General features: G+C 43.8%; 5 protein-coding genes, 11 non-coding genes and 1 pseudogene across 29 annotated transcripts; 7 read left to right on the forward strand and 10 right to left on the reverse strand.

The window, feature by feature from the left end:
• The first annotated feature begins 4,279 nt into the window (after nt 1-4,279).
• Nucleotides 4,280-37,058, forward strand: LOC133763868 (Y-box-binding protein 1-like; annotated as a pseudogene).
• Nucleotides 37,059-56,111: 19,053 nt separating this feature from the next.
• CEP295 (centrosomal protein 295) lies at nt 56,112-115,487 on the forward strand. 9 transcript variants are annotated; one of them, XM_062196868.1, is made up of 31 exons: nt 56,112-56,225; nt 60,303-60,436; nt 61,162-61,362; nt 63,752-63,876; nt 64,590-64,683; nt 70,277-70,372; nt 74,712-74,852; nt 77,513-77,696; nt 77,915-78,079; nt 83,421-83,612; nt 87,158-87,250; nt 87,399-87,502; nt 88,704-88,841; nt 90,273-90,370; nt 90,606-93,684; nt 95,272-95,446; nt 95,571-95,714; nt 99,528-99,680; nt 102,706-102,806; nt 103,342-103,444; nt 103,881-103,934; nt 105,748-105,906; nt 106,136-106,278; nt 107,666-107,840; nt 111,307-111,965; nt 112,960-113,100; nt 114,601-114,703; nt 114,784-114,951; nt 115,032-115,131; nt 115,209-115,308; nt 115,400-115,487. In XM_062196868.1, exons 2-31 carry the CDS (start codon nt 60,329-60,331, stop codon nt 115,436-115,438), a joined length of 7,335 nt encoding a protein of 2,444 aa, XP_062052852.1. In that variant the 5' UTR covers nt 56,112-56,225; nt 60,303-60,328; the 3' UTR covers nt 115,439-115,487. The 9 variants fall into 9 exon arrangements, with proteins under 9 accessions (XP_062052852.1, XP_062052854.1, XP_062052853.1 ...); XM_062196870.1 differs by having other exon boundaries at nt 111,307-111,920; XM_062196869.1 differs by having other exon boundaries at nt 60,327-60,436.
• On the forward strand, nt 82,031-82,161 carry LOC133764957 (small nucleolar RNA SNORA5). Its single transcript, XR_009866524.1, has one exon. It is a non-coding gene; the product is annotated as a small nucleolar RNA SNORA5 (small nucleolar RNA).
• Nucleotides 102,925-103,005, forward strand: LOC133764978 (small nucleolar RNA U2-19). Its single transcript, XR_009866542.1, has one exon. It is a non-coding gene; the product is annotated as a small nucleolar RNA U2-19 (small nucleolar RNA).
• LOC133764976 (small nucleolar RNA U2-30) lies at nt 103,186-103,255 on the forward strand. Its single transcript, XR_009866541.1, has one exon. It is a non-coding gene; the product is annotated as a small nucleolar RNA U2-30 (small nucleolar RNA).
• A 166-nt stretch (nt 115,488-115,653) lies between the features above and the next one.
• LOC133764960 (small nucleolar RNA SNORA25) lies at nt 115,654-115,782 on the reverse strand. Its single transcript, XR_009866527.1, has one exon. It is a non-coding gene; the product is annotated as a small nucleolar RNA SNORA25 (small nucleolar RNA).
• A 257-nt stretch (nt 115,783-116,039) lies between these two features.
• Nucleotides 116,040-116,160, reverse strand: LOC133764971 (small nucleolar RNA SNORA32). Its single transcript, XR_009866536.1, has one exon. It is a non-coding gene; the product is annotated as a small nucleolar RNA SNORA32 (small nucleolar RNA).
• A 39-nt stretch (nt 116,161-116,199) lies between these two features.
• On the reverse strand, nt 116,200-125,576 carry TAF1D (TATA-box binding protein associated factor, RNA polymerase I subunit D). 2 transcript variants are annotated; one of them, XR_009866398.1, is made up of 11 exons: nt 125,488-125,576; nt 124,021-124,117; nt 123,259-123,640; nt 122,570-122,745; nt 122,297-122,354; nt 121,246-121,416; nt 119,884-119,926; nt 118,350-118,377; nt 117,138-117,174; nt 116,743-116,782; nt 116,200-116,258 (listed from the first exon to the last, which is right to left on the reverse strand). XR_009866398.1 is itself a non-coding variant. In XM_062196883.1 (8 exons), exons 2-7 carry the CDS (start codon nt 124,089-124,091, stop codon nt 119,885-119,887), a joined length of 900 nt encoding a protein of 299 aa, XP_062052867.1. In that variant the 5' UTR covers nt 124,092-124,117; nt 125,488-125,576; the 3' UTR covers nt 118,601-118,650; nt 119,884. The 2 variants fall into 2 exon arrangements, 1 of the variants encoding a protein (XP_062052867.1); XM_062196883.1 differs by lacking the exons at nt 116,200-116,258; nt 116,743-116,782; nt 117,138-117,174; nt 118,350-118,377 and adding an exon at nt 118,601-118,650.
• On the reverse strand, nt 116,547-116,619 carry LOC133764956 (small nucleolar RNA Z40). The gene has a single exon (XR_009866523.1). It is a non-coding gene; the product is annotated as a small nucleolar RNA Z40 (small nucleolar RNA).
• LOC133764966 (small nucleolar RNA SNORA1) lies at nt 116,888-117,022 on the reverse strand. Its single transcript, XR_009866532.1, has one exon. It is a non-coding gene; the product is annotated as a small nucleolar RNA SNORA1 (small nucleolar RNA).
• LOC133764958 (small nucleolar RNA SNORA8) lies at nt 117,380-117,518 on the reverse strand. The gene has a single exon (XR_009866525.1). It is a non-coding gene; the product is annotated as a small nucleolar RNA SNORA8 (small nucleolar RNA).
• On the reverse strand, nt 118,486-118,558 carry LOC133764994 (small nucleolar RNA SNORD5). Its single transcript, XR_009866553.1, has one exon. It is a non-coding gene; the product is annotated as a small nucleolar RNA SNORD5 (small nucleolar RNA).
• LOC133764972 (small nucleolar RNA SNORA18) lies at nt 118,698-118,829 on the reverse strand. Its single transcript, XR_009866537.1, has one exon. It is a non-coding gene; the product is annotated as a small nucleolar RNA SNORA18 (small nucleolar RNA).
• Nucleotides 120,058-120,184, reverse strand: LOC133764980 (small nucleolar RNA SNORA40). Its single transcript, XR_009866544.1, has one exon. It is a non-coding gene; the product is annotated as a small nucleolar RNA SNORA40 (small nucleolar RNA).
• Nucleotides 125,577-125,706: 130 nt separating the features above from the next.
• C7H11orf54 (chromosome 7 C11orf54 homolog) lies at nt 125,707-152,644 on the forward strand. Of its 5 annotated transcripts, none has more exons than XM_062196878.1 (10): nt 125,707-125,759; nt 130,819-130,971; nt 131,739-131,887; nt 135,747-135,845; nt 139,798-139,871; nt 140,045-140,146; nt 141,176-141,352; nt 143,079-143,228; nt 146,571-146,687; nt 150,699-152,644. In XM_062196878.1, exons 3-10 carry the CDS (start codon nt 131,833-131,835, stop codon nt 150,870-150,872), a joined length of 948 nt encoding a protein of 315 aa, XP_062052862.1. In that variant the 5' UTR covers nt 125,707-125,759; nt 130,819-130,971; nt 131,739-131,832; the 3' UTR covers nt 150,873-152,644. The 5 variants fall into 5 exon arrangements, with proteins under 5 accessions (XP_062052862.1, XP_062052865.1, XP_062052864.1 ...); XM_062196881.1 differs by having other exon boundaries at nt 131,744-131,887; XM_062196880.1 differs by having other exon boundaries at nt 125,741-125,759; nt 130,822-130,971.
• Nucleotides 152,645-160,387: 7,743 nt separating this feature from the next.
• MED17 (mediator complex subunit 17) lies at nt 160,388-186,238 on the forward strand. The gene is made up of 12 exons (XM_062196884.1): nt 160,388-160,807; nt 163,568-163,734; nt 166,537-166,747; nt 168,624-168,760; nt 168,853-168,937; nt 169,298-169,450; nt 172,082-172,212; nt 174,070-174,254; nt 177,163-177,300; nt 181,536-181,653; nt 184,072-184,231; nt 185,697-186,238. Exons 1-12 carry the CDS (start codon nt 160,558-160,560, stop codon nt 185,906-185,908), a joined length of 1,947 nt encoding a protein of 648 aa, XP_062052868.1. The 5' UTR covers nt 160,388-160,557; the 3' UTR covers nt 185,909-186,238.
• A 9,334-nt stretch (nt 186,239-195,572) lies between these two features.
• On the reverse strand, nt 195,573-227,590 carry VSTM5 (V-set and transmembrane domain containing 5). Its single transcript, XM_062198308.1, has 4 exons — nt 227,500-227,590; nt 195,999-196,325; nt 195,746-195,886; nt 195,573-195,616 (listed from the first exon to the last, which is right to left on the reverse strand). Exons 1-4 carry the CDS (start codon nt 227,588-227,590, stop codon nt 195,573-195,575), a joined length of 603 nt encoding a protein of 200 aa, XP_062054292.1.
• Nucleotides 227,591-286,435: the final 58,845 nt, after the last annotated feature.

Here is a 286,435-nt window from a genome sequence, read left to right on the forward strand (position 1 = left end):
TCTTACATTTCACATTTTCCACTTACCGTCTAAACTGCACAGGACACAATGGTAATCAGGCTATATTGTTTCAATCCTAAACCTACCAATCGTGAGAGATGGGGCTCCTAATGGAAAGAATTAATCAGTGGATTTTTTATATTCATGGATGGCGAGATAATCTTGCTGCAGAGTGACATCGTCCTTTTGAGAGAGCCCAGCTTCTGGCTGTGAACCCATTCCCATGCGATTTCTTTCTAACAAGCCAGGAAGCTGCTTTAATCTTTAAACATGAAGCATCCTGCTTACAGTATCAAAGGTAGGCAAGTTCTCCTACTGAGGTTCAAAAGCAGAGAATAATAAGAACCCAGTTGCTAATGTCAGGCTGATGTCAGGCCTGAAATCACTTTTCACTTGATTGAGCCATTTTGTCCTCAGAATCGCTTTGTTCCGGTTGCCGAGTTTCCTTCAGCCCCTAATCGTGAGCAGCACACCGGATGCTTCCCAGCGGCTTCTTGTCAGAAGTTGGAGCCCCTGCACAGTAGACACGTTATTAATATCCAAGCTCCACGCAGCCCAGGGATAGCCAGGGAGCACCTCTGGAAGGTGCTGTAGGCTCACTCAACCTGGCTTCCCCCTAGATGCTGCCACTTCCAAGTCTAACTCAGAGGGAGCTGCCTGCTCCAGCCAGGCAGAGCCCTGGGATGCCAGGCTTTCCTTCCTGTCTGAAGGGACCAGCAAGATGCTGGGTTCCATGAAGACTTTCCTAATTCAGTTGTGCAGCCCGAGAAACCATCCTGTGCAAAGTCTCCAGCCGAAGACAGAAGTGAAGCAGAGAATGCGAACCTCAATGTGAAGTGCCGTTAGACAAAGGCAGAGCTGAGATAGACAGAGCCCAATAAAGATTTGGTGCCCCGCACCATTAGCTTGAACTTTTCATACGCATGCAAAACCAGATACGAGAGACTACATAGTATGCACTTTGGGGTGTAGTCCAATTTTTAGAATGTTCCAAAATTCCTGCCATCAGTCTCAAGCCCAATTAATTTCTCTTGTCACTAATATTATTGGACTCAAACAGTTTATCTGCAGCTGTCTTCAAGTGCAGTCCTGGAGCACCATAGAATTTTCTAGACTTCCCAACTTGAAGCATATCCTGGCACAATCATAGATCCTCCTCCCTGGCCCCTTACGTTTCTTACTTCATGGTTTGTATTCGTTTCCAACGCGTCTGCTCCACCAAAGTGCCACAAATCGATTGCTCAAAATGGCAGAAATGCATTTCCTCACCGTTCTGGAGGCCAGCGGCTCAAATCAAGGTGTTGGCAGAGGCAGACTCGCTGCAGATCGCGCTGGGAGAATCTGCTGCTGCCTCAGCAGCGCGGGAGGCTGTAGGCATTCCCTGACACAGTCCTCTGTTCTCTGCCTCTGTGGCCACCTTGTCTTCTCCTCGACCACCTGAGTCAAATCTCTGAAGATTCTTAATTGAATCCTACCTGCACAGTACTTCTGTGCTACCTAGGGCCCACATTCATAGGCTCCAGGGATTAGATCATGGACATCTTTGGGAGGAGGGTGATGGAATTATTCAGCCTACTCAATGTTACTGATTGCTAAAGCATGATTTTTTCTATCTCTTGAAAGTAGAAACTGGCTAAGAAAGGTGAATAGTGAGTGCATTCCATTTTGGCACCCATGAGGCATCCCAGGCTCCTAGGAGCTTCTGTGTTTTTTTTATTCATTTATTTGTTTAAAGTCTGGCAGTGGGGAAACTTTGTTTTTAAGATTTATTTTCATTTATTTGAAAGGTAGAGTTACAGAGAGGGATAGAGACAGAGAGAGATCTTCCACCCACTGGTTCACTCCCCAAATGACCTCAACAACAAGGACTGGGTCATATTAATCTTCTGGGTCTCCCACATAGGTGCAGGGGCCCAGGCTCTTAGGCCATCCTCTGCTGCTTTCCCAGGTGCATTAGCAGGAGCTGCATTGGAAATGGAGCAGCTGGGACTCGAACCAATGCCCATCTGAGATGCTGGTGCTGCAGGCCAGGGCTTTAACCCCCTGCGCCACAGTGCCTATCCCTTCTCTGTTTTAAACAAAGGGGCCGGTGTTGTGGTGGTGTGCGTAGAAGGTTAAGCTGTTGCCTGAGATGCTGGCATCTGGGGAATGAACCAGCAGATGCAAGATTTCTCTGTCTCATGGGGCCGGCACTGTGGTGTAGCAGGTAAGGCCACTGCCTACAGTGCTGGCGTCCCATATGGGCACGTTTGAGTCCCAGCTGCTCCACTTCCGATCTGGCTTTCCGCCATGGTCTGGGAAAGCAGTGGAGGATGTGGAAGACGGCCCAAGTCCTTGGGCCCCTGCACCCACGTGGGAGACCTGGAAGAAGCTCCTGGCTCCTGGCTTTGGATCAGCACAGCTCTGGCCGTTGCGGCCATCTGTGGAGTGAACCAGCAGATGAAAGACCTCTCTCTCTCTTTCTCTCTCTCTCTCTCTCCCTCCCTCTCTCTCTCTCTCTCTCTCTCTCTCTCTCTCTCTCTCTCCTTCTCTTTCTGTATAACTATGACTTTCAAAGAAATGAATTAATAAATCTTAAAAAAAAGATCTCTCTGTCTCTCCTCTCTCTCTCTGTAACTCTGCCTTTCAAATAAATAAAATAAATTAAAAAGAAACTACCAAATAAGACAAAATACTCAGATTCCAATCAGGTTGACAGCCTCTAGATAATTGAATAAATTATGGGAGTTTTTTTTTTTTCCAAACTACCATAAAGTTTCCTTTTGGAGGTTCCACAAAACCCTATTTAAATTTGGCCTGTGTTTGATTCAAATGACATATAATGTAAACTAAAAAAGTCACAGGCAGTGTCTAAAGGGAAACCCTACCACTTCATTTCACCATCTTTTTTGAACACCCATTCCCTTGAGCAAATAATTAATTACGTAGAGTTTCAGCTGCCTTCCAAGGGAATGAATCAGCAGTTGGTGGCATTTGAATGTTTAGATTTGGTCATACGTTCTGAATGGTTTCTAGCATGCCCTTAACCTAAAATCTATTCTGACCTAAACCACCTGGCTTGCTAACTGGTGCCAACCAAATCTACCAGATAATTATGCAGCATTGGACTTTGCTTTGGTTGGGTACACACATTTAGCTTATCTTATCAAGAACAGCAAATACAGCAATGCAACTTGGAAATGTGGAAACACCAGACCTCAGCTCCAGCACTGGATTTAAAGGAAAATGCGTAAGTAATGAGAAAAGCAATTCGGGAAAAATAAAAGCGAGGGAACAAGAAACCTTGCCAGGAAGCTGGTGAAACCTTGAAAGCTTTCCTGCTCAGCTTCAAAGCCTGCTTGCTCTGCTTGCAACCTTGCCACACCTGAGCTACTTAGCGGTAAAGTCTTTCTACTGTATTAACTCTGAAAACATTCATGTCACAAAATGTCCAGTAATAATGACGTCCTTGAGCTGCTTGCTAATTGATTGTGAAATGCTTTAAGAGCTTTATGACAGAAGGAAGGTACAATTAGTTATTATTAGATCACACAATTCAATGACTTTAAAGGGCAACAAAACCTCGGCGGCGAGGGTTTCCACATGTCTCCTGTGAGAAAACAGACTTGTCAGGCCGCCGTGCTCTGCTAGTAGCAATGTCACCTTCTCACCACGGTGGAATTTGCATATTTTGTCACTATACAAAGTTTTCTTATAAATATAGTCGGGAGAATCTCATTTTAAAGGAGATGCTTCACTTAAAATATAATTTGGCCATCATAGCTAATAACAAGGACTTAAATGTAAACGCTTTTTAATTGTTTTTAAATATCACAGAGTTAAAAGCAAAAACGGAAATCACAAGTTTAACACTGTTAGGAGCTCATCAAAGGAACACAACATATCTGTGTAGGAAAAAAAAAAAAGGTTCAGAGCTGTAAGGTTGCTTTAAAGAAATATTTAAATAGCATTTACAAAATAACCTGTCCTGTGTGAATTAGTATCAATACTGTTCTATTTTTTGTTCCCTGAAACATCTTCTCAATGAGAAGTTTGATATATTCCTTTAAGAATCATACTTAATAATAACTACAGCCTAGTTTTTATTCTAAATGGTCTGCTTCCCTAGGTCTGAATTGGCAGGAAGCGTGAGTCAGGAGCCAGAACCAGGAACGAAACCCAGGCACTCTGATGTGGGTTAGGACATCCTAACTGGCACCTTAACTGCTAGGTCCAACACCCACCCTGCAAGCCTCTATTGTAAGAGAACTAATCTCATTCATGAGGGTCTAATCACCCCATGAAGGCCCGTTCCCTTAATACCACCACAGTGGGGATTAGGTTTAGGTATGAAGTCTGGAGGAATGTAAACATTCACACCATAGCAGGGAATACCATAGCTACAGCCACCAAGAAAACTGTTGTGAGGTGAGTGCCGCTCGTCTCTCCTGCAGTTGGTATCCATTGCAATGATGTCCATGGCCATTCCACATGGACATTCCCATTGTGCAATGCAAAGGGCACGTAGGGTTTGAATCATGCCTCTGATTGTAACTGGTTGCATAACCTTAGGCAAATTATCAACTACTCTAACCCCTAGTTTTCACATATAAAAAAATGGGGATTATAATACCTGCTGCAGATTTATGAGGATTAACTTAAATAACATGTAAAACAAAATACTTCGGCACTCTATAATAACTCGCTGATCAAATGAGTGTCAAGGGCACTAGGATTTAAGGACAGGAAAAAAAAAATCAGGCATAGACACTCTTCTCATAGCGGCCTCAAATAACCTCTGAGCCACTTCTGATTCTAGACAGCAAGACTATAGACAGCTGTGGGCCCTCATAACCTTCCTGTAATTCAAACTCCATGTGATCTGCTGTGACATTAGCCACGCCCCCAACTGGATCGCAGACTTGATGGCAGAGACCTGGGGGCCACACTCCTGTTCCCAGTGAAGGCCTCTGACCTCTTACCATTAGTGAAGAGTGACTCTGCGTCTGGTGCCACTGCAATAAACTTTGTGTGCATTATCTTCCTTCCCACAGCTCTATGACATTGTCCCCACTTTCCAGATGAGAACATGGAAGCCCAGAGGCATCACATAATTGGAATAAATAATGTAGACAGCAAGAAGTAGAATCAGAATTCAGACCCAGATCCATGTGACACCAGAGCCCATTGTCACAGTCACTCCCTCCATGCCCCCTCTTCTGAGTCATCCCTGTTCCACCTGTGGGACCTGTGTACTACTCCTCACCATGGCTTTCCCCCAGAACTGCTCTCTGCCCTCTTGATTTATGATGGCTGCCAGCCTCTTCTTACCTAACAAACCTCTGGTCCCAATGCACACAGCGCAACTGTGTTACCCCCTGTGACACCACATGCATTGAAGATGACAGTTTGCCTGCTCCCTGAAGTGACCTAGTAGACGTGATTGAATTTTTTCTGTTTTCAGTGTTGTTTCAGTAGGGAAAGGACTTCTTTAGTGATGGTCATCAACTAGCTACAGCTCTCCGTCCATCTAAGAAATGTGTTTTTCTTCCATTGGGGGTCAGGGGAAGAAGGGAAAGAGCATCTCACATTATGGGCTAGATTGCTCCACCCACCCTGAATTTATACCGAAGTCCTACCAGGTCCGCAGAACGTCTTGTGTTTGGATGTGAGGTCTTTGAAGAAGTAATTAAGTCAAAATGAGGTCATAAATGTAGGTCCCAGCAAACTATTCCATCTTCTCATAGCCCCTCCTGTCAATGAGTGAACCTTCATGCTTCCCAAAGGCAGAGGAATGCATCCCGTAGTGAACAGGAAGGTGTTTTTTCAGGCACAGGAACTGCAAGGTAAGGAAGGAAGGAATAGGAGAGCACGTGTTACCCTCTTTTTCCTCCTCTCTTCCTCCCCCCTCTCCTTCTCCCCTTTCTTTAACACTCTGCTCACCAGCTAACATATTTTTATCTGAAAACAACAAATTGGAGGCATATCTGTACATATCATTACCCTCCACTCTTATGACCAGGATCAAGATCCATAACCCTACTCTACCACTAAGCCCAGACCACTACCTCAGAATCCTTTTCAACACAGTGCTCTAGGTAAACAGTCAGAAATGTCACTGGAGCTGAAATGTAGCTGCCCTGAGAGGCAGGAGCTGCTTATTGCCTTCCCAATATCTATTTTCCTCTTCTTTTCTGAGATAGTCCTATTTTTATTTAGATAAAAGCAACATTTGTCAGTTTCTCCCCTCTCTAATACCGGTCAGTGAGATAAGTAGAAGATATTGATTGGAAGACTCCTGAAAAAAGGACAATTAGCTGGAGTGTGCCATGTTGCATTCCTTCTTTTTTATTATTTGAGAGGCAAGCAGAGAGACACAGAAAAAGCTCTCATCTGCTGGTTCACCCCCAAATGCCTCTAATGGCTGGGGCTGGACCAAATCAAAGCCAGGAGCCAGGAGCTCAATCCAGGTCTCCCATGTAGGTGGCAGAAACCCAACTACTTAAGCCACCATCTGCTGCCTCCCAGGAAGCAGCTTACAGGAAGCTGTCATCAGGAGTCAGAGCCAAGATAAACCCAGGTGCTCCAATACTGGATGTGGACAACCCAATCAGCATTTTAACTGCTAGGTCAGGTGCCCATCCTCTGCCTCTCTTCTTCATCCTCCCTGCTTTCTAGAATAAAACTGATATCTGGAACTTCAGCAGCCATTCTGGATTGCAAGTAAAAGTTGGAATGGAAACTAACACTGAGAATCAAGGAAAAGAAAAGTAGAAGAAACCTGCTTTCTTGATGTGGAGCCTTCAAAACCAGCCCTAGCTGGCCTGCATCCGGACCCTCATGTGTTTACACACTGTTTGGGTTTCTTTATATGTGCTGCCAGGTCTAAAATTTATTGACACAACCTCCCAAAATAACTATTGTAAAGTGGCTTATTCAACATTGTCAACTACTTTTACCCCTTGGAGGCTAGGAAGCTAAAAATACAAGTGCCTAACTACCTTCCTTGAAACTGAGATGGCCATAAGAAATAAGCCAGTTCTAAGAAACTTTCTTAGCTCCTCTAATAATGACTCTGTCCTTTGTTCTAGACCTTGTCTAGCGCACTTGGGCCTCATTCCTTTGTAATTATAACCTCTACCACCAATGGCTCTACTCCCAACCTGTGTGTACTGATGGTCCTCTTCCCCACTTAATGCTGTATAATTGTTCAGACCTGGTTAATGCCACTCCTAGGAACATTGGTTACTATATCCTCACCCTGTCTTTTATGACCTTGTCTAAATATGATCAGAGTCGGCGAACTTGGAAGGCTTCCATAACCTTGGCAACTCATGACAGGAGCCTAGGGTGGTTACTGGCACCATAAACTAGAGTGTCAATTTGTTGGGTCAACAACAGGAGTCACTGTGCACTTGCTCCTCATGTGGGATCTCTGTCCTTAATGTGCTGTACATTTTGATTTAATGCTATAACTAGTACTCAAACAGTATGTTTCACTTTGTGTTTCTATGTGGGTGCAAACTGTTGAAATCTTTACTTAATATATACTAAATTGATCTTCTGTATATAAAGAGAATTGAAAATGAATCTTGATGTGAATGGAAGGGGAAAGGGAGCGGGAGAGGGGAGGGTTGCAGGTGGGAAGGAAGTTATGGGGGGGGAAGCCATTGTAATCCATAAGCTGTACATTGGAAATTTATATTCATTAAATAAAAGTTAAAAAAAAAAGAAAGAAAGAAGCCAGTTCTGGCCATAGAAAGCAAAGCAACAGTCTGATTATTTCAGAAAAAAATTCTCCCTTTTTCCTCCTCCTCCTTGCTACCTGGAAGGCAGATGTGTGGCTGGGTGGCTGGGTAGCCATTTGATCATGCACCAACCATGAGTACAGGTGCCAACAAATGCGACAATAGAGTGGAAATATGGGAAGGACTTGGGCTGTCTATGGCATTAAGTAACTGCACAAGCCCTGAACCGCTGGTGTCTGAACTTACTGTTATAGAAAATAAATGAACATCATTTGATGAGCTTTTTGTTATTTTCGGCTGAACACATTCCCAGCACCGTCCTATACTAGCCCTTCAATTCTCAGCTGAAGCACCATCTCATCTGAGATCACCGCAAGCCTAAGTGTCAGGTTAGCTTCCTAGAGATGCTGTAACAAATAACCACAAATTAGGTGGCTGACCACAGTTCACAAAAGCCCAAAGTCCAAAATCAAGGTGTCAGTAGCACTGATTCCTTTTGGATCTGAAGAAGAAACCATCCCTCACACTCCTTTGCTAGTGGCGTTTTTGGTGTTCCTTGGCTACTGCTGTATCACTTCAATCTCTGCTCCCATCTTTGCATTCTCTCTGTCTCTCTCTCTCTCTCTCTCTTGCTAATAAAGACAATGGTCATTGGATTTTTTTTTTTATTTTTTGACAGGCAGAGTGGACAGTGAGAGAGAGAGACAGAGAGAAAGGTCTTCCTCTGCCGTTGGTTCACCCTCCAATGGCCGCCGCGCTGCGGCCGGCACACCGCGCTGATTGGAAGCCGGGAGCCAGGTGCTTTTCCTGGTCTCCCATGTGGGTGCAGGGCCCAAGCACTTGGGCCATCCTCCACTGCACTCCTGGGCCACAGCAGAGAGCTGGCCTGGAAGAGGGGCAACTGGGACAGAATCTGGCGCCCCAACCAGGACTAGAACCCGGTGTGCCGGTGCCGCAAGGCGGAGGAATAGACTATTCTGCCTGTCAATGTAGGATTCACTCTAATCCAGTGTGATAGCATCATAACTTGAATACACCGGCAAAAACCTGATTTCCAAATAAAATCACTTCACGTGTCCTGGGTAGGACAATTTTAGGGACCACAATTCAACTCACTGCAGTGATGGGCTCTTCTTATGCTGCCCTGGGCACCTGTGCCCACGCTCTTACCCACACACCCTACTCAGTTTATTATGTTGAAGGGGACCTTAAACTGGAACATCAGCCCGAGTTCTGCTTTCTGCCATCCCATTATTTATTTTGATTCCCTAGTCCAGTTTTTCAGCTCCTCAATGACTCTATTTCTTCACTAGTAACACGGGGATAAAACAATTGTTCAATTTACATTTAATGAGAATGCCACTGTATTATGGTAAATGACATAGCCTTGGACATAGCATCAAGGTTTTTCAAAAAGTAAATCCTTTGGGATTTCCTCTCCTTTTATAAAAGTGTCATCTTTGCTTATCTCTGGTTTTCAAACTTGTGAGAATGAAAAGGAAAGCAGGAAGGACCTGGGTAGCCAGGATGGCTATGTAAAGGCAAGCAGGGGTTCTCTCCACTTTCTGCTGGCAGGGGTGTTCCAGAGGCAGCCCGGGAAGTGAATCACGGGAAAACAGGAGAGAGGCAGCAGCGTGGGCTGGGAAGAAGCCGCCTTGGGATGCAAGGCTGAGGGACCCCCCCAGGCACTTCACAAGCTGTGACTGCAAAGGCAATCTTCATCCTGAAAACTGCCTTCATAGGACCTGCTTTGCAGACTTCGGGCTGGCACTGTGGTGTAGTACGTAAAACATCCCCCTGCACCGCTGGCATCCCATAAGGGTACCGGTTAGATTTCCAACACCCACTGCAACTCCACTTCTGATTCAGCTCTTTGCCGATGGCCTGGAAAAGCAGTAAAAGATGATCCAGGTGCTTGAGCCCCTGCACCCACATGGGAGACCCAGAAGAAGCTCCTGGCTCCTGGCTTCGGATTGGCCCAGCCTTGGTCACAGCTGCCATTTGGGGAGTGAGCCAGTGGATGGGAGACAGCTTTCTCTCTGTCTCTCCCTCTGTAATTCTGCCTCTCAAACAAATAAATCTGTTCAAAAAAAAAAAAAAAACCAGAAATGTGTTTGGTGCTTGTTTACCTTAATATGACAAACACCTGCACATATCTCTCTCAAAAAATACCAAACATGGACTTGTAAAACATAAGAAAATGAGCATAGTTAGTGCTTCAATAAAAGCATGTTACCCATACCCAGATCTAACATATGCTAATATGTCTCCATATTTATTGCAAATTCTTCTTAGGAAACAAAGTATTAGGGATGAGATTGAAGATCCCTACAAAAAGTCCCAGTTCCCTTCTTTCTTTCTATTGTGTTGATGGGGGTGTGCCTCCTCCTTTGCTTGTTTGGTTGCTTTCCTACATATGTAGGTAGCTATATTAAAAAATTCCACTGTCATTTCCTACATTTTAAATTTTTCATAAGTGGCAGAGTTCTTCAGCACGTGTTTTGCTCAGTCACCATGATTTTGAGACTTATCCACGTTGCCACATACAAATCATTTGTTCATTTTAATTGCTAAATAACAGTCACGCTATTCATATGAAGAAATCACAATTTATTTTTCCACTCCCCTACTGAGAAACAATCAGGCTGCTTCTGATAATTTTCTAACATAGCCAATGCTCCAGTGAACCTTTTGCATTCCCCCTCATGCCCATGTGTGAGTTTCCCTGGATCTAGTCATCCCTCACAACCATACAACCGCTGGGTTGTAGGGTTGATGCAGCATCAATTTCACAGAGGTGTTAGGTTTTAATATCATTGAGGTCATCACTTTCTTCAATGTGACTTGAGCTTCTTATTTAAGAAATCCTCCTCTATACTGAAGGTCCCAGAAACAGTCTTATATTTTCCTCACATTTAGGCTCTAAGTTACCTGGACTTTATTTTGTATGTGGTGTGAAGTAGAGCTCTATTCATGTGCCTTCCTATAGGGATGGCTGCATGTCCAGGGTCATTCTTGGAGAAGTCCCTTCCTCTCCTATTTACCCATAACCCAGCCGGATGGCATAAGCATCTGTTTATGTGGGTAAGGCTAATCCTCAGCTCTTTGTTCTGTTCCTTTTGTTTCCTTTGAAGCCTAAATCATGTCAAAATTCATTTAGCTTTCTTTTTTTTTTAAGATTTATTTATTTATCTGAAAGTCAGAGTTACAGAGAGGCAGAGAGAGAGAGAGAGAGAGGTCCTCCATCAGCTGGTTCACTCCCCAATTGGTTGCAATGGCCAGAGCTGTGTAGATCTAAAGCCAGGAGCCAAGAGCCTCCTCCAGGTCTACCATGCGGGTACAGGGGCCCAAGGACTTGGGCCATCTTCTACTGCTTTCCCAGGCCATAGCAGAGAGCTGGATTGAAAGTGGAGCAACCGGGACTCGAACCGGTGCCCATATGGAATGCTAGCACTGCAGGTGGTGGCTTTACCCACTATGCCCACAGTGCCGGCCCCATGAGACAGAGAGAGGTCTTGTATCTGCTGGTTCATTCCCCAGATGCCAGCATCTCGGGCAACAGCTTAACCTGCTATGGACACCACCACAACACTGGCCCCTTTGTTTAAAACAGAAAAGGAACAGGTGCTGTGGCGTAGCAGGTTAAACCCCCGGACTGCAGCACCGGCATCTCTTATGGACACCGGTTTGAGTCCCGTCTGCTCCACTTCCAATCCAGCTCCCTGCTAATGTGCCTGGAAAAGCAGTGGAGGATGTATAAGAGCTTGGGCCCCTGCACCTACGTGGGAGACCCAGAAGAAGCTCCTGACTCCTGGTTTGTTGTTGAAGCCATTTGGGGAGTGAACCAGTGGGTGGAAGACCTCTCTCTCTGTCTCTACCCCTCTCTGTAACTCTGCCTAAGTTCTAGAGCTCTACAGTATGGTAAAGTGACTATGGTTAATAGCAAGTTATCATAATTTTATAAAGAACCAGAATAGAGGAGTTTGAAGGTTCCCAACAAAAAGAAATGATAAATAGTTATGGAGATAGAAATGCTAATTATTCTGCTTTCATCATTATGCATTTTATTCATTCATCAAATTATCACTTATCCTATAAATACATATAATTTTTTTCTTTTTTTTTTACATATAATTTTTTAAAGTAAGAAAATTAGGGGCCTATGCCATGGCGTAGTAGGTTAAGGCTCCACCTGTCGCCAGCATCCCATATAGGCTCCAGTTCCTGTCCCAGATGCTCCTCTTCTGATCCAGCTCTCTGCTTATGGTCTGGGAAAGCATTGGAAAATGGCCCAAATGCTTGGGCCCCTGCACTCAGGTGGGAGACCCGAAAGAAGCTCCTGGCTCCTGGCTTTGGATTGGCCCATCCCTGGTCATAGCAGCCATTTGGGGAGTAAACCAGAGGATGGAAGATACCTCTCTCTCTCTCTATCTCTCTCTGTTTCTCTCTCTCTCCCTCTCTGTCTATAACTCTCTCTCAAATAAATAAAATATTTTTTAAAAAAATAAAAGAAAATTAAATACTTGGAATGGGACAAAATTAACCAGGAATATGAAGAAAAAGCATTTTCTTTAACTCAATGGTAATGAGGCAAAAGCAAAAAATGTAACTTGGATGTAACTTTGCAGAAGGGGAAGTAACTACACTCGCAAGTGTTGAATTTATTTGCCAAAACCAAGCAGACTTAAGGTAGGGGATTTTCAAAGTAAATTCTGTGGAATTTCTGGCAATAACAAAATGCATATAATTTTATTTTCTAAAAATAAACTCCAATAATTAGAATTTAAAATCCATACCTAATGAGCAAGTACTCTTCGAAATTCTTCAAAATTCTCTGGACTTTTCTGGGCAAAGTGCTTTCTTAAGAAAAAAGTTTTAATTGGGGGAGTCAAGGCTGACCACTCAGAGTAACATATTTGATTGAGGCCGGTGCCATGGTTCAACAGGCTAATCCTCCACTTTGCAGCGCCGGCACACCGGGTTCTAGTCCCGGTCGGGGCGCTGGATTCTGTCCCGGTTGCTCCTCTTCCAGGCCAGCTCTCTGCTGTGGCCAGGGAGTGCAGTGGAGGATGGCCCAAGTCCTTGGGCCCTGCACCCACATGGGAGACCAGGATAAACACCTGGCTCCTGCCATCGGATCAGTGCGGTGCGCCGGCCGCAGTGGCCATTGGAGGGTGAACCAACGGCAGAGGAAGACCTTTCTCTCTGTCTCTCTCTCTCACTGTCCACTCTGCCTGTCAAAAAAAAAAAAAAAAACCATATTTGATTGAAGAAGTTTAATTCAAAGCCTTTATTTAATATCCATGGTCTCTGAGCAGAAAGCAGGCTTGGGAAGAGTCTGAACACAAGAGACTCTGAGATAGGGAAAGGGAGCCTGGAGGCTGAACGGCATGGCTCAGTGCATTGAAGACCAGAAATAGAGCACCCCAGAGAGGGAAAGACAGAATGAGAAAGAGAACTCTTCCATCTCCTGGTTCACTCCCAAAATAACCACAATGGTGCAGGCAAGGCCAGACCAAATCCAGGAGCCGGAAACTCCACCCGATCTCCCATGTGGGTGGCAGGAATCCAACCACTTGAGCCTGTCAGTCTTGGTTGGGAAGTTGCTTCCCCTGGTCTGTGGATTTGTTCTCGATAGAGAAATAAAAAGTCCAAAAGTGAAAGTGATTTTACTGGAGCCGGGGAGGGGCCCCAGAGCCGGCAATCTGTTGCCCCCACAGGGGCGCTGGTCTCTTTTATGTAATTTTCCCCTCTCCTCCCTTATTTATGATATATACTGGTCCCTTACCCAGTGCGTGTAGTATGGGTCGTGTTTGGATTGGCTCCCATGCTTCTGTCGGTAACTGGATCCCCACCTTTGCAGGTGGATCCTCCCCTCCTGTCTGCATGCAGGGAGGGTCAGTAGCTGGTTAATGTTTCCCATACCCTAACCTCAGGTGCTGTGTCACCCCTCTTCCTCCCTTTAGTCTATTCTAAATTGTGTTTTCTTACATGTTGTTTTGCTCTCCTCTCCCCCAGGGTAGGAATTTTCCTGGAATTTGCATAAAGTCCATTCTTTTTTCTCTAACCCTGCCTCCCAGGTGCATGAGCAGGAAGCTGGGTTGGAACCGTGGAACAGCCACGGTTCAGTCTCAGGCACCCCAAGTGGTGACTTAACCCAATGCTCCACAATGCCAGCCCCTAGGATGTTTTTAAGCTTTGATTCAGGGGGACGGCACTGTGGCTTAGCGGGTAAACGCCACCGCCTAAGTGCCAGCATCCCATAGGAGTGCTGGTTTGAGTCCCAGCTGCTCTACTTCTGATCCAGCTCTCTGCTATGGCCTGGGGAAGCAGTAGAAGATGGCCCAAGTCCTTGGGCCCCTGCACCCACGTGGGAGACCCAGAGGAAGCTCCTGGCTCCTGGCTTCGGATAAGCTCAGCTCCAGCCTTTGCGGCCATCTGAGGAGTGAAGCAGCAGATGGAAGACCACTCTCTCTCTCTCTCTCTCTCTCTGCCTCTGCCTCTACCTCTCTGTAAGTCTGCCTTTCAAATAAATAAATAAATCTTAAAAAAATAAAAAGCTTTGCTTCAGATGCATTTTCCTATTATAGTAGATGTCTCCACAGATGGCTGTCACGATCCCCTTTCCGCCATTGTCATTGTACATGCTGCTCCTGTGAATCTAGGCTGGCCTTGAGACCTGCTTTGATCAACAGACTGTGGTGGAAGTGACACTGATCCTTCTGAGCCTATCCTCTGAGAGTTTAAGAAACCTGGCACTCCAACTTTGCCTCTTGGAACCCAGCAGTCAGCAGTAATGGTATCCTCTGGGGGTAGAGAATCAGGCTATGGGGAAGGGAACAAGGGGCCCAGCACACAATCAGCACCACATCCCAGACATGAGGGGACCTTCAGGGACCCTCCAGCCAGGGTCTTCTGCCAGCTGAACACAGTGGCATACGTGAGCTGGCACGTGAGGCTGAGGGGCTGCCTGGCCTACCCATGGAACTGAGGAAAAGAATGAATTATTGTTGTTTAAGACCTAAGTTTTGGGGTGCTTTGTTACCCAGCAGTAGACAATGCAAACAATCACAGACACAACAGCTGAAATAAGATGGTGCTATTTCCCTAAGAGTAACACAAAAGCCTGTTTAATCCATGAACAGGGTACATTTGCAGTGAGAAATAATTAAAAAAACAAAAACAAACAAACAAAAAACCCTACAGACTGATCCAGAATGCCCAGAAAGTTCTAGAGGGGCCTGGGTCTTGATAGTCAAATGTAGCCCAGTCTCCCCCATCAGGGCCAGGCAAAGGAGCAACGGCTTTACCTGAGTTCCTATGCTTTCCCCTGCAGCAATCTGGTTTTTAAAAGAGAAAAGGAGAGAACAAATCATTTCTTTAAAAAAAACAAAAACAGCTTTTCAGTTCCAATCACTTTTCAAACTTAGGCAGAATGACTTTCACAGCTTCAGTCAAGTTTGTCAAAAAGTAATTTTCTACCTAATTTCCTCTCACAGGACGCAGGCCTTCTCAGAGGCCGGAGGAAAAATTTCTCTGTGACAAGGGTGAGAAGGGAACTCAGATTTCTTCCAAGGTTTCCTTCCTTCTGGCTCCTTCACACGTGTCAGGGACACCAAGGACAGGCTCTGCTGAACCCAGCGTGCAGCCTGGGCAGGGAGCGTGGAGAATCCCCTCTGTGGTAGGGCTGGGAGCTGCTTGCCATCCCTGCTCTGCTAGCCTCAGTCACGGTCAATTGCAAACAGAAACCCCGGTTTCTTGGGGGTTGTTCCACAGCTAACAGGATGAGGAAATCCAGTGGGACTTTTTGTTTACTTGGGGTCAAATGGAGGTGGAGCAAACCAAAAACCGATTTTGACGCCAGCATTATTAAGTAATTTATGACAATGCACACAAAGATAAAAATCTCCCCAGAAAAAGAAAGCAGACAAGTGAATGACTGTGGCTTCCTAAATGACCGGAACTTTTTTGTTTATCTTCTCTTTCTATGTTATTGTATTGTATTTGCTACTCCTTGGCTCCATTTTGTCTGCAACTGAAGGATGACACCACCCCTTCTAGCAACCCCCCCCCCCCAACCTTTTCCTTCGTGCCCCAATCCAATTGCAGGGCTGTCATGAAACTTAGTGATTTCTAATTACAGACTCTAATTACAGTGGTAGAAATTAGCGTGCAGAGAACAACTCGGTGCATGCACCAGCAAACTCAGACTTCTCTGTGCTGCTCTTATTGGCATTCCTGGATGCACCGGTACTGACCAGGTGCTGTGCAGAAAACCCGTGAAGGGGCTGAAACCCCCACCACCTCTGCAGTTAAGATGCACAAAGCTGGGGCAGTGTGAATGTAACAGAAAGAGGAGGATCTTCCCCAGACCCTAGACTCGGGCTGACCTGCCAGGTCCAGAGCCTACCCTTGCCACAAAGAGGAAGTGAGGGTGTTAGGTAGGAAGTCAGAAATTGAGCCTATGTGAATATGAGAAAGGCCTGAAGACCAGCACCTACTGCGGAAGCTCCAGGAGCCCAGCATCTTGCACTTCAAAGTCCTGCCCGGATCCTGATGACCTTCCAGGGGTCCTGCTCCTTCTACCTGGCCTGATAAACATCCATCCTCTAAGGTGGGGGGATGCCAGCCGGGCTTCCCCTGTCTGACAACTTCAGGGGGGAAAACTCAGAAAGGGATTTTTGGTATTTACACCCAACAAGTCCTTTGTTCAGACAAGGAGAGGGGGAGAGAAAACGGAGGAAGGCAAAACCCATCCATCCTCTTAAAAACCCCAGCCTAAATGTGAACTCGGTACTCTCTCTGAGGTTCTGTCTGGAGAGGTGCCCATCTGTTCTTATGGATGTCCCTACCCTAATAAACCTTGCCATGTTGCTTTCCACTACTCTCTGTCTCACGCCTTTACTCTTTCTTGCACGAAGACAAGGATCCTTTGCTTCTCCGGTAACAAGGGGAGAGCATGGTTGAAAAGAGGCCAAGGATGGGCCTCCTGAACTGCATCCGGACCTGTTATGGGCTGCACTGGACACTTTAATTTGAACTTTTTCTCTGTTTTTAAGACTTTTATTTATTTATTTATTTATTTATTTGAAAAGCAGAGTTACAGAGAGAGAGAAGAGGAGAGACAGTGCAGGAGATCTTCCATCTGCGGGTTCACTACCCAAATGACTGCAATAGCTGGGGCCAGGCCAGGCTGAAGCCAGGAGCTAGGAGCTTCTTCCAGGTCTCCCACATGAGTGCAGGGGCTCAAGGACTTGGGCCAACCTCTACTACTTTCCCAGGTGCATTAGCAGAGAGCTGGATTGGAAGTAGAGCAGCGGGGTCTCACCCATTGGAATGACGTCATCCCAGGTGGAGGTGAAACCAGTCTGGTTATCAAGATTTCTTAATGTAATAAGCTGTGTGGGTTCTTGCCACAAATTCAGAGAAGAATTCTGCATACTGGCTCAAATAGACCAGGCAGCATGGTAAGCTCTTTTAAGCTTTTTATTTAGTGAGGGAAATGTTTAGGAGAGTGAGGGCTCTATCTGAGGGAGAAAGGAGGTCCAGAGATTAAGTTGGGCTGTAGCAAGCAGAGAGCAGGCCAGGAGCCACACGCAGCAAGCATTTGGTTATGAGCAACTACAAGCAGCTTAGTACAGGTAGGGAAGCCAAGGCTGAGAGAGTGGGTGACTGAAGGCCACGTGCCCTGAAGGCATGGATCAACAAGGGGATCAGTGGCATCCAGGGAAAAACAAGGGAGGGGCCTACGTGCTCCAGGCCTTTTATCCACTTCCAAAGGGGCATGGTTAGTTAGTCTGATTGGCAGGTGGGCATACAGGTGGGGTCAGGTAGGGACATGAGATCACACAGGGGGCATGGTGAAGGCATGGTCTTCCAGCTCACACATCTAATCCATTTTATCCTATCTGCCTGACTAACATCAGACGCTTAACCTGTACAGAAAGCGGGCCCCAGAATTTTTTCTCTGTTAATTCTCACGACAACCCTATGTGTCCAGTATTTCTATACTCACACTATACGTAATGACTTCTCTGCCTCAGACATTCTCCTGCGCAGCCAGCCCTAGCTCCGTTCGTTGCCTCACTCCCACGCACTCTGTAGGACTCATCCCGTCGTTACCCACCTGCTCTGAGAGGGGTTCCCTCACCGCCTTCCTCTCCAGTGCTCCCGGCCTGCAGCAGACTGCTTCAGCACTGCTCCGGGCAGAGCCTGTGTTACAGGGTGTGTAGGAATTTGTCATTTACCTTTCTGTAAGACTAGACCGACCAGGAGACCCCTGCAAGGAGGAATTTCGTCTTATTCATCTGGGCCTCTCTCAAATTTAGCCCCATAGCTAAGCATGTGGTCTGTCATGTGGTCTGTGCTAGTTAACGTTTGCAGGATGGACTGGGCACGTTACCCATAGATACTTCGTTCATAAAGGGTGGAACTTCCATGCTAGTTCAGGCCTATTGGAGTCTAAAGTCTTATGATGATATCTTTTTTATTTTTAAGATTTATTTATTTATTTGAAAGTCAGAATTACACAGAGAGAGTAGAAGAGGCAGAGAGAGAGAGAAAGAGAGAGGTCTTCCATCTGCTGTTTCACTCCCCAGATGGCCGCAACGGCTGGAGCTGCGCCGATCTGAAGCCAGGAGCCAGGAGCTTCTTCCAGGTCTCCGAAACCAGTGCAGGGGCCCAAGAACTTGGGCCATCCTCCACTGCTTTCCCAGGCCAGCTCTCTGGATCAGAAGTGGAGCAGCCAGGACTTGAACTGGCACCCATATGGGATGTCAGCACTGCAGGCAGCAGCTTTACACACTACGCCACAGCACCAGCCCCATGATGATATCTTCTTTTCAAGACTTTCTATTAAGTAGACATAAGATCTGGAGCATTGCTTCAGCAAAGCAGAACAAAACAAAGCGACAGGAAAACTCATTATCCAGGTTTAAATTGATGTTAGGAATCCTCTGGCATCCCTGGAGAACAGGTGTGCAGTGCTATGTTGGTGGTGAACACAGGGTTGGTGCTGCAGCACTGCGTAGAATGAAGTTCTTTGAAGATACCAGAGTAATTCTGTCCCTTTCTCCATCCTTCCATGGCCCAGACGGTCACTTGGACCAGAGGACACCATGCCTCCTGCTGCCTCCCTTCAGAGTACAAAGACTACAGAATCCTTGGAAGAATGTTCAGCCCAAGAATGCCATCTTATCCCACATAGTAAAAAATGAACAAATAACTTAATTTCCAAGCTCTGCAAGGTATTCTGAAATGGCTAATGGTGACCTTGAAGTGGTAGATGCCCCTAATGTGTTTATTTGGTTCCCACTCCCCTGCCAACAAAAGGAACTTACAGAGATTGACAAAACTGTATAATAATATAAACATTCTGCCTGCATCTGAAGGCAAGAGCTTCAGTGACCTGTCCTGAAATTAGGAATGTTTCATTGGCTCATTACGGATTTAGGCTGGTGTGTGTTGTATGTAGTGTGTGGATGTGCCCAAGTCACCTGACAGTTATACATAGGATCACCCGGAAAGATGAGGAGGCTTCCAGCTAAGACAACTTGAAGGGTGCGGCTCAAAAGTATCCTGTTAAACTTTCTGGAGTGCCTAAGTCTGACTTGGTGAGATGGGCTCCTGGCAACTTTTGTGCTCCCTGATTGCCCCAGAGGTGGGGGAGATCAAAGGATGCAGATTCTAAAGCCAGAGAAACCCCTAAGGGTAGGGCAGATTTCCCTAAAGGGTGGTGGTTTGTGCACTTGTAGCTTTGAAGAATGGGATCTTTAAGAGGAGTGTGCTCCAGCCTGAGGATGGAGATCAAAGCTAAGAACTGGGGTGGCTTCTGGGGGTGGCCCTAAGGAGTTCATGCTTTTCTGTTGGCTTCTGGGGCAGTCATTTGGATGTCTTTTTTTAAAAAAGATTTATTTATTTATTTGAATGGCAGAGTTACATAAAGAGGAAGAGAGAGAGAGAGAGAGAGAGAGAGAGAGAGAGAGAGAGAGAAAGAAAGAAGAAAAAAATAGAGGTCTTCCATGCACTGGTTCACACACCAGATGGCCACAGCAGCTGGAGCTGTGCCGATCTGAAGTCAGGAGCCAGGAGCTTCCTCTGGGTTTCCAATGTGGGTGCAGGGCCCCATGGACTTGGGCCATCTTCTACTGCTTTCCCAGGCCATAGCAGAGAGCTGGATTGGAAGTGGAGCAGCCAGGACTCGAACCAGCACTCATATGGGATGCTGGCACTGCAGGCGGCAGCCTCACCCCCTATGCCACAGCGCCGGCCCCTGGAAGTCTGTCTTTAATTCCCTTTAGTTATACTAGCTCTTGGCAAAGTCTTACACACCTGCTCATTGGCTCTTATTGTAGGTAGAAAGGGTTAGGGCAGTAACCTTGTGTGTAACCATCTCCTGATGCCCGTCCAAAGGAGCAGCATCCTCTGGGAAGGACGGTGCCCTGGTGGGCTGGCCAGTGATGTGAGACAGAGGTGACCCACACCGCAGCAGGAAGTGGGAAGGAAGGGTGAGTGAAAGGATGATCCCTCTCCCTCCCCCTCCTCCTCTTCTCCCTCCCTCTCAAATGATTTTTTAAAAAACTCCACAGAGACAATGGATGTGAAGTACCCAGGAGACAGCTTGTTGATGATTTATTTGTCACCATTGTATTCTATTAGTTAATGTCTGTAATGTCTGCAGAATTGTGAACTCCATGATGGAAGAGACTCTATCGTATTCATCCCTAGCAATTATTACAGTATACATAGTAAGCACTCAGTAAATATTTTTAGAGGAGTTAAATTAGGATGGCAAGTGGAAAGAGGCAATGCTAACAGATGAGTGATTGGTGCCCTCTGCCTTCTTCATCATCCAAAATGCACTTTTCTTGAATTGTACTTGTGTGTAATACCATCTGTCTATGCTGGGAGACATTATAAGAAATGTAGTATAAAATGTAGTTCAGTGTTATTGTGAGGGTGCAGTTGAGGATGGTTCTCATGTTAAACAGAATAACTTCATGAGGATATTCAGAACAATCTTTTTCTTAATGGAGAGTAGACTATAACTACTGAGTGTCATGTTTTATCGCAGGACACACTCAGATAAACAAAGATGAAGTTTTCATGCTTACAGTGGCCACCCCAGGTGTCAGAAAAGTCTGGAAACAGAACGAACTTACTTTTTTTTTTTTTTTTTGACAGGCAGAGTTAGAGAGAGAAAGAGACAGAGAGAAAGGTTTTTCTTTTTCCATTGGTTCACCCCCACAAATAGCCACTATGGCTGGCGCGCTGCGGCCGGCACGCTGCGCCAATCCGAAGCTAGGAGCCAGGTGCTTCTCCTGGTCTCCCATGCGGGTGCAGGGCCCAAGGACCTGGGCCATCCTCCACTGCACTCCCGGGCCACAGCAGAGAGCTGGACTGGAAGAGGAGCAAACAGGACAGAATCCGGCACCCCAACCAGGACTGGAACCCGGGATGCTGGCGCCACAGGCGGAGGATTAGCCAAGTGAGTCGCAGTGCCTGCCCGAACTTACTTTTGAACAGGATGTAGTCATCTTTTCAGACAATATGCTAACTTTTGTGGATCAAGGCCCCAAATAAGTGCACTATGGAATATCAGATTGTTAACAAAGGGCAATAAAGCTCACTGAAGAGACAAAGCTCGCGGAAGGGCAGTAACGTTCACAAGATGTTACCCCCCCACCATTCCTCCCTAGTGTCAAGACCTTTGGTGCAGGAACCAAGCTCAACCTCCCCCAGACTTCTTGCAAAGCAATTGGCAAAACAGAGAAGCCCCCAGGGCAGCTGGTGAAACAGACAGAGGAAAATCCCCAGTGGCTTCAAAAAAGCCCCCTTCCCAGCAGCTGCCAGCCCCGTACCTCCCACTGGCAGCGGCAGATTCCCTCTTCAGGCAGGTAAAACCCCAGCCCTACACGTGCCCTGTGCACAGGCTCTGCTAGAACAGACTGTCACCCCTCTGTGCTTCAATAAAGCAAACTGTCTCTGTTGAGATCGGTCTCTGTCTCTTTTTCCATCTCTCTTTTCTGAGAATACGAAAGGCCAGAACCCCAAAACATTCCAAACCTAACAGTTAATCTGAAAAAAAAAAAAAAGCATAGGAATTATACTAGCTTGTGTTATGAAAAAAATCTTTTAACACTGTGTGTATTTATTATATATATTTTTTTCAGATTAAGAATCAGATCCTCTGCCTAAAATTTAGAGGTATTTTACTTACAAAGATGTCTGGAAGTTGAGCATATTATTTAAAAATATAACTAACATACTGGCCGGCGCCGTGGCTCAATAGGCTAATCCTCCGCCTTGCGGCGCCGGCACACCGGGTTCTAGTCCCGGTCGGGGCACCGGATTCTGTCCCGGTTGCCCCTCTTCCAGGCCAGCTCTCTGCTGTGGCCAGGGAGTGCAGTGGAGGATGGCCAAAGTACTTGGGTCCTGCACCCCATGGGAGACCAGGAGAAACACCTGGCTCCTGCCATCGGATCAGCGCGGTGCGCTGGCCGCAGCGCGCCAGCCGCGGCGGCCATTGGAGGGTGAACCAACGGCAAAGGAAGACCTTTCTCTCTGTCTCTCTCTCTCACTGTCCACTCTGCCTGTCAAAAATACCAAAAAAAAAAAAAAAAACAAACCTAACATACTGTATAATAATAAGCTTACTTTATGTTTCCAGACTTAGAATGTCTTATCTAAAGCTTAGAGTCAAATTGGTGGCTCATCTCTAGTCAAGGATTGTTTTGCTGCAAGAAACAGGACCCACTCAAGCTAACTAGACCAAGAAGGGAGGTTCCTGGAGGAAATAGTATCACAGCACACTGAGAACCATCTCTCTCAGGAGACAGAATCTGATTAGTTCCATGCAGCCAATGTTTTACCAGCCAATGCCCCCAGTTCCTGGTTCAATCTGCAGTAACAGCAGACCAGGCTCACTACAATATAAACTTGGCCACACAGCAAGGGCAAAGGGAAGTTGTGGTTAAGACTGGCTTACATAAGTAATGTCTCTTACAGTCCCTATGTTTTAGGAGTCCTTGTAAGCTATCTTAAATATTCTACCATCTTTTAATTTTTATTTTCCCCCCTTTTTTTCTTTATATCTGACTGGGTTTTTTAAAAAGACTTATCTTTAAGCTCAAAAATTAATTTTTATGCCTTCTCAATTCTGCTATTGAAGATCTCAACTCTATTTTTTATTTCATTTATTAATCTCCTTAGCACCAATATTTCTGATTTATTTTTGTTATGACCTCTGTTTGCCAAATTTCTCAATAAAATCAAGAACTATCTCCCTAATGTCATTGGGCTGTCTCTTTGTATTCTCTTATATCTCATTAAGTTTCTTTAAAATCATTATTTTGAATTCTCTGCTGGGCAGCTTGTCAATTCCCATTTCTTTGTGGTCTGTAGTCAGATAGTTATATGTTCCTTTTTTTTTAGGATTTATTTTTTGGCCAGCGCCGTGGCTCAACAGGCTAATCCTCCGCCTTGCGGCGCCGGCACACCGGGTTCTAGTCCCGGTTGCCCCTCTTCCAGGCCAGCTCTCTGCTGTGGCCAGGGAGTGCAGTGGAGGATGGCCCAAGTGTTTGGGCCCTGCACCCCATGGGAGACCAGGAGAAGCACCTGGCTCCTGCCTTTGGATCAGCACAGCTCGCTGGCGCAGCAGCCATTGTAGGGTGAACCAACGGCAAAAGGAAGACCTTTGTCTCTCTCTCTCTCTCACTGTCCACTCTGCCTGTAAAAAAAAAAAAAAAAAAAAAAAAGATTTGAAGGACCCTTATGGGGGGAGGGACAAGAAACTAGGCCTGGGCAAATATCAGGGGCTTCTTAAGAGGTTAGATGTTCCCCAGAGTCTAGCGGGCAGGACGTTCTCTGAGAAGGAAAAGTCAATCCCCTTCAGAGAATCTCTAGGCACGCCCAGAGCAGAACTGCCCCTCCCCTCCGGGAAACCTCTGGGCGCACCCAGAGCAGAGCTGCCCCTCCCCTTTGGAGAGTCTCTAGGCGCGCACTTATGATGTCACTGTGACCGGCCAATCCTGTAACACCTCAGCACTCTCCCTCAGCATTCTCCGGTATGCTAATTGTCCCTCCGAACCAGCCAATCCCGTGCCACCTCTGCATTTTCCACCAGCACTCTCCACCAGCATTCTTCGCCAGCATTCTCCCATATGCTAATGGTCCCTCTGAACTGACCAATCCTATGCATGCGCATTAGGAATATGCTAATTCGTTGCCTATATAACCTGTGTGAAACTGCCGCTCAGGGCTCCTCACTGCCTGAGGTGGGGGCTCGTTTGCGGAAACGTTCAATAAAAACCTCGTGCTTTTTGCATCAACTGGTCTGGAGTCTGGATCTTTGGGCATCCTCCCGAGCAAGTGGGCATCTCTGCAACTGAGAGGTCCAACAGATTTATTTATTTATTTTTGAAGGACAGAGTTACAGAGAGAGAGAGAGGTCTTCCATTCACTGGTTCACTCCCCAAATGACCGCGACGGCCAGAGCTGAGCTGATCTGAAGCCAGGAGCCAGGAGCTTCCTCCAGGTCTCCCACCCGAGTGCAGGGGCTTGAGGACTTAGGCCTTCTTCTACTGCTTTCCCAGGCCATAGCACAGAGGTAGATAGGAAGTGGAGCAGCTAGGACTCGAACTGGCGCCCATATGGGATGCTGGTGCTGCAGGCTGGGGCTCTAACCCGCTATGCCACAGCACTAGCATATGTGTTCCTTTGGAAGCATCATGTTACCTTGATTTTTCGTATTTCTTCTGCCCCTTTGTTGTTTTTGGTGCATCTAGTGAGTCAGCTTTTTCTACCAATTTTATAGGATTATTTTTGTTGTAAAAGACTTTCTGCTGGTGATGTGCCCTAGGGTGTAGATGTTGCATTGGTTCCAGGATGCTTCAGGGTAGTATCTGTAGCTCCTTCAGCTTTAATCAAGTTGGTGATGTCTGTGTGTCTCAGTGGCCTAAGCTGCAAGAGTTCTGTGACTTCACTGCCAGTTATGATGCAACTCCCTTAGGTAAGGCAGGTTCACTGGCAGTTCTGGGTGTGGTGTGCCTGGCTGTAAGTGTGAGGTGCCCATCAGTTTCTAAGGGACACGTGAGGTAGAAACCACCACCCACTCTAGGCCCAGGTGGGTGTGATTCAGTGTGCCTGGTAATGGGATGGTTTACCCATCAGTGTCTGAAGCCGCATGGGAGCCAGGCACACTGGTGTACATAGATGGGCACCTGCCAGTGTCCAAGGGCTGCACAGGTGACTTCGTGGGGCTTCTGGGGGCCACCTGCTCAGGGAGGTCCTCCAGCTGCTTCCCGGGGCTGAAGGGGGGTGGTGAGGCTGTGGGTCTGCTTTACAGAGCTGCAGTGGGCGGTGCTTCTGAGAACAGCTGTTCAACAGCTGCTGGGGGTCACAGGAGGGAGGGTTACTTCCCAGGGACCTCGGGAGGCCAAGTCACTGAAGAAAGGCTGTTTGGCCTCTTCTCGGGGTTGTGGGTGAGTGGGCAGGACTGCTCATCAACTTCCTTGGGCTGCTGTGGGCCTAGTCACTCAGGGTTGGCCATCTGGTTGCTTCCTGGACTGGGGACTCCTGAGTGAGGCCACCAGGCTGCTTCTGGGGCAGAACGAAAGAAGGTGGTGTGGATGCCCAACTGTTTTCTGGGGGGCTTTTGCAGGCTGTAGGATGTGCTCCCTGGATTCTTCCCTGGGCCACGGGAGGGCATTCTGGAACTTGGTCAATGGAGCTGGTGGTGTGTTGGGGACAGGAGGTCTCAATATGGTTCCATAAACCAGAACCTGGGTGGAGGAAGGCACAATATGGGCTGAGCTCTTTCTCGGAGGCAATGCAGAGCTATGGTAACCCGATAGTCTCCCAGACTGCGGCCTGCGAGAGCCACAGGGTTCTCTCATGATAAATGCCTCAAGTGTCTATAGCATGAGTGGGGGTGGGGGTCTGGGCAGGGGAGTTTCTGTTCACCCTTTCCCTGCCGAGCAAGGCCCTCTAGGTTCAGGCTTGTTATCAAGACAACAAGAGATGCTCTGCGCTTAGTTCCCTTCTTAGTAATGCCACCATGTTTCTCCTATGCTTTGCAACATCTAGTCTTTGCTCACTTTCCTGTTCAATTCTCACACACCCAGTCTTCTGCCACATGGTGCTGCCCAAGGTTGTGGGGTGGTGGCAGGGGGTGATGGTGGAAGCAGTCACTTGGCTGCCTGGGTACTGACTTGGAGACAGAGGCTGTGGAGCCTCTGCCTGTCACTAGGTTTCACCATAGTGGACCTGGTACTAAGTTCTGGACTTAATAATACCCTCCCTCACCCAAGTGGGAGGTGTCTCTCTCCAAAGTATGCAGCTTGGAGCTGGGGAAGTGAAGTCATGGGCAACTCTTTTCTTTCTGCCTTCTTCAACACATCTTTTCTTACTGTTATACTAAAACCAGGCACTGTGGTATCTCACCTGCTTCCCCAGCTCTTGTGAAGGTACATTGGTGAGTGAATAGGTATTCAAATTTCTGTCTTTTGGGGGAGAAGATTGGTGGAGCATCTTATTCAGCTACCATCCTGACTCCCAAAAAGATTTTAATTCTCCAACTTAAATTTACAACAACCTCCACCTCAAATTATGCATAAAGGTGATGATCACTTAAAAAATCCTTAAAGAATGTAACTCTTGAGTTCAGTTGTGGAACTCAGCCAAGAGGCTTTTAAATTCAAGCGCACACATGGTAGGGTTGCATAATCACATTGAGTAAAGATCAAATCTGACAACAGGGAAGTCATTTATTAAAGAAAATCATTCAATGATCACAGCAGAATTGTTCGTTAAAGGTGATCGTAAACCATGGTGCAAATATTGATGTTTATCAACATTTTTATTATTGTCATTTTAAATGGATGGCTTAGCAGATTATTTTTCCGTTCTGGGGCCCCTCAACTCAGCTCTAATGAGCTGGCCTTATAAAATTACTGAAATCAGGCCATGCTGTAAAAGCTGGGGCTGAGCAGCCCCAGGAGAACATCTCAGCAAAATCAACAATCAACACATACCGTATTATTGGAAGAGGATAATATGCGGAACAGCAAAAGTAATGAAGCCACCTTTGGCAAGAATACACAAGTAGGTTCTTCTGGAGAATCAGGAGCAGGAAAAGCATTTACATTCTCAGTTTCCCAGCCACCAATGTGGGTGACGCTCTGTGCCCTGCATTCCCATTCACTTTCCAGTTGAGCTTTACCTCCTCCCAGCACTAGCAGACATCTCTCCTGACCCTTGGAACAGAAGAAGACAGCCCTTCCAGGCCTCTGACCAGCATGCGTGGGTGGCTTCCTCTCTCCCACCTGCTAATCACATGGATCTCGCCTAATGCAGCATTATCTTGCATCTCTGTGGTCAAGGCAATGAAAGCAGAAAGCAAGACTGGGTGGGTAGGGCTGCATCAGCATGTGAGCAGGGCACCCTCAGCTGCTACCCCAGCCCCGCCTGTATTTTCTGTGTGCTATCTACTCCATGTTCTTGCGTTGGATGCTCCCCAGAGTGTAGTGCGCCATGCTTGTGAGCAGCTGGTGGGGTCATCATCAGACTAGCAATGATAGCCATGGAAGTTATATTATCAAACTGAATAAAAGGGAACATATACAGCTATTTTTTTAAAAGGTTTAAAGGAGCATGGAATGTTCTGGAAGGAGGTTTCACATTCTGCATTTAGAACACACTGTAGAAGAACCTAGTTATGTACTGTGGCTTTCCTCTGGGGAGATGGGACAGGGTGAAAGGATGACTTACTTTTCACTGCACTGTGCTTAAATCCTTTCACACATTTTGGATTTTCTATCTTGTGTATTTTTCAAACTTAGGTTTTAATGGACCTTGGGCATCATCTAGCTGAAGCTGAGATCTAAGGTGTGATTTTTTTAAAAAATGGAATACTTAACAACTGTTTATCCTTTCTCCTAGAACTCCCTGAAGTCCTCTCAGATGGAGGCAACCTGTTCATTGCTTATGTTTGCCCAAAGAATTGGTGCAAGAGTAGGGAGCAGGTGGGACTAATGTGTTGCCTGCTGCTTCAAGTCCCTGCTTATGCACTTTCATACAGCAGCCCCTACAGTGCTCTGGCCCCTAGGGATTCTGTGCTCAACAACACCTACCTCTATTGAACTTTTACTAAATAGATAGCATTGTGAAGTGCTCTTCGTCTTCTGTTGCTATAACAGAATACCCTTGATGGTATAATTTATAAAGAAAAGAAATTCATTTCTCATAGTTCTGGAGGCTGGGAAGTTTGAGGTCAAGGAGCTGTGTCCTCCCATTGTGGAAAAACAAAGGGCAAGAGTGGCTGGGGGTCGGGGGTGGGACCGAACTAATGTTTTTATCAAGAACCACTTCTATGATTATCAGTGTTAATTCAGGGACCAGCGCTGTAGAACAGTGGGTTAAGCAGGCATCCCATATGGGCATCCCACTCTCAGCTAATGTGCCTGGGAAAGCAGTAGAAGATGGCCCAAGTACTTAGGCCCCTGCACCCACATGGGAGGCCTGGATGAACCTTCTGGTTCCTAGCTTCGGCCTGTTGTGGCCATCTGGGGAGTGAGCCAGCAGATAGAAGATCTCTCTCTTGTTTCTTCCTCTCTCTCTCTCTCTCTGTAACTCTGCCTTTCAAGTAAAATAAATAAATCTTAAAAAAAAAAAAAAAACCAGCATTAATTCATTCATGTGGGCAAAGATCTCATAACTCAATCACATTTTTAAAAAATAGCAGTTGTATTGAGATTTAGTTCATTTAGCATAAAATGCATCCATTTAAAGTATAGAATTGTTTTCGGCCGGCGCCGTGGCTCAACAGGCTAATCCTCTGCCTAGCGGCGCTGGCACACCAGGTTCTAGTCCCAGTCGGGACACCGGATTCTGTCCCGGTTGCCTCTCTTCCAGGCCAGCTCTCTACTATGGCCCGGGAGTGCAGTGGAGGATGGCCCAAGTGCTTGGGCCCTGCACCCCATGGTAGACCAGGAGAAGCACCTGGCTCCTGGCTTCAGATCAGCGCGGTACGCGGGCCACAGTGCACTGGCCGCGGCTGCCGTTGGAGGGTGAACCGATGGCAAAGGAAGACCTTTCTCTCTGTCTGTCTCTCTCACTATCCACTCTGCCTGTCAAAAATAAAAATTAAAAAAAAAAGAACTGTTTTCAAGTATATACACAGATTGTAAAAACCATCACCAATATATTTTTGAACATTTTCTTTATCCTTGCTTTTCTTTTTTTGCAGTCTTATTTTTGCTAAGATCTATTTTCAATTAACTTTATACACATAAGATTAACCCTATGCTAAGTAGAGAGTTAAAAGCCCTCACCCTCAATACTCTTGCCAAGGGATTAAATTTCCAATACATGAATTTGGGGGACAATTCAAACCATAGCATATTCTAAATACACAACCTAATTAATTCCTGTCTACAGATGTGAAAGCTGAAACTAAGTTAAGTGATTATATGGCTGTTCTGCACTAACGCTGGAATTCAAAAGCAGTAGTGTCTTAATTCTAACACAATACCCCCTTTCTCCTCTCTGTGTTACTTCTCTTACCTCTTTTCACTCATGCATTCTTTGGAGAGTTTTCCATGGGACAAGGTATTTCTGTCCACACCTTATGTCACCTTCATTCTTGATTGAAGGAAGGAACTATGGAAAGGAAGTCAGGGAAGATGGAGGAAGCAGAATTAGAATCAAACAACTAGGCCGGCGCCGTGGCTTAACAGGCTAATCCTCCGCCTAGCGGCTCTGGCACACCAGGTTCTAGTCCCGGTCGGGGCGCCAGATTCTATCCCGGTTGCCCTTCTTCCAGGCCAGCTCTCTGCTATGGCCCGGGAAGGCAGTGGAGGATGGCCCAAGTGCTTGGGCCCTGCACCGGCATGGGAGACCAGGAGAAGCACCTGGCTCCTGCCTTCGGATCAGCAAGATGCGCCGGCCGCAGTGGCCATTGGAGGGTGAACCAGCGGCAAAAAGGAAGACCTTTCTCTCTGTCTCTCTCTCTCTCTCATTATCTACTCTGCCTGTCAAAAAAACAAAACAAAACAAAAAGAATCAAACAACCATCAGGAACACCCAAGCACTCCTCCTCCCCCAACACATACACACAAACACATCAAAGTCATGACAAATGTAGATTCCGCCATTGAGAATTTTGCTTCTCTTATTCCTAGAACCTTACGTTTTTTTTTATTTGTTTTGTTTTGTTTTGTTGTTTTTTTTATTAAGAGAAAGATCTACCTGGAAGGTCTCTGCTTAGTAGACAGAAAAGACTCTTCCCTCCCATGGGAGGCCATTCAGGGCCAGAATGGGCATCATCCTGAGTGGGACAGAGACACAAAGGTTGAACGAGGTCAGGAACGCTCAGGAGGACAGGAGATGGAAGGGACATCTCTTATTCTGCTTGGGCTGCTATAATAATTGACCACTGACTATGTGACTAAATCAGCAAACATTGGGACCAAGGTGGTGGCTGAAAAAAATGCTTTTCACACTTTAAGCCATCTTCACAAAAGCCAAGGAAACCAGGTGAGAGATTAGAGTGTCTTTTTTGGTATAAAAATAAGAAAAAAATCAGTGAAGAAGGGAAGGGCTGCCATGTCACTCCTCTGCCATCTGGCCTAGCAGTTAAGTCGCCACATATGGGTTATCCACATCCCGTATCAGAGTGACTGGGTTCCACTTCTGCCTCTTTCCAGCCCAGCTTCCTGCTATTGTGCACCCTGGAAGGCAACGCATGATGGGTCAGGTACTTGGGTCCTCGCCACCCACTTTTTTTCTTTTTTTTTTTTTTTTTTTTTTTGGACAGGCAGAGTGGACAGTGAGAGAGAGAGACAGAGAGAAAGGTCTTCCTTTGCCGTTGGTTCACCCCCTGTTCACCCTCCAATGGCCGCTGCGGCCGGCACATCTTGCTGATCCGAAGGCAGGAGCCAGGTGCTTCTCCTGGTCTCCCATGCGGGTGCAGGGCCCAAGCACTTGGGCCATCCTCCACTGCCTTCCCGGGCCATAGCAGAGAGCTGGCCTGGAAGAGGGGCAACCGGGATAGAATCCGGCGCCCCAACCGGGTCTAGAACCCGGTGTGCCAGCGCCGCAAGGCAGAGGATTAGCCTGTTGAGCCGCGGCGCCGGCCCTGCATGGAGTTCTAGGCTCCTGGCTTTAGCCTTGCCCAGACTTAGCTCTTGCAGGCATTTAGGGAGTGAACCAGTAAATCAAAGATCTCTCTCCTCTCTCTACCTTTAGATAAATTTTTTAAATAAACAGTATATTAAAAAAAAAGAAACCTAAAAATAGATCTACCACATGACCCAGATTTCTCATTCCTAGGTGCATAACCAAAGGAAATAAAATCAGCATATGAAAGAGTCTTGTATTCCCATGTTTATTGCAACATGAATGAATAGAATATTATTCATCCATCAGAAAGAATGAAACTTAACATTTATAGCAAAGTGAATGGAAATGGAGATCATTATGTTGAGTAAAATAAGCCAGGCATAAAAAGACAAATACTGAATGTTTTCTGTTACATGTGGAACTAAAAAAAAAAAAAAAAAAAAAAGTTGATCTGAACATAGACTAGTGATTGCTATAGGTTGAGAAGGGTGGGAAGAGGGGGATGGAGGGAGGTTGGAAATTGGTACCAAAACAAAGAAGTAGGGGCTGGCATTGTGACATAGTAGGCAAAGCCACTGCCTGTAGCACTGGTTTGAGTCCCACCTGCTCCACTTCTGATCTAACTTGCTGCTAATACACCTGGAAAAGCAGCAAATGATGGCCCAAGTGCTTGGGCCACTGCACCCATGTGGGAGACCCAGAAGAAACTCCAGGCTTCTGGCTCCTGACTTCAACCTGGCCCAACCCTAGCTGTTGCAGACATCTGCGGAGTGAACCAGCAGATGGAAGCTCTCTCTGTCATTCCCTATTTCTCTGTTGCTCTCTCTCTCTGTGTGTGTAACTCTGCCTTTCAAATAAATCTTTTCAAAAAAGGAAAAAGAAAGAAAAGATAAGGAAATAGAATGCCTCACTGCCTTGATTGGTTTATGCTTTATATATGTGTTGAAATATTTTACTGTGTGCCATAAAAAAGTATACATACTACATGTTCATCCTTAAATTTAATTAAAAGTTTAAAAAATTTAATGGAATAGGCAGAGTGGACAGTGAGAGAGAGAGACAGAGAGAAAGGTCTTCCTTTGCCGTTGGTTCACCCTCCAATGGCCGCCGTGGCTGGCGCGCTGCAGCCGGCGCACCACGCCGATCCGATGGCAGGAGCCAGGTGTTTCTCCTGGTCTCCCATGGGGTGCAGGGCCCAAGGACTTGGGCCATCCTCCACTGCACTCCCTGGCCACAGCAGAGAGCTGGCCTGGAAGAGGGGCAACCGGGACAGGATCGGTGCCCCGACCGGGACTAGAACCCGGTGTGCCGGTGCCGCAAGGCGGAGGATTAGCCTAGTGAGCCGCGGCGCCGGCATTAATGAAATAAAATTTTAAAGGATATTTATTTATCATAGTTTTGGAGACTGTCAAGTGCTGGTTTCAGGCGCCAGCAAATCAGGTGTCAGGTGAGGCCTGGCTTCCTTGTTCGCATACTGCTGCCCTTTCATGGTGTGCTCCTGTGGCAGACAACAGAGCAAGAAGCAAGTTCTCTTGGTATCTCTTCTTAGAAGGAATTCATCCTATTCCTGAGGGCTCCATCCTCATGATCGTAGCTAGCGCTCCTTGCCTCCCCCAAGCCCCACCTCTCAACACTAGCACTTTGGAGGTTGGGATTTTAACCAAGGTGTTTGGGAACAGGGGTAGGAGAGGGACCATCCAGCCCATGGCAGATTTTTTTTTTTCCTTCAAAATTTATGAAGTAGTTATAGAAATAAGAAAGTTCATCATTTCCCAGTCCTTATCCCCTGGCTACTCAATGGCCTGAAATTAAATAACTGAATTACCATCCTCGTCCCAGCCATCCTAATAAGCCATGCCACAGGGGAAACACAAAGTACAAGCAGAGCCTACGGACTGGGAAAAAATAACCAGAGAGCTCCGTCTTTGGTGCTCACACTCAGAAGCTGTTGCCACAGCCCTGCAAAGAGACACACACACAGCTGAAGTCACAAAACTATCTAGATAGGTATCTTTATATCTTTTTAAGTTTCCTACAGCTTGTGTCCCAGGCAGAAAAGATGTTGTTTTAACTTCAGATGGAGGACTAGCTTTAAAGGAAAATGTCAAAGGATTTAAACAGCTTTCTGAATAAGGCAAAACTCAACCTGTCAAGAAGATTCATATTATTGTTCTTATTTTCCCTCACCCTTCTATCTCCTTTTTTTCCCTCTCTGGCTATATCCCCTGATGGTGTCGTCCCCTCCCCCCAATTTTTCCTACTTTCCTTCTTCACAAAAGCCATTGGTCAGGGCAGCCAATAACCCTGCTTCCACGGTATCACAGCATTTGAGGCACTGAAGGAATAAATGCCATACCTCATTAGAAGACTGTCAGCCTTGGGGAAAAATCCAAGCACAAGAGCTGGGAGTGGACTCCCTGCTGCTGCAGCGCAGAGCTGCAAGGGGGGCAGGGGATGGGAGGCTCCCTTAATCAGCTGGGTTGACGGTAACCGGTATTTCAGCACTTATGTGGAGGTTAGCACCATCAACTCAGGCGTGCAGGCCTGCAGCAGTTCTCAGGAAGTATTGTCTCATTAGGATATGTTGGAAGGACATACAAGTAAGGTCTCTAAATCACGCCGCTGGTTTGTAAGCCACTGTGACCCTCGTGTCAGAGACAACAGAAGCAAAAAGAACCTGGATAATTTTCAGAGAGCCCATCTTTGTGCATCTGAGCGTCCACATGGCAACTGCAGGGAGGGACAGGGCTGGGGTGATGGTCAGGAGTCTGGATTAGGAGTCAGGCAAAGTAAACAGCACCTGCTGTTTGCCAACTGCACGCTGAGCAAGCTGGCGGTCTCGGCTCTGGCAGCACTAAGGCTGCTGGGGAGGCGGAATATGAAGAACACACGGCACGTTAAGCTGCATACAGCAGTAAGGGTAAGGTTAAGAATATGGTAGGAAAAACTTAATCTGCTTGGATGGGTAGAAACAGCCTTCTAGCATCCCAGAGCTTCCACAGTCTTCCAACCCTCCCAGCTGTCTTCCCTTCTCACCTCTCAGCTCTTGTCTATGGCCAAGGGCCCACCCATATGCTGACATTACTCCTGCCAACACCGCTGCCCAGCCAAGATTCTTCATCCTGGGGACTCCCAGTCTCTCCCTGACCCTGGCAGTTAGTAGCCCCTTGGTCATTTGTGGTTTTCTGGGCTCCTTGTTTGTAGCCTCTTTCTGACTACAATTATCCACCTACTTCTTATCCTCTCTCTAGATTTTGAGACACCTGACTTCTGTCTGCTGCTCTCCACTGATATCCCAGTCTCACAGGCCTTTGACTCACTTCCACCTGGTGTTGTGTCTAATGTTCAGGCCCCAGATACTTCCTTACTCTCCGTTTGACTTGATGGAGTCCTACTCTTTGCTTTGTTGGACCTAGCATTCACGCTCCAGGTTAAGTGAGTTAAATTATAACCATGAGAAAATAACAGAATTTCCTCTTGCTTTGATGTGTTAGCCTTATCTAGGTGCAATGACCCAGCCAGTCTTTGTAAGGTTTGGAAGCCAGAAAAAGTTCTCCCTGGTTCTCAGAGCCAACCGTATCAGAGTGAATCTTTTCCCCTTTCTAATTACAAAATTAATTAGTCCCCCAAAGGAAGTCAGCAAGTGGTATCACAACTTTCAAGAACTCCAGAACAAGTAAAACCTTGCATTTTCAGGAGATTTTGAAAGCTTTTTTTTTTTTTCTGATCCTTTGCATGGCTGAGGTCTGCAGTGAGGAGCTAACAAAGGGGAGAGTGCACCTCAGCTGCCCTCTTTCTGTTTCTCCTGATCTGTCTACCGGATGTGAGAAGACTGGGGGTGGAGCACCATTAAGGAAATGCTGTGGCCTCTCCCCTGGATTAGAAGCCTCTAGGATGCAGACAATTGCTGACTTCTCTTCATGCCCAGTGTCTGACACATGGTAACAGCTCAATATGGTTTGGGAGTTGTTTGTCCCCCAAAGGTTCATGTTGTCCTTGGTGTGACAGTGGGAAGGGTGGGGCCTTTAAGTGGTGGAGCCTAGGGAAATGTTCTTAGGGCACGCGCTTGGAAGGAATATGGGACTCCGCTTGTTCTCTAGTCTCTGCTGAGCCATGTGATCCCCTCCTCACCACCTGCTCCCCTCCACGCTGTGATACAGCCAAGGGGGCTCTCACTAGAGCTGAACTGATGCCAGCGCCACGCCTTTGAACCTTCAAAATCAAGCAAAAGAAATTTTCCTTTATAAAGTTAGCCTGACTCAGGTATTTCATTACAGTAACAAAAGCAATCTAATACACAGCTTGATTCAGTTTTTTTTTTTAATTTATTTATCTATTTGGAAGGCAGAGTTACACACAGAGAGAAGGAGAGGCAGAGAGAGAGAGAGAGAGAGAGAGAGAGAGAGAGAAAGAGAGGTCTCCCAACCCCTGGTTCACTCTCCAAATGGTTACAATGGCCAGAGCTGTGCCAATCCGAAGCCAGGAGCCAGGAACCTCTTCTGAGTCTCCAACACTGGTGCAGGGGCCCAACGACTTGGGCCATCTTCTACTGCTTTCCCAGGCCATAGTAGAGAGCTGGATCGGAAGCGGAGTAGCAGGGACTCAAACTGGCGCCCATATGGGATGCCAGTACTGCAGGCGGTGGCTTTACCTGCTAGACCACAGCACTGGCCCCTATCATGTTTGATGAACAAATGCAAAGGACAGCTTTGTTCCAATTGTGGATCTTACAGGTTAAATATTCCTTCAGTTAATACTCAATGGGTTAAACTCAATTGTGAGTTCGATCGGTAGCGGGAGCGGAGAGCGGACCCCAGAGAGCCCTGAGCAGCCCCACCACCACCGCCGGCCTAGTTACCATCACACCCGGGGAGGAGCTGCAGCTGCCGCAGCCAGCCCCAATCACCATCACTGCAACCATGAGCAGTGAGTGAGGCCGAGACCCAGCAGCCGCCTGCCGCCCCCGCCCTCAGCGCCGCAGAAACCAAGCCCGGCACCACCTGCAGCGGCGCAGGGAGCGGTGGCCCGGGCGGCCTCACATCGGCGGCACCCGCAGGCGGGGACAAGAAGGTCATTGCAGTGAAGGTTTTGGGAACAGTGAAATGGTTCAATGTAAGGAACGGATGTGGTTTCATCAACAGGAATGACACCAAGGAAGACGTATTTGTACACCAGACTGCCATAAAGAAGAATAACCCCAGGAAGTCCCTTCTCAGTGTAGGAGATGGAGAGACTGTAGAGTCTGATGTTGTTGAAGGAGAAAAGGGTGTGGAGGCAGCAGATGTTACAGGTCCTGGTGGAGCTCCAGTGCAAGGCAGTAACTATGCAGCAGACCGTAACCATTATAGATGCTACCCACGTCGTAGGGGCCCTCCACGCAATTACCAGCAGAATTACCAGAACAGTGAGAGTGGGGAAAAGAATGAGGGGTTGGAGAGTGCTCCCAAAGGCCAGGCCCAACATCGCCAGCCCTACCGCAGGCGAAGGTTCCCACCTTACTACATGCGGAGACCCTATGGGCGTCGACCACAGTATTCCAACCCTCCAGTGCAGGGAGAAGTGATGGAAGGTGCTGACAACCAGGGTGCAGGTGAACAAGGTAGACCAGTGAGACAGAATATGTATCGGGGTTATAGACCACAATTCCGCAGAGGTCCTCTCGCCAAAGACAGCCTAGAGAGGACGGCAATGAAGAAGATAAGGAAAACCAAGGAGATGAGACCCAGGTCAGCAGCCACCTCAGCGTCGGTACCACCGCAACTTCAATTACCGACGTAGACGCCCAGATAACCCTAAACCACAAGATGGCAAAGAGACAAAAGCAGCCGATCCACCAGCTGAGAATTCGTCCCCTCCCGAGGCTGAGCAGAGCGGGGCTGAGTAAATGCCAGCTTAACATCTCTACCATCATCCGGTTTAGTCATCCAACAAGAAGAAATGAATATGAAATTCCAGCAATAAGAAATGAACAAAAGGTTGAGCTGAAGACCTGAAGTGCTTGCTTTTTGCCCGTTGACCAGATTACTAGAACTATCTGCATTATCTATGCAGCATGGAGTTTTTATTATTTTTACCTAAAGATGTCTCTTTTTGGTAACGACAAACGTGTTTTTTAAAAAAGCCTGGTTTTTCTCAATACACCTTTAAAGGTTTTTAAATTGTTTCATATCTGGTCAAGTTGAGATTTTTAAGAACTTCATTTTTAATTTGTAATAAAAGTTTACAACTTGATTTTTTCAAAAAATTCAACAAACTGCAAGCACCTGCTAATAAAGGTCTTAAATAATTAAAATAAATAAACTCAATTGTCACCGTGGCTCAATAGGCTAATCCTCTGCCTGCGGTGCTGGCACCCCGGGTTCTAGTCCCAGTTGGGGTGCCAGATTCTGTCCTGGTTGCTCCTCTTCCAGTCCAGCTCTCTGCTGTGGCCCGGGAGTGCAGTGGAGGATGGCCCAAGTCCTTGGGCCCTGCACCCACATGGGAGACCAGGAGAAGCACATGGCTCCTGGTTTCGGATGGGCGCAGTGCGCCAGCTGCAGCGGCCATTGGGGAGTGAACCTGCCTGTGCAAAAGGAAGACCTTTCTCTCTCTCTCTCACTGTCCACTATGCCTGTCCAAAAAAACAAAGAACAACAAAAACAACAAAACCTCAATTGTCATTAATAGAGGTTAGGGGGCCCTTTTCTGCAGTGTTGGCTGGAAAGACCTAGAATGCTTAACTAAAGGGACAATTCTCATGCTGTTTAGGCAACACATAATATTTGGCACAAAAAAAAATACTTTGGATCCAACCAATCTGAATGGTTCTAAGAGCTGAGTTTGGCCTCGCTATTCTTTCTCTGCTCCCTGGGTCACCTTGTGATCCTTCTCCTGCATGTGTTTCACCACCACCGACTTCCTCAGGTGCTGGATCATAGACTGTGAACCTCCAAAATTATAAACCTAGATAAACCTGCTTCACAGGTGACTTCCCTCAGGTATTTGTGACAGAGACAAAAAGCTAACAGACACACCAGGATTTAGGCATTTTCTAACCTCTTAATGATCTCCAGGTCACAAGTCTCTACACGGTTTGGTCTTAATGACCAAAGTTGCTTGCCCAGACTTGGCTGCTTCCTGGTGCAGACTGACCTTGGGTAAAACTGTAAAGATACCCAAAGTTGTGACTCAACTCAATATCCTATGGCTTGTCCTAAACCCTCTACACCACTCTCTGTCATTGTGGTAGCAAAAATAAGAGGTTGAAAATTTTTTCCTTTAAATATCCCAGGCCTGTAGGCAATAGTCCTTCTCTTGTCTCTGCCTGCAGGGCAGGCTTGACACATGAATCCAAGTAACTGGATTTCCTATTCCAAAAAGTATTCCTGTGGAATGAAAGTCTTTGTTCCTTCCAATTTGAGGTGGAAGAGTGGGGAGAGATGTATGTAGGGTGGTGTGTGTGCCTGTATGTATGTCCACAAATACATATACACTAAGGCCTCGCCCAGTACCTTTTACATTCAACAAATACGTCATAAGCACTTTTACAAAAACAGAATGGGATGGGTAGTGACTCTCACTTAGACTACACATTAGGATCACCTGACAGGCTTTTGACATGAGCCAGTGTCTGGGCTAGGACCTGGGGATTAGTATTTTTTTAAAAAAAGCTTCTAATGTAAATCCAAGATAAAAAATATACTATTCTAAAACAAGGACGCATATATCATTATGGGGAAAAACAATAAGTGCTCAAAAGATGGATTTGCCTTCCAGCTTTGCCACTTATACTATGACCTTAGACACATCACATAAATTCTCCAAAATTGAAAATAGAGATAATGTTATTTGGCTTAAAGGATAGTCACAAGGATCAAAAAAGATAATGTGAGTGAAAGTGGTCTTTAAATCATAAAGCACTGTGCAGTTTTAGCTCTGAAGATGACATTGTCTCAGGTTAGCTGCATAATTGGTCTACAACCTTTGCAAGACTATATGGGACCTGGGGGTGGACTGGAGGGTCTGGACGTGGGTGGATAAAAGGACGTGACATTGACTGTAAAATGACTTTGCATTCTTTCTCCAAATGGGAAAAGAGAAGACATTTCTCTGGCTCAAGAATCCATCAAACGTCAAGGCAAATTGAAACAGCAAGTTTCTCACCATCCCGAGCAGTAATTTATCTGATATGTAAATAGTTGCTGAGACCTCTTATTTTGCAATACAGTTTCTATTTCCCAGATTGGGCTTCCTCTGGCTTCTACAATACTCCCCCACTGGCCCGTCTTTCAGGTGGATTGAAGTAGTTCATTATTCTAATCATGCAGGTCTTGGGTATCAGATTTAATTTAGCTGCCTGTGCAGTAAGATACTGGGATATTTTCAAACCTTTAGCCTCTGGCACCGTAAATCAGCCTGAATGTCAGCCAAGAAAAGTATTGAGATGTGAGTTAGCCTTCTCTCTACAAATACCATTCATTACTTATGTAATAAGGAGAGGAAAAACCACCATGAATGTTGTATTTAAATCCTACTTTGAGGTAGGTCATAAATACCAACAAAGACGAATCCAGGAGGTTTTCAAAATGCTGCTATGGCTCCCCACTGCCTTCCGTGCTCAGATGCTCTGTCGCATGCTGTCGCCACCCATCATTCCAACACCTCTTCAGTCATTCGTTCTCAACCTTGGCTGGATCATTTATGAGTTGGAGAGAAATGAAAACCTCAGGCCCCAGCCCAGACTTGCTGATTCAAAGTCTGCATTATAACCTGTGACTCCCGCAGGTGACTCTCAGGCACGTTCATGTTTGAGAAGTCCTGTCTGGCAAAGTCATCTCATCAAAGTCTCCCAAAGCCATTCAGCAGTGACTGTGCCCCCTCACATACACAGATGTGGTGACTGAGACCCAGGCAGGCAGCAATGCCGTGACCAGGTCAGGACCACACAGTTGCTGCCTGGCCCCAGATCTACTGATTCTGAGAGCAGAACACTTCCTGCCTCACCACCTGGGCCACGTCGACTGTTATTTTTCAAACCGTCACTGAGGACACAGCCTCTGTCATTTCTTTTGCATCTTCTTCTGCACAAAGCATTTTCCCAGAGATTAGTCTTAACAGATTAACTGCAAACCAAAGGAAAAGAGAGAAACTGTGTCCAGAAACTAACGATGACGAAAAGTAAGACTTCCACTGATCACAGCCCTTTCAAGGAAGCCAGAGAAAGGCTTCAATCTGCGGATTTCTGGTAACCCTGGAAACCTATACCTTTGTAGCACAGGGATGCATTCCTCAAAGGGCTGGGATGAAGATTAGTAACATAATTAGACAGAAGGCAGATGGTACCCTCTGAGAAAGAAATCAATACACACACAGATGCAGAATACCAATATAGGGATGTTTCCCTGCAGCCAGACACCATTGCCCTGTCCTAGGTGGGGCCGGACAGCAGGGACTCTGATGACAGGGCTCTACCATCTGGCATTTTTGCCCGACTTGATCCAGGCTGTGCCAGAGCCTGAAGGAGCAGCACCACATGAAGAGGGAGTATTGCAGTGGGTTTTGTGACCTTAGATAAGTCCCTTCATCTTTCTGGACCTGTTTCTACATCCATAGAATGGGGGCTCATGAACCTGCTCAGACTTTTTGAGTTTGGACTTATCCATGTGAACGTGCTTGGGAAATCACAAAGGCTGGTGGTAAATTCTAACAGGTGCTATATAACTTCTAGCTTTGTCTGGCCACGCAGGCACAACCCCCTGAGACCTAGATGCCCGCTGGCATGCTGAAAGTGGCGTCTGTGCAGAAGCCGTCAGCTGCTGGGCTGCCTGTGCTGGGTCAGGCTAAGGATGTTTAGAAGACGCCAGGAATAAATGGGGGAAGGCCTCCTAACAAAATGGCTTCCCCACTGTCCAGCTGCATTGCCTCATACTCCACGGTTACGGCAGTACTTCCTTAGCCAATGCTTTGTCCCTGGGAAGCTACTTCTAAAACTGCTCAATTGAGCATGTTTATGGAGTACAGTGTGATATTTCAATAACCGTATACCATGTGTACTGATAAAAGCAGGATGATAAACACTGTCATTATTGGTTCAGTAGTAACCCCTTGTCATTACTGTGTTCAGAGCCTTTGAGCTTTCCCTAGGAGAGGTAACAGATTAACTGGTTGGTTACCAGTCATTTATGCTTGAGCCTGGATTAGTCCATCCACAATTCCTCATGTACAACTTTAAAAAAAAAAAAGATTTATTTATTTATTTGAAAGTCAGAGTTACACAGAGGGAGAAGGAGAGGCAGAGAGAGAGAGAGAGAAATCTTCCATGTGCTGGTTCACTCCCCAGTTGGTGGTGACAGCCAGAGCTGACAAATCCAAAGCCAGGAGCCAGGAGCTGCTTTTGGGTCTCCCATATGTGTTCAGGAGCCCAAGGACTTGGGCCACCCTCCACTGCTTTCCCAGGCCATAGCAGAGAGCTGGATCAGAAGTGGAGCAGCCGACTAGAACCGGCATCCATATGGGATGCCAGCACTGCAGGCAGCAGCTTTACCTGCTATGCCACAGTGCTGAGCCACCAAAGTCATTTTATACTTAAAATCTAAAAGGGGAAGAAATGCAAGCTATGTTTGCATGATCCAAGTCCCTGTTTGTGCTGATTTTTTCCTGTTTATAACAGAGTTTAGCTTAATATTACTCAGGTAATGGAAAAATTAACAAAGCTAATGAAACATTGACCATCACTCTTCGTAAATCACTTATCCCAGACAAGTAGCTCTCTGCAAGTCTCTTTTAATTGTACCACTTTTTATCAAAATTCTTTAAAGCAGGCTAAAAGGCTTTTGTCCAATAGAAGATACTTATTTGAAGAAAAAAGCATTCAAGGTCCTAAAAATGGGAAATGTGCCAGAACACTTCAATGGTGCAACATGCTGCCTTGGTTTCTGTGTCTGGAGAGCTGAAGACAGGACAGCAAGCAGACAATACAGATCTAAGCAAATGCAAAATGGATAGTTCAGAGTGCGTCGATGGACTCTAAGGAGTTCTGTGCCCCAAGCCTACACCTTCACGAACCTTGAAGTCAGTGAGCTCATCCATGTTGCAGCCAGTCACTGATCCTTGAACACAAGCAACTCAGAGTGTCCCTGCAACCACCCTGGATCCACCCTTGCTCTAAATTCCTAGGCTCCTCCAGTTCTGGAGTCTTCCCTTTCATTCCTGGCCATACTCTCAGGCATTGTATTCAATTCCTGAATTGAGATCCCACATGTGGTCCTCAGGAATCTTGACTCAATGCAGTAGATCGGATTGGCTCATTTCCAAACGCTCGGATTCTCCTTCCTGTGAGAGGATGATAAAAGCCTGCCTGGTCCAACTCCAGTATAGCCATGGGCTCATGTGGCCAATGTAAAGAAGGCAGTAGTGCCACTAAGAAGCAGGGCATGGGTTGCCATCTCTCTTCTTCCCCTGTCTCAGTGGCAAGAAAGGATCCCGGAGAAGGCTACTTCATTAGCCAGTCCCAGCACGGAGATGTGGAATGGAGTTGCAACTGGTCCATATTGTAAATAAGAGTGAGAAATAAGACTATTTAACTGAGATGTCAGAGAGTCATTTGTTATGTAGCATAACGGATTCATACATCCGTGGACTTATCAGTTGTATAACTTCAGACAGACTACTTGATTTGAATCCAGTCCCAACATGCCATGATCTTCAGAAGGGGTAGAGAACACCATCAACCAGGGCAAAACAATGTACTCTCTGACGATTTCAGTAAGTGGGTAGTGACATGTAATGTTTTCTGTCCCTTGATTTCACCAGTCTTTCTGGGTAAAGGCCCTGACAAAATCTCATTCCAGAATCTAACACCCTGCTTGATACCAGGTCCCCTTTGGGTTCTAGTCATTACCATGTGAGAAGGTCATGGGAGAAGGTGGACATGGGACTCTTTCAGACCTTGTAAAATGAAGTCACTTGGGACCTGCACTGTGGTGTAGTAGGTAAAGCCGTTGCCTGCAGTACTGGCATCCCACATGGGCGCTGGTTCAAGTCCTGGCTGCTCCACTTCCAATCCAGCTTTCTGGCATGGCCTGGGAAAGCAGTAGAAGATGGCCCAGGTTCTTGGGCCTCTGTACCCACTTGGGAGGCCTGGAAGAGGCTCCTGGCTCCTGACTTCGATTGGCACAGCTCCAACCATCGTGGCCAATTGGGGAGCGAACCATCGGAAGGAAGACCTCTCTCTGCCTCTCCTTCTCTCTCTGTGTAACTCTGACTTACAAATAAATAAATAAATCTTTAAAGAAAAAAGGAAGTCACTCATCTGACTGACACAGGCTATCTACCCATCTAGTAACTTACCAAACTCCATTCCATGCTATAAAATTGAATCTCTAAAAACCCAGCAGCTATCATTAAAGGTGTTGCTTTTTATGTCAAATTTTCTTCAAGTCTGAATTTTCATTTCTTCTCTTTATCGCTTTCCTAACCATGGAAATAAGGTGGCGAAGTCAAAAGAATACTGCTTTTCAGTCTGACAAATGTGGATTCTGATTGCATTACTTTCCCCTAGTGTCACCTTGGGGGATGTTTTTACCCTCTGGGGACTTTACCTCCTCAATAGCAGTCTGGGACTGCTATTCAGAGATTGCCATTGAGGGCAGGGTGGGTCTGACACTGAGTAAGGAGCGCTCCAGAAGTGGGGGCTATTCACTGTTACCACATTTACCAAGCCTTGGATTGTCTTCTTATTGATAAGAGAGAAATTCTAAGGAGATAGATGAGTAATTGGGGAAAGCATTTCCTTCCTTATGCCAATGTGTTAAAATAGTACAGTGTTTCCCTCCTACCCTCAGTATCCCTGCTCCAGGAGACAGTGGCCCTTGAGGACAGAGATATGATATAATATTATTTGCCATTTAAGTATCTATCAAATGTCCTGCAATACAGTAAATGTTCAATACACATTGTTAAATAAAATAATGCATGAATGGACTTGAAATCGTGAGTCATACAAAATAATTCACCACTACTTATTCTTTCCACTTATTTCTCTTTTGTTCTTCTGCTCACGTGTCAATCCTGTACTCACTTGTGGCAATCATCAAAGGAAGGAAAAGCGAATGCTTGTGTGCATGAGCTCCTCAGAAGATGAGTGCTCTTTCAAACCAAATGTGTTTAAAAATGTATTCTGTTAGGATAAAAATTCTACAGGAGAGATCTTCCGCCTCTGTGGCTAGTTACTGTTCATTGTTCTTTAACTCTGCTATGCCCTGAGGGGTTCAGCAATGCACAGATTGATTCTGCTGTGCTGGCTGATTTTTATTGTGTTCAGGGTGTACACAATTTATTAGTAGGAGTTACAGCCATTCAGTGACTTAAATTATACATGAAATCACAATAAAAATTTTAAAAGGTAACAAACATCGCTGCCCACATTCCATTTTGTAGAAAATGAAAAATAACAAGATTTGGGGTTTGTACTCAAACAGATCCCCAATCTTCTTACCTGGTCATTATTCAACCAACCCCTTCCTTTGAGGCATCTGTTCAGCCAGAGTGAGCCTGCTCTGTGCTTTCACCCAAAGCTTGGGATTGGATCCAAAGGTTTCTAGGAGGAATCTCAGTCTGCAGCCTGGGTATTAGCCAAGCCTTCATTTTGAATTGCTTGGAAGTACAGGGTCCTTCTCTCCCCAGAAACACATTGGTAACCATTAATTAAAGGTGCAGTGCTTTGCAAATTGTGTTCTGTGGCCATCTGCCTCAAAGGCCGATTTCAGGGCTCTGTCCCAGATGGATTGGATCGGAATATTAGGGGGGAAGTTTTAAAAACCATCAGTTTGCACCCACACAGAAACACAAAGTGTAAAAATACTGTTTTAGTACTAGTTATAGCATCACTTCACATTGGACAACACATTAAGGACAGATCCCACATGAGACATAAGTACACAGTGACTCCTGTTGTTGATTTAACAATTTGACACTCTTGTTTATGGCGTCAGTAATCTCCCTAGGCTCTAGTCATGAGTTGCCAAGGCTATGGAAGCCTTTAGGGTTCGCCGACTTTGATCTTATTCTGATAGGGTCATAGTCAAAGTGGAAATTCTCTCCTCCCTTCAGAGAAAGGTACCTCCTTCTTTGATGGTCCCGTTCTTTCCACTGGGATCTGTACACTGTTATTTAATGCTATAACTAGTACTCCAACAGTATTTTTTCACTTTGTGTTGCTATGTGGGGGCAAACTGTTGAAATCTTTGCTTAATATATACTGAACTGATCTTCTGTATATAAAGAGAATTGAAAATGAATCTTGATGTGAATGGAAGGGGAGAGGGAGCGGGAAAGGGGAGGGTTGTGGGGAGGGTTGTGGGTGGGAGGGAAGTTATGGTGGGGGGAAGCCATTGTAATACTTTGGAAATTTATATTCATTAAATAAAAGTTAAAAAAAAAAAACCCCATCATGTAAATCTTTCACACACTAAATTGTGAGAATCACTAGTATACTTGCTTAGAACATGGGTTCTAGAGTCAGAACCGAGTTTGGATTCTTGCTAGTTATGTAATTTTAGGAAAGTTACTTAACTTCCCTGAACCTCAAAACCCATATATCTGAAAAACTCATAGTTGCTTGGCAAGATAAAATGAAATGAGATTATGCATATGAAGCAGTGCAGACTTCTAGTGAACTTCTAGTGCAGAGCAATCACCTGGGGATCTTGTTAACATGCAAATTCTGACTCAGTGGATGTGAATTGGGGCCTGGGGTTCTGCCTTTGTCTAGCAAGCTCCTCAGAAAAGCCAATGCTCTTCCAGCCACACTTAGAGCAATTTCTAGGCATACAGTAAGTTCTTAATCATTGCTAGCTCTTCATTATTCAGCTGGATGATTGTGGAAAAGAGTGCACAGTGCCTTATCTGTGCATAAGTATAGTAGTATTTTGTAATATCATGTCAGCCCATACTGCTCTGAGAAGGAAAGGGAAATACTGTAGCTATTCAACATATCTATATCTATATCTATATCTATATCTATATCTATCTATCTATCTATCTATCTATCTATATATATATATAGTTCTGCAAACTGACAAAGGTGTCTGTATAAGCCTTTCTACTTCTCCAGAATTGTGTAGTTGTATTCAGCTACATGTCTGTCCTTGGAGCAAAACAATGTGAGTAAGCAGCTTCTAGAAGCTACAGAATGGTCTCCCTCTGGGACCTGCTTTATGCATAGAGGTTTAGCAAACCCTGTTGCTCACCCTTCCATGAACTCCCCAGGTAATTGGTTTCACAGCATTTTTCCTCAGTTTAGCATTCCTACTCCCTAGATTCATGGAACGATACATTTCCTAGGCCAGGTAATGTTATACCATCTCCTTCTACCTGAACTCATGTAAGAAGACTTTAGAGAGACCCTTATCTACAAGAAAAGAATATGCCTAATAAACATTACCAAGAAAGCCTGATCAGGCTCAGCATTCAAATATTCATTACATAAATATATTCTTATCAGAGAAATTTTAAAAGACACAAGGGAAAAATGAATAAATTTGCATAAGAATTTTAAACTTCTTTTTTGCAAACATTAAAAACAAGTTTGAAAGACAAATCATGAACTGAAAAAAAAATGGCAATTTAAACAAACTTTTTTATAAGGCTTATTTATTTACTTGAAAGGCAGAGTTAGAGAGGCAGAGGCAGAGAGAGAACAAGTCAATAAGATAAATAATAATAGAAATAAGAATAAATAGAAATGAGATAAATAATCATAATAGAAAAATGCACAAAAATACAATCTAGGAATTCACACAAACAACTGATATACAAATGGCTGATAAATGTATATATATTATATATGTGTATATAAAAAACTTTTATATATAAAACTTTTAAATATATTTTTATATATTTATACATAAATATATATATATTATATAAATATATATAAAAAACCTGTGGGGCTGGCACTGTGGTGTAGCAGGTAAAGCCACTGCCTGCAGTGCTGACATCCCATATGGGTGCCAGTTCGAGTCCTGGCTGCTCCACTTCCAATTCAGCTCTCTGTTATGGCCTGGGAAAGCAGTGGAGGATGGCCCAAGTCCTTGGGCCCCTGCACGGTTTGGGAGACCAGGAAGAAGCTCCTGGCTCCTGACTTCGGATTGGTGCAGCTCTGGCTGTTGCAGGCAATTGGGGAGTGAACCAGTGGATGGAAGAGCCCTCTTTCTCTCTGCCTCTCCTCTCTCTATGTAACTCTGACTTTCAAATAAATAAATAAATCTTTTAAAAAATGCAAATAATTCCAAAATGTCAACAGAAATTAAATATTCATATTACTGAACATCAAAAGCATTTTAAAAATTCCTTTTGGTAAGCGTTGGGGCATGGCCCTGTCATGCATTCTTCTTTCTTTTTAAAGATTTATTATAGGGGCCGGTGCTGTGGTGTGGTGGGTAAAGCACCGCCTGCAGTTCTGGCATTCCATATAGGTGTCTGTTGGAGTCCTTGGCTGTTCTACTTCCAATCCAGCTCCCTGCTGTGGCCTGGGAAATCAATGAAGGATGGCCCAAGTCCTTGGGTCCCTGCACCCATGTGCGAGACCTGGAGGAGGCTCCTGGCTTCTGGCTTCGAATTGGCACAACTGCGGCTGTTGCGGCCATGTGGGGAGTGAGCCAGTGGATGGAAGACCTCTCTCTCTCTCTCTTTCTGCCTCTCTGTAACTCTGCCTTTCAAAAAAATATTTTATTTATTTGAAAAGCAGAGTTGGGGCCAGCACTGTGGCTCACTTGGTTAATCCCATATGGGTACCGGGTTCTAGTACCGGTTGCTTCTCTTCCTGTCCAGCTCTCTGCTGTGGCCTGGGAAGGCAGTGGAGGATGGCCCAAGTGCTTCGGCCCCTGCACCTACACTAGAGACCAGGAAGAAGCACCTGGTTCCTGGCTTCGGATCAGCACAGCGCGCCGGCCATAGCAGCCATTTGGGGGGTGAACCAATGAAAGGAAGACATTTCTCTCTCTCTTTCTCTCTCTCACTGTCTAACTCTGCCTAATTAAAAAAAAAAAAAAAAAAGCAGAGTTACAGAAAGAGAGGGAGCTGGGGGAAAGAGAAGGAGTTAGAGAGAGAGAGATCTGCCATTCATCGGTATCGGTTCACTCTCCAACGGCCAGGGCTGGGCCATGCTGAAGCCAGGAGCCTGAAACTACACCCAGGTCTCCCACATGGATGGCAGGACCCCAAGTACTTGCACCATCTTCCCTTGCTTTCCCAGGCACATTAGCCAGGAGCTGGATAGGAAGCAGAGCAGCTGGGACTTGAACTAGTGCTTTGATGTGGGATGCCAGTATTGCAGACAGTGGCTTAATGCACCGCACCACAACTCCAGCCCCACTGTCATGTATTCTGTTGATGGGAATATAAATTGTACAAAGATGTCAACTATGTCTTTAATATTCTTACCCTTGGAGTCAGTAATCCCACTCTTAAGAGTCTATCGTAAGGAGATAATTGCACTAGAAGATAAATATTCATTATTCAACAGATATTTACTGAATCCTTATATGTGCAAGGCCTTAAATTAGGATTTAGGGCTAACTAACTTGTAGTCAAAGATAATAAAATAAACAAACAAACAAAAAATCTCTGCCTTCAAGAAGCATACCTTATAGTCAGGGAAGTCAAGTGTTTTTTCATTGTGTATGTCCTGGTGATAATGAATAAAGATAGAGTTAAGGCAATACAAAATTGGATGTGGTGCCTCTGCCAGATGATTAGGAAAGGTGTCTCTCTTGGGGACACATGTGACCAGAGACTTGAAGAAAGCAGGGAAATAGGGCATAGAGACTTATGAAAGATGACTCCAAGCCAAGAGCAGGTGCAGAAGTGGAGCCTGCTGATGTGACTAAGACCCAGTGAGGAGGCCAGCGAACCTGGAGCAGAGTGAGGGAGGGCTAAAGTGGTAGAAGGTGAGCATGGTGTATGTGCATGGAGGGAGAGGAGAAGTGGGGGAGAAGGGAGGTGGTTCTTGGAGACGATGCAGGGAATCACCGGCTTTGGTAATGCCAGCGAGTTTGACTGCCAATGAGACAGGTAGAATTGGAAAGTTTTGAGCAGAGCAGTGATGGGCTATAACTTGAATTTGTAAACATTGCCTAGCTACAGGTGATGAACAGTCTTGAAACAGGCAGAAGGAAGGAAGGCAGACAGGCAGGTGACTTGGGAAGCCATGATAATGATTTAAGTGAGATTCGCTAGAGAGGGGGCCATGGTGGTGTTTGGAAGTGGTTGTTTTTCAGATGATTTGAAGATAGAGCCATCTGGACTTTCAGGCAGAGCGACATGAGTTGTATGAAAAAGAAGAAGTCAAGGGTGACTCTGAGATCTGTGGCTGAGAAGTGTGGTATTTATTGAGATGGGGAAGCCCTAGGAGGAGAAGTGGATAAGGTGAGGTCAGAGAAAGCAAGGGGGCTCAACTTTGAGATTTCTGTTAGCTATCTAAGTAGAGATGTCAAGAAAGCAGTTGGGTTGTGAGTCCAGAGTTTAGGGAGAAGTCAAGGCTGAAGTACGTGGATGGTGTTGATCCCTGAGATTGGATAGGATGACCTAAGGAATTAACATAGATAGAGAAAAGAAGAAGTGCGCTAACTGAACCCTGGGATACTTCAAAATCTGGAGGTTGGGAAGATGGGAAGAAACAAGCTAAAGGGACTGAAGAGCAGTAACCAACAAAACCAGAGAAACCAGAGAGTGGTGTCTGAGAAGGCAAGGGAAGATTTCAAGAAAGCAAAGAACGATCTGTGCCAAATGCTGCTCACAGAACCAGATGGGTGGGAGGACAGGCCAGCAATGGGCTTGACAACACAGAGCCCGCTGGCAACTGTGAGGACTGCCCATGGAGGAATGTGGATGAAACTTGAAGGGAGCAGGTTGGAGAGAAGCAGGAGAGAAAGCGAAATGTGTTGAAGCTCAAAGTAGGATGATATTACAGAAATTATTTTAAAAGATGGGTGCTATAGTACCATAACCTGTTTGCTAAAGACATGGTATAGCAGAGAGAAAATATGACAAAAGGAAAAGTATAGATGACTATTAGATTAAGGGAGATGAAATAGGACTAAATTAACAGAGAGAGGATACCTTAGATAGAAGCAAACATGAACAATTTACTCTGCAATCATTTATAGTGGTAAAAAGAAAAAGACTCTGGAAATTAATGAAAAGTTTGCCAATAGGTACCAAATGACCAAAGATTTAAGATGTCTTCTGGGGCCAGCATTGTGGCATAGACGGTAAAAGCTACCACCTGCATTGCTGGCATCCCATAAGAGTGCCAATTCGTATCTCAGCTGCTCCATTTCCAATCCAGCTCCCTCCTAATGGTCTGGGGAGCAGCAGAAAATGGCCCATGTGCTTGGGTCCCTACTTCCCACGTGGGAGACCTGAAAGAAGCTCCTGGCTCCTGGCTTTAGTATGGCCCAGCCCTGGCTGTTACATCTATCTAGAGAGTGAGCCAGCAGATGGAAGACCTCTCTGTCTCTCCCTCTCTCTAACTGTTTCAAATAAATAAATAAATCTTTAAAAGAAAAGATTTCTTCTAAGTGTGATACAATAAAATACAATGATTAAAATTAATGGTTAAAAAAAATAATGAAAAAATTGATGGTGAAGATGCTGAGTATTTATTCACCTAGTAATTGTGTGAGTATGCTATCTGCTTGCATTCCTGGGGCAAACCTGGTAAGCTAGAGAAGACAAAAGGGGGACCCGCTATGATCAGGAGCAATGGTGCTGCCTGGCTTATTCCTATTTCTGGCGACCCTGGTCCCTCTTGTCTTGTCCAAGGAAGGAGGATTACTGAGAGCAGGAAAAGAAAATTCCGGAGTCTTCTCAATTACTAGCAAACATTCCAAAGTTTGACTAATCTGCCATCTAGTGGCAGATGTTATCATTTCCACCACATTTCCCCCAACTAGAGTTGAAAAAAAAAAGCTCATAAAGGGTGCCCTCTGAGGTATTTGCCTCACTGCCTACTATGTATGAATCCTACACCATCACGTAAAGGGTGGCATGCCTCAGACTGGCCCCTTCCTTCCTTGTGTTAGGGCTCAGAAGGTCCTTCTCAAAATGCCACATGATACCTAGGAAGAATAGTCTATGCATCCTTTAGCTTAAATCCAGTCTGCCTGCTGAATGAGACATGGAGTAGATCACTTTTACAATAAGATAAGGGTCAGGAAGGTCCAAGAGAAGTTAGCTATCAAGGTGAGTCAGAAGGGGGCCATGCTATCCCAGGGCTGGAGAGCAGAAGGCAGATATCTCACATGAGATAGATGTGACAAGACTGCAACATAGGTCTTAAGGGAAAAGGATGAAAACCTTGCTAGCCCCAAATGGACTCCCTTTAACATTTTAGTATGCACTCATGCTGGCCCGAAGACTTTCAGATTTGGGGTCAAAAGACGGGATTGAATGTCCGTCTTGCCATAAGCAAGCTTTATAATACCAGGTGTATTAGTAAGTCTTTCATTACATGAACTGCGAGGAGCTTCTTGGGAAGGAATAGGTTTATTTCAGCTTCCCATTTGGGGTTCAGTTCAAGACTGGGTAGCTTCATTAGTCTGTCATCTTTATAACAGGCGAAGAAACTGACTTTTTTTTTTTTGGACAGGCAGAGTTAGACAATGAGAGACAGAGAGAAAGGTCATCCTTCCATTGGTTCACCCCCGAAATGGCTGTTACGGCTGGCACGCTGCACCGATCCGAAGCCAGGAGCCAGGTGCTTCCTCCTCATCTCCAATGCGGACCCAAGGACTCGGGCCATCCTCCACTGCCTTCCCGGGCCACAGCAGAGAGCTGGACTGGAAGAGGAGCAACCAGGACAGAATCCGGCGCCCCAACCGGGACTAGAACCCAGGGTACCAGCGCCACAGGTGGAGGATTAGCCTAATGAGCTGCGATGCCAGCGGAAGAAACTAACTTTTAAGAAGTGGTAAATAGGGGCTTGCGCTGTGGTGCAGCAGGTTAAAGCCCTGGCCTGAAGTGCTGGCATCCCATATGGGCGCTGGTTCTAGTCCTGGCTGCTCTTCTTCCAGTCCAGCTCTCTGCTATGGCCTGGGATAGCAGTGGAGGATGGCCCAAGTCCTAGGGCCCCTGTACCCATGTGGGAGACCCAGAAGAAGCTCCTGGCTTTGGATGATGCAGTTCTGGCCATTGCGACCATCTGGGGAGTGAACCAGCGGGTAGAAGACCTCTCTCTCTTTCTCTACCTCACTCTGTAACTCTGTCTTTCAAATAAATAAAATAAATCTTAAAAAAAAGAAGTGGTGGGCTGGCACTGTGGCTCACTTGGTTAATCCTCCACCTGCAGCACCAGAATCCCATATGGGCACCGGGTTCTAGTCCCAGTTGCTCCTCTTCCAGTCCAGCTCTCTGCTGTGGCCCGGGAGGTCAGTGGAGGATGGCCCAAGTCCTTGGGCCCTGCACCCGCATGGGAGACCAGGAAGAAGCACCTGGTTCCTGGCTTTGGATCGGCGCAGCGCGCCGGCCGTAGCAGCCATTTGTGGGGTGAACCAATAGAAGGAAGACCCTTCTCTCTGTCTCTTCCTCTCACTGTCTGTAACTCTACCTGTCAAATAAATAAATAAATAAATAATCTTTAAAAAAAAAAAAGTGGTGACTAAGCTTAAAAATCAGAATTGGTAAAGCCAGAAATATAAACCAGGCAGTCCAATGCTGGGTCCAAGATCTTAACCATATTCAACGGAATGCGCAGGCATGTTACTGACGCAGGCACTTGAATGCTGGCCAGATTCCACATGCTGCTGCTGTAGGACGGAATCGATCTTTCGGATCAGCTCCTGAGGAATCACATGTTGGGGAAGTTCCCTGAGGAAGCTCCAGGTTCATATCCCAACATGAACTCTGCTCTGCTGGCCCCAGTAAGAAAAATTCCGGGGGCTGGCACTGTGGTGTAGCAGGTAAAGCCACCGCCTGCAGTGCTGGCATCTCATATGGGTGCCGGTTCGAGTCCCAGCTGCTCCACTTCTGATCCAGCTCTCTGCTATGGCCTTGGAAAACAGTAGAAGATGGCCCACGTCCTTGGGCTCTTGCACCTGTGTGGGAGACCTGGAAGAAGCTTCTGGCTCCTGGCTTTGGACTGGCCCAACTCCAGCCGTCGCAGCCATTTGGGTAAGGAACCAGTGGATGGAAGACCTCTCTCTGCCTCTGCCTCTCTGTAATTCAGCCTTTCAAATAAATAAATGAATCTTTAAAAAAAATTCCTGTGAAAAATTAATTGGCCCAACTTAGGTCATGGACACAATTCTTGGGTTGATCACAATGGCAAGGGAGAGACAGTACTGCAATTTGTACAGTCTGGGTCACCTACCCCTGTGGCCTGGAAGACTGCTTCTGTGCCAGAGTTGTAGAGAAAGGTGTGAGACAGAAAAAAATAAATACTTGTGTTTACCTCTTTAGCATTTAACAAAGTACTCTCATGTGATCCAGGCCTTTTGAATCTCACAACCACCTTGTGATCATGGCAGATCAAGTATTACTATGGAAAGAGTGGTAGGTTAAGATGGCCACAAATTCTTTATCACTCCCTCCATTGATAGATGGAGTTCATTTCCCTTTCACTTGAATCTGAGCTAGCTCTATAACCAATAAAATGTGGCAGAACTTACTGCAACTCCTTCTCAGCCTCATTTTAAAAAGACTTGCAGCTCCCACTTCATTTCTCTGAAAGCGCTCTTACTTAGGCACTCCCTCTCAGAAATGTGCCAACACACAGTAAGGTGTGAAATCCATATAGAAAGGTCACATGTCAAGGGCTGCAGCCAACAGTTCCAGCTGACTTCTCAGCTGAAAGCCAGAATCAACTGCCAGCCAGAACCAGTGAGCCATAGTGAATCTCTCACTATGGTTGGCAGCAACAGAGAACCAAACAGAAACGAAGGCTTACTGGTTTGAAGTATCAGTTAGAAAGAATCAGAGTTGTGCTGTTAAGATACTCTGACTCCAAGCCCCCCTGGGTTTTGATTCCTCACTACATCTTATTAAAAACAGAACAAGCCTCTGTTCAATATCTCTGCCCAGGATGCAGGTTTGTGAAGTGGAGCATATAATTTGTTAATTCATTCAGCTGGTCAAGAAACCTTTCAGAAGCTCTATATGCCAGGCAATGGAACAAAATGCACTCGTCCTCTCAAGGGACTCAGTGTGAGCTACAGGGAGCCTCATAAATAGCTAGTTTTATTAAGAATTCATGAATGCCATGATGGGGAACGTGAAAGGGACTTTTAAAACCCATGACCAGGTCCCACAGCCTAAGGAACGAATAATTAGCACATTTGTTAGATGTAGAAAGGTGGTCTCTGTTGAGGATGTTGACAAACATGTTTAAAATGAATGCAGTTATGCACCAAGATAAATGCGACAGGAAGTGGGGAGAGGGTGGGGACAAAGCTCCCCAGTATTTGGGAAGGGGACATGAATTGTAGCCCTGGTCCCACCTGTCATTTACATGTGCTCCTGGCCAAGTCTCTGAACCTTTGAGTGATTTAGTAATCTGGGTGTAAATCTGAGATGGGGGTTGGGGCTCATATTATTTCTTCTTCATGTACTTGGCAGTTCCTTCTTCCAACTCCTTTCTTTTCTTTTTCTTTAAGATTTATTTATGTATTTGAAAGTCAGAGTTGCAGGGACCCAACAACTTGAGCCATCTTCTACTGCTTTCCCAGGCCACAGCAGAGAGCTGGATCAGAAGTGGAACAGCTGGGTCTCAAACCAGAGCCCAGATGGGATGCTGGGCCTGCAGGTGGTGGTTTTACCTACTATGCCACAGTGGAGGCCCCCCCATTTCTTTCCTTTAAGTTTTGGAGTTCCTCAAAGTTTGGTCTTTAGCTCTTTGGTTTTTTCATCCTGCAAATTCTGAGTGATTTCGTCCACTCCTCCAGCTTTGCTATCACACATAGGGCAATGAAAGTCCTGTAAGGTTAGCCCAGTTCTCTCTGTGGGTTGTCTCTCAATGTCTCCATCTACGGATTGCATACAGATGTTCCACAGGCACATGAAATTAAGCAGAGATGAGCTCATCACCTTTGCCCATTTAATTAACCCCCCACTTCGGATTTCTCTGTTGAGGATTAAGAATCAATATTGCTACCCACACTAGTGGCCTGTGAGATTAACTGTGGTCTTGATTTCCCTCAACCTTACATGCCATTTTTTATCCAGTACTGTTGATTCTGTGTCCTAAATATTTCTGGAACCCACACTTCTGTCCAGATAACTTATAAACAACTCTAATTCAACATATTCAATGCTTACCTCCTAACTGCTCCTCTTCCCCTGTGTTATATTAAAATGTTATCTCGATTCACTGAGTTGCCAAACCTGGAACTTGGGGATCATCCTTAATTTCTCCTCCTCTTTTGACTCCCATAACTAGCTATCCAACAATTCTGTGTTTGGCCTCTTATTAGCCTCTTTATTTACCTCCTCATCTCTATTCCCCCAGCTGTAATCTTCATCCCCTTCAGCACTATCCTATTCAGATCCTATTCCGTTTCCCTGCCTTCTTGTCTTCACTCCATTTTCCACTGTTGCCAGATCTGATCACGTCTGAAATCTCTCCTTTTCCTCTCCCCTCCAACTTTCTAATCCTTTGAGTCCCAGTATGTTTATCCCAGTATTCTGCAAAATCTGATGGAAATCATAATCCACTTACATGAGTCTCCCCTGACCTGGCTCAGCACTCTGTGGCACAAAACAGGTCATATGAACCTGCGCTCACCCCCTCACTGGTCAAAGGTTACAGCAGATAAATCTAGGATATGGTACATCAGACCTCCGAAGGCACAAAATAGCCAACTAAGCCTCAGGACTTATGCGCTGGAAGAAGCGTTAAATGAAACCTCTTGGCCATTAAGCGCAAACAACAGGACCAACGAACTCAGTGCGTAAAAGGACGCATATTCTAAGACATATTCATAATGGGGCCTTACGACTAAAGTCACCCTCGTGGCTTTGGGCAAATACCTTCCCGTTTCTGGCATTCTGCTTCCGGATCTGTAACAAGAGCATATTGTTGGGCGAGAGGAAGTAAACCTTCAGAGCTCCGGTAGGTATGAGAAATAATGGGCCTCTACGTAAGGCGGGTACGTGCTGGTGCGCATGCGCGGGCAGCCGGGCTCAAGCGCCGCTCGGCCTTCCCGGCGGCCTCCAGGGGAGGCGGGGCCAGGCAGCTTCCCGCGGTTTAGTCCCGCCATTGGCGGGCGGTTTGAATGACGGAAGTGACGAGAGCTCTGCGATGGCTTCCCCGCAGGCGCACAAACGGCTGGTGGGAAGCTGATCCGTGGGGACCGCCGGGGCCGGCTTGCCTGCTAGAGCTCCGGACTCTGCGCTGCGTGCCGCCAGGTGAGTGACGGGTGCACGGTCTTCCTGGCCACCCTGGGCGTGCACAACCCCCTGAGGCGGAGTTGCTGGGCTGGTGGTCCTGAGGAAGTGCGTCTCTCGGGGCGCCGCGTCGCGAACGCTGGTCGGCCGCTGTTCTCAGGGCCCCGCAGGCCGCGGACCAGGCTGCGGGGCGCTGGCGGCTGTAAGGGGCTCCCGGGCAGGAGTGTCTGGCCCACACCCACCAGCTCCATGCGAGAGCCTGAGGCTGCCCCGGGACATTTGCATCAGTGGCTTTCCGCGCCCTGCCGCCCTCGAGTCGAGGGGGCTTCCTTGCAGCCTTCTCGGTCCCTGAGCTTCCAAGTTGGGGACGGTCAGGAAGGGCCTCCGATGCTAGTGCCTGCGGCAGCTGCAGGTGCAACCTGGTAGTCATTTAAGAGCATTGCCTGGCATCGTTTCATGCAAAGAGCGCCCTCTATTTTGGTGTCTGTCACTTTTAATTCCTCAGGTATTGAATTCTGTCACAAACTCGGATTTAAAACGTTTCAAGTCTGTAATACTTACCGAATAGGTGGCAGTGTCACTTTTCAGTTGCATGATCAATCAGGACAGATGCTGGGGTCAATGTTATTCCGTCATTTACACGGTGTAAGAGAACCTGAGTGACTTGACTGGTGTCTTACTGCTAATAAATGACATTGTCGGATTTTGAATCCAAATCTTGTGAGTCTAGTGTTAGTTTTGTGATCGTCACGTGCCTTTACCATTTAATTGGCAGGACCAATACTGTCTTACAAGATAAGTACTATCGTCCCTAATTTGGATAGTAAAAATGTACAATTTAGGAATCTGTACTAATAGGAATAAATAAATAGGGCAGGAAGGAGGATTTCCCTAGGTAGGATTGCAGTTGTTAAGTGTAGAAGGAATAATGGAAGTAGAAAATGATACTTGATAAACACCACTGTAATTGGTTCAGACAGCCATCAAAGGATATTACACTTGGTAGGCAAAATATGAGAAACCTAATGTTTATGTAGTCTCTACTGTCTCTCCGTCAGAAATGTATAGCTTATAAGAGACAGTAGTAACTACAATGGAGAAACCTGGTTAGACACCATCTTGACCAGGTGGTCCCAAGCTCCATCCCATGTCACTGAGAAGCATATGTCATCACTTCCGTTGTGTGCTTGCTCTAAATGTGAACCCCAAGTCTAATCACAAGAAAAAAAAATTAGACAAATCCAAACTGAGGGATGTGGAACAAAGCCAGTGGCCTTTTCAAAAATGTCAGGGTCTTGAAAAGAAAGACAAACCGAGGAACCTGCCTGGATTAGAAGAGACACCACAAGCATGGCAGCCAGCAGAGTGTAATTCTAAGATCTTCTCTTGGAGGCTGTGACTGGGTGGTGGGAAGAAGGCGGGCCTGCGCTGGGGAAACCCACCGAAGGACCTGCTGAACCTTCCTTAGATTTTGTGCCTTAAGAGTCATCCACCCACTCTTCCCTCCTGCCTTTTCAGTGTCAGGTTTGCACCGAAACCTGAATATCCACCTTTTACCAACTCCCTTCCCATCGCCCCTCGCAGGCCTTTTCCTTAATAAACTGTGGGTTTAACCCCACCTTGGCATCTACTTCTTGGAGAGCCAAGTTTCAGTGTATTGTCCTTGGATGGGGACCCGGGCCACAAAATAGACATTAGTGGCACAACTGATGTGAAATTTGAATAAGGTCTATAGATTTAGTTGAATTTTGTGCCAATGTTCATTTCCTGGTTTGATCCCTGTACTGTGGTTACATAAGATGTTTACATTTGGGAAAGCTGTGTAGAAATTCTAAGTCTGAAGTTTCTAAATAAGTTAAACATTCAAAAAAATTATATCGCAAGAGGAAATATCTTAGAAACTAAAAGTTGTGTGTGTGTGTATATATATATACATATATATATACACAGAAATATATGCCTCTAGCAAATGAGATGGTGGGTATTCAAAAGAATCGGAAAAATTGTGTTTTTTCTTTTATATTGGCATATAACTTAGAATAAAACATACCAACCTAAATGTACCATTTGAGGAATTTTTACATATGTATACAACTTTGTAATAACCATCATATAGACAAAATATAGAATATTGTCAGGCCTCAGTAAGCTTTGCTGTGCCTCCTTCCTCATCCATAACCTCCAGAAACGTAAACCCTACTTAACCTCTTTCATGATGGATTAATCTCTCTTGCTCTTAAACTTCATTCAGTAATATTATGCCTATCAGATACATCAGGAATTAGTGTAATATGAATATGAATGCATTTTAAAAGATTTTTGGATAAATTGAAAAGACATATTTTGAGGACTAAATTTAATTGTGCTTCCCCCGCCTCTTTGGTTCTTTTCTCTTTTTTCAGTTCTCACAAACAATAGCTTAAATAAAATTTTTCTAGGCCCACGTGTTTTAGCATGTTGGAAATTTGAGAAACATTTTGAATAAGGGAACCTCGTTCTTCTCTTACCCTTTTCTTTGGATATTGCCATTTAGGGCAAGTCCTTTAGCCCAAGAGGCCTTTGTTTCTCCATGTATAAAATGAGAAAAATATTCAGCACTTTACTTACCATTACTAAATGAGCAGGATGCATTGGAAAAGATCTTTAAATGTCAAGATTTTTAACTAAACAATAATAAAAAAGGTTATTCCATTTTGACCTCAGAGTCCTCTTGGAAGATACCTGAATGACTGCTTATACCTATGTAGCACTTGATGCAAATGAACTCAGTGAATAAGTCATTCAATCAACATGCTTATTGATTGGGCTGTGGGCATAGAATGGAGACTACCTGTTCCCATTCTGATGGAGAATTCACAGGAAAAAGTGTTAATCCTTGTTAAGTAATAACTTCATAGCCCTTATTCTGTTTATACCTAGTTGAAAACATATCCATCCACAATATGTGAAATACTGCCTGGTATTTGTTACTACATTAATTTGACTATTAAAATTTAAAAACTATATAGCCCCTATCCTTAGGAATCTAGCTGGAAAGGACAAAATGTAATTCGTGAAAAACTGGAGGAATCAATGCCAAGATAGTGTAAAATCAGTACTCATATGAATGTACAGATAGGCAAATCAGTAGTAGGTGAGTGAGTGGAGCAGAAATGACTTAAAAGACAGCTTCATGGAAGGAGTGAGGCTTCAGCTAGCTTCAGAAAGATATAAGTATCCAGTAACACAGTTTGCCTGGTCATTTTGTGAGGTGGCTGAGAAATGTTGGCTTGTCCCTGATAAAATTATGCTTGTATGTATATGTATATATGTTAAGTGCATACATTTTGGAAGTGGCAGTAATGAGGAAAAACTGACAATGGAATTACTTGGATGGTTTTCAAGTTGTAGAAACTGTAGAGTCTTACATTTTTTTTTCCATTTCTGCTCACCCCTCTACCCTCCCACACCCCCAAAAGGGGGACATGTCATAATTCAGGGAGGAGAGTGAGAAGAACTGAGTGTAAACAGTAGCAGCAGAATAGATTTGGGACTTTAAACCCTTGGTACCTTCAAGCAATTATTTGAAAGGAATGTTCAAGATGGTCGTTTGTTTAAAAATCATGCCATCATAATTACTAAAGGACCATCTACTGTAGAGTGTAGCACACAGGTTTGATTTAGTGATTCCATGAGATACCAGTGATACTTGATCAAGTTAGATACTGCACACTGGTAGTAGAACTAGGGTCTGGGAGCCCCTGACTGTATAGCACACTTGCTGGTTATGAACAAGTTATTGAACTCTAAAGTGTTAAATGGTTTTTGTGAAAGCATTTATGCTATGCTAACACACTTTTTTGAAACCATGTGTTTTTGTATGTATGTGGGTTTTTTTTATTGTTGTTGTTTTTAATTTGTGCTAGGTAAACTCTGGAAATGCTATCAGGAATAAGTCAGGTCTGAGATACTGTAGGAAAACAGTAACCTGCTATAGATAGGGAAGAACTTTTCCAGATAATTCTAATCTATTTTGTATTTCCTTTTTCCCACCCATCTGAAAAGTACTATTCTAAGTACTGGATTTATAGATAATTTTGCTTTTTTTTTTAAATTCAGATTATTTATATTTAAAATACACAGAAATGAAAAGAAAGGTAGCAAATGCTGCCAAGCTGAGATTGAGTCCTAATGAGGAAGCCCTCATCTTGAAGGAAGATTATGAAAGACGACGAAAACTAAGATTGCTACAGGTATGATTTATTTTGGATTAACATTTAAAATTTTTTGCCTCCCCCAAATTATTATTTTTTACATTAAAACATTCTAAATAAAATGTTGGATTTAAAAGCCTTTTCTGAATGTACAAGAGCCCTGCCTCTTTTGTATTGATTACTTTTGGAATATTTAATAAGTGGGCTAAGGTAGCAAGTAGATTAGAGAAGAGTTGGAGAATTAGTATTTGACTCAAATATTGGAAAATAGTTATTTAAATATTCATTTTTAAATGATCTATAATTGATGAGTATTAGAACAGGCATCTTAGCATGATTTGGAAGAAGACTTACTTCAGTAAGTTTGCTGAAACAAATTAGGAAGTTGTAGATTATTGTTAAGTCTTTTGGTGGCACACATTTTAGGTGCAATTACAGAGTTCTCATCTGGTTCTGTTGTCCTCTGGGCTGTGAATTTTGTTGAATCATGTTTACCATTTTAGCCTTTATAATTAGAGTGGTAATAGCAGTCCCACTGGGGCCTTGGGGTGGAAAACAAAAGCATCAGAAGATTTTAGAAGTAGTCTTAAGATGTTGATTTTGTCTACACTAGATGGATTTATTACTTTACATAGTACTTACCTTATACAAGATGAATATTCAAAAGGATTGATAGACCTAAACTCAAAATTAAGGTTTTGTTTCCAAATAGTTTCTCAAACAAGTTTAAGCTTCCTTCATGTAATCTGTTTACTCATTCTTAGGTTCGAGAACAAGAAAGAGATATTGCCTTACAGATACGAGAAGACATAAAACAGAGGCGAAATCAGCAATTTACTCGTTTAGCGGAGGAGCTAAGGGCAGAATGGGAGGACTCACAAACTCAGAAAATACAGAACTTGGAAAAACTGTATTTGGCAAGTTTAAGAACTATGGGAGAGGGCCATCGACAGGCCAAAGAAAATGTGAGTGAGAGCTTATTTGGCTACCTGATTGTGGCAGTAATGTTAGTTAAACATGGTTGTTGAATGGTTCTTTAATTAAAAAGGTTTCATGTATAGAACTTCTTTTGGGCAGCCTGAGCCTTTTCTAATCAGTATAACTTGGGAATAACGGTAGGTTAATTTCTTAGTAAAAATCATGTCAAGTAAATGCTGACTTCCTGTGATATATAAATTAGCACTATTTTCTTAGTACTTATCTATCTTTGTAAATAAACTAATAATCTTTTGACACAGAAATTCATCTCAAGCATTTTGAACAGGTTGAGAGTGAATTCAGATTTCTTATTTCATTATGATTTCTCAAATTCTACATATGTATAGTTGAATGTACATGCATTTGGGTTTCATTCAAAAGTAGTAAAATTCTTTTTTTTTTTTTAAAGATTATTTATTTATTTATTTGAGAGAGAGAGTTACAGTGAGAGGGAAAGGCCTTGACAAAGTTTCTTCCATTGCTGGTTCACTTCCCAAATGGCTGCAACGTCTGGAACTGTGCCAATCTGGAGCTAGGAGCCAGGAGCTTCTTCCAGGTCTCCCACGGGGGTGCAGGAACCCAAGCACTTGGGCCATCTTCCACTGCTTTCCCAGGCCATAGCAGAGCAGAGTCGGAAGAGGAGCAGCTGGGACTAGAACCGGCACCCATATGGGATGCCAGCGCTGCAGGCAGAGGATTAACCTGTGCCACAGTGCCGGCCCCAGTAAAATTCTTGATGAAAAGTCCAAGTAGAAGGCCGGCGCCGTGGCTCACTAGGCTAATCCTCCGCCTGCGGCGCCGGCACACTGGGTTCTAGTCCCGGTCGGGGCACTGATCCTGTCCCGGTTGCCCCTCTTCCAGGCCAGCTCTCTGCTGTGGCCAGGGAGTGCAGTGGAGGATGGCCCAAGTCCTTGGGCCCTGCACCCCATGGGAGACCAGGAGAAGCACCTGGCTCCTGCCATCGGATCAGCGCGGTGCGCCGACTGCGGCGGCCATTGGAGGGTGAACCAACAGCAAAGGAAGACCTTTCTCCCTGTCTCTCTCTCTCACTGTCCACTCTGCCTGTCAAAAAAAAAAAAAAAAATTAAAAAAAAAAAAGAAAGAAAAAAGAAAAGTCCAAGTAGAACTTACTCAGTATTTATGATGTCTCTGAATGTATTTTGATATATTTATTGTGAAATATGGTTTGAAAATACTAGTTTGCAGTCCCAGAGTCAGTCACATAATAAAAGCTGTTTCCAAAGGGGAGTCCTTGATAACTAGTGAAGAAAACAAAGTATGTTTAAGGGGCTGGCACTGTGGCGTAGCAGGTAAAGCTGCCATCTGCAGTGCCAGCATACCATATGGGCACCAGTTTGAGACCCCGGCTACTCCACTTGTGATTCAGCTCTCTGCTATGGCCTGGAAAAGCAGAGAATGGCCCAAGTCCTTGGGCTCCTGCACCTGTGTCGGGGACTGGAAGAAGCTCCTGGCTCCTGGCTTTGGAATGGTGCAGCTCCAGCTGTTGTGGCCAGTTGGGGAGTGAACCTTCTGTGTAACTCTGACTTTCAAATAAATAAGTAAATTAAAAAAAAGAAAAGTATCTTTAAGGTCTGGTAATCTCTTTTTGGTCCCTGGGTTTAGTCTGTTTTCAGTAATAACCTTAGGTTCTGACATCCTATTTTTACAGCTTTATGTGTGCCACCATTAACTTTGTGCTTTCGTGTAGTGTCTCTCAAATCTTAGTTGCTGGAATACCACCTTCCTGATTTTTGCCATTACTAGTATTTTCATTTACATGGGCTCATTTATTTATTTATTTAAATTTATTTGAAAGGAGAAAAGAGAGAAACAGACAAAAGATCTCCTGGTTCATTCCCCAAAAGTCCACAATAGTTTCTGGGGCTGGGCTAGGCCAAAGGCAGGAGCTCAGAACTTAAGTTGCATCTCCCACATGGTGACAGGGATTCAAATACTTGAGCCACCACCTGCTGCCCCCAGGGTGCTCATTAGCAGGAAGCTAGAATCAGGAAACAAGCCAGAACCTGAACCCATGCACATTCATGTAGGATGCAGGTATCCCAAGTAGCATCTTAAACTCTGAGCCAAATGCTTGTCCCTAAAATGGACCCTTTTATTACTTAATTTAACCTTGTCCCACATAGTTTGATATTTTTAAACTTTTATAATAATCTTAAATTTCGACATTACTAAGTTAAAATATCTGTGTTTGTTCCCACCCTTCCATGTGACATTGATACCATTACTGTGCTTTGGGAAATACTGCTGTGGTATGTAGGAAGAGGATGACAAAATGAAAAAGCCACTTCTGATATCAAATAAGATGTAGTTCTGTGTATCTTCTGTAACATGACATTTTAAGTAATGTATTTTTAGGAACCTGACTTGGATGCTTTGGCACGACGGGCAGCAGAAAGGAAAAGAAAAGCACAAATGAGACATAAAGAGGCCCTAAAGCTACAGAAAAATCAAAAAGAAATACTAGCAAAAGAAAAAACCTGGTAAAGTGACCATTTTTACTATATTCTTGTTTAAAACTGACATGGCTGGAAGTAGAGGCCACATAGGATGATTTATAAGCAGATATTAAGTAAAAATCATTCAGTATATGTGTTGCATTTGTTAAACTTGGCTTAAAGTTAATGCAGTGGTATAGTAGTTTGCTGAAGTGGACATGGTAATGAATAAACTTTATCTTATTGTGATTTGAATATTCTGAGTTTGGAAGCAGTTACTTAGTTTCTGGAAAAATGCATGTTTAGTTCAACATGCATGTCAGACAAAATCTGATGTACAAAATAAAAATTGTGATTAACATTGAAAGAAGTTGCAGGTTCAGTAGATGTCATTAGTGAATATTTTTTGCATGTTGGAAAGATTAAAGACCTTTTAATTTGTCAGAAGTCGTTATTTTAATAGCCCATATTTATCAACATTTCTAGTTTTTTTGCTCTAAACTCTTCTTAACTAAAGAGCATTAGATATTTGTGGATTGATCCGCACTGTGGAGCTTTATGTCATTAATATGTCTCTTTAAGTAGGTAAACATTTTTTTTCCATGTCCACTGTATGTAGTCTGTTCGTTAGATGACATATTGAGCCTATGGGATCAGACTGGGAGGTTTGTTGAGATCGTATGACTTATATATTTTTTACCTAAAAGTTATATGATGTTACCTGAGAGATTATTTGATGACGTATGTTATTTCCTAAGGCATATACAAGCTCGAAAGGAAGCCCTCCTTGTGGAAAAAGAGAGATCTGCCAAAATTGCAAGTCTGCCACCTCCTCCTCCAACTCTTTTTGAGGTAAATTACTTTGAGTTTTCGTAGGAACTAGGCTATATCATTCAAATACCAATGAATTCAGTGGTGGTCAAATTAATTATAATTTGTGTAGGCCTTTAATTGTACAAGTAATGTTTGAGTATATTTAAAGTATTTAAAAATGATCCTAGATATCATTTCACCCATAATTACTTAATTATGTATGTGTCCCTGATGCTTAAGAATTTCTTTTTTAAATATGATAGTAATGTTGCTTCGCCAGCGCCGCGGCTCACTAGGCTAATCCTCCGCCTTGCGGCGCCGGCACACCGGGTTCTAGTCCCGGTCGGGGAGCCGATCCTGTCCCGGTTGCCCCTCTTCCAGTCCAGCTCTCTGCTGTGGCCAGTGAGTGCAGTGGAGGATGACCCAAGTCCTTGGGCCCTGCACCCCATGGGAGACCAGGAGAAGCACCTGGCTCCTGCCATCGGATCAGCGCGGTGCACCGGCCGCAGCGCGCCTACTGCGGCGGCCATTGGAGGGTGAACCAACGGCAAAAGGAAGACCTTTCTCTCTGTCTCTCTCTCTCACTGTCCACTCTGCCTGTCAAAACTTTAAAAAAAAAAAAAAAGAAAGAAAAGAAAAAGATAGTAATGTTGCTTCCAATATTATCTAATATCCAGTATTCAGTTTTCCCGAATGCTGTCAGGTTTTTTGTTGTTGTTGTTTAAAAGTTATGGTTTTGGTTTTTTAAAAAAAATTCTGCTTTTTAAAAAAAATGCCCTTTGGGGGCAGGTGTTTGATCTCCTGATTGAGATCCTGCTTAGGATGCCATGCATCCTACATTGGAGCACCTGGGTTCAACTACTGGCTCCAGCTTTTTTTTTTTTTTTTTAAGACATTTATTATTTATATTTATATTTATTTGAAAGGCAGAGTAATAGAGACAGAAAGAAAGATATTCCATCCACTGCTTCACTCCAAATGCCGAGAACAGCTGGGGCTAGTCTAGGCCAATGCCAGAAACCAGGAATTCCATCCTTGTCCCCCATGTGGGTGACAAGGATTCAAGTACTTCAGCCACCATCTGCTCCATTTCCAAATGTGTTAGCAGGAATCTGGATCAGAAGGGGGATACCCATTATTTGAACTAGGCAATCTGATACGGATTGTGAGTGCCCCAGGTGGCAGCTTAACCCTATGTGCCACAATGCCCAGGCCAAGTCTGCAGCTCCTGATTCCAGCTTCCTGTTGATGCAGACTCTTGGGAGGCAGAAATGATGGCTTAAATAAGGCTCCTGCACTTACGTGGAATATATAGGTTGGATTCTTAACCCCTAACTTCAGCTGTTCATGTTGAGGGCGTCTGGGGAGTGAACCAGTGTATGGGAGTGCCTCTCTCTCGCTAAATAGTGTTCTTGGGGCCTACGTTGTGGCATAGAGGGTAAAACTGTTGCCTGCAATGCTGGCATCCCATGTGGGTGCTAGTTCAAGTCCAAGCTGCTCTACTTTTATTCAGCTCCCTGCTAATGGCCTAGGAAAGCAGTGCAAGATGGCCCAAATGCTTGGGCTGCTGTACCCACGTGGGAGATCCACATATGAACTTCCTGGCTCCTACTTTTGCCTGGTCCAGCCCCAGCTGTTGGCGGCCGTTTGGGGAGTGAGCCAGCAGATGTAAGATCTCTCTCTGATTCTCCCTCTGTCTCTATAACTCTGCCTTTCAAATAAAGAAAAATCAGTCTTAAAGTACTAGTTCTTTTGTTCACATTAGCTCATTTTGGTTATTGAAATGGCTATTTGGATGATTATTTAAGTTCTACAGTAATTTTATTTGAAAAGTGAACTAGAAGTAAAAATCACAAAGAGAGGGATATCTCACTTGGTTGCATATACAAGTATATTTTACGTATGTGCAATTGGCAGTAAGTTACAGATATTTTCCTCTCGGGTCTTTCATTTTGTCAGCCTTCTTGCTTTTATGCTGAGCCATCTGCCATATAACATTTGATCCTGCAAGAGTCAGATGGAAGTGTCATATTTCAGTCACTCCCTGTGTATGAAAAGGTTGGCAGTGTTTTATCCATGGTGCCTTTTGTTTACCTTTGTCATTATTCTTAGTGTTCTTAGTCAGCTGTGGCCAAAAAAAGAAAAAAGTCACAATAAGCAAATAAAACTTCAAGTGCTTTGACAGATACAACATATATATAAATATCTGGTTGTACTTTTTCCCCTTGAACTTCTTAGGAAAATTTTCAAAGTACAGAGAAGGTAAGAGTACAATGAATTCCTGTTTGTGTTCTGTATAGATTTCAATAAATATATTCATATATATATTTACTATAAATTATGGAGGTGATGTTTTAACTTACACGCCTCAGCGTGCTTCTTATAAGAATAAGGACATCCGGTTGTCCCTCTTCCAGGCCAGCTCTCTGCCGTGGCCAGGGAGTGCAGTGGAGGATGGCCCAAGTGCTTGGGCCCTGCACCCCATGGGAGACCAGGAGAAGCACCTGGCTCCTGCCTTCAGATCAGCGTGGTGCGCCGGCCGCAGTGGCCACTGGGGGTTGAACCAATGGAAGGAAGACCTTTCTCTCTGTCTCTCTCTCACTGTCCACTCTGCCTGTCAAAAAAAAAAAAATAATAATAATAATAATTCCAATGAAGGCAAATGAGTTTTTCTCTTGAGAATATCACTATGGACTTGTGGGTTTTTATTTATTCAATATTCCATCGTCTGTTATAGTCACTGTTATTTTTCTTCTTTCTGCTGTTCATAATGTCCGACGTTGTGTCTGTAGGAGGCGCTTCAAGATGGCACTATCCGCATTATTCCTTGAACTTGGTTTTGTTATTTAGTCCAGTATATGCCGCAGGCTCAACCCATATTTACCCTCTCATATACCTGGAATCTGCAAAAGCCCTTGGTTCTTTTCAGTGAAGAAGTGGCACTAATTAACTAGTGTCTGGGTGATTTTATTGTTATTTGATTAAAAACCATTTTTTTGTTTGTTTGTTTCTGTAGAAAGAGGTCCATTACTGAAGCCTATAAAAGTGCTTTAAAAAGAGTGATGTCTCTAAAGAGCAGTGTTGGGTGGTTGTGAGTAGGTAGTGTAGAATGGAGAAAAGGATTTTGATTTGAGAAAGACTAGGTTGCTGGGGTTATTTGGGGGCTAGGGAAATGCCATATAAAGAACTTGTATCAGGAGTGGACATTTGGTTCAGAGGTTAATACACCACTTGGGATGCTGGGGTTTGAATCTTGATTCTGCTTCCAGTTCTAGCTAATATACACCCTGGGAGTATTAGGTAATGGCTCAGATATTTGGGTCCATGCCACCCAAACCTGGATTGAGTTCCAGGTTCTAGCATAACCTTGTATCATATACATAGGATTTAGGTATACCTGTATCAGTGTTCCTGCAGGCAGATAAAGCTATGAATGAGAAACCTGGGGAAATTAATCTAGGTACTTAGTATTCTCAAACCAAGGTCTTTTGTTAAATAATTCAAGAAAAAAACATTATTTTCGGTGGACTAAAATCTTACGCAAGAACTGTTCACATGGTGATGAAAATGGACATTAATTGCATTGTTACGTGATTTTAGTTATAATGGACTTTCTAGTCATATCTTAGGTAATCACCAAAATTTCCTTGCAAGGTAGAAATCATCCCCTTTTCACAAGTGAGGAAAATTGAAGGTCACAGTTTAAGTGACCTGACTAAAATCATTTAATAGTTAAGTGAGAAAACTAATGCTTATATTGAAGTCTAATTTTATGAAGCTCATGATCTTCCTACTTGACTCTTAGCTTTCCATAAATATACTTCAGAGTTCACTCTAACTGTTCAAGTAAACAATTCAGACACTAAGGTCTGTATATATAAAAAATGTCATCTTATCACAGAACTATTAAAGAATAAAGTTTGTATTAAAAACAGAGATGCTGGCTGGCGCCGTGGCTTAACAGGCTAATCCTCCGCCTTTTGGCGCCGGCACACCGGGTTCTAGTCCTGGTTGGGGCGCCGGATTCTATCCCGGTTGCCCCTCTTCCAGGCCAGCTCTCTGCTATGGCCCGGGAAGGCAGTGGAGGATAGCCCAAGTCTTTGGGCCCTGCACCCGCATGGGAGACCAGGAGAAGCGCCTGGCTCCTGGCTTCGGATCAGCACAATGCGCCGGCTGCAGCGGCCATTGGAGGGTGAACCTACGGCAAAGGAAGACCTTTCTCTCTGTCTCTCTCTCTCACTATCCACTCTGCCTGTCAAAAAAAAAAAAAAATTAAAATTAAAAAAAAAAAAGAGATATACAAAAGTGTATTATACGTTTTAACAAACCTTATCTTTTTTTTTTTTTTTTAAGATTTATTTATTTATTTATTTAAAAGGCAAGGTGATGGAGAGACAGATGTTTCCATCCGCTGGTTCACTCTCAAATACCCGCAGTAGCCAAGTCTGGGCCAGGTCAAGCCTGGAGCCTAGAATTCCATCTGAGTCTTCCATATGGGTGGCAGAGGCCAAATACTTGGGCTGTCTTCTGCTACTCTCCTAGGCACATTAGCAGAAAGCTGCATTGGAGGTACAGAAGCCAGAATGCAAACCAGCACTTTTAATTGGAATGCCGGCATTTCAAGTGGCAGTTTAATCAACTGCTCCACAATGCCAGACTTTTTGTGTTGAATTTTTACTTATTTATTTTTGAAAGATTCCTTTATTTATTTGAAAGGAAGAGTTACAGAGAGGCAGAGAGACACACACACACACACAATTTAAAATAATTCAACTCTAAGGGCCAGCGTTGTGGTGTAACAGGTTAGGACACTGCCTGCAATGCTTGCACCCCATATGAGTGCCTGTTTGAATCCCAGCTGCTCCACTTTTGATTCAGTTCCCTGCTAATGTGCCTTGGAAAAGTAGCAGATGATGGCTCCAAGTCCTTGGGCCCCTGCAGCCACATGGGAGACCTGGAAAAAGTAACTGGCTCCTCCTGGCTTTGGTCTGGCCCAGCTCCCAATGTTGCAGCCATTTGGGGAGTGAACCAGAGTAGGTCTCTCTCTGGAGCTCTGCCTTTCAAGAAAAAAAAGAAAATTCTACTCTGGAAAAAAAGATTCATTTTGTTCTGAACAGTTTTAGCTTATCATGAATGATAACTAATTGACAGTTTGTTTCCTGTTGCTAATAACACAGTACCTCAGACAGAGCAAGTTATAAAGAAAGAGGTTTGTATTAGCTCATGGTTCTGATCCACAATAGAGGTTGCTGCACCTGCTGGTGGTCTTGATAGCAGGGTCCTGGAGACGGTGAAGGGCCTCATGTGATGAGGACAGGGAGTGCTCCCAAGAGACTAAGCCAAACTGGTGTTTACAGCAGACCCTCTTTCCACATAACTCATTAACCCAGTATTAGTTGCGTGAATGAATTAATCCGTTCGTGACAGTAGAGCTCTAATCAGCTCCTGAAGGTCCCACCTGGCAGCACTTCTCATTATTTCACAGTGAGGATTAAATTTCAACATGAATTTCAGAGCACACAAACCATATTCAAACAGCACTGATTAAAATATCAAACAATGTTTTTGCATTGGATCCAATTTTAAATGAAAATTAATGCCTTTAACCTACTTTTTATATTCCATTTTCCAGAGCATTGATGTAAAAAGAACATCCGCAGTAAAGCCCAGTAGTTCCACCTACCATCATATGTCCACTTTTGTGAGTAGAGAGAAGGACACGAAACAGGTGATTGACTTAGTGTTTGTGCTGTCACTTTATTATTTCTGTGTTCACTGAATTAAGTTATATCTATGTATGGTGTTCCCAGATCTCAAAATTTGAACAATTCTATTAACCATCCTAGTGTTAACAGTGATTAAAAGTCTTAAATGTACTTTGAATTTTCATGTCAGATACATGATGGTTTAGTGTGAATAAATAAGTAGCTGGCAATTTAAATAGATATGTTTGAAATAGCAGATTTTTAAAACTTATAAAATAATGCGTTTTCAACTAAGATTGATGAAGAATTTTTTTTTTTTTTTTTTTTTTTGCCTGCATCCATAGGTTACTGCTAATGGTATTAAGTCATTACATTTTCCTTTTTGATAGTAACCAGAAAACCTTTCTCTTCAGTTTCTGGAAGATTAGATCAGTCATTATAAAGCAGTTAAATAAAAGCAGACCCACAAATAAGTTTTGTGTACTGATTGGAGATTCTTTTTAAATATTTTCAGAGACAGATTTATGATTACACATAATATTTATGATAGTATTTTATTTGCTGCTTCATTCCAGCACATGGGCAAAACCTGCCTTTAAACCTTGGCTTTGAAATGTGACATGTGGGGCCACTGTTGTGGTACAATGGGATAAGCTAATGCCTGTGATGCCAGCATTCCATATGGGCTGCAGTCCAAGTCCTGGATGCTCTGATTCCAGTACACCTCCCTACAGGTGTGCATGGGAAGGCAGTGGAAGATGGTCTGAGTGCTTGGGTCCCTGCCACCCACGTGGGCTTCTGGCTTGTCCTGGCCCCAGTCCTGCCATTGTAGCCATTTGGGAAATGAAACAGCAGATAGAAATCTCTCTCCTCCTCTCCCTCTCTGTAACTCTGCCTTTCAAATAAACAGAATAAATCTTTGGGGGAAAAAATGTGACAAGCAGTATGCTTAGCTTTCAAGATAACAAAATTATCTGAATTTTTATACTCATCTCAGCTTTTATTATATACACAATAATTCATATGTACAATAATTTAGTGTCTTGCCTGGACTAAATTGATAAATTAGAGCAGGTATCATAGAAAAAAATACTTGCACTTTCGGCATATATGTTTGAGTATTTTTCTTCAGCCTGTTTTTGCAGATGAACCACTTTCATTTGCTCAGTTAACCTTTTTAACATGTAAGACGTGATGGTACTTTTGTTTAATTTTTTTAGGAAGCTTTTATTTAATAAATATAAATTTCATAGGTGCAGCTTTTGGGTTATAGTGGTTCTTCCCCCCCATACCTGCCCTCCCACCTCCTACTCCCTCTCCCATCCCATTCTTCAATAAGATTCATTTTTAATTATCTTTATATACAGAAGATCTTATTTAATATTTTGATAAAGTAGTTCTAAATCTCTTATATGTCATAAAATTTGTCTTTGGCTGAAGCAAAATGATGAAAGTGATCTGCGGTAGTGCTTCTTAGAGTCAGTAATTCTCTGTGTTTTCTTTGCTTTATCCCCTCTCCATACATACAGTCAATTAAAGCATGCTTGAAAGTCCTATGTCATGTCTGTTCCCTTATAACAGTTGTATAGCACTTCAGAAAACTTTTTCGGGCTGGCGCCGCGGCTCAACAGGCTAATCCTCCGCCTAGCGGCGCCGGCACACCAGGTTCTAGTCCCGGTCGGGGAGCTGGATTCTGTCCCGGTTGCCCCTCTTCCAGTCCAGCTCTCTGCTATGACCCAGGAAGGCAGTGGAGGATGGCCCAAGTGCTTGGGCCCTGCACCCCATGGGAGACCAGGAGAAGCACCTGGCTCCTGCCTTCGGATCAGTGCGGTGCGCCGGCCGCAGCGCGCCAGCCATGACGGCCATTGGAGGGTGAACCAACGGCAAAAGGAAGACCTTTCTCTCTGCCTCTCTCTCTCTCACTGTCCACTCTGCCTGTCCCCCCCCAAAAAAAAAAAAAAAAGAAAACTTTTTTGATCTATAAATGTTTCTCCAACCTGACCCACTATGATTTGCTGTGAGATGCAGAAATGTGTGCAGAAAAGTGAAGCAGATTCAGTTAAAATCCTAATCAACGTACTGTGCTGTCATACTTTGCTTTCTGTCCAGATATCTGATCTACAAGGTGCAGAAGTCTATGAGGTTACTTCCAAAATTCATGGAAAATAAGATTAAAAGATGTTTATTTTGTTACAAAAAAAATTGAAGTCTGTGTATAATTTTTGGTGAATTGCATTTTCCACGAACTTTTTGAAGACCATTCATGTTCATGGATTTCACATTTTTTGCAACAAAACAAACTTACCTTCTAATTTTTCTTTCCATGAACTTTTCCCATTGCCCTTGTATTTAATAATATCACCATTTTCTGTACTGCAGACTATAAATCATTTCGAAAAGTTTTTCAGTATTTTTTTCTAAAAACTTTTTTGTGACTAGGATTCACAGTTTTTTGCAAATTTCACATATATTTTATCTTCAGCTACTACAAATGGAACCTAATATTTCACCCAGCTTTTGTTTAAAGTTTCAATTCACACAGATCTACAGGGGCTTCTTTCTAAAGCATTTTTAAATGTTGTTTTGAAGTTTAAGTAAGAACATTAGTTTAGGATCCCTTATTTCTAACTCTTTATGTTCTTCATATGTTTCCTGTGCTTATTATGCATTAATTAGCAACGAATTCATCATTAATAAAGATAAATGTTTATCATGCTATTTTATTATGTGCTATTTTGAAGTTTTCCCTACCCTTAAAATTTTAGTTTACCAAAATTGGCATTCTGCATTTAATTCATACTCAAGAGATAGGAAGAATTCCTTGGGGCTGGCGCCGTGGCTCACTGGGCTAATCCTCCAACTGAGGCACTGGCATCCCATATAGGCATCGGGTTCTAGTCCCAGCTACTCCTCTTCCAGTCCAGCTCTCTGCTGTGGCCCGGGAGGGCAGTGGAGGATGGTCCAAGTGCTTGGGTACCTGCACCCGTGTGGGAGACCAGGAGGAAGCACCCGGCTCATGGCTTCAGATTGGCGCAGTTCCAGCCGTAGCGGCCATTTCGGGGGTGAACCAACGGAAGGAAGACCTTTCTCTCTGTTTCTCTCTCTCTGTCTGTAACTCTACCTCTCAAATAAATAAATAAAATCTTAAAAAAAAAAAAAAAAATCCTCCGCCTTGCGGCGCCGGCACACCAGGTTCTAGTCCTGGTCGGGGCGCCGGATTCTGTCCCGGTTGCCCCTCTTCCTGGCCAGCTCTCTGCTGTGGCCAGGGAGTGCAGTGGAGGATGGCCCAAGTTCTTGGGCCCTGCACCCCATGGGAGACCAGGAGAAGCACCTGGCTCCTGCCATCGGAACAGCGCGGTGCGCCGGCCGCAGCGCGCCTACCGCGGCGGCCATTGGAGGGTGAACCAACGGCAAAAGGAAGACCTTTCTCTCTGTCTCTCTCTCACTGTCTACTCTGCCTGTCAAAAAAAAAAAAAAAAAAAAAAGATATGAAGAATTCCTAAACATTTTTTTCTCAAAAACCTTATTTCTTACATGGAAAGAAATATTGCTCTTAAAGGTTATTTTGTCCCATAGATTATAATTTTAATTTAATTTAACCTTTTTTTTTGTTCTGAGTAATACTATTTAGATTTTCATAAATATTTATTAGCTCAAAGGGGATATGTTATTTTAGTAAACTTGTTTATCCATGTAAAATTAATAGCTTTCATGATCTTTATTATTTCAACTAACAGAATTTCAACATATATATATAAAAATTTCTACTCCTGTTTACCTTTAGAGTGTATATATTTGAAAGTGAATGTTCACATAATATAAGTATATACTCGGGTTGTATGGCCCTTCTTTTTTGTGTTATTATGTTATATTAATGAGATATAATGACTGATTATACAATGGCATAATCATTGGCTATGCACAAAATCTAGGAAACCAGAAATTATATTAAAGTTGGTATTTTGGCCATGCTGAGGCTAAATCCAAGCAACAAATGTTGGCTAAAAACCAAAGACAGATTTCAGTGTTCCCTTAATGGGGTATAGGGTTTTTAACTACCATCTTTAAGGATGCTCACCTTTCAACATCATGTTAATGGAATTTCTTTACTTAAAAAAAAAGCAATTGAAGAATGTGTTTTGGTGATAGCCTTATCTAATTTGAAAGGAATAGGTTGTAAAACTTTATACTAACAATTAGATCCATTTTATAGACACATGTTGATAATTGAGGGCATTTAAATATATGACTCTTCTTATCAGTTAATTTTGAAAGTAGAAAACATGATTTTTAAGTTTAAGCTATTTCTTTGTTTCACACTTTTGAAAAAAGTTGTCTAAAATGTTTTTGATTGACTGCTAGCCAGATGCTCATTTGGCTGCTGAGGAAGAAGCTAAAAGATTGGACGAACTACAAAAACAGGCAGCACAAGAGAGAATGGAACAGTATGAAAAGGCACATGCACGAGGTTTCCAAGCAATGCAAAAGATCCACTTGGCTCAAGTAAGACTTAAGTTATACCTGTTGACCACTATTGCCTGACTTACTGATAGCACTTCAGAATCGATTAGTGGATAAGCTCAGAGTAGGGGATTAACATAGTCTCTAATTCATATGATTTCAAATTTCCAACTTCCTTTGCCCTCTTAATTCAGGTTCAGGTTAGGTTTAGTTTTTCTCCCAGTGTATCACTGTTCTAGAACTTTTACTGGCAGGCATTTGGTTCAGCAACTTAAGTTGCTGCTACGGTCACCCATATCCTATATTGGAGTGCCTAATTCATATTCATGCTACTCTACTTCCAGTCCAGCTTCCTGCTAATGCACATCCCCAGGAGGCAAAAGTTGATAGCTCAAGTGATTGGGTTCCTGCCACAGAGCTAGGAGACCTGGATAGAGTTTCAGACTCCTGGCTTTAGCCTGACTGAGCCCTGGCTGTTGCAGGTGTTAGGAATGTGAACCAGCAGATGAAAGATCTCTGTTTATCTGTGTCTTTCTCTCTCTCTCTCTGCCCTTAAAATAAAATGAGTAGGGGCCAGCACTGTGGCTCAGCGAGTTAAAGCCATGGCCTGCAGGGCCAGCATCCTGTGTGGGCACGGGTTCATGTCCCAGCTGCTCTACTTCCTATCTAGTCCCTACTGATATGCCTGGGAGGGCAGTGGAGAATGGTCCAAGTCCTTGAGCCCCTGTACCCATGTAGGAGACCTGGAGGAAGTGCCTGGCTTCTAGTGTTGGCCTGGCCCAATCCTGGCTATTGCAGCCATTTGGGGAGTGAACCGGTGGATGGAATATCTCTGTCTATCCTCTCTTTCTGTGACTCTGCTTTTTAAATAAATAAATAAATCTTTTAGGAAAAATGAGTAAATGAAAACTTTTACTAATGGATTTATTAAACGTTTGAGGTTTTACTGGTCCAAAAATAGTCTGAGAAGAAATTAATCATTTTTCTAATTTAATTATTTGAATTACAGTTGTACTGTATAAACTGAGAATCCAGTTCATTATTTAGCAGAGCACTTTCTGACTTTGCAGAATATCTATTGGAAAGTAAAGTCATATTCTTGCTATCAAGGAGCTTTAAAAAAGTGACTCACTTTTTATGTAGTTTTATCATCAATTCTGTCATGCTTATTGTTCGGTTAGTGTTAATTCTTCAAACGTAACATAAAAAGGATTTTTCTCATTAAAAGTCTGTTTTTTTCTGAATTTGACTACTGCATTTAGATATTTTAAACATCCAGCTTAGGAACAAATCTTTAAGTATTTCTCTGGGAGTTAAATGCTTGTCTTAAGAAAGCTTGAAGTTTGAACTAAATTATACCTTCTTCCCTCAGTTTTTGGTTTTTGAAAACTGGGAGTAAATTATAATTAAAATAACAATATCAGAATTATTATTAGTAATTCTCCTCATCTAAAGCTTATACCTGCAGGATGAAAAAGAAAACACATGAAAAGCAGTTGAACACATTATTCCACAAGTGAGAATGTTTAGAAAGTAGGGTCCACAGTCAGTGTACTTGAACTTTCCTCGCTTCTTCACTGCTTAGTTGTTTGATCTCAGCACATTAACCTCTCCAACTTGTCTCATCATCTGTTTCATGAGGATTAAATGAGTGTATTAAAGCCCTTAGGAATATGCCCTCAGGGCTGGCCTTATGGCATAACAAGTTAAGCTTCCGTTTGTAACCTTGGCATCCCATTGTTGGATTAGTGCTAATTCTTTAAACATAATTTTATATTCTCTGTACGAACGGTCATCAAAAACCATGCTGTCTTATTGTAATAAAGTTTCCTTTTCCCTCACTGAACCTTTTTACTACAGATCCTATTGTGGCCTTGAACCTTACCTCCTGCTAGTGAATGTTCTAACTTGTCTTGGCCCTACCTGCCTCTCCAAGTTTTTCTTTTTTTCCCTTAATCGCTCTTACCCTCCGTGCCCTAGCTGTAAAGAACAGTGTGATAGTCTCTGAATACCCCATGTCTTCAGCTCCACACCTTTGTTCTGCAGTTGTTATTTCTTACTTATACTCCTCCTTCACCCACTTTTATCTGGCTGAAGCCTCATCTCAAAGGATGAGAGATGTTATCTCTCCCCTTTTTCCCCTACCACCAAAATTTAGATATATAACCTCACTAAAAGTTGTGCTTAAACTTTCATATAAGCCTTACTCTTTAAGGTTAAAGAGGTTCCTGCAGATCCTCTAGTAGTAGATTTTCAAAAGAATGAAGTAGTAAGAATCTTCTGCTAAGCCACAGTCACTCCTGGTCTTGGTGTATCCCTGAGACAGCTATATGGAGAATTGGAACAGAGCATTTCTCAAGAGTGCATATGCAACATAAAAAGTAGCTTTTTGACTTTCCTTAGAAGGGAAAACTAACCAGCAGTTACTTTTGAAGCTTTGATCTAACTAGTACCACCTTCACAGAGTAGTTATTAACCTAATACTACTTGTTTGTTAGTCTCACTACGAGGCTGGATTGTCTCTAGCATTTAACATGCTATCTTGGATTCAGCAAGTAGTTGTTGAATGGATAAATAATAGCTTTTTGTGGCAGAACAATCTGTAGAGGTGAGGGGGCCGTGTTCCTCATTGTTTCCCTCACTGTTCATGTTCCTATGCAAAGTTCATGACTCAGCTGTTGTTGATTCTCTTTATCTTGAAGAATCAAGAGAAACTAATGAAAGAGCTCAAACAGCTACAACAAGAGGACCTGGCTCGTAGGAGACAGACTGTAGCACAGATGCCACCACAACTAGTTGAACTTCCATACAGACGCAGTGAAATGAAAGAAGACTGGCAGAGAGAGCTGGAATTTGCCTTTGAAGATATGTATAATGCTGACAGGAGTAAGATGTTTTCAGTTGACTTTTGACAGTGCTTTTAAATACATGGGTGGGGAAATACATTTGTCGTGAAAAAGCAGTTTTTGTTTTGTAATGAGTTCTCCATTTAAAAGAGGACCTCAGATTATAGATTTAGAACAATAATGACCATTAACATTTTATGATCAAATTCTTTTCAACCATGTTGGAATGGAGACATGTCTCTATATTTCTTTATAAAGAGGTGAAAGGAAACCTGATTTTGCACCTTGAACCAGAGCCTTTGCCTACTGTTACTGATCAGATTCAAGATGAAGAACTGGACCTTTCAGTGGAGCAGGAAGGCTTAGGTGAAACTGAGAACCTTCAAATGACAGAAGCTAAAATAATATCTAGTGAACCAGAAGGTAAAAACTTTTGATCTGATTATTACAATACTTTATAGAAAAAAATACTAATCTAGATTGGCAGGCATTCAGCCTAGTGGTTAAGTTGCTCATGTCCCATGTTGGAATACTTGGGTTCAATTCCTAGTTCCATCTCTGACTCCAGATTGTTGTCAGTGCAGACCCTGGCAGGCAGTAAGTGATGGCTCAAGTACTTGGATTGCTGTCTCCAGTGTGGGAGACCTGAATTGAGTTCCTGACTCCCAATTTCTTTTTCTTTTTTAATTTTAAATTTTTTTTTAATTTAGTAAATATAAATTTCCAAAGTACAGTTTATGGATTACAATGGCTCCCCCCCCCCCATAATTTCCCTCCCACTCACACCCCTCCCATCTCCCGCTCCCTCTCCCATCCCATTCACATCAAGATTCATTTTCAATTATCTTTATATACAGAAGATCGATTTAGTATATATTAAGTAAAGATTTCATCAGTTTGCACCCACACAGAAACACAAAGTGTAAAATACTGTTTCAGTACTAGATATAGCATTACTTCACATTGGACAACACATTAAGGACAGATCCCACATGAGAAGTAAGTACACAGTGACTCCTGTTGTTGACTTAACAATTTGACACTCTTGTTTATGGCGTCAGTAATCTCCCTAGGCTCTAGTCATGAGTTGCCAAGGCTATGGAAGCCTTTTGAGTTCGCCGACTTTGATCTTATTTAGACAAGGTCATAGTCAAAGTGGAAATTCTCTCCTCCCTTCAGAGAAAGGTACCTCCTTTGATGGCCCCGTTCTTTCCACTGGGATCTCACTCAAAGAGATCTTTCATTTAGGTCTTCTTCTTTTTTTTTTTTTCCAGAGTGTCTTGGCTTTCCATGCCTACAATACTCTCATGGGCTTCTTAGCCAGATCCGAATGCCTTAAGGGCTGATTCTGAGGCCAGAGTGCTGTTTAGGACATCTGCCATTCTATGAGTCTGCTGTGTCTCCCGCTTCCCATGTTGGATCGTTCTCTCCCTTTTTGATTCTATCAGTTAGTATTAGCAGACACTAGTCTTGTTTGTGTGATCCCTTTGACTCTAAGGGAGTCAGTGTGATCAATTGTGAACTGAAATTGATCACTTGGACTAGTGAGATGGCATTGGTCCATGCCACCTTGATGGGATTGTATTGGAATCCCCTATGTTTCTAACTCCACCATTTGGGGCAAGTCCAATTGAGCATGTCCTGAATTGTACATCTCCTCCCTCTCTTATTCCCACTCTTATATTTAACAGGGATCACTTTTCAGTTAAAATTTAAACACCTAAGAATAATTGTGTGTTAATTACAGAGTTCTGATTCCCAATTTCAACCTGACCCACCCCTTGCCATTGTAGGCATTTTTGGGAGTTGACCAGTGGATGGGGGAGCTTACATGTTTCTCCCTCCTGTAAATGAATGAATGAATAAGAAATAAATATGAAATTTTTTTTTTAAATGCTAACATTAGCAACAGTTAGGAAAATCTGGTCTAGTTTAAGTATAAACTAATGGGAGCAGTAACAGGAAGAAGTAATGTTTTCATCTTTCTGTCATTAAAAATCCTTTTCATATACGCAGGAAGAAGGTTATTTTATTCTTTTGTACATATATTCTGAAGGCTTTTAATTAAATGCTCAGTTCTGATTTAGGGAGGTCAGTACTTTTTTAGACATTGATCAAATCATCGGAGATTTTATTGTGTTCAGTTGCCACTATATACTTCATGGATAGTGATAAGTAGCACAAGCTTCAGTGTCATAAACTTTGTATTTCCAACACTCTGAACTTTTTCTCTTGGCTTTTGCACATATACTTAAAACTCAATGTCTGCCAATAGATTCATCATCGTCTCTTGCTTATGGAAATCTTTATTCTTGTCTTCTGTATCTTAGTGAATGGTACCATCATCAGGGGTTACCCAAGCCAGATACTTCTCTATCTTTTACTTTTACATCTTCTTGAAGACCAAGTCTTGATAATTGAATTCACCTCTTTTCCTACCATATTTCCTAAGGTATTGCCTTAGTTTAAAACCATATAGGGAGGCCAGGGCTGTGGTGTAGCGGGTAAAGCCGCTGCCTGCAGTGCTGGCATCCCATATGAGCACCAGTTCAAGACCTGGCTGCTTCACTTCCCATCCAGCTCTCTGCTATGGCCTGGGAATCCAGTAGAGGATGGCCCAAGCCCCTGCAGCCGTGTGGGAGAACTGGAGGAAGCTCCTGGCTCCTGGCTTTGGATCGGCACAGCTCGGGCCGTTGTAGCCAATTGGGGAGTGAACAAGCGGATGGAAGACGTCTCTGCCTCTCCTTCTCTCTCTGTGTAACTCTTTCAAATAAATAAATAAATCTTAAAAAAAAAAAAAACCTTGTAATCTGAGGGCCGGTGCTGTGGTATAGCTGGTAAAGCCACCACCTGCAGAGCAGCGTCCCATTTGGGCACCAGTTCATGTTCTGGCTGCTCCACTTCCGATCCAGCTCCCTGCTAATGGCATAGGAAATCAGTGGAAGATGACCCAAGGGCTTGAGCCCCTGCACCCATGTGGGAGACCTGGAAGAAGCTCCTGGCTCCTGACTTCGGATCAGCCCAGCTCCAGTCATTATGGCCATCTGGAGAGTGAACCAGCAGTTGGAAGACCTTTCTATCTTTCCCTCTGTTTGTAACTGCCTTTCAAATAAATAATCTTTAGGGCCGGCGCTGTGGCTCAATAGGCTAATCCTCCATCTAGCGGCGCCGGCACACCGGGTTCTAGTCCCGGTCGGGGAGCCGGATTTTGTCCCAGTTGCCCCTCTTCCAGGCCAGCTCTCTGCTATGGCCCGGGAAGGCAGTGGAGGATGGCCCAGGTGCTTGGGCCCTGCACCCCATGGGAGACCAGGAGAAGCACCTGGCTCCTGCCATCGGATCAGCGCGGTGCGCCGGCCGCAGCGGCCATTGGAAGGTGAACCGACGGCAAAAGGAAGACCTTTCTCTCTCTCTCTCTCTCTCACTGTCCACTCTGCCTGTCCAAAAAAAAATAATAATAATAATAAATAAATAATCTTTAGAGAAAAAAAAAGTGTGTAGGCTTTCTTATCATCTTGCCTTGGATGTAGCCCTTTACCATTGCGACTTTGTGTGGGTCTCCCCTTGGGCTCCTCAGGTGGGTAATCTGACCTTTATCCTTTTCACCTAAGCCCTGATTGTTATCCAAACTGAAGTAAAGGTTACTGTATTTTGGCTGTGGTGTAAACTTGAAGGAATATGGTTTCAAGGTTCACTTGCCTTCCTTCCAGGTCCCATTTAAACTTCATATCTGATTTCTGCAGAATCTTGTTTTCTTGCTAGATCAGCAGTGTCCTTAAAATCCAGCCTTTTTTTTTTTTTTTTTTTTTTTTTTGACAGGCAGAGTGGACAGTGAGAGAGAGACAGAGAGAAAGGTCTTCCTTTTGCTGTTGGTTCACCCTCCAATGGCTGCCGCGGCCGGCGCACCGCGCTGATTCGAAGGCAGGAGCCAGGTGCCTCTCCTGGTCTCCCATGGGGTGCAGGGCCCAAGGTCTTGGGCCATCCTCCACTGCACTCCCGGGCCATAGCAGAGAGCTGGCCTGAAAGAGGGGCAACCGGGACAGAATCCAGTGCCGCGACCGGGATTAGAACCCGGTGTGCCGGCACCGCAAGGCGGAGGATTAGCCTATTGAGCCGCGGTGCCGGCAAAATCCAGCCTTTTTATTTACTTTAATTGGGAATATCTTTCAGATCTCTAGTTTGTTGGATTGAAAGTCGCTCTGTCTGAAGCACTTTTCAGTTCTTGATGATCCCATTTAGCATTGCTGGCATGGTGTTTCCAGGTCTTTGAGTTTTTCAAAAATAGCTAGATATCCTGTTAAATCGTTGTTTTTAAATATTCATAATTATTAAAATGACTGGGACATGGACTCATGGTGATTGAAAAAAGCTCGCAGATGCAGCCGTGTCAAATTCGGCACCTGCCTGCCCATGGCAGGGGCTGGCCCAGAAGGCTGCCACAGAAACATTGTGATTCATGGGCCCTGCCCCGCACTCGGGCTCAGGGATAAATTTGGTCACAGACACAGAGAAGGAAAAAAAAAAAAGCTGGCAGAAAAGAATACCTAACTGTGATTCCATGTTTACATGAAATTAAACAAAAATGAAAAAATGAGCAAACATCTGTGGTCCTGACTTTAGCATTAATTATTATCTTTAGGAGTATGTTGACAGGAAAGAGGCGTGAAGAAGCTTTCTAGATGCTCTCAATGTTCCATATACTGATTTGGATGTTACGTATACATTTATGAAATTATTGGGTCTGTTAGAATGTGGCTTGGACAGAACTACAGTCTGCCAGTTTTTTGTTTAATATTTATTTATGTATTTGGAAGGCAAAGTTAGAGAGCGAAACAGAGAAAGAAATCTTCCATCTGCTGGTTTATTCCCCAAGTAGCCACAACAGCCAGGGCTGGTCCATGCAAAAACCAGGAGCCTGGAACTCCATCTAAGTCTTCCATGTGGGTACAGGGGCAAGAGGATTTGGGCCATCTTTGCTGCTTTCCCAGGCACATTAGTAGGGAGCTGGATTAGTAGTGGAGCAACCAGGCCTCAAACTGGTACCCATGTGGATGCTGGCTGGTGTTGTAGATGGCACAGCCTTGCTCTACGATGGCTGACCCTCAGTCTTTCAATTTTCAACCTCTAGATATTTCTAAATAAACAGTATATTTGCATTAATTTTTCCCCTTCAAACATTGTTAGCATTGTCCTGAGTTTTGGCATTGTTCCACTATCATCACTAGAGGGCTCTCTTTATGGAAATAGAAGAAATTGATAGTAGTAGGAATAATTTGGGAGAAAATGATTTGCTTTTAAGGTTATAACAGTGTTTTCCTCTGTTGGCAAAGAAGTCTAGAGCCATTTTGGGATCATTCTCGAGCAAAGAGTATAGAACTTTACAGCACACAGTTCAGATTCTGATTTTATCCAGAAATCAGTTAGGAAATATGAAGTGTCTTCATTTGCAAACATAATAAATATATCTGTGTATTTAAGTTTAATTATAAATATTTACATTTTTAAGCTTCAAGTTGGGTTGAATTCATATTATAAAATAGTTAAATTTTAAATTTTAAAAATTCTTGAAAAAATTATTCCTGGTTATAAAATTATTGGGATCAAATAACATAGAGTGTTAGATTATAAATTGCACAATTGTGAATATTGAGGAAAATGCTTTTGTTTTAACTAGTGGCTATAACAATAACTGGGAATAAAGATAAAACAATTTAGCTGGTTTATAAAAGGTGCTGAATGAGTTTTTTTCCTTTTTTTTTTCTTTTAGTTCCCTTGACAATGAAGACCAAACAGGTCTCTTCAAAAATTCTTTTTAAAAAATTATTAAATAAGATCCGAAGCCAAAAATCTCTCTGGACAATTAAGTCCTTGTCTGAGGATGAAAGTGAAATGATCACAACTGTCAATGAAATGAAGAGTAAAGCATCGACTGCTGAATCAGGAACTGGGCAGGAACAAGGTAGCTGTCTCCAGTAGTCTCAGATTGTAGCACATAAACTCACTGTAAATTATTAAAAAATGTACCCATACCTGAAAAGTCAAAGAATGGAGGGCAAAAGGAAGAAAAAACATCATCTTGCTACTGAAAGGCAACAAACAAATTTTAAAAACCTCAGTGAATTTTCTTCTGGACTGCTTTCACTGTAGAATTATTCCCATACATAAAAATTCCAGTTTAACTGATGAACCAGAATTAAGCAATTCTCTATTGCTAAGTATATTTCCAGAAGTTACAAAGATCATACCGCTTGCATCTCCTTGATTTATACACAAATGAGAATTGTGAAGATTTAACTCCTTTTTGGTGTGTTTTGATATTTTTTTCTTAGAATTTTATCTTTGGAATTCTCTTGAAAATATGGTTGGATTTGTATGGAAATATTTTGATAGAAATTATTGTCTGTGTTTGGATTCTAGATGCTATCCTAAGTATGACAGGAAGCTTTTTTTTTTTTTTTTTTGACAGAGTGGATAGTGAGAGAGAGAGAGACAGAGAAAGGTCTTCCTTTTTGCCGTTGGTTCACCCTCCAATGGCCGCTGCGGCGGGCGCATCGCGCTGATCCGAAGCCAGGAGCCAGGTGCTTCTCCTGGTCTCCATTGTGGGTGCAGGGCCCAAGGACTTGGGCCATCCTCCACTGCCTTCCCGGGCCATAGCAGAGAGCTGGCCTGGAAGAGGGGCAACCAGGATAGAATCCGGCGCCCCAGCCGAGACTAGAACCTGGTGTGCTGGCGCCGCAAGGCGGAGGATTAGCCTTTTGAGCCACGGCGCCAGCCAGGAAGCTTTCTTGAAGTATTTCCTTCACATGGCCTCTTGACAGCACCTTCTCAAATTTGTTTTCCTACCTTATCTGTTCCTCTTCATGATTTCCTTTGCTGTTTATCAGCGTTTGCACAACCACTAACCATTGCCCCCAGAACTCATTCCTTACAGCTTTGTATCAGAATTCTGCCCCTAGTTCATCTAATGCCATAATTTTACATTATTGTCCATTTACTGATATCTCCCAAGGAGGTCTTTATAGGCTTGGTCTTGGAACTCCATTCATTTATTTAGCTGTCTCTTTCACTTCTTGTGTATTTAGTAACATATTGTCCAAAACTGAACTTTTGATCTCTTCTCCCACCCAACACCTACTTTTCTTAACAGCTTCTCCACGTTTTCATAACTGGCAATATTTTAATTCCCTTGTGCCAGCCAGAAAGTTTATGGTCATTCTGGATTATTCCATCAAAACTACCAGCAAATCTAGTTGGTCCTACAAGCAAAATTATCCAAGGCCCAGCCATTTTTTACCACCTACCCCCCTAATTTGTCGCATTTGTTTTCTAGTTTAGTCTCATGGTGGTCTGCTATCTTCAGCTATTGTACTCTGCTAAAGTGTATCCACAGAGCAGTCCTATTTAAAATATATGTCAGCTCATTCATTCCTCTGGGTGGAGCCCTCCCATAACTACCTGTTAATCAATAAAAAAGTGCTCACAGCATTACCTAACTATGTATGATCTGAGCACACATATTTGCCTGTCTAATTTCCTTTTCTACCACATTGCCCTCACTAACCACTACACCGTAGATAATCAGCTTTATTGCTCTTCTTCATTCAGAGCAAACATGTGACTCATGTGCTCTTTGTAATTGCTCATCTTTTTGCTTAGAATTTTCTTTTCTTGGATATTTCAAATATCTTTCTTAGGCCTCTTCTGACTACTCTGAAATGACCATCAGCGCCCCTGTCTGCAGCCTCGCTGCTGCCCCCTTTATTCTCTTTTCTACACTGTTTTTCATCCATAGCTCTTAGCAGAATGTGATGGGCAGTATATTTACTTTCTTTCTTTTCTTTTTTTTTTTTTTTTTTTTTACTTTTTGATAGGCAGAGTGGACAGTGAGAGAGAGAGACAGAGAGAAAGGTCTTCCTTTGCCATTGGTTCACCCTCCAATGGCCGCCGCGGCCAGCGCTCTGTGGCCAGCACACCGTGCTGATCCGAAGGCAGGAGCCAGGTGCTTCTCCTGGTCTCCCATGGGGTGCAGGGCCCAAGCACTTGGGCCATCCTCCACTGTACTCCCAGGCCACAGCAGAGAGCTGGCCTGAAAGGGGGGCAACCTGGACAGAATCCGGTGGCCTGACCGGGACTAGAACCCGGTGTGCCGGCGCCGCAGGTGGAAGATTAGCCTATTGAGCCACGGCGCCGGCCAGTATATTTACTGTCTTACTGTCTTAACACCTATACCTCCCCAACCCCTTCCATGACCTAGGAGACTCTTTTTTATTGCTCTTTCCCCAGAGCCTAGTACTTTGTATATAAAGGATGCATAGTATTTACTGAATTAATTAATTGCATAGTTGAGCAAGGGAGGTAAATTGGGAAGTCAGACTATGTAATGCTTGAAACTGTAGCCATGAAAAATTTTTTATGGGACATGCTTCAGTGAGAAGACAGTTTATAAAACGATCTGAAGGATTCTAGCTCTTAGAAGACAGTTAGAGAAGGGGCAAACAGCAAAGGCATAAGAAAAAAATGGCCAGAGAAGTAGGAGAGAATATGGTATTGGAATCTAAAAGTGGAGGACTCTTTCTTAGTAAATCCATAATGAAGTTGTTTTGCAAACAGCCATGTATAAGTAGGCTATCTCCATCCTCGCCTGCTTCATTCTTCCTCTTGTCTGACTACATGCACGGGATTTATGTCGATCTTTCAGGTCCTTGAATGAGCCAGATTTTATTTTTTACTCAATTTATTTTTTTTTTGGTCCTCAGAGGGCCTTCCATACCTGCTGATCTACTTGGAAAGGTCTCTCACATACTCCCCACATTCTTTCTAGGAAAGACTCTCACCGAGTCTTACTTTTTAGATATGTGCTTAAATGTCATTTCTTCTAAGAAATCTCATCTGACCTGCTAGTCTGATACTATCTTTATTATATTCTTTTGTATATAGCCCTTAATTTTTCTTATATAGAACTTAACACAGTTTATAATTTTATATTATTTTTACTGGGTTAATTATATGATTTTTCTGTCATTCATACTTACCCTGTAAAACCTCCCTGAGGCCTTTTCTCATTCCACACAGTATCCCTAGCATCTAGCTCATCAGTAGGTGCCAAATCAGTAAGTTAATGAATGCAGAATTAAATCTTAGTATTGAAATATATCAAAGATACATTGATTTTTCTTTAAATTCTCTTTTTTTAACTTTGATAGCTTGCTTATTCTACTCATTTTATGCTTTTCCACTGTGTTTGAAACACTGGCAGCATATCTTTTATATCAATTCTTCACTTTTTCCTTTTTCATAGTTTTAGTCTTCTATTTATCTTGTTCTGTCAGGCTTGGTTTTGATGGATAATATATTTGATCAAGAAGGTGACTGGAACGTAAGAAAGATGTGACGTTCAGGGAGACCAAGATTAAATTGTTAGTCTGAATGTAGATTTTTGTTATTTTGCTCAATTTAAGCTTGAAATTGATAATATGCTCATATTAACAATGGTGTCTGTTACAGATGCTGAAGGTGACAGACTAACAATTGAGTCTGGGCCACTTACTAGTGAAGACACACTACCCTCAGACCAGATAGACTCCAGAAAGGAACAAGGTATTTTTCATCACCTACTAAAATTAAACTTACTTGATGCTTCATGTATTTTTCCTTATAATATTATTTGTACAAGTGAATGAAATAGCAATATAGTGCTGTCCAAATTCTAAATAAGACTGATTTTTGTTTTTGGAAATTATTTTAGAAATAAATGAGACTCTGCCTGTCACAACTGTAGCTCAGAGTTCAGTTCTCCTCCATCCTCAAGAGGAAGCAGCCAGAGTTAGAATATCTGCAAGGCAGAAGCAGGTAATCGGATATTTAGTTTTTTGTTACCAATGAAATTTGTCATACTGTCTGATTACTTTCAACATTATGTTTTCTCCTGTGTTATGCAAAGTTTCAGCTGATAAAATGCATTTTTGTCTTTGTAAACTACTCATTTGATCTTTATTCAATCTGCTTTGTATATTTTAATGCTTCTTTTAAAAATTTGATTTATCCTACATAGTTACAGGGCTTTGTACACTATTAAGTGCTCAATAAATATTTGCTGAATTAACAAGTCTTCATCATAATATTAGACACCAATGAACACGAAGGGTCTTCAAAATGTTCATGGAGATGCTTATGAAAAAGCTATGTATCAATTTCAGTGGTTTTTTGGGCACAAAAATAAACATTTTTTAATTTCTGTTTTTCCATGAACATTTTGCTGTCCTCTCACATTGATAGTGCAATTCTGGAGGTGCTACAGAATTATAAACCATCTAAATTCAGTGAAACCTGTGAGTGAAGGAAAGAAAGGAAGATGACAGGAACTCAGTGGTATTTTCCATTTTGAAAACAAGACTGCTCTTTATGAAACTTCACATGCATTCCTTTTTCTACTCAGTAAATATTTATCTGTGTATCTGACTGTACCAGCTGCTGGCTTTGGCATGTGGCTGGACATAGTCCGTGTCTTCATGAAGCTCAGATATGCGTTCATGTTATATAGAATGTGCATTTGTATAATATAGAGTATATTTGTGATTCCTCTGACATTTGACAGGAAAGGTACAAAATGTTGTTCATTGCATTACGTAGCATCTAGATCTCTACACTTTGTAAGGAGTATGTTAAAAATCAGAGTTGCTCTGGGAGGCTTGGCACTTGATACTTTTTTCTTTTATATTCATACTGGGAACATTGTATAATTAAAGATGGGAACATAGAACTTAATATCATTTGCTGCTGCTTGATGAGGATTCCCTGTGCTTCCAGAAAACAGAAACAGTGCTTATATATATTTTTCCTCCTGCCTCTTTGCACCTCTTGCTCTTTTTTCCTTTTCCCGTCTCACTCCTATCCTCCCTTTGGCAGTAATATAGATAAAATGTCACCACCACTTCTGGGATCATTGGTACTCTAGAGATAAGACCTATTTGTTTTTAAAAGTATGATACATGTTGTCAGTTTTCTTTTGTGTAAGTTTGTTAATAGATTGATAATTTGTTTTGTTACCTAGATAATGGAAATAGAAGAGCAGAAGCAAAAGCAGCTGGAATTACTTGAACAAATTGAACAACAGAAGTTAAGATTAGAAATTGACTGCTTCAGGGCTCAGCTGGAAGAAGAAAAAAGAAAGAAAACGCAACAGACTGAGGTAGGATGCAGAGGCTCTCTTCCATAAGTTGTTGGGACATAAGAAAAAATGACAAGTAATAGAATTCAGAAAGGTAAAATGCCTTTCCAGTTGTTACTTGGCCATTTTTTCTTCATCGTTATGTATATTTATAAACTAGTTTATATATATATATATATAAATAAGGTAATGACTTTCAGCTTTTAGTTTTTTTGTTTTTATTTATTTGAAAGAGTTACAGGGAGAGAGGTAGAGACAGAGAGGTCTTCCATCTTCCAGTTTACTCCCCAGATGGAACAATGGCCGGGGCTGCACTGATCTGAAGCCAGGAGCCAGGAGCTTCTTCTGGGTCTCCCACGTGGGTGCAGGGGCCCAAGGACTTGAGCCATCCTCCACTGCTTTCCCAGGCCATAGCATAGAGCTGGATCGGAAGAGGAGCAGCTGGGACTTGAACCGGCTTCCATGTTGGATGCCGGTGCTCCAGGCCAGGGCTTTAACCTGCTGTGCCACAGCACCGGGCCTGTCATCTTTCAGTTTTTATAAGGTACCAGTACATATGACCATGATTTGTACATACTGTGTGTACTGAGCTTTTGGAATTGGCACTAAAGGAGAATGAATGGATGCTTCAATTCTTACTAATGGAAGTGCCAGATTTTTTTTAAAAAAATAAAGATGGGGAAGATAATTGCTACAGCAGTTAAGATATCATTGAGTAAGCTTGCATCCCATACAGGTGTGCCTAGATTTGACTCTCAGCCCTGGTTCTGATTCTAGCCTCTTGCTAATGTACACCTTGGGAGGAAACACGTAATGGGTCAAGTACTGTGTCCATGCTATCCAAGTGGAAGACTCATGTTGGGTTCTGGGCTCCTGGCTTCAGCTGAGCCCAGCCCATCCTTGTGTTGTAGGCATTTGGGGAGTGAAGCAGCAGATGGAAGATCTCTGTCCCTGTCTGTCTCTGTCTCTCTTTCTCACTACCTTTCAAATAAATAAAACTACATGAGGGGCCGGCCCTGTGGTGTAGCAGGTAAAGCTGCTGCCTGTGGTGCTGGCATCTCATATGGGCACGGGTTCGAGTCCCAGCTACTCCACTTCTAATGTTCGAGTCCCAGCTACTCCACTTCTGATCCAGCTCCCTGGTAATGTACCTGGGAAAGCAGTGGAAGATGGCCCAAATCCTTGGGCCCCTTCACCCACGTAAGAGACCCGGAAGAAGCTCTAAGCTCCTGACTTTGGATCAGCCCAGCTCCAGCTATTGCAGCCATTTGGGGAGTGAACCAGCGGATGAAAGACCTCTCTCAGTCTCTGAACTCTGTCTTTCAAATACATAATAAATAAATCTTTAAAAAAAATACTACATGAAAGTTTACAGTTATACAACTTTAGTTTATGTAAATACTTTAATAGTTGTTTCTAAATTTGCCTTTTAATTGCTTTGTCTTTTTTTAGGTTGGTGCTGCTACAGTATCGTGCACTGTGCTTCCTGATGAAGACAGCCACAGGCAGATGATTCGCAATTATCAACATCAGCTTTTACAACAAAATAGGTATTAGCTAGAGTGTAATTTATTTGTGATATTACATGGCTACAGCTTCAGAATTTATTGGAATTCCGCATAAAACTATGCCATATAGATTTCTCCAAACACTGTCTTGCTCCTTTTCCTTCATGATTATGACTAACTGCAGACTGCTGTTTGTTCAATTTAATGTATAGACACTTGAGAATGTGGAGCAAGCGTAAAAACAATACTTATTTATTTTTGTGTTTGCTTTCGATAGGTTACACAAGCAGTCTATTGAAACAGCGAGGAAACGGTTACTCGAATATCAATCTATGTTAAAAGGAAGGTACCCATCCATGTCAGCTACATCATTAGTATCAGATTCTGTTATTTTGGTACCACCTCAGAAACCCGAAAGACTCACTGCTGTATCAGAACATAGGGATCAAAGTCAGAGACCTAAGTTGAGTCCTAACAAATATCAACCCACACAACCCATACAGATCTCCAGATTAGAACATGATCCTTTTCAGGTGCAAAAACAAAATCACTTTCCACAAACACAAGCAGAAAGAACAGAAACATTAAGCACTCCAGATGTTTTAGCCAGGCGATGTTTAGAATCACAGGAACATCTAAGGCAATTCACACAGACTGAAACACAACAACAAAACTATAAATCTTCTAAGCCAGATGAACCTTCTTTATTTCTGCCACTGCTTCCTCAGCGTTCTTTTACTTCTCTGCCTATTAAAGTTGAATCTGGAAAAACCCACAAACCCTGTTCAACCAGGAGCAAAAGTGCAGTTGCAAAAAGCCATTCTGTAATCAGCCAGAATGGGCCTCTGCCATTCTCAGAGAATATCACAGCACAGCAAAATCATTTGAAGGTTCTCCAAGAACAGCTAGACCTACAGAAGGAAGCTCTTCAGGCAAGACAGGAAGCTCAGGAACAACTGCTTTTGTGCAAACAGAAACAGTTGGAAGAGCAAATTGGTTTCTCTCTATTTCTTCCATTGGATTCATCTGCTTCACTGCCTGGTGCCAAACCTGAATCAGGGAAAATTCAGGAACCTCCTCCATTCAAGGTGGATACTGCACTTTCCTCAGGTGATCCTGTGGTCCCACAACTTCAGGATGGGCATTTGAGTTTTCCACAGCCTGTTTGTTTACCACAGCAAACTAATTTTAAATTTCTGCAAGAAAAGTTGAATATTCAAAAGGATAGCCTTCAGGCTAGGCGAGAAGCTCAGGAAGTACTAGATATTCATAAACAGAGTCAATTGGATGGAAGAGTAGATTCTGAACAGGCTGAGCCCTCCCCTCTCCCATTTCAGGTAGGTCAGCATACATTTACCTCGCCACCTTCTACTGATAGAAAATCTAGAAAAATCCAGGAGCAGTGTTTACCTACGAGTGAGAAAGGTCTTCTCTCAAGCCAGTATGAAATCACAAAATCTCAAGATGAGTCCTCAAGTTTCCTACAACAGTTCCTTCCTCTCCATGATAGTTTGAAATTGCTCAAAGAACAGCTGACTGCACAAAGGGATGCTCTTCAGGCTAGGCATGAAGCTCAAATGGAATTACTTTTACATAGACAAAGGGATCTGAGGGACAGTAAGTCTGGGCAGATGAGTTCTTCATTCTCACCAATGGTTGTTGGACATTCTTTTCCTTCACAAGATTCTTCTGATGCTGAGTCTAGGAGAATTCAAAAACCTTATTTATCTGAGAAGGAGCATGTAAGTCCTTCTAGTCATTTGATAGTCCCAACATTCCAGGATAAATCTCTTAGTTTGCCACAACATAGCCTGCCACAGCAAGATTTGACAGCATTCCACGAACAGTCACACATACAGAGGGTAATACTTGGTGCTGGACAGGAAACTCAACGTAAACAAAGTGTGCTGGAGAATATCCGAGGAAATACACTTGAAGAAACTGACTTGTCTTCCTTCTTACCCCAGTTAGCACAAGCTTCATCTCCCTCACTGCCTTCTGCTGAGTCTGGTGCAACCCAGGTGTTTCTTTCAACAGAAAGTGATAATGAAATTCCATCAAGCCAGTTTCAGATCCCAGAACTGCAGGATAGGCTTTTGAGAATATCACAGCTTATCCAGCCCCAGCAAGATAATTTGAATGCACTTCAAGAACAGTTAGCTACTCAGAGGGAAGCCATCTTTCAGCTCAGACAGGAAGCTCAGGAAGAACAACTTTTACATCGAGAGAGTGAGTGGAAGGGAAGACTATCTCCTGAGCAAGTTGGCACCTCTTCCTTACCCCAAGTAGCAGAGCATCCATTTACTTCATTACCTCTTACTGTATCTGAAAGAACCCAAGAATCTTGTTCAGCTAACAGTGATTACACAGTCTCCTCAAGCCATTCTGAAATGCCAAGATTACCTGAAAGGCTGTTGGGTTTATCACATAGTGTTTTACCTCAGCAAGATAATTTGATTTCACTTCAGGAACATTTGCAGGCACAGGCAAATTCCCTTCCTTCTATTGAAAAAATCTCAAAAGAATTTATTTTGCCCAGACAAGGTAAATATGAGGAAAAAGTATCTAATGAGCATTTTATCCAAACTCACCATGATGATTTGAAGGCACTTCAACAGCAGTTAGATATTCAGAGGAAAGCCATTCGGTCTAGGCAGGAAGTCCAAGAAGAACTACTTTTTAAAAGATTAAGTAAATTGGAGAAAAGGGTATCATCTGAACAGATTGGCTCCTCTTCATTCTTACCCCTTGATGCACTGCCTTTTGCCAGCTCTGATAGAACCCAGAAATCTTTACCAGCTGAAAGTAATGGTACTCTTCCCTCAAGTCATCCTGAAATCACAAGATCACAGGATAGGCTTTTGAGTTTATCACAGCCTATTCATCAACAAGGTAATGTGACAGCACAATTGGACTTACCTAGAGAAGTGTGTTCTAGTAAGAGACCTCAAGAAGAACTACTTTTAAACAAAGTAAATAAGCTAAACAAAAGTGAATCTGCTGAGCATGCTATCCCTACGTTTTTCAAGGAAACAGAGCATTCATTTATTCCACTACCTTTTGCTGAAGCTAAATCTAAAAGCATATGTGAATTGCATTCATCTAAAAATGAACATGCAGCTCTTCCAAGCGATTCTGTGTTCCCAAGGTTTGAAGATAGGCTTTTGAGTTTTTCACAGCCTGTCTTAGCTCAACAAGATAACTTGGGTCTTCAGAAGCAGTTGGGTTTTGAAAGAGAAGTTCTGCATTATAGCCAGCAAGCCCAAGAAGAATTGCAGGTACAGAGACAAACAGCCTTGCAGCAGCAGATCCAGAAACATCAAGAGACTTTGAAGGATTTCTTTAAAGACAATCAGGTATGTTGTAAACATGAATATCTAAGAAGTAATGGAAGTTCGGAACCAACTCAGTTTTAATCCTAGGCCTATGAGCTTTTAGTTAATGAGAGTAAGTGGTTTGACTTTTAAATATGCTTTAATTTTTAAGCAGTGTAGAAATTAAATTGATAGACCTCACATGAAGTTTATGAGCTTAATGGTTATTTGAAACCAATTAATTTTTAAAGGGATTTATATTTTTATTTGAAAGGCAGAGTTAACACAGAGAAAGAGAGTGACATCTTCGATTTGCTGGTTCACTCCTTAAGTGTCAGCAGTGGCCAGAGCTAGGAGCCAGGAGCTTTTTCCTGGTCTCCCATATGGATTCAGGGGTCCAAGCACTTGGACCATCTTCCGCTCCTTTCCCAGGTGTATTAGGGAGTAGGATTGGAAGTGGAGCAGCCAGGACTCCAACCGGTGCACATACAGGATGCTGCACGGCACTGCAGCCCATTGTACCAGAGCTGGCCCCAGAAACCAATGAATTCCTAGTGGAAACTTTGTAAAACAATGTAGCCTTTTATTTGGACATTTGGTATGAGATTTAAATATACCGTAAAATTAAAATTGTAAAAGTAATTGGTTAGCAGAATTTCTTTTATGTAGTAGATCTTGTGCTTTTTATCTATAACATTCTGTTTACATGTGTGAGAATAAATCAAGTCCCATTTTTTTCCTCAGGTAACACAATTATTGCCTGTTGTGAAACTGCCATTATTTTAGGATGATGGAGAGCTGGACAGGCTGCTTCTATCTGAATTATTGAAAAGACTCTGCCAAAGTCACTCAGACATTCATTATTTCTCTCCACAGGAGACAAGAGTGTTTTCTACTAAAAAGGAGTGTATCCATTTTTTATTTTAAATAGCTGCTTTTTGTTTATTTATTTCTTTAAAGATTTACTTATTTGTTTGAGAGGCAGAGTTCCAGACAGAGAGGGCTTGCATCCACTGTTCACTCCTCAAATGGCCGCAACAGCTGGGCCATTCAGGAGCCAGGAGCTTCTTCCTGGTCTCCCATGTGGGTGCAGGGGCCCAAGCACTAGGGCCATCTTCCACTGCTTTCCCAGGCCGTTAGCAGGAAGCTTGATCGGAAATGGAGCAGCCAAGACTTGAACCAGTGCCCATATGGGATGCTGGCACTGCAGGTTGAGGCTTAACATACTACTCTACAGTGTCAACCCCTACTTTTTGTTTATTCTAAACAATGTTCTATGAATCCTTTGATGTTCAAGAAAAGTTGAGTTTTTGAGATTGATCATTTGAAGGAAAAGCAATGGCAAATGAAAATGGGAGATCCTTGAGTATGATTGTTTATTGAAAGAAAGATACAGGAGAGGCAAGATTTTAGGTTTAGCATTATGAATTATTGCACTTTTTAATGGGAATATAGCTTTTTCATTATCTTACTCTTTTAGTTGTGGATAGCATGGTGCAGTTGGTGGAACTATTTGAGGTTCTAATTTAGGAAGGAAGATATTAAAAAAAGGGAGATATAAATCTAATGAATTCTTCACATGATCCCTCAATTTGTGTCATCCCCACCCTCATCTGTCCACTTTTTCAGACAAGTAATTCCACAGTTGAAAATGACTTAAAAATGCAGAAGATGGGGCACTTCAGAGAGTGGCTTCCTCATATCCAGGACCTTGCAAGCAACGATCAGGAAAATAGTCGTGTAGATGGGAGCAACTCTGATTATAATCAGCTGCTTTCAGAACGTACTAGTGCCAAGCAAAGTGGTAAGATATTGCAATTTATTATAATTATTCTGATTATTATTTGCTCTCATCCTCTGCAGTACTTTTGTTTGTTTGTGGGTTTTTAAAAATTTTTTTTTGCCTAACTTTGTCATTGACTTGATAGGTGAGCATTTGGACAAAGAGTTCGGTAGAAGATCCTCAAAGCCACCTGTAGCAAAAGTTAAATGTGGATTGGAGGTAAACCAACATGAACTTAGTGCTATACAAGAAGTAGAATCACCAGCAAGTGTTAGAACTTCTATACCAGGTAAACAGAGGGCTTGATAAAATATTTTAATAGTCTGCTATTCTTCTAGATTTTTTTAGGCTGGCTTTATTTTATTTTATTTTATTTTTGCTAATGAAACAGACTTTGAATACTTAAAATAGGAAAATATTGGTTTTACATATATAGTATTTAAAACTTGGGCTTAAGAAAATGTGGCTTTAAGTAACTAGTCTTTATTTCGTGTATGAATGATGCCAATGTACTATATACAGCAATTCTTCCATGTACCATATTTTGACACACTTGTTCCCTATTATTTTTGTTGTTTACTTCTAAACTTGTTACTTTAGGATGTAACCCAGTTTGTTTTTGTTTTCTTTGTTTTTTTTCTCTTAATGACTTTTTGCTTTAATACCTTCAGTGCTGTTTTCCTGTATTTTTTATTTAAAAAAAATTCTAAAAATACTGGCTTTAAGTACAATTAAAATAGGTATATTTCTTCACTATTATTTCTACATCTGAGAACCTAGAAAAATTCTTCCCTACAAAGTTTACTAAGTAGTCCTGTTAGAATTTCTTAGTTATTTTTAGATTTCAAAGTTACCAAATAAATTTCCTGATCAAAATTTAACAAAACAAATCCTTTTGTAAAAGGAAACATAAGCTTTTTGTGTATACAAAGGTATAGAGAAGTGTAATGAAAACATTGTCTATTTTGGTCTTGAGTCATATGGTACTGTACTTTTGTTTCTGACTGAAAGAATAAGAAAGGTAGAGATTCATAGTGATGCCTAAGAATCAATTCCTTTGTGGCCAGCATCAGCGCACGTCAGGTTAAGCCGCTGCCACTGATGCTGATATCTTATGTTGGAGCACTGGTTGGCGTCCTGGCTGCTCTGCTTCCCATCCAGCTCCCTGCTAATGGCCCTGGGAAAGCAGCACAATGATCTTGGTGATCAAATGCTTGAACCCTTGCCACTCACAAGACTCAGATGAGCTCCTGGCTCCTGGCTCCTGGCTTCAGCTTGGTCCAGCCCCAGTCTGTGGCCAGTTAGGGAGTGAACCAGTAAATGGAACATCTCTTTGTCTCCCTTTTTCTCTGTCACTCTGCCTTTCAGATAAATAAAAGAAAAAGAATCAGTCCCTTTTTGCTTCCTCATGATGTCAGTGGAGCATGTAAAGATTTTATTTTACTAGGCTTTGGGAGCTTTTCTGTTTTGCACTTTTTATCAAACCACAACTGTTTAGGAATTGATCATCATTGATTTAGTAAATCATGTCTGAGGTTGCAAAAATGTCATTTTGTCTAAAAGAGAAAGAACTTATTCCCTTTCCTCTACTTTCCTCTTTCAACTGTCTTTTTTAAGTGAATGTTATCCAGATGTCAAGCCTTGACCTTCCCTTGTCCATACTTAACCAAACCCAATGAGCCACCAGATCTGATCTCTACTTTGTGAACTCTGCTATCTGTCCCTTCTTTCCATTGCTCTATCACTCCATTAATCTGGCTCTCATTTTTTTTTTTTTCCTGGATGGCTGCTACAGCTTGCAGTGTTTGCTGTTTCCAGTCCTGCCTTACTCTAGTCCATTTTCCCATGATATATTCAGCTAATCTCCCTCTCCTTTCCCCTGTTTAGTACTCTAAGGCAGTTTATTTTGTTGTTTTTTATTTGTTTGAAAGAAATAGGTAAACAGAGACAAAGAATTCATTACTCAAATGTCCACAGTGATTGGTTTGAGAGTGAGGAGTGGGGAAGCAAAACTGGTAGCCAGGATCTCAACCATGTCTCCCACATAGGAAACACCAGGCACTCCTGATGTGGGATTTGAGCATCCTAATCAGCATCTTAAATACTGGGCTAAATGCCCACCCCAGTGATTCTGATGATTGAAGGACTAACTCTTAAGTCAAGGTCCCTACTTCACCTATCAAACAAACCCTTTAGGATCTTTTTTTTTTTTTTTTTTCTTTTTTAAACCTCAGTGGTTTCTCCACAAACTATTTTTTTTTTTTTAAAGATTTATTTAGTTATATGAAAGGCAGAGTTACAGAGAGGCAGAGGCAGAGAAGGAGGGATGGAGGGAGAGAGAGAATATCTTCTATTCTCTGGTTTACTCCTCAAATGGCTGCTATGGCGAGATCTGGGCCAATCCGAAGCTAGGAACAGGAACCAGGAGCTTCTTCCGGGTCTCCCACTTGGGTACAGGGACCCAAAGAGTTGGGCCATCCTCCAGTCCTTTCCCAGGCCATAGCAGAGAGCTGGATTGAAAGTAGAGCAGCCGAGATTTGAACCGGTGCCCATATGGGATGCTGGCACTGTAGGCAGTTGCTTTACCAGCTGCACCACAGTGCTGGCCCCTCTTTAGGATCTTATTCCTTCCTTCATGACTTGGCTTTGGTCTAGTAAACTCCTGAAGTACCAAGTGTCCTTCTCATGTGCCCTTGGGAGCTCTCAAAAAGATAAATAATGCTAAAAGTTATAACATGAATAGTAGTTCTTCCTGTCCCTGCTCACCCCTTGATCTCATTCTACAGAGGCCATCATTTTTCAATTCATACAAGTGTTTCTTATATTTATGTTCATAAATACAATGAATTAAAGCAGAAATTAAGCTAAATTATCATCATGGTGATGCATAAACATTTTTCATGGCTATGACAATTAGTATATTGTGATTATATTTCCATTTTGTAAGTTTCTTTCCTATAGTGTCTCATATTTTTTCATTGCTTAAAGTTTCTATAGAATGCCTGTTTTCCTAATACTTTTATTAAATATCTCTCAATATAATTTTCCATGGAGTTCACAGTATTTTCTCTGTGGAATAGTTTTTATTTGGAAGTTGGAGGAGCTTAACAAGGTCATTTTTAACAAAAGTTTTACTTCTCACAGGGGGCTAGGTTAAAAAAATTTTTTATGTACAAAGACAAACATATACAGTATATCTATAGTAATTAAAATATCACAAGGGTAGAGGCAATGGGTGGGGATCCAAAAAGGCCCCAAGGGGGTGATGATAACAATGAAGTTGAGAAATCTTCATCTATATTGTTCTTTCAGGTTTTCTTCTCTCCCGTAGTTCATTTCTGTTTGTTCTGGTTTTGCTTTCTAGGCAGATTTCCTATACTTGTTCTTACATATCTTCTGAATTTTTATTTTGATTATCAAATTGTAGTTTCTAAAAATTTGCTCTTTTTATCTGTGTTTCCCCTTTTTATAACATCTGGCTATTCTTTCATGGCAGCAGAATAGTATCTATTTTTTTTAAGATATATTTTATTTATTTGAAAGAGTTATAGAGAGAGGTAGAGACAGAGCAAGCAAGAGAGGTCTTCCATCCACTGGTTCACTCCCCAAATGGCTGCAACTGCTGGAGCTGAGTTGATCTGAAGCCAGGAGCCAGGGGCTTCCTCCAGATCTCCCACATGGGTGCAGGGACCCAAGCATTAGGCCATCCTCTGCTGCTTTCCCAGGCACATTAGCAGGGGAGAGTTACAGACAGAGAGAAAGAGCGAGAGACAGACAAAGGTCCTCCATCTGCTGGTTCACTCCCCAAATGGCCGCTATAGCTGGAGCTACGCCGATCCGAAGCCAGGAGCCAGGTGCTTCTTCCTGGTCTCCCATGCGGGTGCAGGGGCCCTAGCACTTGGACCATCCTCCACTGCCCTCCTTGGCCACAGCATAGAGCTGGACTGGAAGAGGAGCAACCGGGACTAGAACCCGGCGTCCATTACATAAAGTCTTAAAGAGTTTAGATTTATACCCATAATCTAAATTGTCATTTTAGTTTTAGCTAGCTTTAGAAACTTTAGAGGGTATTTATCTAATTAATCCATTTTTTTCATCCCAGGTAAACCTGACTTTTGTCAAGACAGAGACCCCATGAGGGTCTCAATAAGTAGAGAACAAAGTTTCCTTGGGAGCCCACTGGCCTGTGATCCACTTGCTTGTCTTCAGTCAGTTGCCCAAGACAGTGTCTGTGGTGATGAACATGACAAAGCAGGTGAGAAATAAATTAAAAGTGGAACTGTTGTGTACAAGGATATGTAGACCAAAGATACTTATTTTACAATTACTTGCAGTAGTGAGAAGTGGTAAATAATGTCAGTGACTGTTGGTAATCAGGTCATTGTGGTACACCCACACTATGTTGTTCCATGTAGTTGTTAAAAAGAAATGGAGAGAAGACAAGACATCTTTGTTCATGCATAGAAAATGTTGGTTCAGGTTTACTTTTGTTGGGAAATGGTTTTCTTTCTTTCTTTCTTTTTTTTTTTTTTTTTTAAGATTTATTTATATTATTTGAAAGGCAGAGTTACAGAGAGGCAGAGAGAGATCTTCCATCTGCTGGTTCACTCCCCAGATGGCCATAATGGTTGGAACTGCACTGATCTGAAGCCAGAAGCCAGGAGCTTCTTGCAGGTCCCGCATGTGGGTGCAGGTACCCAAAGATTTGGGCCATCTTCTACTACTTTCCCAGGCCATAGCAGAGAGCTGGCTCGGAAGTGGAACAGTTGGGACCCAAACTGGCGCCCGTATGGGATGCCGACACTGCAGGTGGCGTCTTGACTCACTATGCCATAGTGCCAGCCCCTAAGATTTATTTATTTTACTTGAAAGACAATTAGTGAGTGAGAGAGAGAGAGATCAATCTTGCATTGTGGATTGATTCCCCAGTGACTGCAATGGCCAAAACTGGGCCAGGTTGAAGCCAGGAGCCAGGAACTCCATCTCAGTCCTCCACGTGGGTGGCAGGATCCCATGTACTTGAACCATCTTTTGCTGCTCTTGCAGGTGCATTAGCAAGGAGTTAGATTGGAAGCAGAGCAGCTGAGATTTGAACTGGCATTCTGCCAGTTCTCAACTTCTACCCAGTCCTGCCCAGCCCTGACTGCTAGGGCTTTTGGAGAGTGAAACAGTTATTAGGAACTCCTTTGTCTCTCTCACTTTGCTTTTTTTTTTTTTAATATTTATTTTATTTGTTTGAAAGACAGAATTACAGAGAGAGGTAGAGACAGAGAGGTCTTCCATCTGCTGGTTTACTCCCCAGATGGCTGCAACGGCCAGAGCTGCACCAATCTGAAGCCAGGAGCCAGGAGCTTCTTCCGGGTCTCCCATGTGGGTGCAGGGGCCCAAGGACTTGGGCCATCCTCCACTGCTTTCCCAGGCCATAGCAGAGAGCTGGATCGGAAGAGGAGCAGCCGGGACTAGAACCGGCGCCCATATGGGATGCCAGCGCTTCAGGCCAGGGCTTTAACCTGCTGTGCCACAGTGCCCATCCCTCTCACTCTGCTTCTTAAAGAAATACAAAGTGAATTCTGTCCGTGGCACTCTAAATGAGCTGCTTTTATGTTTATTGTGAGTATTTGGAAAACAGTTATAAGGAAAATCTTTATATCAGTTAATCTCTCCACCCAAAGACAACAAATGTTAATTTTCTTCCTATTGAATTAATCATACATTTAACAAGCTATTGCTTGCTGACACTACAAAACATAGTTCTAATACTACTTTAGTAATTGTAAGATACCTTTTCTTTTCTTTCTTTCCTTCTTTGACAGGCAGAGTTAGACAGTGAGAAAGAGACACAGAGAAAGGTCTTCCTTTGTCATTGGTTCACCCTCTAAATGGCCGCTACGGTCAGCGCACTGCGTCAATCTGAAGCCAGGAGCCAGGTGCTTCCTCCTGGTCTCCCATGCGGTGCAGGGCCCAAGCACTTGGGCCATCCTCCACTGCCTTCCCGGGCTACAGCAGAGAGCTGGACTGGAATTGAGCAACCAGGACAGAATCTGGCACCCCAACTGGGACTAGAACCCAGGGTGCCGGTGATTAACCAAGTGAGCTGCGGCACCGGCCTGTAAGATACCTTTTGATTAGCTCCCATTTTTTAACCAGATTTCCTTTTAACTGTCACCTATAGTCAGATAATTGATATCTTAGTTGTATTTATAGTTTGATAGAATGAAGAGATGAGAGATCTATTTTGTTTTTGTGGATTTTGTCATCTGCTTTTCAAATTGTAAATTGAAATAACTGACATAATTTTTGGTACTTAAAATGTTTGACATTTCCAAATAAAAACATTTTTTTTAGATTTTGCCAATGGATACTTGTCTTTCCTTTTTATTCTACCTGTGTCTTCTAGCTAAAGACTTAAAACATTTCAAAGTTCAGGGGTTTGGTCCAGTTATAGTTGGGAAGGATGCACACCTAGGACAACCATAAGGCATTTCCATTAAGAGGGTATCAGACAGGACTTAGTACAGTTGGCCCTCTGTGTCTGCAGAGCCAACCAACTGTGAAGCAAAAATCTTGTTTTTATCATGATTCCCTAAACAATATGATACAAAAACTATTTACCTGGCATGTACACTGTAGTAGGCATTATTTAAGCACTCTAGAGATGATTCAAGGCATACAGGAGGATATGCATAGGTTATATGCAATGCTATGCTGTTTCACGTAAGGGACTTGACATCCTCGGACTTCAGTATCCACAGAGGGTCTTGAAACCAATCCAGATACCAAAAGACAACTGTATGTGGTTTCTGCTTGTATTAGGTGATTGGGAGCGGGTTCAAAGAAACAGGGCTTTGCTATGTAGTACTGGGTATTGTCAGGAAGCAGGGTTAACTCAATTGAGTACCAAAAAATTCTTATCTAGGTGGTGGGAGGACTGGAATAGGTGAAGCAGCAGTAGTCACTCAGATTAACAAGGATAAGGGGATGCTTGGTCGTTTTTGTGGCTTGGGTAATATTCATGGTTTTGTCCATGTTCCGGCATAACTACAAGAGGTCTTATTTTTGTCCTTGTGCGTTGTGATCATGGAGTAGCTTTATCTGCTATTGGCACTCCGCCAGGTATTCAACGGAACGCCAAGGTCTTACTGATAGTGCCAGGTTAGTCCCTGACCCTCACAGCCTGGTTTCTATTATAGAAAGGTCTTGTTTTCTCCATCCCCTTCCTCCACTTTATGCTGGCTCTCAGCACCTCACACTTTGATTTTTAACTCCATAATCTTTTTTAGTTCAGGTCAAGGAGTCCGAGGTAGAGAATCATGCAGTATTAAGTTTCGCTGTGGAAGAAGAATATCCCCATTTGGGTCTAATTGTAAAGCCAGATGATAAGGTTAGTAATGTCTTGTTGTATGCTAAGTTTTCAGAGCTGTTTGGTTTCATATTTTCTTTTGCTTGGTTTGCTGAAATTTTAAAGTCTGTGTTCTCTGAGATCCGCTCATACCAAGGTGGATCAATGATGAAAATAGCCAAATCTGAGCATCAGAAGACCTTCTAGTCTTACCTGATGCATGATCTCCATTGTTCTGAGAAGCAAAACTATCATTATTTAAAACATTATGGGCGATACATCTGATGTGTGTGTGTGTGTGTGTGTATGTGTCTATAAAGATGGCAGTGGATAACTGAGGACTAGATGGATGAAATTTGTGTGTGTGTGTGTGTGTGTTGAGTGTAAGAGAGACGGAGAGAGAGAGAGGCTAATCTTTTCTGAGCAATGATGAAAAGGTTTTACAACTGACCTTTATAACTATGAGGTTTTCTACACTTGACCTGAGCTCAGAATTGGTAACTGCTGAGATTGGTAATTTGAAATTTCTATAGACATTAGTTGCTACATTGTGGTCTAATAACACCTTATTTTTTAGGCTGAAACACAAGAGATTTCTCCTGAGCCAATATCCTCAGAAACTGTTTCTACTGGGAGCTTTTTGAGTTATGAAAACATAGATTTGAGCCTAACAGATCCAGGTAATAACAGCAGAGTATACAAGACAATTGAAAGACTAACACCATTTTAATTGCCACACAGTGGAGGCAGGAAGCATTGTTTTTTTCCTAATTCATTTGGAGTGAGGGCTTAAGGGAGGGGAGTTGTACTGTTTCTTTACATCTCTAAAGTGAAGTAGTATTGTTGCCCCATGAAATATTGGACAGTCTAGTATTCAAAACATGACTGGAAGCCACAGAGATGTTCTCTGTGTCCCCAGCAGCATTCAGAAGTTCATAAATACTTTTTCCTGTTCAGTGGAAATCTACAGTAGCAAATTTCTCAGTTGCACTGTCTCTTAACAAATACTTACTGTCATGCCTTTCTACCAAAATATGTCTCTAAGGAAGTACTATACCATTGAAAAGACTGTAGTGTCAGTGTCAATTAAATATTTTTATTAAACTCAATTTTCAGAGCACATGGACTATAGGGAACAAGAGTCTACCACTGGTAAAGAAGAGAAAACAGGTATTTTAAGTTCTATACCTCCTTCAATGTAAGTCATTTCTCAGCAACAGAACCCTTCTGGCATTCATAAATCTAATGCCTATGATGGAAGAATTTATATCTGATCACACATACTTTCAGTAGATCATACACAAGTACATAAATGAAACAAATTTGATACCTAAAAAAACCTACTTGTGGTGTATAATTATTTTAAAGAAATGATTTTATATAAACTGTTTATCTTTTTTTATTTTCATCCTTTTTAATTTCAATTTTTATTTCGTTTATTTGAGAGAAATAGAGCTCCAATATGCTGGTTCACTTGGAACAGCTGTGGCTGAGCAAGGTTAAAACCAAGACCCAGGAACTCAGTCCAGGTCTCCCATGTGGGTGGCAGGGCCCCAAGTACTTGGACCATTGTCTGCTGCCTTCCCAGGAGCATTAGCAGGAAGCTGGATTGGAAGTGGAGGAGCCAAGACTCCAATCAGCAGTCTGAAATGGGCTGCATTCTATCTGGTATCTTCCACTAGGCCAAACAACTAACCTCATTTTTAGATTTAAGTTGTTACTTGTTTGAGCTTCCTTCTTTTTTTTTTTTTTTTTTTTTTAAGATTTCTTTATTTACTTGAGAGGCAGAGAGAGAAAGAGAAAGGTCTTCCATCTGCTGGTTCACCCCTCAAATGGCTGCAACAGCCAGAGCTGGGTTAACTGAAGCCAAGAGCCAGGAGCTTCCTCTGAGTCTCCCATGTGCATGGAGGGGCCCAAGCACTTGGGCCATCTCCTGCTGCTTTCCCAGGCTATCAGCAGGGAGCTGGATCAGGAGTGTTGCAGCCGGAACTCAGCGGGTGCCCATATAGGATGCTGGCACCACAGGCAGATGCTTAACCTACTACACCATATGTGGGCCCTGAGCTTTATGTTTTTATGGCAGCATAGTTACACCACAGAAAATATTGAGGCCACTTAATGAGAAAGGGGTTCTGGAACCAATTTTATGTAAGAAGGATACCTGCATCGGCTGGCGCCGTGGCTCAACAGGCTAATCCTCCGCCTAGCAGCGCCGGCACACCGGGTTCTAGTCCCGGTTGCCCCTCTTCCAGGCCAGCTCTCTGCTATGGCCCAGGAGTGCAGTGGAGGATGGTGCAAGTGCTTGGGCCCTGCACCCGCATGGGAGACCAGGAGAAGCACCTGGCTCCTGCCTTCGGATCAGCGCGGTGCGCTGGCCACAGCGCGCTGGCCACGGCGGCTATTGGAGGGTGAACCAACGGCACAAGGAAGACCTTTCTCTCTGTCTCTCTCTCACTGTCCACTCTGCCTGTCAAAAAAAAAAAAAAAAAAAAGAAGGATACCTGCAGGAAATTCATTAGCAAATACCATTGCAAAGTTAGCCATCACAGCTGAGACAGTACAGTGGTCAGAAATCAGACCATTCAAGTCAGTTTGACCATTTCCTACCGGTGAAATCATTGTCCAGCTATCTTCCATAAAAGGAATGTTGGAGATTGTAATGCACTTAAAGTATAGCAAACTTCCCTCCTTTCTTTTTTTCTTATTTTAAATATTGATCCTGAAATAAACTAAGTAAAAACAACAAAGCAATGATCACATGGCCTGTTTCTCCTAATTAATCTCTGGTAGAAGTACAAGTTTATGTTTGTCAAAAAGCTTTAGTCACTATCCTGTTTTATACCTTGGAAATAATCTTAATAAAAGTAAATCTGAGGGCTGGCGCCATGGCTCAACAGGCTAATCCTCCGCCTTGCGGCGCCGGCACACCGGGTTCTAGTCCGGGGCGGGGCGCCGGATTCTGTCCTGGTTGCCCCTCTTCCAGGCCAGCTCTCTGCTGTGGCCAGGGAGTGCAGTGGAGGATGGCTCAAGTGCTTGGGCCCTGCACCCCATGGGAGACCAGGAGAAGCACCTGGCTCCTGCCTTCGGATCAGCGCGGTGCGCAGGCCGCAGTGGCCATTGGAGGGTGAACCAACGGCAAAAAGTAAGACCTTTCTCTCTGTCTCTCTCTCTCACTGTCCACTCTGCCTGTAAAAATAAAAAAAAATAAAAATAAAAATTTTTAAAAAGTAAATCTGAAAGCATTTGCTGATTTAAATGTAAGTAATTTTTGTTGCATTGGCATTATCTTAAATAGTTTTATGCATATAAAACATTTTTTCCTTCTATAGGCTTGATTTTAAAATTAATCTTTCTTTTCCTTAAAATTCCAGCAGTTGACCTTGACTTTCCAGAATTGGAACACATTTTTCCACATTTGCATCGTCAACTGTTTAGACCCTTAGAACCACATCCAGATTTTGGTTTGTCACCATCATCCTCTGAGATTTCTCAAGACAACAGAGACTTTTACCAGGTATAGTAAAATAGATGTTCCATTGCAGTGAGTATCCAAAAATAGCTTTGGAATAAAGTTCTTTTTTTTTTTACTTTATTATTATTTTTTTATTTTTTATTTTTGTCAGGTAGAGTTAAGAGAGTTAGAGAGACAGAGAGAAAGGTCTTCCTTCCATTGGTTCACTGTCCTAATGGCCGCCACGGCCGATGCTGCTCTGATCCGAAGCCAGGAGCCGAGTGCTTCCTCCCGGTCTCCCATGTGGGTGCAGGGGCCCAAGGACTTGGGCCATCCTCCACTGCCCTCCCGGGCCACAGCAGAGAACTGGACTGGAAGAGGAGCAACCGGGACTAGTGCCCGGCACCCCAGACGGGACTAGAACCCAGGGTGCCGGCACCACAAGCGAAGGATTAGCCAAGTGAGCCACAGCGCCGGCCAGAATAAAGTTCTTAACCATGGCTGCCTATTAGAGTCACACAGAAAGCTTTTTAAAATCCTAGTGGTCCAGACTATGCCCTGGACCAATTAAATCAGTCTCTGGGAGTATTCAAATACTGTGATTCTAATATGGAACCAAGCTTGAAAACAGATGTAATTGAATTTTTTTCCTAGCATCATTGTCTCTAATGAGTATGACCCCATTAAAGGCTTGAGAACTGTTAATTTTGTTGGGTTTTGTATATTTTTTAAACTAATGGAACAGTTTTAACCATTTAACATATTTAAATACATAAATACGGATTTACAAAATTTAAGAAGTCTTTCTGGGGCCAGCACTATGGTGTAGCAGGTTAAACTACCATGTGTGGTGCTGGCATCCCAAATGGGTCTGGTTTGAATCTTGCTTCCCTTCTAATGTGCCCAGGAAAGCAGTGGAAGATTGCCTAGGTGCTTGGGCTCTTGGACCCACGTGGGAGACCTGGAGGAAGCTCTTGGTTCCTGGCTTTGGCCTGGCCCAGCCCTGGCCATTTTGACCATTTGGAAAGTGAACCAGCAGATGAAAGACTTCTCTCCCTTTCTCTGATTCTTTCAAATAAGTAAATAAATCTTAACAAAACAAAAAAGTCTACCTACATACACAGTAAAGGAGCTGACTTTGAGTCCCGAGTCTTTGCTTCCACAGTCTGCCATCACAACATCCCCAGCTACTCTGCATAGTTCTCACTTGTCGGAAAATTACCTCATCAAGTTCCAAACTACCTGGTTAGTTCACAACTTCCTTTCTAAATTATCTTTTTTATTAGGAAATCTCTTGGGTATTGAATGAGAAGGAAAAACTGGATTTGAGCAAGCAAATTGATCGTAATGCTAACATGGTAATTAAGGATAATATCAAAGGGACGTAGTGATTATTTATTAACTGTTAGTACGTAATCAGTGTTATAGTCATTCTGTTATTTTCTGTCAGGCCTCAGATTCCTCATCTGAAATCCACCGTGCTACTGCATCATCCAAAAGATCACTTTCTTTGACTGCACTGAGGAGGACCAGCTTGCATTCTCCCAATACCAGCCTGAACCAGCAGACTCACCCTGACTTGGCTCTCGCTGCAGGTCAGAGTTTTGCTACAGAAAATACTGAGGGTATGTATGGCTAAGTTTGAAAAAAAAAAAGTCAAATCCAATACATTTTTCCCATAGTTCTTTATATCCATTTTGTTGTATATTGTACCTAGCTCCTCTTGGTTTGTCTTCATTTCTGTCCACACCCTGTACTCATTGTTAGAGGCTGTTTCTTTAATTGTGTATTTAGTTTTTAATAGAAAGCTTTTATTTAATAAATATAAATTTCATAAGTACAGCTTCTGGATTATAGCCGATCTTCCCCCCATACACGCCCTGCCACCCCCAAACCATCCCACCTCCTCCTCCCTCTCCCATCTCATTCTTCATTAAGATACATTTTCAATTATCTTTATATGCAGAAGATCAGCTCTACTAAGTAAAGATTTCTACAGTTTGCAGCCACACAGACACACAAAGTATAAAAGACTGTTTGAAGACTAGTTTTATCATTAATTCGCATAGTACAACACATTAAGGACAGAGGTCTTACATGGGGAGCAAGTGCATAGTGACTCTTGTTGTTGATTTAATAATTGACACTCTTATTTATGATGTCAGTGATCACCCAAGGCTCTTGTCATGAGCTGTCAAGGCTGTGGAAGCCTCTTGAGTCCACAAACTCCGACCTTATTTAGACAAGGCCATAATCGAAGTGGAAGTTCTCTCCTCCTTTCAGAGAAAAGTACTTCCTTCTTTGATGGCCCCTTCTTTCCAGGATCTAACTCACAGAGATCTTTCATGTAGGTCATTTTTTGCAGCAGTGTTATTTATTTATTTATTTATGAATGACAGGCAGAGTTAGGCAGTGAGAGAGAGACAGAGAAAGATCTTCCTTCCATTGGTTCACCCCCCAAATGGCCGCTATGGCCAGCGCGCTGGGCCGATCCGAAGCCTGGAGCCAGGCACTTCCTCCTGGTCTCCCATGTGAGTGCAGGGCCATCCTCCAACTGCCTTCCCGGGCCACAGCAGAGAGCTGGACTGGAAGAGGAGCAACCGAGACAGAATCTGGACTTGAACTGGCATCCATATGGGTTGCCGGCACTGCAGGTTTTGGCTTTACCCATTACACCATAGTGCTGGCCCCTATATTACTGAATTTGATTTAAAAAATATTGTTTACTCCTGCTCAACTTAACCTGTCTCTACTGTTAGCAATTTTAAACATCCTTCCAGAATCTTTTTATGCAATTCACATAGAAACACACACAGAAGGATTCCTCAAAAAATTCATGGAAACTATGTATTATGATAAAACTATGCATGGATTTCCCTTTTTTTTCCTTTTCACATGTGAATAAATTCTTATTAATGTATTACAGCATGTCTGAACAGGATCTAGTTTGAGACATTAAAAAATATAACAGTCTGGAATAATGTTGCTACAATTTAAACAAGAACAAATACCCACCTGACATCAACTTGGAAGGAAAAAATTAATCTTGTTCATGCTTTAAAGGAAGAGGACTATGGTTAATAGCATGAATAAGAGCCAACACCGTAAACATTTCGATTGGTTCAACTTGCACAGTTATGACTGAAAAAGTGAAACAAATTCTCAGTGAGTACTGAAACTGTTTCACCTTTTCAGCTTTTGACAAGAGCAGAACTTTCATTAGAAATTTCCAATAAGTGGCATCAAGATGCTGAAGCATTTCTTCCAAGAACTGGATCAGGAGATGAAATGTGGCTTTTCACTATGATCCTGAAGACAAATACAAAAAGCTTTGGCTACCAGGAGGTACAAGTGGTCCAGTCAAAGCAAAAGTGTACTGGGCAAGAGTAAAATTCCTGGCAACAGGGTTTTGGACTGCTCAAGGCACTTTGCTTTTTGACTTTCTGGAAGACCAAAGAATGATACTATCTGCTTATTAGGAAAAGTTAGCCAAAACTTTAGAAGAAGGACTAGGGCTGGCGCTGCGGCTCAATAGGCTAATCCTCTGCCTTGTGGCGCCGGCACACCGGGTTCTAGTCCCAGTCAGGGCGCCGATCCTGTCCCGGTTGCCCCTCTTCCAGGCCAGCTCTCTGCTGTGGCCAGGGAGTGCAGTGGAGGATGGCTCAAGTGCTTGGGCCCTGCACCCCATGGGAGACCAGGAGAAGCACCTGGCTCCTGCCTTCAGATCAGCGTGGTACGCCGGCTGCAGCGCGCTACCGCGGCGGCCATTGGAGGGTGAACCAACGGCAAAGGAAGACCTTTCTCTCTGTCTCTCTCTCTCACTGTCCACTCTGCCTGTCAAAAAAAAAAGAAGAAGAACAAGAACAAGAAGAAGAAGAAGGACTAGGGAAGCTTCACCAGAGTCTCTCTCCACCATGATAATTTTCTGGTTCATTCCTCTCATCAAAAGGACAATTTTGTGAGTTTCAGTGAGATCATTAGGCTTCCATCTGACAATCCTTGTTTGGCTCTTTCTGGCATTTTTGTTTAATACTTTTAAAAAATCTTGGATTTTTTTTTTTAAGAGTACACATTATTCTTTAGTGAATAATGTAAAAGAAGCCACATTACCCCTCTTCCAGGCCAGCTCTCTGCTATGGCCCAGGAGTGCAGTGGAGGATGGTGCAAGTGCTTGGGCCCTGCACCCGCATGGGAGACCAGGCACCTGGCTCCTGGCTTCGGATCGGCGCGATGTGCTGGCTGCAGCGCGCCGGCCACGGCAGCCATTGGAGGGTGAACCAGCAGCAAAAGGAAGACCTTTCTCTCTGTCTGTCTCTCTCTCTCTCACTGTCCACTCTGCCTGTCAAAAAACAAACAAACAAAAAAAACCACATTAACAATAAATTCCTCAAGACCCTCATTTCTTTAAAGACAGAATAAATGGCTGGTATCATCATTTACAACCATGCCTTGAGTTGGTGAGATTTATGTTGAGAAATACTTTTCATTTTAATATTTTAATTTCACTTTTCCATGGACTTTGAAGTTCCCTGGTCCGTATAAAAATATACACATTTGAGGTACATATCAGGAGCAAAAAAATTAACACTAATAGCTTAATTAAGCATATTACAAAAGGAGAAATATATATGGTATATAAGTTGTAGAGTTGTTTGAAGATGACTGTAACCTCTCATCTTTGTATATACATGTGCACATTCCCTCCTAAAATTATTTATTTGAAAATCAGAGAAATTTTTCATACACTGGTTTAGTTCCCAAATGCCCACAACAGCCAACACTGTGCCAGGCCAAAGCCAGGAACTCAGTTTGGGTCTCCCAGATGGGTTGCAGGGACTCAAGTACTTGAGCCATTACCTGCTGCTTCCTGCATACCATGGAAGCTGGAACAGAAGTAGAGCTGGGGTCAAATCCAGATACTCTGATAGGGGATGTGGATGTCCGAAGTGGTGGCTTGACCTTTGGGTCAGACTTCCACCCCCTTAAATTGTAGGAAGTAAAATTGTAGGAAGTAACACTTTATTATATGCATTTCACTCAGAAATTATCTGAATTCAAGTTTTATAACATAATTTTTTTTTTTTAATGCAGAACCTGAACAATCTTTTCAGCAGCTTCTTCCAGAATTTTCTTCACAAGAGGAGAGCCAGCATGTTGATCTACCAAGTATTTTTAGTGTGGAAGCTAGATATTCTTCTGAGGGCATGGACAATCAGAACTACCTCTCTGAAGAACAGACCAAAATATTACATAATAAGAAGAAAAGTGTTCATTTCCAGCTATCTGTAGAAAATTTAAGTTCAGTCTGCAGTTCATCTGATGAGGCTAATGTGTTTGATCAGGTGCATGTACAACATAGCACACCATGTGGTTCGACCTCTAGTGAGTGCTCAATAAAACACCAATTAGAAAGAAAAGATAAACTGGGTTTTGAAGAACTATCAAAAAGAGGGATTGTTACAATGTTACAAAGTCAAGAACTCACTGAAAATGGACAAGATGAAGCTTATAGAGTTTTAGCTGTAAATCCAGAAAGAGAAGAAATTGATTCCCAATTATGTATAAGAACAGTGGAAAAGGGATCTTCACTTCAGATACCTGCCATAGTACCCATTCAAAATGAAAAATGTTTTGAGGACTCACCTAAAACTGAAACTCCAGAAACCTTAAGAAACCTATCTCAACTGGCAAAATCAGAACGCTTTGTAAGTTCTGGATCATTTTCATTTCAGAGTTGTATTCCAGTCTGGGTAAGTGAAAAAGATGTTATGTAAACAGCATTTTAGTTCCATAAACAGGAAAATATTTTCAATCAAAATGTATGAGAATCTCAACAAAGTTACTTGTTAACAGTCGAGCTCATGATCATTGGAAATCTCTAGTGACATGAGAAAATTCCAAATGTTAAAAGCTCTCAGAATTTTACAAAAGGTCATTCCTCCCTGTTCCACTATCATTTCTCCAGCTTCTGTGAGAAGTAGCATGTCGGGAACCTCAAAGCACTGCACTTAATTACTCCATTGTAAGGGTAAATGCTAGAACACTGTCCATGTTAGTCAAGCTGTATTAAGCTTGATTTCACCTTTGGTCAACTGGACATGGATCTCACCTAATATTACTTGTAGTTTGTCCTTCCACAGCCAAACATGAGAGGAAATCCACATGAACGGCCTTCAGAAAGTTCATGGAAGATGCATGTTATGAAAGAAGTATGCATGGATTTCAAAAGTTTTTGCCTCAAAATGAACTTTTAATTTCATTTTCCACAAACTTTTTGAAGTCTCCCTATATAACACAAGATTGGAAACACAGGACTGTATCTGGACTACAGATGTGCTTTTTTGTTTGGATTTAACTTATAAAATTTTTCAATGTGTAAAGCAAGTGTTTTGAGAAATGTATAACTTGACAGCAGTGGCCCACATCTGACTGCAACTGATAGCACTGCTCCTTTAGACAGGATATGTCCTCCACTCCCCTATAGCCCCCAGTCTTCCTGTTTATATTCTTGCCCTGTAAATGTTTAGGCTTACAGTTCTTACAGAAGCTGTTTCAATTACACCGTCTCATCCCATCCCTAAAATCCAGTATTTCTGCAAGTGCTTGATGGGCTGGGGAGATCCAAGAGGAATCTGATCTGTTGATCTTCCTTAACAGTGTGCATTATTCCCACATTTGTTTACTTGTATAAAATAAATGAACATTATGTACTTTCTCACATTTTGAATATTTTGCCCTATACAGGAGACAGAATCTGGCCATGGGATAATGGAAGAACCAGAACTTACTTTAGTAAGCACCAGTGATATCAGTGTTGCTGAAACAGATTTTGCAAACTTAACCCTAGAAGAAAAGGGAGAAATTGAGGCAAAAAGCTGTTTCCAGGTAAACTTAGTAACCCTTAGTAGTAATACAACCTGTTTATACAGCAATATGTAGCTGAAGATTGGGAGATCCAAAAAGGGCACTTTTCTGTTTTCACTTTAATTTTGACATGGCATTTTTCCTTAAAATTGTTACACACACATATCACAAGAGTTATCATTAACACTTGGGCTGGAAATCTTGCCTTCCTTTTCTATGGAAGTTCTGTGGTTTTTTAAGGATTTATTTATTTGGAAGGTGGACTTAACACAGAAAGGGATAGAAAGATCTTCCATTTGCAGGTTTACTCCCCAAGTGGCAGAAATGGCCATGCTATGGTTGAGCCATGCTGAAGCCAGGAGCCTGGAACTCCAAGTCTCCCAATGTTGGTGGCAGGGGCCCAAGTCCTTGGGCCATCTTTTGCTGCTTTCTCAGTCGCAGTAGTAAGGAAGCTGATCAGGAGTGGAGTAGTCAGGAAAATTGAGAGAGGTTGTCATAGATCAGATTTGAGGCAACTATAAAACAGGTTTCCTGGTAATTTCCTTTCTTAGAAGGCAGTAATTGGAGTCAGTTATGCTATAGATCTTATTCTGATTCAGTGGCTTGTATCTTTCACTTAGTTCTTACCAGCTGTTTCTCAAACAGTTACTGGATCAACTGCATCTTTTAGTCCTCAGAATTTTATAAGTCCCAAGCATCCTTTTTTCAAAATTCATGACTATCTCTGAGATTGGCAGAATTCATTTTCTGTATTGTGCACTTGGAATTATATACCTAAGAGATGACTGCAAAACCACAACTGGTAGTGTCCTCGTGTGTGTAACTAGTAGTGAGGAGACACGACAAAAAAAAAAAAAAAAAACCAGTATAGATGGTATGCAGAAAGTAGTTAATGAAATTCAGACAGGAATAAAAACAGGAATTGGGGAAAAGTGTAAGAAAGCAGACTGAGCTGATGGTACAGCTGGCCAGGTTTAAAAAAAAATTGAGAGGTAGAGAAAGGTCTTCCGTCTGCTGGTTCACTCCCCAAATGGCTGCAACAGCTGGAGTCCAAAGATAGGAGCTTCTTCCAGGTCTCCCACATGATTGCAGGGGCCCAAGCATTTTGGCCACCTCCTTTCAGACCAAGAACCAAGATGCTGGCTTAACCTATTATTACCACAGCACTACCCTACTCTCAAGCTGTTGAGAAGCCTGAAGGAGGGAACGCAGCTTATGCTGAGAAAGTGAACCACTCAGCCACCACATTCCCACTAGCACATTCAGATCTACAAAAGGAAACCAAGGTTCCTGACATGAAAATACAAGTGCATGTATACATCAGCTTTCTGCTAATGCAGTGCCCCTGGATCAGGCCTGCAAAAGCTGTGCCATTTGGAGAGGTCTTTCTCTTTGAAGTAAAATATAAATATTGGAGTGGGCAGATGCGATACTTTCATGGAAAGCTGGCTTTTTTCTGAAAGGGCCAGGCTTTGGGTTACTGTAATATCGAAACAAAATCAATGACTTTCTTACAATTAGGTGAGTGAATCTCTGCCTCTTGCACCAGAAACAGAAACCGCAGATCATCTAGCTTTATCAGAGTGTTCTACGGATAAGGATAAGTCAGCAACAGTTTCTACAGGTATGTTTCAAGTATGTGAACGGGATCCTGTGCCCCAGTGGGAAGAGTAAGTCTTCCCCAAGAATTTGTTTTCCCAACAGAAATGCTACTAGAGTTCACTGCTATACCAGGGAGCTTACAAGAAGCTTTTGTAAAAAGGAAGAAATCATTCATACAACGATCCTGCCAGAGGCAGAAAGAAATAAGAAATAAAACTCATGTCTCTGAAAACTCTCAGATAAAGACAGCTAAGGAGAAGCCACCTACAGGTATTTTGCTTCTAAAAGGAATTGGGAAATTTTTATTCCCCATAGATGCACATTCATCTATCTTCAAACCTCTTTTCTAGGTTCATTTGTAAATCGCCTAAAGGGTGTGAGTAAAGTTAGAGTATCAATTCCTGAGGACAGGAAGACTACACAATCTCTTATGCACCAAAGGGCTTTAAGGTAGTATTTATTTCTTTTAGTGATATACTTTTAATACTATTTCTCATCTTTTTAATCACCCCACAAATTTCTTGCAGATTATACAATCAATTAGCTGAAGTGAAACAACAAAAAGAAGAGAAAGCAAAGCAAGAAGCCTTTGCCCAAAACAGAGCAAGGGCAAAAGAATTTCATAAGGTGAGCACAATCAATTTGGAAAAGGGTTCTATTTTATATATCTAGTGTGGCATCACAGAACTGCTAAATTTAATTTTTATTCCCCCTACAGAAAACACTACAGAAACTTCGAGCCAAAAATACATGGTGATTTTCTACAAACCAGTGTAAAGTTTATTTTTTATACTGTATAACATAAGGCAAAATTATTTAAAGTTTATAATATTAAATAAAAATTTATTAAGAAAGTTCCCATGTTGCAGTTCCTTCCATTGTCCAAAGTCATCTGGTTAGCTCTTTTAAATCTTCAGCCCTGAGAAAGAGAACACTGGTCAGAATGCATTATGATTAATAAGAGTGGCTCAATCTTGTATCTCCTCAGGAAAACACAGCACTATTGAGTGACTATGGCATCCTGTGGAGAACATCAGTCTTTGGTCACAGCGTTAAGAGCTCTTGGTCTCATAGCTCCACAAGCCCTCTTTGAAATGACCTTTATTATTTTTTCTCATGTGTACGTACCTTTGAACAAACTGATGTTTCACGGTGTCGTACACCCTACGTAAGAATGACATGAAAATTGAAAATTTCAGGGATGATCATAAATTTTAACAATCATTTCTGGGGTTAGTCTACCTCAGATCCTGTTACATACAAACCCATAAAAATGTCAGTGATGCAAGCATGCACTGTGGTGAGAATTTGAAACTGGGTATTGCAAAACTTGATTAAACAGGCACACACAAACTCAAAAGTGTTCCCAATAGGCTGATTGCTAGCAAGGTAGCAGAGAGAAAGCCTGGTGGGAAATTTCTTTATGGTCATGTCCACAGCAAATGAGAAACTGCATTCTATAAGCCTTGGTAATGACCTTCAACTTTCAACTTATAGGTAAAGTTAAGGACAGTTATACTTGCCACAATTTCTTGTCTGTTAATCCTCACTTGAATTACATAACTTCAAAATTCCACCTGTGAAAAAATTTATATTTCAAACTAAGAAACAACTAAGTCAAACTCTGAAAATTAGGTCCCAAGTTATCCTAAAACCCATTTCTCCACTATGTATTGGAAATTTTAGGTTTAATGCTGTTGCTTGCATGTGTTCCAATCCAGTTCATTTTAACTAATACAATAAAATTTGTAAGTGAAAGCTAATTTCTACTTTCAGTGACACCTCAAACATGCAGGTTTTAGGTTAGCTTTCACCCTAGAGCTTTTAAAATGTTTCAAAATAATTGCATAGCATACATTCAATGTTGATGTTCAGAAAGGCTATTTTCATTCAGCCCATTCAGAGCAGTTGAACATTTGGCCCATCATCATGACATCACTCTTAATCATGGTACACACATGACATGTTGGAATCTACTCTTTCATAGTAGTATTAAATCAACTACCAGGTTTAACTGAAATAAGATCTACCTGCATTGACTTGAGGTTATGTAAACCTTACCTAAAATCTTTGGAATTTCTTCAAGCAATTTACTCGTGTTCTAGAAAGGAATAATTATAGAAAATACATTGGTACTTTTGCAGATGACCTAGAATATGAAATCTTGTAAGAGTCAACATTAACACACTTCACAACACAATTTCAGAATTGTTACAGGTCTCATTGTCACCACTGCAATTCATTTGCTGTGATGGAAGCATAACCTGTGTCTCAATTTAGCCACATTAACAGTTTTTGGACACCATGTTTAACAGTGCCCATTCTCATCTACAATGAGGCCCAGTGAATGTTCCTCTGAAACTTGCTGTGCAAGTCTCTGCATCTCTATGTGGGTTTAGCAATGTTAGCAATGCTCTAAACCATGGGAAACAAGCAGTTAGAAAAGAAAGCCTTACTTCATAGAATAGATGTACTTGCCTGATTCTTGACACACTAGAAAAAGAAAAGAAAGCATTAAAGATTACATCAAACTGAACTGTATGAAAAGAACAAATACTGGGGCTAGCACAGTGGTGTAGTAGGTTAATCCTCCACCTGCGGGGCTGGCATCCCATATGGGCACCGGTAATAATCCTGGAAAACCTTTCTGTCTCTCCCTGTCTGTAATTCTAACTCTCAAATAAATAAAAAGAACAATTACTGTATCAATAGAAATACCAGGTTTAACATGCACAAAGCCAAGAAAACCAACGATGCCAGATACTGAATTTCTATTGCACTGTCCTTTGAACACCCCAGCAGGAATAAACTGCTGTGTGCAGATACCATGCAGTGCAGTCATAACTGAAGCCCTTCACTTTAAGTTTGCATTATGGCTAGAATTTGTCAAATACTTTTGCCAATCTATAAAACACAAATCCCTCTAACAAATAACTTTTATAAACACTTCCAATCCAATGGGGAAAAAACATTGACTTTTTATCCTTTAAGTCAGTATAAGAAAACACAAATGTCAAAAACACTGAAGGTCAAATTGCCAACTTTTTTAGGTTACATTTCTTTTTTTCTTTTTTCTTTTTTTTTTTTTTTATTTTTGACAGGCAGAGTGGACAGTGAGAGAGAGACAGAGAGAAAGGTCTTCCTTTGCTGTTGGTTCACCCTCCAATGGCCGCCGCGGTAGCGCGCTGCGGCCGGCGCACCGCGCTGTTCCGATGGCAGGAGCCAGGTGCTTCTCCTGGTCTCCCATGGGGTGCAGGGCCCAAACACTTGGGCCATCCTCCACTGCACTCCCTGGCCACAGCAGAGAGCTGGCCTGGAAGAGGGGCAACCGGGACAGGATCGGTGCCCCGACCGGGACTAGAACCCGGTGTGCCGGCGCCGCAAGGCGGAGGATTAGCCTGTTGAGCCACGGCGCCGGCCTAGGTTACATTTCTATCAATTCAATTCCTATTTAATCAAGATATCCAGGAAGGCATGGTTTTAGATGAACCACGTGGAACTGTCACTTGATTGACAATTAATTAATGCAAAACAATGGCATTTAGTAGGTCTACACGGGCATTTTCCATTTTTTTCATACCAAATATTTTTGCTAATCTGTTAACTCATAATTACAGTATTGAGATTTTGCATTCAAGCCCTTGAAAAACAATAAATGCTTAACTTACCACACATGTGAATGGCTGTATTTTTTTCCTGTGGAAAAAGTACAAAATGAATTATTTAGGAACCTTACATATTTAGCTATGAAATTAGATCATACATATAAATCTTGAGATTTCAATGTATTATAGCCACATCCAGCTCTGTCAGAATTAGGTTTTAGTTCATGTCTGTAATCATTCAGCAGTTGAACATTTAAATTCATCATGTGAACTGTAATTGAACTTCAAAAGATTCCACTGTCACCATTTAAAACTTACCTAAGCCATCACTCAAAAATATAACTTATCTGGGGTATTCCAATACCTAAGGTTAAAAAAAAACCTATTAGGTCTTTCACACTTAGATTAATCAACTGTCTTGTAGTTCCTTCCCACAGACCTAAGAATAAGTCCTGTGAGCAAAGCAAAACCACAGAGTTGCTCTATGAGGCGTTTCCAACGATGAATGGCTATAGGAAAAGCCCCATCGGGATAGACCTCAACAGGTGTTTACAGGACCTTAAAATATAAAGGAAATCTAAGATTCAACACAAAAGCAGTTACTAGCCAGAGTTGAAGTTCTCCAGCAAAAGCATGCACAAAGCCATAACCAAGAAAGGCATAAAACACCCCATTTTAATCAGATTATTTCATAATCACATGGTAAAGATTTTCACCAATCAGCTTAGGAGCCACAGTAGTGATAAAAAATCCAGAGCACCTTTAAACACCTATTTCAATATCAGGAAAAGATAAATTATGTGACACTGATTATGCTGGAAACTTAAGACCATATATTATTCTACTGCTTTTTGTATTTAGGAAATCTTGCATGTACATGTAATCATTTACTAGATTACATGATGAATGCTTGTTTATGATATGATGGTCTTCATTTTAGATTTTTACTAATGTTGGGGGCAGGTATTTAAGCAGTGTTTAGGATACCACATGACACTGACATGCCTTATTTCTGTTTAGATTTTTCCTGCTACCCACACGAGTTAAGTGCTTAGGTCCTTGCCACCTGTGTGGTGTGGTAGGAATGGACTGAGTTCCTGCAACCAGATTCCACTTAGCTGATGAGGGATTTAGGGCGTGAAATGGCAAAAGGGAGGGGTGCAATCTCTTGCCTTTAAAATTAGAGGCAGTTTTACCATGGGTTAAGCCACTCTGTGGGATTGTCCACACCACCTTCAGAGGTGCAGATTAATTGGTTCCAAGCCAGTTTCCTGCATATGCACCAGATAGCAGATAATGGCTCGTATACAGACAGAAATCATTTGTCTCCTACTGCCTTTCAAACCTTTCAGTAAAATTGATGATGTCCTTACGATATCCTTAGGACCATTCAATAGCAAAAACACTGAGAAATCCAAGGTGTTCCGATTAGTGCCGGACCAGGAAGAGTCAATAATAAAGCTACCATCACACATCACTTTCTGGAAATCAGTGTTACAACTGCAAATTAGAGGGTGCTGTAAATGAAATCTTAGTTCTTATAGGTTTCTTTAATCTGATAATGTACTACTTACTACAGCAAATATGTTCTACTCACATTAAGATACACTTTCAACTCCAGACTTGTTGAAGATAAGAGCCTTAAAAAAAAAAAAAAAAAGAGTTTGACTTACCACCTCAGCATAAAAATAGGAACATTAAGATCTTTAATCCTAAAACCAACCCTTATAACTACAAATACTCCACCCATCACTTTTAACCATGTTAGGCATCTATTCCTGCTTGTATGTATCAAAACTCACACTGATCAATGAGTTCTGGGTTGCAAAAGAGGATTTATTTTTTGCACCTGTATGTCAGTCTTTGTCCAAATTAGACAAAAACATTTGCCAAGTGCAGCAGATAGCTCAATAATCATGATCATTATTAAAAAAATGGTAGCTGAACATTAAAGAACTGCAGCTTAATTGGTAGGGGATTGTTCTGTATATAAAACATTTGACAGTGAAACATGACTGCTGTCTAAATAAACCTGTTATATAGATAACTGCAGATATACTAATTAAAGTGGCTGGACACCTCATTTAAGATTTTTTTGGGGGGATGAGATGGGGATGGGACTGGCACTGTGGCGTAGCAGGTAAAGCTGCCACCTGTAGTGTTGGCATCCCATGTGGGTGTTGGTTTGAGACCTGGCTGCTCCACTTCTGATCCAGATGTTATGGTCTGGGAAGGTGGTACAAGATGACCCAAGTCCTTGGGCCCCTCCCCCCTGGCATTGGAGACCTGAAAGCAGCTCCTGGCTTTGGATCAGCACAGCTCTGGCCACTGTGGCCAACTGGTTAGTGAACCAGTGGATGGAAGACTTCTTTCTCTCTGCTTTAAAATCAATGTTTTTTTAAAAAAAGGTTTTGGGGGGCTGATATGGCACAGGTTAAGCCTGTGAAGCCAGCATCCCCTATAGATGTAGGCTCAAGTCCTGGTGCTCTACTTCTGATCCAGCTCCCTAATTAAGTGGGAAAACAGCAGATGGCCCAAGTGCTTGTGCCCTGCACCCAGGAGACCCAAATAAGTTCCTGGTTTTGGCCTGACCCCATACTGGCAATTGTAGCCATTCAGGGAGTGACCCAACAGATGACTTGACACCCTCTAACTTTGCCTTTCAGACAAAATCTTTAAAAAAAGATTCAGGATTAATATCTGTACTTCATTGTTTCAGTGCTCAAGTGACACCTGTAAGGTCTATCACTCTGAAATCAGTTAAGTACTGACAATAAGAGCAAGATCATTTATTTAAGTAGTGTCATTTCTTAGTTTTTCCCAAAGATGTCTTTTTTCACAAACTTGTTTTTTCTCAGATGATTCTGGATTTAAGAATTTATTCACCATCAGACTGCCATTTGTCCACATTTATCGTTTCTAGTCTTTCTGTGAAAAGTCACTTTTCCTGTTCGTTTACCTTCGTTGAGTTTCCTGTTGCTGTCTCCTTTTCAGGAGGTTCCGTCTTCTGTGCAGTGTTTTTGACCTTTGAGGCTCTCTTTTTAGATGAAACAGCTTCTTTCACATTCTGTTCTGAATTCACACTCATCAGTTTTGGGAATTCCGAATTTATTATGAAACAACTACTGTCCTGCATTCAAAAAAAATTTGTGATAAACAACCTAAGTCATTTTGTAATTATATATAGCAGAAAACTAGGTTACAACTAAACATCTAGAATTTTAAAATCCAGGTGAGTATCTGCATACTAAATTGCAAAGCGCCTATTAAATTGTTAAAAATACTGATGTGGCAAGTGTTTTGGCACAGTGTGGGCACGCTATTGCCTAGGATCCCCCTCCATCCCAAATCCAATCCAGCTTAAGGCTAATGTGCCAGTAGGCAGCAAATGACGCCTCAGCTGTCCGGGCTTGTGCCACCTCTGTAGGCCTGATGGAGTTCTTGTCTCCTGGACTCTGCGTGGCCCAAATTGGCTGTGCCATTTAAGGAGTGAACCAGTGGATTGAAGATGTGTTTCTCCTCTTTGTCACCCTGCTTTTCAAATAAATGAAACTACAGAAAAATGAAAAGTGTTCTAGTTTCCTCATTGTGAAAAGATAGTATTTTTATCTTTGCACACCTAATACATTTACTTAGGCTCTTGAAAATTACAGAGCACTGGCCAGTTGTTCTGTGGTATAGGGTAAGCCTCTACCTATAGTGCTGGTATCCATACAGGCACTGGCTGCACCAGTTCTCATCCAACTCCTTGCTAATGGCCTAGGAAAGCAGTGGAAGATGGCCCAAGTGCTTGGGCCCCTGCACCCATGTGGCAAATCCTGAAGCAGCTCCTTCTCGCTTGGGATCCACCCAGCTACAGCCATTGCTGCCATTTTGGGAGTGAACCAGCAGATGGAAAATGTTTCTCCTTCTCTGTAACTCTGCCTTTCAAATAAATAAATCTTTAAAAATAAATTAGCAGTATCAATTCCTGCCTTCCTAGCATGAAAAATAAAAACAAAGACACTTACTACCAATTTGATATCACATTCCTCCTGTTCAGGGTGTGCTGCTTCCTCATCCTCTGCTCTGTAACATTAAAATGCATCATTTAAATGACAAGTTTTATGACCTCATCAGTTACATATACTGTGCTCCCAAATATAACCAAACAGCAAAGCTTGTCAACAAAATACAGTATTCTAATGCCTGAAAGTGGATTAACTTGTGTGGCAAAGTCAGCTCTTAGAACTGTTCACTATTAAAACAAAGTATGACCAAAATTATTTCACAATTCAACTTACACTGATTCTTCAATAGGAGATATAGACCCATCATCATCCAAATACTTGTATCTTCGACTGTCAAGATCTTCTTTTTCTAAATCATCACCAACATCCATTTGTTTCAGAGATTCTTTCAGGTGATATTCATACTTCAGTTTTTCAATGTAATTAAAAAATCCTCTTGCAACTGCTTGCTACACATTAAAAATAACATGATTTTTTTCGAGACCCCCAACAAAATTAAAACTTTTTTTCACAACCCACCAGAGGCCTGTCTTCAATAAGGGTAACCATCCCTTTACCTAAAACAGAATAGCTGTGCTGATTTAACTTTCTCCACCTACAGACTACACATGCTAATTGTAAATTACTAAACTTTAAGCTGGCACCAAGGAAAACACTAGTTTTGGGAATTACTAATGTTGATGACAACCTTATCCTTAAAATAGCATTTCTCAAATTCCAGGTTCTTGCAAGCAATCAAATTAACTATGCATTTATTCAACACACAATTAAGTATTTGAAGAGTAAATCTAACTAGGAATGTAGTTCCAAAAGTTCATGGAAGATGGAACTAAAAGGTTTATTTTGGTGCAAAAAAAAACCCCTTACCTGACCCTCCACATCTATCTTACACAATCCTAATATTGGCTAACAAATCATCTCAGCTATATTAACTATGTGTCTCCAAATATTAACATACTTACCTCAAAGGTTAAAATTTTCCTCCAAGGTGATGGTTGAGTTCCATTCTCTGACTCTAAAAATGAGAACCTAGGCCCTTTGTCTTTAAATTGGTTTTTATCTACATGTGATTTAGTGTTTTTCCGTCCTTTAGGCCTGCCTACTGGCCTCCCTGTTGCCTTGTATTTCTGTTTTCTCCTTTTACGTTTCTTTTTCTTAAATTTTGCAATAAGCGCTTTTAGTGTCAATGGCCTTGGTTCTACAGATGAATCACTTGAAGAATCTGTTGTTTCGACAATTTTAGATGAATGAATAGGTTTTCTAATGGGGTTTTTGGGTCTCCATTTAGGTGAGGAAGGAACACATTGAGTTTTAAACACACTGCTACCAGATGAACTGTCATCACTAAAAAAAAAAAAAAAAAAAAAAAATTCCACTTAATCTTCTGGTACTACCAAATGCCCATTGTCAGCAATGCATTATCCCAAATGTACATCTCTCCTAAGACCAACTCAGAACATGCCCAATATAACAGAAGTGTTGTGTCCTTGCCAGTCACTAGGACTGCTACTCTACCACACATACCAAGTTGGCAGAGTACATACTGCTTCCTTTTATATAAAACAATCATACTTTGAATGCAAGTATTTGCATTAAATAAACTAAAGGCCTTCCTTCTCTCCCAAATCCTGAAAATTACCACTAATTACAGTGACTTAGTTTATTGCTTAATTCAAATATATTATTGACTGAATCTACTTGTTTTCCAGTTAAAACCCACTTACCTTTCATTATCAATTTCCATAGTTGCATCAGATGTCATGTGGTCAAGAGGGTCCATTTCTGACTTGTCCATCACTTACTGTCTGCTTTACAAGCTTCCTGAAATTTATTAGACTTAATCAATGTTCTGTAGCTAGTTATTACTTCAGTTCAACATAACCAGACCACACCATTTGCTAAGCTTTTACTTAAGTCCATTTTATGCATTTCTTTTAAAACTCTAGAATTTATACTCACAGGTTCTGTCTTTGATATTTTGCCTGATCTATTGGATTTTAGCAGTACTTTCATTCCCAACAAAAGCACCTTCCTTAGTACAGTTTCATCATTAGCCAAGCCATTTTCTAGGACCTAAGGGAAACTCCCATGTTATACTTTTACACAGAAAGCCAGAAGGAAAAGTTTGCCCTCTTAATATAGGCATTAGGATTGCATCTTGAACTAACAGGCATTTTTAACCCCTGATCTGGGATTTGTCCCCGATCAGCTCATTCTTTCTTAGATTCGTGTAACAAAACTGTTTTATTACATCTTTGCTATTGGTGCAAACCGAGAAGCTTTAAAAAGCTAAAACTACAATGACCTGCTTTTTGTCTTTCTCTCCTTGTAAGAGTATACAATAGTTATGGCAATTAAACTTTTAAAAGGTTAAAGATGACTATTTCAGCCTGCTTGAGAATCAATATTTAATTCAAGTCCCAGAATAAGCTAACACTTCAAATTATAGGAAACAATAGTGTCTTTAAGAACTCAGATTTGTGAAATTCCCAGGGGACCTATATGACAATTTTATCGAACGATTTATGAGTTCCTAAATGCAAAATTCTGAAAAATTAAATTGTAAAATATAAACTGCTCAAAGAGCGAACGCCGCAAAAACTTACACAATGGTAATGCTGTACTTGTGGTCAAAAAAAATCTTTTTCCTAAAAGGCTTATCAACATGTAATTAGCTCAGAAATCTTTTCGGGAACCTGTTTAGAAAGCAATCCTACTCAGATGCCGCTTTCAAGTCTGGGCTTCCGCGATTTTTTGGAGCCCTACTCGTACTGTGTTGTAATCCCGGAGCCAGTCTCTCCGGGAAGCTCCTAACACCAAGCAAAGAAAATGGCGTTACCTCACTCTAATCACGATTCCAGCAGAAGACCCCAGAGGTCGCGCGGAATCCATTTTAGCACCCACAGCCCAGGCACGACGAGCCACGCCTACACCACGAAGGCGGCTCTGTGGGCCTCCGCGGGCCTGCGCCGTCAGCACACAGCTTCGCGGCTCAGCCCAGGGCAGGGCGTGGGTCCTGGAGACCACGGCCCCGGGCCGCTCCTCCCGCTCCTCTCCACCTCGGGCCAGACAGCTGGCACCAACGGGCCCGCCTGCGCCCTAGCTGCCCGTTCCCCACGCTTCGGGCCGGGTCCCCAACTGCCTTGTGACTCGAGTCCCTGATAAGGGTCTACACCCGCCAACCGCCTCACCTGCGTCCGCCAACGAACCGACAACCGCCTACCTCTTCCAACCGCGCGGAAGGAAAGAACGCGCCAATCCCGAGGCCCGGATAATAGTGGGGCCGAAATCTCGCGTTACAACTTGGCTCTCGCGATGACGGCGAGCGGTGGGAGGAGACCAGAAGCGGGACCGCCATCTTCAGTCCCGCTAGGGGCGGGGCGAGCTGGTGGGCGGGCCCTGCACTGTTCCTCCCGGGGAGGCGGGGTAAGGCTAAGGGGTGTGTGTGTCCACGGCCTGTCTGGTAAGTGGGACGTTTCGGCCAGTGTAAAGAAACTGTAAGTGAACTGCGCGGAATGGATACAGAAAAAGCTGATTTGTTTCATTTGCAGGGCTCTGTGTGTGTTGTGGGTGGGGTGTGCGTGTGAGTTTTGAGAAACTGTCAGCTTTTGCCTTCGGCATCCCGTCTGTGATAAAATCCTACGCAATGATCACACTTTGCCCACTGGACTGGAGTCTTGTGTTTCCCCACAGCACACCCACTTCTCCCCGTCTTTGGAGCTGGCTCACGCTTTCACTCTGCGGCAGGGTCTGTCTCCCTGGCCTGGTTACATAGCACGGGAGACACCCGTGGAGGACTTTTCTCCCTGAGAATTCCTCCTCCCAGTGGTTACTGAGTTAAAATTAAACTTTTAAAAATGTGATTTATTTTGAGAGAGAGAGCGAGACTTCCTGGTTCATTCCTACGTGGCTTCAACTGCCAGGGCTGAGCCAGGCTGAAGCCAGGAGCTTCATCTGGGTCTCCCGCATGAGTGGCAGGGCCCAAGCACTTATACCATCTGCTACTGCTTTCCCAGGCCATTAGCAGGGAGCTGGATCAGACCCAAACCAGCGCCCGTATGGATGCTGGCATTGCAGGCAGCAGCTTTACCCACTAGACCACAACACCTGCCCCAAGAGTAAGCTTTTAATTTTTCAGGTAGCAGACCTGAGTGGCATTGAGGTTTTTTATTTGTTAAAATTGGTTGGGGGCTCTCACGTGCGGCCGGTGGCGGTAGAAGGAGAAGCGCAGCTGTGGAAAGTTAACAGTTGCTGCAGCCCCTGGAGCTCCCAAAGCAGGAGGGGAGGGAAGCCAGCGAGAAGTGTTGGCGTCCGCCCCAGCCAGCCACTGTTCGTGTTCCTCTTTCACGTCGGGTTCCTAGAAGGCTTCCCACTCTGCTAAGGATGCACAGTGCGCCCTGGGGAACCAGAAGCCAACAACAGAGAAGCCCGTGCGTTCCTGCCTTCAGCGCCCTTAATCTCTTCACTGAGGATTTTAGTCTTTCCTTCCATCTGCGTTGCCTTTGTCAAGGGCTCACGTTGTTTCCTTCTTGGAGCTGTAGTGTGCGAAACACTAGAGAGCAGGCGGAGCAGATGCTATCGCTCCATTTTACGGATAGAGCAGTTGGGGCCAGAGAGGTAGCTCGGGGTCGTTTGTGACTTAGCGGCCAGGGCTAATTACCCAGGTCGTCTTCTTGAAGATGAGCTGCTCTGAACTGCTGGGTTCCCACGCATCTTCTTTCCAGGAGGGAAACTCAGTGACTCCTTTTCTTCTAGTCTAAGCCCCGATAGACCTTCTGTTGTGACAGCTGGAAAGAGCACTGGACTGAGTGTGAAAAGATGGGAGATTCTTATCCTGTGTTATTTGTGAAACTATGATGATTAGGTCTGCTTTGAGTTGTCTATCAGTATGATTAACGATATCCCCTTTCCTGGCATATTAGATGGGTTGGGAATGCCAACGAAGTTTCCGGTGTGAAATAAGTTACCATGTCTCAACGTTTTTTTTTTTTTTTTTTTTTTTTTTTTTAAGATTTATTTATGGGGCTGGCGCCGTGGCTCACTAGGTTAATCCTCCGCCTTGCGGCGGCGCCAGCACACCGGGTTCTAGTCCTGGTCGGGGCACCGATCCTGTCCCGGTTGCCCCTCTTCCAGGCCAGCTCTCTGCTGTGGCCCGGGAGTGCAGTGGAGGATGGCCCAAGTGCTTGGGCCCTGCACCCCATGGGAGACCAGGAGAAGCACCTGGCTCCTGCCATCGGATCAGCGCGGTGCGCCGGCCGTAGCGCGATACCGCGGCGGCCATTGGAGCTGACTTTGGGGTGCAGCAGGTTAAGCCTCCACCTGTGATGCAGGTATCCCATACGCGTGCGCCAGTTGGAGACTTGGTTGTGCTCCACTTCCCTTCCAGCTTTTTGCTAATGCGCCTGGGAAAGGAAGCAGTGGAGGATGGCCCAAGTTCTTGACCCCTACACTCCTGTGGGATACCTGGAAGAAGCTCTGGGCTCCTTGCTTTGGCCTGGTCCAGACCCTGCTGTTGCAGCCATTTGGGGATGGAAGATCTCTCTCTTGCTCTGTCTCTCCTCTCTCTGTAACTCTACCTTTAAAATAAATATAAAATTAATCTTTTTTACAAGAGATTTATTTATATATTTATTTATAGAGTCAGAGTTACAGAGAGGGGAAGAGACAGAGACTTCCATCTGCTTGTTCACCGGATAGTGGTAACAGCCAAGGCTGGGCCTGGCTGAGGCCAGGAGCTTCTTGCTGGACTCCCACTAGGATGGCTGGGGCCAGAGAATTTGGGCCATCTTCCCCAGCTTTTCCCAGGCCATTAGCAGGGAGCTGGATTGGAACTGGAGCAGCTGGTTTGTGAACCAGCCATACCAGCGCCCATATGGGATTCAGGAGTCTGCAGGTGGTGGCTTTACCTGCTGTGCTACAATGCCAGCCCCTCAACAGTTTTTAATTGTGAAGTCTAACGTGGACGTTAGGAGGTTTTTGAATACCCTGAAATAGTGTGCAAAATTTTGCATGAGTTGTGTGTAATTCTATAACATCAAGTTAAATCTTCAAAATCAGTGAAACCGCTGCCTCTTACAAATAAATGGAAGTGGTGGAAAAAAATTGTTTGAAAGGCATAAAAACAGGTCTTCTAGCCACTGGTTCACTCCCTAGTGGCCCCGAAAGCTGAGGCTAGGCTAGGTCAAAGCCAGGAGCTCCATCCAGGTCTGGCTTCCTTAGTGTTGGGACTTAACCTTGCTGCACCACAATGTCTGCTCATATAAACAGGTCTAAGCTAGTTTAGTTTTTGGTGGGTTTTTACCCAAAAAAGTAGTTTAAAAAAACAGAATTAAATTTTTTTTTCAGTTTTCAGATCTTTATATCATATGATAAACCAATAAAGCCATCTAATATCAGCCGTGAAAGTAATCGAATCTCCTTGCTCCAAATGGGAAACAATTCCAGGGATCAAAAGTCTGAGGCTGGGGCTGGCACTGTGACATAACAGGGTAAGCCACCACCTGCAACGCAGGCATCCCATATGGGTGCGGGTTGCTGTCCTGGTTGCTCCATTTCCAATCCAGCTCCCTGTTAATGCTTCTGGGATAGAAGCAGAAGATGGCCCAAATCCTTGGGCCCCTTCGCCAATGTGGGAGACCCAGATGAAGCTCCTGGCTCCTGGCTTAGACTAGTCTAACCTGGGTCATTGTGGCCATTTGGGAAGTAAACCAGTGGATGGAAGATCTTTCTCTCTCCAGTACTCTGCCTTTTAAATAATTAAAAAATAAACTTAAAAAAAAGTGTGATGCTGTAGGCAGCCTACTGCCTTTGATCCCAAAGGAATATGCAATTGCTGTAAGCTCTGGGACAAGTATCCCATGCCTGACTCTCTACAACATTCAGAGGCAGGCCTGGCTATGTAATTTGTGAGGCTCAGTACACAACGGAAATGTAGGGTCGCTTTTTCAAAAAATAAAGGAAAAAGTGCTGTTAAAGGTACCAAAACATAAACTTTTCTGTGTTACCACTCTTGTCATGATGTTTAAATTTTCCTATTTAACATCATTTTAAGTAAAAATTATTAGCATGAATTTTACCATTTTTCCTAATATTGTGCAATTTCAGTTTTAAATACAAATATAAGAACATTTAACCCATCTGAAGAACCACAGAAATATCATAGATCATATTTCATAGTTCAAACAAGCATATGTATTTTGTTCTTACTAGAACAGTGGAAACACTGCACAAAGCAAACTCACCTGTTCTTATTTTCTCTCTTTCTTTCTATTTGAGAGGCAGAGAGAGAGAAAGGCAGAAGAAGCTGCCATCTTCTGGGTCACTCCTCCCATGCACCTACCATGGCCTGGTCCTCAGTGAAGCCTGAATCTGAGAACTTAGTTTAGGGCTTCTCCCAGGATAGCAGGAACCGAATTACTTGAGCTATCCCCACTGACTCCGGGGCCTGCATTGGCAGACAGCTGCAGTCAGGAGCAGGCCACAGTATCCTAACCACCAGGTCAAATGCCCCAGGATTTCTATTCATTCCTTCTCTAGACCCTGTTTCTGGGGCCTTGCCTCCCCTCCTTAATCAGGAGAGTAAATGTTGTTTGCCTCCATCTGGTCCGAGCCTGTCCTCCTGGAGCCCGTCTGGGTTGTTCTGAAAACCTTTCTGACTCCTTTCTGTGGTCACTGCGGCGTCCAGCCCACAAGTTCCCCGCTCACATGGGCACACCTCCACGTTCTGCTGCCCTGCCCTCTGTGCTGTTTGGCTGCCTGAAGTTCTACATTTCTAAACCAGTTATTCAGGCTGTAGCCTCAAGGATTGGACTTTGTTTCTGTTCCGTAGGAGAATTAAGCAAACAAAAAAGCTGAACTTCTTTTAGTGAAAGTAAGGGGTATAAAACTGAGATTATATTTAAATTTTAAATATAATCGTCACTCCTATTCCAAGTAGGAATTCTAAAGTGCTTTTATTATCCTCCTCATAAATGAGTATACTCATTGTGCAGATTTTGACATATTCAAGTACTTGCTGGTTGCCTGATAAAAAATGTGATAAAATGTTAGCATTTGGGAAATCTGGGTGAAGAGTACAAAAGAATTATCTGTATATAATATATGTCTGAAATTATTTCAGAAAAAAATGTTAAAATGTCTCATTCCTAAACCGTTATAGATTATTCAGTTAAAAATGTGCTTAAGATAATTGCAGTACAATCGTGTAGCATGAGGCCCATTAACAGCTGTTACTTATAATTAAAGGATAATAAAAGTTTTTGATCAAGTACTAAAGTAACCATTAGGCCATAAACGCATGCAGTAACATGGATGCAAAGGATATGTTGTTTGAAAGTATCAACAAAACTAGAAATCCAGTTTCTAAGAAATTGGAATCTTGGGAAAAAATTTAAAAGACTTTTTGGAAAAACATTTCAAGTGATTCCCAGGGACCACTTTTCACTTGCTAAGTAAGCATATTGAAACCAGAGACTGTTCAGATTAGTGAGATGTTCTATTAACAATTTTAATGAAAATTTCAGCAGTGCCCTTAGAAACAGAAGACCTTAAGAGTTTTCGTCGGTATACTTTGTTGTGATTGGCCTGGAGTAGGATTCCCCACCCACCTGATTTATTTTCTGCCTTCGTTTTATTTGCTTCCTCTGCTCACATACCTCCTCGCCTCAACACTTGAGGTAAGACGCTAATCTCTGTATGTGGACCTCTTGTAAAATATACTTAGCATATACCTTAAAAAATTAAATTGTAATTTGTTAGATTATCAGAATAATTGAAATTTAAAATTGCTTACTAAGAAAATACAATCCTTTGTAAATGAAAGTGAAAATTCCAATTTCAGGAGCTGATCATATTGTAGAAGTTTCCACTCCTATTAGTAACATTTTCTTTTGTAAAATGATAATCTAAGAAACTTGTTTAATTTTCAGCTTAAATTTCAAATATAAAGGAAAAGTGACAGAAAAAAGAAAACATTGTTATATAAATGGTGATTCGTGTACTGTTATATATGTTTCATATATGTATCAGATACGTGTTAAATATATAACAGTATAGAATCCTATAAAATCCATTCTACCTATTCTGTGGTTCTATCTACAACCACTTATATACTTATTCATAAGCTTTAATAAGGTTTTATTTCAAAACCTATGTTCCTTAGACCAACCATTAGAAAACTGCTCATTCAATCCAGATAGACGACTAAAGAAAATTACTCATGTGTGCCTTCTAGACTACATTTGATCTTAGCCAAAAGGCTGAGAAGCCATGTGTGTACCTTCCAGGTTTGCTGTTTCCCCTTGTCAGTAACAGACGAGATCACTTGCCCATTTCTTGCTTGGAATATTCAAAGCTACAGGCTGGGTTGCCCTCCGTTGCAGCTAGAAACCTGCACGCCCTTTAGCCCTGTTTATATAATGGAACTCTTCATGTTCATTTCCAGAGCAGCAGCCATTCATGCGTGGTGCACTGTGAACTCCTGTGATAATTAGCCAACAGCAGCTTTGTTTGTACAGCCTTATACCAGAAGACGGAAAATGGCCTGTGCTGAGTGTCCTTTTCATGTGCCAAGTCTAGAGGAGCTTGCTGGAGGTAAAAACAATTTTCAATTTAGACTTTTAGAAATTATTCCAAGAAGAAAAAATATTTAAAAGAATTAAGATAAGTATGTATCTTATTACTTATCTATATGTATAGGTTACTTATGGAAATTATAATTTGCTACAGAATTTTTTGTTTCAGCGTCTGATTCACACTATTTTTATTGAGAAAGTCAAAACTGTCCTTAAAAAAAAAAAATGAGCTCCCCTTTTGTAGACTCTTCTTGGTGATACCAACTGCATAGGATGAAAATGACGAAAGTAATCAAAGATTTAAGTATGTATGATACCCAAAGTGCTGCCCAACTTTGCTTTATTAACTTCACCACTTACAATATTCTTTAAATATAGAACCTACTGGTATATTAATTATGTTCCCAACATGCTACTTTTTCCCATCTTCTGACTTCAAAGACTGCCAGTGAACTTCCTGGGATAAATTAGGAGGAAGATAGATAAGAAAAGGAAAAGAAAAAATATCAAATGAGTCAGAATAGTACCAACTCATTTTCCTAATCCTGTTCTGTTTGATGATAAGTATAAAATCTTCCCTATTTCTCAGTGTGGTGTTCTAGTAATTATATCCTAATAAGACTGAAGTTGAGGTATATTCATTTTTTGCTTTGCTGTGGTTTTCCTCTTGATGACCTTTCTGATTTTGGTTTTGTTTTTCTTTTCCTAATTGGATAGTAGTTACTATCCAAATACTGTCTCGTTGCCAGTATTCTTTGGTCAACATGTCTTTTCTGTTAGTGTTTCTGATGTGATAGGACAGCCAAGCATCTTCCCTTTTGAGTGCCCTTTTTTTTTTTTTTTGTTCTTTTTTCTTTTTAATTTTATTTAAGATGAGTGTCTTTTTTTTTTTTTGGACAGGCAGAGTTAGAGAGAGAGACAGAGAGAAAGGTCTTCCTTCCGTTGGTTCATCCCCCAAATGGCCGCCACGGCCAGTGCACTGCACCGATCCAAAGCCAGGAGCCAGGTGCTTCCTCCTGGTCTCCCATTCGGGTGCAGGGCCCAAGCACTTGGGCCATCCTCCACTGCACTCCTGGGCCACAGCAGAGAGCTAGACTGGAAGAGGAGCAACCGGGAGAGAATCCGGCGCCCCAACCAGGACTAGAACCTGGGGTGCCGCCACCGCAGGTAGAGGATTAGCCTAGTGAGCCACGGCGCTGGCCGATGAGTGTCCTTTTAAAACCTATCTCTATGTGTTTCCATTGATATTTTCCTTTTTATATACAGGATATATTCAGTACAAAACAGAAATTGAGTCTAAGTTTTTTTTAAAATTCATTTTTAATTTTTTTTTTTTTTTGACAGAGTGGATAGTGAGAGAGAGAGACAGAGAGAAAGGTCTTCCTTTTTGCCCTTGCTTCACCCTCCAATGGCCGCTGCGGCCGGCTGATCATGCTGATCCGAAGCCAGGAGCCAGGTGCTTCTCCTGGTCTCCCATGCAGGTGCAGGGCCCAAGGACTTGGGCCATCCTCCACTGCCTTCCCGGGCCATAGCAGAGAGCTGACCTGGAAGAGGGGCAACCGGGATAGAATCCGGCACCCCAACCGGGACTAGAACCCGGTGTGCCGGCGCCGCAAGGTGGAGGATTAGCCTGTTAAGCCACAGCGCTGGCCCATTTTTAATTCTTACATAAAATTTTACAGTAAGAACCTGGTCCCTTTATAGTTGGTAAAAAAAAAAAAATAGGTTTTGCTATGTTTTTGCTTGCTGAATCTTAGTTTGTAAATTCTTAAGTCTACAGTCATTAGTCCAGGTAGGAGAATTTTTTCCGGTCACTTTGATTCCTGTTCTTCCATGGCAAGATTTAGAATGACTTCATGTCTTTACATAGTCTGATTCTAAAAAGTTAAATTAATGGTTGACACTACTATTAGAAATTTTTTGTAAGAACTTTTGACCCTTAAAATTACATTGTTTTAGGTGTCTATCTTTGCAACAGATATAAAATGCATTTTTATTGTGGTATAACATCTACAGTAAAGTACACTAACTTTAAGTATACAGCTTGTTGAATGCTAACATGTGTTAACACCCGTGTAATTACCATCCAGATCATTTTCAATGTACCAGAAGTTTAACCTTCCCCATCAGTGTCTCTACCCCGAGAGCTAACACTATTCTGATTTCTGTCATCTTCAATTAGTTGTCTGTTTCTGAAATACATAAAGTCCTATGTAGTCTATATTCTTTGCATCTGGATTCTTTTGCTCCACATTTTGTAATCGTCATTGAAATTTTTGCATGTGATTGCTTTCTTTTTAACATCTGAAAGATTTATTTGGGGGGCTGGCGTGGTGTCCTAGCAGTTTAGCTGCCGCCTGCGATGCCAGCATCCCTTATTGGTGCTGCTTTGATTCCTGGCTGCTTCACTTCTGATCCAGTATCTGCTATGGCCTGGGAAAGCAGCAGAAGATGTGCTTGAGTCCCTGCCACCCGTGTGGGAATCCTCGATGAAGCTCCTGGCTGTAGCCTGTCCCAGGCCTGGAAGTTCTCTATTCTCTCTGTCTCTTTCTGCCTTTCAAATAAATAAAAAATCTTTAAAATTTTTATTTGGAAGGCAGGGAGACAGAGAAAGTGCAGCAGAGATTTTCCATTCCACTGATTCACTCTCCAAATTCTTGCAACAGTTAGGACTGGACCACATAGAACCCAGGAGACTGGAGCTCAAGCCAGGTCTCCCATGTAGGTGGCATTAGCAGGAAGCTGGAACTGGGGGTGGAGCTCAGACTGGAACCCAGGCAATCTAGTATAGGATGCAGACGACATCCCAAAGGGTCCCAAGTAGTGTCTTAAGTGCTAGGCTAAATGCAGCCCCAGGTGCTGAGTTTAAGTAGTTACTTTCCCGTAGGTTTTGGAATCCTCTCTTTAAAAAGGAAGGTAGTCCTCACCTGAGTAAGGATAATGTGTTGGCCTTCAATAGTTTATAAGCACTGTAGATAAGATACTTATGTGTCTTAGTCTATATTACTATGCTTACTATGTCAATTATCTAATCCTCAATAATAGGCCCATTTCCCCTGTTTATTTATTTATTTATTTTATTTTATTTTTGACAGGCAGAGTGGACAGTGAGAGAGAGACAGAGAGAAAGGTCTTCCTTTGCCCTTGGTTCACCCTCCAATGGCCGCCGCGGCCGGTGCACTGCGGCCGGCACACCGCGCTGATCCGATGGCAGGAGCCAGGTGCTTCTCCTGGTCTCCCATGGGGTGTAGGGCCCAAGCACTTGGGCCATCCTCCACTGCCTTCCCGGGCCATAGCAGAGAGCTGGCCTGGAAGAGGGGCAACCGGGACAGAATCTGGCACCCCGACAGGGACTAGAACCCGGTGTGCCGGCGCCGCAAGGCGGAGGATTAGCCTGTTAAGCCACGGCACTGGCCTGTTTTTTTTTTTTTTAAGATTTATTTATTTATTTGAAAGTCAGAGTTACACAGAGAGAGGAGAGGCAGAGAGTGAGAGAGGTCTTCCATCCACTGGTTCATTCCCTAGATGGCTGCAATGGCCGGAGCTGTGCCGATCCAAAGCCAGGAGCCAGGAGCTTCCTCTGGGTCTCCCACGTGGGTACAGGGGCCCAAGGACCTGGGCCATCTTCCACTGCTTTCCCAGGCCATAGCAGAGAGCTGGATTGGAAGAGGAGCAGCCGGGACTAGAACTGGCACCCATATGGTATGCCAGCACTTCAGGCCAGGGCATTAACCCACTGCGCCATAGCGCCAGCCCCTCCCCTCTGATTTATTATACATCTGGGTTAGGAATATGATCCAGAAAAGTTGAGGAACATTTGATATACAGTGGCAATAATTTTACGTACTGTTACACAATCCTTTTCTTGTCTTTATTAGTTATGCAGAAGGGGCTAAAAGATAACTTCGCTGATGTCCAGGTCTCTATAGTTGATTGCCCTGATATGACTAAGGAACCATTTGCCTTTCCAGTGAAAGGTAAGCAGTTTCTGCAATTTGCTTTTGATTTTGACTCACGATCTTTTTCTGAAATGAGAATTATTTTATCTCTAAATAAAAGATATTGTCCTGATTTTAGGCTAAATTGTGCTCAATGTTTTCTGAAAGTAGTCAAATTTCACTTTATACCCTTGTGGTTAAAGTTTGTGTTGTATGTACTTTTGTAATACTCACTTTAATAAGCTGCAATCCTTGATATCACGTGAAAGTTTTATTTTTAATTGCTCAAGTGACAAGGAAAATTACTTTTGTTTTTCTGTTTTTAATTATTTATTCAAGCCAAGAAGGGATCTTAAAAGATTTACATTTGAATCATATATTAAATATTGATAACTCTTCAACAGATTTAATGAATAATCATCCACTGCTTGAAGTGACAAGGAAGACAAATTAATATTGGTTGAATACCATATTTAGGCAGTGTGCTAGATACCTTTGCAGTTAGACTGCAAGGAAAGAACTCGCTCCAGTCTTTATAGATGAGAAACTGAAGTGGTGAGAGGATGAGTAAGCTCAGTGTGAATCATAGTCAGGATTCAATTGCAGTTCTCTCTGCTTACAAAGTCTAGCCTTTACTCACTATATGCCTTTTATAGCTATGTATCTTCCAAATATGAGAGTTATATGTTCTCCCTGCTAATCAGTTGACTGAAATAAAATAAGTCAGAGAACATGAAGAGTACAAAGAAGAATATAAAATGGTTAATCTTAATTCTGTCCTGCAAAGGGTAATCTTTTAAAGAAATTTCTGGTCAATAATTTGAGTCTTTTAAATTGCAATACTGAAAGCTAGATAGGTATGCATTTGCATTAGATATAAGATATGCATGTACGTATATGTATATGTTTGATCTTTCATAACATAGTTAAACACTTTCTACATGAACTGGTCTCACTAGGTCACTAATGACCTTGGTATGTGTAATCTCTCTATGTAGATCATGCTGTTGGCTCATTGCTGCTGGGCATTCTTAGTGCTCTCTGCCCTCTCCTTGGTTCTTTGCCTCTTCTGGGTTGGTGCCTTTCCTGGCTCCTTTGTCTTTTGGCAGGCTCTTTTTTTTTTTTTTTTTTAAGATTTATTTTATTTATTTGAAAGAGTTACAGAGAGAGGTAGAGCCAGAGAGAGAGAAAAAGAGAGGTTTTCCATCCGCTGGTTCACTCCCCAAATGACCACAACAGCCAGAGCTGAGCTGATCTGAAGCCAGGAGTTTTTTCTGGGTCTCCCACATATGTGCAGGAGCCGAAGGACTTGGGCCATCTTCTGCTGCTTTCCTAGGCCACAGCAGAGAGCTGGATCAGAAGTGGAGCAGCTAGAACTCAAACTTGCGCCCATATGGGATGCCGGCGCTGCAGGCCAGGGCTTTAACCCACTGAGCCACAGCGCCAGCCCCTTGGCAGGCTCTTACACATTGATATTGTCCAGAATTCTTTCCTCAGCTGCTTCTTATTTTGTTAGATAAGATTTATGATTTTATTTACTTGAAAGGCAGACTGATAGAGACAGAATGACAGAGAAAGAAATCTTCCATCCATTGGTTCACTCCCTAACTGGCTGCAATGACCTGGGCTGGGCTAGGCTGAAGCCAGGAACCCAGAGTTCTATCTAGGACTCTCATGTAGGTGACAGGGTCCCAAGTACTTGGGCCATCTTCTGCTACTTTCCTAGGTGCATTATTAAGGAGCTAGATAAAAAGTAGAGCAGGGTCCAGCATTGTGATGAAGTGGGTTAAACCACTGACTGCAACACTGGCATCCCATATGGGAACCAGTTGCAGTCCCAGCTGTTCCACTTCTGATCCAGCTCCCAACTAATGTGCTTGGGAAAGCAGCAGAGGATGGCCAAAGTGCTTGGGCCCCTGCACCCTCGTGGGAGACCTGGAAGAAGCTCCTGGCTCCTGGCTTTGGCCTGGCCTGGCCCAGCCATGGCTGTTGCAGCCATTTGTGGGGTGAACCAGCTGATGGAAGCTGTCTCCTCCTCTCACTCTCTCTGTAACTCTGCCTTTCAAATCAATGAATAAATCTTTAAAAAAATAAAATAAAAAGAAGTGTAGCATGCAAGGCTTGAACCAGCATCATAAGCCATGGCTTAACCCACTGCACCACAACACCAGCCCAGCCATTTCTTATTTTGTATACTTTCTCTGAGTATTTCCATCTGTTCTTTTTTTTTTTTTTTTTTTTTTTTTTTTTTTTTTTTTTTTTTGACAGGCAGAGTGGACAGTGAGAGAGAGACAGAGAGAAAGGTCTTCCTTTGCCGTTGGTTCACCCTCCAATGGCCGCCGCGGTAGCGCGCTGCGGCCGGCGCACCGCGCTGTTCCGATGGCAGGAGCCAGGTGCTTCTCCTGGTCTCCCATGGGGTGCAGAGCCCAAACACTTGGGCCATCCTCCACTGCACTCCCTGGCCACAGCAGAGAGCTGGCCTGGAAGAGGGGCAACCGGGACAGGATCGGTGCCCCGACCGGGACTAGAACCCGGTGTGCCGGCGCCGCAAGGCGGAGGATTAGCCTGTTGAGCCACGGCGCCGTCCATCTGTTCTTGTGGTTTTATTACTCCCAGTATACAACAACTTTGAAGTCTGTACATCTTACCTAGATCTCTTTTTCTTACCTGTAGATATTTCTAGCAGCCTGTAGAACTACTCCATTTATACATCCTAAGGGCAATTTGAGATTAACATGCCTAAAATCTAATTCATTATCACACTATAGTTGCCTATCTTTTCTTGTCCTTTTAAAAATCTCTCCTCTGTGTCTACAGTCATTATTGTCAGCTATTGCTTATCTTTCCCCCTGAGTACTGAAAGAGCCTCCTAATGGCTTCTCTAAACTTTAGCATCACTGTCACCTATAAGAAAGAGTCTTGTCCATGAGTCATTTCACTGATTCCCTGGAAAGCATTTCCAACATCTCCCATTACAAATGGAACCTATAATACTTTTATACTTTGGGGTGGGCTTTTGGCCTAGCAGTTGAGATGCTGCTTGGGATGCCTGCATCCCACCTTGGAGTACCTGATTTTGAGTCACTGCTTACTCCCAAGTCCAGTGTCCTGTAAACGAACTCCCTGGGAGGTATCAGGTGACAGCTCAAGTCCTTAGGTCTTTGCCACCCATATGGGAGTTCCACACTGAGTTTCCAGCTCCCAGCTTTAGCATGGTCGAGCTCCAGCTGTTGCTGGCTTTTGAGGCAGTGAACCTTGATGGGAGATATTTCTTGTTCCCTCCATCTCTCTCTGCTTCTCAAATAAATAATTAAGTAAAAATTTCAAGAGAATTTTAGGCATTTGTACATAATTGAAGAAATAGAGCAACTTTATCTACTTTTCAGTATAATATGTTAGTGCTAAACTGACAAAAACAATTTATTTTAAATACGCCTTCTTCCAAATTGTGTCTGGCTTTACCTGTGATGGTAATTAAAGATGTAAAGTAGAAAGTCCCTAGCATCTAAAGTTATCTCTAATTACTTGTCATTTTTATAAACAACTTTGGGAATAAATAACTTTATTCCCAAATAAACAAAAGGAGGATTTCCCAGAAGAGATCCAAAGAACTTAAATTCTACCAGAGCAAAATATTTGAAATAAAAACAATTTTAGCAAAAAAAAAAATCCTCAGAAAGCACCTATTTTTAGAGAAATAAGACATTATAGACTAATTCTTGAAAACTCATCCAATCTATACTTCGGCCTCAATTCTAGCCCATCAACTTTCAGTTGCCTTTAGGCTACCAATCATGTCAAGTCATGCTTGGCCATCATAATATCGGAAAAACAGGTAGTTAATACAGGACAAGAGAACTAGCTTCTTACATCTTTCAACCCCTTGCAAATGAAGAATTACATACTAGTAATAAATTAAATTAACATCTCCTGGCATTTTATACTTTAGTTGGATGTTTGCTTATTTTTAAGATGGTTTGTGTTTTTTTAGGCATCTGTGGGAAAACTAGAATTGCAGAAGTAGGAGGTGTGCCTTACTTAATGCCTCTTGTAAACAGAAAAAAAGTAAGTGTGCTTTTATTCTTCACATTCACATGAAGATTATAGAAAATAGACTGATTCCTCTATTTGGAATTAGAAGAGCCATTGATCAATGTGGGAAGGAAGTGCTAATGAACTCAGTAATAAAATACGGAATTTGTATAAGTTCTAATTTAAATGCTTTTCCCACTTCTTAGGTTTATGATCTGAATAAGATTGCAAAAGAAATCAAACTGCCTGGAGCATTTATTCTTGGAGCGGGTGCAGGCCCATTTCAGACTCTTGGGTTCAATTCTGAGGTCAGTATATATATAATTGTTGTATTTCATTTTATTGGTTTGAAATTTGGTTTGTCTTTCTCCTTTTAATGGCTTGTCAAGAAGACTACTTTCATTGTGGATTGTGTTTGATGTCATATCTCTCTGTACAGATTTGATACTATGTAATACAGATTTGGGCTGCAGCATTTGCTCCAGTTGGTCCAACTGAAACAGAGCATGCATGGAACTCCAGTCTCAGATTCTCTTGAGGGTCTAGGTAAAGTCTTAGATTCATCAAAGGTTTTAGGGTATTCTGAAGGTCCTGAATTATAAAAGATTTTTATCCTTTTGCATCCTAGGGATTCCTTGCTTCTTTATAAATCTTTGCCTTTGGTTCTAAAGTACCTTTGGATCAGAGGTGAGATGGAATATTAAATGACGTAGTCAACTCCCTATTGCAGCCAAAATAAGAAGAAACTATCAGAAAGTATGATGGTTATTATAAAAATGTATAGTTGTTACTAGTGTATGGCACATATACTACTATTTAGTTGTGGGAGAGGGGCAGACTTAACAGGTTATTCACTCTTCCATTCATGAGATACAAAGAAACAGTGAGATTTTTATATTTTGATACAATAATGTACAGATTGCTATGTGCCATATATACTAAATGGTAGTGCTGCTGTATATGACATGCAGAATGAATGACCTCTTCTCTCACAACCTCTTCAGATGTGACCATTAGTCAGCAGTGATACACGTTTTTTTTTGCAGAAACAGTAATATAATTTGCCAAGAGTTCAAGAGGGGAAAAAAAGTTTAAAATGTAAAATTAGACATTTCAAAGCAAATATTACAATGTTATAGAAACACTTTAAGAATATTGTAAGCATTTTGTAACATGTTTTTCTAGTTGTTTGTATATAACATTACTTCATATTTCATGTCTTCTTACTAGAACTTGAAATAAAATATCTTAAATCTAGGATAAAATATTTTGTTATATTCAAAATATTCTCTGCATAAAAATACTAAGATTGACTAATTATCTTTCTTTATTTTCAGTTTATGCCAGTTATTCAAACAGAAAGTGAACACAAACCTGCTGTGAATGGAAGTTACTTTGCTTGTATTAACCCTGCAGATGGAGGGTGCCTACTACAGAAATACAGTGAGAAGTATCATGATTTTGGATGTGCATTACTGGCTAATCTTTTTGCCAGTGAGGGCAAACCTGGCAAGGTGATTTTAAATAAAAAGACTATTGTTAAAATGTTCTCAGATAGCTAAAAATTTTAACTGTTACTACCATAAATACGTTTTTGCTAAGAAAAAAAATTAGAGCTTTTTAACTCAAGTATAAAAGATTCATAAGAGAATATAAGCAGAGTGAAAACTTTATTTAAAACTGAGATCCAGAATAATATTAAAGAGAGGTGGGCATTTGGCCTACTGGTTAGGCCACTGATTAGGATGCCTGCTTACCACATTGGAGTACCTGAGTTTGGTTCCTGGATCCTGCTGCTAATTGGAGCTTCCTGCTATTTTTGACCTTGTCGGGGCCAGTGGTGATGTCTCAAGTGATTGAGTTCTTGCTTTCCACATGGGAAGAACTGGATTGAGTTTCTGGTTCTTAGCTCCCCCCCCCAACCCCTGTAGTTGTAGCAATTTCAGAAGTGAACTCACAGATGAGAGCCCCCTCTGTCTCTTCTCTATCTATCAAATAGAAAATTTAATAATAATATAATAATAATAATAAAAACACTACAGATATTTCAAGTCATACTTATGAGTACCTCAAGTATTGAATTTTCAAATTCTAAATAAAATCCAAGGCTAACATAATATTTTAATTTTTTAAGATCTATTTATTTGTTTATTTGAAAGACAGAACAACAGGTAGAGGGAGAAACAGAGAGAGAGAGCTTCCATCCATGGTTCACACTCCAAATGGCTACAACAACCAGGGCTTTTTTTTCTGGGCAACTAAATAGTAATAGGAGTGAGTTACTTATGTAAACCATGCAGCTGATCACACATTGTGCTAGATAGAAATGGTGGTTCCAGGCCAGCGCTGCGGCTCAATAGGCTAATCCTCCGCCTTGTGGCGCCGGCACACCAGGTTCTAGTCCCAGTCGGGGCGCCGGATTCTGTCCCGGTTGCCCCTCTTCCAGGCCAGCTCTCTGCTGTGGCCCAGGAGTGCAGTGTAGGATGACCCAAGTGCTTGGGCCCTGTACCCCATGGGAGACCAGGAGAAGCACCTGGCTTCTGCCTTCGGATCAGCGTGGTGCACCAGCTGCAGCGCGCCGGCCACGGCGGCCATTGAAGGGTGAACCGACGGCAAAAGGAAGACCTTTCTCTCTGTCTGTCTCACTGTCCACTCTGCCTGTCAAAAAAAAAAAATTAAAAAAGATAAATAAATAAAAATAAATTTTAAAAAAGACAAAAAGAAAAGAAATGGTGGTTCCAAGCAGTTGACCTGGGCCAATGTACCAAAAATAAGGAGTTAATGCCTCACTTCCTATTTTCTTCCTGTTTTTCCACAAAAAGATGATTTTCGTTTTAGCAACTGTGAGGACTCTCAGGAGCCACTTCAACTGCTTTGGGGAATGTGGTAGAGAAGATAAAGTAACCTCGTCCCCCTCCGTCCCATTTGCCTGAGTTTCATCCTTTTAAGCCAATGAGGATTCTCTAGATTTCAGTGTAGGACTTAGCTAAAACTCTCCCAGTGCAGGAAAACATGAACCACATTTGTTATCAGAGTAGATTATACATTACTGATGTGTATGTGTGTCTGTACCTGATGGATCAAGACATACAAGGGGGGCTGGGACACCTTAGCACAGATCTGGGTGCTTGAAGCAAACAAGAGAATGTTGGCTTGTGGCATGAAATTGTAGTTTCACTTTGGTAGTTTACATAAAATTTTGCAGCTTAACCAACAGTAGGCATTTTATATCCTTTGTAGGTCATTGAGGTAAAAGCCAAAAGAAGAACTGGACCACTTAACTTTGTGACTTGCATGAGACAGACTCTGGAAAAACATTATGGAGACAAGCCTGTAGGAATGGGAGGTACTTTCATTATTCAGAAGGGAAAAGTAAAGGCTCACATTATGGTAAGGACCCATGTATGCACACGTGCATTTATGGGGTTGTGTGTGTGTGTGTGTGTGAATTTTCTTAAGATCTTGGGATTTTTAAATATATGTTGGATATTTTACTATTATTATATTATTACTATTATTATATTACTTTAAAAGTTAAGTGACCAGCCGGTACCTCCGTAGCTCAACAGGCTAATCTTCCGCCTAGCGGCGCCGGCACACCGGGTTCTAGCCCTGGTCAGGGCACCGGATTCTGTCCCAGTTGCTCCTTTTCCGGTCCAGCTCTCTGCTATGGCCCGGGAGTGCAGTGGAGGATGGCCTAAGTCCTTGGGCCCTGCACCCCATGGGAGACCAGGAGAAGCACCTGGCTCCTGGCTTCGGATCAGCGCAGTGTGCCGGCCGCAGCGGCCATTGAGGGGTGAACCAATGGAAAAGGAAGACCTTTCTCTCTCTCTCTCTCTCTCACTGTCCACTCTGCCTGTCAAAAAAAAAAAAAAAAAAAAAAAGCTAAGTGACCAAAAAAAAAATCTGTAAATCATATTGTGAGATTAAGTTTATCTGGAGTTCTTTCATGTTAATATGAAGATACTTCAAAAGTTGATGGAAAATGGAATTAGAACGTATGTTTATTTTGGCACAAAAATTTTTGAAATTGTTTCTTGGGAAACGTACTATGGAAGAAACCACTCTTAAATTTCAAAAAAACTTAGTGTTTTGTGGTTGTACAGCAGATGAGGTGGTATTTACTTATTTATTTGCTGCTATGTACACGGGTGTACAAATATTTCCTTAAGACCATACTTCAAGTTATTTTTGGTATTTACTAGAATAGAACAGCTGGATCATATGATTGAGGAACCACCATGCCATTTTCTACACATAAAATGGCTGCACCATTTTCCATTCTCATCATGTGCTCATGAAGCACAAGAGCTTTAATTTCTCCACATCATTGTCAAAAGTTGTTGTTACTCACTTTTTTGATAATAGCCATTCTGTTGGGTGGGATGTGGTATTTCATTCTGGATTCATTTTGCACTTCTCTAATCATTAGTGATGTTGAACATCTTTTTGCCTTCTCATTGGCCATTTACATATTCCCTTTAGAGAAATACCCATTTAGTTCCTTTGCCTCTTTTATAAATGGGCTGTTTAGTTTTTGTTGTTGTTGTTGGGCTTTAGAAGTTCTTTTTATGATCTGAATATCAATCACTTAACCATAAATATAATTTGTAAATATTTTCTCTCATTTCCTGGATTGCTTTGTCACTCTGTTGACAGTCTCCTTTGATGCTCAAAAATTTTAAATTTTAATATATTAGAGTTTATCATTTTTTGTGTTGCTTGTGTGTTGGGTGTCATATGCAAGAAATCATGGACAAATCAAGTGTCATTGAAACTTTTCCCTTATGTTCTAAAAGTTTTAGCTCTTATGTTTAAGTCTTTGACCCTTTTAGGATTAACTTTTGTATGTGGTATAAAGTGAGGATCCAAATTTATTTGTTTGCATATGTAAATCCAATTTTTCCAGCAGCATTTGTTGAAAAGACTATCTGCTCCCCAGCTAATGGTGTTGGCACTGTTGTTGAAAACCACTTGGCCATATATGCAAGTGTTTATATCTGAGCTTTCTATTCTATTTTTATTGGTCTGGAGGTCTACCTTTATGCTAATATTGCATAGCTTCCGTTACTATACCTTTGTAGAAAGTTCTACAGTTAAGAAGTATGAGACTTCTACTTTTTCAAGATTGTTTTGGCTATTCAGGGCCCCTTATGATTCCAAATGACAGGGGCAGTGTGGTGCAGTGGGTTAAGCGACTGCCTGCAATGCCAGCATGCCATATAAGTGCCAGTTCAAGTCCCCACTGCTTCACTTCAGATGCAATTCCTTGCTACTGCACCTGGGCAAGCAGCGAAAGATGGGCCCCTGTCACCCCTGTGGGAGACCCTTCAGATGGAAGGTCTGTCTCTGTCATCCCCCTCTCTGTAACTCTGCCTTTTAAATAAATAAATCTTTGGGGAAAAAATCCCAAATGAATTTTAGATGGATTTTTCTGTTTCTGAAGAGAAGTCTTTGGGATTTCAATAAGAACAGTATTGATTCTTTAGATTGCTTTGAGTAAGTATTGCCATCTTAACAATATTGTTTGTCTAATTTCTAAAAACATGGTACCATTTCACATATTGGGGTCTCTAAGTTGTTTTGCCATTGTTTTATAGTTTTCAGCATACAAATCTTTTGGCTCCCTGGTTAAGTTTGTTACTAAGTATTGAATCCTGTTTGATGCTTTTATCTATTTTGAGTGCCTTGCTTTAAAAAAAATTTTTTTTTAGGATTCGTTTATTTATTTGAAAGAGTCACACACAGAGAGAAGGAGAGGCAGAGAGAGAGAGAGAGAGAGAGAGAGAGAGAGAAAGAGAGAGAGAGAGAGAGGTCTTCCACCTACTGGTTCACTCCTCAAATGACTGTAATGGTCCAAGTTGGCCCAGTCCAAAGCCAGGAGCCAAGAGCTTCTTCCAGGTCTCTCATGGGGATTCAGGGGCCTAAGGACTTGGACAATCTTCTACTGCTTTCCCAGGCCAGAGCAGAGAGCTGGATTGGAAGAGGAGCAGCCGGGACTAGAACCAGTGCCCATATGGGATGCTGGCGCTTCAGGCTAGGGCATTAACCCACTATGCCACAGCTGGCCCCTGGCCCTGCTTTGTAAAATATTTCATCTTTGGACTGTTGCTGTGGCAAAGCCAGGAAAGCCACAACTTATAGTACTGGCATCCCATATGGGTTCTGATTCGAGTCCCAGCTTCTCCACTTCTGATCCAGCTCCCTCCTAATGTGCTTGGGAAACCAGCAGAAAACGGCCCAAGTCCTTGGGCCCCTGCATTCACATGGGAGACCTAGAAGAAGCTCCTGGCTCCTGGGCTTTGGCCTGGCCCAACTCTGGCTGTTGTGGCCATTTGGAGAGTGAACCAGCAGATGGAAACCCAATCTCTCTCTCTCTAACTCAGCCTTTCAAATAAATAAATCTTAAATTTTTTTTTCATCATTGGTAGTAGTAATGATTTGGGGCTAGGATAGGGACATATACACAGGAAAAATGAGAGGCTATATAGCATAAAAAGTAAAGAGATAGTAATAGATCATTCCTGCATTTACTCATTGGTAAATTATAGTTTCTATACACTGATTGATTATCCTTTCCAAAACCATGGTATACAATTTTCTGGATGCCAGAAATAGCCAAAGATATAAGAAGGTTTAAATTATTCAACTTAGTGAAATTATATACTTTAAGCATTTTTAATTCTCAGTAATATTCAGTATATTTACCTATGTAATAATCTTTCATTGTAGCCAGGAGAATTTTCTTCCTGCCCACTGAATTCTGAAGAAGATGTGAATAACTGGTTGCATTTTTATGAGATGAAGGCTCCTTTGGTCTGTCTACCAGTTTTTGTCTCCAGAGATCCAGTAAGTTTGTGTCTTTTAAATTGCCGCAAAATACATTCATAATGCTTCATTGTTAGGATATTCATTTAGATGTAGGCACTTTTTGTTGTGGTGGTATTTTTCAACAACTAGAGCAGACTCTACAATCATCTTGAAAGATAATGGAGCAGTGGCTTACCACTGAATGAGTTAGGCAATGCAGATTTTACCTTTGAAAAAGTAAAGGCAGGGGTGCAGGCACTGTAGCACAGAGGGTTAAGCTGACACTCTGGATGCCTACATCCCGAGTGATAGCACCTGGTGTGAGTCCCAGCTATTCTGAACTTAAAATCCAGCTTCCTGCTAATGCAAATGGGAGGCAGGGGTAATGGCCCAGGCACCTTGGGTTACTGACACCCATGTGGGAAATCTGGATCAAGTTCCTGACTCTTGGAGCCTGTGATGGAGTGGGTTTAGCTGCCACATGTCACACTGGTATCCTATCGAGCACCTGGTAGAGTCTCAGCTGCTCTACTTCCAACCCAGCTTCCTGCTAAAGTACCTGGGAAAGCAGCCTGAGCCCCTGCCATCCAGGTGGGAGAACTGGATGAAGTTCCAGGCTCCTGTCATTGGCCTGGCCCAGCGCTGGCTACTGTAGCCATTTGGGGTGTGAACCAGCAGATTGAAGGTCTCTCCCTCTCTTCTGTCTCTCCTTCTCTCTCTCTCTCTCCACAATATTGCTTTTCAAATCTTTTTAAAAACGTTTCTGGGGGGTCAGCGCTCTGGTATATTGGGTTAAGCCACTGCCTGCAGTGCTAGCATCTCCTATGAGCACCAGTTCCAAGTCCTGGCTGCACCACTTCCGATTAAGCTCCCTGCTAGTGCACCTGGGAAAGCAGCGGAGGATGGCCCAAGTGTTTGAGCCCCTGCACCCATGTGGGAGACCCTGAAGAAGCGCCTGGCTCCTCGCTTTGGCCTGACCTAGCTCCGGCCGTTGTGGCCATCTGGTGAGTGAACCAGCAGTTGGAAGATCCTTCTCTCTCTGTAACTCTGCCTTTCAAATAAATAAAATAAATCTTTAAAAAAATGAAGAAAAAAAATTTTCTGACTTCTAGTTTCAGCCTGGCTAACCCTAGCTAACTCTTGCTATTGAGGGCATTTGGGGAGTGAACCAGCTGATTGAAGATCTCTTTGTTTTTCCCGTTTTACCATTCTTTCAAAAAATAAATCTTTCTAGGGGGGGAGGGCAGCATTGTGGCATATGGGGTAAGGCTGCCTGTGACGCTTCCAGACCTGGCTGCTCCAGTCAATCCAGCTCCCTGTTTATGTGACTGGGAAAGCAGTGGAAGATGGCCCAAGTGCTTAGGCCCATGCAGTCACGTGGGAAACCAGGAAGAAGCTCCTGGCTCCTTGGCTTCAGACCAGCCTAGCCCTGGCTGTTGTGGATATTTGGGAAGTGAACCAGCAGATGGAAGATCTGTCTCTCCGTCTCTCCCTCTCTCTAACTCTGGCTTTCAAATAAATAAATCAGAAGAGAGAGAGAGGAAAGAAAGGAATAGACATTTCAAAAAACATCCGAAGTCATGTTAATTGAATAGTAGAATCACAGATAGGATTCAGATCTCCTATTATCTTATTTACTATTTATTATAATACTATATATAAGACATTCAAAGAAAATACATCTTGTGATTCAGTTATGTCTCTAGAATTTTATTCTTTATTTTAAAAGATTAATTTACTTTTTTATTTGAAGGCAGAGTGATACACATAGAGAGAGATGGATAGATGGGGAGAGACCAACATCTGCTGGCTCCATCTGCTGGTTCACTCCCCCAAATAGCTGCAGTAGCCATGGCTGGGCCAGGTTGAAGCCAAGAGTCAAGAATACCATCTGAGTCTCCCACGAGGGTGGCAGGGAGATAAGTACTTGGGTCATCTTCTGCTGCCTTCCCAGGCACACTAACAGGAAGCTGGATCAGAAGCAGTGCAGCCAGGACTCAAACTGGCACTCTTATAGGGGAAACCAGTGTCAGCAGCAGTGGCTTAACCTGCTGTACCACATTAGCCCCTAGAATTATATTCTTAACTGTATCATGATTGTGTAAAATGGTTAAAAGGTTATTCATAATTGTTATATTGTTATCCATAACAATATTATTATATTGTTATCCATAACAATATTGTTATAATAGCAGAAGAGCTAGAAGTAATATAAATGTCAGTTGAGAAGAGTTAGTACATATAAGGGATCTTCAAAAAGTTCATGGAAAGTGCATATTTTACAAAAAATTGTGCATGGATTTCAAAACTTTTTGGATCAAAATAAACATTTCTCTTTAAAAAAAAGTTATTTATTTATTTTTGTTTCTTTGAAAAGCAAGGAAATCTTCCATCTGTTGGTTCATTCCCAAAATGTTAGCAAAAGCCAAGAGTGGTCTAGGCTAAAACCAGGAGCCCAGAGCTCAGCCCAAGTCTCCCATATGGGTTTCAGGGGTCCAACTACTTAACCCATCATGTGCTACCTCTCAGGGTGCACATTAACAGGAAGCTAGAATCAAAATGGAGCCAGGACTTGAACTCAGGCAGTCAATACATGGGATTCAGGCATTCCAAATGGCATTTTTAAAAAAGATTTATTTATTTATTTGAAAGTCAGAGTTACACAGAGAGAGAAGGAGAGATAGGGAGAGAGAGGTTTTCCATCTGCTGGTTCACTCCCCAATTGGCTGCAATGGCTAGAGCTGCACCGACTGGAAACCGGGAGCCAGGAGCTTCTTCTGAGTCTCCCATGTGGATGCAGGGGCACAAGGACTTGAGCCATCTTGTATTGCTTTCCCAGGCGATAGCAGAGAACTGGATCAGAAGTGGAGCAGCCGGGACTTGAACCAGCACCCATATGGGATACTGGCACTGCAGGCGTCAGCTTTACCCGCTACACGACAGCACTGGCCCCCAACTGGCATTTTTTAAAATGATTGATTTATTTGAAAGAGAGTGAGGGAGACACAGAGAGAGATCTTCTATCTACTGATTCACTCCTCAAATGGCTTCCATGGCTAGGCCTAAGGCAGACTGAAGCCAGGAACCTGGAGTTTCTTCCAGGTCTCCCATGTGGGTGCACAGGCCCAAGCACTTTAGTCATCTTCTGCTTCTTTCCCAGGCACACTCACAGGGAGCTGGATTGGAAACAGAGCAGCTAGGACTAAAACCATTATCCATATGGGATGCCAGTGTTGGCAGGTGGCAGCTCGAACCCACTGCACCACATGCTGGCCTCCTCAACAGCATCTTAACCATTCAGCAAACACCCACCCTAAACTTACCTTTAAATTCCACTTTCCACGACTTTAAAAAAAAATGTATTTATTTATTTGATGGAGGGGGGGTGTAGAGAGAGATCTTGTATTCAGCAATTTATTCCCCAAATGGCCACAATGGCAGTGGCCATATCAGGCTAAAAGTAGGAGCCGGGAACTCCATCCTTGTCTCCCACATGGCTTGAGGGATCCAAGTACTTGGGTTGTCTTCTCCTGCTTTTCCAGGTGAATTAGTAGGAGGCTGGTTGGAAGTAGAGCAGCTGAGACTTATACAGGCAGCCTGATGCAGGATGCCAGCATTGCAAGTGGCAGCTCAACCCATTGCACCGCATCACTAGCCTTCCATGAACTTTTTGAAGTGCCCTCCTACAGTGGAATGCCAATGTAGGTGGAAAAGAATGAGGAAGCTCTTTTGTAAATCTGATATATAAAGCTCTCAAAGCTATATTGTTAAGTGAAAAAGAGCAATGTACAGAACATTGTGTAGAAGAAATCAAAGTATACATTTCTGGATTGATACATAAGACACTGCTTACCTTGGTTGCCTGCAAAGAAAAGAAGTGAGTTAGGGCAAGAGAGGGGGGAGATTCATTTTACTGAATATGTTCTTTTGCATTGTTTGAATTTGGAATCATGTGACTGTATTACCTATTTTAAGTCCTCCCTCCCCCTTAAACAAATTGTATTAAAACATTGAAGTACTTCCTAACAGATTGCTTGTTTGTTGTCTTAGGGCTTTGATTTACGACTGGAGCACACTCATTTTTTCAGTAATCATGGAGAAGGTGGACACTACCATTATGACACCACCCCTGACACAGTGGAATATCTGGGATACTTCTTACCTGCAGAGTTTCTCTATCGTATCGATCAGCCAGAAGAGACCCATTCTATTGGGCGAGATTAAATCAGCTGATCTCATTTAGAAAGAGCGTAGTTAACTAAGGTTAATTAACTAACTCATTAACTGACACTAACTTAAATTCCAATGGAAATGACATTACTACTTAAACCCTATTTTTCTTAGCCTTTACAATGAAAAGGAATATTGACACTGCATTTTGAATGACTTCATAGATCTGTCAGAAAAAGATTATTGGGAGCAATGATACATAATTGAAATCTTTTTTGCATATATACACTTACTGAACCAACATCATTTTTTTACTGGTATGATAGTAAGAAAATCTGTTTCGTTTATACCTCATATATAACAGTAATAATTTGCATTGATATTACATTATTATAATTTTCAGTCTCAATAACTAAATGGATATTTCTGGATATTAGAAAAAATCATTCTTTAGAAATGTTGATAGTACTGATTTAAAAAATCTGTTCTAGGCTGGCGCCGCGGCTCAATAGGCTAATCCTCCGCCTTGCAGCGCCGGCACACTGGGTTCTAGTCCCGGTCGGGGAGCCGGATTTTGTCCCAGTTGCCCCTCTTCCAGGCCAGCTCTCTGCTGTGGCCCAGGAGTGCAGTGGAGGATGGCCCAAGTGCTTGGGCCCTGCACCCCATGGGAGACCAGGAGAAGCACCTGGCTCCTGCCATCGGATCAGCGCGGTGCGCCGGCCACAGCGCACCAGCTGCAGCGGCCATTGGAGGGTGAACCAATGGCAAAAGGAAGACCTTTCTCTCTGTCTCTCTCTCTCATTGTCCACTCTGCCTGTCAAAAAAAAAAAAATCTGTTCTAGAAATCAGATTATTCCTTCTTCAAGGAGCAAGATGGGCAGGGGAGCCCTTCTTTCTTCTGGGGAAGTTAAGCTCTACTCAGAAGTTGGCAGTTTGCCTTTCACAAACATCAGCAAATAGTTAGCCATGATTCTTCCTGTTATTGGATTGTCCCCTGGAAACACTTTATACCTTGTTGGTCATTTGCAAGAAGAGAAGAGAAAAAACATCAAAATTTAACATTAATGTGACCATTTAAGGGACCTTCAAATAGTTTGTGGAAAATGCATTTAATAAAAACTATGCATAGATTTCAAAATCTTCACACCAAAGTATCTTTTAATTTCATTTTCCACAAACTTTTTGAAGTTCCCTTGTACTTTATAAGCAAAGCTGTTGCTAAACATTATCATTGTCTTTTGTGGAATACAAAATTATACTCTTTTACTGATTATAATGGTTGAAATTTTCCTCATTGTTCTTCTATACAAATTACTAGCTGGAAATAAACTCTAATGTTGCTACTGCCAATAATGTGCAAATTTACAAGCTCCTTAGTAATAAGTATATAATCTTCCAAGATTTTTTTGCTTTGAATGTTAGCTATAACATCTTATGAATATAAATGTCTACATATTATTTTAAGTGAACACTATTTGAAGCAAATAAAAAGAATTAAAAGTTTATGGAGTGAGCATTTAGCAAACCAGATCAGTCACTACTTGGGATACCCACATCCCATATAAGAGAGCCTGGGTCATGTCCTAGCTCTCCCATTTTTGACCCAGCTCCCTGCTAATGGGGGGCAGCAGATGATAACTCAAGTATTTAGGTCACAGTCACCCACATAGGAGACCTGGATTGGGTTTCTGGCCCCTGGCCTCGGCCTGGCCCAGCCTTGGCTATTTTGTGCATTTGGGGAGTGAACCAGTGGATGTAAGATCTTTCTCTTTCTCTTTGCCATTCAAATAAAGTGAAAGTAAATAAATAAAATTTTATATTCATAATATGATGTTATGATTCTTTTTAATAGCTTACCTCCACACAAAAACAACTTAGTATTTGTTCATTTAAAAATATATATCAGGGGCTGGTACTGTGGCATAGCAGGTAAAGCTGCCACCTGCAGTGCCGGCATCCCATATGGGTGCCAGTTCAAGTCCCAGCTGCTACACTTCTGATCCAGCTCTCTCTACTGTGATCTGGGAAAGCAATACAAGATGGCCCAAGACCTTGTACTCTTGGCTTCTGGCTCCTGGCTTCAGATCAGTGCAGCTCTGGCCCTTGTGGCCAATTGGGGAGTGAGCCAGTGGACAGAAGACCTTTCTCTCTCTCTGCCTCTCCTTCTCTCTCTGTGTAACTCTGACTTTCAAATAAATAAACTTCATGAGGGCAAGGGTTCTGTCATCACTATAGCACCTGTGCCCTTGACAGTACCTAGCCAAAGTAGGTACTCAATAAATATTTGTTGGATGAATAAATGGGTAAATGCATATGCTAGACACTTCACTAGATCTTGGAGATCTACCTAGGGGAGGGAGACAAACAATAAACAGATTTCTATGGCAGGTGCTATGAAGAAAAATAAAGCAGAGAATAGATCTCAAAAGAGAATGCTGTTTTATTGTGGCTAGCCTGCACTGAGATAGGATGGACTCCCCACCCAAAATTGGCTCAGGATCAAGATTGAGGAAGTCACACCAACTAGGCCTGAGTTTATTCCTTTAAAATGAAATGGCGAAGAGAGCAGGCAGTGCCTAAGCAGTCCCAAAAATGGCTTGAGAGAGCAGGGAAAATAAATGTGCTTGAGGGTGGTAGGGCCAGTGGTGGTTCCTGCGTGCACTTGGAGTTTTCCACAAGTGTCAAAGAAGGGACTACATAGGCCTTGGCAGTTTGCCAAAATGTGGGCCAGAAGAGGACAAGGAAGTAAGGCTTAAAAGCCCTGAGCAGTCAAACATCAAAAATGGAATCAGACTTTATACTACATTTTATATAGGAGGATCAGGGAAAGCTTCTCTGATAGAGACATTTGAGCAAACACTTAAAGGAAATAAAGGAGTGAGCCATGAAGTTGGGTGGGTGATATACATCCTTCCTAACATACTCAAAGGCCTAGAGGCAATAAAGGACATGGTAGCTTTCAAAAACAATGGTACAGGCCGGCGCCACGGCTCAATAGGCTAATCCTCCACCTTGCGGCACTGGCACACCGGGTTCTAGTCCCGGTTGCCCCTCTTCCAGGCCAGCTCTCTGCTGTGGCTCGAGAGTCCAGTGGAGGATGGCCCAAGTCCTTGGGCCCTGCACCTGCATGGGAGACCAGGAGAAGCACCTGGTTCCTGGCTTTGGATCAGCGTGGTGCGCCGGTCGCAGCGCGCCAGCCGCAGCGGCCATTGAAGGCTGAACCAAAGGCAAAGGAAGACCTTTCTCTCTCTCGCTCTCTCTATCCACTCTGCCTGTCAAAAAAAAAAAAAAAAAAAAAAAAAAAACCAACAAAGGTACATTAGGTCAAGCCCCCACTTTTAACAATAGCATCCCATATGAGAAACCAGTTCAAGTTCTCCTGTCATTGATCCCTGCTAATGCACCTGGGAATGTATCAGATGAATGTCCAGGTACCTGGACCCCCTGCCACCCACATGGGTGACCCAGATGGTGTTCCAGGCTTCTAGCTTCAGACTGACTCAGCCTCTGCTGTTGCAGGCATTTGGGGAGTAAACCAACAGATGAAGAGCCTTCTCTCAGATCACTGTATATGGAAAACTGCTTTTTTTAAACAGAGGTGACATTGCAGATCAGTGAGGAAAGGAAAGTTTTCAAATAGGGCTGGAAAACTAGTTATTTACATGGAAAAATAAAATTGGATTGCACTCAATACTAGATGAAGACCTAAATTTGAGTAGTAAAGACTATAAGGGATAGGAATTGTCACACAGCAGGTTAAGCTGCTGCTTGGGGCACCCACATCCCATATCAGAGTACCTGGTTCGAGTCCTGGCTAGTCTGCTTCCCATCCAACTTCCTGATTATGCAGTTGGGATGGAGCAAATGATGGCTCAACAGCTTGGACCCCTGCACCCATGTGGGAGACCTGGATGGAATTACAAACTCCTGGCTGTAGTGGGCATTTGGGGAATGAGCCAGCAGGTGGAAGATGTCTTTCTCTTTCACTGTTGCTCTACCTTTCAATACATGAAAATAAATTTAAAAATAATTTAAAAACTTTAACATATTTAGAAGTAAATAGAGGACAACATATTTATGAAGTCGAGGGATGGAAGATTATCCTAAAGAACATATTGTACAAACTATAAAAAAGACAGATAAATCTGGCTGGACAACATTAAAATGTAAAACTTGTCAGACTTTGCTCAAAAAAGAGGAAAGGCAGACCATAGCCAGAATATATTTTCAAAACATAGCTGATTAAATTTAGTATTCAGGATGTGTAAAGAATTTCTATAAATCAAGCAAAAGAAAAAACTCAATAGAAAATTTAGGAACTGGCATTTGGTAGAAAAGGAAAAAACAATGGATAATTGGTATGACCCTATCGGAATAAGATCAAAGTCAGCGAACTCTAAAGGCTTCCATAGCCCTGGCAACTCATGACTAGAGCCTAGGGAGATTACTGACGCCATGAACAGGAGGGTCAAATTGTTAAGTCAGCAACAGAAGTCACTGCGTACTTACATCCCATGTGAGATCTGTCCTTAATGTGTTGTCTAATGGGCAGTGATGCTATAACTAGTACTGAAACAGTATTTTTACACTTTGTGTTTCTGCGTGGGTACAAACTGATGAAATCTTTACTAATTATAAACTGAATCGATCTTCTGTATATAAAGATAATTGGAAATGAAAAAAAAAACCTGGTGTTAAATTGGAAATGGCATAGAAAATTAATTAATTTTTTAAAAAAATATTATGTAGGATCTCTGTCTTTAATGTGCTGTACACTCTTATTTAATGCTATAACTAGTACTCCAACAGTATTTTTTTTCACTTTGTGTTGCTATATGGCAACACTAAACTGATCTTCTGTATATAAAGAGAATTGAAAATGAATCATGATGTGATTGGAAGGGGAGAGGGAGTGGGAAAGGGGAGGGTTGTGGGTGGGAGGGAAGTTTTGGGAGGGGGAAGCCATTGTAACCCATAAGCTGTACTTTGGAAATTTATATTCATTAAATAAAAGTTTAATAAAAAAATAAATGTTAAGGTTGTTATTAACAGTAGTTGTGGATTAGATAAATCAGACAACCCATCTCACTACAGACAGTTCAAAAAGCTGGAGAGGAACTAGAGGACATCCTGATAACTGAAATAAATAAGCCAGACACAGAAATATTTCACATTCTCCCTTATAGGTGGGAGCTAAACAAAGCAAAACAAAAAACTCAATATGAACATGGAATGCTAGTTACTAAAGGTTGGGAGGAGCAAAACCTTTTTGGATTAAAAAAAATAGAGGTATCTGAGTGTGCCTCATTAATTATAAAAATACTAATATTAGATGTTAATAGGGGAAATGTGGTGAGGGGTATATGGGAATTATTTGCATTACTACCTCACAATTTTTGTTTTGGAAATTTATTTTTTTAAAGACTTATTTATTTATTTGAAAGTCAGAGTTACACAGAGAAAGAAGGAGAGGCAGAGAGAGGGGTCTTCCATCTGCTGGTTCACACCTTGTTTCGGAAATGTAAAACTATTCTGAAATAAAGTGTTTTTAAAAATAAAATAAAAAGCTAGAGGCATATTTAAGAAGCATGTTACTGAAAATACTGAAAAGTAACCTAGTCTCCCACAGCTTGTCCTACAGCTACTTTAGCAAGTACAAGTGATTACGATTACTGTTTTAATCGTGTGAATTTGGGGATGCTTTACACAGCACTATGTGACATTTTAAAATAAACATATGGGGGACAGCACTGTGGCACAGTGGGTTAAACCACAGCCTGCAGTACCAGCATCCCATATGAGCATGGGTTTGAGTCCTGGTTGCTTTGCTTCTGATCCAGCTCCCTGGGAATGCAGCAGATGATGGCCCAAGTCCTTGGGCCCCTGCACCCACATGGGAGAACCAGAAGAAGCTCCTGGCTCCTAGCTCCTGGTTCCTGGTTTCAGACCGGCCCAGCCTCTATAGGTGCAGTGATTTGGGTACGAAACAGCAGGTGGAAGATCTCTCTGTCTTTCCTTCTCCCTCTCTAACCCTGCCTTTCTAATAAATAATTCTTTTTTAATAAGTAGACATATTCTTTTTTTAAAAAAGATCTATTTATTTTTTTTGAAAGGCAGAATTACAGAGAGGCAGGGGCAGAGAGAGACAGAAAGAGAGAAAGAGAGGTCTTCCATCTGCTGGTTCACTCCCCAAATGGCCAAATTGGCCAGAGCCGAGCCCATCCGAAGCCAGGAGCCAGGAGCTTCCTCTGGCCTCCCATGAGGGTGCAGGGGCCCAAGGACTTGGACCATCTTCCACTGCTTTCCCAGGCCACAGTAGAGAGCTTGATAGGAAGTAAAGCAGCAGAGACCCAAACCAGCACCCATATGCGATGCCAACACTGCAGGCGGTGGCTTTACCAGCTATGCCAAATCACCAGCCCCTAAATAATACAAAAATAAATAAATAAGGGTTGTCTCTGTGGTGCAGTGGGTTAAAGTCCTGGCCTTCAGCACCTATATGGGTGCCAGTTTGAGTCCTGGCTGCTCTACTTTCAATCCAGATCCCTGCTAAGGCACCTGGGAAAGCAGCAGAAGATGGCATAAGTCCTTGGGCTCCTGCACTCATTGGGAAGACCCAGAAGAAGCTCTTGGCTCCTGACTTTGGATTGGTGCAGCTCCGGCCATTATGGCCAATTGGGGAGTGAACCAGCAGATGGAAGACCTCTCTCTCAATCTTTCAAGTAAAATAAAGATAAATATGTAAAATAAATAAATATATGAAAACAGTAAATCATGGTTATTTACAGGAAGAAGGGAGATGTGAACTAGGAAGAGTACAGATGAGCTCCAACTGCTGTTTCAGCCATGCTTTATTTCCTAATTTGGGTGGGAATACACAGATTTTCATGACTTTTTGACTCTGATATAAACTTAAGGACACAGTATCATAAATCTACTTTTTGGAAGCAATGTTCTTTTGTACTTAATTTTTCATAATTACTTGAATTTATTTTTCTTTATAGTGTGGGATAGGGGATATAATTGGATTATTTTCCATATGTAATGAATTGTTGGTACTGCTTTTCACTTTATCCACATCCCTTTGCCATGTAACTACAGTTTCTACAACTAAAAACTTTCAGTCTGTCCCCTCCCCACCCTTGACCTTGGGCATGGCCATGTGATTTGTGGATGGCAGAGACTTAACACATGGAAGGCTTGCCTCTTGTACCTCTGCCATCGCCATCAGTAGAACATACACTGCACCATTTGCTGGTACAAGAAGAATGAAGTAAGGTATCATCTGAATAAACTTTAGACCTGTAACTTTAAGTAGAACCAACTGAGCCCATCCTAGATCAGCTCATCCTCAGCCTAACCAAAGGTGTGTGAGCCAGCCCAGCTGAGATGATAGACACCACAGCTAAAATGCAAAAGTATGAGCACCTTACAAAGGAAAAATTAAATGAAAAATACTTAGCACAGTGCCTGGCAAAAATAAAGCCTATGATGAATAGAAATAAATTTTTTAAATTTTTTTTTGACAGGCAGAGTGGATAGTGAGAGAGAGAGACAGAGAGAAAGGTCTTCCTTTTTGCCATTGGTTCACCCTCCAATGGCTGCTGCGGCCGGTGCATCGTGCTGATCCAAAGCCAGGAGCCAGGTGCTTCTCCTGGTCTCCCATGCAGGGGCAGGGCCCAAGCACTTGGGCCATCCTCCACTGCCTTCCCGGGCCATAGCAGAGAGCTGGCCTGGAAGAAGGGCAACCAGGATAGAATCCGGCACCCCAACCGGGACTAGAACCCGGTGTGCCGGCGCTGCAAGGCGGAGGATTAGCCTGTTAAGCCATGGTGCCGGCCAAAGAAATAAAATTTTTTAAAAAGATTTATTTTATTTATTTGAAAGACAGAGTTACACAGAGAGAAAAAGACAGGAAGAGAGGTCTTCCATCCACTGGTTCACTCCCAAGATGGCTGCAAAGGCTGGAGCTATGCCGCTCCAAAGCCAGGAGCCAGGAGCTTCTTCCCCACCTTCCCACGCAGGTGCAGAGGCCAAAGGACTTGGACCATCCTCCACTGTTATCCTAGGCCACAGCAGAGAGCTGGATTAGAAGAGGAGCAGCTGGGACTAGAACCGGTGCCCATATGGGATGCCGCTGTTTCAGGCCAGGGCATCAACCCGCTGTGCCACAGTGCCAGCCCCTAGAAATAAGATTTTACAATAAAATATTTAGACAAATTTTACAAATTTCTGAAAAGTATAGTGACTCTGAAACATGACTATGTGACAGAATCACTTGTGTGGCCTGTCAAAAATAAGTTCCTCTGTTTGAAAATTCAGCCCCCTCCACACAGCTCCATATACTTTCTCTTAATAGTTACTGACACCAATTAACCTTATTTTCCACACTACCTTAGGAAAGTATTTATTTTTAAAAGATTTATTTATTTATTGGAAAGTCAGAGTTACACAGAGAGGAGAAGCAGAGAGAGAGAGAGAGAGAGAGAGAGAGAGAGGTCTTCCATCTGATGGTTCACTCCCTAGATGGCTGATCCGGAGCCAGGAGCTTCTTCCAGGTCTCCCACGCTGGCACAGGGGCCAAAGACTTGGGCCATCTTCTACTGCTATCCCAGGCCATTGCAGAGAGCTGGATTGGAAGAGGAGCAGCCGGGACTAGAACCGGTGCCCATATGGGATGCCAGCACTTCAGGTCAGGGTGTTAACACGCTGCTAAAAACCTAGCTATATCTTGGTGAGAACAAGACTTCACAAAATCGCCTGATAAATGATATAAGTCATTGGAGGTGGGTGTTTGGCACAGCCCTTAAGCAGATATTTGTGACAACCAAATCCCATACTAGAGTGTTGGTTTGGGTCCCACCTCAGCTTCCTATCCCAATTCCTGCTAATGCACACCCTCCAAGGCAGTAAGTCATAGCTTCAAGTGCTGGCCTGGGGGGCCAAGTCCCGGCTGTTGCAGGCATTTGGGGAGTGAGCCAGCAGATGGAAGATCCATCTGTCTCTCTCTCTGTCTAATAAATAAAAATAGAATGGAATACAGTTATACAAATCCTTACAGAGTTTTGAAATATAAAATAACGTATCATTCCTTATGGAATTATTTCTAAGGAGATACTTGCTTGAGGACTCCGAAGTCTTATTATTGCATCTTAGTCTTCTTTGTTCTCGGCATGAAATAAATATTTATTAAGCCCATATTACTTGTCAGGCTCTATTATGTTTATAGGAGATAGGCACTATTAATACAGTTTACAATTAATGGGAAACTAATTATGTAGTATAATTTTAAGTGGTGATTAGCATTATTGTTTCCCTCAAACTATACCCTTAATCTATAGCTTCTGAAATGTTCCTACTCTAGATGAAAGCCCCAAATCTGACCTTTGGGTTTGCACGCTCTCGGAACCTAGATCCCTCCTTCACGGTAGCTGCCGGAGGAGCCTTCTACACGCCCGGAAGTTTGTCCGACCCTGTACTGGGATTCACCGGAAGCGCTTGCCGGAAGCCCTAATCTGTAGCGCCTGCCCAGTTTCGTTCCGTGAGACGGAGCGGGAACCTTGCAGTGCATTCTGGGAACTTCGCTGGGTTCCGGGCTTTGTTTCCGGCTGCAGAGCTGCGTTTGGTTTCCCTAGCGTCCGCGGTCTGGGTTCCGGCTTCCCCTCAGAGGCGGCTCAGCGTCTAGCTCGGTTTTCGGCTCGCGCGGGGGTCCCCCCCATAGCTCGCCGACGCCACCAGCATGTCGGGGGTGCGCGCGGTTCGGATCAGCATCGAATCGGCCTGCGAGAAGCAGGTCCAAGAGGTGGGCCTGGATGGCACCGAGACTTACCTGCAGCCGCTGTCCATGTCGCAGAATCTGGCGCGGCTGGCCCAGCGCATCGACTTCAGCCAGGGTTCGGGCTCCGAGGAGGAGGAGGCGGCGGGGGCGGAGGGCGACGCGCAGGACTGGGCTGGCGCCGGGTCCAGCGCGGACCAGGACGACGAGGAAGGTAAGGCCCGTGCACCTGCCCGGGTGAAATGCCCCTGCTTCTCTCCTGAGCTGGGCGAGATGCTGGGCGTGGGGTCCTTCGAAAGCATCTCCCGCGCGCAGTAGTCATTGTGTGCGTGAGCGTCGTCTTGCTGCCCGACAGTTAAGACACTGCTTGACCTACACTTCCTCTTGTGCGGGTCTCCTGGAGGGAGGGGGTCCTTTGAGACATTGTCACTGGTGGAGAGTTTGGATCAATCCGTTTTCATCGCGCGCCGGTCGTGGGACACGTTTGGCGGGTAGGGGCCCTGTGGGTTCGCGGTTCTGCCGCTGTTTTGCTGAATGACCTTGGGCGAGTGTTACACTTGGCTTCCTCGTGCAGTGTGCAGATGATAGTAGCATCTGTTGAGGGCTGTGTTGGCCGCAGATGATGTAGAGCCTGGGAGGCCAGGGTGGATAAGCGTTTGGCTTTTATTAGGACAACTAGAGTCAACTTTCAGAGGATTTCTATGTAGAGATGAATGGTTTTCTCAAAGACGACTATGAATGCGTGGTAGTCAATGATGTATAGAGGAAGCCAGATTAGAAGCCAGGAGGCTACTTAGGAAAGAATTGAAATAATATGAGTGGGTTCCAGGTTCTCATTTTTGTCAGGAATCTTTCTTGAAATCACAATTTTTGCTTTATGCAAAAGACTCATCAATTGGAATTCAAAGACGGCATTCCAAACTGCTGATGTTTGGACAGTTAGAGGTGCATTTGGGGGACATGGGTAAATATTACTTCAGAACTCACACAAAAAATATTTCCATGAGAATTAAAGTGCCAAATGACGAGAGGGAAAAACAAGATGTTGAAAGAAATAATAAAAGAATAGTCATTTAACTTTATGACTAAGACAGATCTTAAGATAGGAAACAGATGTTATAAAGGAAAAGATAGATGTATCAATTTCATGATATTTAAAAATAATGGGAAAAGATGTAATACATAAAGTAAGACAATAAGTGACAGACTGGAAAAAGTATTTGCAACACGGGTCACACACAACTGGTTGATAACTCTGATATTCAAAGAGTCTGAAAAGAAAGCTGTTTGGAAAAATATGCCAGAGGAATAAACAATCACTGGTAGACTGCAGATGCTAATAAACATGAGATAACTCAATCTGACTAGTGGGGAGAAGCAAATGAAACATCATTAAGATACTATCTTCATGCATTGTAATGGCAGAAATATAAAATATTACTATTCAGTTTTGGGACTGTCAATTAGTTGTTGAGACTTTTGGAAGTCGTTTTGGCAGTGTAATGTGTATCAGAATTTTTTTTTTAAGATTTATTTATTTATTTATTTGAAAGGCAGAGTTATAGTGAGAGATCTTCTGTCTGCTGGTTCACTCCCCAAATGGCCACAATGTTCCAAAGCCAGCAGCCAGAAGCTTCTTCTGGGTCTCACACACGGGTGCAGTGGTCCAGGGACTTGGGCCATCTTCCACTGCTTTTCCAGGACCATTAGCAGGGAGCTGGATTGGAATTGGAACAGCCAGGAATTGAACCCGTGCCCATATGGGATGCCAACACCACATGCGGCAGCTTTACCTGCCACAGTGCCAGCCTGTGTTCCAGAATTTTAAATGTGCAGCTCTTTTGATCCACTAATATTACCTCTAAGAATTTAGCCTACAGAAAAAGTTGTCCATCTGTGCAGGTAAATGTTGAAGATAACTACCATGGGCATTGTTGGAAACAGTCTGCAGGTCCACTATATTAGAGTGGTTAAATATATCGTGCATCCATGCTTTATAACATCAGTAGTAAAAGAAGGAAGTGGATCTATTACGTACTGTTTGGAAGTATCCATGACATTTAAGTGGAAAAAAAGACAAATCTTGGAAAATGGGAATATATGTATATGAATAGGTAGAAGAACCTTTGAAAGGCTGTACTCTAGATTTTTTTAAAAGATTTTATTTATTTGAGAGGCATAGTTAGAGACAGAGAGAAGGAGAGACAGAGAGAAAGGTGTTCCCTCCGCTGATTAACTCCCCAAATGGCTGCAGTGGCCGGAGCTGGGCTGATCTGAAGCCAGGAGCCTGGAGCTTTTTCCAATTCTCTCATGCAGGTGCAGGGGCCCAAGTGCTTGAGCCATGTTTTACTGCTTTCTCAGACCGTAGCAGAAAGCTGGATCAGAAGAGGAGCAGCTGGAACTCAAACTGGCGTCCATACAGGATACTGGAGCCATAGGCAGAGGCTTAGCCCACTATGCCACCACACTGGTCCCTCTAGATGTTAATAGTGATCCTGAAGAGAGGAGAGAATTAGATGGTGAATGAAGGAAAACTATTCTCTAGTTCTTCATTGTTTGAATTCTATACAGTGAGCATGTATTTTACTTTAAAAAAAAAAAAAAAGGAGAAATGCTAATAATGGCATTAAAGGTTATTTTTGGTTTTGTGCCTTTCTGTACTTTGGAAATTTTCCACAGTTACTTAATTCAAGTTCCAAAAGCTGGAAGAAAAAGTTTTTTTTTTTTTTTAAAAAAAGATTTGTATGAGTTTTAAAAGATAGACTGCCTACCCTATAATGTTGTAATTAAAGATTCATCCTGTAGAAGTTAAATGTGCTATTTGTTTGACATTGTATGAATGTCACTTTAAATGTTAAGAGATTCAAGAAAGGATGTGGGAAATGGGATAAAAGAGCAAATTGAAATAAAATTCATTATTTCTATCTTTTATTCAGTGTGACCAATACTTCTGTAATTCTTTTTCTCTTTTTAGGGTTGGTAAAATTTCAGCCTTCCCTTTGGCCTTGGGACTCAGTGAGGAACAATTTGAGAAGTGCCTTGACAGAGATGTGTGTTCTCTATGATGTTCTCAGTATTGTTAGGGATAAAAAATTTATGACTCTTGATCCCGTCTCTCAGGATGCACTTGCTGCAAAACAGGTATTTGAAGAATAGCTGTTTTTTACTATTAAGTTCTGCGATCATTTTTTGGCTGTGTGCTTATTGTTGCCTTTTCCTTTCTTGCAAAATTAAGTCCAGGTGAAGATTTACAAACTTAACTGATCCAAAACAAAGGCATAACACCGTAACTCCTATATCTATTTTTTATTGAATACCTTTATAAGAGTTAATACTTTAAGGGTTCCCAAATATTAACAAATTCTTACAGCTTGGGTCGTTGATCTATGATACTTTACATAGAAGTGTGATGGGGGCCTGCACCGTGGCTCACTTGGTTAATCCTCTCCCTGTGGCACCAGCATCCCATATGGGTGCTGGGTTCTAGTCCCAGTTGCTCCTCTTCCAGTCTAGCTCTCTGCTGTGGCTTGAGAGGGCAGAGGAGGATGGCCCAAGTGCTTGGACCCCTGCATCCACATGGGAGACCAAGAGGAGGCACCTGGCTCCTGGCTTTGGATTGGTGCAGCTCCGACTGTTGTGGCTATTTGGAGGGTGAACCAATGGAAGGAAGACCTTTCTCTCTGTCTCTCTCTCACTGTCTATAACTCTACCTGTCAAAAAAAAAAAAAAAAAAAAAAACATAGAAATGTGATGATAAAAAGGCTTTGGAGGCATGAAGACTTTGATTCATATCATATTTCATTAGTTTTGAGACCTTAAGTAAATTATTATTATTATTTTTTAAAGATTTATTTATTTTACTTGAAAGAGTTACACAGAAAGAAGGAGAGGCAGAGAGAGAGAGAGAGAGAGAGAGGTCTTCCATCCTCTGGTTCACCCCTCAATTGGCCACAATGGCCAAAGCTGCACCGATCCAAAGCCAGGAGCCAGGAGTTCCTTCCAGGTCTCCCACATGGGTGCAGTGGCCCAAGGGCTTGGACCATCTTCTGCTTTCCCAGGCCATAGCAGAGAGCTGGATCAGAAGTGGAGCAACCGGGACTCAAACTAGCACCCATTTGGGATGCCGGCACTGTAGGTGGTGGCTTTACCTGCTGCGCCACAGCACCGGCCCCAGCAAATTATTTTCTATAAGTCTCAGTTTTCCTTTCTAATCTCCCCTTCTTTTATAAAGGACTGGTTAGGAAAGGTTAGCCAAATTAAGGATAATATTGAAAGCTGTGTAGGATTGTTGATATTTGGTTTAAAAAAATATTCAATTTTTGAATATTTGAAGTTGAAAAAGAGGCAGCAGAAGGAAGAATTGGCACCACTTAGGAGGTCCTGAGGAAAACAAGCATTAGAACCATGTTAGTCATGACCAAGTTATTGGTGGAAAGGCAGCTGCTTATAAATAAAATCAAGTGAATAATAGTTTCAGACTTCAGACACATTGTTCTGGAAGACTTCCTAGCACTCATTAAATCTGCTTCTTTCACTTTACAGGTAGGACTAGAGCCCAGAGAGATTTGTGTTGTGCTCAGGTTGCAGTTAATCTGGTAGTTAGAGAACTGAGGCCTAGAACTCCGGTCTCGTCCGCAGTCTGCTCCCTTTTCCACCATTCTGCACTTTTCCCAGAAAGGAGCCACCAGTAACTTCTTATGATCTCCAGGATCTTTGTGTTAGGTTCCCTTTTACAGTAAAGATGTCTGTGACATTTTATATGATTGTGATTTTCACATAGCCAGAGCTTTCTTTCATTAAACTTAGCTTTTTGGAAATATATCTGGTTAATCACCTTTGGTGGTGATTGTGTTCTCTGTATTATATGACAGCATCTCCAAAAACTTGATGGAAAATGTGTATTATGAAAAAACTGTGCCTGATGTCAAAAATTTTTTTACACCAAAATAAGCTTTTTATTTTTGAAGATTTGTTTATTTACAGAGAGGAAGAGAAAGAGAGAGATTGAGATCAAGATCTTCCATCCACTGGTTTACTCCTTAGATGGCTGCGATGGCTAGGACTGGGCCAGGCCAAAGCCAGGAGCCAGGAGTTTCTTCCGGGTCTCCCACATGGGTGGCAAGGGCCCAAGTGCTTGGGCCATCTTCCTCTGTTTTTCCCAGGCCATTAGCAGGAAGCTGGATTAGAAAAAGAGTAACTAAGACTTAAACAGCTGCCCATATGGGATGCTGATGTTGCTGGAAGCAGCCTGCTATGCCACAACGCCAGCCCCCAAAATAAACTTTTAATTCCATTTTTTTCATGATTTTTTAAAAGTATCCTCATATATGATATATGGATTTTGGTTTGTGACCAGTTTTCCAAAGCATTCTTGGAAATGTATTTGATGTTAATGCATTATTTAAGTTTTAATTCTAAAAATATTATAATGATTTGCAGTAATATAATTTCATAATTATACTCATTAGTCATTCATTTACTCATTAGATCAAATATGTGCTAGGTATTATTTTAGGGCCTGTGGATATAGTGGTTTCTGCCATCACATGGATTACATTCAAGCAGAGATTACGTACTAATCAAAAGTACAATGAGTGCCGCAAAAATATACATGGAGACAGGGTTGAGGGGGAACGTATAAGGAAAAGAATACCAATACATATAAGAGGACTCCATTGTAGGCTGGGCAGAGTTGATGCAGTGGGTAGTTCTGACTTCTAGTCCCTTGTGTTTCTGGTTTAATATAAGTCTTTAAGTGAGTTGACCAAAGAAATAGCTTGTTTTTTTAAAAGCATTGTTCTGTGTATTCCCCCCTCCCCTACTTTATTTTTCTTTAAGTTCTAAATTTTTTCTTGGATAAATATTTTAGTGTATAATTTTAGTCTTTTTAAAATAATACAAACTACAGATTGGAGTGGCTTTTTGTTTTGCTGTAATTCTCAGACACTGCAGTTGATTTCCAAGAAGAAGTCACTTGCAGGAGCAGCGCAGATTCTATTGAAGGGGGCGGAAAGACTGACCAAATCAGTTACTGAAAACCAGGAAAACAAGCTGCAGAGAGACTTCAACTCTGAACTTTTGAGACTAAGGCAACACTGGAAACTCAGAAAGGTTGGAGATAAAATTCTTGGAGATCTGAGCTACAGAAGTGCAGGTACAGATAATCGTTAAAAACATTTTTGTGTAGGTCTGTAGGGTTGATTGTTATGTTACACATCTTTCTCTAATGTTTCTCAGCTACATATTACCTTTTAAGATTTTAATCTCTGTAAGCATAATCCAGAGGCACTCTTATCAGAGCCTAATTTGAAAACCTTTTAGGTACATTTGTCAGAAAGTTCGAAGATGTGATTTGTTTGCTAACACACCCTGAACTATAATTGACATTTAAATCAGAAATAAGGTAGAACCAGACTCTTCAGTGGCCTTACTTAAAACCATTAAAAACCGAATGTGAAAGGCTAAGAGAAACATTTCTATTCTTCCTCATTCTTTTTCCACCTCTTTAGTCTGCTAACCTGTCTTCACATTCCTGGATGAAGAGAAAGGATGGTGAAAGCACTTGGATTTTCTTTTTGTCCTTCAGCCAAAAGTACATACTTAAAGAATGTAGTTTTTTTAAATACATGAAAGTTGAATTCATATCCTTTGGTATAAATTCTTTGTTGCTGAGTTGTAATAGGCAGCTTTATAAGATAATGATGGCAGTGCTTTATAAGTTGCTGTGGGATAATCAGAGCAGCCATATAGTAACAATTGGTAAGGTTCACAGCTCAGTGTGGTAAAGGCTTTGAATGCTGAATGAGACAAGGAGCTCTGGTTGTAATAGTTGCAATAGACTTTAGAGTGAGATCTAAAAAGATTCATTACCAGAGCAAATCTTCATTGTCCTAAAATTAAAGGAGGATAAGGGCTGGTGCTGTGGCAGGGCAGGCATCCCATATTGGTGCCAGTTCAAGTCCCAGCTCCTCCACTTCCAATCCAGCTCCCTGCTAATGTGCCTGGGAAAGCAGTGGAAGATGGCCCAAGTCCTTGGGCCCCTGCATCCAGGTGGTAGACCTGGAAGAAACTGGCTTCAGATTAGCCCAGCTCTGGCCGTTGTGGCTGTTTGGGGAGTGAGCCAGCAGGTAGAAGACCTTTCTGTCTCTGCCTCTGCCTCTCTGTAACTCAGCTTTCCAAAGAAATAAATAACTAAATAAATAACTAAATAAATCTTTGAAAAATAATTAAAAGAGGGTAAGATGAGATGATTCAGACAAATGCTGGAGGACCCAAGTGCCTCTGTGTTGGTGAGTTACGGAATTTTGAATTCTGAAGGTTAATTCCCCATGACAGAAATGAATTCATCAAGATGTTTTAGTTTTAGACATGTTCCTTTCCAGATGTAAAAATGTGCAAGTGCTTCTTGTACAAGTCACTGAGTCAGTTATTACTCCTGATTTGAAAGAATTTGATTAATGTTTTCAGTTACAAGATGCTCTTGAGCATCTTCCTTTTTTATAATAGAGCAGTAAAATTTAACTGTCCACTTCTCACAAAAATTCAGTCTAAAAAAAAAAAAAATGCCCCAACTTCTGAACTACATGAGAAACATGAAAATTTAGGAACAGGTGGGGAAAATGTGTGCACTTTATTTTGTTTTTCTGTTGCTGGAGTCAGAACACATCATTTACAATCATGTAACAGAGACCGAGCTCCAGAAGTATTTCATTCCTAAGGTTTAATTCTGCGGAACTGATTTCTAGAGTTACAACCATTTTTATTAAAACTTGACTTGAATAGGACAACTTGGATGGCCTGTGTACTTTGTATTATAATAGTACCATTAGACTAAGGTTTTTTTTTAAGCTGATTAACTTTCCATGTTTCCTTTCTTCCTTTTGCTGTCCATTCCTGCTTGAGTGCCTCAAATCACACATGTTTAGGGGGAATTTAATTTATGACTTAATGGTGTAGATATAAAGTATCATATACTTAATTATTATGTTAATATGTTAACTTTTTTTTCCTATTTTTAAATACCCCATTAGGGTCTCTCTTTCCCCATCATGGTACATTTGAAGTAATAAAGAACACAGATATTGATCTGGATAAGAAGATACCTGAAGATTATTGTCCCCTCGATGTCCAAATTCCTAGTGATTTAGAAGGATCTGCATATATCAAGGTATTTGTCAAAGTATTTGTTGACTAATTTCATTTTAGTAGCCCTGAAGTTAATCTGCCAACATTTTTTTTCATGTTTTTATTGTCACATAGGTTTCAATTCAAAAGCAGGCTCCAGACATAGGTGACCTTGGTACAGTTAACCTCTTCAAACGACCTTTGCCCAAATCCAAACCAGGTATAGTTATGTTATATCTTCTAACCTCTAATCTTACCTGAGCTTTGATAAACTGAAGGTGAATATATTTAGGGAAAATAGGTGCTTTGTAGTGAGAACAATTGGAAATCTACTTTCTGTAATTTTTAAATAGACTATTGCTGAGTAGCTATGCAGTTTTGTTTTTTTCTTTTTTTTAAGATTGAATTAATTTACTAGTTTTTTTTTCTGTTTAAAAGAAATGAAATTTTTGTATTTTTGCAAAGAATATGCTGTAATAGAGTGTTTCTGAACTATGGTCGTATGTATTGATGTCAATATTTAAACTGGTTAATGCATAATATTGTTGGATAATTGATATACATGTATTTATTCTTTCAGGTTCCCCACATTGGCAGACAAAATTAGAAGCAGCACAAAATGTTCTCTTGTGTAAAGAAATTTTTGCACAGCTTTCTCGGGAAGCTGTTCAAATTAAGTCACAGATCCCCCACATTGTGGTAAAAAACCAGATTATCTCTCAGCCTTTTCCAAGTAAGAGCAACCAACCCTTTTGAGACCTATAAATAGGACTTTGTGATTTGGGGAATAGAACAAAAGGGGGTGGTTTGGGTGTATTGGGAAAACAATAAGAGCAAAGAGGTTGTATACAATCTGTAATGGTAGCCAGTAAAGCATGTAACACAGACTATACCTCTAATTCTATTTACGTTCGAAGTTGCGTAACTCCTGAATTGTAAAACAATATATATATATATATATAAAATTTGCACTAGCATGGTTACTGTTCATCAACAGTTGGGTTTTTTAATTTTAATATTTATTTTTGTGAGAGACAGAATGTTCAGTCCATTGATTTACACCTACTCAGCTAGGACGAGGCCTGGCTATATTCAGGAGTTGAGAACTCACTCCAGGTATCATATGTAGGTGGTAGGAACCCAGTTACTTCAGCCACCACCACTGCCTTCCAGGGCCTGCACTGACAGGAAGCTGACCAGAACTGGGCATCTAACCCAGGTACTGTGATATAGTGTGGGCATTGTAACTGCTAATTAGCCCTTCCAACAGCAGTTGCTTTGCAATAAGGTCTTTTTCAGAGATCCTGCCTTGTTGTCTCAAGAGATGTCAATAAAAAAAAAGAAGTTACATTGGGACAAGTGTTATTCTAAGTCTAAAATGCTCACAACAGCTGGGGTGGGCCAGGTTGAAGTCAGAAGCCAGGCACTCTGATGTGGAATGCAGGAATCTTCCTCCCTCCCTCCCCCCTTCCTCTCTTCCTTCCTTCCCTACCTTTTCTTCCTTCCCTTCCTTCCCTTTCTTTCCTTTTATTTATTTGAGAGGTAGAGACAGAGAGAGGTCTTCCTTCCACTGGTTCACTTCCCAAATGGCTGTGACGACTAGGGCTGGGCCAGGCCGAAGCCAGGAGGAGCCAGGAGCATCTTTCCAGTCTCTCTCTCTCTTTTTTTTTTTTTTTTTGACAGGCAGAGTGGACAGTGAGAGGAGAGAGAGAGACAGAGAGAAAGGTCTTCCTTTTTGCCGTTGGTTCACCCTCCAATGGCTGCCACAGCTGGTGCACTGCGGCCGACGCACCGTGCTGATCCAAAGGCAGGAGCCAGGTGCTTCTCCTGGTCTCTTGGGCCATCCTCCACTGCACTCCCTGGCCATAGCAGAGAGCCGGCCTGGAAGAGGGGCAACCGGGACAGAATCTGGTGCCCCGACCGGGACTAGAACCCGGGGTGCCAGTGCCACAAGGCGGAGGATTAGCCTATTGAGCCACGGCACTGGCCCTCTTTCCAGTCTCATATATGGGTGCAGGGGCCCAAGCACTTGGGCCATCTCTCACTGTCCTCCCAGGCACATTAGCAGGGAGCTGGAAGAGGAACAGTGGGGACCCGAACTGGCACCCATATGGGATACCAGCAGGCCGAGGCTTTAACCAAATGCACCACAGCACCAGCCCCAGATGCAGGAATTAGTTTATTTTATTTGAAAGGCAGAATTACAGAGAGGCTGAGGCAGAAAGAGAGAGAGAGGTCTTCTATCTGCTGGTTCGCTCCCCAGATGGCCACAACAGCCAGAGCAGCTGGGACTCGAACCGGTGTCCATATGGGATGCCAGCATTGCAGGCGGCAGCTTTACCCACTGTGTTATAGTTCCAGCCCCAGATGTAGGAATCCTAACCAGCATCTTTGCTAGACCAAATGCGTGGCCTTGGTTTTGTTTTTTTTAAAGCAGGAAGAAGTAAATGAGTATGTAGCTTCTGTTCACCACTCTTTAACCACAAGTGAAAATCAACAGTCATGTTACAGGGCAACAGAATTTGAATTGTTAAAATAACATAGTAGTGGGGCCGGCGCCGTGGCGCAGTAGGTTGATCCTCTGCCTGCAGCACCGGCATGTCATATACATCTCATATCTGCTCTTCTTCCAGTCCAACTTTGCTGTTGCTTGGGAGAGCAGTGGAGGATGGTTCAGGTCCTTGGGCCCCTGCACCCATGTGGGAGACCAGAAGAAGCTCCTGGCTCCTGGCTTCAGATCGGTACAGCTCCGGCGTTGAGGCCATTTGGGGAGTGAACCAATAGAAGGAAGACCTTTCTCTCTGTCTTTCCCTCTCACTGTCTATAACTCTGCCTCTCAAATAAATAAATAAACTCTTTTAAAAAATACATAGCAGTGTATTATATTCATAAATGATGGGCAGTGTTAATCATGGACTCGATCATTAAGTTTAGTATATGTGGTTTTTTTTTTTTTTTTAAGATTTTATTTATTTATTCAAAAGTCAGAGTTACACAGAGACAGAGAGGTCCTCCATCTGCTGGTTCACTTCCCAGATGGCCGCAACAGCCGGAGCTGCGCCGATCCGAAGCCAGGAGCCTCCTCCAGGTTTCCCACATGGGTGCAGGGGCCCAAGGGCCTGGGCTGTCTGCCGCTTTCCCAGGCCATAGCAGAGAGCCGACTGGAAGTGGAGCAGCTGGGACTCGAAAGGGCATCCATATGGGATGCTGGCGCTTCAGGCGATAGCCTTCCTCACTGTGCCACAGCGCCGGCCCCATGGAGTATGTGTTTTGAGAGTAGGCTGTGATTGTCATTCATGAAGACAGTTTGTGCCTTTCCGCATTGTAGATCGTTTACCCTGTCCTGTTTCTTTTGTATGAATAGGCTTGCAGTTATCCATTTCTTTGTGCCATTCCTCAAATGATAAGAAATCTCAAAAGTCTGCCTCTGAGAAGCAAAGTCCAGAAGATCACCTTTATGTGTTAGAGCATAATTTGCATCTACTAATTAGAGAGGTAATGAAATAAATGTTTTTCTTTGAATGTCTAAGGCAGTGGATATGGGCAAACTTCTTACGCTGAGTCTTGATTATTCACATAGCAGCAACATTCACTATCTGATTTGAAGGAACCTTGCTATGTGCTAGGATAACACAGATAATCAGAGTGCTGTCCCTCTTCCCAAGCATTCCTTATACTGAAAGAATTATACAGCAGGTTTTATAGTGCAGGTATAAGAAGTATATGCTAATGGCTGCAGTGGGAAGGGTCATTCTGATGATAGGAGACAAGGGAGCATATTTTGCCACTGCCTGAGAATGGAAATGTTCGGTGACTTCAAGACCTAGTCCAAAGTCGTGTTTCCGGAGTGCTGGTTTGCAGTTGAGGCTAATTTTTGTAGAACCTCCTGAGAAATCATAGACGTATAGATTCCAGCCTTGTCTGCTGTACCTCAGAATCTGATTGAGTTGATTGTGATGGTGTAAAGGTCAGTGTTTTTTATTTTTTAACATTTTGTTAAAGATTAATTTATTTATTTGAAAGAGGTGTAAGAGAGAGAGGTCTTCCATCTGCTGGTCACTCTCCAGATGGCTACAATGGTCAGGGCTGGACCTGGCCAAATACAGGAGCTTATTCCAGATCTCCCACGTGGATAGTGAGGACCCAAGCGCTTGGGCCATCTTCTGCTGCTTTCCCCAGGACTTAGCACAGAGCTGGATCTGAAGTAGAGCAGCTGGACACGAACTGACACCCATACGGGTTGCCATCATTACAGGCTGCAGCTTTACCTTCTAATCCACAATGCCAGCCCCAGGACCAGTGGGGGTTTTTTTGGAAGATTTATTTATATATTTGACAGACGGAGTTACAGAACGGGGAGAGGAAGAAGCAGAGAGAGAGAGAGAAGTCTTCATCCACTCATTCGCTCCCTAAATGGCCTCAATGGCCAGGGCTGGCCAGACTGAAGACAGGAGCTTATTCTAGGTCTACCTTGAGGATATCAGGAGCCCAAGCACTTGGGCCATCTTCTGCTTTTGCAGGTGCATTAGCGGGGAGCTGGATGGGAAGTGAAGCAGCTGGGACTCAAACTGGCACCCATATGGGATGCTGTTGTTCCAGGCATCTTAACCTATCTTCAGGGGCTTCTCCTAGGCAGCTAGGTTTGGGAACCTCAAAGTTAGATAAGTGTGGTTTTCAAAGTTTCTTTCACCAAAATAAACTTATTTTTAATATTCCAGAAGGTTTTTGATGTGCCCTAGTATAATGTAATAACTACAGATTGTATATGTTCTGCTAATGAGACTCAATGAAGAATACTTGTTAAACTTTTAAAATAGGCCGGCACCGCCGTAGCTCAATAGGCTAATCCTCCGCCTGCGGCGCCGGCTCCACAGGTTCTAGTCCCGGTCGGGGCGCCGGATTCTGTCCCGGTTGCCCTTCTTCCAGTCCAGGTCTCTGCTATGGCCCGGGAGTGCAGTGAAGGATGGCCCAAGTGCTTGGGCCTTGTACCCCATGGGAGACCAGGAGAAGCACCTGGCTCCTACTTTCGGATCAGTGTGGTGCGCCGGCCGCGGTGGCCATTGGAGGGTGAAGCAATGGCAAAAAGGAAGACCTTTCTCTCTGTCTCTCTCTCTCACTGTCCACTCTGCCTGTAAAAAAAAAAAACTTTTAAAATAAAAACTGTAATTTCAGAGGGACTTTTCTCTATTGACTTGCATTATACTAGCATTTATCTCTGTGCCAGGATTGCTTTTTATATATAGTTCAAATTGCATTACTTTCAGTGTTTTCAAAATGTGAGCTGTGCTTTGATGAAATATTGTATTGTTTACTACATGCGTACTGATGACTTGAACTGGCTGTTTCTGTTAGTTTCATAAACAGACCTTGAGTTCCATCATGATGCCTCATCCAGCAAGTGCACCCTTCGGCCACAAGAGAATGAGACTTTCAGGTCCCCAGGCTTTTGATAAAAATGAAATTAATTCTTTACAATCCAGTGAAGGCCTTCTGGAGAAAATAATTAAACAAGCAAAGCATATTTTCCTGAGGAGTAGGTAAGGCTGAACAAAGTTACCGCTTTTCTTTGAAATTGTAGTTGTTTTCCTGTATTATTTCATCTATGTTATTTCTAGAGTACTTTAACCTTTCATTCCAGAGAAAAGAGGCTAGCTCAATTTATAGTCGTAGGCTGGGTCCTGTTGAGTATGAGAACGAGTAAGATCCATGGCCCATCAAACTAAATATATTGTTTCTAGTACTGCTCTAACATTTTGCAAGGATGACTGATGAGGAATGTAAACCTGTCATCTTCAGTTACTTGTCCATGAGATAATTATTTCTGAATTGGTTTAAATCTTTTTGTTTTAAAAATTTATTATTTTATTTATTTGAAAGGCAAAGTTACAGAAAGGGAGAGACAGAGAAAGAGATACTTTCCATTTGTTGGTTCAGTCCCCAAATTGCCACAACAGTCAGGAGCTTCATCTTGGTCTCCCATGTGGGTGCAGGGTCCCAAGCACTGGGGTCATCTTCCCCTGCTCTCCCAGGTGCATTAGCAGGGAGCTGGATAGGAAGTGGAGCAGCCAGGACTCAAACTCAAATCCCGTGTGAGATGCTAGCATTCCAGCAGTAACCAGCTGAGCCACAACACCAAGCCCTACACTTTTTTTTTTGTAAAATCTGTATTTTTTTTTTTTTTTTATACATCCTTGAGTTTGGAAGGCACTTGCCTCTATGTTGACTTATTTAAACCTTGTTCATCAGAGCAGATGGTACTAACTCATTCTCACTGATGAGAAGATTGAGCCTTAGAGGAGTCACACAGCCTGCTCCAGATTACAGCTAAAAAGTAACAAAATCAGGATTTCTGCCCAAGTCTGTGTAGCTTCAAAGCTCATTTTCTTTCCTTTATACATGCTGCTTAAAAAAGTTGCATTGATAGTACGCCAGAATTTCAAGCATGGTACATTGTCATTTAGTAGTTGATGTTATTTTTGGTTTTCAGTTTTTTGTCTTGTTTATTCAGACATGGTTTCATTAGCACATTAGTTTTGGTCATTTGGTAAACAATAAAATATTATGTGGTTATTGTTATTTTCCATTTATCCATTCCAATTACAAAGGTACTGTGTTGAGTGTATTGTTGTCTTGTAAACTTCTGATTGACCATAAAGAAAAATATTCTTAAAATAAACAGACATGGAAATAGCTGTCTTCAGAACCATTATGAACTTCGGAGGAATAAATACACACTTGCGAGACGCAAAGCTTTATAGAAGTTACTTTCCCCTAGTTATAAAAAAAGTTCCAACTTACACAAAGTATAATGAAAAAAACACCATTTAATACCATATATGGTGAGATCTGCTTTTAACCTATTTTTATGTGTATTTTACTAAGGTTTTTTTTTTTTCAATCTGAGGTCATAAAATTTTATTATCCTTCCTTTACTTACATGTTTTCACTTTTTATTGATTGCTTTTAAAGATATTTTAATAGTTATGTAATACAATATTTTTATTTTCCTAACTCTTATTTGCTGAAAATTTTCTATTTCCATTTTATTGGTCGATGTAACACTGAGTGGAACACTGTCTGCTGTAGGAATTTTGCAGAATTGTTAGGGAAACAAATCATGGGAGAACAAAAGAAAGTTACCAGACTAAGAAACCAGTACTAGAGCAGCAGTGTAAAAAGGCAAACCCTGAACCAGTGGTCAACACTGACTCTTCTCAAATATCTCTAGGCTTTTCTTTCTCTTTCTAATAAAATACTCAAATCAGATAGTTACAAACTAAGGTTGTTTGGTTAATTTACATGAGTATTGCTTCAGCGCTAAGCGGCAGCTATTGATGGGTGTGTGTAAGATAGGAAGGAAAAATTACCAGCTTTAGAGTTAGATACCCAGGTTTTTGGCTCTGGATTTACATTCCCAGGTTTTATCACACCATTTATAGCTATGTGATCTTGATCCAGTTGGTTAACATTACTAAACTTTATTCTTTCTGGAAAATAGAGATGCTAATGGTGCTTACCCAGTGCACAGGGCTATTAATAAGATTAGATGCTGTAATTCATGAAAGCACTTAGTACAGCATTTGGTAACCATGAGCACTTAATCATATTTCTCTTTTGTATTTACTATATTTTTCTGTTTTGGTGTATAAGGTTTTAATTGTGTAAAATGTCTGTACCTTCTCTTGTAATTCCATTATAGTAATGAGTCTAGGTATGAGTGTGTTCCAGGGATCAAGTACTGACATTTATGAATGATTATGTTAGGTTAATACCCACTGAATTATCCTTTTCATTTGTGTCCTGGTAAGCTTTCCTGAGTAGAAGAAACCGAATGTGGTTAGAAGGGAGTAAACCCATCATGAATGTGGTAATTGGGTTAGGTGATGTAAGTGTACTGTACTGTGAAGCTAAGAACCAGCACACTAACATGATGTATAAGAGGTTCTCAGAACCACCTCTACCTCTCTCTCTTTTTTTTTTTTTGACTGGCAGAGTGGACAGTGAGAGAGAGAGACAGAGAGAAAGGTCTTCCTTTGCCGTTGGTTCACCCTCCAACGGCCGCCGCGGCCGGCGCACCACACTGATCCGAAAGTAGGAGCCAGGTGCTTCTCCTGGTCTCTCATGGGGTGCAGGGCCCAAGTACTTGGGCCATCCTCCTCTGTACTCCCGGGCCACAGCAGAGAGCTGGCCTGGAAGAGGGGCAACCGGGATAGAATCCGGCGCCCCGACCAGGACTAGAACCTGGTGTGCCGGCGCCGCAAGGCGGAGGATTAGCCTATTGAGCCACGGCGCCGGCCCACCTCTACCTCTCTTAAAAATCTTTCTTTTTCAGATGTTAGAATTTTCTAGAAGTAGTCATCCAATTTTTAAATTTTCATAAAATTAATGAGTGGCTTATATAATTTTATATGGTGATTTAAAATTTAACTTCTTTTCTTTTTAAAGAACTGCTGCAACCATTGACAGCTTAGCAAGTCGCATTGAGGATCCTCAGATCCAGGCTCACTGGTCAAATATCAATGATGTTTATGAATCCAGTGTGAAAGTTTTAATTACATCACAAGGATATGAACAAATATGCAAGTAAGTGTTCAGAATTAAAGTAATGCATTTAATGTATTCAGTTGCTTCATATTTGTATCAGTGTTTGCTTTTCATTTTTATTTGCTGGGGTAGCATAACATTCCAGTAAATTGTATCAACCATAGAATATTTGCAAGAATGTCTGAAAATGTATGAGGTAAATGTCGCATAATTGAGCTACAGTAAAACAAACCCAACAGAAGGTTGCCTTACCTGCTTAGACTCCAGGTTTGCTTTAGGTCTTATTTAGAAGCTGTGGCAAGTCCAGTATATTTAAAATGAGAAGGGCCATTTATATTAGATCCTATACTTCCTGTGCTGTGCTTAGAATATCCGAAGTTTTGTGGTTCTCTCCTGATCTGGTATTTTCCTTAGTCTAATCTATTTCAGACTAATAGCTGTGTATCCATTCAGAAAGATGCAGTCTACTTAATTTACATTCACAAGTTAATACAATTGGCTAGTATCCATCAAAGGGTATTTGGGGGTTCCATTTAAGCTTCTTGAAAACTTAACAGCTGACAAATAAAGCTGACTTTTTCCAAAGTCATTCTGAGCCAGCTACTTATATTTGTCACGGTCTGTTAGTACTTTTTATTTTTCACGTTAGTTGCCTTATTTCAGAGTGACGTGACTGTCCATAATGAGGGAAACACGTCTCAAAACACGAATCATTGCCCTTAGGAGAGGGAGCAAAAAATTAAGTTTTAATGCTATTTTTTGTGTTGAGAGTTTAAAGCACTATTTTTTAAAATGCAAAGTCATAGAGAAGCATAAGATCAAATATACAAGTTAAGAGAATACATATGGAAAGGAAATTTGTTTGGAAACATCCAGGGAAAGATGTTAGAGTGAAAATGGAGTATGAAGTTTTCTTCCTATATACCCAAAGAAATAATAAAATAATTGGGGTGATTTTGGAGAGTGGGGCAAAGGGAGTAAATGTTGAATGTAGATAAAACAAGTTTGGGATGAGGATTTTTTTTTTTTTAATTTATTTTTTATTTGAAAGACAGAGAACACAAAAGAAGAGACAGAGATCCTATATCCATTCCCAAATGCCTGCAACAGCCAGATCTGGAGCAGGCTGAACTCCATCCTGATCTCCCACATGGCTGAGAGAGGTCCAAGTATTTGGGCCATCTTCCACTGCCTTCTTTTTTTTTTTGACAGGCAGAGTGGATAGTGAGAGAGAGAGAGACAGAGAGAAAGGTCTTCCTTTTTGCCGCTGGTTCACCCTCCAATGGCCGCTGCGGCCGGCGCATCTCGCTGATCCGAAGCCAGGAGCCAGGTGCTTCTCCTGGTCTCGCATGCGGGTGCAGGGCCCAAGGACTTGGGCCATCCTTCACTGCCTTCCCGGGTCATAGCAGAGAGCTGGCCTGGAAGAGGGGCAACTGGGATAGAATCCGGCACCCCAACCGGGGCTAGAACCCAGTGTGCCGGTGCCACAAGGCGGAGGATTAGCCTGTTAAGCCACGGCGCCGGCCTTCCACTGCCTTCTTTAAAGCATTAGCAATAAGCTGGATTGGAAACAGAGTGGCCAGGACTTGAACTGGCTCCAGTATGATAAGCCAGTGTTGCAGGTGATAACTTAGCCTGTTGTGCTGCACCACAGCCATTGAGATGAGTTATTAACCATTAAGACTGGGTGATGGGATAATAGGATTTCATTATACTATGATCCATTTCTGTTTGTATTTAAACATTTTCACAATAAGATGGTCCAAGTGCTTGGGCCCCTATACCCACTTGGAAGACCTGGAAGAAACTCCTGGCTCCTAACTCCAGCCGTTGTGGTCATTTAGGAAGTGAACCAGCAGATGGAAGACCTACTCTCTGTCTGTCTCTCTCTCTCTCTTTGAATTGTGTCTAGAACTGAGACCAAAACAACTCATTATGGTTACAGGATCCAATGTAAATCTTCCAGATTTCTTGAAGAAAGGTTCGTGATGGTGGCAAGCATTCGGTACAGAGGTTAAGACTCTACTTGGAACATTGCCTCAAGTATCAGAGTGCATGTGTCCAAGTACTGCCTCTGATTCCAATCCAGCTTCCTGATAATACGCATGCTGGGAGGCAGCAGATGATGGCTCAAGTACTTGGGCCCCTACCACTCAGATGGAGGAGCCAGGGGAGTTCTGGGCTCCTAGCTTTGGCCTGGACCAGGCCCAGCTGTTAAAGACAGTTGAGAAGTGAACCTGTGGCTGAAAGATCTCTTTCTCTCTCTGTCTTTTTCTGTGTATTTTCCCACCTCTCAAAATGAAAAACAAAAAATTTTAATAAAATTTTAAAGATAAAGACTGGCATTTTGGCACAGCAGGTTAAACCACCACTTCTGATGCAGGCACTCTATATGAGCACAGGTTTGAGTGTGGGCTACACCACTTGTGATCCAGCTCCCTGCTAATGCACCTGGGAAGGCAGCAGAGGATGGCTGAGTACTTCAGCCCCTGCTACACACATATAAGACTGAGATGGAGTTCCAGGCTCTTGACTTTGCCTTGGCCCAGCTCTGCAGGTGGCCTTTGCAGCCATTTGATAGAAGATCTCTCTGTCTGAATCTGTCTCTGTAACTCTGCCTTTCAAGTAAATACTGAAAAAAAGTTTATAAAAAATATATGAGAGGTTGGTGATGATGTAGGCTTCTTGAAATCAGGAGGGGTGAAATAGAATGCCCTTTTCCTCATATTTTGTAGCTACTGTTGACTTGAACTATTTAAAGGGACAATAATTCAGGAATAATCATTTAAAACAGTTTATTATACATATTTCTAGAAAAATCTATGTAATTACAAGCATTTATATCCTATCTGCACCCTACTTTTATACGGTTTTGTGGGCTGTTTTTAAAAAATTGGAATACAGTTCACAGAACAATATGTGCCATTTTAAAGACTGCAATTCAGTGGTTTTTATTATATCCCCTATGTTGTGTAACTATCATCATCTTCGATTCTAGGACATTTCCACTGTCCCCACAAGAAACTTTGTATACATTGGCATTCACTGCGATGTGTTGCTTTGTTTTACTCAGTATTATGTTGGTGAAGAAGCATGCCTTTTTGGCACATACAGATAGATGTACCTCATTCTTTTTTACATCCTTACTATGTTTCATTATAATTACTTTTAACCAGTCTTCTGTTGATGAACATTGTCATTGGGTGCTGGCAAAATTTGTAAATGCACAAGCTTGTCTGTTTATAGGATAAAGTCTCATACACTTAAATTTTTCATTGTTTTGCCAGATTGTTCTTCAAAGTATTTGCCACACGTATGTCCCACCAGTAGTGAGTGTAAGAATGTTCCTTCATATAAGATGTCTTTGAAAATGTTTTTTTAAGAATATTCCTTTTCACCCTTGTTTTTGAAAAAAGAATTTAAGGGGTAGGCGTTTGGTTTAGTGGTTAAGATGCTGGTTGGGATTCCTGTAACCCAAATCAGAGTACCTGGGTTTGAGTCCCATCTCTGCTTTCAATTTCAGTTTTGTGCTAATCCACATCCTGGAATATGCACTGATGGCTTAAGTGGTTAGGTCTTTTGCACCCATATGGGAGACACAGCCATTGCAGGCTTTTGGGAAGTGAACCAGCAGATGGTTCACTTCTGTATTAGAATTTGACCTTTGGTTAACTGTAACTCTAATCCTTTGGCAACCTGATAAGGAAAGATACCATCTGTATTACTAGGCAAAATTACATGTAATGAAAGTGATTCCAAATTGGTAAAATGAATCTAGATTGAGAAGAATTTTAAATACCTGATGGGTTGCCCATGGACTTCTCTGGATGGGGTGCTTTTTAAAAACGGGCACAGCAGTTGTGTGGGGAGCTGGGAAACTACGCCTATGGAATTGTTACCGGAGCCATGGCTCCTATGGAGAATGAGGTTTCTGAGTCAGGGCAGGTCCCACGTATATACAATATGGATCTTGATGCAAGGATACAGGATCTGCTGCTGTGGCTACAGCTGCCTCTCCTGCCACAAGGACTGCCATAGAGAGCCTCTGATACTCTCCTGCTGACAGGCTGTGCTTCCTGTGCTGTGTCTGAGTAGGCTGGTGTTCAGTGTGGTCTGGGGTAAGTCTGACTGGTTAAACACAGCAAGACTCCTCCCATGAATGTTGGCATAGGTTATTAAAACTATTGTTTTTCTTTGATGGTAAGGTTTTTGTCTGTGGTATTGTGTAAAATAATTTTGAACGTTTCTGATTTTTAGTATATGTGTCTCTGAAGGTCTATTCAGCTGCAGTTGAATATTGGAGTTGAACAGATCCGAGTTGTGCACAGAGATGGAAGAGTAATTACACTATCTCATCAGGAGCAGGAACTACAGGATTTTCTTCTGTCTCAGGTAATAGCTGCAGTCTCTAAGTCTGTTTTTAATTTTTTTAAAGATTTATTTATTTATTTGAAAGGCAGAGTTGCAGAGAGAGAGAGAGAGAGAGAGAGAGAGGTCTTCCATTTACTGGTTCACTCCCCAAATGGCTGCAATGGCCAATGCTGGGCCAATCCGAAGCCAGGAACCTGGACCTTCTTCCAGGTTTCCTATGTAGGTGCAGGGGCCCAAGCACTTGGGCCATCTTTCACGGCTTTCCCAGGCACATTAGCAAGGAGCTGGATCGGAAGTGGAGCATCTGGGACTTGAACCAGCATCCATATGATTACGGCTTTACCTGCTGTGCCATGTGCCGTCCCCAGTCTCTAAATCTTAAGCTCCTTCCTCATAGCTGCTTATAGTACAAATTGAGTAAGAGATAATTAAAATGTAGCAAATCGTATAAGAAGAAAGCCATATCTTCTGCTATTGTGTTTAATTTTAGGGCACATTTGCAACTTACTGGCTAATTGAAAGTGTTAATAGACTATAGATTTTTTTTCTACTCAGTTTGTGTTTAAGAGGAAAGATCTATTTCTGAGACTAGCAAGTAATTTATTTGCCAAGATTTACAACCTCTTTGGGACCACATGAAAGTGGATTAGTATTAACCCAAGAAAAGAGAGGGAGAGAGACAAAGAGTGAGAGATCTTCCATTCACTGGTTCACTCCCCGAATGGCTGCCACAACCAGGGCCAAACCAGGACGAAGCCAGGACCTAGTTTATCCCCTTCTAGGTCCCCCACATGAGTGCAGGGGCTCAAGCACTGGAACTATCTTCTGCTGCTTTCCCAGGCACATTAGCAGGGAACTGGATCAGATATGAAGAGGCCAGGACTTGAACCAGTACCCATATGGGATGCCGGCATTGCAGGCTGAGGCTTAATCCACTGTGCCATGCTGCTGGCCCTGCTAATTTGCTTCTCTAGTGCCACATAATATAAAATGCATTTGTGAAGTATGATAGCTCTTGGCTGGTTGCATCCAAAATAGTTTTGGTTAGTTTAAATACACAAAGAAATGTAATGGAGTGCTATTAGTCGTACCCCAGAATCAATAACAAATCAAGAGAACAAGGTTTGCAAATGGATTGGACCAAAGGAAGAGAACCACAGCCAGGGAAATTGCTGCCCTGGCACTAATGCCTTCACTGCTGCTGGCAGCAGGCATTCAGAGTCTTAAGGAACAATGCCATGCCCTGGAGGATAATCTCAGGAAATCTGTTGACTAAGGATCTACAAGGGTCTCAAAAGCTTATGGGAAGTATGTATTATGAAAAAAATCTGTGTGTGGATTTTTTAAAAAGTTTTTTTTTTTTTTGGACAGGCAGAGTGGATAGTGAGAGAGAGAGACAGAGAGAAAGGTCTTCCTTTTTGCCGCTGGTTCACCCTCCAATGGCCGCTGCGGCCGGCGCATCTCGCTGATCCGAAGCCAGGAGCCAGGTGCTTCTCCTGGTCTCGCATGCGGGTGCAGGGCCCAAGGACTTGGGCCATCCTCCACTGCCTTCCCGGGCCATAGCAGAGAGCTGGCCTGGAAGAGGGGCAACTGGGATAGAATCCGGTGCCCCAACCAGGACTAGAACCCGGTGTGCCGGCGCCGCAAGGCGGAGGATTAGCCTGTTAAGCCATGGCGCCGGCTTTAAAAAGTTTTTTGCATCAAAATAAACGCCTTAATTCTGTTTTCTCCAAATTTAAAGAAACTTCATATTTAAGTTTTATATGTAGAAGAGCCATCGTGGTTATTGTGGTAACCTGCTACTTGTGGTAGCCAGGCCCCAGGGTTAATAACCAGTTCTAAGCCGGGGTTAATGGGAGGGAGAAAAAGGAATCCTGAAAGGGAGAGTCACATAGAACAGGCCACCTTTTATCAAGACATACAGGTAACGTAGACAGCCTCACAGCGAGGGTACCAGAAGAATAAAGATGGTGGCCTCACTCGACCTTGCCATCCTGAAGAATCCCACTGGATAGCTCCTGTTACTTGCATGGCTCCCATTACCTGAAGCCAGAGGTCATAAGAAGCTGTTAATGTAACCATATAGGTCAGCTTCCCAGGCAGATAATAGGGTGGAGAGTGGATTTGAAGGGGCATCTGGAGGCTGTTCAGCATACCTGCCACTTTTAATGTTACTCTCAATCAAGATCTAGGCGGGAGCCTCCAGCTGGCCATAGTGGGTAGAGAAAGCAAGTATCTGGTGATTTTAGCTTCTGCAATGGAAGATGGGGTCCTGCTTCTTTTACCTCATAGTCATATAGGGAAGGGTTTCTCAAACATAAGATAGAGTTGTTGCCTAGGCAGTGAAAACCCCAGTGAAAGTTTACAGTCATGATGTCGGGTTCCTGCAAAGTGAGTATCTATGTGGTTTGTCATTCAAGTTTTCGTTTTCATTCACAGATGTCACAGCATCAGGTGCATGCAGTTCAACAGCTAGCCAAGGTTATGGGCTGGCAGGTACTCAGCTTCAGTAATCATGTGGGACTTGGGCCCATTGAGAGCATTGGCAATGCCTCGGCCATAACGGTGGCCTCTCCGAGTGGTGACTATGCTATTTCAGGTATTTGGTGCTGCTTTGTATGACAATGAACCATTGGGAGTTTGGCTTTAACATTTAGCTTTTTAATAACTAAATATATTTAAGAATAATTTATTTTGCAGTAAGTAAATGTTGTATTTACCAAAAACATTTGATCAAAGCTGTTATTCAGAACAAGAATATGGCAGCATATTTGCCTAGTAGATCATCTGAAAAGTGTCCATCAGCATTGTTATTCTTGCTGTCGTGAACCTACAATGAATAAAAGAAAATGTATGACTACGAATGTGGGAAGGATAATATTGGGCCCTAAAAATGGTAATGGGACAGGACAGGGGTAAGAAATATTTTATTAAGCATCCACTGTGAGTGAGCATTTTAGTAGGTACTCACACATATATTTTCTAGCTGAAACTTACATTTGGAATACCATGGTTATAGTGTGATAGTGTTTCCTAATATTTGTTCTAAATAAATATTTTTTAAATATAATACGCCTCTCTTTTTTTTTTTTTTAACTTTTTTTAAAGATTTATTTTATTTATCTGAGAGTCAAAGTTACAGAGAGGGATAGACAGAGAAATTTTCCATCTGCTGGAACATCTCTGCCTAAATGGCCACAATGGCCAGGGCTGGGCTAAACTGAAGCCAGGAGCCAGGAGCTTCTTCCTGGTCTCCCACATGGGTGCAGGGGCCCAAGCACTTGAGTCATCCTCTGCTGCCTTCCTGGGCACAACAGCAGGAAAGTGGATGGGAAGTGTAGCAGGTGGGGCGCTTTGCTTCTTTCCTAATAGTTAAAATGTCATTAAAATGGGGAAATGTTTTTTGAAGATGTATTTATTTATTTGAAAGGTAGAGTTAGAGGGAGAGACAGATCTTCCTTCCCCTGGTTCACTCCCCAAATGTCCACAACCACCAGGTCTAGGCCAGATGAAGAATTCCATCCTGGTCTTCCACATGGGTAGCAGAGGCCTAAGGACTTGGGCCAATTTCCCCTGTTTTCTCAGGCCATAACAGAGAGCTGGATCAGTAGTGGAGCAGCCGGGTTTTGAACTGGTGCCCATTTGGGGTGACAGCACTGCAGGTGGTGGCTTTACCTGCTGTGCCACAGCGCCAGCTCCAGTCATAAAGTTCTTAATTCCCTTCATCTCTTCCCAGTCCTGATTCTAATTGAATTATCAGATAAATGAATTAACAGATATAGGTGACTTCCTGAAAATGTGTAGGAAATTTGACTCTTTCAGGCCAAAATTTACCTTTGCTTCATCTTTATAGCACAGAGTAATTCATGAATATTTATCCCAGCCTGGTGTGTGTGTGTGTGTTTATGTGTATGTATACACATGTATATGGATACACATGTATATATAAAAGTTAGTACAGATAAAGGTTTTTGTATTCATAGTAGGATGAAGTTGTGTCATTTATCTTTGTTATTTTTTAGTTTGGAAAATGAATGTATTCATATTTTTGTTTTTCTCCACAGTTCGTAATGGGCCTGAAAGTGGCAGCAAGATCATGGTTCAGTTTCCCCGTAACCAGTGTAAAGATCTTCCAAAAAGTGATGTTTTACAGGATAACAAATGGAATCATCTTCGTGGACCATTCAAAGAAGTCCAGTGGAATAAAATGGAAGGTCGAAACTTTGTCTATAAAATGGAGCTGCTTATGTCTGCACTTAGCCCTTGTCTACTATGATTTTTTCCAGAAAAGTTTCCAGGAACTTCGGCTTGATATTTCAGGTCATCTATAAGCACAAGGAAGAGAAATATTCCAAAGGAGTATTGTTTTTTAAACATAGAAGATTTTTACTTAGCATTTTGAACCCTTTCACTTTATAAGTGACAAGTGCTTTGAAATGCAGAAGTTTCTGTACAGTTGTAGGGTGTATAGCATGGGGAGATGTAAAATAATACATTTTTATGTGGTTAACTTGAAAATATTATTAACTTAAAGATTTGACTTTACTTTTAAAATATTCCTTCTTTGATGTTAACATCCAATAAAGTACGTGGTTAAAAATCTCCAGATACTGTCTGAACTCTTACCAGCCCCAGTGAATTGTCTGTAATCATCTGGTTTCTTGGGGCTGGCACTGTGGTATAGCAGGTTAAGCTGCTGCCTGTGGCACTGGCATCCCATATGGGTGTTGGTTCAAGTCCTAGATTCCCCACTTCCAATCCAGCTCCTGGCTAATGTGCTGGGAAAGCATCAGAGCATGGCCCAAGTGCTTGGACCCCTGCAACCACATGGGAGATCCTGAGGAGACTCCTGGTTCCTGGCTTCAGATCAGCTCAGCTCTTGCCATTGTGGCCTTTTGGGAAGTGAACCAGCAAATGGAAGATCTCTTTCTCAATTTGTCTCTCTCTTTCTCTATAACTGCCTTTCAAATGAATAAGTAAATTTTAGGAAAAAAAAACCCAATTCCACTATTTTTTTAAGATTTATTTATTTATTTGAAAGGCAGAGTTAGAGAAAAGAAAATCTTCCATCTGGTGGTTCATTCCTGAAATGGTCTCAATGGCTAGGGCTGGGCGAGGTAGAAGCCGGGAGCCGGAAGCTTCTTCCAGGTCTTCCACGTGGGTGCAGGCACCCAGCTACTTAGGTCATCTTCTGTTGCATTCCCAGACACGTTAGAAGGGAGCTGGATTGGAAGTGGAGCAGCCAAGATTCAAACTGATGCTCATAGGGGATGCAGACATCTCAGGTGGCAACTTAAGCCATTGCGCCATCATGCCAGCTCCCTCCACTAATTCCTAAAAAGTTTACATGATGGCATTTAAACACTTTTACAACCCAGCTTTTTATTCAGGAATTCAGTTACACTGAGAGCATTGGATTCTTTCTTTATGTGCCCATAGAAGAAGCACGTTCTCCATTCCATTCCCAGGACTACTGAAGTGTGCTCCTGTATTTCTGAGTGAAGTGCTTCTTCCTCCAGTTGTGTTCTTTAGAAATGCCTGAGTCCAGCCTACATAGGGAGTTTAAGAACTTCCTCAAGAAGGACAGCTGGAAGCTTGAAGACGCAGGTACCTTTAGGACTTCCTTAAATCACTTCGGCCTGCTCTCCTGCTTTGAGTGACCTCATGCCACTTGAGACATTTAGTGAATGCTCAGGCCCAACCTTCTCCCTACGGTTCTTCAGCCTCTACCCAGTGGCCCAGGATGCTTCCTCTAAGTCTTTTTCATAAACTCTGCTTTTTTAGTGGATTAATGGGTTGGTTACCTTTTCCATTCAGTGTGTTTATACTACTTGGAAATAGTGTTCAAATCATAAAATATGCCTGAGTAATTACCATTAGTAAAATAGATTTGTGTTTATGGGCCTTTTGGTACTGCTAATTCTCCTTTTAAGTGAGGCTTTCAATTTTTTTAAGTGATCCCCCCCCACCCCCAAGTTTCCATTTATTTATTACAGACAGCTTCCACCTGCCGCTTCACTCCTTAAATACTTGGAATGTCCAGGACTGGTCCAAGCCAAAGTCAGGAGCCAGGAATTTAATCCAGGTCTTCCACGTGAGTGTCTGGACCCAATTACTTGGGCCATCGCTGCTGTGTCCTAAGATCTCCATTAGCAGGAAACTAGAGTCAGGAGCTGGGGCTGGGTATGGAACCAGGTTCTCTGATTTGGGATACTGGCATCTTAACTGCTAGGCTAAATACCCTCCTTGGCTTTCAGTTTTTAAGGGAAATATTCTGCATTAGTCACCTGTGAATGACTGTAGGAATAAAAATTTCTTTACCTTTTTTTGTTTCTTTAAAAGAGAAATGGAAAATATAGGCCATTATATGACAACTCTGCTTTTGTTTTTGTCCTCTTCAGCTCAAGGTACTGCATCTTTCTCTCCAGAAAAATTAAAAGAATTAGTGTTACCAAATCTTAGTTATTTAGAAATCTTTAGTGTTTCAAACATTGCAGTGGCATGCAAAAATTTTCCTTGTCCTATAATCAGTACAATTCTGCTCACATGAGTGTGATTCCAAATACTTATACTAGTACAGTGAGTCACAAACTTGCTGAAGGACTTTGTTTCTTTAAGTTTTTATTTATTGTAAGTTGATACTTTGCTAAACTAATAAAAATGAGCTACTAGTAAAATGAAATGTTTAAAAAGATACATAGTGCCCCATTTTTATTATAATAGACATAAAATTGCTATCAAATATATAAATTTCTGTGCTTATCCTGTTAGGAACCAGTCGCAGTTCATGGACCAGGAGCACACTTTGGTAGAAAGCATGAGAATTTGGTGCCAGTGCTGTGGCGTAGTAGGTAAAACAGCAGCCTGCAGCACAACATCCCATAGGGCACTGGTTCGAGTCCTGGCTGCTGCACTTCCAATCCAGCTCTCTCCTAGGGCCTGGGAGAGCAGTAGAAGATGGCCCAAGTCCTTGGGCCTGTGCACCTACATGGGAGACCTGGAAGAAGCTCCAGGCTCCTGGTTCCAGATGGACCAAGCTCCAGCCATTGTGGCCATCTGGGAAGTGAACCAGCAAATGGAAGATTCTCTCTCTCTCTCTCTCTCTCTCTTTCTCTCTCAGCTTCTACCTCTGTAACTCTGCCTTTCAAATAAATAAATAAATCTTTAGAAAAATACATGAAAATTCATGCAGAGATACTAAATAGAGTGGGATAACAAGACTACGATCTTTGTATGTCTTCCTGTCTGTGTTCTGTTAAGGTGCTGTTTAGTGAATTCCATTACCTGCTTAAAGAGTATTAGAAACTACAGCAGACGTCAGGGGGGAAATGGCAGCTCTTCTGCCTTATCTTGATTTACATTTCCAGCTTGAGGTTTCCGTCTGAATTATCTGGAATTGGAACAGTGTTCTGTGGTCCTTGAGAGACAAATTGGCAAAAAAGTTGTGTTTGAATGTTGACTGCTACTGGCTAAATGTTTGAGCTTGTCAAGGTTATCCTCTGACCCTGTTGCTAGAATACCATCAAATCAAAGTGTTACCATTGATTATGTCATGTTGATCAGAAATACTTCTTTTTTTCTTTTTAAACATTTATTTATTTAAAAAGCAGAGTCACACAGAGAGAAAGAGAGAGAGCATCCATCTACCAGTTCACTACCCAAATGGCCACAATAGCCAGTGCTGGGCCAACCTGAAGCCAGGAATCAGGAGCTTCTTCCAGGTTTTCCATAAGAGTGTGTGCAAGGGCCCAAGAACCTGAGCCATCCTCTGCTGCATTTTCAGCAGTGAGCTGGAGAGGAAGTGGAGCTGTGGGGACTTGAACTGGCACCTGTATGGGATGCTGGTGCTGCAGATGGCAGCTTAACCTACTAGGTTACTACTAGGTCACAATGCTGGACCCTGATAGAAATTATTGGTACTTGTGTGTTATTATGAATAGAAATAAAACTGAATTACTTAGTAAGTTCGGTTTATTTAGTAGAAAAAAACATGAGATTACTTAGGCAAAAATATTTTTAGGGACAGAACTACCTGAACTACACTACTGTTAGATAAGAGATTTAAACTAACTGTGTGTGTACTTTATAAGATAAAATATAAAGCTAAAATTTGACATTTTTACATTAGTAATAACCTCTCCCATCCCTACAACTCAGTCTCTGATAAACTTTACATAAAACCCATCAACATTATAAATTGATTATGAATTCCCTGAAAGAGTAAGAATCAGCAGAGTTGAATGCATTAGTTATTAAGAGGAAGCCATCTTAGTTGAAGTAACTAATCTGACATATCAGGGAATCTGCCCATGATTTTTATTTTTGTATGTCATTTGAAAGTTTTTCAGTGAACAGTTAAAATGTATCCATGCTGTGGATTGCATTGTGCACGCAAGAATAAGAATAAAGTTTAGGAATAAGTAGAGACCTAAAATAATGCCAAAGATACCTTAAGGAAAGAAGTTGTAGGATGATGTGTATTATGGAATCCCATCTGACTAAAAAGAAAGTGTGTAGATGGACAGAAATGTTCCTATATGTATAAGCAAACCTAGAAGGATATACATCAAATTTAATTATTGTTCCCTCTGGGAAGTAAGATTGAAGAAGGAGAAAGAGCTTTATAGACTTTAATATTAATTTTAAAGAAGGATTTATCACATATGTAATCAAACCAAAAACCTACTTTATGTATTTTTTTTAATTTATCTAGTTGATAGACAAAGCACTCCCGTCTGCTGGTTCACTCCCCCAATGTCCATAAAAACAGGAAGCTGGGAACTCAATCTAGGTCTCCCACAAGGAAAGCAGAAACCCAAATACTGGAACATCACCACTGCCCCCCAGGATCTGTCAGCAGGAAGCTGGAGTCAGGAACCAGAGGCAGGTATCCAACCCAGTCACTCCATAAGGGACAGAGGAAGTATGGGGTCACACCCTGCATGTTAGCCACTAGGCTACATGCCAGTCTTCCACTAAATTTTTTTTATTTAAAAAGTATCAGGGGCTGGCGCTATGGCACAGCGGGTTAACGCCCTGGCCCGAGGCACCAGCATCCCATGTGGGCGCCGGTTCGAGACCTGGCTGCTCCACTTCAAATCCAGCTCTCTGCTATGACCTGGGAAAGCAGTAGAGGATGGCCCAGGTCCTTGGGCCCCTGCACCCATGTGGGAGACTTGGAGGAAGCTCCTGATTCCTGGCTTCAGATTGACACAGCTTTGGCCATTGTGGCCAATTGGGGATGAACCATTGGATGGAAGATCTCTCTCTCTCTCTCTGCCTCTCCCCTCTCTGTGTAACTCTGACTTTCAAATAAATAAATAAATCTTTTTTAAAAATATCAGACATGAATATTATGGAAATTTATGGAGTACTGTGATGTCTCATCACTTGTATATATTGTGTAACGTCAATTAGTATAAATATATTTACCCTTTCAAGCATTTAACATTTCTTCTACTAGTTGTTTAAATAGAGAAATATACAGTAAATTAACTGTCTTTATCCTACTGTGCAGTAGAACCCCAACTTTAATGTAGTTCTTGTCAATCAACTTTCCCCCAATCCCTTCACTTTCCTCCCCAGTCTCTAGTAGCTATATACACACACACACACTCACACAAACACACACACATTATATTTAATTGAAAGACAGAGTTAGAGAGGCAGAGAGAAAGAGAGGTCTTTCATCTGGTTCACTCCCCAGAATGGCTGCAACGGGCTGAGGTACCTCGATCCAGAAGCTTCTTCCGGGTCTCCTACACAGAGGGTGGGGGCCCAAGGACTTGGGCTATCTTCTACTGCTTTCCCAGGCTGGAGCAGAGTACTGGATGGGAAGTGGAGCAGCTGGGACTCAAACCAGCGCCCATAAGGGATGCTGCCACTGCAGGCAGCGGCTTTACCGCTATACCACAGTGCTAGCCCCCACAGTTATATTTTTAATTTCTGTGAGATCAGGGGCCAATGCTGTGGCATAGTAGGCTAAGCCTCTGCCTGCCATGCCAGCATCCCATATGGACACTGGTTTGTATCCCCGCTGCACCTTTTCACTTCTATGAGATCATGTTTTTTGTTTGTTTGTTTGTTTGTTTTTTGGTATGTAAGATTGTGTGCTATTTGTCTGTGCTTGACTTATTTCACTTAATATAAAGACCCAGTTCCATCCATGTTGCAAATGAGATTTCATCCTTTTTAATACTATTCAATTTTTAAAAGTTAGCGTAAGGGGCCGGCGCTGTGACCTAGTGGGTTAAGCCATGGTCTGCAGTGCCACTATCCCATATGGGCGCCAGTTCATGTCATGGCTGCCCCACTTCCAATCCAGCTCCCTGCAAATGTGCCTCGCAGAAGATGGCCCAAATGCTTGGTCCCCTGTACCCATGTGAGAGATCCAGAAGAAGCTGTTGGTTCCTGGCTTTGGCCTGGCCCAGCCCTGGCCATTGCAGCCATTTGGGGAGTGAGCCAGCAGATGGAAGATTCCCCACCTGCTATGTAATTCTGCCTTCCAAATAAATAATTTTAAAAACAGTGGAAAAAGTGGTCATACTGACCTTGACAATTATGTTCTCAAGAATGAAAAAAGCTGACAATGGGCAGGTAAAGTGACATGTGCAGGATGTGCAGAGAGGCATCTACACTGGCCACCTGGCACCTTTCTGTGGTAGGAGTTGAGTTGTGCATGGACACACCAGTAGTAACCACAGGGGTCTGCTCTGGGTTTAGTTAACTACCGATGAGTCTGGTGCTTTCCTAGAAATGGCATACCTGGTCGTTGTTATGTCTCCAGCATTCTATTTTGTCACCTCTTCTGTGCACCTTGCTACACTTCCCCAACCCAACCCTTCTGAATTGTATCCTCCTCTGGGGTTGTCTCCATTCCTGCACTGAACAAGATGCCGTGATAACTTCTCTCTTAATATCTTTGCTGCTCACCTGCATTGCTTCCAATGGAAGCCTGAAGAGCTCTCAGGTATTTACCACCTACGTGGGCTTCAGGGGCCGGAGGTCCTCTGAGCTCTCCTTGCGTACCTGGAACATCCTGAAATGAGGGAGTACAAAATGGACCTTTTTGGGTTCTTAGATCATGATCTCTGAGAGGACATTCTGTTGAAAAGCATTTATGTTCTGTAGGGCGTCCTAGGTACTGCTGGACTATGGTGCAGTTGTCACATCCTTGTTTGAGGCTTTAATTGAATTACAACTCATATTCTGGAAGTACAGATTTCAGATTGGTTGAGGAGAATGTGGTGCTAACAAGATGTTTTTCTGTAGAGAATGTTTGCTGTGTTGTCACTTCAGATAGGCGCTGTGGCTGTGGTTCCAGCTCAGCCTCTGAGTTCTTGGGCAGAGAAGGACCAGAGCTTTATTTTCAGATTTTATTTCATTCTTTAAAACATTTTTTTCACAGTTTGAACCATAATTTATAGATTAACATTTACATTGGCCAATTCCCGTGAATTGATATTTTCTTTTTTGAAAAATAGACAAAAACCTCACATTCTGGAATGAAAAACTCAGGAAGAGGGGAGCTTTGAAAGTGCATCTAGATCCTTTTCCCCCACAAGCAGAAAGCCAGGGGAATAGCTTTTCATGATATTTCTAGGGGGCAACTTAATTCATGTCTGGGTTTGCCCATGGGGGCCTCCCATTGGGTATTCTTTGCCATTTCTCCTTTAAGCATGAAGATCACTTGCCCTGATTTCTGACAAGCTGAGGGGCAGAGTTGTGAAAAGCAAGTAGTGCAGACAGGGCCACAGATGCCCCCGCTGCCACCCAGCTCCAGATGGCTTTCCTCTCGTGGGCTTCTGTGTGAATGTAGTACCGAGATCAGCTGATCCCTGGTCCCTTTTCTCCTTGGGTACTCCTCTCTCTCTCCATGGCACTGGAAACTGTCCAGCGCAGGGTCTGATTCCTGTGGCTGCTGCTGCCTGCAGAAGGACACGTGTGTGTGTGTTTACACGTGTGTGCAAGAGGTGGCTGGGGGTGGGGGGGAACCTGTGCCAGACGCCTTTCTCTAGATCACCTTCTCTAGTGCCTGTCTCAATTCCAAATGATCCCTTTCGTTAGCTCTGGAGGCATACTACTACATGAACACCCTACTACGTACACCCTACTTGTCTCACAGGAAGTAAAAGAGAGGCATTGGAGACCTGAAGGGAGGGAGAAGAGAATGTTCTAGCATTTCTTTACCTCTGCAGTGTGTTGGGGCTCAGAAAATGATACCCCAAAATGTGCTGGATTTTTTTTTTTTTTCTTACTGAGTGACTTGATTGAAATGGTAAAAAAGCCTTCAGCAGGCTTAGACTCAGGTCCCTCTAACCTTGTATTCTTTCTGTCCACCATTTCTCTCTGCATTGAGCCAGACTGTAAAAGAGAAAGCAATTGCCTTCCATCCTTACCCTGAAATCGTATGTCTCTGAGGAGGAGACAGGAATGTAACTGCACCTGGATGGAGTTCTATTACAAGATAATGTTTTTTTCCTTGGGCTCAGATTCTGAAGAGAATCTTGTTACAAGCTAAGCTTTGTCTCAGGGACCCTCCATCCACACACACCCCACATATTCCTCATTCTCCTCTATAGAAAAAGGAGTATCTGAGCTTAGTGATTTTATGCTGCTGAGCAGTCACAGCTCTGATTTCCTCTTGAATGATTTTTCTTCTCTCACTTGTTAACAAATGTGTAGCCTTTTTTCTCCTAGTGAGTCTTTGTCAGTTTGTTCCAGTGGACCTTTATGGGGTGGTGGTCACTTGGGAATTTCTCTTCACTTCTACACATGGGTGAATTTGCAGCTGAGGGCTGGGCACACAGCTAAGGACCATGGCTTCTATCATAATCCATCTGGTACCCTTGGTCCTTAGCTGTGACTATTTGAGAGGGCAAAAGAGAATGAGAAATAAACTCATGCTTGCATTTAGAGCTTGCCAAATGCAAGTTGGGATGGAGAAACTTAGAGGTAAACATTGTGACCAACAACCTGAGAGAATAAGACCAAGGCCAGGTGCAGTTTGGTCCCCTGTAGCCTCAAAGCCCCAGCACGTTTTAGTTTCTAATACTCAGCATAGCACTTTCCAGATCCCTGAAGAATTTTCATGCTTTTCTTAAAGCTTCATGAGTTCTATGCATACTGTGAGCTTCTCTTGATACCCTGGCTATGAGGTAGTGAAGGCCAAGTGTTCCTCAACCCAGGGAGGAGAAAGCAAAGGCCTGACGGGAGAGACAAACTGACTGTGACTGGGGGTGGGGGTGGGGGTGAGGTGGGCAGGCTCAGCTTTCACACAGGTGGCATCCCTGCGTGTCAGGAGCCCAGGTGCTGCCTGTGGTGGCTATCCATTTCCTTCACAGTGGCCTAAGTTTGGGCCACAGGAGGGAACAGCCAGTTACTGTCAGAATGAGAGAGAAAGGGAAAAGACTTGTCTCCCTATCCCTCGTATCCAATGAGTTTCTCTCCCTAAAGCTCTAAGCCATAGGGCCTCGCTGTGAATAACTCACTACAGCCTCAGGTTTTCTCACAATAGCTTCCACAGCAGTGCTTGTGGGGCACAAGGCGAGGGACTAGTGGGCACAGCGGTGCACAGAGGAGACAGTGCAGAGCACAGACAGCATGTTCCAGGGAGGGCTGCACATGTGTCTCAGGATGCTCTGGAACAGGGACTCCTCCCACAGGTGTCACAAACAAGCAGCCGGGGCCTGCACTGTGCTGTGGGTTATGGGTCAGCCTGGCCCTGAAGGCAAGCGAAGCTCCTACTTCCTCTTCACCTTGAATTCAGTGCAAGTCCTACCGCTGTCTGTCCAACCCATACAGTCCATTTTGTGAACTTCCAGCTATCCCATCAGAACAGGTCCACGGGAGGCCAAAGGGTGGACTGGCTGTGTTTGCTCCTTTTGCTGGAAAGTAGTGTTTTCCTCTTGAGGTAGGAATGTCATTGGGGCCAGCCTTGGCTAACACTCAACATCTTGCAGCTCAATCTCTTCTGTTGTGCTTTCTGCAAGACAAAAGACAACTGAGTAAGCTAGCAAGCAGCCACTTAGTGGTTTCTTGGTGAGAACAAGATAACATGCACCACCCATGACCTCAAAACCAGGAATGCATGATGGCGAGGCCAGGGAGTTACCTTTGAGTTTGTGTCTTCTCTTCCTCTGGAATTTATACGCACACTTATTACAGACCCACATGAGGCTGATTAACACCGCGGCCACAGCAGCAAGGAAAGCAAGGAAGACAGCGACAAAGTGCAGGTCTTCATAGAGGATCTCTATGGGGCGGAGGAGGGGAGGGGGAAGATAATGTCTCTTTTAGTATCATGAAGTTGGCCTCGCACACTCTGGCAGTTGAGAAGGGTCCCCAGGCCCCTGGGGCCTTCTTACCAGACACATGGAGCACGATGGTGCCAAACTGGCTGCTCCCCAGGTGCTCCGTCACAGTGATGATGTAGTAGCCGGAATCCCTCACGCCCACACTGAAGAGCTGGATGGAGCCGTTGTCGAAGGTGCAGACTCGGTCCCTGTGGCTCTGCGAGATGTTGGCCTGTGTCCCTGGTTTCCACTCTACGATCTTTTGCGCTCCCCAGCTGGACGTGTACTTCCATTCGATGGTGGGCACGCCGTGGCAGGAGTAGTCAACTGAGAGTAGGATGTCTTCTTTGACGGTGGCATTGATGGTGGGATGGGGAATGTACAGTGACACTCCCTGACCTGCAGGATGGAGCGCACAGCATGTAGGACATGTACGTGTACTGAAGTTGACTGACAGACTCATTCACTGAGTTCCCAAGTGTTTACTGCCTGTCCACTACACCTCAGGCAGTGACACAGGTTGCCTGGAGCTTGTATTCACTCCTGGAGATATACAAGGGATCAATAAGCCAAGGAGATCATTTAAGCCAATCACAAGAGCCTTAAAGATAATAACCCAGGGTAAAAGGGGCCAGGTGCCAGGGTGGCACATGGCATTAGGTAGGATGGCCAGGGAAGACCTCGCTGAGGAAGTGACTTCTGACGTGAGACCTGGAGGACAACAAGGAGGTGGCTGCATGGGGGAACAGGATTTCAGACAGAGGGAGGAACACACGTGAAGCCTGTGTCATGAGACTGAGCGTGGATGTGTCTGAAAGCCAGAAAGGCAGGCTGTGGGCTTTGTATCCTGACGACATGATTGGTGGTGCTAGGGCCCCGATGGCTTCAGGAGGGTGGTTGTTGACAGAAAGACCAAGCCCTGATTTGTGGGTTGGCACTTTTATCCCCACCGCCTGACTGCCAGGGAGGGGAGAAAGGCTGATGGTTGAGTCAGTCAATGATCATCAGTGATTTAATCAACCGTGCCTCTGTCACTAAGCTTCCATAAAAACCCAAAAGGACAAGGTTCAAAGAGTTTCCGCATTTCTGAACACCTGGAGGTCCCTGGAAGGTGTTGTGCCCAGAGAGGCTTTGGAAGCTCTGTGCCCCTTCCGCATACCTTGCCCTGTGCATCTCTTCCCTCCAGGAAGAGCCAAAGCCATGGTATGAGCCTTGTAAAAAACGGATGTAGACTGATTGAACCTGAGGAATGGGTCTGGGAACTCCGATTTATAGCTGGTTGGTCAGAAGCATAAGTCATGATCCGGGGTTTGCATTTGGCATCCAAAGTGGGAGGCAGGCCAGCGCCGCGGCTCAATAGGCTAATCCTCCACCTTCAGCGCCGGCACACTGGGTTCTAGTCACGGTTGGGGCACCAGATTCTGTCCCGGTTGCCCCTCTTCCAGTCCAGCTCTCTGCTGTGGCCCAGGAAGGCAGTGGAGGATGGGCCCCTGTACCCGTGTGGGAGACCAGGAGGAAGCACCTGGCTCCTGGCTTCGGATCAGCGTGGTGTGCTGGCCGCAGCGCGGCGGCCATTGGGGGGTGAACCAACAGTAAAGGAAGACCTTTCTCTCTGTCTCTCTCACTGCCCACTCTGCCTGTCAAAAAACCAAAGTGGGAGGCAGTCCAGGGGACTGAGCGCTTGGCCTGGTGTGCTCTGGCGCTGTCTCCAGGTAGAAAACGTCAGAACTGCATTGAACTATACAACACCCTGTGGGTGTCTGCTGGATAACCTGGTAGCAGAGTATTGTGCTGCGTGTGAAAGTAGGAAAAGCTATTTGGTTAGTGTCTTAGGATCCTCAAGTTTAATATTTTTTTAATTTGAGGGTTTGGCACTGTGGTATAGTGGACTATTTCTCTGTGCACTCTCCTCTTCTGTTTCCTTAGTGTTTCTGTGGACTTACAGACCTTTTTTAAATGTATCATACTCCATATCATTGTAATTTTTCTTGTTGCTTTATCCTATACTTGGCCAGTGGGAACCTCTTTGGGCCATCTGTATGTTCTTAGAAATGTTCTCATTCATTTTATATATTTACACACGCATAAATGTATATTTATACACACACATATATATGTATATTTACACACAGACATATATAGGTATATGTGTATACACACACACACACACATACTTGGAAGAAAGAACTTTCATGTGCTTTTTCACTCCTCAAATGCCCATAGATCCAGGGCTGGGACAGGCTGAAGACAAGGGCCTGGACTGGCACTGTGATATGGGATGCCAGCGTCTCAAGCGGCAGCTTATCCTGCTGCACCACAGTGCCTGCCCCCTCTCTGGTTTTTAAGCATGTCCTTGAACTGATTTCATTTTAACAAGGATTGTCATACTTTATAAACATTTATGTACTTATCTGAAAGGCAGAGTGATACAGAGAGAACCAGAGATAGAGAGAGGTATCTTCCAACTGTTGCTTCATTCTCCAACAGCCAGGGCTAGTTGAGATCAAATCCAGGAGCATTTGAGTCTTGCATGTGGATGGCAGGAACTCGAGTACTTAGGCCATTATCCACTGCTTCCCAGGTGCATTAGTAGGAAGCTGGATCTGAAGCTAGGAATAGCCAGAACTGGAACCAGGCACTCTGGTATGATACAAGCATTCCAAGTAGTGGCTTAACTCACTGCACCACAATGCCCACTCCCAGCACCCTGATATCTTAAAGCCAAAGAATAAAACACTTGAGAAATTCTCACATTGGGGCAGATTGCTGAGATCATTTTGGACAGGTGGTCTTTTTGCACCCCCTGCTCACATGAGGTGGCCACTGGCTCCACTCACAGGCCACCTTCAGAGACAGAAGCTCAGAGCAGAGTCCAGGTCTGTAAATACATGGGAACCCAATAAAAGAATCAGACTGGCCAACTTTCCACCAGTGAGGCAGTTCAAAGGGTTCACCATTCAACCTGTGCTTGCACTCTTGCTGACAATGATAAGAGTACTTTCTACACACAAGGCAACTGTTTTCCATTTCAGGGAAGCTCCCTTTTATTTCAACCTGAAATCTGTCTTTTTTTTTTTTTTTTTTTAAACAATGTAATGTACAGAGGTTCTCTCCCAGGGTGTGGGAGCCCTTCAGACACCCAAGGACCATTCTCAAGAGTGCTTAGGTCACTCTTTCTCATTCACCCTCTCAATGTGTGACAGAGTTATTCTTTAACACAGAACAAAGTGCAGAGTTTAAGGCTACTGGAATAAAGAAGACAATAGAGGCCAAATTCCAGGTCAGCGCTTGGAGGGTAGGAACCATATAATATTTCATCCCTGTGTCCTCTGTACCCAGAAGAATGCCTGGGACATGCTGATTGCTCATTAAATGGTGTTGAATGAATAAATAACTGAATGGCCAACTATTTGTAAGTCACAAGGAGTGGGAGCCATTTCCTGGCAGCAGTGTTGCTGCTTAGTTGGTTTTAAAAACTAGGCACATCTAAAAGCTAAAATACTTAAAAGGGAAAGCACTACACTTCAATTGCAGTTTAATGTACCAGTTATTGTATTACATACTTTATGATCCTGATCTCTTTCTCTCTCTCTCTCTTTTTAAATTTTTTCTTTTTACATAAGAGTCAACAACATGCCCACTTCGATAGTAATTGGCCAAAGAGGATGTCAATGCTATTTTGCTTGCAAATCCTGGGTCTCTACTTTGTGACTCTCCAACAACCTCCTCCCACTTTCCTGAATTCTGTGACCTCAAAGATGATTTGGAGTACTGATTACTGCATGATTTGGGAAGCTGTATTTAGAACCACTGACAAGTCTGTGTGACAGCCTCTGTGTTCTTCGTATACTTTCTGGTAACCATGGTGGTCAAGGTTACTGACAAACCGGTCTCCTGGGAGGCTTCTAGAACTTCAAATCAGTTCAGGGACCTTTATTTTGAGCCCTTCAGTTACTTTGGCTCAAGAAACAGCAAAACTGAAAAACACAAAAATAACAACCCTGAGTTTCTCAGACGTTGAAACAGCTGGGAATTGGCCATCTGACTCTGACTGGTTTGTGGATTTTATTTTGATCAAAAAAAACCCCTTTTTAACTTAAAAATGTTTAATTGAAAAATGAAGATTGTATATATTCAGTGTACAACGTGGTGATGGGTGTTGTGGAGCAACAGTTCAGATGTTGCATTAGATGCCTGAAACCAGTATCAGTGCCAGAGTAAGTCCCAGCTCCACTGCTGATCCAGCTCCCTGTTCATGTGCACCCCGGCAGGTCCCTGTCATCCATGTGGATGAACTGGATGGAGTTCTGGGCTGCTGATTTTGACCTGGCTGGGCCCTGGCTATTGCAAACATTTAAGGAGTGAACCAGTAGATGGTCTCTCTCTCTCTCTCTCTCTCTCTCTCTCTCTCTCTCTCTCTCTCTTTCCCCTTAGTCCCTTTCTGTCTCTCAAATTAGAAACAAAAGTGTATGAAGTGATTACTTGACATATCCATGAATACATCCATCACCACCCATGCTGAACATTGGACCCCCAGAACTTGTTCATCTTTTATGATTGAAAGTTTGAACCCTTTGATCAGCATCGCCCATTTTTCCCAGCCCATCACCCTACCAAGCACCATTTTACTCTGTTTCTATAAGTTCAATTTTTTTAAAAAAAGATTTATTTATTTTATTTGAAAGAGTTATACACACACAGACTGGGAGAGAGAGAGAGAGAGAGAGAGAGAGAGAGAGAGAGAGAGAGAGAGAGAGAGAGAAGGAGAGAATCTGTCCACTGATTCACTCCCCAAATGGCTGCAATGGACAGGGCGAGGCAAGGCCAAAGCTAGGAGCCAGGAGCTTCACTGAGGTCTCCCACATGGTGGCAAGGGCCCAAGTACTTGGGCCATCTTCCGCTGCTTTCCTAAGTGCATTACCAGGGAGCTGGTTCAGAAGTGGGGCAGCCAGGACTGGAACAAGTACCCATATGGGATGCCAGTATCACAGGCAGTAGCTTAACCCAATATGCTACAACACTAGCCTCAAGTTCAATTTTTTAAGATTCCACATATATCATATCTGAAAGATATCATACAATATTAAGTATTTAAGTATCATATGGTATTATTTCACATAGCATAAATTCCTCCAGGCTTATCCGTTTTGTTACAAATGGCAGGATTTTGTTTTTATAGGTGAGTAATATATAGTGGGAATTATGTGTTTCTTTATCCATTATCCACCAACACACATTTGGGTAGTTTTCTTGTCTTTGCTATTGTGGATAACTGCGATATTGCAATGGCAATATTGCGGATGATAGCTGCATTGACAATGGAGTGCAAATGTCTGACGTACTGATTTCATTTCTTTTTCTTGCTGTCACTAGGACTTTCAGTAAAATGTTGAATAGAAGTGGTGAGAGTGGGCATCTTTTTCTGGCTTCTGATTTTGGTGGAACAGCTTTCAGTTGTTTGCTACTGAGTACATTAGCTGTGGGCTTCTCCCATATGGCCCTTGTTATGGTGAGGTACATTCTCTCTATACCTAATTTATTCAGAGTTTATATCATGAAAGGATATTGAATTTTGTTACATATTTGTCTGCATCTATTGATATTTCATATGACTTTATCCTTCATTTGTTAATGTTGTATATCACATTTATGGATTTGTATATGTTGAACCATTCTTCCCTCCCAGGGATAATTTCTACTTGATCATGATGAATAATTCTTCTTATGTGCTGTTGAATTCAGCTTGCTAGTATTTTGCTTAGTTGGTAAACAGCTATGTTTACCAGGGATAATTGGCCTGTAAGTTTCTTTTCTTATAGTGTCCTTGTCTGACCTTGATATCTGGGTAATGCTGGCCTCTTCAAATGAGTTCAGAAGTGTTTCCTCCTCTTGGATTTTTTTGGAAGAGTTTGAATGAAATTGGCATTAATTTTGTAAATGTTTGGTAGACTTTACCAGTGAAGCCATCTGGTCCTGATTTTTGTTGTTGCTGGGAAGTTGTTGATCACAGATATAGTCTCTTTTCTCATTATTGGTCCATTCAGATTATATATATCTTCATGGTTCAGTCTTAGAAGGCTGTTTTGTTCTATAAATTTGTCTATTCTAGATTATCCATTTGGCTGGCATATAATTGTTCATAATAGTCTCTTATAATCCTTTATATTTCTGTAGTACCTATTGTAATGCCTCCTCTTTCACTTATGATTTTCTTTGTGGGGAGCAACCATGGGGTGCAGTGGGTAAAGCTGCCACCTGTCACACCAGCATCCCATATGGGCACTAGTTTGAGTCCTGGCTGCTCCTCTTTTGATCCAGCTCCCTGTTAATGGCCTGGGAAAGCAGTGGAAGAGGCCCAAGTGCCTCTACACTCATATGGGAGACCATCTTCTGCCATTTTCTCAGGTGCATTAGCAGGGAGCTAATAGATTGAAAGTCAAGCAGCCGGGGCTCAAACCAGCACCTATATGAGATGCCAGCGCTGCAGACAGAGGCTTTACCTACTACACCACAACGCTGGCACCTAAATAAAAATATTTTAAGAGACAAATGAAAATGTCACAGAACCAAAGATGTTAGTCACCAGAACCAGAATGAAAGGGCTCCTGGGGCTGATGAGACCCCCTGGGAATGAATGCCAGTGCTGTTGGGAGAAAGTGCCGAGAGTGCTGGGCAGGTGCAGCCACTCAGATTTCACTCATTCCTTTTCTTACAAGTCATTACATAGGCCATGCTTTCAGCTTTTAAAAATTGATTAATTAAGAAAGGCAATATATTTCTTGAAAAAAATTTTTTTGACAGGCAGAGTTAGACAGTGAGAGAGAGAGAGACAGAGAGAAAGGTCTTCCTTCCATTGGTTCATCCCCCAAATGGCGCCACGGCTGGTGCACTGTGCCAATCTGAAGCCAGGAGCCAGGTGCTTCTTCCTGGCCTTCCATGCAGGTGCAGGGCCCAAGCACCTGGGCCATCCTCCACTGCTGGCCTGGGCCACAACAGAGAGCTGGGCTGGAAGAGGAGCAACCGGGACAGAATCCGAAGCCCCGACCGGGACTAGAACCCGGGGTGCCAGTACCGCAGGCAGAGGATTAGCCAAGTGAGCTGCAGCGCCAGCCATATTTCCTGAATATCTTAACAGAGATCAATACTGTTCAGATAACAATTATGATGAACAAGAATATTAACTAATGGTGAGCTCTATGACTGCTACCAATGTGGTTTCCTAGATTAAGCAGTCATACACATACTTCAGAAGATTTATTTGTTTTATTTAAAAAGCAGAGTTACAGAGAGGCAGAGGGAGAAATTTTTGGCTGGCATTGTAGCATAGTAGGCTAAGCCTCCGCTTGTGGTGCTGGCATCCCATATAGGCACCAGTTTGAGTCTCTGCTGCTCCACTTCCAATCCAGCTCTCTGCTAATGGTCTGGGAAAGCAGTAGAAGCTGGCCCAAGTCCTTGGGCCCCTTCACCCGTGTGGGAGACCCGGAGGAAGCTCCTGGCTCCTTGTTTTGGATCGGCTCAGCTCTCACCGTTGCTGCCATTTGGAGAATGAACCAGCGGATGGAAGACCTCTCTGTCTTTCCCCCTTTCTGTCGGTAACTGCCTCTGAAATAAATAAATCTTTCACAGAAATAATTTTTAAGTTATTGGAAAGGCGGTGTGTGTGGGGAGATTTCCATCTTCTGGTTCTCTCCCCAGATGCTCCCAACAGCCACGGCTGAGCCAGGCCAAAGCCAGGAGCCAGGAATTCAGTCTGGGTCTCCCAGGCAGTGGCAAGTACATGAGCCATCATCCGCTGCCTCCCAGGATGTGCATTAGTAGGAAGCTGAATTGGAAGCAGGGGTGCGACTCAATCCTAGGTGGTCTCATAAGGGCTGTGGGCATCACAAGTGGCAGCTTAACTAGCTGTGCCACGACACCTGCCCAATAGACATCAACCGTAATTAACACAACTCAGTGTCACATCACTTATCTGGAAAACCACTTACCCAGCAAATGAGATCATTAAACGCAGCTGAAAATCAGAAAATACAAATTGTTGTGAGCCTTATCAATGAGTAGGTAGCTAACACAGACATTACAAAGCCTAGAGTTTAGGAGTCCTAATTCAGAAAACTGCAGGCAGGTGGTGCCGTACTGCATCACATTCCTAAAGGATTATTTCGAGAGGTGGTGAGATGTAGTGGAGATACCTGATGTGGGCAGGATACACCAAGTTGCATCCTGGATCTCCTTGCTGGGAGTCCTAGAGATGGTGAGAACCTGGGCCTGCCCTGGAGGATGAAGGGAGATGACACTTGGAAGGCCTAGCAACAGGCCAGGCACTGAACAGCTCTTGGTGCCCCTCCAGGAGCTGCAGCCCCACTGCTCCCCCTTCCCTGGTCAGTTCTGTGTCACAGGCCTCAGGGTGACCCACCATCCCAGGGTGCCCCGGACAGAGGAATTTCCCAGGATGTGGTAGCTTCAGTGTAAAAAATCAGAGCAGCCATGGGCAAACCAGGACAGCAGATAACCCTGCCTGAGACTCAACGAAGAAAGGCTGAAGAGTAGAGAGAAAATGCTAAGGCACGAAGTTGCTGATTTCTGAGGCACCCAAGGGGGCTGGCTTAGCAGGGGTGATGCAGAGGTAGCCAGCTCCAGGTAAACTGAGCCAGAAGTGAAACCAGACTCCCCCTAGCTATCTAGATTTCTAACTCCTCTCCCAGGGGTCAGCACACCACACACCCCATGGAGTGGGGACCCTGCTAGTCCCTGAACCCAGCCCCACACTCACCACGGCTTCCTCAGTGGCAGGAAACTGACTTGTCAGTGCTGGCCTGGTGAACAGTACGTTATCATGATCCCCATTTCACAGGGAGTCAATGAATGTTTCCTGGGGTTAGGTAGTTTGCCCAACATTACAGTAAGTGGCTGAGCAGAGCTTCAAGCCCTGGAAGTCTGCAGGAATTGGAAAAGGAGAAAGGACTCAAATAAGCTGGGCATAAAGAGTAAGATGTTAAATGTTTGACAGGAAGGAAGCAAAGTCCACTGAGAGAAGTGAGCTGACCAGGGAGGCAAGTGAGGTCCCTTGAATTCTCAGGCTGGGGACTGGGGGTTAAACAGTGTGGAGTTGGGGGCTGGTGCTGTGCTGTAGTGGGCTAAGCCATCATCTGCAGTGCTGGCATCCCATATGGGTGCTGATTTGAGGCCCAGCTACTCTACTTCCAATCCAGCTCCCTGCTAATGTGCTTGGGAAAGCAGTGGACAATGGCCCAAGTCCTTGGATCCCTGCACCCATGTGGGAGACCCGGATGAAGGTCCCGGCTCCTGGTTTCAGCCTTGCCCAGCCCTGGCCATTGTGGCCATTTGGGGAGTGAACCAGTGGATGGAAGATTGATCTCTCTCTCTCTGTCTCTCTCCCCTCCTCCAACTCTGACTTCCAAATAAATAAAATAAAATAAATCATGAAAAAAAAATAAGTGCAGAGTTGCAGGAGGGATGTGTGACAGAGTGGAGGTGAGGATGAGGGTATTCAAATAGAGCCGTGGCGTGGTCTGAAGCAGGCTCCTGGAAGGCTAGTCTGACAGAACTTAGGATCTGATCATTTACACCCATAGCCTGGTTGGCTGGGGCAATGTCCTCCATCACTTGGCTGTTCAGGCTGGCCTCTGGAAGAAAGGGCTGCAGGAAGTGCTCACGCACATGGTAGGCCTGCCCAGGACGGGACGCTGAGGTCCTCATGGGGAGAACTCACGTACTGTGCATCTCAAAACCCCCAGCACGCAGGACCTGGCAATTTGAAGGTGCTCAGAATATACTCATCTGAATGAATGAATAATGATGACATGCAAGCCCCTCCTGTGAAACTGTTGCCAGCCAGGAGAGATCAGGAAGGAGGGATCTGTGTTGAGCTGAGGGACACTTGATGTGACTGAGAGGGCTGCCGGCAGAACCCCTCTCCCAGCCCCGAGTCTGTGAGAGGCAAGCAGCTAGGAGGAGACACAGCACTTTTTAAGCCACAATTAAAATTCCCATGTCTCCGGCCAGCTTATGCCATTCTGGAACAAGGCAAGCTCGGAATTTTGGAAACAGCTTTGTAAAGGAGGCCTGCACGGCAGCCCCAGATGATGCATTTCTCATTTAGCTGCCAGGAATAGTGTTGATGGCTGAGGTGTGCTCAGTCTGCAGAGAGCCCATCCCTCCTCTGGGGCAGGTGGCAGTTCCCACCCTCAGTGCCTGGTTTTTCGGAGGCTAAAGCGGAGCTCACTTTGCAGGAAGCGCCCCTTGTGCTCTTGCTGCTTAAGGGCCTTCGGGAATCACCCAGATGTGGACCACACCCCAACAACATGGACAGAGTCAGGTTTAAGCGGAGGCAGCTGGACTGCTCCCCTTCGTCAGGTTTCAGAGTCTGTAATCACTCCACAATGGCAAGAGCCACCCTTTCTGTGGGTCACACCTGTTAAGTACAAGACGCATATCACAGTCAATTGAAACAAGGTGGGAGAGGTGAATGACTTGGCCATTATCAGACTGGCAAAGATGAAAAAGTCTGATAACACTGTGTCATCAGGACTGTGCAGAAGTTATACTCAAACATTACCGTAATGACGGTAGATGGGTGTAACCCGCTTGGGAGGGCAATATGGCGAAACCTATAAAACTATTTAAATAGCACACACCTTTGACCCAGAAATTCCACTTTTAGGAATTTATCCTACAATTAATATGGGCATATAGACACAAAGATCTATGTTTAAGTGTTGCATGAGGTATAGGAGAGTCAACTGTAGTTAGCAAAAGACTGGAGATACCTGTGTTCTTTGGTAATGGTTTGGTTAAATGAATCATTAAATCCATACCTCAACACACTACAGAGACATTCAAAGATGAGGTAATTCTATAGGTACTGATATTAGACTATCTCAAAAATAATGACAGAAGTTCTCTCCTTGTCTCTGTGACTCCCTGCACCTAAAATAAATAAACCAACCTAGCAATTAAGATGTTGGTTAAGACACCTGCATACATATCAGAGTGCCTGGGTTTGATATCTGGTTCTGGATCCTGATTTTTGCTTTTTAATAATTTACTTGAAAGGCAGAGCTAAAGAAAAAGAGAGGGGGAGAGAGAAAAAGGAGGGAGAGAGAGAAGAAAAGGAGGAGGAGGAGGAAGAGGAGACCTTCTATCTGCTGGTTGACTTCCCAAATGGCCACTACGGCCAGGTCTGGGCTAGACCAAAGGCATGAGTCAGGAACTCCATCCTGGTCTCCCATGTGGGTAGCAGGTTCCCAAGCACTTGAGCCATCATCTCCTGCCTTCCCGGGTACATTAGCAGGAAGCTGGATTGGAAGCAGAATAGCCATTACTTGAACTGGAACTATGATATGGGATGAAAACTTAACCTGTTGCACAACAGTGCCAACCCTGGGGTACCGATTCTGACTTCCTATTGATGCTGGGAGCCAGTGGTGATGGCTCAAATAGTTGGGTTCCTGTTACCCATGTGGGAGACCAGATTGAGCTCCCAGCTCCTGACTTTGGCCTGGCTTAGTCACAGCTGTTGTGGGCGTTTAGAAAATGAACTAGCTTGCTCTCTGTGCCTCTCAAATAAATACACATTTTTTAAAAAATGGGATAGGTATAGGGTAGAACAGTAGATACACAGAGCAATGCTTCCACTTGAATTAGTAATTGCACTTGTGTTTGTATACACAGTCAGACATGCGTGACCATATAAATGTATGGAACATCTCCAGGAGATTACACTGAAAACCAGGGGCTGTGGTTGGCTTTGGGGAGGAGACTGGGTGTCTGGGGTGAAAGGAAGCTTTGCATTTCACATGAGAGTTTTGAACAGTTGGTGTATTTTGGATAGTTTGTGAATTACTTAGAAAATAAAAACAGGGATGGATGTTTGGTGCAGCAGTTAAGGTGCCCACATCCTGTGTCTGAATTGCTTGGGTTTGAGTACTAGTTCCATTTTTTTTTTTTTTTTTTTGACAGGCAGAGTGGACAGTGAGAGAGAGAGACAGAGAGAAAGGTCTTCCTTTTGCCGTTGGTTCACCCTCCAATGGCCGCCGCGGTAGGCGTGCTGCGGCCAGCGCACCGCGCTGATCCGATGGCAGGAGCCAGGTGCTTCTCCTGGTCTCCCATGGGGTGCAGGGCCCAAGCACTTGGGCCATCCTCCACTGCACTCCCTGGCCACAGCAGAGAGCTGGCCTGGAAGAGGGGCAACCGGGACAGGATTGGTGCCCTGACCGGGACTAGAACCCGGTGTGCCGGCGCTGCAAGGCGGAGGATTAGCCTAGTGAGCCGCGGCGCCGGCCATGAGTACTAGTTCCATTTTCAATCCAGCTTCCTGCTGATGTACACCCTGGGAGTCAACAGGTGATGGCTCAAGTGCTTGCATCCTTGCCACCCAGTAAGAGACATGGAGTTTCTGGCTCTCTGCTTCTGCCTGGCCCAGCCCCAGCTGTTGTGGGCATTTGGGGAGTGAACCAGTAGATGGAGGATTGTTCCCTGTCAGTCTCTGTCTCCCTCATGGTCAGCCTCTCTCTCTCTCTCTCTGCTTTAAAAAAAAATCAAATAAGTAAAAGCACATCTTACATAAAAACAAAATAAATAAATAGAAACACTGATCCTAGAAACAAAATGCATGCCAAGATTGGGTCTAAGCCCTAGAATGTTCCCATCTGAGGTCAGGTGTTCACATTTAAACAGGAGACAAGCATTTCACAAGCATTGTCTCAACCTGTGAGACTCAGCAAGGAGACCTGGGTTAAGGAACTATGCTTTTCCCTTCACAGGTACTTGGGTATTTGATCACTGCTCTGTACATAACAAAGCTGAGGCTCAGAGAAGTAACATAAATGCCCAATTTCCTACTAGGTAAACAATTCAGAGTTAAGACAGGTATCAAAGTCTTTTCATTAGCGCCTCCCTCCAGCTGACTCGAATAACTAGTTGGATTATGTCTGTGCTTCCGAAAATAATGCATTGCTCAGTGCTGATGAAGACTTGGGATTAGATGTGAGAAGAAACAGAGTCTGAGCCTGGACTGTGCATTACAGTAGCTGTGTGTTACATGTGGCAACTCAGCACTTGGAATTGGTTGGTTCCAACTTAGATGTGCTACAAGTGTAAAATGCACACCAGATATTGATGATTTAGTACTTAATATGTTAAATATGTTACACAGAATGTAAAATATGCAATTAAGAATATTTTATACTGATTATATGTTAAAATGATAATGTTTTGGGTTTTATGGGTTAAAGAAAATATATTATTAAAATTGTACCCATTTCCTTTTATATTTTAAATGTGGGCGCTAGAAAATTTAGCATTACAAATACAGCCTGCACTGTTTTCCATTATATTTCTGTTGCATCGTGTAGGTTATCACTCTTCTAACCTCCTGCCTCCTCCCAGAATCCTGTTCCCTTGAGTTTGTTCCTCTCCCTCCCTTGCTCAGAGTCCCCCAGCATTTCATTCTTTTTTTTTTTTTAAGATATATTTATTTGCTTGAGAGGCAGATTTATAGATGGAGAGAGGGAAAGGTCTTCCATCTGCTGGATCACCCTCCAAATGGCTGCAATGGCCAGAGCTGGGCTGATCCAAAGCCAGGAGCCAGGAGTTTCTTCTGGGTCTCCCACATGGGTGCAGGGTCCCAAGGACTTGGGCCATCTTCTACTGCTTTCCCAGGACACATCAGAGAGCTGGATTAGAAGTGGAGCAGCCAGGACTGGAATCGGCGCACATATGGGATGCTGGCGCTGCAGGCGGATGAAGGCTTAACCTTCTATGCCACAGCACCAGCTCAATCATTCTTACTCTTTAAACAACTTGGCACCATTACAACAAGCTATGGCTTCATCTGGAGTACTCTTAGTACCCTGTGGACAACCCTTCCAGTACCTTCATTTATAGCAGGGGTGGGGAACTTTTCTTTGCCAGGGGTCATTTGGATATTTATAACATCATGTGTGAGCCATACAAAGTTACCAACTTTAAAAATGAGCCTACTGTAGATTCATTGAATTTCAAGTCACACCTACAGTTGATTTTGCGGGCCCTACCATGGGCCAGATGTTCCCCACCCCTGTTTTATAGGAGCATCCTCCCTTTACTCCACCTCAGCCTCCAGTGAGGCTGTCTGCTCTGACCACAGCCTTCCCTCCTTCCTGGTCACTGCCCAGCTTCCCTCATTGGCCTCACCGGTCCTCCCACTCAGATGCCACTGTTTCCCATGCATCATCCTCACTTCCCACCCTAACCAGTCTCTGTTTCACAGCCCATCATGCTCTGTGCCCTTTTGCCAATTCTCAAAGCTCCTATGGCCTTTCTTTTTGTAAGAGCTGCCTGGCAAGACCCTATGCCTGGATAATAATGCTCTCCTTTCTCTCTGCTCATACCTGGGTAGCCAATACTGCAATAGAATGTTCCACAGGGGACACTCTTCAGAACAAAGTACATGGTTTCCAGTGTAGACTAAAAGCCACCAAATTCAAGAGGGCCTCTGTAATGCTAGACAATATTACTAAATTTTTCAATCAGATTCACTCTTCTTTTTCCCATGGTTACTATGACAAAGTCTCTAATCTCTTTGCACCTCCACATTCTCCTCATTCCCAGCAGATGAGCTGCTCCTCCTTGGGTGATTGTGGCTCTGGGCCGCCACAGTTGCCCAGTGTTCTCCTCCCTTCCCTTCCCATCAGCCCCTTCTCAGTCCCTCTTTTTTTTTTTTTTTTTTTTTTCTTGACAGGCAGAGTGGATAGTGAGAGAGAGAGAGAGAGAGGAAGGTCTTCTTTTTTGCCGTTGGTTCACCCTCCAATGGCTGCTGCGGCCAGTGCACTGCGGCTGGTGCGTCGCGCTGATCCGAAGCCAGGAGCCAGGTGCTTCTCCTGGTCTCCCATGCGGGTGCAGGGCCCAAGCACTTGGGCCATCCTCCACTGCCTTCCTGGGCCATAGCAGAGAGCTGGCCTTGAAGAGGGGCAACCGGGACAGAATCCGGCGCCCCAACCGGGACTAGAACCCAGTGTGCCGGCGCCACAAGGCGGAGGATTAGCCTGTTAAGCCACGGCGCTGGCCTCTCAGTCCCTCTTGAAGGTTCATCCTCTTTGGTCTGCCATTACATAATGGCATTCTTGGACGCTGGGTCCTAGGGCCTCTCCATTATTCTTTATTCTCTGCCTAGGCAATCCGACACAACTTTTAATGCAATGACTCCCAAATTCATTTCACTGACCCACACTGCAGTGTGAACTTCAGACTCATTAACCCCACCATCTGCTTGACCTCTGTACTTGACAGTTGAAAGGAATTGCAGAATCAAAGATAAATTCAGTGCATGCACAGTTGTGTTGATTCGCTTTATCTCTGGGAGGACATACTTGTCCAAGAAACTGGTAATGCCGGTCGGCTCCAGTGGGTAAGGGGAAGACCCAGGTGGCTGGAGGACGAGAGGGGAGGGCATCTTTGAAGTACACACGTTTTGAATATTGGACTATGTGCAAATAATACCTAGTCAAACAGAGGCAAACTTTACAAGAATTTTTAAAAAACAAAACAGTATATTTCATCCGCCCCTCAGATCTGGCCTTCTGCTATCCCCAACATTAGCAAAATTTGCTCTCTCAGCTGTACACTCCAAAAATGCCATCCTGACACCTCCTCCCTCCTAACCCCACGTCTGTCACCTTGTCCTACACGCCTCCAAATGTGACCTGAGGCCGCCATGCTCACTCTTTCTTCCTCTGTCACCTTAGTCCAAGCCACCACCTTGTGCCTGGTCACAGTGCTCTTCCAATTGGCTTTGCTGTGCCTGCTCTCCTCCCGGACCTACTGTCTGCACAGCATCCTCAGTGATGTTTTTCTTTTTTAAAGATTTATTTATTTATTTGAGAGGTAGAGTTAGAGAGAGAGAGAGAGGCATCATTTATCTGCTGTTTCACTCCTAAATGGCTGCAATGGCCCAAGCCAGGAGCTTCTTCTCCCACACAGGTGCAGGGGCCCAAGCACGCAGGTCATCTGCTGCTGCTTTCCCAGGCCCTAAGCAGAGAGCTGGATCGGAAGGGGAACAGCTGGGACTCGAACCAGCGCCCATATGGGATGCTAGCACTACAGGGTAAAGCTTAACCTACTATGCCACAGCACCAGTCGTGAGTGATCTGTTTCAAAATGTGAATTGTGGTGGGTCACTCTCCTGCTGAAAACTCTCCTCTGGCTCCCCACGGCTCTGGGAGTGAAGTCAGTCATGTGGCTCACCCGGCCAGCATGGTCTGGGCTCTGGCCACACCTTGAGCCTCAGGGTCTTCAGCACACCCTTATGCTCTGGGCTCCCTGCACATGACCTTCTTTCAGCCCTTTCAGTCCATCGTATTCTCTTCCACCACAGGGACTTTGCACAGGCTGCTCCCTCCGCCTGCTCTTCCCTTGTTTGCTGTGAATCTTTATTCAGCCTTCAGACCACAGCCATTGCCTCTTTCTGGGGAACCTGTGCCAACCCCTAGGCTGGTCAGGCCTCTTTTCTCTGTTCTCGCGACACCTGTCCGTTACAGTAACGATTGCCATTTGTAAGTGCCCACTTGTGAAATTTTGTCACGTCGGGTCCCCTATTTGGGTGGTAAGTCCCATGAGGGCAGGAGCTGCCTGCTTGCTTCTCCATTGCAGCCCTAAGCTAGGCAGAGTGCTGGCACACGAGTGGGAGCTCCTGAGCAGTGACTTCCCTTACACATGGCTCTAGGGGTTGTGAGGTGCAGAACCCAGGAGAACGCCAAACTGAGCTCAGAAACAGGGGTTTGGGCAGCCAGCTCTTGGGATGCAATGTGCTTCCATTGGGATGCAATCCTTGGGATGCAATGTGCTTCCATTTCTGTCTGAAATACATATATAGTACTCCTGCCTAAGCTGCCCTGTGACACACGCATGTGTGTGTACCCACGCTCCACATATGCACTCACACACACACAGCCCGGTTTCCCTGTTTCTGGCAGATGGGGCCACATGTGCAAAGAATCCCTAGGACTTCTCCCTAGAGACCAGGGCTTCAGAGATGATGAGCCAGGCAAACAGATGTGGCTTCCAGTACTGATCTAGTCTTTATTCAGGTTGCCTCTGCTGCTGACCCTCTGTCTCTCACCCTCTGTCCCTCTGTCTGGCCACAGCCACCTGACAGATGAGATATGCTGGAAGGAATGAAAGTGACAGCGCGTGTGCCAAACACTTAGCATTGCGCTCCCCGCCTCTAGTAAATAAAAGACAATGACAAGCACGGGTGTGCACCAGAGCTCCAGACCAGCTGTGCCTTAAAGAAGGCCAGGGCTAATCAGAAGACAAGGCATTGCATATTCCAGGCTGCTGCAAACTCACCTAGGAAAAGTGTGATTTTTTTTTTAAACAAAGAGAACAGGCAAACTGCTTCCCTACCCTTAAGTAGAAAGTCAGCAGGCGGTATATGAAGTCAGTACCACACTCCTCCTCCTCCTATGCCAAGGGCATATCTGGTCCAGGGCATGGGGAGGGGTATCAGTGGGGGCATCTATAGGTGGGAGCAGAGGGTGGCAGGAGAGGGCAAGATGGGGTAGATGGGGGACCCCGGGAAGGCTACCCCACACAGCGGAGCATGCACAGTGCAGCCAGAAGACCCAGCTTTTGTCTCAGCTGCATGCACCCTAGCTGGGTGACTTTGTGCAAATCCCTCACCTCTGTGGACTGCCTGCCATTCTGTCTTTTGTAATAGGAAACCTTGTGGCTTGGCTGTCAAGGATTCAGTGTAAAGAGACACACATAAAAAAAACCATGTGGTAAGAGTGCTTGTCAGCTGAGGACAATTCCGGAGGAGCACAGGAGGTCCTTTCTCTGATTTCCCACCCAGGGAGCCCTGATTCCAGACCACACAAATTCAGCTGCCTTCCATTCAGCAAGCTTTTGTGAAGAGGTGGGTGGGGTACCAACCTGCCAGAGCCCCTCCTTCTAGGGACACTGCATTTGGAAGTCTAGGATGACTCGGTTACTTTGGCTGCCCCATCAGAGCCGCTGCAAAGAGCACCCTGGCAAAACCACCTCCGGCTACAGGTGACTGGACCAAGGCAGGCCACCTGCCGTGAGCTGGGCCAATCAGAATCTCTGAGAGTTTGGGATTGGATGCGGGGTCTTGTGGGGTGCCTCTGAGAGAGATGTGATGCTACACCAAGGTTGCAGGAAGTATAGATGAGAAAGGAGAGAGCTGGTCCTGGGTGTGCGAGGCTGCCAGGCTGCAGGAGAGGCAGGTGCTCCTGTGGCCCAGGACTGCTGGGAAGAGAGGCAGCTGTGGGTGCAATTGACTGCTGGGGTCATGGTGCCAGTCCTGGTGAGAGACATGGCTCACTTTGTGTCCTTGGCAGGTACCTTGGCCACCCTCTGCACACATTCCCTCAGGCCTTGTACCCTCCTTTCAGTTGCTTAGACTCTCTGAATCCACTTTTTTTTGGGGGGGCAGGCAGAGTTAGACAGTGAGAGAGAGAGACGGAGAGAAAGGTCTTCCTTCCTTTGGTTCACCCCCCAAATGGCTGCTACGGCCGGCACAGTGCCAGGAGCCAGGTGCTTCCTCCTGGTCTCCCATGTGGGTGCAGGGCCCAAGGACCTGGGCCATCCTCCACTGCCTTCCTGGGCCACAGCAGAGAGCTGGACTGGAAGAGGAGCAACCAGGACAGAATCCGGTGTCCCAACCAGGACTAGAACCCAGGGTGCCGGTGCTGCAGGCTGAGGATTAGCCAAGTGAGCTGGGGCGCCGGCCTGAATCCACTTCTCTGCATGGCAGGGATGCCTTAATGCCTCGCTCATATGGTGATGGTAAAGACTCAGGGTCTGACACGCAGTTAGAACGCCCTTTGTATAGCAGGTGAAAAATATTGATTATCATAGCCTTCCTGAGCTGGCTTGAAGAAGTGATATAGTGGGCTGGGTGAGCGCTAGGAAGGAGCTGCAGACTAGACGTTAGGACGGAGAGTAGTCAGGGCTTGATGCCACCTAGATCTGCTTCCTACCTAGGGCCCTATCCTTTTTTGCTTGCCTGTTATGATTTGAGTTGTGTCTCTCAAAAAGACAAGTTGCTATCCTAACCGGTAGTCAGCAGGTGGTCTTGTCTGGAGGCAAGGTCTTTGCAGAAGTAACCAGGAGGAAGCGGTCCCTTGGGCGAGTCCTAATCTGATGTGGCTGGTGTCTTTCTACAAAGGGAAAATTTGGACACCGAGATACACAGGCACACAGAATGCCAGGTGAAGGTGACAGCAGAGACCAGGTGATGTGTCTATGAGCTGAGGAACAATGGAGAAGGCCAGCAGCCACCAGAAGAGAGGGGGAGGCCTGGAATGAGCAGCCTCTCAGCCCGGGGAAGGAACCAGCCTGCCAACACCTTGGCCTTGACCGCAGACTTCCAGTCTCTGGAAGTGAGACGAGGAGCTTGGCGTTTAAGTCACCCCGTTGTGGTGCTGTGTTCTGGCAGTCCCAGCAAAGGAATACACCAACCTCTGTGGCTCTTGTTTCCAGGAATGATAGCCTTTGGGTATGTAGCTTTCTAGGTGGAAAGGATTGAATTAGCTAATCAAGTTGTTTTCAGACCTTGATTGAACATTGTGCTATTCATGGAGGTTTTAACAACATCACCCTCCAGGCAGACACTTGGCAAAGCAAGTAAGACACTGGTTTGAGGCACCCACATTTCATATGGGAGTGCCTGGGTTTGAGTCCCAGCTCACTTCTGACTTCAGCAGGTGATGGATTAAGTACTTGGATATCTGCTCCTACCAAGACTGAGTTCCTGGCTTTAGCGTGGTTCAACTCTGGCTGTTGTGGGCATTTGGGGTGTGAATCACCCACCAGATAGCAACATTATCGCTTTCTCTGTATTCTCTCTCTCTCTCTCTCTCTCTCTCTCTCTCTCTCTCTCTCTCTCTCTCTCTCTCTCCTCCCTGCTCCCCTTTTCAAATAAAATAAACATTTTGAAAAACAATTAGAAAGAAAGCAGACAGATACTACCTTGCTAGTGAATTCAGAATCTTTGGAGGTGGGACTAACCTGATTTTTAGAACTCCCTATGTGACTCCAGTGTTGGGCCAGGATTGGTAAGCACTGAGCTAATCCACATTAAAGTGTTAGCAGCTGGAGGTCATGCATTACAACACCTGGGGGGGTGGTGCGCCTCCCTCGTAAAAGCCTGAAGCCAAAGGAACGCTGAAGGAGAGACGTCCAGGATACTGCGGCAGCCCTTTCAAGGTAATGTTTAGAAGTGCGCTCTTTCTGGCACCCCCCCATATTTTTACTGCACCCTTTGTTTTTACATCACCGTTTCTGGTGACGGTTTGGGGGCTTAGGAGGAAGCGCAGATAGGCGAAGGGACTGCATTTGCTCCAACACCCCAGCACTGCAGCTCTCAGTCAGCTGGGTCAGAACCCCGGGGTGGGGGTGGGGGGAGAGGGCTTGTTAACATTGCCGGGCCTCCCCCTCCCCCTGCAGTTTTTCCTCAGTAGGTCGGATTGAGGCTTGAATCGCTAATGTTCCCTACGGTTCCCGCACCCGCTTTAGAACCCCACCAGGGCAAACAAAGGGGCCTGAGGATGCTCTGAGGATCCCCAGGGGCCCAAGGTTGTTAACACCCCTTTGGTCGGGCAGCCGCCTGCCTGTGATGCACAACTTCTCATCATGGAGAAGGGAACGTGATGGACAAAGGCCACAGAAACCAAACGGCGCTGGAGGCTTTGGGAGGAAATGAACACCGTTTATTTACGCATGCGGGCTTGACTAGACTCCAATCTCAAAAGCCAAGCCCCAGTCCTGGTCTTTGCCTACTTTCATACCCTAAATGTAGCAAGGCAGTTACGAGATACTTTCCAGGAAGTTTTGGGGCAGTCTCAGGGAGCCTAGTATTATCTTAGGTTCTCAGGAATTAATGAATTACAACTGCAAGGTAAGACAGTTTTACAATACAAGAACCAGTAAGTTATAACTTAAAGGCAGTTTCAAGAGGCACGCAACTATCTTGTCTGAGGTATGCGGCTAGGCCTTTATGGCAGGTGGGGAACCGGCTTCTAAAGTTAGTATTGGTTTGCTTAGACCCACCTGGCCCTTTGATAACAAGCGGAGGGAGCCTGTAACAGGGGCACTGGGGACACCCCGTGATTACCAGTAGGCGGACCAAGGGTAGAGATGGAAAGGACACAGGTACCGGACAGAATGGAGACAGTGTGTACATAGTGGGTGTGTCCTTGGATTCTGGAGTCAGACTGTGGCCAAGTTTAGCTCTGCTAGTAAGAACTGTGAGGCTTGGGGGTCAATTACTTGATTTCGTTCAGCCTCAGCCATAGCTCCTCCGAAATATGGATGTTACGGTGATGCGGGGCCCACCCCATGCAGCAGAATGCGGCTTAAATGAGACGCACTATGTAAGGGGCTTACCATAGTTTCTAACACTCGGTAATTACTCAATAAGTAGTAGCTGTGATTCGTGAGACTTCTTCAAGGACGCATAGAGCGAGCTCCCCATCCCTAGGAGTGTGGAGCTGGAATGGGGCGGGAGCGGGTGTGTTGGCGGAGGACGTTCTTCTTGCACTCCATGTCACATAGTAGGCTGTGGTCTGAATGTTGGTGTCTTCCCCAAATTCCTGTGTTGGAACCTAATGCCCAGTGTGAAGGCAATCAAGGGGTGGGTGGGCCTTTGAGATGTGATTAAGCCATGGGTAGAATGAGTACACTTAGAAAAGGGGCTCGGGCAAGCTGTGTTGCCTTTTGCACCATATGAGGTCACAGAAGTTGCCAACTCTGAGTAACTCTCACCGGATACTGAACCTGCTACCACCTTGACCTCAGACTCCCAGTTTCCAGAACAGTGAGCACCAAGTTTCAGTTTTGAAAAATTATTCACCCTACAGTGTTGGGCTGCAGCAGCCGATTTGGACTAACACGGCACCTGTGTGTTTGTGGTTCTCTTCTGGAAGTATGGTGAGGGATTGGGTGATGGTGAATGCCTGCTTGTGGAATGCCTTCTGGAACATTCCCAACACTCCTTTTCCTGGTACAAACAAAAGACACCCTTGCTGGAAAACTAGACTTTTCTGAAAGGCCACAGGCTATGGTAGAGTCCTGCCGTGCTACTGAAAAGATACCAAAGCAGTCAGGCATGACAGCAGTGTGTGCCTCACCCTGCCATAGCCTTGGGGCTGGGGCTGGCTGGGTTTGCCCTCTGCAAAGCTGGGCTGCAGGGCTCAGCATCAGGCCATCCTGGAGAACTGGAAGGCAGGGTCCTTTCAGGCACCTCTGTGGGATGTGTATTGAACAGGAGGTAGCAGGAAGGAATGAGGTGGTATGATTGCCCAACAATTCTTTAGGGGAGAGTTATAGGAGGCCTGAAGGCACCTGGAAGAGGGAGGAATAGTGATCAAAAAATAATGCAGGCACACACATGCCTGGGTACCGCAGAGAGAAGAGTGCAGTGCTCTCCAAGGAGATTAACGGTGCACTCCTCTGCACGCTGTCTCGAAGCCTTCCCCAGCCTCTCAGCATCAGGTTCAGGGTCTCCACTGGGTGTTCTCATTGCTCCTTCTTCCTCTCTCTGAGCACTCACTCCTTCTTGATGAATGGCTCATCCTCTGAGACCAATGTTAGCTGTGTGAACACAGGAGCTGCCCAGAGCCTAGCACAAGCGGAATGCATGCCTTTGGGCAACTCCCCTAGCCTCTCTGAGCCTCAGTTTCCTCACCTGGAAAATGGAGGCTCATCACATTTCTTTGCAGGATGACTTTGCAGGATGGAAAGCAGCTGTTAGAGTGCTTGGCACAAAGTACGTGTTCAGTAGAGTCACGGTTACTCTTTTCTTATGATTGTTATAAATGGTCATAAAAGCTTGAGAGATACTGGCTTCCTTCTCTTCAGTTGGCTGGAGGGTATTGTTGGTGACCTCTGTAACTCACACATCTTCTTGTGTCTCCCGTGCTCCGGAAAGACCTCAGCAAGCTGTTCCTAACTTTCTCCTCCATCCCCACTTCCCATCAGTCCTCTCCACCCCTAATTCCATGGCACCCAGTTATGGACCATCCCCCACTGGGCCTGAATCCACTCAAGTCATCTCAGTTATTCCTTCCCTGTTCTCAGCAATCTGTTCACTTTAAAAATATTTTTATTTATTTGGAAGGCAGAGATACACAGAAGGAGAGACAGATCTTCTATCTGCTGGTTCACTCCCCAAATGGCCACAACAGATGGAGCTGGGCTGATCCGGAGCAAGGAGCTTCTTCTGGGACTCCCGCATGGGTGCAGGGGCCCAAGCACTTGTGCCATCTTCCACTGCTTTCCAAGGCACATTAGCAGGATCAGAACTGGTGTCCATATGGGATGTTAGCGCCGCAGGCAGAGGCTTAACCTATGCCACAGTGCTGGCTCCCTTGTTCACTTTTTCAATCCATCTTAAATGTCCCCTCCTTTGCTGGGTCCCATGAGACTTCTGCAGCTCAGCTCACATGAGATGAGTGATTGTCTGCACTGCTCAGAGGGACAGCAGGCATTGTGTTGTGTTTAGGTGTGAAGCAGCAGCACCCAGCAGTACATGATGTGAGGGCTGGCTCACTCATGCAAAGGCAGTTGAATTGAACTGACTGCTGACTTGACATAAAGGACCAAGTTCTTGTTTAAGAAGCTCTGGAGTGCCACCTCAAAGAATGTGGAAGTATTGGTGGGTGAGGAGAGGAAGCACAGGTCCCAGGTTCTAGTTTTAGGCATTGGTTTCCAAAAGGCACGTGATGTAGCCCACGTTAGTGAGCATTAGTACAGAAGGGCGGAGGTCAGAGGAGTTTCATATTGTATCCCCTTACCAGTGCTCGGTGCCCAGGGACCCCTGCTCCCTCCTCCTCTGAGACCAGGTCTAGCAGAGGAAAGAGGAGTTATTCCAGCACTTTCCACCCAGGATTTGAGACTCTCCAAGCGCCATTCCCTTAACTCTCAGACAGTTTGTCAGATTGAATATGAATATGATGGAAATTGGAAAAACAAGCTCAACTAAAAAATAATCATCCCTCCTCCTGGGTCCTCTGCTCAGACTTTCTCTCTCCCTCTGTGCCCCTGACTACTTCCTGCTTTGTTTTCAAAGCTTCCTCTTTGAGAAGGTCCTCCCAACTGAAACTGAATTAAGGACATTTCTCAGTGCCTCCAGGGCGTCTGATGTCAAATATCTGTTTAGGATCTGCCTTTCGCTGGGGTTCAGGAACCTGCTGTGTAGCCCCAGTTCCTGGAATGCTATCCAATGCACAGTAGGTGCTCGGGAACTACTGAGCTGAACCAAACTTCAAAGCCAAGCAGCTTTGCCTCCTGTCCTGAGCCTGATGGGACACTGTGGGTTTGCCAGGATAAAACCACAACTAAGACACAGCAAGGCTCTACCTCACGGTTGTGGGTGTTCTGGGATCAGAAGGTGGGTGACATGCATGTGCTTCCTGACAAGCTGTTTCCACAGGGCCAGACCACTGCAGGGCACCTGGGGATGATCCAGTGAGTAGCTCTCCACTTGGTCTCACATTAGAATCCCCCAAGGAGCTTAGAAGCAAAGTGAAACCATGCCGGGTCCTGGTCTCAGATACTGATTTAGCTGGGCTTTGATAGGACGTGGGCTCTTGTCCATCTTCTATGTCCCCCAGGTGGTTCTGATGTGCAGCCTTGGCTCAGAACTACTACGCTTGCCCCTTCTCCATGGAAGAAGGACAGCACTGGGACTGGAACTGGCCCTTTGCAGGCAGCTGGGATTCTCCTGGGGTCAGCATGGCACCTGATGGTGCATCTCAGCAGTGGGGAAGGCCAGTGTGTTTTCTTGACCAACTGGTCACACAGACAAGGCCTCTCCTGTGCTTCCTTTACGGTCCAGGGTGTCCTTTCCCCTTTGCCCAGCAGGTGAATTCCTTCCCAGCCGAGCAAATCACTTGCAAGGGAAAGTTAATTTCCAGCTTGGAGCTTGCCAATTCCCCTTCTTCCCACTCCGGTTTCTGCTGGGTAAGTAAATGCTGTTCTACTCCAAGCCCAGTTTTCATGGAAAACCCATGTGCAGAGAGACCCAGCTTCAGAGTGCACAGGCTGTGGGGGCTCAGTGAGTGTCATGAGGTCTCTGGGGCACCAGCTAAATGCTCCATTGGTGCCTGGTAGCGCAACACCCACTTCCCATTCTCTGGCTCAGCACATCCCTATGCTGCCAGGCCCCAAAGATTAGGGCACCTGTTTTTTGAGCACCTGCTCTGTGCCTGCAGTTCTGTGCCCTGTTCTGCTTTCAAGACTCAGCCTTGCGCTCCCCGTGAAGTCCTTCCTGACTCCTCAGGTAGGGGCCTCCTGTAATGACTGGCAGAAGCCACACACATCTTCTCGGGAAGGACTCCACTGCAGCCCATCGGAATTTGTAACGTGCACCTTGGATCTGGACATACTAAAATGTTTTAGGGCAGGTATTCTGACACAGTGGGCTAAGCTGCCACCTGGGACACCCATATCTCAGAGAACTGGGACTGAGTCCCACCCACCTCCCCTTCCTGCTATGTGATTGGGAGGTAGCAGATGATGGCTCAAGTACTGCCATCCATGTGGGAGATTGGGACAGAATTCTTGGCTCTTGGCTTTGGCCTGGCCCAGCCTTGGCTGTTGCAGGCATTTGGGGGAGTAAGCCAGCGGATGGAAGGTATCTCTCTTGTTTTCCCCTCTTTGTCACTCTGCCTTTCCAAGAAAAAAAAAATTTTTTTTTGACAGGCACAGTGGACAGTGAGAGAGAGACAGATAGAAAGGTCTTCCTTTTTGCCGTTGGTTCACCCTCCAATGGCCGCCGCGGTGGCGCGCTGCGGCTGGCGCACCGCGCTGATCCGATGGCAGGAGCCAGGTGCTTCTCCTGGTCTCCCATGGGGTGCAGGGCCCAAGGACTTGGGCCATCCTCCACTGCCTTCCTGCGCCACAGCAGAGAGCTGGACTGGAAGAGGGGCAACCGGGACAGGATCGGTGCCCCGACTGGGACTAGAAACCGGTGTGCCGGCGCCGCAAGGCGGAGGATTAGCCTAGTGAGCCGCGGTGCCGGCTCCAAGAAATTTTTAAAACAAACATTGTAAAATGTTTTTTTAAAAACGTCTTAGAGCATATGACATACTTCGTTGTCATTAGGCTCCGGGAATGGGGGAGAGCAGAGGGTGTCTGGGACTCGACTCTGCCCCCAGAGCAGCAGGGAGTACGCTCAGGAAGGCCCTTGGAAGTCGGGAATGCAGGCTTTGGGTGACTTTCTGTGTGACCTACCCTCCAGGGCTGCAGTTTAGTCCTCTGGGCATGTTGGGGGAGGTGTGTGTGCAGGGCGTGCCCATCGGCTGGGACATGGCATTTCATCATTGTAGTGTGTTTGTCACTAGCACTGCGCATGTCACCCAGTATAAGGGGTCTGTTTCTCCCCTCTGAGTGACAGCTGGAAGCTGAAAGCTTCAATGTCTACCAGGAGGGGACTGCTGGCTAAGATGTAGTTCTATGTGGGGCTGGTGCCGTGGCGCACTAGGTTAATCCTCCGCCTGCAGCGCCGGTATCCCATGTGTTATAGTTCCAGTTGCTCTTCTTCCAGTCCAGCTCTCTGCTGTGGCCTGGGAGAACAGTGGAGGATGGCCTGGATGCTTGGGCTCCTGTACCCGCATGGGAGACTGGGAGGAAGCATCTGGCTCCTGGCTTCAGATCGGGGTAGCTCCAGCCATAGTGGCCATTTGGGGAGTGAACTAACAGAAGGAAGACCTTTGTCTCTGTCTCTGTCTCTCTCACTGTCTGTAACTCTCCCTGTCAAATGAATAAAATATTTTTTTTAAAAAAAGATGTAGATCTACGTGATGGCATACTGGTAGGAGTAGTAGTTGAAAGGACTGCACAAGATCCCGGCTGATCAACATGGATAAAGCTAAAAGAAAAATCAGCATGAAATCTAACTTGCTGAATAACAAGTATAAGCATGCTGAAAACCCGCCTTTTCCCAGTGAGTACACTTGCATGAATGCAAAACTATTCTCTATAAATCTGAAAGGACAGTGTGGAGCAAGGCCACATCTCCTTTATCTCTGATTCATTGGGCGCCGGGATAGAGCTCTAGGCAGCAGAGTAGAAGTTCAGTGTGTCTACGTAGAGGTGACCAGGGAGGCTTCATCCTGGAGACATGGATCTGGGAGTCTCTCAAGGGCCCTCAGGAGATTGCTCCTACCCTGCACACGCCACCCCTCTCTGTTCATTCCTATCCTCAGCTAAGCCCTGAACCCACAGCTCCAGCTCTGGGGCTGTCCACACCCTCTTCACACCCAGACTCGGCCCTGACTCTCTTCCTCCATTCTGCTGGGCACCGGGCTAAGACCACCGCCGTCAGCCATGTTCCTACCCTGTTAAGGGGTACACATACACTGTGTGTGTGTGTGTGTGTTGTATATGTCTGGGGGGAGCAGTTGCTTCTTAGAAATGAGGGTAGGAACCAAGGAAGAAAACTCACCTGTCCGTGCCATTATCCAAACCATCCTACTTTAGTCTTAGATCACCTATTTCCAAACAAGAGGGAGCACTGGGTACTCGCAGGCCTGATGGCTGATTTGCTGTGTTGAGAGCTAGAAAGGAAGGAGCTAGCCCCTGCCTGCTGGCCAGCTGTAGGAAATCTGCCAGCTTTCTAAGCAGACAGACAGTCTAACATGTGAGCTATGTGCTTCCAAAATACAATGGTGGGACAGGGTAGACATTCTCATTCCAAAGGGGAGAAATCAGAATGCAGAAAAGGGCAATGGGTCCCAAGCAAGTCCAAAACAAGGTGGGGGGAATACCATTAGATCAGAATGCTGCTACTTGAGAATAATCCTCTTTGATTTGATGTTCGGCCTTCAGAACACGATGCAGCAGGGGCCACACCCTCTGGAGCTCTCTCAGGAGGCTCTGGGAAGCCACTGTCTGGGCTGTTGGAACTGAGCTAGCAGCCCTGATGATCTCTGAATCCCGCTGCTTATTCCCTCGTTCTTGAACGGTGCATCGTGTTCGCAGCTGAGCACCTGTCTGGTCCGATCCTGTAGGGTGTTCAGAGTCTGCCAGTCTTCCTTCATTCGGTCCTGTTTCTGACCCCTACAGTTCAAGCGGGCAGTGTTTCTGCAGGGGTGACTGGCCAGGGCCTAGGTTCACACTTATACTAATCTTATCAAATGGCTGTTTGGCCACGCCTTGCTGTTCTCTTCTGAACATGCCTTTTCACTTACTGCAATATAGACAGGTTGAGAATTTTTCAAATCTTTAAGTACTGGTTCCTTTTTGCTTAACAATTCTTTGATCAATGTATTTCTCATTTCTTGAATTCTATAAGAAGTTAGGGGGAACCAAGCTCTTCCTTCAACACTTTGCTTAGAAATCTCTTCTGCTAAAATCCAATTCTATCACTTCTATGTTCTACTTTCCACAAAGCATGGGGACACAAACACAATTCATCCAGGTTCTTCACCATGTTAAAACGAGCATCATCACTTTTCTTCTATTCAATGACATGTTCCCCATTTCTGTGTGACAGGTCATCAGACTTTCCTTTAGCATCCATAATTCTAGAGTATACTCCTAAACTCCTCCAACCTCTACCAATTACCTGGTTCCAAAGCCACTTCCATGTTTTTACATATTTATTATGTTAGTATTCCATTTCTCAGTATCAAATTTGTTTTTTAGATTATTTGAAAGGCAGAATAAGAGAGAGGGTTAGTGTCTCTCTCTCTCTCTCTCTCTCTCTCTCTCTCTCTCACACACACACACACACACACGCATATACATCTTCCATCTATTGGTTCACTTCCCAAATGGCCTCAATGGCCAGGGCTGGGTCAGCCCAAAGGTAGGAGCTTCTTCCAAATCTTCTAAGCACTTGGGCTATCTTCTGCTGTTTTCCCAGGCACATTAGCAGGAAACTGGACTGGAAATGGAGCAGTTGGGACTTGAACCAGCACCCATATGGACCTAACCCTTGAAGGCCACAGCGCTGGCACCCATTTCTTTCTTGGCTTGCGTTGCTATAATAAAATCTCCTAGGCTGCATGGCTTCAACAACAGAAATTTATTTCTCACAGTTCTGGATGCTGGAAAGTCTAAGGCTACCATGTCTGCAGATTCGTTTTTTGGTGAGGGCTCTTCCTGGCTTGCTAATGCTGCCTTTTCTCTGTGTGAAGATAGAGAGAAGCTCTCGCTCTTCCTCTTCAGAAGGATGCTAATCCCGTCATGGGGCCAAGCTTTATGACCTCATCTAAGTCTAGTTATCCACCCAGGGCCCCACCTCCAAACACTGTCACATGGGAAGTTGGGGCTTCAAGCTAGGCTGACACTGAGTTCATACCAGTGTCACACATAAAAGAAAGGCTTCAAACACAGGGTGCTTGTGTGTGTGGGCTTGCTTCAACACAAGACTTCAGTGTATATGAAGAACACTGCACTCTCTGGTTAGGAGCTTTTGACAGAGGCTGAAGAGGCAGAGAATGCAGGAGCTGGTGTGAGGAGAGAGGCCCACCTGCATCACTAGGGCTGGCCCTAAGGCAGAGCCCCATTCAGGCAGGTGCAATTCTTAATTCTTTTAAGGGGTAGGCCCTGCCTACCACTGGGCAAGTGTGAGGACCCAGAGCTGCAAGAGTGTTTGCCCTCCTGGGACACACATGATGTGTAGCAGACAGTCAATGGATAATTGCACACTTTTACCTGCCCCCTAGATTTTTGTGCAGGCTGTCCTCAGTCTGGGACACCCCGTACTCCTCTTGTCCCATTTCCTGACTGTTTTCTGTCCATTGGGTCTCAGTAGGTGTGACATCCTTTGGGATGTTTACTCTGGCTTCCCAGATCTCGGTGCTGAATCTCAAGGACTCCCAGCATGTGGCACCTCCTGCCTGTCCAGGTTTGCCATGCCAAGGCTGGCACCCTTGCTCACATGCCTGTCTTCTCCCTGAGATGCTAAACTTCCTGAGTCCAATACTGTGCACCACGGTGTCTCCCACATCCACTGAGGCCTGCTTCCTGCAAGGAGGGATGTAGTGACGAGTGAGCGCCTGGAAGAATTATATGCTAAGGCAATGGCTGGCCCCTGGACATCGCTGTCCTCCGGACACCTGTGTTACGAATGATGTACTTGGGGTTTGGACAACTGCAGAAGAGGTTAGTGCAATAGCAAAGACACCGCATACCTTGCAAGACTCACAACTATTTCTTGCTCCATGGCCACCAGAGGAACATGCTGCATCCCATTACTGGGATTCTGAGACTTGCAACCTCCAAAGCCAAGCTCTACCCAGAAATATATAAAGCCAAGAGTGCCAGGTTGCCCCGTTTGAATCTGGTTTCTCCATTGAATGGACGTCCCCCACGGGAGTAACAATCCTTCTGTGCCTAGCTTTGTTGTTTGTGAAACAGGGATGGCAGCAGCAGTTACGGGGCGGTGTTTGGCTTAGCTGTTAAGATCCCCAAATCCCATATTGGTCAGAGTTCTGGGTTTGAGTCTCAGCTCTGCTCCTGATTCCAGCTAATGTGCACCCTGGGAAACAGCGGGGTGGTGGTGGTGGTGGTGGTGGTGGTGGTGGTGGTGGTGGTTCAAATGCTTGGGTCACTGCTGCCTCTGTGGGTGACCCAGATGGAGTTCCAAGCTCCTGGCTTCCCGGCTGTGGCAGGCATTTGGAAAACCAGCAGGTGGGAGTTCTGTCTCTCAAATAAGTAATAAGATAACTCCCTAACAAATATAAAATGTACATATGTCAAGATTAGAAAGAAAAAGGAGTAGCACTTTATTTCCTAGGGTTGCCCTGGGGGCTCAATGGCAGGAGTCTCCTAAAATCCAAGGATGGTGAATACAAAAGGACCTGTGGTCCTTACTGCTCCAGCCGCCCAGCCTGGGGTTCTGTCTAAAGCTCAGTTGACTAATCCATGAAATAGGAGTGATAATGTTGATGATTACAGATCGCTTTGCACTCTGTTGTGTGCGGGATGAGAGCTGCTGGGACTGTGCGTTACAGTCCGACTCACCCCTCTGGCAAGAGGGTCCAGAGCCAGCCCCACCCTCGCCCCACCCCCAAGCGGTGCACCCGGTGCAGGGTGGTGAGGACCAGCTCTTGCCTGAGGAATTCAGGCCCCATTGCCCAACCCCCTTTCTTCAGAAGCCAGCTGCTAGGGGTTCATCTGGCCTGCGGAGCCCAGGTGACCTGGAGGTGCATGGAAGGGCACAGTAGGGGGCGGGCTCCGTGTGCCCTCCGAGGGCTGCAGTCCGGATGTTCCAGGAAATCCCCCAGATCGTGGAGGCCACGGGCTGGAAGCCGGTTATCTCCGCGCGGGCTTCCGGCTCTGATAACCGCCTCCTGTGCTCGCCAGCGGGGCGCACACCCCGTTGTGGCGCCGGGGCCAGGTTGCCTCAGCTCTGCGGTGGCCCCACTGGGCCGCAGTCGGCGCCCGGGCTCGTGGCTGCGCCCAGCCCCTATAGCAAAGGGTGGTGCGGGGCCTGCCTGCCGGGGCTCACCTCGCGCCCCCCACCGGACAAGGTCTCCTCCCGCAGTTGCGCGACCCCTCTGCATGCACCGGCGCTGCCCTCCCCAAGCCCAGTACTTACTTTGCAGACAGCGGGCCGTGGCCAGGCAGAGGGCGAAGAGTCCCAGCGAGAAGCCTTGGGTTTTCCTCCTCCGGCTCGGCAGAGGCTTCATGGGCAAGCCCCAGGCGGCACGGGCCGGGCATGGGCTTCCTGGGCGGCAAGGCGCGGGCCCCGGACCGTGTGGCTGCCGCACCTCGGCCCGCCGCCTCTTGTCGCCGCCACCCCCTCTTCCTCCTCCCGAGGGTCCTGCAGGTTCTCTAGGGCTAGATGCAGATGAGCATCAACTGCGGCTGAACCAGATCCCGAGGAGAGAGAGAGAGCGAGAGAGCTAATCAATGTGGGAAGGAATGGGAGTGCATACACTCAGAGGTAAATAATGGCAAATAATGAGCCGCTCCTTCCGTTCACACCCAGTTTGCTGGCCTTGATTCTAGAGTCCGCTGGATGCCGGGTGGAGGGAGAAAAGGAAAGTGCTAGCCGTGGCCTGAGGACAGAGAGGGACCGGTCTAAATGGCTCCACGGGAACAGAGGCTTTTAGCAAAGTGAAATGACAGCCGGTGAGAGGGGGTGAGGGGAGGAGGACTGGGGACTCCGACTGCTCCGGGTGGAGCCGTCCATTGGACAGCAATAATATCCATCATCCATCTATCTACCCATCCATCCAGGAAATGTTCAGAGAGCTTATTTATTTCAGAGTCTGGGGCATGGTAGTCACGCAGACGACATTGGTGGAATGAAGCCCGGCAGTGCGTTAGGCACTGGAGACATTACAGGACAGATGTAGGAGTCCCTGCAGAGGGTGGGGGCTGTGCTGTGTGCCCCTAGCCATGGAGGGTGTGAGGCTGGGGCTCAGGATGCTATGGGGCTCAGAGCAAGACTAGCCCACCCCCAGGAGCGATGGCAGTGGGAGATCAGAGTTGGTCAGTCATGACATTTTCTCCCACTCTTCCGTTTAGGTTTTCTAGCCACTCTTGCAGCTAGGGCATAGCTGTGTGACCCCCATGCTGGCCAGTTCTGTTTCTGGAGAAGATTTTACTTTTCTGATAAAAGAGATAAAGCTGGGGCTGCACCCTCGGGTTTTCTTCCTGCCTTGAGAATATTCGCTGTGTTTAGATCTGTGGCATTATCGTGCGTCCAAGGAGTTTGTCGTGTTAAGTGAGGAAGTGGAGCAGGAGGATGGGAAGAAGGAACCCCTGTGTCCCCTGCTGCTTCCCAAGGGCAGCTCCTTGGCAGGTCCAGGTGTCCCTGGCCAGGGCAGAACACAGTGGTCCCCTGCTGACTGCCTTGGGGTCAGCTTGCTGTCCACTCAGGTGGACCTACCAAATCCCTCATCACCAGCCAAAATGGGCCGGCAGAAGACGGGCAGATCAGGCCCTCAGAATCTTCCCTGGCATCATATGTGGCTGCTGCTTGGATTGCTGCAGTCCTGGAGCTGCTGACGGACAAGGACTGGTTGAGAGTGAAGCCACGCTGAGGCCAACCGAGCTGGGAACCTAAGAGAGATCCCTAGTGATGTGGTTTGTGCCCTGGGACTCTGCACCCCTAGGTTTGACATTGTGGGCAGATAAAATGCCCTCTCGCCTCAGTGGATTTAGGATGGATTCCTGTGACATCAAATCGAGGTTGGCCAAATATGTACAGTTACAGTTTGAAAGGAGGGATGAGTTCCAGAGATCTATTGTACCACAGTTAATGAGAGGTGTTTTATTGTTGAAAAATGCTGGGGCTGGCATTGTGGTGTAGCCAGTTAAGCCGCCACTTGTGATGTCACCATCTCATTCCGGGCTTAAGTCCCGCTGCTCCGTTACAGATCTAGCTCCCTGACAGTATGCCTGGGAGGGCAGTGGGTGAAGACTCAAATGCTGCCACCCATGGGGGAGATCTGGATGGAGTGCTAGCTCCTGGCTTTTGTCTAACCTCGTCCCTGCTGATGCAGCCATCTGGGGAGTGAACCAGCAGATGGAAGATATTCTTTCTCTCTCTGCCTTTCAAATAAAAGTAATCTTTTAAAAAATGTTTAATATTTTAAAAATGAGTGGATACCACAAAAATGAAGACTCTAATTGATAATACACGTTTTAATTAGCCATATTTAACCATTCCACAATGTATTGCATTGTAAATGCATGGATTTTTTTTTTCCTGTAAACTTAAATAAGTAAATTTGGAAAGAAAAGGTGATGAAAATCCCACAGATAATAGTCCTTTAATTCCAGGGAGTCAAGTAGAGGCTCGTGAATGAAATCCAAATTGCGTAAAGATGAAAATATATTTTTAAAAAAGATTTTATTTACGTATTTTAGAGGTAGAGTTACATACTGTGAGAGGGAGAGACAGAAGTCTTCCAACCGCTGGTTCAGTCTCCAGAAGACTGCAATGGATGGAGCTGAGCTGATCCGAAGCCAGGAGCTTCTTCTGGGTCTCCCACATGGGTGCAGGGGCCCAAGCACTTGGACCATCTTCTACTGCTTTCCCAGGCCAGCAGCGAGCTAGATTGGAAGAGGAGCAGCTGGGGCATGAACCGGTGCCCATATGGGATTCTGGTGCCGCAGGTGGAGGATTAACCTACTGCACCACATGTTGGCTCTGAAACTATTTTTTTTTTATTTTGTTTATTTATTTGAGAGGTAAAGTTACAGACAGTGAGAGGGAAAGACAGAGAAAAAGGTCTTCCATCCGCTGGTTCACTCCCCAAATGGCAGCCAGAGCTGCACCCATCAGGAGCCAGGAGCCTTTTCCTGGTCTCTCACATGGGTGTAGGGGCCCAAGCACTTGGGCCATCTTCTAATGCTTTCCCAGGCCACAGCAGAGAGCTAGGTTGGAAGAGGGGCAGCCAGGACTAGAACCAGTGCCCATAAGGGATGCCGGCGCTGTAGGCAGAGGATTAACCTACTGTGCCACAGCATTGGCCTTGAAAATATAATTTTTAAAATTGAGGATGTCCTGATTAAAACTAGTAGACTTCTTGACATTTTCTGTTTTCTGGGTTCCTTGTAAGGGCTTAATCACTTGCATTCATTTGTCTATTCAGCAAGTGTTTATCAAATCTGCTTACACTGGGCAGTGGGCCAGGCACTGCAGCTCCAAAGGTGAGTGGTAACTCATGGTCCTTCATCCCGAGGAGCTCACCAACTAGTGGAGACAGAGTGATTCAAGAGGAGAAGGGTCTCCAGGCACACGGGCTCTTCCCACTGAGGCCCCAGGGGGAGCAAACTGGCTGTTTGCTCACTGGGCAACTGGCACTGTGCAGATGCACAATAGCTATTAGTTGAATGACTATACAATCGAGAAAAACTGCAGCCTGAGAGCTGTAGATTATAGAGAAGGAAGAATGTCATGAGATAACTCAATCTGAACAAGCATCTTGGTTACTATAAGTTGGAAGGGGTAAGAGGAGTTTGGATTAAAAAAAGGAGAAGCTGGGAGTGGTTCATTAATTGCAACAAATATGAAATTAAAAAAAAAAGATTTATTTATTTAAAAGGCACAGTTATAGAGAGGCAGAGAGAGAGAGAGAGAGCTTCCATTTGCTGGTTCATTTCCAAAATGGTTACAAGTGCCTGAGCTGGGCCGATCCAAAGCCAGGAGCCTGGAGCTTCTTCCTGCTCTCCCATGTGGGTACAGGGCCTTGGGCCATCTTCCACTGCTTTCCCAGGCACATTGGTGAGCTAGATTGGAAGTGGAGCAGAACCAGTGCCCATGTGAGATGCCGGCCACTGCAGGGGGCGGCTTTACCCACTATGCCACAGTGCTGGCCCCACAAGATGTTAATATTTGGAGAAGTCGAGTGAGGGGTATTTGACATTGTCTTACTACTTCACAATTTTTTGTTTCATAAATTTAAAACTATTCTGAAATAAAAATTTTTTAAAAGAATCTCAGGAAATAAAGATAATTTCATTCATTCGTTGAACAAATATTTATTAAGTGCCTGTAGGAGCCCAGGCCTGGCAGTAGTCTGTCTGAGTCAGAGGGGAAAGAATGGGGTGGAGCAGCTGGAAAGGTAGACTGGGACTGAGGTTGCACGGGTCTGTGCACTGAGGCCTCAGGATGCTTGTTTTTGCACAAGGGAGGTAACTCAGGATTCACGCTCAGTGTGAAATGTCGGCTCCTCCTTTGCCATCTTTGGCATACATGATAGCCCTCAGGTATTTGGGTTACACGTCTCACCGGCCAACCACTCTGGGAACAATGCCACCCACCAGCATTTATTTTCTCGAAGCCTTAGGAGCCATGCTTCACTTCCAAGGGAAGCAAGTGATGTGTGTTCCAGTGACCAGGCATCATGACATTGCATAGCCCCATGAGTTTCTCATTTTTGAGGACAGTCTTGGTTTTAAATATGCTGTTCTGTTGTTCATCTGGGTTTGTGAGACAATGCATCTTGGTATTCTGTGACATTGATTGCCATATTCAGATGGTCTATAAATTATTGCTGCTTTTGCCTCTTGAAAATAGGCTTGATGATTGTCATGGGATTGTTGATATGGCGACAGGCAGGTGGCTGAACTGGGAGGGGATTAGTGTAGAGTGTTACAACATGGAAGGCCCACATACAGTACGGAAGCTCATACATTTTTTGATTCCCTTGAGCTGGGCTCTTATTGTGCTGTATAGGCCCTCAGACTCTCTAAGTGGAGCTGGTTGGTATCTCTGGCTTCATTCCAGGACCACACAGAGGCCAAGTCTAGAATGGAGAAGGTCTGTAATGGGTGGTCTTTTCCTTTTTTGGACTCTGATGGTGCAAAATGCCTCTACCACACAGCCTGTGTTAGCCTCTATAAGCAGACGTCGTGGTGATTGGTGTACTCAAATTTTAGTTTCCATATTTGACTACATTTATGTCAAGGGAAAATGCTAATGCTTGTTTTCTTTGTGTCAGGTCTACATGAAAATGCTGTCCACTGCTGGGGAGCCATTGGTAAGAAGTCTGGCTTTGAAATCGGGAGACACCCAGGAAAAACTAAGCTCTGATGTTTGCTAGCAGTGTGACCTTAGGCATGCTGTTTAACATTGATTGCTTTAGTGGCAATTTACTTATCTATAAAATGAGATTCTGATATTACTACTTAATAGTCCTGTTGTGAGGGTTAGATAAGATACAACTGTAAAGTGGGCTGGCTGCAAGGTAAACCCTTGATCCATGTCAGTTACTGTCATGATGTCTACTCAGTACCTTGCATAGTAAGCACTCAGTAACCACTGAATACATTTCCCTAGTGTTTGTATATTTTAGTCTTGGGCTCTTAGACTATGTAGTTTTCAAGAGTAGATACCATTCTTTCAGAACTTCTATAGAATGACTCTTTTTTGTTTGAGAAGCACGCGTGCACACACACACACAGTGCTTCCATCTGCTATTTCACTCTGCAAATGACCACAATGGTCAGGGCAGAGCTAGGCCAAAGCTGGGAGCTGGAAACTTCATCCATGACTCCCACATGGGTGGCAGGGACGCAACTACTTGCACCATCACCTGTTGCCTCCCAGGGTGAACATTAGCAGGAAGCTGAAGTGGAGGTAGGGCTGGAACTCCTGTGCTGTAACATGGGATGCAGGTGTCTCACCCAGCATCTTAACTGCTAGACCAAATGCCCACTTCCGCTCTCTCTTCTTGTTTGTCACATAGAAGGTGCTCAGTGAATACACAGTGGAGCCAGCAGGTGCAAGGCTGAAGTCTAATCTGGATTTTGTCCTTAGCTCTTCCATTACAATAATGATGAAATATATCAAGGGCTCAGCTTTTTATTGGTAAAAACAAGGCATTTGTTAGCCTGGGGGTATGTGTCATGAGCTTGATCTCAGAACATGGCCTGCAGGAGACTTTCAGTCAAACATAACAAAACTAACATGAAACTTACACATTCCGTTTTCCCAAATTTGCAGACACTTGTGAGCAAGGTGTCCTGCAGGGCCTGGAAGAGTTGGGGATTCCATGTACAAGATAGGAATTTTGGTGCTCAAATTTGATTTTAGTAAGTCAAAAAATTATAGAGGCAGGGTTCTATGAAGGAGAAATACCCAAGAAGAACAGGTATGATGAAAGCTGATCACCCTTCACTTCTGTACTCAATCAAACTGAACATGCAGAGAGAAATCTCAGACCCTGTAGACCATTACTGAAGATGGTGGTATAAGAAAGGCAGTTTGCTCCACAGGGAAGAGTTCTGTCACCAATGTTGTCCAGAGTTGTGAGCACATGGTAGTGATAAAAACCTCTGGGTGGGCCTATGCTTGATTTTAAATTCCCTTTAGACACCACATCTCTTCATTGCCTTCTTCAGGGACCAGATGTTCCCTGCCCTTGGTTTTCAAGGACTGAAATGTTTAGGTGCCCTTGGGCAAGATCTCTTTGGTTTCTTGCACATTGATCATCCTTTTCACTATTTAGTTCTTGGCACAGACTTCTTTCTGTTTGCAGGGACTCCAGTAGCCATGCCTGACCCAACCCTCTGAGTCATTATCCCCATTTTTTTTTGTAAGATATATTTATTTATTTGAAAGGCAGAGTTACAGGGAGGCAGAGGCAGAGAAAGAGAGGGTGAGAGGTCTTCCCTATGCTGGTACACTCCCCAAGTAGCTGCAACTGCCAGAGCTGCGCCAATCTGAAGCCAGGAACCAGAAGCTTCCTCCAGGTCTCCCATGCAGATGCAGGGGCCCAAGACTTGGGCCATCTTCTACTGCCTTCCCAGGCCACAGCAGAGAGCTGAATCGGAAGTAGAGCAGCCAGGACTCAAACTGGCGCCTATATAGGATGCCAGCACTGTAGGCAGTGGCTTTACCTGCTATGCTACAGCACCAGCCCCTATCCCATGTTTTAAAATCGACTTTACTGAGGATGAATTTGTGTGTAGTACGTTGCATCCACTGAGAGTATATACCAAGTTTTGTGATGTGTGCATACTCATGGTACCTCCACCTTCAAGACGCAGAATGTTTCCATCACTCAGAATTCTCTGAAAATTGCCCTTCTCTCTGTCCTCCGCCCTTGGCAGCCGTTGCATGGTGTGATATCAAGACAGGTTTGTTTTCATCCTCTAGGGTGTTGTGTGCGCAGCATCACGCAGCACATGATTTTTTGTGTCTGGCTTGCTTCCCCCCACGTGACTTTCATCCATGTTGTCCTGCATGTAAGTGTTTGTTTATTTTTTTTAAAAGATTTATTTTATTTGAATGACAGAGTTACAGAGACAGGTAGAGACAGAGAGCTCTTCCATCTGTTGGTTCACTTCCCAGATGATCGCAATGGCCAAAGCTGCATTGATATGAAGCCGGGAGCCAGGAGCTTCCTCCAGGTCTCCCACGTGGACACAGGGGCCCAAGGGCTTGGGCCATCTTCTACTGCTTTCCCAGGCCATAGCAGAGAGCTGGATTGGAAGAGGAACAGCCAGGACTCAAACCGGTGCCTATGTGGGATGCCAGCGCTTCAGGCCAGGGCTTTAACCTGTTGCGCCACAGCGCCGGCCCCATGTCAGTGTTTCAATTCCTGTTATTCACTGTATGAATGGTCTGTAGTTTATGTATTCCCTCATCTTTGATGAACATTTGGGTTATTTTCACTTTTGCCTGTGGACAGCAGTCTGTTTTATTGTCTTCATTGCATTATCGCTATTTGGAATTACCTCATTCACCTATTCTTGGATTTTTTTTTTTTTTTTTTTGGACAGGCAGAGTGGACAGAGAGAGTGACAGAGAGAAAGGTCTTCCTTTATTCTGTTGGTTCACCCCCCAAGGCCACCGCAGCTGGCGCGCTGTGACTGGCGCACCGTGCTGATCTGAAGCCAGGAGCCAGGTCTTCCTCCTGGTCTCCCATGTGGGTGCAGGGCCCAAGGACCTGAGCCATCCTCCACTGCACTCCCGGGCCACAGCAGAGAGCTGGCCTGGAAGAGGAGCAACCGGAACAGAACCGGCACCCCAACCGGGACTAGAACCCGGTGTGCCGGTGCTGCAGGTGGAGCATTAGCCTATTGAGCTGCAGCGCCAGTCTATTCTTGGATTTTTGACACCAGTCTTCTCCCCAGGAACCAAACAGGATCTCATCTTCTTTTCTTCACTTTACTTGCAGTGCCTGGCACATGTTAGGAGCTCATGCGTGAAATAATTCCAGGAATTCCTAAACTGTGCTTGGAGCATTTCTGCATTCAAATACCAGCTATGACACTATTAGCTTTGTAACTTTGAGCAAGCTGCTCCACCTTTCTGAACTTCAGTCACATAATCTATAGACTAATAGGTACTTCAACAAGTTCTTGGAAAATGGTGTTAAGATAAATGTTTTCATTCAAAAATGCTTGCACTTAAACATTATTGAATTTTTTCACAAGGTGGTTGTGAAAATGAGAGTAGATTACTAGCAATAGGAAGCCAGTGCTATCTCAAGTGCCTTAGCTGTAATAACTCATTGAATCCTAAATCAGTTCACTGACCACATGAGAAAAGTGCTATATCATTCCATCCATTCTACAGATAAGATAATTGAGTCACAGAAATGGTAAGTGTCAGGGCTTCACTTGAGTCCGGCTGTTTAGTTTATAAGTCATCAGTCTGTTAATTCTGCTGCTTTTTTTTTTTTTTTTTGACAGGCAGAGTGGACAGTGAGAGAGACAGAGAGAAAGGTCTTCCTTCCGTTCGTTCACCCCCAAAATGGCTGCTACGGCCAGCGCGCTGTGCCGATCTGAAGCCAGGAGCTAGGAGCTTCCTCCTGGTCTCCTGTATGGGTGCAGGGCCCAAGCATTTGGGCCACCCTCCACTGCCTTCCTGGGCCACAGCAGAGAGCTGGACTGGAAGAGGAGCAACCGGGACAGAATCTAGTCCTGATCGGGACTAGAACCTGGGGTGCTGGCGCCGCAGGTGGAGGATTAGCCTAGTGAGCTGCGGCGCCGGCCAATTCTGCTTCTTTATGCTAGCAAATGAGATAATAATAGGTGGAGTGCCTAGCACAGTACTCAACATATAGTAGCTTCACAATAAATATAGTTTTCCTTCTCTCTTAGGTACAAAGTCAGAGTAAGAAACCAGACATTCTACCATTTCCCTATAGTTTCAGCACCATACATAGAAAGTTGCAGCAAGTAAGAGTCGATAGAATTTTATATATTTTGTCATTACTGCATTATTTGCATCATCGTTTCAGTTTCTTGCTCTTGAGACATGATAAGTACCTGAAAGTATATATTTGTCAAGTGAATTAGTTCAACCTTATATTTTTCAGTGAGTTTTTGTGAATTCTTGCTCATCCTCAAGTGATAGAAACACTTTATTGGGATTTAAGGATCAGAATCTTTTTTTTTTTTTTTTTTAAGGTAAGCTGGGGCCTGCTCTCAGACTGTGCAGGTTAGCATTTGTAAGTAACTCAAACAATCACAGGGAACCAATAAATGTCAGGAATCAGAATGGAGCAGGTGCCAACCCTCAGGGGTGGGTCAGACATTTTCTGACTTGGACCATAAAGCGCTCCAGTAAACGAACTGTCTAGGACTAGTCTGGGAACTACAGGCTGTGAACTCTGTTTATAGCCTGTTATCTGAGTGACCAATCAAGGAGAGGCCCACAGATCCAGGGAGAGGCTGGAATGAGAGGAAGACTGATGCTGCTCACCGCGGCACTGCTCTGCCTAGAGAGTGCACTAATATGGTGGAGGCAGGAACAGGACAGGCCCTGCGCCTCATCTTGGGGGAAAATATAACCTGCACTCAGTCTGCTGTGAAACCTGCTTAGAGAACTAGCGAAGGGACTCACGTTTTCAGCCATCCAACGGCTCCCAGCCTCAGTGGGGAGGTGCAGCATCCAGCCAGGCCAGAGCCCTGCTGTAGCATAACATGTGAGGGAGACACATAGCATGGCATCCTCCAGAGCAGAGGGTGGAGGGAAGGGGGAGGTGACAGGAGTAGGGAAGTCTTGACCTTGGCCCGTCTGTCCTAGGGCTGACTTCACGGCTGTGTGGCTTGTGCAATTGCCCATATCCCTTGCTCAAATGGCCTTGCAAGATGCTATACCTTTGTTGAAATTTTCATAATTTCTGAACAAGGGGCCTCTGCCTGTTCACTTTTTTCAGAGCCCCACTAATTATGTCTTGACCATCCCTAACAGGTTATTGCTAGCCTTTATTATTTTTCTTCCTGAGCAGGCTTCTCCCCTTTCATTCTCCATCTCAGCTACAAATGCTGACTTCCTCGAGGATCTCTGGACTTAAAGCCTTCAGGTACCTCTCACTCATGCCCCTCACTCTGGCCCTTTATGCATAAATGAGTCAACACCTGAGGATTATTCTTGCAAACACTTCACATCCTCTGTTATCTCGCCATTCTCAGAGTCGTGCACCTACAAGAATGCCAGGATTGTGTTGTCTTTTGTTTGACCTCTGCACCTTGCTTTTTGTGTGTGGCAGGGTCCTACACTGTCAGGACAACCTAGGAGCTGTCTACGGATGCAAAACCTTGAGCCACACCCAACATCTATGTTTTGGACAAAATACTTAGGTGTTTCCTTTTCATTTTATGTATGTCTCTTTAAAATGTTTGCTTGTTTATTTGAGAGGGAGAGAGAGGGAGAGATAGGAGAGGGAGAGGAAGTCTCATCTGCTGGTTCACTTTCTGCAGTGGCTGGGGGCTAGGCTGGGGTTAGACTAGAACTGAAGCCCAGTGCCAGGAGCCAAGGACTCAATTCAGGTCACTCAGGTGATGGCATGACCCCAATTACTTGAGTCATCACCTACTGCCTCCCATGGTCCACGTGAGCAGGAAGCTAGAATTTTGAGCACAGCCAGGACTCTGATATGAGACATGGGCATCCTAACTGATCCCTAACCACTGGGCCAAACGCGCACCCCACCCCACCCCACCCCATTCATTTTAGTTTGAAAAGTCTGGTCAGTGGTTCTGGACTTTGGCTATATAACCTGGGAGATTTACAAAAAACAATGATGAATTCCTATCCTTAGAGTTTCTGGTTTAGGTAGCATCACTTTCTTATTTCAAAGCCCCTGCTTCCCACTTGTTTTAGCTATCTTGCTGTGTAACAAGTTACCCCAACCATTAGTAGCATAAATAAACATGCATTTATTCTCTCGCAGCTTCTGTGGTCAGGAATCCAGACACACTTAGCTGGTCCTTTGTTTCAGGGTCTCTGACAAGACTGCCATCCAAGTTCCTGGAGCAGGCTGTACTTCCAAACCCATCAGTAGGTGGATGGCAGGACTCGGTCCCTCTCAGCCTGTTGGACTGATGCTTTCTTTCTTTCTTTCTTTTTTTTTTTTTGACAGGCAGAGTGGACAGTGAGAGAGAGAGAGAAGGTCTTCCTTTGCCATTGGTTCACCCTCCAATGGCCGCCGCGGCCAGCGCGCTGCAGCCGGCGCACTGCGCTGATCCGATGGCAGGAGCCAGGTGCTTCTCCTGGTCTCCCATGGGGTGCAGGGCCCAAGCACTTGGGCCATCCTCCACTGCCTTCCTGCGCCACAGCAGAGAGCTGGCCTGGAAGAGGGGCAACTGGAACAGAATCCGGTGCCCCGACCGGGACTAGAACCCAGTGTGCTGGCGCCGCAAGGCGGAGGATTAGCTTGTTGAGCCACGGCGCCAGCTGGACTGATGCTTTCAATTCTTTGTTGGCTATTGGCTGAGAGACTACCTTCAGTTCTCTGCTCTATGGGCATCTCCAGCCTGGAAACTTGCCCGTCAAAGCAAGACATAAGGAGTCTGCTAGGAGACGCAAGTCACACTCTTTATAACCTGTTCATGGAAATGACATCGCATTACTTTTGCTATATTCTGTTCTTTAGAAGCAGGCCACCAGGGGCAGCCCAAAGGGAGGGGATTACACATGGCTGTTACTACCAGGAGGTGGGCTCACCAGGACCCCCTTCAAAGTCTGCCCATCCCCCCACCCAGTTGATTCTAAGGTATACCAGGTAGAGAACCATTGCACTATAACAGGGATGTAAGGCAATTCATCCCTCGCCTGGATGCAGATTGAATAGTAATGGAAGCTTGCAGTCATGAGTGAGATTGTGAGATTACTCCTGGGATCTGTGGAAATGGTGTGGTAACTGAATAGTAACAGCTGCCAGGGTCAAGGCATGTGGCAAATGAGGGCTAGGTCACTATGCCTAGTCTAGATTCTGCCAACCTTAATCTAAGCATTTGGGGTGGATGAATCCCTCTCCAGTCTCCCCCATCCTCCAATAAAAATATTTTCTTCTGACTTGTTCGCAACATCAGTTGTTCTAAGCTCAGTTTTATGTCCTTCCTGAAAGAATGCAACAAATAATAGCTGAGACTTTTGAGAGCCTGTTAAATGCTAGGGACTGTTCTAAGCACTTAACATTATTTAATTTAACCTCACAAAATTCCGAAGAGGTAAGTTACCATTAGTATCTCCCTTTCTCAGGAGGAAGCTGAAATGATGAAAGGTGAATTAACTAGGATGGATCATACAACTAGTTGGAGGTAGAGGTAAGATTCAAACCTTGCTGCTCTGGCTCCTGAATCTGTGCTGTTAACCATGAACTTCATGTAAGAAATCTTCAATTTTCTCACTTGCCCATATAGTTTTGTTATGACATTACCATTTATTATAGTAAATTGGAAACAATATCACTGCCTAACAGTAGAGAGATAGTTCCATAAATCATGGCACGCCCTTATAGTGAGGTGAAGTACCCATTAAAGGGGGGTGTTTTTCAAACAATTTTAGAGATGGGGCAAATGCATCAAATGAGGTTAAGAGAAAAGAGATGGGATGAGATGAAGATGAGAAAAATGGAAAGAGACATAGTGAAGGCAAGAAAGATGGTTCAGGACAACAAAGGGGGGGGGGCAGTGAGAAAGTAAGAAGACAGGGAGGCCGGCGCCGCTGCTCAACAGGCTAATCCTCCACCTAGCAGCACCGGCACACCGGGTTCTAGTCCTGGTTGGGGTGCCAGATTCTGTCCCAGTTGCCCCTCTTCCAGGCCAGCTCTCTGCAATGGCCCGGGAGTCCAGTGGAGGATGGCCCAAGTACTTGGGCCCTGCACCCCATGGGAGACCAGGAGAAGCACAGTGCGCCGGCTGTAGTGCACCGGCCACAGTGGCCATTGGTGGGTGAACCAACGGCAAAGAAAGACTTCTCTCTCTCTCTCTCTCTGTCTCTCTCACTGTCCACTCTGCCTGTCAAAAAAAAAAAAAAAAAAGCATCAGAGGGACAGGAGGAAGGGATGTGTATGTGGGAGACACACAAGGATAGTGAGGTGGGGACAGGTAAGGGTGGGGGATGTGGTGGGAGAGGAAGAAGGGACAAGACAGAAGGGAGGCAGAGAAGCCAAATCCTTCCCATGCCATCTGTCCACTAGGTAGCTTTGGAATGACCCAGCCCTGGAAGGAAATGTGTTTGCCAGCAGGCACCATCTCTGTCTCTGCTCCTAGTGGCAGAGCCGAGTTGTGCTGAGAGCATGTCTCATGAATATCAGAGGCTCCTACCGGCTCTAATGGCCCCTGGGGCACTGGGGCTGCAAAGGACTGGAGAGCTAACAGGCTCTTTCTCATAGGGATGGCACCTCTCTGGGTCAAGCTGGGACCTGAAGGCAGCTCAGTGACCTGGAGGACCTGGAGGACCTGGAGTAGTTTGCTTGGAGCAATCAGGCCACCAGGAGCTCTATTCTCATCCCAGGGCTGACCAGCGGCCCCTGCAAGTACAGTTCACCAGCAGAGAGAAGCATCTTATGGCAGCTGTGTAATCAGAGAGGTGGTCTGTCTCTTGGTTCCTTCAGTCTATAATAGACACAGAAATTCATGGGTACCACCTGTCCTCAAAAAGCTGACAATCTTGTCAGTGGGAAGTGGCAGTCACTCATAAAATATGTCCTTCAAGAGATAAATATTGCAGGTCCTTTAAAATGTCAGGGACTCAAAGATTTATTGAATAATTGGTTGAATGAGTGAATAAATGCTTGACTCATGTCTCTGTTAGCACAGAGGAAGAAGCATTATTTGTGAACTAGTTCTCTGCCCTGGATTGGCCACGTGGTAGATGCCAACTACAGTTTTATTAAGTGAATGGCTGATGACATTACGCTGTGGAGGAAAGTGAAAATGCTCCCCAGGGAAGAGGCCCTTCAGGCTGCTGTCCCTTACTGGCACTTACTCTGAACCCAAGCATGCCCATTTTCCCTGATACTGATAAATCACATTAGCTTGCTTACATCTCACAGGCGTTTGGTGAAGTCGGCAGGGCCGGATGCACTGTGTTTAGAGATTCCGACGTGGTGGGCCGGGTAGGCTGGGGGTTGTGCTAAGTGCCCAAACCACATCTGGAATGCGGGGCTCCCAATTCTCCTGTCCCTGCTCCCTGTGGCCCGCCTTGTGCTCAGTGGTGGCTGCTGGTGGTGGAGGGGTTTCTGCGGGATCAGAGGTTTTCTGCAGGAAGCACTTAGGGTGGTGGAGGTGCGACTAGGCAGCAACACTGAGGCAGTAGCTGTACGCGGATTATGGTGTCTAAGGAACTTGTAACCACTTTGGGAGGTGGCAATTATTATCCTCATGTAAGAGTCCTGTCACTTGGCTGTGGTCCGAGCCAGGATTCGGACCAGATCTGCTGCACTTCGAAACTCACACTCCTTGCACGGCATCAGGGTCGTTGGAGGAGCGCTAGTGACAGCACTGCGGTTTCTGAGACTCCAGCAAGTCCCAGTTGTTCTGGGCGGGGCAGGAGGGACAGGGGAGATCCTGCATCTCCAGGCCTTGGGCTCACGGAGGGGTGGGGTGGGGTGGGGGTGGGAGCGGGAGCGGCAGGGTGGGAGATTGCGACCCCTGGGGGTAAATGCACTGGCTCTTCCTTGGCTAGGCAGAGTGAAAGAGCTCACTGAGGTGGCTGGGCTTCGGGGCAAATTCAGGGCCAATCCTTCCAGGGAAAGGTGGAGATTGTAGGGAGAAAGGAAAAGCTTTGTTCTGGGAGGTGGATTCTGCCCCGTGCCTGTGGCTGGCGTGGGAAATTTCAGTGTTTGCCTGTGGGTGTGGCTCCCCTCGCTCCATCCACTTTAGGTCCCTACTCCTCTGCCGAGCCCATTTCCTTACTCTTCCCTCTGACTTCTCAGATGGCTTTCTTATAGTCTGCTCCTCATGGCTGTGTTACAGCTTACGGAAGCTACAGGGCTTGGATCAGAACCAGGTCTCTCTATTATCCTTCATTCTGTTACTTTGTATTATTGGCCAGGACTTTTCTAGTGGCGAGTGATAGAAACCCGTGGTGAACATGCTTCAAGAAAAACAAGGCATGTGTTGGCTCTTTGAACTGGGAAGGACAGGGGTGCAATTTCCAGGGTCAACGGATGTTGTCAGACTCGTGGCCCCTGCTACTCTTGTTCAGGTTGGGCACTGCACAAATGCACTCCACCTAAGGTGTGCATATTATCTGTGAAATATATGCCGTTTCTATAGATGCGTGAGATCTGAGCAATTGGGTAGTTATCTCTTTAATAAATCCATATTAGCATATAGAGCCACAGACATACTCAGGAGACTGTGTACACACATGTGCCCCGTCCCAAGTTCTCTGGACCTCTCCTGAGTCCATCCAGCGTCCAGGACTCCACAGGCAAAAGATGGGATTCCAAGTTAATTCCAGCAGCAGTGCTGGGAAGAACAGCAATTGGCTGGCCTTGGTCCCGTGGTCATCTTCAGGCCTATCACTGCGGTCAGAGGGTGGTGTACTCTGATTGGCCAGCCTGGCCTGGGACATGTGATCACTCTCGTGATTGGGAGCAGAGGAGTCTTCTCTCCTGAAGGAGGCAGGAAATGTTCCGGGGAGTAAAGGTCAGTAACTGTTGCAGGCCTCTTGCAGCTGTGATTTTGTGGATTTCTGTTGAGTATCCATCTGTGGTGGGCATTGTGCTATGTATGCTTCCTGCTTAACACGAGGAGTCTTCACAATTACTTTGGCCAACACCCTTCGCTCTCAGGTCTGACCTGGCAAATCTCCTCTCCATATCCAACTCATGTCTTTTCTGCTGCTATGCATGGTCAGTGACTGGAGAAAATGACACAAGGATGCACATGCGCGTCTCTGCAAACTCAAGGCTTATCTCAGCGGGAGCCTCGGTGCAGCCGGGTGAGCTTGCTACTTGTCCCTGGAAACAGCTTCTGTGATTCATTCCTTTAGAAAGATCACTTGGAACCTGACAATCTGGCGGTGTGCGGAGAGAAGTCAGTGATTGCTCTTCCCATTTGGAACAGCACAAGTGAGTCGTGCTCCCATTTGAAGCCTGTTTTGGCTTCTTGTAGTCTATAGAATAAAACAAAGTGGCTTGGTGGTGAGGTATATGGAGTCTGGCCCCTCTCTTCTCCTTGTCCCTCCTGTCCTCCTCCTTTCTGACTCATGAGTTCTCCGGTTTCCAGCTCCCCTGTGTGGTCCATGCTTCTGGACCTTTTGCTTACCTGTTGTCCCTGCCTGCATACTCTGTTCACTTCCTTCAGCTGCTAACTTCTTGCTCATGTGTTTTTTTTTTAATTTATTACTTTATTTGAAAGAGTTACACAGAGAGAGAAGAAGAGGCAGAGAGAGAGAGAGAGAGAGAGAGAGAGAGAGAGAGAGAAGGGTCTTCCATTCGCTGGTTCACTCCCAGTTGGCTGCAATGGCTGGAGCTGCTCCGATCTGAAGCCAGGAGCCAGGAGCTTCCTCTGGGTCTCCCATGTGGATTCAGAGACCCAAGGACTTGGGCCATCTTCTACTGCTTTCCCAGGCCATAGCAGAGAGATGGATTGGAAGTGGAGCATCCAGGGCTTGAACTGACATCCATATGGGATGCCGGCTCTGCAGGTGGCAGCTTTACCCACTATGCCACAGCACAGGCCCCGCCACATAGCCCTATCTTTTTCAGTACTCAGTGCCTTTCCAGTGTGCTTCAGTGGCACCCTGGTTGTGGCCTTATGTAGCACTTGCTCTGTCTTGTTCATATTACCTATTTCCCCCCACTAGGAGGTTGGTTCTGGGAAGACAAGGGCCGTGTCATGTTCATCTCTGTGTCTCTAAGCCTGGCATGTAGGAGGGAATTGAAGCAGTCTGAAGTGACCTATCATACACTGGGCTTTTGTAACCACCACCCTGGAAGAGGCAGTTCCTCCCAGAGGCCACAGGTCACAGAGCAGACATCCTACAGAGGTACCATGCAAGCCAGTCACTGATTTCTAGGTCACTCTGCACTGCAGATCCCAGGGCATAATCTGAGAGTAGACCTTCCTGCCACTCAGATTTGAGCCTCCCCTTCATCGTCACTGACACCACCCAGCATGCCGCCTGCACCGCCCCAACTCAGGGACTCTTCTAGTAAGGTGAGTTGTTGCCTTAGCTGCACATGGTTTCTGATATAAAATTGACCCCTGGCCAATTGTTGCTCTAACAAACTCAACTAATCCTCAAGAAGGTGTGGCTTGGCTTTTCACAACAAGGGTCTTGCTTTTCCAGGAAGTTGGTCTGAGCAAGCTGGTTCCCTTGGAAATCCCTGGTTGATGAGTATTGTGCCCCACTGATGGACCTGATGGAATGTTCTTAGGGCAGACCTGGGCCAGTGGCTTGTGTGAGAAGAGGAGAGAAGGCCTCTCTCTCCCGGGGTGGGGAATGTCTGGCCCACAGGTCATATAAAGCCCACAAAATCAGTCTGACCCTGCCAAGGCAACTGTAGGTGGGACTTGAAATTCAATACATCTGTAGCAGGCTTTTTTTTTTTTGTTTAAAGATTTATTTATTTATATGAAAGAGTTACACAGAGAAGGAGGGGCAGACAGAGAGGTCTTCCATCTGCTGGTTCACTCCTCAATTGGCCACAATGGCCAGAGCTGCGCTGATCTGAAGCCAGGAGCTTCTTCTGGGTCTCCCACATGGTGCAGGGACTGAAGGACTTGGGCCATCACTACTGCTTTCCCAGGCCATAGCAGAAAACTGGAATGAAAGCGGAGCAGCCAGGACTCGAACTGGAGTCCATATGGGATTCTGGCCCTGCAGGTGGCGGCTTTACCTGCTATGCCACAGTGCCAGTCCCAAGCTAACTTTTAAGTGGATCATTTTTATGGTTCAGGGATGATTTTTTAAAAATTTATTTTATTTATTTGAAAGAGTCATAGAGAGAGGCAGAAACAAAGAGAGAGGTCTTCTATTACTGGCTCACTCCCCAAATGGCCTCAACAGCTGGAGCTGAGCTGATCCAAAGCCAAGAGCCGAGAGTTTCTTCTGCATCTCCCACATGGGTATGGGGGACAAGGACTTGGGACATCCCCCACTGCTTCCCCAGGAGCATTAGCAGAGAGCTGGATCAGAAGTGGAGCAGCAGGGACTTGAACTGGTGCTCATATGGGATCCCGGCCCTGCAGGCTGGGGCTTTAACTGTGTCACACAGCTGGCCCAGCAATGATGTTATAAATGTCCAAATGGCCCTTGGCAGAAAAGAGGTTCTCCACCCTGTGAGTCTAGACCTTTGAGTTGCTGGGTAATGGTGGTTTTTGTGCTTAGAGATAAATGAGGTCATCACATAGAGTTTACATTATTCAGCAACATATATACCTGTTATAGCTCTGTTGCAAGTATAGAAAAAAAAAAAAGACCTGAATTTGCTAGGAAGTTCAGTGTTGTCCTAGGAGGGTAAAGAAGGGCAGGACTCCAGGGCCCACGTCTAGCAGCTTGAGCCATGCCCAGGGCTGCCCTGGAAGAGAGAACACAGCCACAAAGAGTGGCAGGGGAAAGATCAGGGCAGTCAGGAGACCCAGGAGCCAGACCCAATCTTCATTCTAAGTACTGGGAGGCCCAGCTCAGGGTGTTGAATGTGGCCCTGCCTCAGTTTCCTCATCATACCATGGGAGCATTAATATGTGGCCTGTGCTTCCCGCCTGAGCCATTTCCCCAAGCTTACTTCATCCCTGCATGTGAGGCCAGAGTCGGTCACCACTGGGTGCTCAGGTGCAACCCTGATGGCTCAGACTATGTGTGACCTTGGCTAGGCAATAATGTTTGGTCTGGTGCTGGTTTAGAAGTTGCTGTGAGGTGTTTGTAGGTGTGGTTAACATCTATGTATAGTCATATCCAATTCCTTAAAAATAAATCTCTCTGGCTCTACCTCTACACACACACACACACACACGGACACACAGACACATACACGTGTGTATATGTATGCACAGTTACATATACTGCTTCTCTTCCTCTGCAGAACTCTAGCACACTGTTAAGCATAGGTCCCACTCCTATCTTCACTGATTACCAATCTGTGAATATGCACATGTCTCTTAACCTCCTTAATTCTCAATTTATTTTCTTTAAAATTTTTATTAATTTATTTGGGAAGTAGAGAGAGACACGAACATTCACTAGTTCACTCCTCAAAAGCCCACAGCAGCTGGGGCTGGGCCAGGCAAAAACCAAGAAATCAGTAACTTTTTATTTATCTTTTTTTATTATTTTTTATTTATTTATCTTTTTGACAGGCAGAGTTAGAGAGAGAGAAAGGTCTTCCTTCCGTTGGTTCACCCTCCAAATGGCCGCTATGGCCAGCGCACTATGGTCGGCACTGCGCTGATCCGAAGCTAGGAGCCAGGTGCTTCCTCCTGGTCTCCCATGTGGGTGCAGGGTCCAAGCACTTGGGCCACCCTCCACTGCCTTCCTGGGCCACAGCAGAGAGCTGGACTGGAAGAGGAGCAACCGGGACAGAATCCAGCGCCCCAACCAGGACTAGAACCCGGGGTGCCGGTGCTGAAGGTGGAGGATTAGCTTAGTGAGCCATGGCGCCGGCCTAGTTTTTATTTTTTTAAAAAGATTTGTTTATTTCAGAGGCAATTACACAGAAAGAGGGAGAGACAGAAACAGAGATCTTCCACCTGCTGGTTCTCTCCCCAAATGGCTACAACTGCTGGGGTTAGGCCAAACTGAAGCCAGGAGCCTGGAAATCCATCTGGATCTCTCACGTAGGTGCAGGGACTTGGGCCATTTTCCACTGCTGGATCAGAAGTAGAGCAGCCAGGGCTGAAACCAGCACTCGCATGGGATGCTGATGTTGCCTTGAACCCACTGTGCCACAATGCTGGCCCCCAGCTGGCTATAAAATAAGGAGATTCTCCTGGGCCCTTTGGGTGGGCCTCATGTAATCACCAGGGCTGATGATTAGGGAATATTCAGGTTCCTTGCTTGACCTGTGGCCCATTCCTTAATCCTCCAAGCTAGCAGCAGTGAGTTGAGTCCTCAAGGGCCCCTCTGGAACTTCTAAAGATCCTGCTAATAAAGATTCTTAATCCCCACATGAATGAGATTCCTACCACTGCTGTACCCAGATTCATTATCTTAATAGCTCTGGGGCTGGGAATCTGACAGGGGCCTCCCTGGGTCAGACTTGTGGCACTCAGATCCGGGACCTCACTGTTCAGGGGACTGATTCGAGGACAACTGCCTTTCCCCACCTTGGCAGCTGCGACCACAGACCTGCACTGCTCCTTCTGTTAGCCCCAGCCTCTGGCAAGCGCTTCCTAGGGGCCCTGCCACTCTCACAGCCCAGAAACCGAGAACTTAATTCAAGTCTCCCGTGTGCATGGCAGGGACCCCAGTGCTTGAGCCATCACCTGCTACTTTCCAGGGTGTGCATTAGCAGGAAGCTGGAATGATGAGCAGAGCTGGGGCTTGAACTCAGGCAATTGGCCATGGGATACAGGCATCCCAAGCAGCATCTTAACTGGTAGGCCAAATGCCCACCCCTGAAAAGCCCCTCTGATAAGGCCTCTGCATTCTCGGCACCTTTCCCTCATTTTTCTGGGGCAGTGGTGTCTCGCCTGTGAGAGAGGGATGCCCGTTTCCTCTTATGGAGGGCATCTGTCTATGCACTAACAACAGCAATAACAAAAAACCAGGTGAGCCCGTTAAATGTGCTGGGGCTGGTGCTGTGGCGTAGCATCTAAAGCTACCGCCTGCAGTGCTGGCATCCCATATGGGCACTGGTTTAAGTCCCAGCTGCTCCACTTCTGATCCAGCTCTCTGCTATGGCCTGGGAAAGCAGTAGAAGATGGCCAAAGTCCTTGGGCCCCTGCACCTGCTTGAGGGACCCGGAAAAAGCTCCTGGTTCCTGGCTTAGGATTGGTGCAACTCTGGCTGTTGCAGCCACCTGGGGAGTGAACCAGTGGATGGAAGACCTCTCTCTCTCTCTCTCTCTCTCTCTCTCTCTCTCTCTCTCTCTCTGCCTCAGCCTCAGCCTCACTATAGTTTTGCCTTTCAAATAAATAAATGAATCTTTAAAAAAATGTGTTTCCCACATTATGGATCTTATTTAATCCTTATATCTGTATTGAAAGGTTGGCAATTTTATTTCCATTTTACTAGTGAGGAAACAATCAGACATCAAAAGGCTTGCTCATGCTTTCAGCAGATGAATGGATAAAGAGAATGGGTATGATTATGATTTACAGTGGAATACTGCCCAGCCCTGAAAGGGAAGGAAATGCTGTTATTTGCCAAACATGGATAGACCTCTAGGAAAATACGCTAAGTGAGAGGTAAATCAAGCACAGAGACAAATACTACACGATCTCACTTGTATGTGGAATCTAGAGTAACTGAAGTTGTAGAAGCAGAGGGTCGAACGGGAGTGGTATGGGGAGATGGTCATGCTGAGGCCGGGAGCCATGAACTACATCTGGGTCTCCCACAAGAACCGTCCCCTGCTGTCTCCCAGGTAAGTCATTGGGGGATTGGATCAGAAGCATAGCAGAGGCAGTATGCAATCCCAGGCATTCTTATAAGGACTGTGGAGTTCCCATGTGGCAGCCTAACCCACTGGACCACAGTGCTGCCCTTTATTTTATTTTTATTTATTTGAGAGGTGGAGAGAGGGAAGAAAGGGGAGAGAGAGATGGATGGATGGATGGGTGGATGTCTTCCATCTGCTGGTTTACTCCCCCAAAACTCAAATAGTCCAGGCTGGGTCAGGTCAAAGCCAGGGGCCCAGAATTCCATCTGGGTCTCCCTCGTGGGCGGTAGGAACCCAAGCCACCTGAGCCATCACTTTCTTCCTTCTGGGGTGCATGTCAGCAGGGAGCTGGATCAGCAGCGGAGCAGGCATGGGTCACAGGTCCTCGGATATGGGATGTGGGTGTCCCAGGCAGCATCTTAGCTTCTGGACCACAACACCTGCCCTGGTCAGAGGTTCCAAAGTTGCAGTTAAAGAGGAAGAATAAGTCTTTGGAGATTATTGCACATTACGGTGATCCTAATTAATGTTATGTTTCAAAATCATGAGAGTAAATTTCAAATATTCTTACCACAAAAATGATAAGGATTTGCGATTGTAGATATCATAATTAGCTTGATTTAGTCATTCTCCATTGTGTACATATACCATCACTTTGTATTCCATAAATACACAAACTTAATTTTCAGTTTACAATGAACAGATGTGTTTGATTTTGGATAGCTTTAGGCAGCTGAAGTTCAGGACTGTCCACTTTGAGTTTTGCTTGTTTTTCCTACACTACAGTAGCATGGCTAAAACCCTTGAAGACGTGGGTTTTAGCTATGCTTTCTTGAGTGCTGTGGAGTGCCTGGTCAGATTAACATCTGGAGGAGGGGCACAGAAGATGAAAGTGGGCCCAGAAGAAAAACAGGTTACACGCACTAGTTGTTTCTGTTCGCTATTTAAATGCATACTATGCTGTCTTCTCTTCCACAACCCGTAGTTCCTGTTAAATTTACTTTCAACATAGGCTTTCAATTTAGAAATTAGAACCTATCTTAATGAATAACTACATTTCTTCTTATTAGAGTGGAAGAAAATTAAAGGCATATATCTGGTGCCCATCACAGTGTTTTCAGCAACACATTTGCTGGATGAATGCATTTTTTTCTGCCTTTACAATCTACAGCCCTATCCTCTAGGCAGGAATTCAAAGTTTAATACCTGGAAGATCCACCAGGTGGTGCTCCAACACTGTCTAGTGTGTGTGATGCTCGGAAAAACAATTCTGTGCTTAGGGCCAAAGAGCTGAAATCTGTGGTTTTTGGCTTAAAAGGAGGAGGTGAAGGGGAAGGAAGAAGAGAAGTCTTTGGTCTTGATATTCTGTTGATCACAGGAGGACCACCATGCGAGACCTCCACCCACAGTTCACTTGGGCATATACCACTCCCTCCCTCATATACTCCCTCCCACATGATGCCTTTTGCACCTCTCCCAGGCAGGTACTCTTTGTACTAAAATACAAGCCCCTCCCTCCCTTCTTTCCTCCCTTCCTTCCTCTCTTCCTTCCTCTCTTCCCTCCCTTCTTCCCTCCCTTCCTTTACAGAGAGGCAAAGAGAAGGAGGTCTTCCATCTGCTGGTTCACTTCCCAAATGGCCACAATGGCCAGAGTTGGGCCAATACGAAGCCAGGAGCTTCTCCCAGGCCTCCTATGAGGGTGCAGGGGCCCAGGGGCTTTAGCCATCTTCTGCTTTCCTAGGCCATAGCAGAGAACTGGATCGGAAGTGGAGCAGCCGGGACTCGAACCAGCACCCACATAGGATGCCGGCACTACAGGCGGCAGCTTTATCTGCTACACCACAGCTCCAGCACAATGTCCCTTTACTTGCTTGAGCACATCTGTCTGCCCTGGTGTCAGGGTGAGACCGCAGGGCCACCTTGCTGCCCAGCAGTCCCTCTGTGAGTTCCTGGATGGCCTCCATTTCTCCTCCTGTCATAGCCATGTGCAACCGTTCTTTCTTTCCTCAACCCCCATCCTGCTTCCACAACCCCTCCCCACCCGTTCCCGGTAGACATCTCTACATCCTCAATTCTCCGTTGAAGTGAAGCACATCCTGTGGAGGCTCCCTCAGCCTCAGAACTGTGCACCTGTGCACGCTTGTCCCCATCTGTCCCTCACGCTCTCCTTCAGGGATGCTAGAGGAGTGGGTTTTCTTAGCAGTTAACATGAACTCTATCCCTGGCTAGTCTTTCATTTATTCACCCATTCTTCAAAAAGTTACTACTGCTGTGTAGTAGGTTCCAGGGATACCAGGTGAGTAGGACTGACAGTGTCCAGTTGGAGGGACAGCTGTGAATTGATAACCAGCCTGCTCTGTGGCGAGAGGGGAGCGTTCCTGGGCAGCACTCAGATGAGGTTAATGCAGCTTCTTAGTTCCTGTAACGGGCATAGCTTCCTCACCAGCAAGTTAATGGTACTTCAGGCTCAGGGAGCAATCAGGCTAGGTACACCTGCAGAGGCAATTCCCTCTGACAGAGCCCCTGCATCTGCTGGGAAAGAACCCTGCTTGACCCCAGAGAAGGACATCGCTGGGCACAGTGGCAGACAAGCCCAGGCACCTAATGGAGGTAGAAGTGAGCTTCCCATGTTACGCTGACTTCATGCTTGTATCAGATTCCCTGTTGGACTGTGGTGTGTGTGTGTGTGCTAGGGAGAGACCTGGCTGGCAGTGGGGTGGTGGACATGTGGCTCCTGGAGCTAGGGATGCAGAGATTAATTTGGGGAGCAAGGCAAGGCCCAGGTGCCATGACATGAGAATGACAGTTAAGATGGGAGCTCAGTGGATCAAGATGGAAGAGACTAGAGGTGTGAGGAGCATTTGAACAGACAGGGAGTGGGAAGGCCAGGCCTGGTTGAAGGGGAAGAATCTACTCCATAGCCCCCCAGTAACCTGCCTCTGGTGTTTGAAATGGTAGCATCAGCTCCTTACTGTCTGACTTGAAGTCTTACCCAGTGTCCGGGGGAGATTAGGAGCAGCTCTCCCCTCTTCTGTCTTGACTGCTGTGTGCAAAGAACATTTGCTGAGCACCTTTGACATGCCATGGACGACACCTGCTCTCACAGCACCATGGTGATGGCCACACCTTAACCTCTCTTTTGGAGATGAGGACTCAGGTTCAGAGAGACTGTCCAGTCTTTGCTGGTGCCTGCCCTCGTCTCTGGCTCCAAGGCCAGTATTCGTTCTTCTGCATCGCGTGGCCTTCACAGTCAGGATGTGTGAAGTGCTCATGTAAGGAAGAAAGCCCAGGAATATGGGGCCAATGTGAGTTGAAACTACTCCAGTGAGAGCCGGGTAATAATGCCTGGTATGCAGTCCATGCCTTGGCCCTGCAGCCTCTTTCCACAAACACCTTTCGACATGCAGGCAGTCACAAGTCTGTGCTGTGTGACATAACAAGAGAGGAGTTTGGAGCTAGGAGTGATAGCAAGGAACAAAATGGGCAGGCGTGAAGCAGCATCAAAACCTAACCACAGTCTCCACTGTTTCAGCCATGGCCGCCCACTCATATGCCCTCCATGACTCAGAAAGTGCTCTTCATGAGAACTTTTTTTTTTTTATCATTTATTTAAAAGTCTCAGATACAGAGAGAGAGGGAGAGACACAAAGATCTTCCATCCTCTGGTTCACTCTCTAGATGGTTGCAATGGCCAGGCTGGGCCAGGGCAAAGCCTGGAGCCAAGAGTTTGTCCCAGGTCTCCCACATGGGTAGCAGGTTCCAGGCCACTAGCAGGGAGGTGAATCGGAAGTAGAGCAGCTGGGACATGAATTGATGACTGTATGGGATCCTGGCATTGCATCTTCTTTTTAATAGTATTTTTTAAAAATTTCTTTAAGATTTATTTTACTTATCTGAAGGGCAGTTACAGAGAAAAGAGGGAGGAGGGAACAGAGAGAGAGGTCTTCCACCTGCTGGTTTACTCCCCAAATGGCTTCAAAGGCTAGGCCTGGGCCAGGCTGAAGCTAGGAGCCAGGAACTGTATCTGGGTCTTCTACATGAGTGCAGGGGCCCAAGGACTTGGACCAACCTCTGCTGCTTTCCCAGGCGCATTAGCAGGGAGCTGGATTGGAAGTGGAGCAGCTGGAACTCGAACCAGCACCCCTGTGGGATGCCGGATGGCATCTTTACTGCTAGGCCACAATGCCAGCCCCTCCATGGGAATTTTTATGATGTCCATAGCTCCCAAACTCATAAATTTCATGAAACTATAAAATAATAGTTTAAAAAGGTAATATAAGGTCAATAATCTTTTGCTTTTTTGAGAAAGGACAAACAATAGCAACAGCAAACAAAACAAAACAAAACAAAACAATCACACTAAAATCCATTATTTCCAGTTTTGCATACAGGATACTTAACATCAACAGGTGGGAAGGACTAACAATAATGAAAACATCTTATACATTGAACACATTTAGCTGAATGGACGTGAATGCAATGCCCTGATTTTTCTCAGAAATTGATCGCTTGGACTAGTGAGATGGCATTGGTACATGCCACCTAGATGGGATTGAATTGGAATCCCCTGGCACGTTTCTAACTCTACCATTTGGGGCAAGTCCGATTGAGCATGTCCCAAATTGTACATCTCTTCCCGCTCTTATTCTCACTCATATTTAACAGGGATCACTTTTCAGTTAAGTTTCAACACTTAAGAATAATTGTATATTAATTATAGAGTTCAAGCAATGGCTACTGTCTTTTTCTAAGAGCCTGGGCCAGGAGGAACCAATTCCATTGGCTCTTAGTGGTGGTATCACAGAATCTTCCATTTTCTCCTGGAACCTAATCGTTCAGAGAGAAGAGCAAAGGAGACTAGGGCAGCCTAAGCCTGACCTGGGGAGGGGTGGCACGGGTAGGAATTGTTTGCTCTGCCACCTGGCTTATGTGTGGCCCCAAATAATTCATCTCTCCTCCCCTGGTGGCCTTTATTCATCTGTAAAGTGGGTATAATAATTTTTTACCTGCCTCAGAGGTGTGTTGGGAGGTGTAATTAACGATGGTCCCAGGACTTTGAGAGGCAGAGATGAAAGGCCCTGCTTAACGTGTACACATCATTATGATGATGAATGGTAGTTTTCTGCTTTGAACCCACCAGGAGACTGCCCTTTGACTTAGGTCATTTAGCTGCATCTCGGCTCCTCCGTCAGACAACAAGAGACATTGCAGCCTCCAGGATGGCCACACAGGAACTTAAGGCCTTGGAAATCGACAGCCATCCTAACAGGGATTTTAATCTCTGTTTTACTCACCCTCTTTTGATGGGCCCCCCAAATGATCTGACTTGAAAAGTGGCAGCTTTTATATATTATCAATCTGTTTCATCCAAAGGACTTCACAGGTGTGAAAGGTGGGAAGAAAATTGCTCACCGCCCCTGATTAGGCATTGCTTTTCTGGAACACTGAGAAAATCCAGAGGTCTGAATGCCGGCAAGGGACGGATTTTCCAAGATGGGACCAAAGTGACTCATGTTGGGTCCTGGGGCTTCTAGAAGCTGGGACCCCCTACTCCCATGACGGATCCTGCTTTGTGGTTCCCATGTAGACACCCCCAGCCCCATCTCACAGTGTGCCCTGTAAATGCAGACTGGGGTCCCAATGAATGATGATGCACTTAGCTTCCCTCGTGGGACCCAACAGAGGGACCATCAGCCTGGACAGCCTGTCCTGGATGCTCGCTCTCACTTCTTGTTAGCTCTGTGACCTTAGGCAGGTTCCAGTAGCCACTCTGGGCTTTCTGAGGGCTACACATGTACCTTAAAAGTTGCTAAGGGAGATTAAGAGAGAAGGCCTGTGAAACACCATGTGCTTGGCATGTCCTAGGTACTTAACGGATTTTTCTTCCCCTTCCCTTCAGTGGACCTGAAGAAAGCTGGAGCTACGTTTATAAAACTGCTGGACAGATGGCCAGGGTGTCTGGCCACAGGCAGGCTCCTAGGAGAGGCTGGGTCCTTTTGTTGCTGCACTCATGCAAGGACATGAGTATATACTGTGAAGTGGGGCAGGTCTTCCCTCCTCAATTCAGTAACCTGGTGGTAACCTAGTACTGGGGGCAGCTTCTGGAGTGGCCCTTACACTATTTTAGAGCCTTTCAACCAATGGCTAGAGTGTTCCCAGCACTGCTAGAATTGGACGACATGGAGGAGTCAGGAGGGATGAGGATCAGTGGTATGCTTTGGCATTATTTTTTGAGTGTTTAAAATTGCTTTTTATTATTTAGCAGACATGTGAGTATCTCAGTTATTTCTGTGCATGTGTTCAGAAGTGGACTCCACATCTGTTTCAATAAGGAAGCAGCATACAGCATTAGGTCTATTTTTATTCCAATCCATTATTGGCAGGTGTCACTTTGTTCTCCCTCTCTGCACCAGAACATGCCCTGTGGTGTGCGGTTCAATCTAGATCCCACACTTTGAGAGGTCTATAAATGACATGGGCATGAACTTGAGTTGATGTTCCAATAGTAAAAGGAATCACTGAGCTCAGAAGTAAGATGCAGGAGATATGTGATCACTGTGTTCAAGTATTTGAAGGTGAAGTGAAAGATTAGAGATGTCAAACCACGAAGTTGCAGAGAGACAGATCTTGGCTCATTAAAAGGACATTTTTGGGGGCCAGTGTTGATGCACAGTAGATTAGGCCTGTGATGCCAGTATTGCATGTTGGAGCACTGGTTTGAATCCCAGCTGCACTTCTTCCAATCCAGCTCCCTGCTAATGCATCTGGGAAAGCAGTGGAAGATGGCTCAAGTACTTGGGCCCCTGCCCACCTACATGGGAGACCTGGATGGATTTCCTGCCTGGCTTCTGGCTTTGGCCTAGCCCAGCATAGCCATTGCAAGCTTTTGGGGAGTGAATGGAATATCTCTTTCTTTCTCTGTCTCTCTCTAACTTTGCCTTACAAATAAGTCAGGAAAGATATTTTTCACCCTCTGGATTGCCTAGAATGGAAATTAATTAATTAATGTCTGGATAAACAACTGACAGGAATTGTGATCAGAAGCCTAGGTACTGAGATTGTGTGCTGACTTGAGCTTGTAAGATCTCTTTCAACTCTCTCACATGTATGGCTTGTGATTCTAAAATATGTTCAAATTAACAAGCCATGTGTGGAACCCAGGGTAGCTGCTTATTAACCAGAACATTTGCTTAGTGGAGCAGTCCTTGACACTGCTTGAAATAGGAAGTTTACTCATTTAAGTTTTGGCGACATAAACATCAGCTTTGTGCCAAATACTGCTAAGCATGTGTTCATAGCTTAGTATTAAGCCACTCGGCCAGACCCTAGTGAGTAGTGAAATGGCCCCATGGTGTAAACTCTTCCTAGCACTCCCATATGCCTCTTGGCCATCTTGGTCAGTAGAAGTGGGAGCTACTGCAATAATCTGGCCAAATTACTTAATGATGGTGAACACATCTCTGAAAGCAACCTTGGGGAATGCTCTGACAATAAGTACACACCGCCAGTCAGTAGCCTGTGGAGGCCCAAGGTTGGCTGTAGACATGGGAGGAGGTTACCTGTCCACTATAGTGTCTAACCAGCCTTTAGGACTAACATACAAGCACTCAGTTGAGAGGCCCCAGGTAAGGTTGCCTAATCGTTAGGGCAGAGACTCTGTGAGGTTTTGAATTATCTTGCCTTCAGAAGGTTAAATGTTCATACTTAGAAGAAAAGCATTATTTTCAATGATTCAATGAAGTTCAATGTAATGAAAGCACTTTAGAAGAGTGTCTGATCTACTGTCAGTGAGACTTACACTTTGGGAACTTTGGTATGTGAGATGCCAACCCTGGAATTTCACAGAGGAAAGATATTCACTAGATGCCTTCAAGGTAGATGAGGAAGGAGGAGAGAGAACCAGGGTCTGGGAGGTTCTCTCCTGCAACACCCGTTGGGCTTGTTCACGCAGCAGAATCTCCTGGAGGGCTTATTTAAATCAGATTGCTGGGCCCCTGCTCAGAGTCAGTAGGGCTGGGCTGGGGCTCCTGAATTTGCTTTTCTAGAAAGTTCCTGGATGACGGGGATGTTGCTGGTGTGGGGCCCACACCTTGAGAACCACAGTTTTTGGAGAATGGATTTAGGAAGTTTGTCTGATCTTCTGTTCATCCTGTCTTCCTTTGGGAGGAGATCAGGAGGCCAGGCTGGAGCAGGCTGTTCTCCACATGCAGGCAGGTGATGGGTGATGGGTGGGTGAAGACAGCTGGCAAGCCACTCCTGAAGACAGGACCTACGTGTTGGTGGCTGAGGTGGGAGCAGTCAACCCAGAGGCCCAGAAGTGGACCTGGCAGGGAACAAGTTGATCATCTAAAAGCAAGTTCTGATAATACATCTGAGAAATGCACTTGTGATGGTTCATTTTATAAATCAAATTAGCGAGGCTACAGCACCAGATATTTGGTCAAACGTTATTCTAGATGCTTCTGTGAGGATCTTCTCTTTTTCTTTTTTAGCTAATATAACATTTTATTATTATTATTATTATTTTTGACAGGCAGAGTGGACAGTGAGAGAGAGAGAGACAGAGAGAAAGGTCTTCCTTTGCCATTGGTTCACCCTCCAATGGCCGCCGCGGTTGGCGCGCTGCAGCCGCGCACCGCGCTGATCGGAAGCCAGGAGTCAGGTGCTTCTCCTGGTCTCCCATGGGGTGCAGGGCCCAAGGACTTGGGCCATCCTCCAGTGCACTCCCTGGCCACAGCAGAGAGCTGGCCTGGAAGAGGGGCAACCGGGACAGAATCCGGTGCCCCGACTGGGACTAGAACCCGGTGTGCCGGCGCCGCAAGGCGGAGGATTAGCCTAGTGAGCCGCGGCGCCGGCTAGATAATAGAACATTTAAATCCATGGACATTGAGTAGAGCAGGTTACCCTCCCTAGTGTGTGTGTGTGTGTGTGTCTGATCCAATCAATTGATCTCCCTGGAAGGAAGGAATTCTGCCAGTGGGCTGGCTTCAGAATTGCACTACAACTTTCCTCTGGGTCTCCAGCCTGCTGGCCTGTGCCCTTAGGGTGTGCAAACACCAAGTCTCCAATCACCAGAGCCAATTCTTTGAAATAAATCTTTCTCTCTAAATACATCTGTTAATTTTGCTTATATGAATGTTGATTATTAGTGCAACATTCAATAGGATGTGGCCACTGGCAGGTTAGCAATGCATGTGTAACCCCCATAGTGTCAAAAATGTGAGATATTACTACCACAGTTTGAAATGTTGATTCCCTTTCTGGGCTGGAGGTGGGGTGGTAGGTGGTGGTGGGTGGGGGTGTGGCATTTATGGAGGACATTTATATTATTTGGACTGATCTCACTCAACATGAGTCAGAGAAGGGAAGAAGGTGCTGTAGGGGCCACAACTCTGGTGACAAATGTGCAGGCACCAGCTTGGTGTTTTTCTTCTAATAAATGATGCACCTTTTAATTTTCTGTTTTTGGGTACTTAGCACTCTCACCTTCAAAGGCCCTGGAAAATGTGGTTAAAATATCCTTACAACATCACTAGGAGATGGTGGGTGTTATTCCCACTTTATGTCTGGTAAGACTGAGGAAGGAAGATTGTGACACACTTAAAGATGTGGTTAGAGACCAAACTTGGGCCCTGCTGACACCAAGATCTGTGTCTTCTATAAAGTCTTTCTTCTTTCTGAAGAAATTCATACTTGTAGAATCAACATTATTCTTAATAACAGTAATATGAGTAGCTACCATGTACCAGGTACCATATAGAATACTCCGTGTAAATCAACTCATTCAGTTCTTCCAGCGGCCTCTTGTGGCTGATGAGGTTATCATCCATATCTCATATATGAAAAACTAAAACTCCAGAAAGTGAACGCATTTGTTTAAAGTAGCACAGCTGGGAAGTAAGCTGGGTTTAAACTAGCCTCCAAATCCCACCCCTGCACCACCACTCCCTAAAGCTTTCTGTGAATCCTGACGATTCCATGCGGGAACAAGGGCCCTGAGCATTAGAGATTTTGAGAACTATTGAATTGTAAACAACATGAGGAGGAGGTTTTGGGCTGGTTTGTACACTACTGCAGCCCCAGTGCTTAGCCGAGAGTCTGATACCCGGTAGGCACTTAGTAAATATTTGTTAAATAATGAATAGATTGCTTTGGGGACTTTCTGGAGAAATACATTGAGAGTAAATAAGGCAGCTTCTCCTAGCTGTATAAGAAGCTTCACATACCATTTTGGTGCCCCAAGAAAGAGGGAAACCCCAAAGACATCCTGAAAAGTCTGATGTGGGAAATGGTATGGTCCACAAGGGTGTATGTTGTCCAGCTCTAGCGATTTTCACTCCGGCTGCTTCAGTCCTGCCCTGGCCCATCTGTGCTAAACTGAAGGCCAGATTATAAAGAACAAGGCATGACTGAGGTACACAGAGGAGAAATTAGCCACCCTGGTTGTTGGGTAGAGGCTCTGATGGGCGTTTTTGAGCTTCCCTTTGGACTGGATGTGGTTACGGGGGACCCAGTATTAATGGATTTTCATGAATGGATGGCGTGCCATACTTGATCTCCCAGGAAAGCTAGAGAAATGACATTGGAATGCATGATGTCATGCCAATAGGATGGGATTATGTCCATGACTACAGCACAGTCTGTGACAAGGACTTAGAGCAGTTTCCCCCCGTTTCTGTCCATCAGGGCAGAATCAGTGCTGCCTTCATTCCCTTCCCCAGGGACTTCTCTCTCATTGCTTTATTCCTTCCTAAGCCCCAGGTGGTAGAGAGGAGAGCTTCCTGTTATTGGTCCAATCGCACTATCTCATCAGGCAGAGCTAACTGGAACACAATTATTTTGATTAATAACATATCTTAATAACACCTTAATGACATTTTATTGTGATAAATGTACATAACATAAAATTTCTATTTTAATCATTTCAAGTAAATAATTCAGTGTTCTTATTAATTTTTTGCTTACAACCTTGTCTATATACACACACACACATGAACATACACACACAATCACAGTCATATTCTAGTGTGACAAACACTCCTTCTTCAACAAGGAGAGAGCTCTATCACACCCCAGTTCCCTGGAGAATCCAAAGAAAGCCTAGGCCTGGCAGTCTTCATGGAGTATACCCAGGAGGGTGTGCTTTTATTAGTTAAGTGGGAAAGGGTAAGATACATACCTGGGTGTGTACTGTCTAGGGCTTCATGCAGGCTCAGAGCTCTGTGGTACCTGCTTCATCAGTTCTTCATGCTGTACAGACAACTCTGTCAACTTCTTACCCATTTGCTCATGGATGTCCAGGTACTTGGAGACACACAGGTCCAGGCACACAGACTCACCTTTGGACAGCTCTTCCAGCGGCAGGCACTGGTCAGTCTGTCGTATTTATCAGCACCCCTCTCCACCTCCAGCTGTGCAGCCAGCTGTTAGGCTCTGAGTGGGTCATCTCAGCCCAGCTTGTGAAGGGGCTCTCCTGGCCGCCAACTCTACAGCCTGGGGAGAGTCACAGTGTGCAGAGTGGCTCACTCTTTACCCATTAAACATGAACACCCCATTATTTCCTCCCCCAAGTGCCTGGTGATCATGATAATACTTTCTGTCTCTAGGATTTGTCTTTTAGTTAACTTTCTCCCTTTTACCTTTTAGCTTTGAATGGAGACTAGGAAATGCCAGTCCTGGGTGGATGGTTGTGAGGATTATTCCAGGAGGTGGGATGCTTTTTTCCCATTCTCTGGGAGGGAACAGTGGATCTAGATTGCAGAGGAGTGAGGGGAGAAAAAAGATGCAACTTCCTGAATCAGCCCTTGGACGTATAATCCCTCTACAAAGGGGCAAGGGTCATTTCCACCTACGGAGGGAACAGGCACAGATGGTGTTGTGACTTACCCAAGGTCCTAAGTGCGGAGCTGGGATTTGAACTCAGGTCCTGTCCTTGTCTAATACTTTTTATTTATAACTTTTTTTTTCAAAACCAGCTTTATTACATAGCAAAAACTCATTTAAAAATTTACAATTCAGTGATTTTTAGTATATTTATAATGTTGTAACCATTACCACTAATTTTAGATTATCTTCATTACTCTCCAAAGAAATCCTATATTGATTTGTGGTCAATCCCCATTCCCTATTCACTTCCAATCCAGTCTCTGGGAAACATAACCTATGTTCTCACTCTCTCTTTCTCTCTGCATTTATCTCTTCCTCCCCATCCCCCCACAAAGAAAACTTTTATTTAAGAAATACAAATTTCATAAGTACAACTTGAGGAATATAGTGATTTTTCCCACCATACCCACCCTCACACCCCCACTCCTACCCCATGTGCTCCTCCCTCTCCCATTCCCATTCTCAGTTCCATTCTCCATTAAGATCCATTTTCAATTAACTTTATACACATAAGACCAACTCTATACTAAGTTAAGAGTTCAACAATTTGCATGAAAGAAAAACAAAACAAAACCTGCTCCTCAACAATCAAGACAAGCGCTGTTCAAAGTCATTGCATCTTGGGGCCGGTGCTGTGGCACAGTAGGTTAATCCTCCACCTGCAGTGCTGGCATCCCGTATGGGCACTGGTTCTAGTCACGGTTGTCCCTCTTCCAATCCAGCTCTCTGCTGTGGCCTGGGAAAGCAGTAGAAGATGGCCCAAGTCCTTGGGCCCCTGAACCCACATGGGAGACCAGGAAGAAGCACCTGTCTCCTGGCTTCAGATCGGCTCAGCTCCGGCCATTGTGGCCATCTGGGTAGTGAACCAAAGGAAGGAAGACCTTTCTCTCTATCTCTCCCTCTCACTGTCTGTAACTCTACCTCTCAAATAAATAAATAAAAAATATTAAAAAAAGTCATTGCATCTTGAAGTTAACTTCATTTCTTTTTTTTGAAAATTAATTTTAAAGAAGCACCCAGGAATGATACATCTTTTGTGAGCACTTAGACGTAACTATAACTTATGAGACATAAGAATATCATCCACTTAATACATTAAAAGAAAGTAAGTCATTGAGAACGAGTTTTATCATTAATTAAGGCAGCGCCTAAGGAAGCAATGGAGTTAGACATTTAGGTGTAACTAAAAATTATGAGACATAAGAATATATTCCGCTTAATACACTAAAATGAAATAAATCTTTGAGAAGAAGTTTTACTGTCAACTATTTGAGGACAGAGGACCTGCATGGGAAGTTATTGCACCGTGACTCCTATAGTTAATTTAACAATTAACACTCATATATATGACATCAGTGATCACCCCAGGCTCTTGACAAGAGCTGCCTAGGCTATGGAAGCCTTTTGAATCCACAGTCAGTCAGTATTTAGATAAGGCCATAAGCAAAGTGGAAATTCTCTCCTCCCTTTAGAGAAAAGTACATCCTTTGATGACCACTTCTTTTCACTGGGGTCTCACCCACCGAGGTACTACATGTAGGATATTTTTTTGCCACAGTGTCTTGGCTTTCCACACCTGAAATGTTTTCCAGAGCTTTTTAGTCAGAACAGAATGCCTTAAGGGTACTTAAAGTGATTGTCATCCTATGAGTCTGTAGGGACTACTTCCCATGTTGGAGCATTCATTCCTTTTAAATTCTATCTATTATTATTTACCACATACTTAATCCTATCCATATGATCACTTTAACACTTAATATGGTATTTTTACCACCCAACTTAAGGGGATTTTGGGTCTTGTGGTAAGTTTTTAAACAGTACCCTTAGAAGTAAGTCCATAGGAATGTATATGGAACTATACAGCTTTACAGTTATAAACTTCGTGTACTTCATAATTACAACTTTAGGAACATAGTGATTCTTCCCACCATGCCTGCCTTCTCACCCATACTCTCAACCCTCTTCCTCCTCCCTCTCTTTTTGCAGTCTTATTTTTTACTAAGATCTATTTTCAGTTTACTTTATACACATATGGTTAACTCTATGTTAAGTAAAGAGTTCAACAAATAGTATGAAAAAAAAAAACTGTTCTTCAACAGTCAAGACAATGGCTGTTCAAGTCATTGATTCTCAAAGTGTCAATTTCACTTCTACAGATTGCCTTTTAGGTGCTCTGTTAATTACCACAGGCCAAGGAGAACATATGACATTTGTCCCTTTGGGACTAGCTTATTTCACTAAGTATGATGTTTTCTAGTTTCATCCATTTTGTTGCAAATGACCGGATTTCATTTTTTTTAACTTCTGTATAGTATTCTATGGTGTACATATCTCATAATTTCTTTATCCAGTCTTCAGTTTGTGGGCATTTGGGTTGATTCATGTCATAGCTATTGTGAATTGAGCTGCAATATACAAGGGGATGCAGATAACTCTTTAATATAATGATTTCATTTTCCTTGGGTAAATTCCCAGGAGTATGATGGCTGGGTCATATAGTAAGTCTATATTCAGGTTTCTGAGATATCTCCATACTGTCTTCCATAGTGGCTGTACCAGTTTACATTCCTGCCAACAGTGGATTAGGGTACCTTTTCTCCCATCCTCACCAGCATTTGTTGTTTGTTGATTTCTGTATGAAAGCCATTCTAATGAGGTGAGGGGTGAGATGAGGGGTGAGATGAAACCTCACTGTGGCTTTGATTTACATTTCCCTCATGGCTAGTGATCCTGAGCATTTTTTTCATGTGTCTGTTGGCCATTTGGATTTCCTTTGTTGAAAAATGTCTGTTTAAGTTTGTTTTGTTGTTGTAGAGTTTCTTGGTCTCTTTATATATTCTGGCTATTAATCTTCTATCAGTTGTACAGTTTGCAAATAATTTCTCCCATTCTTATCAGTTACTTCTTCACTTTACTGAGTGTTTCTTTTGTAGTACAGAAGCTTCTTAATTGATGTGATCCCATTTGTTAGTTTTGGCTTTGATTGCCTGTGCCTCTGAGGTCTTTTCCAAGAAGTCTTTGCCTGTGCCAATGTCTTGTATAGTTTCCCCAATGTTCTCTTATAATTTGATGGTGTTGGGTCATAGATTTAGGTCTTTAATTTATTTTGAGTGGATTTTTGTGTAAGGTGTAAGGTAGGGGTCTTGCTTCCTACTTTTGCATGTGGAAATCCAGTTTTCCCAGCACCATTTGTTGAATAGACTGTCCTTGGTCCAGGGATTGACTTTAGCTTCTTTGTCAAAGGTAAGTTAGTTGTAGATGTTTGGATTTATTTCTGGCATTTCTATTCTGATCCTTTTGTCTATCTATCTGTTTTTTATATGAGTACCAGGTTTTTGATTATAACTGCCCTGTAGTATGTCTTGAAATCTGTTATTGTGATGCCTCCGACTTTTTTTTGGTATAAGATTGCTTTAGCTATTCTGGATCTCCTGTGTTTCTGTATGAATTTCAGCACCATTTTTTCTGTATCTGACAGTGTTCTTGGTATTTTGATTGATGTACTGAATCTGTAGATTGCTTTTGGAAGTATGGACATTTTGATGATACTGATTCTTCCAATCCATGAACATGGAAGATTTTTTTCCATTTTTTGTATCTTCTTCTATTTCTTTCTTTAAAGTTTTGTAATTCTCATCATAGAGATCTTGAACATCCTTGGTTAAATTTATTGCAAGTTATTTGATTTTTTGGTAGCTATTGTGAATGGGCTTGATCTTAGAAGTTCTTTATCAGCCATGGCATTGTCTGTGTATACAAAGACTATTTATTTATTTATTTTTTGACAGGCAGAGTGAACACTGAAAGACAGACAGAGAGAAAGGGCTTCCTTTTTGCCATTGGTTCACCCTCCAATGGCTGCCGTGGCCGGCATGCTGCGGCCAGTGCACCACGCTGATCCGAAGCCAGGAGCCAGGTGCTTCTCCTGGTTTCCCATGCGGGTGAAGGGCCCAAGCACTTGGGCCATCCTCCACTGCACTCCTGGGTCACAGCAGAGATCTGGCCTGGAAGAGGGGCAACCGGGACAGAATCCGGCACCCCGACCGGGACTAGAACCCGGTGTGCCGGCACCGCAGGCAGAGGATTAGCCTATTGAGCCGTGGCGCCGGCTGACTATTTTTGTGTACTGATTTTATATCCTGCTACTTTATCAAACTCTTCTGAGTTTCTTTTTTTAAAAGATTTATTTATTTATTTGAAAGAGTTAGAGAAGGACACACACACATACACACACACACAGAGAGAGAGAGAGAGAGAGAAAGAAAGAGAGAGAGAGAGAGAGAGGTCTTCTATTGCTGGTTCACTCCCCAGTTGGCTGCAACTGCAGGAGCTGCGCTGATCTGAAGCCAGGAGCTTCCTCAGGGTCTCCCATGTGGGTTTAGGGGCCCAAGGACATGAGCCATCCTCTACTGCTTTCCCAGGCCACAGCAGAGAGCTAGATGGGAAGAAGAGCAGCTGGGACTCGAACTGGTGCCCATATGTGATGCCAGCACTGCAGGTGGCAGCTTTACCCACTACGCCACAGTGCCAACCCCTTCTGTGGGTTTCAATAGTCTCTTAGTGGAGTCTTTTGGATCCCCTATGTACAGAATCATGTCATCTGCAAATAGGGATAGTTTGACTTCTTCCTTCCCAGTTTGTATCTTTTTGATTTCTTTTTCTGTCTAATGGCTCTGGCTAAAACTTTCAGGACTATATTGAATAGCAATGTTGAGAGTGGGCATCCTTGTCTGGTTCTGGTTCTGGATTTATCTCTTGTGAACATCTCATATTTCTTTCTTGTTTTTGACAGGCAGAGTGGACAGTGTGAGAGAGAGACAGAGAGAAAGGTCTTCCTTTGCCATTGGTTCACCCTCCAATGGCTGCCGCGTTGTGGCCGGTGCACTGCGCTGATCCGAAGGCAGGAGCCAGGTGCTTCTCCTGGTCTCCCATGCGGGTGCAGGGCCCAAGCACTTGGGCCATCCTCCACTGCACTCCCGGGCCACAGCAGAGATCTGGCCTGGAAGAGGGGCAACCGGGACAGAATCTGGCACCCCGACCGGGACTAGAACCCGGTGTGCCAGCGCCGCAAGGCGGAGGATTAGCCTATTGAGCCACGGCGCTGGCCAAACATCTCATATTTCATACAAATGGATTCATAGAATATGCAGTCTTTTGTGGCTGGTTCCTTTTACTTTGCTTGTTTTTTGAGTCATCCTGGGGTAGCATGTGTCAGTATTTTACTCCTTTCCATTGTTGAGTAAGATTTCATTGAATGGATGTATTATATTTAAAAAATGTATTCATTAGTAGGTGAGCATTCCGGTTGTTTCCATCTTTTGGCTGTTATTAGTAATGCTGCTCTGAAAACTCGTATATAAGTTTCTGTGTGGATGTATGTCTGGCTTTTTCTTGGTTATAGTTGCTATACTTAACACTTTGAGGACCTGCCAAACTGCTTTCCAGCTGCACCCCTGCAGTGTTTGAGAGTTCCAGTTTTCCTCACACTCTTGTTAATAATTGCCATGGTCTATCATTTGCATTTTAGCTATTCTAGAGAGTGAATGTGAAGTGGTATCTCACTGGGTTTTGACTTGCTTTCCCTAATGGCTAATGAGTATCTTTTAATGTCCTTATTGGCCATTTGAATATCTTTTTTGCATATTTTAAAATTCAATTTTTCAAAAACAAATTTATTTTAATCTTTTTATTCCATTTCCATGAACTTTTTAAAAATCTTTTTTTTAAATTAAGATTTATTTATTGGGGCCAGTGTTCTGGTGTAATGGGTAAAACTGCTGTCTGTTATGCCAAGATCCCAAATGGATTACAGATTGTGTCCTAGCTGCTCCACTTCCAATCCAGCTCCCTGCTGATAGCCTGGGAAAAGTGGTGGAGGATGAACAAAGTGTTTGGGCCCCTGCTACCCACATGGGAGACCCAGAGGAAATTCCTGACTCCTGGCTTCAGCTGGGCACAGCCCTACCAGTTGTGGCCATGTGGGAAATGAACTGGTGGATGGAAAATCTCTGTGTCTCTCTTTCTCTCTCTCTCTAACTCTGCCTTTCAAATATAAAATAAATCTCTAGGATTTGAAAGGCAGAGTTACAGGAAAGAAGAGAGAGACACAGAGAGATTGTCCATCCACAGGTTCTCTCCCCAAATGGTTGCAATCACTGGATCTGGGCCAGGCCAAAACCGGGAACCAGGAGTTTTGTCTGGGTCTCCTGCATGAGTACAGGGGACTAAGCACTTGGGCCATCCTCTGCTGCTTTCCTAGGAGCATTAGCAGGGAGCTGGATTGGAAGTGGAGCAGCCGGGACTTGAACTGGTGCCCCTATGGGATGCTGGTGCTGCAGGTTGTGGCTTAACCCATTTGGCCACAGTGCTAGCCCAAAAATTCAAATATTTATCTTTTAACTATTCTGCTATAAGAGTTAAGACTTAAACAACTCTGCGTCTCATTTCTGAACACAAATTTCTTATCAGATACGTGGTTTGCAATTATTTTCTCCCATTCTGTGAATTATATTTTCATTTTCTTGACAATATCTCTTGAAGCTCAAAGGTTTTAATTGTGATGGAATCCTAATTGTTCTTTTCTTGCTTGAGATTTTGGTGTCATATCTAGGAAAACATTGCCTAACAGGTGATTACAAAAGTTTTTCCCATGTTTTCTTCTAAAATGCTTTCTCATGGGGCCGGCGCAGTGGGTTAACCCTCTGCCTGTTCTAGTCCCAGATGCTCCTCTTCCAAACCAGCTCTCTGCTGTGTCCTGGGAAAGCAGTAGAAGATGGTCCAAGTCCTTGGGCCACTGCACCCACATGGGAGACCAGGAAGAAGCTCCTTGCTCCTGGCTTCGGATCGGTGCAGCTCTGGCCATTGCCGCCATTTGGGGAGTGAACCAACGGAAGGAAAACCTTTCTCTCTATCTCTCCCTCTCACTGTCTGTAACTCTACCTCTCAAATAAATAAACAAAATCTTTAAAAGAAATAAAATTCTTTCTATTTTTGGCTCTTATATTTAAGTCTAAAATTAATTTGGGATTAATTTTTAGATGTTGTATGAGGTAGGATTCCAGCTTGTTTTTTTGAATGTGGCTATTTAGTCCCCGAACTGTTTATTGAAAGGAATATTCTTTCCTCATCAAATTTTCTTGGCACCCTTGTAAAAATCAATTGACAGTAAAGATGAGAGTTTATTCCTAGATTCTCAATTCTATTTTTAATCTTTTTAAAAGATTTACTAATTTATTTGTAAGGCAGAGTTACAGAGAGGTAGAGGCAGAGAGAGAGGTCTTCCATCCTCTGGTTCCTCAACAGAAGAGACAAGCACTGTAAACAATCATTGACTCTCCACGACATTTCAGAAATGCTGTTAGTTACCTCGGATCAGGAAAAACCATATGATATCTGTCTTTTTGGGAGTGGCTTACTTCACTAAGTATAATGGGTTCCAGTTTCATCCATCTTGTTGCAAAAGACAGGATTAACTTTTAACAGCTAAGTACTACTCTATACTTTATATATACCATAATTTCTTTATCCAGTCAACAGTTGATGGACATCTGGGTTGATTCCATATCTTAGCTATTGTGAATTTTGCTGCAACAAACATGGGGGTACAAATAATTCTTTCATATGCTGATTTCTTTTGGTTTGGGTAAATTCCCAGGAGTAGAATGGCTGGGTTATATGGTAGGTATTTATTCAGATTTCTGAGGTATCTCTATATTGTCTTCTACAGTGACTGTACCAGTTTACATTCCCAGACAGCTGGGATTTTGACAAGGGTTGCATTGGATCTGTAAATTGATTTGGGTAATATTACTAATATTCCAATACATGAACCTGGGCTGTCTTTCCATTTATTTAGGGTTTTAATTTCATTTAACAATATTCTATGCTTAAAGTGTTTGTATTTTTAAATTTCTTTTGTTAAATTTATTCCTAAATGTTTTATTCTTTTAATGATATTATAAAAAATTGCTTCTTTATATCCTGAAACCTCTCTGTATTCATTTTTTCAAAAAGATTTATTTTATTTATTTGAAAGGTAGAGTTAGAGAGTGAGAGAGAAGGAGAGAGAGGGAAATATAAAGAAAGAGGTCTTCCATTCACTGATTCACTCCCCAAATGGCTGCAATGGCCAGGGCTGGGCTGAGATTTGTCTGGGTCTCCCATGTGGGTGCAGGGGCCCAATGACTTGGACCATCTTCTGCTGCTTTTCCAGGGATATTAGCAAGAAGCTGGATTGGAAGCAGAGCAGCTAGGACTTCAACTTGTACCCATATGGGATACAGGTATTGTAGGAAGCTGCTCAACTCACTAAGCCACAACACTGGTCCCTGTATTCATTTATTCTAATGGTTTATTAGTAGATTCCTTAGGATTTTCTATCTACAAGAGCATGTCATCTGCTAATAGAGTTAATTTTACTTCTTTTTCTAATGTGGAAGCTCCTTGTTTCCTTTTCTTGACTAATTGCCTTGGCTAGAACCTCTAGTAGAAAGTTGAGTAGACATACCAAGAGTGGCAATCCTTGTCCTGTTCATGACCATAGGGGAGAACATTCCATGTTTCACCATTAAGTATGATATTAACTCTAGGTATTTCATAATGTACTTTAACAGGCTATGTTCCCTTCTTTCTGTTTTGTTAAATATTTTCTACTGGGAAAGTATTGGAATTTGTCAAATGCTTTTACTCTTATCTATTGAGATGACCATTTTTTTCCCTTTATTCAATTGCTATGGTATATCACAGTGGTTTATTTTTATTTATTTGGTTTACTTTTAGGTATTAAAACCAACCTTGCATTCCTGGTATAAATTCCACTTAATGATGGGAGAGAGGGAGAGAGACACAGAGAGATCTTCCATCCACTTCTTCACTTCCCAAATGGCTGCAACAGTCAGGGATAGGCCAGGCTGAAGCCAGGAGTCAGGAGCTTTATCCAGGTCTCCCATGTGGGTGGCAGGGTCAGGTAGTTAGATCATCATCTGCTGCTTTCTTAGGTGCATTAGCAGGGAGTTGATTGGAAGCAGAGCAAATGGGACTTGAACCAGTGCCCATATGGGATGCTGGCATTGCAGATAGTGGCTTAACCCACCATGCCACAATGCCAGCCCTGCTTTTAAATTTTTTTAAAATTTCTTTATTTCATAGAAGGAGAGAGAAGATTATTCCATCTGTTGGTTCATTCCCAAAATGACAATGGCTGGGGCTGGAGGCAGGAGCTGTGAACTCATCCCTGTGGCAGGGACACAAATAACCAAGCCATCATGTGCCACCACTTGGGATATATACTGTCAGGAAGTTGGAATTGAGGTTGGAAGCTGGGAATTGAACCCAAGTACTCTGATATAGGATGTGGGCATCTTAACTGATATCTTAATCACTAGGCTAAGTGCCTCTCCATGTTTTCTTGTTATTTATTTATAAAAGATTGATGTATTTATTTGAAAATCAGAGTGATAGAGACAGAGGAAGAGACAGTGAGAGAGATCTTCTATTTGCTAGTTCACTCCCCAAATGCCCACAATAGCCAGGTCTGGGCCAGACTGTAGCCAAGAGACAAGAATTCTGTCTGGGTGTCCAAGGTGGAGAGCAGGAACCCAAGTACTTGGGGTCATATGTGTTGCCTCCTGGGCACATTATGGAGGAGCTGGATTGTAAGCAGGATAGCCATGACTCAAACCAGGCATCTAATATGGGATATGGGCACCCCTAAAAGTGGCTTAGCAGTGCTGTGCCACAATGCCTTTAAGGTTTGCTTTTTAAGCACTATAAATAATTCAAGAAAAAAGACTTTGAAACACAAGATTAAAATTGGTTATTACCAGTCCCTGGTGGCATATTAATGATTCCAATTATTTCACTCAGTCCAAAATATACCTGCAGTGAAAGGGAACCTTAGTAAGCAAGCCATCTTGGAGCAAATTAATTGATGTGATCACAGGAAAAAAGTAGTTTTAGGTTTGGAATGAAATCAAACCAAGTCCTCTGAGTTTACGGATTTCTGTACTAAGCACCATCATTATATATTCATGTTATTTGCAAAATGAAAGGTAAGAAGATAAAAATCTGAGTCCTCCATGGAATTTATGGGCCTCAATGCTGTCATTCCAGTGATAGCACATCTTTACTACTCTTGGAGTGTCCACAGGTGGTTTTTTTTTTTTAAAAAAAATTTAAAGCTTTTACTTAATAAATGCAAATTTCATAGGTACAACTTTAGGAATATAGTGGTTCTTCCCCCTCCCACCCGCCCTCCCACCCCCATTCCCATCCCACCTCCAACTCCATCTCCCATCCCATTCTTCATTAAGATTCATTTTTAATTAGCTTTATATACAGAAGACCAACCCTATATTAAGTAAAGATTTCAACAATTTGCACCCATTCACACACAATGAATAAAGTACTATTTGAGAACAAGTTTTGCCGTTAATTCTCATACTACAAGTCATTAAGGACAGAGGTCCTACATGGGGAGTAAGCGCACAACTACTTCTGTTGTTAATTTAACAATTATCACTCTTATTTATGACGTCAGTTATCACCCAAGATTCTTTCCATGAAGAGTCTATGGAAGACTTTTGTGACCAAAAACTCTGACAGTATTTAGACAAGACCATAAGCAAAGTGGAAGTTCTCTCTTCCCTTCAGAGAAGAGTACATCCTTCTTTGATGGCCCCTTCTTTCCACTGGTGTCTTACTCATAGAGATCCTTCATGTAGGATATTTTTTGATCACAGTGTCTTGGCTTTCCATGCCTGAAATGCTCTCCTGGGCTTTTCAGCCACATCCAAATGCCTTAAAGGCTGATTCTGAGGTCAGAGTGTTACTTAAAGCAATTGTCATTCTATGAGTCTGCTGTGTGGACTGCTTCCCATGTTGGACAGTCCCTCCTTTTTAATTCACAAGTTGGTTTTAGATCAGAGGTTTTATCTGTCTTCCTTGATAAACTTTGAATGTAGGCATGAAATGGAGTTTCGCATATACTTCCTTCCTCAACAGTCTGATGTGCTCCAGCGCTGCCCTTGGGGGATGCACTTTAATTGGAGACTGAACTCCTGCTTCCTTCTCTGTAAAATTTAACTTACCTCCTTGGCTATGCTGATGATTAAGTGAATGTCTGCTAGACAATTGGCAATAAGCTGGGCATGAAGGAGGCACTCAGTAAATGTTGGTTTGCTTCCTTTCCTTCCTCCAATTGAGGCAAGAACATGCTCTGCAGCTGGAGACCCAGAAAGGAGTCACCAGTGTGTGCTGGCCATAAGGCTTTAGCCAGGGACTGAGCAAGCCATGTTGTGAAGAGTCAGAGCCTGTGTTTTTTCATTTTAGTGGAAGGAATGACAATAACATTTCAGAGTGAGACACTTCTTTGCTTGCTGTCCCTTTGGTACCTACATATGAGGGTTCCAGCTTCCTGCCTGTGCTGACCTCATTTTCTAATCTTTTGCCTTTTCCACATCTGTGCTTCCCAGGGCTCTCCTTGCCCACACGTGTAGAATGACTGTGACATGGCCAGGTTGAGATGGTGACCGTGAGCCCCCGAGGCTCTGGAATTCTGTTCACTGTAGTGGCAACCAGAATGGGATCTGGGGCAGTGACACCTCCATTGAGTTTGGGCTCTGTATAGCTGGTGACTTGGTAAAAGATTTTATCTTTGAGTCTTCATTTCCTCATCTTCCCCCCCCCCCAAAGATTTATGTTATTTATTTTATTTATTTGAAGACAGAGTTACAGATAGAGAGTCTTTCATCCACTGGTTCACTCCCCACATGAATGCAATGGCTGGAGCCTAACTGATCTGAATCCAGGAGTCAGGAGCTTCTTCTAGGTCTCCCTTGTGGGTGCAGGGGCCCAAGGACTTGGGCCATCCTCTGTTTTCCTAGGCTATAAGCAGGGAGCTGGATTGGAAGTGGAGCAGCTGAGACTTGAACCAGTGCCCATATGGGATGCCTGTGCTGCAGGCCAGGGTTTTAACCCACTGCAGCACAGTGATGGTCCCCATTTATTCATCTTTAGAAAAATGACTAACTCTTTAGAAACGTGCCAGGGGATTCCAATACAATCCCATCAAGGTGGCATGTACCAATGCCAGATCACTAGTCCAAGTGATCAACTTCAGTTCACAATTGATCACACTGATAGGTCTAAGAGTCAAAGGGATCACACAAACAAGACTAGTGTCTGCTAATACTAACTGATAGAATCAAAAAGGGAGAGAACGATCCAACATGGGAAGTGGGATATACAGCAGACTCAGAATGGCAGATGTCCTAAATAGTACTCTGACCTCAGAATCAGCCCTTAAGTCATTTGGATCTGGCTGAAGAGCCCATGAGAGTATTGTAGGCATGGAAAACCAAGACACTCTGGAAAAAAAAAAGAAGACCTAAATGAAAGATCTCTGCAAGTGAGATCCCAGTGGAAAGAACGGGGCCATCAAAGAAGGAGGTAACTTTCTCTGAAGGGAGGAGAGAACTTCCACTTTGACTATGACCCTGTCAGAATAAGATAGAAGTCGGCGAACCCTAAAGGCTTCCATAGCCTTGGCAACTCATGACTAGAGCCTAGGGAGATTACTGACGCCATAAACAAGAGTGAAAAATTGTTAACAACAGGAGTCACTGTGTACTTAACGTCTCATGTGGGATCTGTCCTTAATGTGTTGTCCAATGTGAAGTAATGCTATAACTAGTACTGAAACAGTATTTTACACTTTGTGTTTCTGTGTGGGTGCAAACTGATGAAATCTTAGTATATACTGAATCGATCTTCCGTATATAAAGATAATTGAAAATGAAAAAAAAAACTTGGTTTTAAATTGGAAATTGCATAGAAAATTAATCAATTTTTTAAAAAAAATCATGTAGGATCTCTGTCCTTAATGTGCTGTACATTGTGATTTAATGCTATGACTAGTACTCCAACAGTATTTTTCACTTTGTGTTTCTATGTGGGTGCAAACTGTTGAAATCTTTACTTAATATATACTAAACTGATCTTCTGTATATAAAGAGAATTGAAAATGAATCTTGATGTGAATGGAAGGGGAGAGGGAGCAGGAAAGGGGAGGGTTGCAGGTGGGAGGGAAGTTATGGGGGGGGAAGCCATTGTAACCCATAAGCTGTACTTTGGAAATTTATATTCATTAAATAAAAGTTTAAAAAAAAATGACTAACTCTTGCTTTGGGGGTTGTGTGGTGAACTTTAACATCAGCTAGGCTTTATTGATCACTAATCTCTGCTGGTTATTATGTTATGTGCTTTCAAAGGAGTTTCTTCATTGGCTTCTTCTAACCCCATGTTATTGATGATATCATTATAATTTACATTGTATTGATGAGGAAGCTCCAAGAACAAAGAATTCTGTCCAAGGTTAATTAGTTACTGATGGATCAAAGACATAAGCCTCAGCTGTTCTTGCTTATTGCCCAAACGATAGGTAAACACTGGAATGTATTCCTTGCCCTTGAAACTCAACTGGGTCTCAAACTCTAGTGCCTTCATACCCCACCCCAATGGCCACCTGACAGACCCGTTGCTGAACACCTGAAAGACCAATTCCAGGAATTGGAATTCTCCTCTGCCTGCTGCCCCCTACCCCACCCCATCCCTAGCCCTCCTAAAATATAAAAAGGCCTGGCCCCAGGGGCCAGGGCCTTCTGCCACATGTTCCATCATGTGTGCCAGCAGTTGGTCATGCACCTCTATGAATTTATTTTCTCTGAATAAATCTGGTCTGGCTGTAAATTCGTACACTGCCCCCTCTCTATTCTGCACCTCTTTTCCTAACATTTTTGTTGACCTGTTTGAGGAGGCACAAATCTGCAACTCTTTTCCTAACAGTTACCATATGAAAAAGATAAAGCCACATCTTTCTTACTCCAGAGGTCACCTGTTAGCCTTGTGTTGAGCTAACATGTATAAGCACTGGGAACATACTAAGCACCCACGAGAAGCAATTAGCATGACAAGTACAATTCATGGTATGTGATGGGATTGATTCTTCCTTACCTTTAGGGGACCACTGGTGTCTTGTGCTATCCCACCCACTGTCTTGCAGAATCATCCTCCTAGTAATCGGCCTACACTCCCAGCAAAGTTACCAAGGAAGAAGGCCATGCTGCAGCCACATAGCTTCCTTCTCACAGAGCGCACACCTGGCCAGCTCTCTAAGGCTGAATGAAAGAACTGAATGAGTGGAGCAAAAATGATTTTTTATCCCTACTGGAAGGAGGGTGATTCTGTGAGTTGGTCTGGAAGAGATTGAGGCAGAAACCATGTATGACCAATGTTGAGTTTTGCTCTCGCTGTCTATGAAATGAGATTGGGCCTAATGAATGTTTGCATTCAAAGGATCTTTGAAATTTCTGAGATGAAAGCCCTGCACTCTGTTTCTCAAGAAGCTTTGCTGGTTCTCATTGATCTGTTTGTCTGCCACTGGGGACGGAGGGCAATTAAATGATGTGTGAATTTGTATACATCAAAGAGTACCACAACCCTTTGTGTCCTTAATGCCTCAGCACCTGTGTGTGCAATGGAACTCTATAAATATCTGTTTTCATTAATGAAGGTGGGAGTCTGATCTGGCTTTCCCCATTGGCTCTGGTTTTCTTCATTCCGATGATTCCTTTTTATGCTTATTGGGTATGCAGTTATAAGGTGCCATGCATGTTTATGTGGGGAGGGGTGGAGGTGGTGAAAGCAGGAGGAACAGCACACTCCTCTTTTTCCTCTTTTGCATGCCAATCAGGACATATAATTGCCAACACACAGGAGTTTCCAGCACTGGTGGTTTGAGTGTGTATAACAAAAACCACATACAGAACAAAAGCGAAGTTCCCAACCACAGAGAAATCAGAATTTCCTGCTATAGTGAGAGTTCTCCTGAAGGGCCTTGGGAGCAGAGCCAGGTATTTGGGCCAGAGCCAAGTCCTCAAGGAAACAGGTCTGGGAGTAAGGGTTGTGCCTTGGATGCAATACCTGGAGGCTTTTCTGCACTTCTCAGATGTCACAGTGCTTGATCATGCAAGTTGTATCTCTCTCTCTCAAAGTGTGTGTACTTTAGAAAGTTCGTGGGAAAATGGAATGAAAAGATAAGTTGGGGCAGGCATTTGGCGTTTGGTTAGGATGCTGGTTATGATACCTTCCTCTTGTATTGCGTAGGTGCCTGGGCTTAGCCTATTGTTGTATTGGCTTGAGTCTTGGCTCTGTTCTCCATTCCAGTTGCCTGTTAATGCAAACCCTGGCAGGCAGCAGGTGATAACTTGAGTAGTTGGGTCCCTGCTGCTCACATGGGAGACCTGGACTGAATTTTCAGCTTCCAGCTTTCTGGCATTTGAATGATCCAACAGATGGGAATCTTTTCTGTATCTCAGAGACAAATAAAAAATTAATTAAAAGATAAATTTATTTTGGTGCAAAAAATTTTTGAAACCCATGCAGTCTTTTTGTATATTTTCCATGAACTTTTTTGAAAACCTTTTATGCATGGATTTCAAAGTTTTTTTTTTTTCACCAAAATGAGCTTTGAAATGATCTTTTAACTCTATTTTCCACAAAGTTTTTGACTGCGGCACGACACTGTGATAGAAAGAACTCTGTGTTTCAGGCCATCATTTCTGGCAGTTCTCATATGTTCTTGGTAAAACAGCAAAGGATATTGGTGGGTGCCCCACTGTCCGTAGTTTGCCTTTTCAGCTTTCAAGCTGCCCCAGCATTCCCTCCTTGCAGGATTCCAGATAAGATGTCACCTATGTTCAGCCAAGCCAGGTGGCTGAGCTGGTTGAGTGTAGTGATGTTGGGCTATAGGTAAACTGTCTGCTTGCTGGGAAAGAGTCTGGAGTTGTTTTAAATTTTCCCAAGAAAGACTATGCCACCACCCAATCTGTTAAGCTAGTTCATACCGAGGAGTTCCTGGTATGGTGGGCAGAGCCCTGGATTTTGAATTGGAAAGTTTGGGTGTAATTATATAGAATGCTGTATGTAAACTGACAATCTCTGAGTCTTGCTGTTTTTTATTTAGCAATATGGGTTTATTAATATGTTCCAAATATGTATATTAATTTCAAATATAAATATTAGTATCTATTCAGAAACTGTTTGGTGGATCAGGGGGATGGTGGATGTGACTAACAAGGGGCCGTATAGAGAAAGGAGTTTATGAGTAGTGTTGGGAGAGCATTACAAGTTTAACCACTATGCCAGGTAAGGTCAGTATTTTCCTTTTGTCTTCTGGGAAACACTATTCCCTTCCTTGTCTTATTTAGAGGGAACTTTATTTCAGGTGACTCTCAAGCCATGTAGCTAAGAATATAGGGTCTAGAACAATAGGTGTCATATAATAGGCACGCATACCTTGGTTGACTAGATGACAGGATGATTGGGTGTATAATGCAGTATGGTAAGTACATGCCTCTGGGGCTGAGGAGGCATTTGTCTACTAGGTTTAAAAGCTACTTCTAGGTATAGGTACTTGGAAACCATAAAGAATAAATAAAGGGGACTCTAGATTGCTCAATACAGAATTTTAAAAATTACTGAACTATGTATTACAGATTAAAAGCTTGGTATTATATCAGTTTCAAAATAGCTCAGTGTGTCAATGTTTAAACTACTGTCTCCTCTCTTTCAATAAGCTTTTCTATGCTTGGTTCTGGAACTAGGATTTTTCAAATCACCTTTCTCTCGTTTTTAAGGATTTCATTTATTTATTTGAAAGATAGAGTTATAGACAGAGAGAGGGAGAGACAGAGAGAAAGGTCTTTCATCCCTGGTTCACTCCCCAAATGGCTGCAACGGCCGGAGCTGCACTGATCCTAAGCCAGTAGCCAGGTGCTTCTTCCTGGTTTCCCACATGGGTGCAGGCTCCCAAGGACTTGGGCCATCTTCTACTGCTTTCCCAGACCATATCAGAAAGCTGGATCAGAAGTGGAGCAACCGGGACTCCAATCGGCATCCATGTGAGATGCCTGTGCTGCAGGCAGAGGCTTAGCCTACTATGCCACAGTGCCGGTCCCTCACCTTCTCTTTTGCTAGTGGCTCCCTGGAAGGCTGGGCCAGTAAGAGCTGCTGTAGGAACGCTGGAAGAGGAGAAAAGCACATAGCCCTTTCTGTTGTCTTCCAGCATCTCCCAGCATCAGCCCTGCAAGGCTCCTGTGCCCTGGTAGGGCCAGCTTGTTCCAGTAGCAGCAGGTGAATATAAGTAGCAGTTTTTCCAACATTTAGAGAATCAGCCTCAGGCAACACCACTTTCTGCCTAACCTGGGATATCAGCTCCTGAGCCAGGGCCTCTTTCTCAGAGGGGTTCTAACCCCACCCTGTCCTCCAAGCATCTAGGTTTTAATAATTTCAACCATTTCACTTTGTTTCCCCAGACTTAGTGTTTTCAGGAACTGTATCTTAGGCTTTTTATTTCTGTGATAGTGTGGAGTTCTCCTTTGGCCTTCTCAGTTCTTCTGAACTTAGCAGGCCACTCTTTATATTAAATTTTCTTGGTGAAAATAACTCAGAGAGGGACTTTCAGTTTCTAGTCTGGCATGTGAGGAACTTAAAAGTTGCCACTCCATCTCAACAAGTGAAAAGCAAAATAAACTGAAAAATATCAACTCTTCTGAGATCCTTAAGAGAAGTAGGGTCACAAGGAAAACCAGGTGCCCAAATTGGAGAGACAGGCAAATACAGAGAACCTTAACACACTAGGGCAGAAACATGCACGGGAGCACTGCCAAGCTGGGAAATGAGCTGTAACTGACAGCGTGCTAGAGGCCAAGGGTGGATACCACTGAGAGTAAACACTCCAGAGGACCCAGGTGTCAGGGAGCCCCATACTTTTGTGAGTTTTGCCTCCTGGAGTTCTCCTAGGTTCTCACAGTGGATGTGGGAGAAACATCTCCTTGGGTTTCCAGCAGGACCAGGAAAAAGGGATCCATTGTGAAATCCACCTGACTATTCTGTTCCTCTTAGCAAGGCCTGCCTTTAGGAGAAACTATTTCATCAGAGCCTTACCTGGTAGATTGTTTCTGAGCTTCACTGACCTGGAGGAAGAAAAATACCCACTCCAGTCCTACCTAAGGGGAGGGAGAAACGGAGAAGCACATGTGACATTCACAGTCTGTAGGCAAAGGCTCATTGAATGACTGAGATCTAATCATAGTGCTATGGAGTCTCCCTTTTCCCGACATTGTACTACCACATTACTCAAGGCCTATTTACAGCAGCTGCTTTTACCCAGAATAACACGACTGGTTATCAAGAAAAAACTGTAAGACATGCTAAAAGGCAAGACAGTTTTAAATACAGAGCAAGTACCAAAATTGGACTCGGATATGGCAGGGATACTGGAATTATCAGAGTGGGAATTTAAAGAGCTATAACTAGAATGCTAAAAACCCTAGTGGGTTAAGTAGTAAGCATGTAAGAACAAATGGTGAATGCAAGCAGAGAGGTAGAAATTCTAGGACAGACCAAAGAGAAATGCTAGGGATGAAGAAATACTGTAATAGAAACAAGGGCCTTATTGGTATATAAGACACTGCTGAAGAAGAACCTCTGAGCTTGAGACTATCTTAATGGAAACCTCCAAAAGTGATAAGAAAAAAAAAGGCTGGAAAAAAAACCCAGAAGAGAATATCCAAGAATTGTGGAACAACTATGAAAGGCATGACATGCATGTAATAGGAATAACAAGAAAGAAATTCCTTCCCTCTCCAAATTAATATCAAACGCTAAGCAGGATAAATGCAAAAAACCAACAAATCACACACACACACATACACACACATTCACACACAAACATGTTATCTTCAAATTACAGAAACTCAGGGTGGGTGTTTGATGCAGCAGCTGTGATTCAGGCATTCCATCCGGGAGTGTGGTGTTAGAGCCTTCTTTCCATGCAATTCAGCAACCACATTCCTTGATAATTACCTATAGGAGCTGAAAAATTACATCTACACAAAAACCTGAGCACAGGTGCTTATAGCAGCTCTAGCATAATCACCAAACTTGTGAGAAACAAAGTGTCCTTCAGTTGGTGATTGGATAAGGAAATCGTGACACCCGTAGACAGTAGGACACTCAGTGGCAATAAGAAATGAGCTATTAAGTGATAAAAAGACATGGAGAAAACTTCAATGTGTATTATCACGTGAAATAAACTGATCTGGATAAGCTATATACTGTATAATTCCAACTGTATGACATTCTGGAAAAAGCAAAACTGGAGATAGCATAATGATTAGTGAGAGAAGGGAAGGATGAGTAAGGAGAACACAAGGAATTTTTAGGGCATTGAAACTGTACTGCCTAATGCCATAATGGATACCTGTCTTTATGCATTCGTCTAAACCCATAGAGTGCGCAACACTAAGAATCAACCCTAATGCACACTATGTACTTTAGATAATAATGACATGGCAGTACAGGATCTGCAATTATATAGCAAAAAATAGCACTCTTGTGGGGGAAACTGATAATGGAGAAGTCAGTATATGCACATGTGGAGGGAGGAGTTCATGGGAAATATCTGTGCTTTGGACTCAATTTTGCTCTGAAAGATCAGTTCTATTAAAAAAAAAACCTGATGTAATAGCTGATGTGGAATGGATTGCACTCTGACTGATACTCAGAAAATTCTGAGAGCTCCAAAAGTTGCTGCTGCTTTAGGGTTTTTGGTAGATCCCTTCTGAGTAGCCACCCTTTTGGAAGAATGGCACTGGCTGTGTGGAGAAGCAAGGAGACGCAATGCTTCTTCCAGAATATTTGGAGAGGTTTCCTCAGAGTCAATCAGGAAGCAGATCTTTCAATGGAGTGTGGAATTTACTAAGGAAAATTTCTCTTTCCTAAGTAAAAAAATATGATTTATTTTAATGGTGGGAGAGAGAGAGAGAGAGAGAGAGAGAGAGAGAGAGAGAGAAAGAGGGAGAGAGAGAGAGAGAGAGAATCTTCCATCTACTGGTTTACTCTTCAAATGCTTGCAGAAACTGAGGCTCAGACTGGTCCAGGCTGAAGTCAAGAGCCAGGAACTCAATCCAGATCTCCCCATGTGGGTGGCAGGGACAAAACTGTGAGTCATCACCATTGCCCTTCAGGGTGCCCATTAGCAGGAAGCTGAAATGGAGAATGGAGTCAACATTTGAACCCAGACACTCTAATGTGGGATCCAGGCACCCCAAGAGGCATCTTCCCTAATATTTAGTTTCTTTTTTTTTTCTGTTTGACAGGCAGAGTGGACAGTGAGAGAGAGAGAGACAGAGAGAAATGTCTTTCTTTACCATTGGTTCACCCTCCAATGGCCGCTATGGCTGGCACGCCGCGGCTGGCGCACTGCACTGACCCAAAGCCAGGAGCCACGTGCTTCTCCTGGTCTCCCATGGGGTGCAGGGCCCAAGCATTTGGGCCATCCTCCACTGCCTTCCCGGGCCATAGCAGAGAGCTGGCCTGGAAGAGGGGCAACTGGGACAGAATCCGGCGCCCCAACCGGGACTAGAACCCGGTGTGCTGGTGCCGCAGGTGGAGGATTAGCCTAGTGAGCCACAGCGCCGACCCCTAATCTTTAGTTTCTTAAGAACTTTTAAAATGAAAAGCTGGAAGAGACTTCAGGGATCACTTAGTTAAATATCATTTTGCAAGTTAAACTAGTGTCCAGAGAGGTTGATACTTGCTTGAGTTGGTACAGTTGTTAGTGCCATTGTCTGGAATGGATTTCATGTCTACACAATTGAAGATTCACCCTGGTTCTGTATGGCTCATTTCACATCAAAATGGTGTCAGATACCATCTTGTCTTTAGGTGGCTTGAGTCAAGAAGGGGTGATCGTACTTTCCAGGAAGGAAGCCTCACATCTTCAATGCCACTGATAAATGACATCATAACCATGTGGAAGATGTGTAAGTCTGCAGTACTGGCTTCTCACCTTCTGAGGATTGAAGTGGCCTAACTCTTGGGTCTGAAACTTTTTCTTTGTTTAGCCAAATTCACTTTCCAGGTGATTTCATCTAGTCTTACAGCTCAGACTTAAATCTCCAATTCTGACCTTTATTCTACTTTTCAGACACAAATAACCTACTGCCTATATATCACCTCTCTTTGGGTGCAACAGGAAAGTCAGCCTTGGCATGCATAATACCTAAATTTTCATCTTTCCCCAACCCTTAAGTCTGCTTCTCCTCTAATGTTCTCTGTCTCTGTGAATGGTGCTGCAGTTCATCTAGCTGCTCATATCAAAATCCTTTGTAATCATCCTTGACTCTTCTCTCTCCTTCATTTCTCATAGCTAATTCATTTGCAATCCTGTGGGTTATACATTCAAAGTATATCCTGAATCTAGCTTCATAGTACTCCTTCCATCACTCCACCCTTGCTTGGACTAATTTGATAGTGTCTTAATTGGTCTTGTATTCTTATTCTTGCCATCTTTTATTCTATTCTCCATAGAACAGTTTCACTGGACTGTAAAAACTATAATTTGGAGCACATGGAGAGTCCTCTGATTACCCCAGTTTGCTATCTGCAAGTACTTTCTGGGTATTTCTACAGGGAATTAGAGGCCAAGCATTCTTGCTGAGCTGAGGATATTGGAGTTCGGGGAGGTTGAGGCTGTTAAAATGCAAGGCAGAGTAAGGAATAGAAGTGAGTCATACAGAGCAAGAAATTGTATAGTGGCCCCTTTGAGTCTGTTGCTGAATACCTAACTATGCACACACAGGGTAAACTAAGGGGCCAGGCAAAGAATGCCTGGGGTTATAAAAACGTAAACTTTCTCAGAGCTTACACAAAGCTGAAAGACATTTGTTTTCTATTAAGCCAACAGGCAAGTACTGTTGAATTCTTGGTCACTTGCTACATACTTCCAAAGCATGATGCCTTAGTTTTAGGGCTATCCTAGCATTAGGAGAAGGGCTGCTTTAGAACTTCATTAACAAAATTTTAAAACCAAGCTCAAAGGGATCAAGCTGAACTTTAAGTAACTTGCCTATATGCCAGAAAAAAATTCTTTTTATAAAAAAATCAGAAACTTTCTATGGAACAAAAGTTAACACCTAGCCATGTAAAACTCAAAATGTCCTGTTTGTAAACAAAAATAACTAGACATGCAAATGAATAGGAAAATGTGACCCATAGATGTTTTAGGGCCTTGGTATTACTATTCTCTCAGCCTAGAACTCTCTTTTCCCTGTTGTCTACATAACACCTCAACTCATTCAAGAATTTGTTCAAAGATTACCTCCTGATATATAAAATTGTCATCATCTGCTGATATTAATTTCCTCACCCTGAATTTTTCACTATTCATAGCATCTGGTCAATTGATCATATGTCTATTTAAAATGTCTTTGCCTTTAATTTTTATCATTTATTTTCATTTTATTTGAAAGTTAGATAGACAAAGAGAGACAGAGAAAGATCTTTCATCCATCAGTCTATTCCTCAAATGTCCAAAATAGCCAAGGCTGAACCAGATGAATGCAGGAGCCAGGAATTCAATGCAGGTTTACCATGTTGGTGGTAGGGACTCAAGTACCTAAGGTATCACCTCCCTCCCAGGGTGCGCATCAGCAGGAAGCTGGATCAGAAGTGAGGCTGGGACTTAAACCTGGCAATCAATCAATCAATCAATCAATCTCAATCTCTCTCTCTCTAAGATTTATTTTATTAATTTGAAAGGCAGAATTACAGAGGGAGGGGGAGAGAGAGAGATCGATCTTCCATCTCCTGGTTCACTCTCCAGATGGCTGCAATGGTTGGGGTTTGGCCAGGCCGGAGCCAGGAGCCAGGAACCAGGAGCTTCTTCCAAATTTCCCACATGGGTTCAAGGGCCCATGTACTTGGGCCATCCTCTGCTGCTTTCCCAGGTGCATTAGCAGGGAGCTGAAGCAGCTGGGACATGAACTGGTACTCATATGGATGCCAGAACTGGAGGCAGCAGCTTAACCTGCTAAACCACAAAGCTGGCCCCAAACCAGGCAATTTGATATGGGATGTGGGTACCCAAAGTGGCATCTCAACTGCTGTGCCAAACACCCACTCCTATGTCCTTATCTTGTATATAATATATACTTAAACCACTTATTAAATTATTGAGTGAATGAGTATGATACAATATTTTAGTTTTCTTTGGATAAAGCTCAATATGATCACCTAATTTTCTAGTAAATGCTACCAGGATCATATATATCATAATGGACCACATAGCAACATTTTGGCTAATGTTGGATCACATATTCAACAGTGGTCCCTGAAGATTATAATGGAGCTAGAAAAATTCCTGTCTCCTGGAGTTGCTATAGTCTCATAACTTCATAGTGCATCCCATTCCATATAATTGTGGTGATGCTGATGTAAACAAGCCCACTGTGCTACCAGGCATATAAAAGTGTAGCACATACAATTATGTATAGTAAATAATACTTAATAATAAGCAACTATGTTACTAGTTATGTGTTTACTATACTTTTAATCATTGCTTATAGTGTACTCCTCCTTATATTTTAAAAAGCTAAGTATCAAGCAGTCTCAGAGTCTTCAGGAGGTATCTAAAAGATGGCATTATTGTCACAGGAGAGGGCAGCTCCTAAAGACCTTCCAATGGCACAAGATGTGAAGGGGGAAGACAGTGACGTTGATAGTCCTGACCCTGTGTATGCCTAGGCTATTGTGAGTAGTGTTTGTGTCTTGTATTTTAACAAAAATGTTTAAAGAACTATAACAAAAAATTAAAGCTAGAAGAAATCTTACAAAATAAAGATATAAAGAAACAAACTATTTTTTGTACAGCTGTCAATGTGTTTTAAGCTCTGTGTTATTATAAAGGAGAAAAAAATGGAAAAACCTCATAAAGTAAAAATTACAGCAAGCTGAGATTGACATCATTGATAGGAGAAAAATTTTTCATACATTTCACGTAGCTGAAGTACACAGCATTGATAAAATCTACACTAGTACACAGTGATGTCCTAGGCTTCCACATTCATTTGTCACTCACTGATTCACCCAGAGCATCTTCCTGTCCTGCACGCTCCATTCATTATAAGTACAGGTGTACATGAAATAGCACTGCTTTCTAACATTGATTTTTGAGCTTACTATGTCCCAGGCATATAGTAGGTTCTTATTCTACTTCACGTTATCCTAATAATATTCACATGAGGTGGGGAACTGAGATAGAAAAACCAGGTAGAAGCCTCAGAGCTCATGCTCCAGCAACAGAGAGAATACATTTTATTTTAAAATTTTAAACTTCTTAGTTTTTATTTTTATTTTTGGCTTCAAATTAGTTTTTTTTTTAATTTTCCTCTAAAAGAAATCTTTTATTTAAGGAATGCAAATTTCATAAGTACAACTTCAGGAATACAGTGATTCTTCCCACCATATCCACCCTCCAACCCACATTCCCACCCCTCCTCCTCCTCCCTCTCCCATTCCCAGTCCCATTCTCCATTGAGATTCATTTTCAATTAGCTTTGTACACAAAAGACCAACTGTATAATAAGTAAAGATTTCAACAATTTGCACACACACACACACACAAACACAAAAACTGAGAACTAGTTTTACAGTTAACTCTCATAATACAACTCATGGAAGACAGAGGTCCTGCATGGGGATTAAGTGCACAGTGACTCCTGTTAATTTAACAACACTCTTTTTTAACTTTTATTTAATGAATATAATTTCCAAAGTACAGTTTATGGATTACAATGGCTTCCCCCCCGCCCATAACTTCCCTCCCACCCCACCCCCCACTCTCTCTCCCCTTTCATTCACATCAAGATTCATTTTTAATTCTCTTTATATACAGAAGATCAGTTTAGTATATATTAAGTAAAGATTTCAACAGTTTGCACCCACACAGAAACACAAAGTGGAAAATACTGTTTGAGTCCTAGTTATTGCATTAAATCACAATGTACAGCACATTAAGGACAGAGATCCTACATGAGGAGTAGGTGCACAGTGACTCCTGTTGTTGACTTAACAAATTGACACTCTTGTTTATAGCATCAGTAATCACCCTAGGCTCTTGTCATGAGTTGCCAAGGCTATGGAGGCCTTTTGAGTTCACTGACTCTGATCATATTTGGACAAGGTCATAGTCAAAGTGGAAGTTCTCTCCTCCCTTCAGAGAAAGGTACCTCCTTCTTTGATGACCTGTTCTTTCCACTGGGATCTCACTCGCAGAGCTCTTTCATTTAGGTCATTTCATTTTTTTTTTCCAGAGTGTCTTGGCTTTCCATGCCTACAATACTCTGATGGGCTTTTTAGCCAGATCCGAATGCCTTAAGGGCTGATTCTGAGGCCAGAGTGCTATTTGGGACATCTGCCATTCTATGAGTCTGCTGTGTATTCTGCTTCCATTGTTGGATCATTCTCTCCCTTTTTTATTCTATCAGTTAG

This window comes from Lepus europaeus, chromosome 7 (assembly GCF_033115175.1).
Source record: "Lepus europaeus isolate LE1 chromosome 7, mLepTim1.pri, whole genome shotgun sequence".
Lineage (NCBI taxonomy): Eukaryota > Metazoa > Chordata > Mammalia > Lagomorpha > Leporidae > Lepus > Lepus europaeus.

Coding starts and splice junctions, on each gene's coding strand:
- CEP295 (XM_062196868.1), top strand. CDS start 60,329: ATGAAAAGAAAGGTAGCAAATGCTGCCAAGCTGAGATTGAGTCCTAAT. Junction 106,279..107,665: donor ACAACAGAGACTTTTACCAG/GTATAGTAAAAT, acceptor ATTTTCTGTCAG/GCCTCAGATTCCTCATCTGA. Junction 113,101..114,600: donor AGGCAAAAAGCTGTTTCCAG/GTAAACTTAGTA, acceptor TCTTACAATTAG/GTGAGTGAATCTCTGCCTCT.
- TAF1D (XM_062196883.1), bottom strand. CDS start 124,091: ATGGACAAGTCAGAAATGGACCCTCTTGACCACATGACATCTGATGCA. Junction 123,641..124,020: donor ATGGAAATTGATAATGAAAG/GTAAGTGGGTTT, acceptor TTTTTTTTTTAG/TGATGACAGTTCATCTGGTA. Junction 119,927..121,245: donor CAACAGGAAACTCAACGAAG/GTAAACGAACAG, acceptor TTTTTTTTTAAG/GCTCTTATCTTCAACAAGTC.
- C7H11orf54 (XM_062196878.1), top strand. CDS start 131,833: ATGGCCTGTGCTGAGTGTCCTTTTCATGTGCCAAGTCTAGAGGAGCTT. Junction 140,147..141,175: donor CTCTTGGGTTCAATTCTGAG/GTCAGTATATAT, acceptor CTTTATTTTCAG/TTTATGCCAGTTATTCAAAC. Junction 143,229..146,570: donor AAGTAAAGGCTCACATTATG/GTAAGGACCCAT, acceptor CTTTCATTGTAG/CCAGGAGAATTTTCTTCCTG.
- MED17 (XM_062196884.1), top strand. CDS start 160,558: ATGTCGGGGGTGCGCGCGGTTCGGATCAGCATCGAATCGGCCTGCGAG. Junction 163,735..166,536: donor ATGCACTTGCTGCAAAACAG/GTATTTGAAGAA, acceptor TGTAATTCTCAG/ACACTGCAGTTGATTTCCAA. Junction 168,938..169,297: donor TTTGCCCAAATCCAAACCAG/GTATAGTTATGT, acceptor TTATTCTTTCAG/GTTCCCCACATTGGCAGACA.
- VSTM5 (XM_062198308.1), bottom strand. CDS start 227,590: ATGAAGCCTCTGCCGAGCCGGAGGAGGAAAACCCAAGGCTTCTCGCTG. Junction 196,326..227,499: donor CACGGCCCGCTGTCTGCAAA/GTAAGTACTGGG, acceptor TCCATCCTGCAG/GTCAGGGAGTGTCACTGTAC. Junction 195,617..195,745: donor GAGAAGACACAAACTCAAAG/GTAACTCCCTGG, acceptor TTTGTCTTGCAG/AAAGCACAACAGAAGAGATT.